Below are 223440 nucleotides of genomic sequence, written 5' to 3' on the forward strand. Positions count from 1 at the left end.
CCATCTGGATAAAGCCCATCTGCTGGACTATTTAAATATGTAGTTGTAGAGTTAGATAAGTTAATTCTTCTCAAAGAGTTCTTGTACATCGCCTGTCAGTCCTGGGAGAGGATCCCTCCTTCATGTAGATATCCGTGACGTTCCTTCTTTTTTTCCAGGGTCCCTTTTTTAGGGCCCGAGCACGGAGTGCAAGGACCCTATTGTAATTCGAATGTTTATTATTATTATTATTATTATTCTACCGGAAGAGTCGCCTTTTTGAGGCCTTTAACATACCCCAAAACTCACCAAATTTGGCACACACATCAGGAGTCGCGAAAAATTTCGTATTTTATAGGAGATTGGCATGGGCGCACAAAAACGGCTCGATAGCGCCACCTACAGTGACTTTTGTCCCGACGCCCCGCATACGCTTTAACGTACAAGCTTGATTTTTACAGGGCATGTTCTTCAGATGGAGACCTACAAAAAAGTCTGAAAGGACCCACCTGTCACTCGCACAGGAAGTCTGATATATTGAGGTCAATATGTCATTTTTGCTTCATTTTGGACATTTGCAGGCCTCGCTCTAGAACGAACTCCTCCTAGAGATTTTGGAGTAATGACTCCAAACTTTGGTTTTGTAAACTAAACACATGTCCGATGTTAAATTGCGAAGCTTTTAAGTTTTTACGGATGTTTGTGACCGTGGCGGCGCGTCGAAAATGGAGGTCATTTTGAAAACACGCCATGAAAAGAAAAATGGCCATTACTCAGCCATGCAAAATCCAATCTGATCCAAAATTGATATGCATGATTGTAGTCTGACTCTGAACACATCAGAGGTGGAAAAATCCAGAACAGGTGTAGCGCCACCTGCTGGCAAAAGGAAATGACATGTTTTACTTGGAGCATCACTGCTCCGAGTAGGATGAGCCGACACACCTCAAAATGATGTCCACCTGTTGAAAAGCCATTGAAGTTTACTCTGATAAAAAGCCATAACTTTCAATGCGGGGGTGTGGTCGTGACAGAGCGGTGAAGTTGGGCGTCTCGCCATGCACAGAAAAGTTGCTCTCACGTGCACATTCCTTGTCCAATCTCACTGAAATTCAATAGAGGTGATGAGGCTTCCATTCTGAACCAATGGATATGACAATCTTGGACGAACTCCATAGCGCGACCTAGATATTGACAAATACATTTTATGTCACATTCTGACCTATCTTTTCTCTGTGCTTTGTCCGACATTCTAAAAATTACAGCAGGAGATACTCATAAGGGTCTTCTCTCATTGTGTAAAGTTTCATGGGTGTACACCTGACGGTGCCTGCGCAAGCCACCACCAAACAGGAAGTGGTTGATTGCGTTGCAGTCAGATAATTAAAAATTCATAAAAAATCAGCCGTTTGTATCACGAGGCTTAGATTTCAGAATGAGATGCCTCATAAATATCTCCAACTTAGATATACAGCACTTGCATGGGTGAACAAAAACGGCTCAATAGCGCCACCTACCATGTTTGTTTTTGAGAGCCCCGCCATGTTCTTTAACATACAAGCTTGATTTTTACAGGACATGTTCACGAGATGGAGACCTACAAAAAAGTCTCTTGGTACCAAGCTGTCAGTTGCACAGGAAGTCTGCTATATTGATGTCAATATGTCATTTTTGCTGTATTTTGGTCATTTGCAGGCCTCGTTCTAGAACAAACTCCTCCTAGAGATTTTTGAACAATGACTCCAAACTTTGGTTTTGTAAACTAGACACATGTCCAATATTAAATTGCGAAGCTTTTAAGTTTTTACGGTTGTTTGTGACCGTGGCGGCGCGTCAAAATTTGAGGTCGTTTCGAAATCACGCCATGAAAAGAAAAATGGCCATTACTCAGCCATAAATAATCTAATCTGATCCAAATTTGTTGTGCATGATTGTAGTCTGACTTTGAACACATCTGCAGTCGAAAAATCCGAACAGGTGTAGCGCCACCTGTTGGCAACAGGAAATGAAATGTTTTACTTGGAGCATCACTGCTCCAAGTAAGATGAGCCGACACACCTCAAAATTACGTCCACCTGTTGAAAAACCATTGAAGTTTACTCTGATTTAAAACATATCTTTCAACGCAGGTGTGTGGTCTTGACAGAGCGGCAAAGTTGGGCGTCTCGCCATGCAGACAAATGTTGCTCTCATGTGCACATTCCTTGTCCAATCTCACTGAATTTCAATGGATATGATGAAGCTTCCATTCTGAACCCATGGATATGACAACTTTGGACGAGCTCTATAGCGCCACCTAGTTATTGCATGGGGCACATTCTGCCCTGTATTTTCTATGTGCTTTTTCCGATGTGCATGAAATTAAAACTGGAGATACTCAGAAGGCTCTTCTCTCATCATCTCAAGTTTCATGGCTGTACATCTGAAGGTGCCTGCGTAAGGCACTGCCAAACAGGAAGTGGTCGATTCCGTTGCAGTCATATAATCAAGCTTTATAGGAAATCAGCCGTTTGTCTCAGGAAGCTGAGATTTCAGAATTAGATGCGTCCTACAAAGCTTCACGTTTGAAAAGCAGCACTATACGTAGGAGAAACATTTAACCACCTTAATCACCCTATTGTGCTAAAAGCAAATTTTTGGACATTTTGACTCAAGCAAATAATTTTATCATGACTTCTGTTTAGTTTATCAGCACCAAAATAAAAAATATTTACATTTATAAAATGAACTGGTCAACTCTAGGATTTTATTTATTCAACTTACATCCTCAAGCTTTTCATCAATCTCCCCTGCTGCAGGAGTGGTGTTAGCCCCCAACCCCCCCCCCCCCCCAACCCCCGGCTGTGTGCTCACATGTAAATTAGCCAGGAGTGGCAGACAGAAAGTAGAACAGTTAGAAAGCCTAGTTCAACACTAAAATACAGCAATTTCCTTTGTTTTGTTTGTCTTTTATACATCCTTAGCACTAATCATTGCTTTTTTATTCATCCAAAATACAATTAACTTTATATTTTATCTTTTTTTTTTTTTTTTTTACAAACAAAACATATGAATGTGCTCCAAAACAAAACCCAGCCTCAGTACACTCCTACAGATGTAACATCAGACAGTAAATGTCTCTTTTATGCTTTTTTTAATCAATGCTGCAACTTCTTTTCATTTCCTTTCAATACATCCAATAAAATTAAACTACAATGACAACAAACACAACATATAGCAAATCTCTCTAAGAAGATTGTGTATATACAATATGTACCACCTTTAAACACCAAATAAATAACAAATCTTTCTAATAAAATCACAAAAAATGGAACACAAAATGTAAAACCCAAATTAGAAATTGCAATTTTAAAAAGATACATTTTTCAGCAACTTTTCAAAATCAATCACATATTTTACTATTCTGTGGATGAAACAAAGAAGTCCAGAATAATGTAGCCACTTCTCCAAAGTCTCTGTCACCTTCAGTTTTAAACAAAGTCTGTGAAAATCCATTATACATTGGTCACATGTATTCAGAGACCTGCTAAAAGTGCACAATTGTAAAAGCTCTTTTATATAGACAACTGTTTGTTTGCTTAGAGCTCTACATATAAAAAAATGCTTTTCTATCACCTAGACACAGGTGGAGAACCACAACAACTGGATTAGTAACAGGGTGGCATGTTTAGGTTTAAACTTACATCAATAGACAACATGAAGCTGTTCATCACATTTTTGACCTAAACATGTAAACACATCCTTGGCTCTGCGGTTAGGAAATGGTACTTGGGAATCTCTTCTTCATACCAGGAGCCAGCCTGAACATTGGAACATCACCACAGTGCCCATCCAGACTGGGACAGCAACGGGGTCCACTTCACAGCCGTGAGGCTGCTATGTTTAACTCCAGCTGTCCCAGCAAGGGAGACAACTGCAGCAACATCCACTGACCAAGCTGGCAAGCCCTGGCAGAAAAGATCCCCACAAGAAAAACACTGGCTCAGGCAGGCTGGTCAATAAAAAAATATAGTTTTGCCAATGTCTTGCAGCTCGCAGATCAAGTGGTTTAGTTTTCCAGTAATGTCAGTCAAGAATACAAGTTCAGATTCACCATATTCATATTCACCATATTCAGCAGATATCTCCACCAATAGCACCTTAAAAATCCTGTTCTGTTTTGCTTTGCAGCTGAGGTTTTTTTTATGATTTTCACAATAGGAGTCATTATGTGTCCAGAGCCAATCACTTCTGCACATAAGGCCTACTGGTGAATGACGCAGCAGTAATGCAGACATTTTGGAAAGTCTGGGTCAGCTTTACAGCTTACAGTGAGTGATGAAACCTAATCTAGCCACAGGGGTTGCAAGCCAGTTGCCTCTGTGCCGGTCCCAAGCCCGGATAAATAGAGAGGGTTGCGTCAGGAAGGGCATCCGGCGTAAAAATTGCCAAAATAACCATGCGAATCATCCACAACACTTTAGACATACCGGATCGGTCGAGGCCCGGGTTAACAACGACCGCCACCGATGCTGTTAACCTACAGGGTGTCGGTGGAAATTTGACTACTGTTGGTCGAAGAAAGAGGGGAGGCAGAAGGGCACGTGGCCAGAGAGAGAAGGGAAAAGGCAGGAACATAGGTTTGAGAATAGGGACTCTTAACGTTGGCACAATGACAGGGAAAGGCAGAGAGCTGGCAGACATGATGGAGAGAAGGAAGGTAGATGTACTGTGTGTGCAGGAGACAAGGTGGAAGGGCAGCAAGGCACGTAGTATTGGAGGAGGATACAAACTGTTCTATCATGGTGTTGATAGGAAGAGAAATGGGGTAGGTGTGATTCTGAAGGGGGAGTTTGTAAACAGTGTTCTAGAGGTGAAAAGAGTCTCAGACAGGATGATGAGCTTAAAGTTAGAAATTGAAGGGGTGATGGTGAATGTAGTCAGTGGGTATGCGCCACAGGTTGGCTGTGAGTTAGAAGTGAAGGAGAGATTCTGGAGTGAGTTGGATGAGGTCATAGAGAGTTTCCCCAGAGGAGAGAGAGTTGTTATTGGAGCAGACTTTAATGGGCATGTTGGTGAGGGCAATAGAGGTGATGAGGAGGTGATGGGCAGGTTTAGTGTGAAGGAAAGGAATCTGGAGGGACAGATGGTGGTGGACTTTGCGAAGAGGATGGAAATGGCTGTAGTCAACACTTACTTCCAGAAGAGAGAGGAACATAGAGTGACATACAGAAGTGGAGGTAGGAGTACCCAGGTGGACTACATCCTATGTAGACGAGGTCATTTGAGAGAGGTTATTGACTGCAAAGTGGTGGTAGGAGAGAGTGTAGCCAGACAGCACCGCATGGTGGTGTGAAAGATGACTCTGGAGGCCAGGAAGAAGAAGAGAGGGAAAACAGAAAAGAAGACCAAGTGGTGGAAGCTACAGAATGAAGAAACTTGTGAGGAATTTAGGCAGAAGTTGAGACAGGTCCTGGGTGGTCAGGATGAGCTTCCAGATGACTGGGAAACTACAGCAGAGATTATCAGGGAAACAGGTAGGAAGGTGCTAGGTGTGTCATCTGGAAAGAGGAAAGACGGTAAAGAGACTTGGTGGTGGAATGAGGAAGTACAGGAATGCGTACAGAGGAAGAGGTTGGCTAAAAGGAAGTGGGATGTAGAAAGGACTGAGGAAGGTAGACAGGAGTACAAGGAAGCGCAGCGTAGAGTGAAGAGAGAGGTGGCAAAGGCCAAACAGAAGGCTTACGATGAGCTATATGACAGGTTAGACACAAAGGAAGGAGAGAAGGACTTGTACAGGCTAGCCAGACAGAGAGACAGAGATGGGAAGGACGTGCAACAGATAAGGGTGATTAAGGACAGAGATGGAAAGGTGCTAACAACCCAGGAGAGTGTACAGAAAAGATGGAAGGAGTATTTTGAGGAGCTGATGAACGTGGAAAATGACAGGGAAAGAAGGGAGGAAGATGTGGTTGTTGTGGAGCAGGAAGTAGCAGAGATTGGAAAGGAGGAGGTTAGGAAGGCTCTGAAAAGGATGAAGAGCGGAAAGGCCGTTGGTCCTGATGACGTACCTGTGGAGGTATGGAAGTGCCTAGGAGAGACAGCAGTGGAATTTCTAACAAGGTTGTTCAATAGGATTTTAGAGAGTGAGAAGATGCCTGAGGAATGGAGGAGAAGCGTTCTGGTTCCGATCTTTAAGAACAAGGGTGACACGCAGAACTGCAGCAACTATAGAGGAATAAAGTTGATGAGCCACACAATGAAGCTGTGGGAAAGAGTAGTGGAAGCCAGGCTTAGGAAGAAGGTGGAGATTTGTGAACAGCAGTATGGTTTCATGCCCCGTAAGAGCACCACTGATGCCATTTTTGCTTTGAGAATGTTGATGGAAAAGTACAGAGAAGGTCAGAAGGAGCTGCATTGTGTGTTCGTAGATTTAGAGAAGGCGTATGACAGGGTGCCGAGGGAGGAGCTGTGGTACTGTATGAGGTCGTCTGGAGTGGCAGAGAAGTATGTCAGAGTAGTTCAGGACATGTATGAGAGAAGTATGACGGTGGTGAGATGTGCTGTAGGTCAGACAGAGGAGTTCAAGGTGGAGGTGGGACTACACCAAGGATCAGCTTTGAGTCCTTTTTTGTTTGCTATGCTGATGGACAGGCTGACAGACGAGGTAAGACAGGAATCTCCCTGGACAATGATGTTTGCGGATGACATTGTAATCTGCAGTGAGAGTAGAGAGCAGGTTGAGGAACAGCTAGAGAGGTGGAGGTTTGCTCTGGAAAGAAGAGGCATGAAGGTCAGTCGTAGTAAGACAGAATACATGTGTCTGAACGAGAGGGATCAAGGTAGAAGCGTTAGGTTACAGGGGGCTGAGGTGAAGAAGGTGCAGGAGTTTAAGTACTTGGGGTCAACAGTTCAGTGTGATGGGGAGTGTGGAAAAGAGGTGAAGAGGCGAGTGCAGGCAGGTTGGAGCGGGTGGAGGAAAGTGTCAGGAGTGTTGTGTGACAGAAGAGTGTCAGCAAGACTCAAAGGAAAGGTGTACAAGACAGTGGTGAGACCAGCTCTGCTCTATGGGTTAGAGACGGTAGCAGTGAGACAGAGACAAGAGGCTGAGATGGAGGTAGCGGAGATGAAGATGTTGAGGTTCTCCTTAGGAGTGACCAGGTTAGACAGGATAAGGAACGAGTACATCAGAGGGACGGCTCATGTTGCCTGTGTCAGCGACAAAGTCAGAGAAGCCAGACTGAGATGGTTTGGACATGTTCAGAGGAGGGATAGTGGATATATTGGTAGAAGGATGTTGGAGATGGAGCTGCCTGGCAGGAGGGCAAGAGGACGGCCAAAGAGGAGATACATGGATGTCTTAACAGAGGACATGAAGTTGGCTAATGTTAGGGTAGAAGATGTCCATGATAGAGTGAGGTGGAAAAGGATGATTCGCTGTGGCGACCCCTGATGGGAAAAGCCGAAAGAGAAAGAAGAAGAAGAGTGAGTGATGAAACCTGTCTGCAGTCACAGCTACTGGCTTTTCTAATGGTACCTTTTTCTGCACAAAAACTCCTTCACCGTGTTATACATTTCAACTCCTCTTGTAGTTGTCTGTTAGGGCAGATGTGTCAGGAGTTCTTCTCTTGTGGAAACCAAAGGCTATGCTGTACTGTTGCCGTCCACAGACTCATCACACTGGACGTAAACCCTCTGCACTTTGCAAGATCCCGGTCCAGCTAATTGGCCAAGTTATCAGACATAGCTGACACTCATCTAGACATTGTAGTGGAAATTGAATGAGTTCTATTGTTCTCATTCTTAGGAACAGTGATAGCAATTATCATCATTGCTTGTTTCTTAATCTGAAAAAAACCTTCTTGTACTTGATGAGAAATTGAGCAGGTCTAAACGAGGCTTAGATTTAAGAATTTTTTTCATGCTATATGCATAAGTCTTTGTCCTTTAAGGAAACAGATTACAGTCGTCGTCCCCCCCCCCCCCCCCCACAGGCTGCTGTCATATTAACATTATCTTAGATCTCCAGAATGGACAAGAAAAAACAACGAGAATGGCTCGAGCAGGGCGTTGCTCACGGGGCGGTCGCTCGTGCCAGGCGGTGGCACGTGCTCGGGCCCGCTAAATGCTACTTGTAGCTTTAATTTTGTTTTGTTTTTTTAGGAGTTTTTCTTTACCGAAAAGATGGGGTCTAAGGGCATGGATGCCCAGTTTTTAAAAAAGCCGAAATTTGAGCTCTAATAAAATCAAAACAATAAACTACACAGAGACAAACATTCATCGGGACGGAAAAATGAAATAATACACAAACATAATACGCACACACACACGCTCATTTAATTTTTTATTATGTATGTTGTATTTGTCTTCTTCTATGGAGAGCATCCGAGTCTGAAATAAAGTAAATTATTATTTGGTAAATTGCTCCCTTTTGACCCAAGCCTCTAGTGGTTATTTACGGTAGTGCAGCATTTCTTAAATAGACCTCAAACTGAAAAAGTGATGAGTGAAATTGAAGTGAAAAATTTTGTGACAACATTTTGTTACCACATGCCTTAATCCAGTTGTTAAGAAAATCCAATGCCCAAAGGTAATTATGAATTGCAAACAAAAGAGCAGTAATGCGGATTGGTCCCCCAAACTCTCATCAGCAACCTATTTATCAGAAAAGTCAATTTCACGGCTAATAGGCTCATTAATTTTGTCATGCTTCAAGGGGTTTTCAGATAAACTCACTCAAGACCCCAGAACTAAGCTGGTGGACAAGAAAACTTAATAAGGTTCCCGGCCTCTTTCTCTTTCTATCATCTTCCTCTGTTCGCTGTCGGCTTCTCTGTCATGGCAGTATTGCAAGGAGGTTAAACCTTGACCCTCTTCTTCAGAGAACTTCTGTATTTTGGGTTTTTTGCGATTGCTGTGTGTGGGGAGCAGAGAAAAGAGCAGAGATTAGTCTCTGCTGCTCTATTCACCACAGACAATTTATCTGATGTTCTGGGGAAGGAGTTTCAGCAAAGGTCCAGCTAGTCAAGACAGGTCTGTGCTGCATACTAATGCCATTTTCTCCCTCTTTTTTGTTGCTGTGCATCTTTGTCATCCAGCATTCTAGCCATGTTCTCCTGCTGTCACGCTGCAGTGGAGATGAAGAGCTTTATGAGTTGCTGCAGAGTGGTTTGCTTTGTCACAGCATGTGTGAAACCTATGAGCTGTGTTTGTAATTATGTAGATAAACCAAGATGTACATGTTATTTTTGCCTTTTTATTTTCCTAATACAATCAACAAGCTATTCTTTCGTATTCTCATTCAGAAGCAGTATGCACTAAAATAAAAAAACATTAATAAAACATCCATAAACAAGCTGTGATTACATCTAAAGATGTCACGCTTTGATTCTTAACATGCTACGATGCACTCGATTTCAGCTGTCAAGTATTGTACAGACTGTTTAGGTGAGCGAGAAGAGCATTTTAACTCAAGTAAGCATAGTTCCCAGACATGTGACAATGCAATTTTTCAAAAAAAAACATTGAGGTCCATGAGGCTCTAATGGCTCACTTACATCAGCGACCAAACTATTCAAGTCCTTTCCCATTCTGGACTTCAGAACCTTCTCATAGAAAGCAAAAATGCACTAAAGTACAGAAACATATTTATACTTCTGATCATGATGAAGTCATGCTTTAACCCTTTAATACCGGAGATGTCGCCGGCAACAACTAAATAACACATTCTCTTGAACATACTGTAACTTTTAAACTGTTTACGCGACCAATGTAAGTAAAGTGTTCTCCAACACTTGCATTATGGCAGATATGAAAAGCCGCTTTTGTCTGCTTCAGAGTCAGCTGAATTTATATTTATGAACATAAATTTGAACCATGTGGGGATGAACTTGGCTGTGTCGGGGGAAAAAGCTTTAAATGGAGCCAAATGAGTTTTAATACATGACAAATGTGTTTCATTTTGTGTATGTTTCTATGTGCATCGTTATCTAAATGTGTAGTCATATTTGTGTATGTGAGTATCGAAAAACTGATGGTGTTCTCATTTGAGAGGGCACAGGACTATAACAGAGAGTGGGTGCACTAAGCGTAGTAATACATTTGGTCTAGAAGCCTTTTTTCCTCTTTTGGATATTTTTGTATTATTTTATTATTTTGTCCCGTCTTTACTTTTAAAGTACAGTATATGTCGGAAAATAAAATGCTATCATCATCATTATTTGATAGATAGATTAACTATCAGTTGAATGCAATAAAATTTTGGCTTTAACCCTTTTAAACTGGAGCTTTACCATTATTCTGACTACCGTAACTCTTCAATTGTTTACGCAACTAACCTAGTTCCAGCAGAAGTAAAAAAAAAAATGGTTATGAAACACTTCACAGTGGTGAAGTTCTTATACAATCAGTGTAAATTAGCTGACAGGAGTATGGAGACAGGAGTATGTCAAAGAGTGTGCATTATTTAGGTGTTGCTGACGACATCACCAGGGTTAAAAGGTTAAACGTCAAAATAAAACCCTCAAAGTTCTGACTGGTCCCTTATGTAATTAGTACATATGATGGCACAGAAACTATCTGACCTTTTTAAAAAAGAAACACATTTTCAACCAATTTAAGCTGTTCAGCATAGTAGAGGACAGGACAACTGTAGGCTTCTGCCCTCCTGGGAGTGATTAGCTCATTGAGCAGAAACCCTCTGAATAGCTGATGTGTTAGTTATCAGTTACTGTCATGTGTTTGGCTTCATTTGTTAAGATAACCGTTGGTTGGAAAATAAGAAAAAGTTGATAATTAAATCATGATGAAGAAGAACTATTGTAAAATTGCTTCACTGTCAACCTAAAAAACAGTTTTGTTTAGGAAACAACTCATTAGTTATCTGTAAAATGTAGAATAAACCAATAATACAGAAATCTTGATTTGGGATTATTTGATTTATAGTCTTTTGTCCATTTAATTTATTTTTAAAGTAGGAGATTTAGTGAGTTTAAGATTAACAGCACCTGAAACAAATCCATGGAAAGATATGGCAAAGTCAGAGATGTGGTGTTTGGGAAGAACAAATGAGCAGCTGGTCGACTTTTTCCAGGCAATTTTCTGTGCAAGCTCGGTGCCTTTCGTCTGCAACAGATTGCTCTCACTGGTCTCCATTGATTTTCCAACTTAAGTGGACAATAGTTCTTCAGAAAAAAGATGGAGTTATTATCTCTATCTGCCAGTAAAGGGGATTTAAACATGTTTTATCGTTTCAAGCCATCAGTATGAAGAGATGGAGGTTTTAAATCGATACCAAACAAACTGAGCAGCATTTATTGCAGCTATTTGAATGGAGAACAAAAGCAGCCACAGGACTAGAGTTTTATGAGGTGTTTTACAAAACCTGATGATGAAGTTACATTTTTCCTGGCAGGTAAGCATAAAAGCGGAAGAAATAAAGCTGCGAGAGTTTGTGCTTTTTGTCAAAATAGCAATCAGTTCTATAAATAGCTCACACAGACAGTCCTGGCCAATTATTTATGAATTATAATGGACTGACTTGCATGGAAACATGTCACAGTTCAAAATAACATCATCCATCTCTCCTTCCATCTCTGCTCTCATTGCCCAAGGGGGAAGTGGTGGGAGCAGGGTGAGCGGAAGGAAGGCGGTGGAGGGGAGTGTTAGAAAAAGGAAAGAAAGAAAAAAAAAACATAATTCTGCACACATTCTGAGTTCAGTGTGTGAGGTGGATGCCTGGCTGTGCGAGCTCCACTCATACCCAACACATGAGCATCAACAGGAAGGAAAAGATCCAGAAATAGCGAGGAATCACGTGTCTTTATCACATGTCTTCAGGCGTGTCAAACATTTGTAGTTTAGGCAATATGCATACTTTGCATTTAAATAATGAAAAAAAATTAAGCTACTTAAAAAAAACATCATAACCACACACATAGTTTGAAACGATATTAACAGTCCACTTTTCAAAATATAAGGCATGCAGGATTGACAAGTTGATGGAAAATCTGATGCAGCTGCAGCTTATTTGCAATTTACTACCAAACTGCTGTATCAGACTGACACTAATGATTGCTAGAAGATAGCAGCAATGTGCTGTCAGGTAAAGAGCAATGACTTTCAGACAGAAAGTTACTACTGGTTGCATAGCAACCTTTAGTGCCTCCTGAGTGTGGTGGGAAATCTATTTAAAGTCGCATCGAAGGCATGAATGTTATTATAGTGTGCGTTTAGGAGAGATATGGGATGTGGGTCATCGTGTCAGATTGTGTTTTGCTTAGATTTTCGGATTTTGTTTCTTACATTCTCATATTTACTTGTTTTTTTCAGTGTTAGTTTGACTCCCTGTTTCTATTTCACACGAGTAGTTTCCTGTGTGCTCAGTTACTTTTTTTCCTGTCTGTTTACACTTGGACTCTCCCATCAATCCTTAGTCTGTCCAGTGTAGAAACCTAGTTTCTGTTTAGTTTTTTTGCAAGGTTCTTCTTGGTGCTGTTTTTCCATTTAAGTGCTACTACTTTCATTTCACCAGTCTCTGTTATTTTAAACTTTCATCCATATCTGAGTTTTTTCATCTTCAGCATCCTTTTCTTTCTAAGGAGTTGTACGAGTCATGAATTTGGTCCTCCCGTCCACAATTCAAATGACAAACTGAAAAGAATACTTTAAGGGTCAAGATTTTGTCAGCCAGGTGTGGATGCCAGATGGAGAAGCCACATTCTTGAAACAAGTTTTATTGTTGATTCTGGGGGTGTCCATGATGGGTGGTTATGGGAATCATATGCATGGCACCACTGTTGTGCAGAAACATCAACAATTTGTTAAATTACCATAACTTAAAAAATACTAAAATGAAAAACCACAAACATGCAGATGACCTAAAACCAGATAAAGTAAAAAAAAAAACTTTATTTGCACAGAGAGAGGACAAATAAAAAAAAACTAAAATAGCTGTAGTGATAACTAACTAAAACCTGGTTAAATAATGACTGGAGAACAGAAACACCTAGCTAGACTACTTAATATGATTTAAACTAAAATGTATCAAACTGAACACAAAAACATGGATGAAATCAAACAACTAAATTGTCACAGGGGGAAATCATGTGATAAAAATAAATAGATTATACTTATTAGGGAGGGTGAAATGAAGCGTCTTGCCCAAGGACACAACAACAGTTGACTGGGGGGGAGCAGGGATCGAACTGCCAACCCTTCTAGGATTGGACGACCTGCTCAAGCGCCTTAGCCACTGCCGCCCCATCTCTAAACATCCTGTGATCTGCTCCATCTCTAAACAGGTTAACCTTTTAACACCGTAGATATCCCCGGTGACACCTAAATAAGGCAAGCTCTTTGACATACCATAACTCTTTGACTGTTTACGAATCAGCGTGAATCAGCTGATTCTGACGCAGAAAAAAGCAGCTTTGCACCAACACATTACGTGCATGCAGTATTGCCGCTTTTCTCCACAACAGAATCAGCTGATTGCCTGCGTAAGTACTTTGCTGCTGTAAAGTGTTACATATCAGCGAAAGGCTGCTTTTTTCTGCTTCTTAATCCGCTGCAATTACACTAATTGCTCATTACAGTAGTCCCAAAAATGTAAACAATGAAGCTAAAGGTGCAGTGTTTAACGATCATTGATTTAATATCTAATTCTCCTAGGTTTGATACGTCTTTTTTTATTTTACTGGTCCTGTCCAACAGCTGGGCAGACAGATGAGAGCTGAAGGCCTCTTGTGTTGGACATATTTTACTTTAACAACAGGGGTTATGAATCTTCTGACAAACCAGAGGTACGTCTGAATAAACCCCTTTTGTAATCGAGGCCAAACTTTATTCATTTTAATTTTATTTGAAAATCTTTTGTGTTGGACCAGACGTAAAAGGAAAGGAGGGAAGAAGAGAGAGGGATATTAGAGGGAGGGGGGGGGTAGGAGGGTGATTATAGAAGGGGGGGGGGGGGAAAACCATGAAGCAGCACAAAGCAACAAGTTTCTGGATGGTTATAATCATTACAGTGAGGTTCAGATGTACTACAAGTCTATAAGGGTGGGGCCTGTCCCCACACACACTCAAATGTTATAAACATACCTGTTGGCTCCAAAAATGTTCACATGTCAACATGTACACAAAACAAATATTGTTCACACACGCATACTTATGCCTTCAAACCAACTAGTGTGAAAAATTAAATTCGATCACGCAAAGTATTTGTGCAATGGTGAGCTAACACCTGTGCTCAAGTGAGTGTTTATGTTTTTTAAAATGGATGATGGAATGTAAAAAGAAGGAAGGAGAGTGCCCAGCCATCCCCACACCAAGACCCCCGCTGCCGCCGCAGCAGCAGTTAGAACCCCCCCAACACCCGCAAGGTAGCAGATAGAGAACAACTGCCACCCATGCGATCACATCCGCCACCCAGGCCAGGGTCAGCAGGACCGCCACGGGGGACCCCAAGGCCAGAGAGCAGGGGGGCATGGAGGGACAGAGAGTGCAAGCTCTAGCCCAACCAGGAGAGCAGCCCCCCCGCCGCGCCGAGAGGGTCCAACGCGGGGCCCCACCCCAGAAGTGCACCCACAGCCCCAGACGAGAACCCCACCACCACCTAGGAGTTCTGGTCATCCCCCCACCCCAACCCCAGGTACGAGCCAGGACCCCCCAAGGGAAACCCACCCCACGCTCCAGGCAGTCACCCACCCGGCCCACGGTTGGTCTAGGAGAGAGCAAGGTAGGGGCCAGCCGTCCCCACCCAGGAGGAGGACACCCAGGGGAAGAGGGGGTCCACAAGAAGTGTTGTAAACATGGCCTGACCAGGCTCACCCACAGTTGGAAATTTGGCGAGGCCCAGCGCTCGGGGCAAGGACCAGAACCCACCCCCCAGGGACACGGACACCCCCAGGCTCAGATGTGATGTGATCCCCGGCTCTTGGTCTTGCCAGAGAACTCAGGGATCCCTCTCCCTGCGTGGAGAGAGGACTGCCGGGCCCAGGAAGCCAGCACCCAAGGGACACGGCCGCCGTCGCCGAGGGCCTGGTACCCCCCCTCTGGGGATGGGGTAGGGGACAGATGGTCCGAGGTCCCACCTTCCTTGTGAGTTTGATACGTCTTTGAATGAATGTATGAATGCTTATTGTATTGTTTTGTGCATTATTCATTGATTGTTTGTCTGTTCACCAGAGATTTTTTACATATACTAAAAGTTGGGAAACTGTGATACTCAAAACACGGACAAGACCCTGTCTGTAGGTCACATGGACAACTGCATGCAAGGGAAAATTAACACCAGGGAAGCCTAGGTTGAAGTTCTTGACCTAACATAAGAGCGTGAACACAACAGTTAGTAAGTCTTTTTCCTTTTAATTGTTGGTTGATAAACCAACCACTAATGTGCATGCTCCCATCAACTATATCGAGATGTGTAATATAGCAGTATCTGGTCCAAACAGCCAAGTGAAATGTGAGCACTGAAGAATCAAAAGGCATGCTTCAACTTGGTGTGAGCCTTGTGTGTGAATAACCTTCAACAGCGAGCTTCTTTATGACAGTTTCTTCACTTTTTGTGAAGAAATTTGTGTCATTGAAAAGAACAGTTCATCATTCAGTGACAGTGTTCAACTGGGATTTGCTGTATTTATTAATATAGAAAAAAAAATACAATTTTTATGGTTTGTTCCAATCTGTTCAATGAAGTGCACTGGCTATCCACAGAAATGTGTTAAAAAACTCACAATTGTTGCACAGTGCAGTCCTCAACACATGAAGGTGCTCTTGGAATTAGAAAGTGTCAGTAATAATGACCAGGACTTCCAAAGGACTGTAGATGGCTTGTATGACTATACATATTACAAACCTCTGCCAAAATATAGTTGGGTCTAATTTACAAATGGACACCTTAGAGTTTGAGGTGCTTAGATTTTGTTAAAATCTGACCACTGCTGATCCCATGCACCACATTTCAAATGATTGGATGAGCCTCAGTTTGGCTGGCTCATGTTTTGTTAAGTCACCCTATTAAAGACTACCACTTTAAAAAATCTTCTCAAGTAAAAACAAACAGGATATTCAGCATCAGTCACCTTTGCAGAGTCTTGGCCCTCTTGTCAACTTCTACGCCAGATTTATTTTGAAATGTACATTAATTAAGAATAATATATATTACATAAAAGTAATCAATATTTTTGTACACAGCTTTAAACACGAGGCTCAAATACTGACTGAATTATCAAATGCGATCAAATGGATCATTTCTGAAGGGAACCAGCTCAACCACATTCTATTTAAATTGAACATTTCTATTATTAAGAACTAAAAAATGTAGCTGTTTAATACATTTGTCACCTCTTTTCATTGTGTAAACCAAAAAAGCCAAAGTAAACAGCTTCCACATAATCTAAATGTCCATGAAACGAACAAAGTGCTTCAGATAGATCACTTGCATGTTCAGAACAGGAATAGATGACAGCACCTCCTCTTTCCTGCCTACACTTAGTTTTTTCTTGTAAATGAGAAATGTGCACCACCTGCTACTGTGGAGCAAGCCAGCAGCCTCTAAACCAGGTCTGGACACATCTCCTCTTCTCTGTGTGTAGGTGGACAAACTCCTTTTCACTTGGCAACAGCCTGACTGTCTCTCGATGTATGTGCAAACTTCAGAGCATCCTTTTACAAGATGCAGCGCTTCTTATGTTTGCGTCTCAGTCATCTTGATGTGCACCAACGCGTTCCTGTTCTCAAAGCTCACTAAAACATTGCACACTAAAGAGCAATTAGAAGTAGTATAATCTCAATAATTGACATTAAAATCAAATAGTGTATTTTTCTAGTAATTCAGTTCCAGGAAAAACTAATATAAGGATAAGTTACACACCAATTTTTAGTTTTTAAGTCATCTATTTGAAGATTATAACTTCTAGCTAATGAAACCCCTCGGCATCTGAGAAAATAAGAAATATGTTTTCAATGTTCGAGACTAGGGTCATTGTGCCACAACTGAATCAGATCAGTAACTCAAAACCCCTTCAAAGGTACCATGGACCTGTAATGAGTTTGCCAGACTGGATCATTTGGCCACACAATCTTGAGGAAAACTGCAAACTTGACTGTTACTCTGAAGAGACGTGTTGACATTGCACAATGAAGAAAAGACGCAAACAGTCATTACTAAAGAAGCTGTGTCTGATCACAGTAATGGAGAGTTTAATGGAAGGAAAACTGGATGGGGTGGTGTTGCAACGAACAACAGAGAAAATGCAGATTTGAAATGAATTTGAATCAAACTTCACTCTAGAATTTGCAGGAGATTTACAGCACACCTGCTGAAGTCAGAGTGTCTAGAGCTCCACCACAGAGATTGTACTAGGAGACAGACTTTGATTTTCACATCCTATGTGTTCAACCAGTAGTTTGAACAGAGGACAAAAAGAACTGAGCATTTGCTCAGTGGTTCCAAGTTATCTTTTTCTTATTTAGAAAAATAATTAATCATTTCATTTGAATTATAAATAAACTTCTGGGATCCGGAGGAAGAGAGGAGAAATGAGGATTATTAACTATTTGATTGCTGTGATTGATTGGCCAAGAAACTTATCTGACATAAACCCTAAAGAGACTTTGTGGAGTATTGTGAAGAAAAAGATAATAGACACCAGACTGAAGAATGAAGGAAATATGAAGACGGCTGTCAGAGCACCCTGCTCTATAGCACCTCAGCAGTGTGACAGACTGATTGCCTCTATGACACGCTGAATTAATGTGGGAATATAAGAAAAGAAACTCCCAGACAGGCCTCGAGTTCTGCACATGTTCATACTTTTGGTTATCTAATGTCTCCTGAAAGTTATCTTGAGTTTTCATAGTTGGTTATAATAAACATCAACCAGAAAGGATCAACATTTTTTAAATTATACCTTGCTGAGATGTAAAACTAGTTTTTTTTTTTCAGGTGAAAAGAAAACATAAAAAAGTCATTTGGGTAAATGTGTCACTTTATTTTCTCTGCTGTATTGAGACAGTTTCAGGTGACCTCAAAACTGAGGTAAAACACTGAATTGGTTTCGCTCTTGCATCTACACCAATTGCGATGCAGACCTACATCACAAGTGGAGCAAGGCTGTTAAAGCAAAAGCAGAGGTCTGCAATAGCATGAAAAGAAGAGATTTGACAAAGATCTCAGAACAAAATAAAATTTCAGAAAAAATTCTTGTCACTCATTCATTCATCTTCTGAACCTGTTTTTGTCCCTTTCGGGGTCACGGGGCTGCTGGAGCCTATCCCTGCCACTCGTGGGTAAAGGCAGGGGACGTCCTGGACAGGTCGCCAGTCTGTCACAGGGCCACAATCACACACCCATGCACACACACACCTAGGGGCAATTTGGCTTAACCAATTAACCCATTAGGCACGTTTTTGGACGGTGGGAGGAAGCTGGAATCCCCGGAGAGGATCCATGCATGCACAGGGAGAACATGCAAACTCCACACAGAAAGGTCCCCTATTGGTGCTCTGGTTTAGGTTCCCCAGCCAGGAATTGAACTGGGGGTCTTATTGCTGTGAGGCAAGGGCGCTAGCCACCGTACGGCCCATTCTTGACTTTAAAGCTCAAATTGTTGCATACAGTCTCCTCCCAAGCAGTCCTTATGTAAAGCAGAAGAGTTCCACCTTTGCGATTTTTGTCATAGACATACGGCCTAACATTATCCATCCTGACTCTTCTTTCCTGCCACATGTCCACCCTCTACTTTGGACAGGCAGGGCCCTGTTGCTTGCCATCTGCTAGCTATGTTTGGCACCATAATCTGCATTTTTTTTTCTTAGATCTGTCCTCTATAAGGTTATCAATCATTGTCCACCATCATGCTACAGTCTTGAAAACAACCCATCATTGTACAACCTTTTTATTGTTGAATTAAGAAAAAAAAGGAGGCAAACCAATGGAAACAACTAGTTTATTGCACATATGGCTATAATCCTCTTGTTTTTTGTTGTTGTAAGACTGAACAGTTGTCAGCTCTTTTGTTTGTTAGTGTTTCCCTCTGACTTTTTAACATGCCTGGCAAAATCCAATTACTACCAATCAACTACCTAGGAAAGAAAATTAAAATCCAACTCACTGAAGTGGAACCACAATCTAAACTGTCTGTTTAATCATGCAGGTCTCCTTTCTGCATGGCCTCCTGAAGAGGCTGTTAGGATGCCCCTGAGTTGCTGTGGCTTATCACATCAAACATTAAAAATATGTTTAAAAAAATCTGAGCTGCATCTTGTGAGAAGAAAATGAAATGTCTTTTTTATTTGTGCCACATAATTTGATACGGAAAACCTAAAAGACCCAACAGCTGTGAATCCAATTCAACCCTCATGTTAAACTTTATTTTTATTTCTTAACCTACCTAATTTAATGTTCATGCATAACCAAGCGTGTAACCATGATGTTTTACTACACCACACTTTTTTCCATCTCTTTTCCCATCCCAGTAACAACCTTATTTCCATTTTACTTGAAGCAACACATTTAGCATTTGCTACATTTTCAAAAAGAATGTCAAAGTTACTAAAAATTTCTACTAGTGTCAGTTGTCTTATCGGCATCTCCTTTACAGATTCAATTCTGTGCACAGTGTTGCTTGGAGTTCTGCCCGTATGAAGTACCATCAATTCATATTCTGGAGAAATGCAGAAACAGCCTGAGAGCTTCCACTTCCTGCATGCTGACAGCATGATTAATTCACTGTGAAAGCAAATGTCTCTTACTGAAGAACACTTCTGATAACTAAACTTTGTATGAACGATATTTTTGCTTCTTCCTGCATTTCAAACATTCTTTTAATTTATGTGATGCCATGTCATGATGTGTTTCATCATTGATGACAGGATGTACATTTTAGAGAGGAGTTGGTGAGTCAACAACCGTATCAACAGTAAATAAAATCAGACATAAAGGGGGTTTGGATTATCTACATAGATGTGACCAACAGTGAAGTGATAAAAAAATAAAACAATGGTATCCAACAAAAGCTCATCTCAGTACTTTGTAATGAATCCCTGGTTAGCAATGCCAGTGGTCAAATGTTTCCTGTAGATCTTCACTACATTTCCAAACACTGGTTACTACTTTGGTTCATTCATCCAATGTTACGCCCCTGTCTAGTGGCTTCCAAAAGGATGTAACATAAAGGTAAAAGGAACAAATTAAATACCACAACAACTCAAAAACTCTCACAAACAAACCCAGGCAGAAAATAAGATGGGCATTTATTTACAGAAAAACGTAAAACTAAACAAAAACAACCAATATAGACAAATGATGTGGCAGTATTTAAACTTAGAGCTGGATTTTACTCATCAAATCAGGTGCTCCGGACAATTTGGGCAACAATCGGCAAACAAAGATAGGAGGGAAAAAGAAAAGAAAGACAAAACATCCCACTGCAGCAGACAACAAAAGAAAATAAGAGCCAGAAAACACTCCAAATGCACAAAGAAAAGAAAATTACGGCCTCAGCTGTAACATCCATGCAGGTCTTCTTGAGAGCTGGTATATTTTGGGGCTGTTGCTGGGCCTCCACAGATTCTCTATCGGTCTGAGGTCCAGACAATAGTTAGACCACTCCAGAAACTGGAAAGACTTTTAATGTAGTCATTACTTTGTTCCCAGGTGATCATTGGGAGCACTGCAGGTTATTAACCCACGATAGTGTTGTGTGTTACAAATAGTACCCCACTGTGGTCCGGGCTCTATTGAAGTCACTGACCAGAGGTTCCTTGCTTATTGTAGATTTGTTCATCCCCATCTTAATAAGCTCTGCAATCTTAACCCTGGTGTGCTTTGAAACCTCTTTGGTCTTGTTCATCATGCAGATGTTTCAGTCTGACTCTTTCACGGTGTGGACAAGTGTCTTTCATGCAGATAATGAGAGGAAGATTAACAAAAAAACCATCTTAAAGTAACAGGTCTTTGAGAGACAGAATTCTTTTTTGATTGTAGGAGCTTATGACTTATTTTTAGCGCTACTATACAACTACAATATCTGATAAACCACAATACCTGCAAAAAATATTACTGTTACTGTTAATATATGATATATGACACACATATATATATATATATATATATATATATATATATATATATATATATACAAAAACACACAGTTCTCGTGTTACAACCTTTACTAAAATTATTGCAGCACTATGTCTACAACAAACCTCTGAACTGATAATTATATTTTACCTGCAGTTTACCCTGCAGTTCATTCTTCTCTAAATTCTGTTTGACTGCATGAATTCGTCACTCTGTGTAAAGAAGATGAGATGGATTAGCTCATATTCTCTGAGCCTGCAAGAACAGTGTGCTCCTGCAACAGCTGGGGTGACTGCTGTTCTCTCATCCCCGTGACCTTCGTTGAAATAAGCACGAGTCATGTTTAATTTTAACTTCACTCACATTTGATACAGATATCCCTTATATTTTTAAGTACAGACAGCGAAAATGTAAAGTTTTCAGATTCAGGGTTCTTGGCCAACATTAAAGTCTGGGTCTGTAGCTGGCAGTAAAACCTGTGAGCATACGTTCTCAACAAGTACACCCTTGCTGGATACATTGTATGAGCAGAAATGGCTGAAAGAATTGAATAATACCATCAGCCAAACCCATTAAATCAACATTCAACTACTTAAAAGGATGAAAAATCCGACCAAAGGGAGGGATTTAGAGCTCATCGTTTAAGTGAAGTCACCCTCGGTGCATTGGATAGAGTGAATATCCCAATCTAGCTTTTATGACTATGATATATACATTTGCATGGATCAGGATGTTAATCCTGACCTCAACTGGAGGAGCAGATTAGATGCAATGAAGATCCCCTAGCGGCATGACAGACACCTGGACAGAGGTGCTGATCTTTGTGGCACAGAAGGTGAAGACAGACCTTAATGAAAAGGTAGCAGCTGTGGAAGATAGACTTGTCTTTTCTGTCACTTCATGGCAGTAGCCCATTAAATGTGAAGTGCAGGCAGGAGCCACATTCCCACAGGGAGAAATTATACTTCTGGCAGTACTAGAGTGGGGCATGCATGGGGGCATCATGTGACATAAAATACTTTTATATACAGAGACAATAAATTATAACATGTAAACTATTTTGTCGTTTGACATGCTTTAACATTTCTGGAGGGCTGACAGGTTTTTTTGTGTTCTGCTCAGTTGTCATATTACTTTATGTTGATCATTGCCATCCCTTGAAAATGCTTTAGTGGGGATGTCAGGATGTCAGCCCACACACTTAATTGGTCAAATTAGTTGATGCCTATGAGCGTGTGCTGTAATCATTACTATAAGGTTTCTGTTTATGTGCTGTGGGAAAAGAGAGTCTAAAAGGAGATAAATTAACACATACAATGTTTTTCTAAATAGAAATCTCTGGAGGCCAAATAATACTAAGTCAAAAATGGTGTACAACAAAGTCTGAAAATTCAAAGATTCTAGCAAAGATTTTGTATGTCTGCAATTTCTTTCTTATTTTAGTCATTCAAAATAAAATAGATATCCAACATGACACGCAATAGTTGTGGTCATTTCTGGCAGGTCAGGACACTTCCAAATCTCCAGGTTAGTATTCAAATTTCTATAAAGAGAAAATAAAAAAGTAACTTAAAATTAGAAAGAATAGGAACCCATAATGTTCCAACATTGGAACCCTTTTCTAAAGGACCGTACCTAAATGATGGCATTCATTAAAGTAACCGACAGAAGAAAATTATAAAATTGTGAACCTAACAAAATGATTGGAATTCTCTACCTAGGAGTTGTAACTTACAGAGAACAGCTGGTGTTCTGGTGTACATGGTGTTTTGCACCTGTAGACGCTGTAATTATTGACAATTTGGGTGCATTTCCAATGTTAGCCAGGTTCCCAGCTTGTTTATTGGTTTAAAGTGTAAAGGCTTTAAGTTGGATACTATCCACTTCTTGGCATTGTAGTTTTATTTCTTGCAGAAGGAAACATTTTTGAAATAATAGCACCATGGTTGCAATTATTAAATGTGGAGAAGCAAAGTTAGTTTTAGAATATCCTAAAGTCATATCTAACATCTTACTATATAGTAAGTCATTTTCACTTATTTTAAACTAAAGTAATTGAACATGGACTAATTACTTTGAAGAAATGCCAAACATGGCTCCAAAAGGGCATCTTAGTCTGTGTCGAAAACGCTCAAATGACAGAAAATGTCAGTGCTCTATGTGAAGTCCACTGTGAACGCAGAGCAAGCCTTCAGAGACTAATGGTCTTTGTAGTCTTTGACAGCTCATTTCTTTTAAAAAAGGGAATTCCCTCTCTGATTGGCCTCCAGAGGCTTTTGAGAACAGGATAAGGTTCTGCGTTATTAGGGACTCAGTCAAGAAAGCAAATAAGAGGGTTTATTAAACAACTGCAAGGAAGGCTAGAGTTCTAATGCGACCAACATACTAAAGATGCATTGGGAACAAAAGAGGTTTACTGAAGCATTTATCGGGAAAAAGCAGGAGGGGGAAGAACAATAATTGTAACATTTCTTCAATTACATTTGTCATGGATCTTGACTGTTGATGTTTGACTATTTTATCACAGTTAGAAGACGTCACATTTCCCGTAACATTTATTCCCAATGGTAAAAGCCTGTTTAGATAAAAAAAAAGATGAAAAAAGTGGAGTGCTGTGAAGGCTGAGTGCCTGTGGTAGGGAGCCTGAATGTGTGAATGTGTGTGGTGACTGTGTCCAGTACGTGTCTCTCCCGCCCAACACTGAGCCTTGCCCTGCACTTGTTGGTCCCTCTGAAGGACTGGGGTCCCCTCCATGCACTGTCTTCAGTTCCCACGCCTCGGTGGACAATCTTTGACACTGCTAACGTAAACAGATGTTGCTCTGCAACAGGAAGTGGCTGACTTCTAAGGGGCTGATAGAATAGTAGTTGTCCGTTTCAGTGAGAAGGTCATGCTGGAGCAGAAAGCTGCAAAGAAGCCCGAGTACTGCTAGAAAACTTTAGATCCACTGGTAAAGGTTTATAACTTTATGTTAACTTTGTGCCTCTTCATAGTTCAAACCATATTAAAAAGTTGAAGAAGAAAAAAAAAGAAAAAGTACCCAGTATACCCTTGGACAAAGTTAACAAATTCAATGGAAGTTTGAGGGAATCTTAAACCCCAGGTATATATCATAGGTTTTGATTGATCAAAAACAGTAACATTTTATCATAAAGAAACCCCCCAAAAACAAGAAAAACTGTCATGAGAGACAGAAAGCGCTGAAAACAGCTCCAAACTACTTCCGGTGGCTCACTGGGTTGCGGGCCGGCTCACTAAAGCTTCAATGCCATTTTATGTCATAAACTGAGCGCTGTTGAGCCTTTTGACATAATGGAATCCATTTTGTGCTAGAATGCATTGCCATAGCCCTGCAGGTGCTCCTTACCTGGAGTGAAATCCACGAGTGAGGCAAGCCCAGGAAGTTCGAACTTCAAGTCGGTAAGTTTTCACTTACTCTTACCTCTTAGTGGAATTAGGAGAAAGGGAGCTAAGTCTGTATACACTTGAGTGCCAAAAAGATGTGCAGAGAAAGAACCCAAACTTATGTTAACCCACAAGTTAACCTAAACTCTAAAGACAGATGTGCAAACACTAAAGTTATAAACACTGGATATTAAGGCAAATATGAGATTACATCCATCAAAAAATAGCTTTAAAAATTCAATTTTTCTCAAATAGGAAAGTGTCTTAGTGAATGTGTGCACTGTAGAGTTGGGAATCTTTAGACACCTCGGGATGGAAGCATGCCATCGGATTTAACATGTTTGTTGTCTTCCCTACATACTTAATTTTGGTATGACACAGCTTACACACGGCACAACTTTTGTCCAGAGACCTATGACCATAGACACAAAAAAGCCAAATGCTTCCAAACAAACTTTTAGCAAAGTCTGGGCCAGTAAGATCACACAGTACGCAGAGGCATCAATGTTAATGTATTTTTCAAAAATGTCTAAGTAAAAAAACATGCTGCATGTTTAAGTTCCACTTAATACTTTAACATTATATAAAATATGAATTTTTTTATTCTTGGTTATTTCAAATTCAAAAAACAATTCAGAATTGTTTGTGGATCATAATCAATACATCTAATAATTGATTCCCACCACCCCTAGTGCGGGGTGTCATTGGCATTGTGAAAAAGTTATGGTCAGTGGTAGTGGTGAAGGAAAAAATAGTTTTGGCGATATTTTGCAATATGTCATTTGGCGATACCTGTATCGATTCAAAATGCTGTCAAAATTATATTTATTTAATTATTTATGAGCGTCCTTCAGCTGCTGACTCTTGTTTTCCACTAAAACCCCCGACAGCTAGTTGGCAGCACCGTACACTGAGCCCCTTTGAGCAGCTCTACACTGCACAAAACAACTACTAGATCTCAGTGAGAAGCAGCTTGTTTTGTTGTTTTGAGACATGCACTACTTAGTTTTTACTTGGGATGGGAAACTCAGTGTCATGTTTCTGCCAGTAACATAAAAAACGTGTATTGTAGCGGGTGGGCTCAGATAAGTGAAGCAGTGCAGCTGCACAGCGTCTAGCACGAAGCATCAGACAAAATGCTGTTGGCTTATAATGAAAAATATTTTGTTGCAGAAATTGGACAATGTTGATGGTTCTCTTTAAGAAGAAATATTCCTTAATTTTACAAAGAAAAAAAAAAAATTGAAAAAATGAAAATGTGTTCCGGTACATTATCATGATACGTATTGTATTGCCAGACTTTTGCAACACACACCCCTAGTCAGTGGTAAGAACCCCTTTCACCATAAGGCGTAAAAGTTCCTTTTTTTAAAATAATAAACACTTTGCTCCACAGCGTTGTAACTAATCTATATTTTGTCATTGACATAAACGCTTTAGATAAAATGCCACCCTAAATGTCAAGTCTAAATGAAGCCACTTTTGCACTAATGAACCTGCAGAGCAACAGAAAAGGACAGATTAATGTTAACTTAAAGAGGGAGGCTGCTCATCAATCCAGAGGAGTGTTTAACATAAAGTTGAAGGGTCGGCTCTCTTTCCTCTCTTTTCTCCCCGTCTGTTTGGATCAGGCACTTTAATCCTACATCATGTGAGCGTGAATTCAAAGGAGGACTGGGACTAAAGCCAAAGCAGATTGTACTGTTGTCCAGACACGAAAAGAAAATGAGAATCTCGGAGTGTTTCCTGCTTTTTCCTCCATGTCTTCCACTCCAGCATTGTCTAGAAGAAACTTATTTTCAAAATCTTTTTTTTTTTTGCTGATGTGAAAGCCAACAAAGCATGAAAAAAGACAACAAAATCCTCAGTGTATTAAAGTCTCTGGTTTTCAGCTTGTCATTTTAGGTAATCTGTTCTGCTTTGCTACTTTTTTGTTTCTCTGTGGTTTTTGTCGTGTTTAAGTTTATTTATTAAATATCTAAGTTTCTGCCACCAAGCCAAGTCTCCTGCATTTTGGGTCCCCAGTGACATAATCTACTGATATACGTTGATTGTGTAAGCAGTTACTGTAAAGTGTTGCATATCAGTGCAAGACTGTTTTTCTGGGCTTCAGAATTAGCTTGAATAAGGTAACCTGAATTACCGAGAAGGGTTACTGCAGTGGAAGCAATGTCAACACTGTAGCTAAAGTTCCAGTGTTAAAGGGTTCATTTCCATTAACTCTGCTTTGCTGAAGTGAAAAAGAATGACATACTTGGTTCTTTCAGCCATCGAAATGACAAACAACACTGACAGCAAAACAATAGAAAACTCCTTTTCAAAATAAAGTATGTGCACCTTACAATTCTGATGGAAAAAAACCCACAACTTTTTACCCTTCAGCAATCAATTTACATGTCTTTATGCTTCCACGTGTTTACTTAAAACTAGAGATATATATAGATATACTTTATGGTGCTGTTATCGTTGTTTCTGGGCAATTTGATATTTGTTCTGAACTGCTCCATAAAAAGTTCATTAACCAAAGATTACACAGAAAAATGGCTGAGTTTGTTTTTGCATTTAATAAGATGGACAGACTGAAACTTTAGCTGCTACACACATGATTTATTTACCTCACTATGCCTGTTGATCAGTTCCTGTGTGTCCCTTTGCTTTCTCTTTTTTGTTTTGTTTTAACCTAATTTCTTCTGCTGCATCGTGTCTCCCCCCCCCCCCCCCCCCCCATTCTCACATTTCTTCAAAACCTGTCCTTTTGGTGATTTATGCATTTCATCTGCTTGTAAAGCCTTGGCTGCTTCCCTTTCACTCACTGTTCTGCTAAGGGAACAGATTCTCCCAAGTGACCGGATCCATGCCGTCTGTCACTGCTCAGAGAGCGATGCATCATGGTCCAACCAAACGATATCACCCTAAGAATAGATGAATGCTAACGGATTAAATGAAAGAATAAGAATAAACTCCAGCCATTATTACAATTCCTCTGAAAGGGAAGGGGAAACAATAACAGCAGCAGCTCAGAGACATCATTTGCCCATTTGCTTTGTGGTGCAATCTTCCTTTATGCCCCTCAGGGACTGAACCAAGAGCTCCTCTGGGTTTGTTAAAGGGCATTTTCAACAAATCAGGTGACGGCAGACCAGCCACTCCATTAATGTAAGGCTATTTTAATTCTGGGGCAATCTCAGTTGCACCAAATAGGTGGAGCATGCCTGCTGTGGAAAAGAGATAAAAGTCTGTGAGCCGGGCACTCTCCTGGCTTCCATCCTACTCTTGCATGATTGCCCACTGATGTTTGCCATGCAAAGTGGGAGCTTGTTACAAGAAAGTCTCCGACAGCACATGTGAATCATCTGGGACAACTCTCCAAACAGGTACCCTCACCCCCACCCCACCAGACAGAGCAGTGAGAGATGTGAAATATACCTATAGGCTAACATACCCATAGTCATCAACAGTAGAATGCATACAGCACATCTATTTACATCCAAAAGCACTTAGAATGAGAGGCTAGAATAACCGTAGTGAAATTCAGACAGCAAAGGGAAAAAGCCAGATGAATTATTGATGGAAAATGAAATATTAACTTTTTTTTCTATTGAACTGTAAAGTTTCAGGAGTGCAGAGTTATTGTGGTGGTAGCCCTTTGGACTGCAAAGTTTTCTAAAGGAGCATCCACTGTGTTCCCTTCCTTTGGCTAGTTGTTTCTTTCAATAAATCTTGAGTTACGGGTCACGAAAAAATGAAACTGTTTATTTGCTTTATGAAACTGTTTTGGCATCAGAACCTCATATATCGATTCCCCTGCAGGAAAAAGGTTACATGAACTACGGTACTCACCAAACACTGAACCCTGGTTCTCTTGGCATGTTAAAAGGTGTCCATAAACTTTCGACAGAGTCACAGCACACAGATTGTGCACAAAGCTTAAGGGTAGTAGCAAACCAAAAATGTTAGTGTTTGACTGAGAAAACCAGCCAACAGATGAGCAGAATTGCATTTTTAGTCTGATCAAACCTTTTTTCGGGCACTAACAAGCATAAACAGTGTAGTCCATCTCAGAGAGCATTGTAAAAGTAATCCAAACTGATTAAAGGTGTGAAACCTTAATGCCACTTCTGACCTAGGAAAAGTCCAACAGACTTACAAAAGCAAACCTGTCTTTCAATCTCTGTCATGAAGGAACTATAACCACAGTGGTACCAGTTTGTGAATGAAACTAACCAACAGAGGCAAAAGAAGTGCTGTGTAATCTTAAGACCTGGTCAGGCAGCTGTCACTCATATGACTCCATGATGCCAGCTTGCCGCACAGCCAAAAACCTGTTTTGTAATTTGTCCAACATGTAACTCAAAGTTGTCTCTGCGTGACACTGGCAAATCGTACTACGTTGGAGCCTTAGTCTTGTTGTCTATGTACTCACTAAGACGGAGCAGTTTCACACAGAGGTGGAGAGTTTGACATTGGCATTGGACCAAGACTTGACTGATTAACGACTAAGTTTATGCAACTTACAGTGAGTGATTATCAGGGCACAAATTAAAAAGGCCAAGAAATGTCAAAATATTAATTTATAATTATTTGAATTTGAAAATTATAAATGTTCTGCCCCCCCTTTGGCAGATATAGGCTACATTTCCTGTTTGTGCTTTTAAACAGCCCATTAGCTTCTAATGTTGCATTAACAACATTTGCAACATGGAAGTACTGTTTGTCTCAAGACATCTTCCTCCATGTGTCTAGTTAGAATACAACAATTTGTCTAGTTAAAATACAACAATTTATCTTGATATTCTTGCTACTTGTTGGTGTCTTTTTTTTTTACATCTTGAAAGTGTTTTCTCCTGATAATTTGGGGCATTTAGAATGACTATTGAGATATTCTGAAGATGTGTCAATCAAACCTCTTGCCTTACAGTAAACCAAATGGGTATAAACAAATTCTAACATCTATATCTTTTCCCCAAAATTAAATATTACAAGCATGAAAACCAAAATGAAAACATGAAATAAGAGCATGTGACTTTATGAATACCAGCAAGCATGAATATACATTTTTACTGTTTTTGTTGTAGTGTCGCAGTAAGCTATAATACAAGTTTGAATTATTTAATCAAACTTGTATGAACAAATTGACATATATCTCTCAAAAACCTATGGGCTTTACACAAATTCCAAACATTGAGTAACGAAGAGTGCATTGAACCACTTACTATGACAACTTCAACCAAATCAGGGTCACAGGGTTTAATAGCTCTGTTAAACCAGCTTGAGTTCATACTAGCTGTCTTCAGGCAAAGGCAGAGTACGCCTTGGGCAGATCGCCAGTTACATCAACCATAAAGGACCTTGAAGTATACGGCTTCTAACTCAAGACACTATCTGTTTAGAGGATTTCAGGACAGAAATAGTGGCTACGTCCTTTCCTTGTATTTTTATAATGTCCTATAGAATGTAAGCCCTGAGATAAAATATGATCAATGTTAAAATTCAATTAGAAATCAACGTTGGCTAAAAAATGACAACAGCATTTGGCCAACAAGCCATAAAGCACTCACGTAGCCCAATGACTCTAGGTTTAAAGGGTCCGTCCGTCTAAAGTGAGTGTCTTTGTTTCCCTTCAAGTAAACCTTTGTGCTATTCAGAATCAAAGTTAACACAGACAGACTATGCAGAAACCCAAAGAGTGAAAGTTAAGCAAAGAATCATAAGTCTCGGTAAGAATTAAGAAGGCTGCAGAGGAAATGCAAAATCTAAATAAAAAAAATAGGAAAATGTGTTTTCAGTGCACATGGTAAAAAAAAGAAGCAAAGGTGCTTTATTTGGTGGTTATAATGGTCAGAGGACAAGCAATTTTCATTTTTGTGCTTTTTTGCTCATTTCACGCAAAATACCTCCTCCAAGCAAGCTGCTGCTGTAGCTATGACATTCTGCGCGATTGAGTTCACCCTCCAGAGTAAAAGCATGTTGTGTTCATTCAAACCAAGTATCGATCAACCTACTGTCGACCTGACCCTAATCATGACATACTAGGTACATTAATGGCTCTTGTTTACTGTCTTTTATCCATTTTTTTTAGAAGTTGTGCACTCTAAGAAGTCGTACTGCTCACTGAATTAGAATGAACAGATTATCAGAATGATCATATCCCATCTGTTAGCTTTCATCGACTGCAGAATTGCAGCTCGGTCATTTTTCACTTCATCATTCCATGTGACCTCTATAAAGTTTTAAATGAGTATTAGAGCCCATATGGCACCACTGATGTCACAAAGTATGTTCCCAGACTTTTTTGCAGATTACTCTGCAGCCTTTCGATGGAGCAACTTCACAAATGACAGGTGTTTAAGAATGTTCCTTTTTTTCCCTCTAAACTGCTACGATGAGTTGGAGCAGTGTTCCTTCTGGGAAGGCGTCAGGTATTGTTGGATAGCTTCTGGCAATAATTGCACGGGGGAAAAAAAACACAACAGAAGTTGGCCAGCCTGTTACCAATCTGATAGAGCAACTTAATTGAAACTATCAATCAGAACTGAGGCTCTTTTCTGATTAGATTTCATTCTACCCCAGATTATCCATTTCTCCCTTTCAAAGCTACATGAATTTATCAGCCCTCTGACAGACTTGTTGCCTCTTCTGCTCACACGCACAAGTATAGTAGGACATATATATGAGCAAAAATCAATAAAAAAAATTGCTTCCCCTTGGTGCTTTTCTCATCCTCATTGTTGCCCCCTTGGTGCACAAACACATTACTTGTTCATTACATTGTGACAGAGCTAATTAATAAATCGTTGCCACACTTTCCATTTCGTTTTCCTTCAAAGGGTTTGCTGATGTCCCTTTGCAGCAGTTTGGGTGTTCAAGTCCCTGAGCAAAACTCTATAGCCTCATGCAGACGGTGACAGGGAAGAGAGGACACAAGCAGAAATAAAGGAAATACTTCCCCTTGGTGGGGAGGAAATGGTTAAGCCTATTACTGCAAACCAATCAGGATTGGGGGAGCACTGCAAACCTCCGCAGTGAGAGAGAGGGAGAGAGGAGGAGAGCAGAGAGATACCAGGAGTGTGATGGTTTGCACTTCCATCCAGGCAGTTAGACAGGAGAGGAGCATTACGGAGTTGCTTAAATCGGGAGCACTCACAAAAACAGTTTAACTGGATGCCGAGGAGCAAAAATGAGACAACATGACGGGGGAATCATCTTTAATTTCATCTTTGAGTCTTTGTCAGCAAGCTTCTATTCTTCTGATGGATACTTGTGTGGAAAAGAGTGACTCCTAAATTAAAAACCTGGTTGAATTTTCCTGTCTGACTCTTGCAAAAAGCAGGAGGTAAAGCAGCAGTTACATCAACACTCGGCTAAAACTGTTGCGGACGCCAAAGGACAGGGGACATCCCGGTGAACGGAGCAGCTCACATTCTCTTGTTGACGGTGAGCTTGGCTGCTTGGCTGCGTTTTCAGGGATTATTTTTAGTGATCTCAAATAAAGCGGCTTGCTTATGACACCAAAAGAAGCCCAACACCAAAGACTAGCACTGTGTTTACCATGATTTCTTGAAAACTGTAATTATAAAACATTTGTACATATTTAAATGGGAAAACTAAAAAAAAAAAAAATTAATAAATTCTGAATGTCATCCATCGTAACGGATAGATCGTCTATGATGAGCTGCAAACATCAGACTTCAAAGGCTTTCTGTTTTTTCTCACTTCTACGCATAATTTTGTTTCCCAGCAACGCACATGCATGAATGTCAGATTATAAAACAACTTGTGTTAATATAAAATAAAAGCTAAACAGGTAAGGTACTCACAATCCTTTGTTCCTAAAAGATTGGCGAAAAAACGTTAAGTCTAGGGATATCACTAGTCTAGGGAAACATCATTGGAGAGGGACAGTCTCCATGGCCTCACACACAAGGGTGCACCCATGTTGTCAAGATGAGTTACCAAAAAGGGGAACACAGTAGTCATCCCTTCACTGAAGGTGTCCCGTTTGTGCAAATTTGATGATCCCTTCTATTGTTGTGTCCAAAACCATGCAATACTTTTTTGCACTTTGCTGCTTGGACTTTAGTTTATAATACAGTAAACAAGAATGTCAAAATGTCTCTGTGGTTTATGTAGTCACTATGGTTTATGTAAAATACCGGTCGCTTGTGTGTGAGCTTCTTTTGTGTTACTGTTATGTAAATGCAAAAAAAGGAACAAGATAAGACATCACAGGCTTGTTGCTATGTTAATATGATTTTCCTTGTCACCTCTCTGCTGAGAATATGTTTTGTTTTCACAAACACATCCCCCACACTTCTCTATGCACTCTGTTTTCTCTCACTCCCTCCATCACCTAATACTCTCCCTTTTTCGCTTTTCCCTCCAGGTCATTCCGCACCAAACACCTGGGACTAAGAAACCGCAGAAGATGCAGCCCGTGTTCTAGCATTTGTCTAAAGTGTGGGGCTTTCTGTGTTGTGAAACCATCTTCCACTACCTTGTGATAGTGACCTTTAAACTGTCTGCTGGACTACCCTCTAGCACATGCTCTTCCTGGTGATTGCATATGCCATGGTGGCTGGATACGCGTGCACTTACGCCATCTCTGGTGATCCAAGGTTCGATATGAGCCAAAAACCCAGTTTAAAAGTTAATGACAGTGGGATCCAGAAGAACAGAGGCTGATGAGAAAAGTGGAGAGTGAAGGTTTGTTCCATTAGTGCTCCCAGGGGGAGACATGGGTCTGGATGCTTCCCCAGCCCACTGACCTATCCCTAACAAATCCTGGACACTGCTTGTTTTATTCTACTGCTGGAGAATCTTCATGGTTTACTGACAGCTCTGCTTGTTGGAGTACGTGCCGATGGATGTAACAAAATTTTAATATTTACATATCTATCTTTACACTGTGAACTAAAAAAACATAACAAAAAGCAGGGATTTGGATGACATTTTGAGAAGCACTGTGCAGTGGAGCGTCTGTGTTTCTTTATTTTTCTTTGTTGGCTCAAACCTTTCCTGGCTCAGAACGTCGTGGAATTATAAACAGGCAATGTCTCCAAAGTTGTATCCCTTTTCCAATTGCCTCTCAATGCTCACCGAAGCAAAAATACACCTGAGAAATCTTTCGTAGACTACAATTGTGCATATTCTCTAACGTCCAGCGGTGCAGATGGTGAATTCCCAAGGTTCCACGCCATTGAGGTCACTGAAAAAAGCTTGCGCCCAACAGCCAGGAGCTTGTGCTGCTGTCAGCCTCTCTGAGATGGACTTGCAGTGAAAGGAAAAGCATCGCTGGGGGGCTCTGGTGGAGCGGAAACACTTTTCCACAGGCTATGTTTGGATGTGATGCTCGTCTCCGAGGACCTAACGTGGACTCCGTGCCCTGATTACATAGCCCTGGTATTCAGATAATTCTGGAGGGAAGGGTAAATACGTCATACTTTACTCTAAGTTGTCTGGAATTGGGGAACTGTTAAAACAATTCAAGTGATGTGTTTATTGAAGTTTCTTCCATAGTTTGTGTGCAATAGATTTATTTTATTTGGTTATTTTTTCTGTCATGGTAAAAGCTTGAGGAATTTTAGTGTCTTCAGAAATATCCAGTATTTCAGCCCATCTCTAAAGGTTATGACTTATTGTAAGTTCATAACATAAAATAAATTTGAAATCACAAGGTTAGTTACCACCATTGACTTTATAGGAGAACTGGACTGAGCATCACCTCCACCTTGGGGTTTTAAAAAGGAAGTACTTGCTGGTCCCAAAAGTCTGATGGACTTCTAGTGAGAAATAAACAGCTATTACCTGAAGTAAGTTATATGGGTTGTCTCAATCATTCAGTCCAGTTCTCTTGTACAGTCTATGGTTACCACCAAATAAAAACCACAGTCCACATTTCTTCTAAAAAAATACTCCATTTTAGGAAGATGATTGACGAAACAGTTTTCATCTTAACTGTACTCTTAAATAATGTGAATAGCACAGGAAGTCAAAAACACACAAAGAGCCTTAATTTGTATTTAGATATTTCCCATAGATATATTCTATTGGATAACAAACAAGATTTTAGATAGTTGCAACATGAAAGAACCTGTAAGTCACAAAAGAAAAAAAGTCAGATCTAATTTTTAATTGTATACTCTTTAGGAGTTATGTCTCACTCATATTAACCTAAGGAAGTTCATGAAATGTCCCAAAATGTTTATATAGTTTTTAATTTCCGAAAGTAAATTGTCACATCTCTATGTTGCCTACTCTGAAAAATAATCTAATTTTAAAAAGTAACAAATTGGTGAAGAGTATCTCAAACTCATGTATAACCCTTCTGAATTAATGGCACAAATTACTTCTTAAAGACGACGTCCAGGGGGTGAGACTGGTTGGCATATTTCTGCGCAACACTTTGTGAATTTAGCCAAAAAATTATTGTGTATCTGTAAAAAATGTAAATTTTCTTAACCAGTCCACCGTTTTAGAAATTTATATCAGCTTAACAGTGACAAACAGGAAGTAGGAAGTGGCGGAGGAGAGGTGATATTGTTGGGATTGCAAGCAGCAATTATTCTGCTAAGCATTTCATCCATACTTGACAAACACTCAGTAAATTAAGACTTTGCAGGGGCTTTTAGTCCATATGAACAAGATATTAGAATATTGAACATCAGCAAAGGATTCGAGCCACAGTTTTTCTTGAAAATTAGTCACATTGCAGTTGGGAGGTTTTGTTGTCTTGGCTGTTATCTTATTTGTCATTTTTGTTTAAGTTTCTACGTAAATCAAAAAAAAAAAATCTCGCATTTTTCTGTGACATTCTGGATTAATAAAACCACATAAAGTCTAAAGGTGGATCACATGAAATGTCTGCACTGGCATTTATGTACTGGAAAGTTCACATAACAGGTTGTGTGAGGACGAAGCCAAGTTGTTCAAGTGTTCTTTATCCAGCATAAAATTGTGGGGGCCTTGTTTGCTTTCTAACAAACCTTGTTGGGGTTCATTAACTAGCCCCCACTTTCCATTACTAGGTTTGAGGTAAATTGAGATGTTGTAATTCCTTTTAAAGACCACTAAAGGCTGGTCAGAAAAAAAAAGTTTTTTATTCACTCATATGTTGAGAAGTAGAACTTTAACCCCAAAATAAGCATGTACAACCTTAGCCTTATGTTGTTAACATCTTTAATAATTTTTTATTTATTTCTTATTTCCGAACAACTCACTTTACCATGTCCCACCAAATCAACTATTATTAGAATGTTGTAGGCGGGGTGGAGAAAATTCCAACTAATACCTAATTCAGAATTCTTTATCACTTTTAACCCTTGTGCTATCCTATGATCCCACCCTTACATTGACATGTTAACCCTACCATAATAAAGGTGGATAAAGGTGAAGAGGATTTCATGTAATTCATGGACACCAGTGAAGATTACAAATCATTGAAGAAAAAAGGTTCAGCGCACTGTCTAGTGGGTCTAGATGACCCAACTCCCAATGTTAAAGTCTCTAGGATAGCACAAGGGTCACAAATTATATGGGAATCAGTCCACGACATATAGTGAGGGCAAAAAAGTATTTTTCAGTCACCAATTCTACAACTGGTCTAACGTGAAAAAAATTAGGTCTATAATGTTCATCATAAGCAGACTTCAATTGTGGGAAACAAACCAGATTTGCAAACACTGTAAGTGCCATTTTGGATCCTTTCTTTCATGCAGATCTTTCCCCTTTATTTAACCTGGTAAGCTATTAAGAACATGTTCTTATTTACAATAAAGACCTGGGAAGTGGATAAATATTTCTCAAGAACTGTGAGATTTCGGGGGTGTGGCTGGGCAACACAGAATTTCAACTCCCTTCAAAGATTCTCTATTGGATTGACGTCTGGACGTTGGCTGGGCCACCTCAGAGCCTTGAAATGCTTTTCACAGCTACTTCTTTGTTCCACGGGTGACGTGTTTGGGATTATTGTCACAATGTAAGATCTAGTGAAATTTCTTCCTAAATACTCTCACTGATGGAAGGAGGTTTTTGCCCAAACTTTCACCATACTGAGTCCCATTTATCCTTTCCTTAATCCAGGTCAGTTGTTTTGTCCATATAATCCTTGTGCTATCCTAGGCACTTTGACATTGGGAGAGAGGTCATCTAGACCCCACAAGATAGTGCGCTGAACTTTTTTCTTCAATGATTTGTGATCTTCACTGGTTTCCATGAATTACATGAAATCCTCTTCAGTTATTTCAACCTTTGTCATGGTAGGGATAACACGTCACTGGTCATCTTGACCACATAGGATAGCACAAGAGTTACCAGTTAAACAGCGTCAAAGCATGCTATTCATCCCTGCTTCACAGTTGGCTTGGTGTCTCTGGGAAGCAGCTCAGCATTATTTCCCCTTTAAACACGGCCAGTGGGGTTTATACCAAGGAGTTCCATTTAGCTCTGCTTAGATCACAAACTGTTCTACCAGTCCTACTCTGGATCAACTAGATGTATTCTGGCAAAGTTTAGATTGTTCTGGAGATGTTCTGGCATAGGCAGGGGGATCTATTGAGCACTGCCAGTTTTAAATCCAGACAACGTTGTGCGTTACTAAAAGTGTCCTTTGTTTTAGTGGTCACAGCTCAATTCAAGTCATTGAACAGTTCCCCAGCGCAGTTAAAGATAATTTGTACCCAAACAAGTGAGATGTTGTACGGAGCTCCAGGTGGAGTGAGATCATCAGTGATCTTGTACTTCTTTCTTTTTCCAATAATTGCTCCAACAGTTGATCTCTTCTCACCAAGCTGTTGTCTTATTGTAGATTGAACACCTGAACAAGACTGGGATGAACCAATCTTGTTCCTGGTGTCCTTTGACAACTCTTTTGTCTTGTTCATGGTAGAAAGGTTGCAGTCTGACTGTTTCAAAGTGTGTGGAGAATAGAAGATCATCTTAAAGAAGTAATGGGTGTGTGAGGGACAGAATTCCTGCTTGTTTAATGGAGCTTATTTTCTGCACTATAAACTCTTTAAAAATCATACAATATGATTTTCTGCATTCTTTTTTTTTTGCACATTTTCACTATCGCAGTTGAAGTGCACATTACAGACCTCTTATCTTTTTAGATGGAGCAACTTGCTGATAGTGACTTACAATTACTTTTTACAACACTTTACATGTGTATTATAATGAAAACAAAACTCAACTACACGTGGAATAAATGCTTGAAGTTAACAAAAAAAAAGTCACAACGTAAGCACCAAATATTTCTTACTTGGTAAAAAACCTAAAATCATTTTTATTTTGTGCTTTTTCTAATTTGTGGTTGTTTTTCCTGGTACTGTTAAAAAGGCATCTGCTGTAACTTGCCAGTGTGTCTGTGTGGTTTGGTCCATTTTTGAGAAAGCAAATGTATCCAGTTGGAGGCGGGGTTTTTTTTGGGCGTTATACACACTTGCCTACTACTTCTTTGGTTTGTTTTAAAACAAGCATGAGAATCTCACATTAATGGGTGGAAATGGTCCCATGTAAAATTTTAGCCCAATGACATCTATGTCCTCAGCTAATTTCAAACAATCACTGCCTGGTGAAAATGTTGATTACACCTTACTATTATATAAATGTCAATATAACATTAAATGATGCTATTCTTTCTCTTTTTTCTACAGGATAATGCATATTCTTCTCTGCCCAGAAAAACAAGCCATCATGAGCAACGTTACAGTAACCGACAACACTGAATCCATCAGCCGCATCATGAGCCCGGCAATAACCAGCCCCCACCCTTACCCTGTGAGTTTCCAAGTCTCCCTCACAGGCTTCCTCATGCTGGAGATCCTGCTGGGCCTGAGCTCAAACATTACTGTGCTCGCCCTCTACTGTATGAAGTCGAATCTTGTAAGCTCCGTCAGTAACATCGTCACAATGAATCTCCATGTGTTGGATGTACTAGTTTGTGTTTGCTGTATCCCTCTCACCATTGTGGTGGTGCTGCTTTCCCTGGAAGGAGACACTGCCCTAGTCTGCTGTTTCCATGAAGCCTGCGTCTCCTTTGCTAGTATCGCCACCGCTGCAAACGTGCTTGCCATCACCCTTGATCGCTATGACATCTCAGTTAAACCTGCAAACCGAGTGCTGACAATGGGCAGGGCTCTGGCCCTGCTGGCTACTATTTGGGTGCTATCCTTTCTTAGCTTCCTTGTACCCTTTATTGAGGTGGGATTCTTTGCCCAAGGTCAAGCAGAACTGAATCAGACGGTCGTGGAAAATATGTCTGAAACAAACCAATTTTACAATGAACATGGACTGTATTACCACTTGCTGGCTCAGATTCCTATTTTCTTCTTCACTGCCATTGTGATGCTTATTACTTACTCAAAGATCCTGCAGGCACTGAACATTCGTATTGGAACACGTTTCCACAATTCACAAAAGAAGAAGGCTCGAAGGAAAAAGCGTCCCTCCATGACGGCCATGACGACACAGCAGGAGGCCACGGATGGCTCTCAAAGCAGCGGCAGCCGCAATCCCACACTTGGTATGCGCACCTCTGTGTCTGTCATAATTGCTCTGCGCAGGGCTGTCAAGCGCCACAGAGAGAGACGAGAACGCCAAAAGAGGGTTTTCAGGATGTCCCTTTTGATTGTTTCTACCTTTCTTTTGTGCTGGACTCCCATCACTGTACTGAACACAGTCATCTTGAGCACGGGTCCCAGTGACTTAATGGTCAAGTTAAGACTGGGTTTCCTGGTTATGGCCTATGGGACTACTGTTTTTCACCCTTTACTCTACGCCTTCACACGGCAGAAGTTCCAGAAAGTCTTAAAAAGCAAAATGAAGAAACGAGTGGTCTCAATCATTGAGGCAGATCCCACCCCCAACAATGCCATCATTCACAACTCTTGGATTGACCCAAAGAGGAACAAAAAGGTTACTTTTGAGGACAAAGATGCTCGATTGAAGTGTCTATCTTCTGTAGATGTGGAGTGAAGGAACTACCTATGCTGGGCTAAAACAAAAATAATCCAGTCAAAGCAGCTAACAGTGACATCAGGGGATGATTAAAAAGGGAACATGGTAATCCAAAGCATTCATGTAAAAAGTGCAATAGAATGTACATAGATAGAAGTTCAATAATTTATTATAATTATTTATTGAGAACAATGTAGTTTCATAGGTATCTTATATATTGTAGATATTGCATGGCCTTTTGTAACAGTAGTGATACACAGCACATTGTATAAAATACATGTAAAAAGGGTGAATAAGTTCTTTAATAGAGACAGAGGTAGTAAGTGTGATGTAAGCATATATTTATAAATAAAACTTGTGGTGACTTATGTAACAGTCCCTGTCTTAATGTAAGAATATTTGCAAATCCACAATCATTTAGCTTTTTTTTTTATAATGTTCTTTCACCCCAAATATCCCTTGTGACCACTAACTATACGAGATCTCTGGAAGGGGAAGACAATGAAACGGGGTGAGAGGTGTGAAAAGACGGCAATGACAGATCCTACATAGAAACATGGGAATGGAAAGTAGTGAACGTAATGTTGCTATGGTGAAATTTAGAAGGAAAAAAAAATTAAACAGGAAGTAATTTCTTAGAGTTCAACAATCACACACACACATTCCACAAACACAACAGAACACCATGGTTCTCATCATCCTGTTTGATATAAACCAGATGTAATCAAACTCCAGCCTGCTTTCGACTGCCTCCTGGAGCCCAGTGAACGCTCAGTACAGAAATATGGCAGCTGATTAAATAATAAATATTTTCCTAATCTTGTAAAAGCACAGATGTAGTATGCTTTCATTTGGAGGGTATTTAGTGAAGCTTAAGTACAAACAAGTGGCACAGATTTCCCGTTGTCAAAATAATCACACCAAGAAATGTGACAAAAACATGGCGGCAAATTTCCTGCAAAATTATAAACAAATAAGATTATATTTACAATATGTCAAACCACATTACATTTTCCCCAATTCTCTTTGCATCACAGTTCCATTTCTGTGCTTTCTTTTCATTGTCGGAAAATGGCAGTAAAAGTGAGTATTCCTGAGAGGCTGTGGCTTTTAAGTTATAGCACAGCTGTATATTTTGGCTTCCCCTTGTCTCATCATCAAGTTTGCCCTAAATAAAAAGGGAATAATTTATTCACACAGCCACAGAACAATTCCAGAAGTAAGCCTGTGCAGGAGAAATGAGAAATGTCAGTCTAATTTATTCAGTCTGCGCTTAAACGTCAAGTCTGGCTTCAGTGACAGAAACTCCGGGCTTATCACTAACAAGGGTGAGTGCTTCATTTAAGCCCTCACATCAAGGAGGATATTTCAGTCTGTTAAGTGGATACACCGAGTGATTTGTCATGCGTACATGCGAGTACACACGCGCTACATCTCAAACTTAATGCAGTAGCGTCTCCGCTGTCTCACATGTGGTGGAGAGCTCTTTAAATGTGGGGAACACAAGCCTGTTGGCTAGCACAGCTATTACACAACCTCAATCAAAAGCTTTTCTTGCTGCCGGCATCTGGTTTGTAGCACAGCATGGAGAATTGATACGGGAATATTGATGCAGCCAAGGTTCTTTATGAGCCTGTTTTAAACAGGGACTGAGTGTGTCGGTGGCTTGAGGGCACATCTGATTGAGAGTAAAGATGGGATCACAGCCAACAACAGATAAGCTGACAGGGCAGAGAGCTGACCTATGAGATGACATGTTTAACTTGAGGGTACTTTGACATAAATGCTTTTTTGAATGTCTGAGGAAATAATATAAGAGAAAAAGGTAATAGATGAGTTTTATGAGAAAAAAAAACTTACCGTTATTTCTACCAACCAACTGGAAATGATTTAGGTCCTAATGACCACCAGCAGTTAATTAGATCGCTGCTTAATAGTACAGCACCATCTTAACCACGGCTCTTGAAAAGACAGTATTAACTGACTGCCTACCAAAAGGACATCCGGAAGAAGGTTTTTATTTTATTTATCTATTTATTTTTTAAACTGAGTCGACTATGAGGCCACAGTTTGTTTTCAGTGTCGGGGCGAAGCTACAAAGCCAAAGGCAATAGGCCCAAAATGTTTCCCAGGCACAACCAAGTTTGTCTGATGTTCTGGGTGTCCAATGCTTTGATGTTACTTTCAGTCACACAGAAGCTATGTGAAGATTAGGACGGAAACATATAATTGCACTAAAAGATATCTGTTTTCATTTATTTTTCCAATTATTTCCTTCTTGGAGACAAATTGTGTGGAGAAACTAAGAGAGTTCAATTTATTGTTTTTGCCACTTGATTTCAATTCATTATTTGTTGCAATGTTTTGATTGAATTTTAGCTTTGGCACAGTAAAGCCCCTTTCAGACATGAAACATGCCATTCATAGCTCCATAAATCAAAAGTGAATGGGATTTAGTCATTGATGACTTTCACAGTAATGCTTCCCACAGCTTGATCAAACCCTAACAGGAAGAGGCACAGCATAAACATAATATTTACAATGAACACCAGAATGAAAAGTGCATCAAACAACAAACTAGACAATGCAAAAAATAGTCCAATTATCATCTAAGATTTTGAAATCTTGGTTTTCAGATCAACAGTAGAACTGACATTTGACTACAGGATACAATTAGCGAAATTTGCTATAACCTGGCATAACATCATTCAACATTTCACACGATCAATGTTTTACCCCAAAACTCTATAACTCTATAATTAACCGTTGTTGTCATAGAAAATATAATCAGATTAACAGTGCAATGAAATAACAACTATTATAAAGCATATTTGTTAAGAAATACATTTTAATATTTTTCACAAGTTAATTTTAGAAGCTTAAAAATCCTGAGATTTAGAAATTATTTTTCTCTGGTAGTTTATTTCCCCTCTGTCCTTTTCCCCTTTAGTTCTCACTACAGTTAAGAATTCCCACTGTCCCACTCACATACATTATTATCATTGTGTCCTTCTGCCTGTCTTTCAATAGTTACCCCTCATAGAAAGCCACCCCCAATTCAGTTGCCAGCTTCTCAGGTCTCCTCTCCATCTAGCCACAGACACAGAATAAAAGCCTGGGAAATCACATTACTCTGTCTGTACGGAGCCTCTATTGCATTAGGTCAGCGAACACTCAACTGTAATTCTGCTACTGTAGAGAAAGAAGAAAGTGGATTGAACCCACCAGACAGCACGGCTTGACAAATTGTTGCTTGTGGTCATTTTCCAAATGTAAGGCTCTCTAAACCACATATAAAGTGATAGAAGGACATCTTATAGACTTGGAAGATGTATGTCCTTGATAAAATAAAATCCTCTAATTTCTGTGCAAGAAAACCTTTGGCAGGGACACCAACCAGGAACCAAAGACACGATGGAGTGTGACCTCCACCTGCTATGAACTTAATCACATTGGTGTGTGGATTAATCAGTTTTCTTTAAAATCATTTTACAACATTGTTGTCACCAGCAGCATGCAAACACTTAAAGACATAAAAACATTTTTTAACCCAAACAAAAAAGAGAAAAGAAAAATTACAGTATGAGCATCTTTTTTTTGTCTGGCGAGCAGAAAAAAATGACATGTCTATTTTGGTGTGCAATAATAGTAAATCAATTCCAAACATGAAACAATGAAAAATCTGATCCTCATTAGGAAAATCTTTTTCAAACATAAAAGCTGACAGGAATAATTAGGTTTGGAGCGAACATGACTTTATGGCCAGGAAAGCATGTTGATGTGTGCGTTTTTGTGTGGGTACTGTACCTGTAATTCAGCGTGTACTACAGCACAAGCAGCTTTCTTCACTCATTGTGTTCACGCAAACATAAGCCTGTCCAGTTGTTTTATCAGTCAATGACAGAATGTTAACCACTGTGTGTGAGAGCAGAGAGACTGCAGGGAAAACATCTCTGCCCTTCAGTTCTCCTCACAGTGATGACTTGTGTTTCCTGATTTTTAACCACACTCCTTTCTCAGTGCCAAAAACACTAAGCTATCACAACACTTTCCTTGAAATGAAGAGTTTAGAACAAAATAAAGAATTTAACATCAAAAGAAAAAAACAAATTTTCCAAGAGATTATTTTACATTTGTATTACCTTTTGTTACAATTTTTGACTGAAAAAAAAAACCAGTTGCGTAAAATATATATATATGTATCCGTTAGTCAATTTGTCAAAATAACCATTATTGCTTTTCATATGCAATATACATTTTTTATGATGATGAAGGACATTAAAAGAAGAAGTTAAGCTAAAAACTTCATTTATGAGTATTCTTTATTCATATCAATCTCAGTTTCAGTTTCCGTTTCAGGTCAGTGATTGCGGGTTTGAGTCTGAAGACCAACTAAAAAGGTAACCCCATACCTCCTAGCTGGACTCTCAGCATTAAAAGATGTCTTCTGGGTTAAACTACCAAATTGTTTCGCAGTGTGGCGGAGACTCCACTTCCCCGCTGCCTCAAGCTATAGGCCAAATCCTAAGAAAAATTTTACAAATGCAGGTGTGTAACAAGTAATAAGGTTTGAATTTTACCTTAAAAAGTATCAGATCTCATGTATTATTAACTTCAAGAGGATGTCATACCACTAATTTACTGTACCACTAAATCAGTGAGCAATGTTAATCAAAATGTTGACGAAAACTATACTATACTAGACGAAAACTGTAATATTTCTTTAAGGATCTAACTGAGCCGTTCTCTCCCTCTTTTTTTTTTTTTTGTGCATTGAAAATGTCTTCATCCTTTGAATTCAGCTTCTCTGGGGTCTTTCAAATCCTGGTCAAGGACGTGTGAAAGACAAATTTAATAACTTGCTAAAAAGACCAAGTCAAATTTATACTGCTGACCTCAATTTTTCAGGGAAGAATGATGTCTCTGACGCGGGTCGGTTAAAACGTCTAGAAGTGATTTGAGACAGTTTTAGCGTTCTGACATAAACTGGGCTTTCTCAGGGCTTTGTTTCTGAAGCTATAAATCTTTTAGGAGTTCAGTGGAATGCTCTTGAGGCAAGAAGGTTATTGCGTTTGGCTTAGGTTAAAATAAAAGAAAAAAGAAAAAGCTTTACATTTGTCTCTTAAACCAAAATGATCAAATATCAACTTTATTCTAAAACAACAGAAATGTTTTATAACAGCCTGGAAGGAAAACTACAAACTGAGGTTTATGATCATAAAGAAAATATAATATCAAGGACACAATAAATATATGGTCGTATCTATGAATCCATAAGGGAATTGTCGTAGAGGCCAGGTCCCCAGCAGAGAAGTAACATTTCGTTTTCACATAAAAATCCCTTAAGGGACTTGTTGCCGCAGTGTCATCTGGCCATTATTTTAGCAGATCTGTCGGGTTTGTGGACGTGCTGCAATGTCGCTGTGAGCTGGTATAACCTATCAACCTCAAGGTTGGCTTTATGTATTCTGGGATGCAGCCCTCCTGCTCAGCTAGAATGGTTATCATCAGCATCTGACAGATCAAACAAGCAAATTTCCCCTCTGCAGAACCGTTGCATCCTCTGTCATTACATCATTTTGAAGCTTCTGGCAAAAGAAGAGCATTGACAGGAAAAAATAAATCTAACCAGAAAAGATGTTCTTTTTTCTTCTAGTTTTCACTTTCTTGCTTGTGCAGTGAAATGTTCTCACCAGGATCCACATGATATTTCCTGTGTTGCCCGTTGTTGGATGATTGGCTGATTGAACGGTAATGTGAGCGCGCAGGTGTACAGGTGGTCCTTGGTGAAAGTCATTACAGCTGGCTTTCCGCGGAAGCTCTGCTGAGTAAAGTCAGATGCAGCCTTTCAAACGAAGAGAGAGCAGAGCGGGGCACATCAAGTCATTTATCCGCTCTCAAAAGAGCTGCAACAGTGTGCAGCTGTAAACATTTTGCCGCCGAGCACTCCTGAGACACGCACTCGAAAAGAGGATAGCAGCTATCAGGCTCTTTCACAGAAGAAGCCCATGTGAATACAACTCTTGCGCTGAATGCACTGGCGAGGGGATAAATATACACAGAGCTGCTACAGGCAAATAATTCAGACGAGATATGAAAAAATACAAAATGTTATTCATATTTATGAGAATGAAGAAAGCTGGTTTGTGCAACTAAAGTAGCACCCCCTTTCAGCAGATGCTGCAAGACCTTCTAGAATAAGCTTATATTTACAGCTTTTGTGACAAGTGTTTATGCTGCTGTTGAACCAAAATGCCAAATTATTACATAAAGAATATTTGATTAGACTGTCTTGTAGACGTCTCCATGGAAAAGCGTTTTTTTTAAGCTATTAGGTCACATTGCCCCCTACTGGATATATTTATATGACTTCCTTGTTCAATTGAATGTGGAGACATGAATCCATGTCGCAGTCAGATAAAATCCTAAATAGCTGATTTACATGCAAACAGTGGGAGAGGTCAACAGAAGCCATCTCATAGAATTTTAATAAACCCGTTTGCAGCAAAGTGCTATGACACAAAAGGGGCCCACCATGGCTTTGTTTACTGCAGCAGTATTACTTCAAAATATCTCCTACTTTATGATTTTTATAAAATATGGTTATTGTTTGTGACGGGGTTCTTCTCAGCAGCAAAAAAATAAATAACTCGGAAATAAGATGGCCAAGCAAGCAGACTCAAAATTTCAAAAATGGGATTTTATTGATCCCCACAAAAAAAAAACAAAAAAAAAACAATCAGACAAACAATTCAGCTGATTCTGGGAGAGCTTGTTGCCATCACTGCAACCAAGACTGCTCTCTTCCAACTGAAAAAAGTTCACCCCTTATAAAGACCTAGCCCCTCCCACAGGCCAATTATCCAAACAATTCCTTAAAACAACTTACTAGAAGATTCATCCACATAATTCCAAACTTACAGATATTTAACAGAAAAAACAACAACAGTTGAAATACAGAAATAGGTTTGAAACAAAATCAATTAGACAAGAAGGGGAACAAAGCAAAAAAATAATTCTGACATGTGAAGTCACTTCCTGTTTCCTGTGGATATAAATGCTGATGTGTCCATGGCTCTGGTTTGGCTGTTGGTGGAGGAAAACTTTGATGGTGAGTGAGATTCTGTTTAAAACCAAGTGTGCACCCTTATAATTAAACAAAACATGAAATGTGAATGATTTGTCCCACAAAACTATAAACTGTTACTGGGCTGGGAGAAAAGAAAAAACAAACAAACAACTAAGGCTCATGTTCAGGCTCTGTCCTGCAACCTGTGACGCTACTTCGTCACATCATCCCCCTCCTCTCCAAGGTTGGCGCTGTATGGCAACCTGGAAAGATAATCAGCCACCAGGTTCATCTTGTCAGATCGATGACGAACATCGAACCTAAATGGTTGCAGGGACAGGTACCATCGGGTGATTCGACTGTTGTGGTCCTTCATAGAGTTGATCCATGTCAGCGCTCTGTGATCAGTCTCTAGGTCAAACTCTCTTCCCAAAAGGTAATACCGCAGACGTTCCAATGCCCACTTGATGGCAAGAGCTTCTTTCTCCACTACAGAATACCTTGTTTCCCTTGGAAGCAGTTTCCGGCTTAGGTACAGGACAGGATGTTCTTGACCTGGATCCCCTTGTACCAAGACAGCTCCAAAACCCACTGCAGAGGCATCCACCTGAACCAGGAATCGCTTGTTGAAGTCTGGGCTTATGAGGACTGGAGTAGAGCATAAACAGGCTTTTAATGCATTGAAGGCTCTCTCACATTCCTCAGTCCAACAAAGTGGATTTTTCTGGCCTTTAGCTGTTAATGCAGTGAGTGGTGCTGCAATTGTAGCAAAATCTGCCACAAACCGACGGTACCAACCAGCTAGCCCAAGAAAAGACCGGATCTCCTTCTTGGTTTTAGGCCGAGGGCAATTTCGGACAGCTTCCACCTTGTCCAACTGTGGTCGCACCTCACCTTTTCCAAGCTGGTATCCCAGGTACTGGGTTTCTTGCTTTGCCCACTCACATTTAGAGATGTTGAGGGTCAGCCCCGAGTCTTTGAGTTTCCCCAGGACCCTTTTCAGGTGTTGGAGATGTTCCTCCCTGAAGATCACAACATCATCCAGGTATGCTGCACTGAACCCCTCACACCCCTGGAGTACCTTATTCATGAGTCTTTGGAATGTTGCAGGTGTTCCATGCAATCCAAAAGGCATCACAGTGAACTGGAAGAGACCCGAGGGTGTTTGGAAAGCAGTGTAAGGTCTACTGGATGCTGCTAATGGTACCTGCCAGTATCCCTTCCACATGTCCAGTGTCGTAATGTATGCAGCAGACCCGATCTTCTCCAACAAGTCATCAATCCTTGGCATAGGGTAAGCGTCAAACTCTGAAACAGAATTAAGTTTGCGGAAGTCAATGCAGATCCTCAATGAGCCATCTTTCTTCGTAACGAGTACCACTGGGCTGCACCACTCTGAGTTAGATGGTTCAATCACCCCTGAAGATAACATGGCGTCCACCTCTTCATGAAGTTTTCCAATCAGCTGCTGAGGAACTCTGTAAGGCTGCTGACGAACAGGTTTTGCCTCCTTCAGCCTGATAGTATGCTCTGCGAGCGTTGTTCTTCCTGGGTTGTTGCTGAACAGGGAAGGCACCTCCTGGAAAACCTGGGAGAGTTGTGTGATTTGCTCACGAGTAAGATGTTCTAATCCCAGTGTCAAAGTTTCTTTCAGCACTTCCTCATTTACAGCCTCCTTCTCTGGTTGTCCTACTACAAGTGTAGCTTTTACTGGCTGAGTGACTTGCTCTTTCCATTCTTTAAGAAGGTTCACATGATAAATTTGCTTTTTCTTCTTCCTTTCAGGATGTTCTATTTCATATGTGACTGGACTTATTTTTCTGGTCACCGTGTATGGTCCTTGCCATTTGGTTAGTATTTTACTGGTAGAGGACGGTAACAGAAGAAGAACTTTCTGACCTGGTTGGTACTCACGATGGCGTGCATGTTGGTCATACCAGGTTTTCTGCATTTTCTGAGCTTTCTGCAAATGCAGCTCAGCTTCGTCTCTGTAGTTTTGCAGTCGCTCCCTCATCTCCAGTATGTACTGCACGACACTCCTTCCTTCTTCCTTGGTTTTGATAGCAGAGTCCTCCCAAGACTTTTGAAGCAAGTCGAGTGAAGCAACTCGAGAGAGGAATGACAGAGTGCTATGTGCTGCGTGGCCCTGCGCGGTGCTCACAGTGTCGGAAATAAAGACAGATCCTCCTCACCTTGGCTACCCCGGCATCTTTTCTCGGCGGGGCCCCGTCACATTGTTAGACGTTCAAGAATCCTTTATTAAGATGGTGTGGTAAAAACAGACCACATAAAAAGACCCAGTCCAAAGAAAATAAAATGAAGGTCACAGTTGCATTTCTGAGTATTTCTTTATTAAAATCAATGTAAATTATGAGCAGATTAAAAAAAAAAGTCATTTAAGAAAGAGCTTAATTGTGATGTAGACAAGCTGGGCGGACCACAAGCTATTTGCTTCGATCCATTCTGATGCATCCACTTCTAGACAACTAGATTCATCTACGTCTCAATTTTTCTCATCTGAGCGAGCTGCCATCTGGCTCAAAACTGTACGGCTGGATAAATCTAATATTGCGCGCCATTTGGGTTGCACAGCTAATCTTCTGTTGCATTCACACTGGGCATGTGTTGTGCCTTTAATGGTGTTCACACTGGACTGTCACTACCCGATGTTTAATAGACACACGATTTGTACATGGAGCCCGCAAGAGAGGGCGAAATTTTGGAACGCAGAAGCCTGAATCATGTAAATGCGCATTTCCAAAGGCTTTTCATTTGAAGTGGTCACTTAAATACGCGTGTCCGAGGCTGCTGTTAGTGTAGCATTAGGTTGGGGATGTGAGGGGTGGTGAGGTAGTGGGAGAGGAGGTAAAACAGATAGCTCTCCGCAGTGGGGATGGGAAAGGGGCAAGGGGTTGCTCCGTACCAACGGTCTAACCCACAAATCAGAAAAGAATTTTCTAATGAACTACTCAGCAAAACTATGTCCAAGTCAATGACACAGATATTTGGATTTTGGCTAAAACAGGATAATCATTATTAATATACCACTAGGAACCCTTTTACAATAGATCAAAAGATGATTGGAGTGGTTTCAAAGAAGATTTACTGTAAAGGCACATTTTGTGAAGAAAAAAAAATGGTATTGTATTTTATATTTAACACAAGAAAACCCATGGAGTCAGATTTTGCAATTTTTTTAAACTGTTTTTTTTTTCTCTTTTTCTAATTTGTTTTTGGTATCTTTTCTTAACTTGATGCTCTTTTATTTTAATTTTTGGACGCTTTTACCTGCTGCTACACAAAATGCACTAACAATCAAACAAAAAAATGGGTTGATTTAACTTAAAAAAGTCTTGTTGTCTACGGTTAAAAATAAATGGTTTAAAATCTGACTTTTTAATCAGTTGGTGAATGATGCCATTTTAATTCTGACCCATTTATTCTGGACGACATTCTAAAAATCTGATGCGAGTTCGTGATGACACAGTGGGCTGACAGACACTCACACATCAGAAATGGTAAAATAGATCATGAAAGTTTTCATTGTATTTGATTAAAACAAAATAATAAAAAAAAATTGCGAGGGATAGAAAAAAAATGCATTTTTTTTATTGTACCATACTGTATAATTGTAATATGTGGGTCATTTTTGCTTCAATGTCTACACATTCAAAAAAACTAAAAACAGCGTGGTTTATTTCTTGTAGATTATTTAAGCAAAACACCCTTCATCATAATTGTATTTGAACAGCTGAGCAGATCACACCCAGCTATTTTTGTATCAGTACATGTAATGTGAGATGGCCTCAGAACTAAAGCCGTAACAGACACAAACACTTGGTAGAAGGTGACTTATGTCTAAGTAGAAATTGGTACACATTTTGTAGAATACAAACCAGTTTCTGGACAATTTTAATCTAAAGCTAGTTTCAAACTAGCCCAGTTTTATTTAGGTCTCTGGATCTTCTGATGTTCTTCAGCTGCTGGCACGACTCCCTTCCAGTATGTGGGCGTGTGAATTCACTTTGGCTTTAATCGACTTTGTTTGGTAAGGCAACAGTTTTTTATTGCATGGCGTGGTGTGGGTACACTACAGTACTGTTTTCTTGTGCCACAGAAGAAAACTCAAACAAGGAAAAAAAATAAACAAAAGCAAATTCCTATCCTTGATTGTATTTCTTACAATGACAGAAATATTATATGTTTGGATCTTTACTTTATCTTTTGTTGTTGAATTGTTTCACATGTTCCCATTTCACATCTTCATATTTATTTATCTTTTAAATGTGTTGTTTTCCATATTGCAGTGTGTGTGCGTAAATCTTTTACTTGTGTCTTAAGTAGTGTATATCATTTTTTATAAAGAAAACTGACTTGTGCCACACTACCTAAAAAGTCGATTTTTTTTATTGCAATTTTCAAAATTTTATTTCAAACCATTATCTGCTAGCTGGTTTCTGTTTTGTTTTAAAGGAAATGCAATCTCAGACATAAGATACATGTGACTTCCTTACACCATCAATTCAGTGGCACTAAAACCCAGTTGTGACAGCAGTAATTTAAATTTAAGGACATTTTCCCCATACTTTTTAAAAGTATAACACTAAGTTTGTAAAAAACATGTGAACATTTAATCTGTTGAACTTTGAGTCAAGCATAACGAAATTGTAATTTAATGATTTGTTCAATCTCTATACAGACATTCCCATGTAGAGCAGTAGCTCTGATACAGAAGTTTAATGAGAGGCCCTGCGACTCAGACAAACTTGACTGTAGTCTTGCACAGGTAATGTCATCGTCATATGTGAGTACTACTATACTTTAGACCTATATTAATATACTCTCTAATATGAGTATAAAAGAGTTTGTGTTTGAGTATATAGGCTATATATACATCTTCTTAAATTAAATAATAAATGATGGATTCATTATGCTACTTGGCTGAGTGGTGAAACTTTTTAGAAGACATTAAGTCCAGATAACGTAACCTCAAGATTATTATTTTGAGAGTTGTGGTTTTTTTACACACCTCTTTCTGGAATTTGAAGCCCGTGGACAGCGCCATTTCACGTACATGCAGAATAGCTTCGGTAAGCTAGCAATCCCAGAAGCCGATCTGAAAACCCGCGGAATGTCTTCTTAACTGCAGTTAGGAGGCTTCCATCGGTGTCTGTTGTCTTTGATCCAACATTTCAGAGACAACAGCCTGTAGGACTGCATCGAAAAGGTCCACTTTTAGGCCGTATCTTTTAGGAGGCGGGGCTTATCAATAAAATCCCGGTTTGTTTGGTTCTGTATCAAAATTAGCCAACCAGAATACGAGATTTTTTAACGTACTCTCCCTTGCTGTTAATTATAATGAATTAACATTTAAACAGGAGTTAAATGTAAAGCTCTGAGGGGAAAACTGACTTGTAAAATTGTTTGTGAGACACTGAAATGGTATTCATTTAGAAGTATGACCGCGTTTGTCTAATACTACTAATAGTAGCCCTTATAAAAGTCTACGTGTACTACACGTACACATAGTGTATGTAAAAAAAGTCAGGCAGTATATCGGTACTTTAAATTTACTTTTGATATACAATCCATATATTTAAAACTAAAAATGTTCCAATTTAGTCTGAAGAGGTTTTCAGTTAGTATACTTTCTACACTTCACATACACATTCTATAGTTTAAATGCTTTAGTTATACTCAAGTATACTTAATAAAGTAAACTTAAAGTATTTGACTTTTTGTAAAGGGAGTCATATGTTTGATGTAGCGCTGTCTGTGTGTGAATATCTGTTGGAATACATGGTGTTTGTGTGAGAATTTACCCATTTGTCTCTTGTAGGGCCTCTCAGATACGTAGGATCATCGTTTATGGTGCAGGATCCAGTTAAAGATAAACATAAACTCTTAAAAAGGAAATTTTATTCTTGGAATACTCTAAAAAAACTCATGCGGGTGCAAAACAAGCCCAGATCATCATCTCTCCACTTCTGTGGATGTTATAGTGCTTACCTTAGCAACTCCTAATCAAGTTGAATGGGGGAAAAAAACTAGTTAACTTACAAGTTTTAGATCGAAGGGTCAAACAACTTTAATGTCACTAATTACGCCTTTTATTTTTCTATCATGGTCACTATTGGAACCAGTGTACACAGTAAATGTGTTTGTGCAACAACACATCACAATTGCAAGAAAATGGTCAGATTTGACGGGGAAATAAAGCAAACATTTAAAAATTAACTTTTTTAAAACATCATAAAATCTTTAAGCAAAACTGAAGTTATTAAGGTAAAATCTAAAGTAAAAAGTCTGTGTGTGAGAATAAACTCTGACAACTCAAGTCAAAGTCTAAGAGTCCAGAGTCCAAGTCCCCATTTCTGGTACAAGGTACAGCCCTCAGAATAACTCTAAAGACAGGATTCATAAATAGCAGTTTTATTTTGGTTTCATCTGAGTATTTAACATCGTTCTGGAGGACTAAAGGTTTATTTGGAAAAAAGTCTTGATTTAATATTGTTTATACAGAGCTGAGGCTTTGTTCTGGTAACCCCTCCAAACACAGTGCAGCTAATCCTTTTCTATTTGTGGTGACAATGATTTTAACATTTAGCTTGTGGAAATCGTTTAAGATTAAAACTCCTTGGACTTTCAGCATTTTTATCAGTGGTTTACTGTGACTGTGGAGAAAACTTAATGGAATATTCACTCGTAGAAACATCAGCTTTGACGGTTGTTTCACTAATTAATTAATTTAAAAAACAGAACTTCAAATGATTAGTTGTTATAGTGCTTATTTCTTTGTATTAATGTGCAAACATTCAGCTGAACATTTGATGGAAAATATGAACTAATATTTTCCTTTTATTTTTTAATGAATCTATTTTTATTTTTTTGGGAACAATTTTTACACCAAACTACAATTTAGTGATTTTATAAAGACCAATATAATGAGCTGATCTATATATAAATCAAACCCATGTAGATGTCTGTATCAGTTTTATGTAATATATTAGTATTCTAAGTGTTTTTTTCTGAACTGTCCTGCTTGATCTATACAGAAAACTACAATGTCTCTCCAGTGGACAGCTGTGGCGTTCTTCCTCTACGCTGAAATAGTTGTCAACCTCATCCTGTGTATTCCTTTTATATCTGCACACAGGTAGGGACAAAATCTCTCAACAAATAAGACACAAAAGTTGTTTTGCTAGACAAAAGAAATTATTCTGAACAATGACAGAAAAAAAAGATTAAAAACATGCAATTCACACAAAGACCAGCAGAGGGAAATCATGTTCTTGAACAGAACTAATGTTTGTGGAAGAATTCTAAAAGCTGTTTCCTGCAGATGGCGTGTGGTTTTCAGATGGAGAATATGGGGCTGGCTCTCTTCATATTGGAACAAAGCCTTCTTTGCCATGATCACAGTACTGGTTGTTCTCTTTATTGGTAAGCATTAAAACAAGAGTCAGATAAAAACAAAAATTAATTCTGTGGTTACGTAAGGCTCCCTCCTGTCCTTCTGTCCTCTTGCCGACCTTCAGATGCTGTCCGCGAGGTGCAGAAATATTCAGCTCCACAGTCTACACAGGATGCTACAGTGAACCCAAACTTGTATGACAACGTTCACATGAAGTTGTTCAGGGCCCAGAGGAACCTCTACATCAGTGGCTTTTCCCTCTTCCTGTGGCTGTTGGTTTATATCTGCCCATTATTCAATAAAGACAAAAGTCTATACAGAGACCGATGAACCACTCAGTTCTTATTTCTTCTTTACCTCAGCACTATGTGCAGGGTTGTGACCCTGCTAAACAAAACTGCCATCACTCTAGAAAACAGCGCGGAGCTTCAGGCGCAGGTCGATGCAGCTTTGAAAGAGGCCAAACAGCATCAGGAAAAGGAGCAAATGTTCAAAAAAGTGATTTTTATTTTAAAAAAAAACGACTCATCACTTTTTTTTTTCTGTGTGAAATGACTGAGACTGTATTAATTTAGGTGTTGTGTTCAGGTAATCTCGGAAGGAGAAAAATCCATGGCGGCAACAAAAGAGCAACTCAAGCTGGAGCTGGAAAAGCTGAGCAGCCAACTGAAAGCTGCTGAGGAGGGTTTGTAGTCATCACTTCTGAATAGCTAGAGTATAGGAATCCAATAAAGACTAAAAGAGGCAGGGCAATAAGTGACATCCTGTATGCAAAAAGAGGATTTTTGGACATAAAGAGGACTTTTCTGTGCAACAGTTGTTTGTATCTACAGATAGACGGAAGTCAAACGCTGAAGTTGAAGCCATGAAGAGGCAGGCCAAAGGTTTGGCCCTGGAGTACGACAGACTCTTAAGAGAACATCATCAGCTTCAGGTAAATGCTTTCCAAACTTCAGAACACTTTCCTTTTGACCAACTCATCTTCACTTCTCAATGATGTGCCTTTCCACAGAATCAAAGACCCGAAGATAAAAAGGATCAATGAATCAGAAAACTCTATGCTCCTGTCTGAAGACTATGAAAAGATACTTTAAGTTTGTCACAGTAGTTCATGAAGCAACAGCAGCCCTTAGCTTTTAAAGTCCAACTCCGATCATCTTTTGATCTATTGGAAAAGCATTTCCGATGGGCTTTTCATTACGATTATGCAGCTTTTAGCCAAAATCCAAAAACCTGTGTCGTTTTCCAGGACAAAGGTTCTGCAAAGCTGCAGACTTTCAGCAGCAGTGGCAGCTGTGGGCAGGAACGCTGCTCCTGTCTGCAACTGCGCCCCCTTCACTCCCCGTTACTGAGAGCTCTCTGTTTACACACTCTTCCAGTACCTTACAGCCCCTCACACCCCCAACCTAACATTAGCGGGGCAAATATTGGAGCTCTCAAGACATTCAGTTTTGAGCCAAACGCCAGCTCAGATGAAAAAAATAAAAAGATATGCTATTTCAGGGCTGGCCAATCCTGATCCTCAGGAGCCTCAACCCTGCCTTCTCCCTTTTTTCTCTCATAATAAATCATCTCTATTACAAAGTCATTTTTTCATCTGCTTCTCATTTACAAAATTTTGAATAAATGTTTAAAAGTGCACATTTTAAGCTTAATTGTCTTTAAATATGTCCTCCATCATCAAAAATGCCAACAGGTGTTAAAACACATAAAACACGATTACTGTCAGGGTGGGCTTTTATGTTGGGATGAGGGCAAAATTTCATAGAATTTATGATGGCAGAAATTGTAGACAGTGAGACCATATTAAAGTTTAAAATCTTAGAATTGCTTACCTTTTCAAAACCAACTAATTATCACTTATAAATTCCAACAATTGTCATTTTCAAAGATTGAGATTATAAAACTTTTTTCACTCATTTGAATAACCAACCTGTCTTTATTATTTGTTTGTGGCAAATATTTTAGTATATTAAATGATGAAAATCTAGAGATGGTAAATAAACTTATCAAAAAATTCTTCAGTCAGGTAAATGAAACACAGTTGTTTGAATGTCATGAATGACATCAATTTTTCACCTTGATGAGGCAACACAGCAGCTGTGAAAAAGTACAAAAACTTTTTATAAATGCTCAGGACAACTAATATGGTTCTATGTTGAAATACGATGAATGCTTAATAAATGATTGTCACAAAAATATCATTATGTTTTGTTTGTCTGGATCATTTAATAAAACTAAATGTGCATTAATGTGGTTTCATATCTCTGTTTCGCATTACTGAAGCGACAAAACACAACACTGTAATACTCAAGGCACAACAGTTCACATTAGAATTCCTACAAAAGTGGGGGGTTTTCAGCTAAAAAAAGTGTAATTAACAAGAAGTTATGACTTCGTGTCTAAAGGACAAAGGCCCTTGATCTACTCTAAATGTCATTGTCATGCATCTGTGTTATAACAGGGTCAGAAAAGCCAATCCACAAGCACAAAACTGACATAATGGTAGCTATTGAACTATTACCAGCATGGATCAATAATCCAGTATTAAAAAACTGCATACTTTCCTGTTTTTGTAACAAAAGTCTTCAATTTGTTCAAAACACACAAAAACTTACAATTTGTAGATGTCGTGTGTACTCCGTTCATGTACAAATACAACCTTTGTGCTATAAAAACTGTCAGGTGTGGCCACGCTCCATAGTATGAGGTGCCATGGGAGTTGGGTCAGACGAGGGCTCACAAGTCAGTTTCTCGATCCACATCGCAGTCTAAGCCCAACATGAACGGTTCACCGTGCACACAGCTGTTCTCCTCTTTCCTCAGCAGCTCCATCTCAGCACTCCCATTGGTCAGAGCCTTCTTCTCCTCCCTGCTGAGGTGCTTCTTGAGCAAAGCAAAGCCCCAAATGCAAAATATAAAAGAAAGAGTTCTCAAGCCCAGTGTGAGGCCCAAATACACTACCCTGTGGGGAAAAAAAACAAAAACAGAATTGCTTTGTAAATACCAATAGTTCATCAAGGGTAAACATTTTTATTTAACCCAAATTATCATTTACTCAACTTCCTTAGCTTCCAAATATGCTTTAACATAAATAATGAACATTTTAAATTACTAGAACTTTTACATTTTTTAAGACATTTGCAGCCTGCTTTAAAAAAATCGCCTGTCATAAATATTGACTTCATTCAGCTTGAAGTTCCTCTAAAGTTATACACACAGAACACAGGCGGCCTTTTTTTATCCACTACATCACACTGTACTTTTAAGAGCGGAAGAGATTGTCTTTGGGAGTGACGAGGACTGAAACCATCAGACTTGTTCAAATGGGTTTTTACGCCGGATGCCCTTCCTGAAATGGGGAGACCCAGATAGGCAGCTGGATTTTTGTCTCATTGCCAGCATACATAAAGTACATTAAGCATTTCCGAGTTTTCCTTTATATAAATCATTGTGCTTCAGGAGCAAAAAATGCAGTTGAAAAAGAGATTATTTGTGATGTAGAAAATATGCTGGGGGCAACAAGCTCCCTGCTCTACTCTACTTCCCAACGAGAAGGGGAAGGGGGTGGGGCTGCTCCGCACCAATGTTCCCGTATACATCTTAAAGGCAAATTTCTGATAAACTCCTACCGCTCTGCAGAAACTATGTCCTAGAATCAACACAGGTTTTTTGATTTTGGCTAAAAACTGCATATTCATAATCAAAAAACAACCGGGAAAGCTTTGAAAATAGATCAGAAGATGAACGAAGTGTGACTTTAAGTTAAATAATACTGGAGGAACTTAAATGTAACACAGTGTTTCACAATCCTAACACTTTTGTCATCAAACATCACCACCTTGCATTTTTGTACCTAAGGGTTTAAAAGACGGCTTATCCAGGAGAAAAAAAATGTTGCAAAGCCTATTTGATGTTTCTAAAAGACTCAATCAATTACCTGTAAGCTGATGTATCATATATTCTACAAGCGCCTTTTCCTCCACACATTTTGTATCCCCACTGGAGGCAGGTCGTATCGATGATAGCCCCAAAGTATATGGGAGCTGGTATTCCAGCTGTCGGGCAACAACAGCAACAGTGCAAGAGCAAAATACAGCTTATTCATAGTTTGCAGTTCATGACAATCTTTAAGTGATGACTTTTTTTTTAATAACTTCAAACGTTAAATCTCTCCGCAGAGCTTTTTGAATGTCTGCTTATATTGTGCCTGCCATTCACAGTAAGGAGACTGGAATGAAGAAGACCAAAGTTAGTTCTTACCCAGAGTACGAGTGGCCAACGTGTGGATTCCAAGAGCGAGGGATTTCAACTCAGGTTTAATGCACCTGGGAAAAGAGAAACCAATTTTACCCCATTATGAATCACAGCTGGGGCATTTTCTATTCTAGCTATTTCCTTCAGTATTCACTGGAATTATTGACTGACCTGACGAGCAGCATAAAACCAGGTGTTCCTCCGAGAGAAATGACGAAGGAACTGAGGACGGATAAAGCCATGAAATATGGAAAGACTTTGTCGCAGCTCTCTCTGTGTGGACACTTGCCCAGAATGGCCGTTAAGTTGCCCGACTTGATGTAAGACACTCCTACACACCTGCAATTGTCAAACGTCTAAGAGGGAGGGGAGGGGGGGGGGGTAAAATAGTGGCAAACATTTTTGCAGGATTACATCTAGAAACCTGCTCCATGTATGTCAGATGATGTTTGAAGCATGAAAGTATTGCATGACTGGAATTATGACTAAAATTCATGGCAATACTTCACAATAAGTGAGTCAGATGAAGGCAAAGGGAAAAGTCTTACGATGTTTATTCCAGAGCCAGAGGCTGAAGTGCATCCAGCCAAACAAGGGGATACATAGGTGATCCCATTCTCTCCACACACTGGATCCCAACCTTTGCTTGAGCAAAAGCAACCGGAGTTACAGTCTGAAAAGAGGGACTGTTCCTGGTGGGATAAACCTTGAACTCTGAAGGTGACAATGTAAAATAAAAAAATAAAAAAATACACTTACTGAAAGTTCATACTTCTGAAAAAGAGCAACAATTTAAGAAAAACTGCTTATAGTTTATAGAACAAAAGTAATGATAAGGACAACACCATTCAAAAGAAAGGTAAGCAATATCTTAGATGTAAGATTGATTAACCTAAAATCTAGCAAACCTTGCATTCATTTTTTAAATTCTCATGGATACTTTAAATCAATGGCAGCCAGAAAATTACATCATTTTTTAAACTGTTCTAGATTCTTTTATTGTCATTTTTCACGGTAACAGCAAAAGGGCTAATTTTCAATCCCAAATATGAAGATTTGTTCATTAAATAAAAAAAACTACAGACCAGTTCAATTGTTTTGGGTAACAATAAATCTACCCACAGAAGTAAAGAAAAGGGGATAAAACTATAGTTATGGTTATTTCTATTGTTTCGGTTGTGTCACATTCGTTGGCCTCTTGTGCAGTTCACAGGAATTGGGGGAGAGAGGGGTCAATTAAATGAAAAATCTGTATGACATATCACCGTCTCACCTACTTCCCCGTTACTTTACCCTTGGGTGTTGTATAAGTGTTCCCTACAACCTGTGGCTTGCAGCATGCCTGTAAAAAATGTGCATGAACTGTTTTTTTAATCTACAGACTAACCGAGCGGTCTATAATCTTGCTATTTTGCCACCTACAGCCCTGTAAAACTTTGCACGATGTAAGCCTGCAGACAGCCAGTAATGACGTAAGGGCAGCTGTGACCAGGACCGTAAACTACTGTCCCAGTGAATAACTATTGCTCCTCCGTGGAAACCTTTAAACAACAGAACAAATGACTGTGACAGACGTTCTCGACTTTCGATCTGAATCTCCCTTTGCCGTGCCAAATTCCAAAGTAAGGACAAAAAAGGAGTCTGTCTAGGAAGATCTGAGCATTTAGCTGTTACCTAACAATCAAGAGATCACAATCCAGTTTGAGCTATTTCAAAGTAAATGTAAAGAATAAATAAAAGGCAAGATCAATAAAACGTCCCTCAATATAGTTATGTAAATGTAAATTATTATTATTTTATTTAAATAAGGTTGTAGAACTTTTTGTGATCTTGGGCTGGCTTACATTTAAGGTTCCGGTATACATCTGGATGTAGAAAAGCTATCTAGAGGTCACTTGGTAAACTGCACCAAGTGATCATTAGCTTCAATCTAATGGTCTTTTCAGTTGGGCACAAGGGGCAGCAGATGGAACCAGCGCATTTTAGCATGAAGTAGAAACACCGGCAAAACAAAAAAATGTCTTAAACAAGTTACAATCAAATTCAATAATTATTTTCTTTAGTGTAAACACTTTTTTTTAGAAATCAAGGTAGTTAAAGCATTTATTTTCTTACATACCCCGTATATGAAACTGTGAGGCCAGCTACCTTTGAGTTCTCACATCCCATAGCTAAAAAAAGAAGTGACAGAAAGAAACCAAGCAAGGATGTCCCAAAGGCAAATTTAGCTGCTCCCATGACACCCATCTTGAACCTTTTCATGACCACCCCGCCAGAGAACATCCCAACAGCTACAGCTGGGATGTTCACCATGCCTACAAGAACCAGAGAAACCATATTTATGTATTTTTGCTTTAAAAAAAGGTATCATCTAGTCATTAATAAAAAAACTTTTTCTAAGTCGTGAATTCAATGAAAGTTTCTTTGCGGTTTCTAATCTATTTAACATTGATCACAAAATGTGCCTGACTATCATTAAAAATGGATGCTTATTGTCATTAAACAAACCTATGTTGCATTTTGGAACAGCTGCATTTTCTTTTAGGACAGGGTAAAAAAGTATTCCAAATATTGATTAAAAAAAAACTCCCAAAAGTCTACTCACCCATGAAAAAATTGGCTTTTGATGCTGACTGACCATAATGCTGCTCAATGTATTTAGGTTTGTAGGTGACCATACCAATGAGAGAGTTGAACTGAAGGATTGTGACACAAAGGTAGATGGTGTAGACAGGATTTCCAAACAGAGTCTTCAGTGTCGGAACAAATTCTGTGAAGGAATGTTTTAGAATATTACTAGAGCAAATTCATCTATATATGCTTTTATACCATTATTAGAGTGAAGAAATATTGGATAAAGCATAAAAAAGTGGGGTTTTTGTGTGTAATTTTGGGCTGTAACCTGTTTAGTATACCATTCAGATGTATATTTACTTAAGGGATAAAACACAGCAGCATGTGCAGAATGGGGTTTGATATTGTATTGAAATAAATCTCTACAATCAAAAGACAAGATTGCAGTTAAATGCTGCTGATTATGTAAATGATGTTTAGCATTAAAACTGTCTGGAAAAAAATGACAAACAACATACTAGGTGTTCTAGTGGTTCGTATCTTGGTTCCATACCTGAATGTTTTTTCTTCAATTTGTTTTTAATTTTAAATTTTGTTTTCTTTTAGAGCAGGGGTCCCCAAATCCAGGCCTCGAGGGCCGGTGTCCTGCCTTTTTTTCTTAGAATCCCTGCCTTATCTGCTGCTGATTACCTGGATCAGGTGTGTTTGGTCAATAGGGAGCTTCGATGGAAGCTTTGTTGGAAAACATGTAGGACACCGGCCCTCGAGGCCTGGATTTGTTTTAGAGTTTGTCACATACACACCTAATTTTCATCTGTAATGACCACTTTACTGATTATCTGTCTGATAGTATAGAACGCCATGTTAAGCACTCTTTGTTCAGGTTAAGTTTTATGATCTTTGGACTAGAGCTGTGACGGTGTGGGATTTTTTATCACGACGGTGATGAACCAGCAGGGGGCACGGTGTCGCAGTTAACAGCCCCCCCCCAAACACAAAATCCCCCGGCGGCCGCATCGCAAATTAATACAATTACAACGCAGTATTCTTCCTTAACAAATAACAGTAACAACTACCTGTCTAACTAATGAACTAACTACATCGGTGTTGTAGAATGACTAATATATTAATTAGAACGCATTATATTTGTCGTATTTCCACGCAAGACGGAAACTTCTGTTGTAGAATGAGGATGTGTATGTGCTGCTAAAACTGCTCGTGTGTGTGAGAAAAGGGACCGCATGCAGCGCAAGAGGGAGTGAGAGGCGCGGTGCAGGGAAAGAAGGAGAACAGTAATAAAAGGTTTCCCCCAGAAGCCCTTGAAGTCTGAACACAGGACTAGCAGAAAATGTAAATTATCAGCAAAGATGAATGTGTTTAATGTGTTGATTATAGTTCCAATCAAGCACCATATAAAGAACTTTAAAAAAAAAAAAAAAAAAACGTAAAAAAAAATATAAAATAAAAGTGCGCTGATGCGCAGATGCTGTTATCGTCACACCCTTTCTTGGACTCAATTTTAGGTTGCATTTTTTGGTTTTATTTCTATTTTTTTCAGGCTTAAGTCCTCCTATGTAGAGTTAAAAAAATATTTTTTATGCTTTGGTTTTATTTGACCAATTATTTTATTATTTTTAGTTTTCAATGAACCTGCTCCCATCTCCTCTGCAGAATGTGTTTTTAGCATAAAAAAATGCAAGATAAAGTCATTACTTCACAGAAGACTGGATTCAATAGACACAACTGACAATTATCGGCATTATAACAAGTACAAGTAAAAAGATAACATTTAATTTTTACGAAAAGGGTAAAAAATGAGCATACCACTGGCCATCAGATATAAATTTGCTGGCTCCTCTTGTCTGATCTTGTGGGTCATAATTGGAGAATCTTTGATGAACCTGGTTTGATCTGGAGAGCAGCTCCTGTCATGTTTGTCCACAGGTATAGGCAGGGATTTTGGCAGGAACCAGAAAGGGACAGCTGACATGAGGGTGATCACACCAGCGATAAGGTAGCCCAGCCACCATGCCCCTACCCAGCGTGCATCACTGGAGGTAATTGTGACCATATCTGTTGTTGTTTACAAAAAGACAGCATTCCCTTATCAATCACAAATATCATTCATTCATCTTCTAAACCAGTTTTTGTCTCTTTCGGGGTCACAGGGCTGCCGGAGCCTCTCCCGACCACTCATGGGCAAAGGCAGGGGACATCCTGGACAGATTTGTTAAAAGTACTTGCTAAAAAGTGTATACTTTCTATTGTAGAAAGAGCACATCTGCATCTGTTCAAGGTGGCTGTTTGGATACATTTAAAGTAACTCTATTCACGTTTTTCTCTATTGTAAATCGTTCCCAGTGGTTTTTTAATGATGTTGGCAAACAAAGTGTACTATCCTATCCATTTAGAGTGCAACAAGACACTTCACTGAATTAAAAAAAAAAATCTGGAAACACTGAGAATGTTCTAAAACATGTGACAACAACACACCAGAAGCGGTGTTTCCATTACACATATATGCAAAACTTTATGGAAATTCTAGAAATGCCCCAAAATTGTGGTGTTTCCGTTTGGTTGATGTTTTTATTTTTTTTATCACAAATCCAATTTGCACAATTTCATAGGCAATGGAACAACAGCTACTGGTGACTGGACCAAGGTTATTATAGTTAACGAAAACGAACGAAAAAACTAAAACTAGAACTGAAAAAACATTTTCGTTAACTGAAATAAAAATAAAAACGAGAGTTTTAAAAAAAACGAAAACTAACTAAAACTGTTTGTTGTGTGTATAAAACGAACTGAAACTAAATAATATTAACCCCAAAAAATACTTCGTTTTCGTCTTTGTTAATACATAAGTCTTTTGGGTTGAAATAAAATCTATTTACTTCACGCTGCTAGTTTTACTGTGTATTTGACCCCTACGGCATCACGTTGTCTGTGATGTCACACGATGTCTGTCAGACACTGCCGGCTAGCGTGGTCATAGAGATTTACATGAGCGTGATGGCTGCATTAAAAGTTGGGAGAAAGCGGGAGAGTCCTATTTGGGACTTTTTTGAATATAACAGCGTAGAAAACTAAAGTAAGTGCCTTGTAGTCGAAGCAGGAGACAAAATTTGTGGAACGCTCCTCAAGGGAAAAAACCCTACGAAAAGTACATTTAAAAAGCGCACACAAAAACGCAAATCAACACTACCTACAAGCTAGCCTGTCGCCCGCCCTCCCCCGAAAAAGAAGCAAGAGCAGGTAACGTAATGCTGTTATCGGCTGTTGTATTTTAATTTAAGGATGGTTGTACTTGTGTCCTCTGAATAATAAGTGTTTCAAAATGTATCTTTGATTGATTTTTTATCATACAATACTTATTCTGGTGATTTTGAATCATGCACCTGACAAATATCCTAATTTACAAAAAAAAAATGAAAAAACTAAAACTAACACTAAAACTAATAAAAACTAAACTAAAACAAAGCAATTTCAAAAAATAAAAACTAGTAAAGCTGTCTCTAAAAACTAATTAAAACTAAATAAATTTAAAAACAAAAATTCAAAACGAAATAAAAACTAAAACTAATAAAAAATCCGAAACTATTATAACCTTGGACTGGACTTCTAAATTTTGTGCAAGAAACTGACGGGTACGAACCTAAAATTTAATACAGTCCTTTCTAGAAAATCCAGTTTCTTCACATACTCAGACCATGGTTTGTCGTGGTGAGTGAAAGGGGTTATATTATGTGCCAGTAAATTAATCACATAAATCTTACTGGTGCCCACCTTATTTTTATCAAGACATAATATTAAAGCTACACATTGCACTGTGCATTCCAAATACCAGTTATAAGTTTATTGACTTTTGTATTTCTGAAGTTGTGTGCGGAGACAAATGTCCTAAACACATTGAGAAATGAAGATGGCTCCTCGGTTGGGGTAGTTAACTCACCCATATCCACGTAGCCGATGTCAACATAGATTTTAGCACACAGTGACCCCAGCAAGTACCCAAAAACAGGACCAATAATTGCTATGGTTTGCACACAACCTGAAACACAGAACAAAAAAAGACCCCATCATGGAACAACATTGCCATTTACTATTAATTCACCAATCGTGGTTGCATCAGTTTTGTCCCAAGTGCCTTTTTTTAACATTATTCAATCATTTATACTGTGATCAGTTACGGGACATGCCTTGCTCTGGTCTGGGGAACTTAAAAAGCACGGCAAAAATGTTATTATTGTTTACAACCTTCAACCCCAAAAGAAAACAATAAATATTATGAAAAGTTAGTTACCAATATAGAGAGCGGCATTCTCAGACTGGGCATAATCATCAATGTAAGAGATCCCCAAGGGCTGTACAGGTGTCTCTCCAATGCCTCGCAGGATGTTTCCCAGTAAAACGTATATCCACATTGAAACACTTGACTCTTGTTCACAGCCTGCAGTTTATGGTTAGACAAGAATAAAGAAACTTTGACATGAAATCAGAAATATTTTTCTATATTTTCCCATTAAGTCCTCTTCATATGTATTTAATGATTTAATAAGTGCAAAGAAGGCCAAAGAAAGTCACACAGAAATGGCACTTGCTATACCTGACCCTGCTATAGGAGCAAATCACAAGCTAGGTATCATGAGTATGTTTTTACACAGTTCATTAATTAATAATGAATTAGTAATTAATAATTATTTGACTTAAGTCATATAAATAGATGGATTGCAAAGACAATACACCTGGGTTTGTACTTTATTGCAAGTATACAAAAAAAAAAAAAGAATTTGTAGATTCAATCAGTCCTAAAGTGTTGAACGACCTTTACACAACCACCAACAAGAGAATGTTTTGTATCACTTATGTAGACATCATTGGAACGAAGATCGACGGTAAATTAAGAGCTTTGCTTTCTGGCTCAGCTCTCTTCACCACAACAGACCGGTACAGCGATCGCAAAACTACAGACGCTGCTACGATCTGCCTGTCACTCTCACGCTCCGATCTTCCCTCACTCGTGAACAAAACCCCTAGATATTTAAACTCCTCCACCTGGGGCAGGAGCACTCCACCCACCGAGAGATGGCAAACTACCTTTCTCAATCTGCCGATGAAGCCAACAAGACAACATCATCTGCAAAGAGCAGAGAGTAAAGCCTGTGGTCCCCAAACCAGATCCCCTCCGGCGCCTGGCTGCACCTAGAAATTCTGTCCATAGAAACTATGAATAGAACTGATGATAAAGGGCAGCTTTGCCAGAGTCCAACATGCACCGGGGAACAGGTCTGACTTACTGCCGGCTATGTATACCAAGCTCTTGCTCCGGTCATACAGAGACCGGACAGCCCTCAGTAAGTCGCCCCGGACCCGATACTCCCAATAAAGTACAAGTTTCCGCTCACTTAAATGCCACAGGTAATGCTACTTGTTACCACCTCTTTTAAATACAGTGAATCAAAGGTTTTTTTGTCTAGACAGAATTTAAAGAATCTGATGAATGTCTATCTCTTGACGGCTGGGCTACAGTCATAGTGTCTGTCTGGTCATACATTAAATACTGCAAGACAGTTGTAGCTTATGTTGCTTCACTGAGTCCATTACTTTAAACGTTATTTTGCCATGCATCTGTGAAGTGCAGTGTCATCAGTCAACATGATCTACCAACGTAAGAAATATGAACACCTCCATACAACTAAGAAGGTCCAAAATTGAAGAGTCAAAAAGCTCTGTCTAGTCATGGTGTGGTCACTGAACATTTTATGGTTTCCATGGTTGCTGTTAACCATGGTTCTTTTGGACTTTTTGGGTTATGAGACTTAACGGTAAATCAATTATAATTATCATAAATTACATCAGAAGTTGCCACGTATGTTTCATTGGGATAGATTATTGTCAACATCTTTGAGTTGTTCTAAGATACTAGTGCGTTCGAATGTTTCTGCTGCTAGAAACTTATGATCTATTTACACAAACATTTCTGTTAATTAATCAAAGTTCCTTTCGGGCAACAAACGTCATCATCTAGACTCTGATCCAAACACTTCAGTACTTGGAAAACAGTAACACTTAATCTACAAAATATTTTTTGCAGAATTAATGACAAATTATTATACTTACTAAAAATCTGTTGGAATGATATAGTATACAGTATTGTAAATGACAAATCAAAGGAAAAACATTAAGTGAAACAAGAAAAAGGCAATTTATCTTAATCAAGTGAATATAAGAATAAAAAAAATGATATATGTCATAAAAGCATAAGCAAAGGCCACTCTTTTTAGCGTACCCCTAGTAGGCAGTAAGGAGGGTTCTTCATACTTCCAAGAGGATTCTGCTGAGGTTCTCACTGGACATGGAGTCAAGGTATTTGTTGAATTCACTGGCGATCTAATGGTTGTTTCGATCGTATAGCTGCATATAAAACACCAATGTGACTGTTAAACAAGGGAAGGGAGAAAGCACCAGGTTGTGTTAGATATTTAACATATACAGCAGCAATCAGTGATTACACTTCTCAAGGTCACTACATTCCAGTACACTAACACAAGTGTGATGAAAGAAATATGTGGATGGCGTGAACTGACACATTTTGGCAGCAGACTTACCGGCCTGTAATGAAATGAGGCATGGCGATTAAGAATGTGCCTAAAGACATCAGAATACAGCCGACTGCTATGATCTTGGGCCGGTGAAGTTTTGCCCCAAAATAACTTACAAAAGCAATTACCAGCAAATTACCTGCAGCATTGAGAAAGATACACGAAAAAGAGTAAGAGCCCATTAAACATGCTGTGAAGAATATGATCATTTTAAACTTTTATACACTGTAAGAGAACAAAAGGAGCAGGTCAGTTATCTGGTACACTAGGGTAAACACTAATACACATTTATTTTACCTGAAATGCAAGTAAACACACTTTTTCTTTCCTATGTCTAAATCTTTTAGCTCTTTAAAAACCTACAAGTTTGGACTTATTATATACTCTAACTGTAAACATTTTTTTTTCTAGTAAACATGAAACAGATGGCCATGCAAAGCTTAAGTGTATGTATGCTGACAGTATAAGGACATGCTGAAGATAAATTCTTGGCTCACCTGTAGCACTGTGTGGCTATTTTGGCCTATATACATTTGGGCAAATTGAGAAAACTATGTTTTTGTGAATGTATAGATGAAGAAATTAAAGATATGAAAAAACAATTATTCTAAATCATATTAATTTCCTGTAATGTTTATAATTTGATTTGCTTGTCAGTTTTTGTTTGTGTACAAGCAAGAGCAAAGGTTTAGCAATGACCACATCAACGGGTATTAGCACCACGTGCACTGTAAAGATTTAGTAATGTTTGGGACAGATTTTGCAAGAAATGCAAGTAGTTGGGTAACGTGTTGGCAATATAAATTATCCAAAATACGTAACCTCAGAGATGCTCTGTCTGCTAAGATGGTCTCCCTGGAAAATGTAAGTATAAGTATAGCCTCCAATCCACACTTTTCTATTTGACCAAGATTTATCATTTTGTTCTCCATGCCTCTGTTTGGTGCAGTGCGATTCATGTACTGTCCCTCTTTCCCACTCCCCAGGAGATTCCAGTTGGCTTATCCGTGCTCCTGTACCTGCCTGTGTACCTCGTCTCTGGCTCGCCTCTACTACTGCTTCTACATCTGGCTGTGGGTCCTGTCTCCGGCTCGTCTCACGCCCTCAGCCGTCCCCCAACTTCAACTGGATGAAGATCATTTGCTGGACTTTAAATATGTAGTTGTCTGTCCTGGGGGAGGATCCCTCCTTCATGTGGGCACCCCTGAGGTTTCTTCGTTTTTTCCAGATTCCGTCTTTTTTAAAGAGTTTTTCCTTACCGCGAAGAAGGGTCTAAGGGCAGGGATGTCCAGTTTAGTTTAGTCTGTTTATTTAAAGTTTTAGTATTGAAATCTATGCATTTATGATCTTTTTTGATTGTATGTTTACCTTACAAGACTTACGAAGCCCACTAAGACGACTGTTGTCGTGAATTTGGGCTATAGAAATAAAATGGAATTGAATTGAATTGAATTAAAGCTTCTATTAATATAATTCTTATTATTATGGGAATATTCATAATCTTTGGGTGTCAGGATTTCTGCTTTTCTCCCCTTTATCCTTTTTTCAAACTCACTATATAACTTTCAGGGTCATTTTGTTGCTGGAGCCTATCCCAGCAGCTGTCGGGCAAAGGTCGGGTAAGCCTTGGATGGGTGGATATAAAGACCCTTGTTAATATCCACATTTTTATTTGATCTATGTGAAGACTCCTACCATTTAAACCTATATCATATTTGCCAGTAAACACATAAACATGAAAGTAAAAAACTCACCGATTTCAAAGCTGCCATCTAAGACACCAATCAGAGAGCTGGGGATGTCAAATCTCCTCTCTAGTTGTGTTATTGTGCTTTTCATGTAGCTGCCACATAAAGCTTTGGCAAAGTAAGCGAAGGACAAAGCTGCAAGAAACATCTACAAAAACAAAAAGAAGGAAGAACAGGTCAGTGTGAATCAAAACGCTGAAATACACTTATTGTCAATTAAAATTTTCTTTTTGCTTGTTTTACAAATGATCCTTACTTTCTATGCAGTTAAATATATGTGGGTTTCTGGGTCAAATGTAGTAATAGTGCATGTGCTAATAGAAGTGCCATTGTAATTGTGTCAAACTGTGAGAGGTTTCTTTCTTTTTGCTATTTGCAAATGCACAGTGATGACCTACATGAACCTAAAGGTAAATTTAGGAACCCAAAGTATAAAAAAGGATAGGCACAAAAATAGCAGTCTGACCTGACTGCATCACTGTTAATGGGTAACATTTTCGATGCTCAATAGAATAAAAAAAATACCGTCAATTTGAGACACCATCACATTTAAAGATTTAGGAAAATTATATTCATCAGCTGATCTTATGATTAAAAAAAACAGGTCAAACAGAGAAAAAAAATGAATCCCCAAACGTTTTGTTGGTTATAATAATTAGAAAAAAGGAAACGAGTCAGAGAAGATAATAATAATACAGCCAAAAAAGACCTGAATGATTATTCAGACTGTGACAAACATAACATTGCAAAGAATTATTTTATAACATATCTCAATGCATTTCCTGCAAATGTGTAAAGCTACCAAATTGTTAAAATCTTAGTGATGTTTTTGAAAGATTTTGTGATGTGTATCCAACATTCAAAATATTAGAATATTTCAGTCAGACAACTCTTGCAGTAAGAAATATTTATTTGACATTTTCCACATTCTTTAAGTTGGCATTCACATATTTTCGTTTGGCATAAGGCTCCGTTCAATTCCATGAGAAATTTCCATAACACTTTCGGGTAACAAAACCCCCCCTTTACGGAGCCCACAGGTGGAAGCCGGGGAGGAGGGTGGGGCGAAGAATAAGCGCTGAAGGTAAGAAAGAGAATGAACGACTGCGCACCTGGGCTTAAATAGGACGCTGAGCAGGTGAGTTAATTGATTGAACCGCCCTAGGGTATTTACCTGTAAAACACTGCAGCGAGTATCTGCCCGAAATACGATAAATCGTCATTTAAGTTTTCTAAAACAACGTGATTAAAACGACAAGTCAAAAAAGCAATAAACAGGACCAAAATCAGAAATGCAGGAATGTTGGGTGTTTCTTATGTTCACACCCTCACTGACTTAAAAAATCATAATACAATTTTAAAAGGAATATTTTTCGGCCTGCCTTCCTTACTCCTATCCAACACAAGCAATAAGACAAAACTGTAGGAACTTCTATCCTTGTTATGGATCTTTTCATCACAAAAATCAAATCATGAGGTTTTTTCCAATTTAGCACAAAACAAAGAAACAAAACACAACATTCACAGTCATTTTTCTTTCTGAAAAACTACTTCCTGACATAAATATCCTTTGTGACCAAGAAATTACACAGATATTTTTCACAACCAAATGCACACCTACAGAGCTTTGTGAGAAATACAAGAAGTTGTGGATTCCTTGTTAGTGGAAAAGAAAAGATCTACAAATGTCATTGGTCGCCTGTAGATTGCTCTGTTTTTCCCAATCTAATGTATTTTGACAGCAGGACTTTGAACATCCTCTGAAATTAATGTGTCAAATCATAACATGGTCTCTTTAGAGGGTGGGGGATGATGGATAGATGACGCATCATGAAGCATTTCTACATATTGCTAAACAGTATTGATACTGTGTACTCATGACATGATGCATCTTTTTATTTGGTATTGTGTCATATCGACATGGAGGAGGTGGATTTTTTCAACTAAGAAATTTCTGTTGAACAAATGGGACATTTAACTTGCAGAAAATAATATGAATAGTAAACTAAGAGCCACTCTGAAATTATTTGAAATCAGATAGATCAAGTGGGAACTCTAAGATGAACAGGATGAAGCAACAAGGACATTAAAACAAATATTTTATTTTCCAAAATGGTCCCACTCGGCAGAAACCTTTATATTGCCCATTATTGTTGATTAGTCCAGTGTTTTTCAACCTTTATTGAGCCACGGCACACTTTAACCATGACAAAAATCCCGCGGCACACCAGCATCCCCCCCCCCAAAAAAAGCAGAAATTCATGGTCTGTATTGATCGACAGCCCCCCCCCCCCCCCTGCCACAATCTCATGTGGATTTTTGTGATAATTGTGGCAGAAAAAGCAGGAAGTTGCAGCTGTTTTTTCTAAGAGATGAAATAAAAGTTAAATTAGAAAATTTAGAAACTGTTTCTTTGTTGTGGTTTCAAGACGTATCACAAGGTCGACTCATTATGCGCTGTCCCTTTAAGCCAATGCATCATGGGAGATGTAGTGTGAAAACGGCCGAAAAAGGGCAGATAGACTAGTGTCCCTGAGCTTCATTGTTTTGTTCACTTGTTCCACGGTCTGACAGCGGACTCTGTAGAAAGCTACACCGCTAAAGACGAGCTTTAGCTGGTATTTTTGTAGGAACTGAGCGACTTTATCAGCAGAATTGAGAACAAGGAAGTGAAGACTTTAACCACTTCTGATTGGTCAGACTGATGACATGTGATTAAGCCTTCAAGAATGATCGGCGGAGACAGTTAAAGGGGCGGGACTTTTCCGCAAACTGCTATAGCTGCAGGTAAACCGCACTACCGTCATTCTTATCAAAATGTCTTTAATAGAATTAAATAAACACAAAGAAAAAGTAATTTTAAGATCTTTTATATTCCTAATTACTCAGTGTTTTATCAGGGCCTGTTTGGATGAACAAAGAGCTGATCTCCTGGAGATGGAAAATGTTGTTAGAGCAGTTAATGATTAATGAGGGCAATTTCCCACGGCGCACTTGACCATCTCCCACGGCACACTAGTGTGCTGCGGCACACTGGTTGAAAAACACTGGATTAGTCTGATAACAAACCGCGAAAGATCCGAGAGTCTTTAGGCAGAATACAACTACAGCTCATACGCACATAACTTAGGCATAAAAACACACATGTAAAGCATTTCATTCTGTCCCGCATATTATTTGTGAAAAGGTGAGCTGACAGCTGTGCTCAGGTGAGTGTTTAGGTCATGTTCTACTCTGGTGGTTGAGGAAATGTAGAAAGAGGGAGAGTGCCCTTTTATCTCCACACCAAGACCTCTGCAGCATCAGCAGCAGTCATAAAAACTATAAGATGAGCTGCAATGAAAAGTTGACAACCCACAATGTGTCCGTGTCATAGACATGATCTGTTCGGTTAATGTGCTCCTCACTGTTTTGTTCTTCCAACTTACTTTAACACTAACATTACAGAGCAAAACGTTGGATGTAGTTCTATTTGTGCGTCAATCCCAACGACAATATCAGGCACAAAGCAGTGAAGTCCGTGAGTGACCTGCTGGATGCTCACGTTGTGGGTGTGATCAACTTTGCTATAATATTTTCTGAATTTGCTTTAATATTTTTTAATTTGCTATAATTTTTTTCAAAATTTGCCATAATGTTTTCAGAATTAACCCCCCCCCCCCAGAAAGAGTAATGCTATGAGGGATTTCTGTGGAGTTTGTTTTACCAATAATGAGTACTTGTGATGTTTTTTAGATTATTTCGGATGAGTTACTGAGAAGCTGCTATCGTTTGTCTGAGGTGTTTTGGTGTACTCTGCAGCAAACTCGCTGTAACTCATTTTCTGCATAACCTAGGACACCTCCTGGTCAGTAGAACTACATCCAATGTTTTGTACTGCAATGTTAGTGAATAATGTAAGTTAGAAGAAAAAAAACAGACTGGTGATATCGTGACGACTACATAGTCAAAACAGTTAATGAAATGGACACTGTGGATTGTCAACTTTTTAAAATTTTCATGAGCAGATGAGGTTAAAGCCCAGCCTGTTTGTAGTTCTTTGCTTTTGTAGCTCTCAGAACGAAAATCACAAAAAAAGATTTGAACGAAGATCACCTGTTTTCTTTTTGGTTTTCTTAATAAACGAAAAAAATGAATTGAATACAATACACTTCCATAGTTTGATTCTCACGCACACTTGTTTTTTTTAATGACATACTAAACTCCAGGGGTGTCCTAGCTAATTATAGACATTTACAAAATTTCCCACAGTTGTTTTTTGTGGGGAAGATATTGTCAGGCTGTCTCTTTAAAAGTATAATCAGCTTTCACAGCAAAAAATTATGCCAACCGCTGATTGATTAGCAAGTAGCTACTGAGCCCAATTACCTCAGTCGAAAAACTAAAAGTGAAGGGTAAAAGTTCAAGAAGTATGGAATTCCTTGCTGTTTTGAGTAAGCAGTTTTTTGATTTGTTTTCAGTTTCAAAAATCTGCAAAAACACCTATAATACTAAACCACAACTGTAAGGAAACATTTTTTTTTTGCCACTGATTATTTTTTAATGTCCAAGTGTGTGGTGTGTGCTGCAGGGCTAAAAACTATGCTCACATCTGCTAAAGCAGATTTCATTTTACAATAATAAAATGGAATTCTCAGTATATCAATTACATCACAATATCAAAATGTGTTGTGTTGTGAGTTAATGTGTTGTGTTGTGAGTTATTGTGTTGTGTGGTAAGTAAATTTTTTGTGACCCTTCTGGGCCACCGTATTTTTAGACTTTTGTAGTTGTGTTTAATCTTTCAGAAAACTCATGTGTGTGTTTATCTTCTACAGCACGGCTAACACACCTTAGGTACGTTCAACTAAAATGTAATTAGAAGCACAGTACCTTCAGATTGGGGTTCATCATAGGTGAATAAGCAGGTTTGTGGTCCAGAGTCCATCCTGTTGTGGGTGTTCGGTCTGTTTTTGTCATGGTAACCTCCTAGTTTTTGCTTCCTTAGCAATGTTGGTTTCAATGCCTTTTCCACACCTGACAGAAAGAAAAGATATATGTATTTATAAATATAGCATCCTTTCTTAACCCTTGTGCTATCCTAGGCATTTTAACATTAAGAATTGGGTCATCCAGACCCACTAGACCAGGGGTCACCCAGACCGACTAGACTAGACAGTGCTCTGAATCTTTTTTCTTCAATGATTCTTGATCTTTACTGGTTTCCATGGATTACATGAAATCTCCACCTTTATTCAACTTTGTCATGGTAGGAAGAACACATCAATGGTCATCTTGACCCCATAGGATGGCTCACGGGTTAAAAAAAAATCTAGTGATGTGAAACAGATATTGAATTTTTTAGGCCGTATGCACCTAAGAACACAAAGATTTAGGTTGTCTACATTACCAGTTAAAATAAATAAATAAACAATGTTGCACTAAAAATTAGTGCCAACAATTCTAAGATTTTAAGGCCTCCCACTAAACATGCGACGTCATATGGATGTGCAGATTCAGTCTAAATTGAGTCTGTCCCTCGGAAGCCAGTTCTGGACATGTATACAACAGGCATATTTGTCCACTATTTGACTTCTAATAATAACCTCAATCCAACGTCAATTTTAGTTCAACATTTGAACATTTAATAGACATTTTGATGAGACATTATAGTAACGTCTAGAACCGGAGCAGGATTCGAATTTTTTGTTTATTTTACATTTTAATGAACTGTTTGTTTTATCTTTTTACAATGTGTTGATTTACTTATTTGAAAATGCACTTTGAGGGAAGGGCTCAGAAATACATTTATTTGTTTGTTTGATTAGGCTCAGATAAGTATTTCTATTTCCACTTCATACAAGTCATGGATCTCAGTCATTTATGCTTCACTTACAAGTCAACAGCACTCTGCTTGTCTGAACCACGGTTGAACCCAAACAGAAAACCCAACTCTGATTGGCTGAGACAGCGCATACATTTGGTGCATGTGTATTTCAGTTTTTGTAAGCAAATATGGTTTCGTGGTTCCGGTTGGTTGGAAGAAAACATTTACTACAAAGCTGGAGGTACTTTTTGTCATCTTAATCATAGGTTCATTTCGGTTTTATAAGATTGCTGCTCTACTTAAACCTGCTCTGGCTTTATTATATTCCCATCAGATAATACTATAGTGCCAAAAATCGTTTACGTCAGTCAACCTGATGTGCTAAGATGGCATAAAAGAGCATGCGAGGAAGCTAAGCTAAATTTGCTAAAATTAATGCAAAGACCACACAACTAACTTTATAACTAAAGCCCCTAATACAGGGGTCTCAAGCATAAAGTGGAAAGAGATAAGCACCTGAGCACCAAAAGCACAATCGGAGAAAAGGAGGAGGACACGGAACTGCTCTATATTAAATGTGAAGAAACCCTGTGTTGCTTTGTTCGTTTTTTTAGTGCTTTAATTCTTGTTGTGTATTTTAAACAATAAATGACTGAAAATTAAAATGTACTGTTGTTTTATCTTATCTCTACAAATGAAACTATATGAAAATGAATAGGAAGATAAGGCAGCTTCTGAAATGACACACTCAGAACAATATAATATATTGTTTAAAATAAGTCCAAATTCATTTGGACTACAATAGGCTACAGTATCCTGATCTTTTATCAAGTACCAGAGAGTGTAACATGACAGATAAGTTCAAATAACTCAACAACTTGTAACAAATAAAATACAAACCGATACACTCACTTTTTCAGTTCATTATGTCAAAGAACAATACGTATACCTCCGCCAAGCTCGTACGGTAGTGGTAACGCGCCAATAACTCATCAAGGGGTGTTGCGCCATAGTTTACTAAAGTTGTACCGAAACATTTCTGAGCACTGTATACATAAACCAGGTTGGAGGTCAGCAAGTACAACCAAAGTCCATACAAATGGCGCACCAAATCATAAAGCACACTGTCAATTTTTGAAAAACACAAAGTCTTCTTTTTAATCCAAAAAACACGGTACTTGCTTGTGGCCCCAAAATGATTGAAAAATGGGCAAATGTGTGCGGGCCACCTATGTTCCCCGCAGGAAATTTTAAGATTGTGGCGAGCCCCTGAGGTGAAAATGTTCATACAATATTTTTCTACGTGCATGCTGCAGGTGAAAGGTTGTAGTGACCACTTAAGCAACATGTATGGGTCAGATTCCTGCTCCTCACTTATGGCTAGAGGGTGATTTAAGGACACAGTACCATAGCATTACCCGTAGATCACAAGTGAGTGTAATCAACATTAGCCTTGCAAATACTTTTACAATCCACTTACTAGGGGAGTAACGATACACGTAGTTGAATCAAACCGTTTCGGTACGACAGTTTCGGTTCGGTTCACTTCTGTACCGTTTCGGTACGTTTTTTCTTTTTTCCCCCGCATATGCATTGTAACGACAAAGCTGCTTTTTCAGTAGTAGGGGGGAAACGAGAGCCGAGCTGCTATTTGACTTACAGTTTTTCTCAGTCGCTTTAGTACAATTCTCAGATCAGAATTGAAGTTTGCAAATACGTGTGTGCATTTCTCAAAACAATTTGTACAAACAGCAAAAAACTATGGATTTCTTGCAAAAGCCTGTAACTTGCTCAAAATCTTTAGTTCATCTCTGAAAACTAAGTCTTTATGTCATTGAACATGTCAGTGCCATCAGAATGTCACGTCCTTCTGTCATTGTCTACGAACAAGACAGTCAAATGACTTAGTCATGTTGTCAATATAACTGTGTACTTTAGAGGGAGGTTCTGATGTAAACTATGGCTAAAGTTTTGATGACAATTATTGTAAAATGCAAGTTACACCTTTTCTATTTGATTGCAAGAGACTGGACAAGATTCACATTTACACTTTTATTGTTCATATTGTAATTTGTTGACAGACCATGTCATACCAACATAGAAAAAACCCACTCCAAACAGTAACACAAAGGGAAAAAAAGATAGGACAATATTCTGTACAACAGTACAGGCAGTGCAGTAGGAATTGGTGTGGTCTTCCTACACCTCTTGTCGTTCCTGTATGTTAGGCCACAAATTCTCATCCACATCACAGCGAATATCCTCTCTTGCAATGCAGCGAAATATGTTTGTCACATTATGACAACTTGGTCAACCATTTTGCCGTTAATGACTTATACGATGAACTAATGACTAGGTGTTTTGAGGAGTAAGACTATTGCACAGTGAACTCTATAATACATTTTGATCAACTTGACATAAACAATTGATAATGTAGCAAAGAGCAGAGAATTGTACATAATCATTTGCATGGATGTACCAAAGCAATTGCAACTTGTTCAAAGAAGTGAGAAACTGCTTATATGATGTGCACAAGTGACATCATGATGTGAAGATTGAACAAATAGTTTTGGGAATTTCATTCTGATCTGAGAATTGTACTAAAGCGACTGAGAAAAAATGTAATTGTCATCAAAACTTTAGCCATAGTTTACATCAGAACCTCCCTCTAAAGTACAGTTATATTGACAACATGACTAAGTCATTTGACTGTCTTGTTCGTAGACAATGACAGAAGGACGTGACATTCTGATGGCACTGACATGTTCAATGACATAAAGACTTAGTTTTCAGAGATGAACTAAAGATTTTGAGCAAGTTACAGGCTTTTGCAAGAAATCCATAGTGTTTTGCTGTTTGTACAAATTGCTTTGAGAAATGCACACACGTATTTGCAAACTTCAATTCTGATCTGAGAATTGTACTAAAGCGACTGAGAAAAACTGTAAATTTGCGCCGAGGCGAAAGTAATGAGTTTCCTCCGAGACGCTTTTAGGTGACGGACAGTAAGCATGTCAATATATTTTTTTTTATTTTATTAAGCATATCACCTACATAGGTCAGTTGTAATTAATGTTATGTTAAACCAATAATTACATTTTGTAAGTAAGTTTTTTCTGCCTCAGATTTTTGTACCGAAAAAATAGTGAGGATGGATGGAGAGAGAGAGAGAAAGAGAGAGAGAGAGATAGATAGATAGATAGATAGATAGATAGATAGATAGATAGATAGATAGATAGATAGATAGATAGATAGATAGATAGATAGATAGATAGATAGATAGATAGATAGATAGATAGATAGATAGATAGATAGATAGATAGATAGATAGAAAGAAACTTTATTAATCTCCCAAGGGAGAAATTTAAACTTTATTAAGCTCCCAAGGGAGAAATTAAGGTGTCTGGCAGCAAAACACACACAATAAATTACAATAAAATTATTGTTAATAAAATTGCAGTTCATATCAGGCAGATTTGTTAACAGCAGTACCGAACCGAAATGTACCAAACCGAGCCCTATGAAATTCTGACTAGAACCGAATTGAGATTTTAGCATATCCCACTTACCGTAGACAATAATCGCACGTTCCGTTCCATTTAAGGTAATCTCACGATTTTCAAAAGAACTGCAAAACATACCTGCGTTCATTTTACTGAACAAAACCACCTGCCAGGATGTGACATCCTTGGTGTGATAGAGTACAGAAAGTGAAGTGCATGGCTACAAGGTGGTTTGATGGTAGACAAATAAAGTTAGCTTAGAATTCAAACTTTCGAATGTTATACGAGTAAAAAAAGAATAATTTAGAGATATATAGTAACCCAGGAGTTGTTATTAAATCATTGGTCGATCATGCTTTGAACTAACATTCTTCTACTGATACACAAGAGCACATCCACATGCTTCCACCATTTTTTATTATTATGTGCAAGGCAGCCACCTAAAGGGTCATTGTGAAGTAGTTTTGAGTATTATAATTAATATTACGCGATAGTAATGTGTGTTTTTTTTTTATCTCCCTGAGGTTTCAGAGTGTTACTTGAGATAAAAGTAATACAGTGAATTGGTAGGCTAACTTTAAAAATTATCTGAAATTTCCACAGTGCAAAGATTTAATTTAAAGACAGAATCTAATGAACGCCAAATTGTGTATTATAACTACTACTCCGCCATAAAATAATGTCAACGACTCATGCTCTTGAAAGAATAAACATCCAGAAAGGTATCTTACATCACTTAAAAACCGCGTCAAATGTCTTAATTGGGTAATAGTGAATTAATTTTACAAAATTATCCCCAAATATATACACGCGAAATTGGCGTCAAATATACCACAAACACAACAAACACTTACCGAACTTAAGCAACGTTCAAATCTTTCTCTCGAATAGAAGCGTCTGCACATTTACACCGAATGAAATCCCGTTTTCAGTCGAAAAAAAAACAGCCATAAAAAACGAAATGCTCTTCATAAATGTCCTGTAGGCTGCTCGTCTGCACTGACAGAGGCGACAGACCGGATACCGTTCACCTTGCAGGAACAAGCGCACCTAATGTTTTACAGTATATGGAAAATGGCGAAACCCCGACTCTGTGGGAAGTCATTGGTGTCGGTCAGTCGCTGCAACATTCAGCAACTTAATTTAAAACACTTTGAGAACCTGTAGCATGGGTGACGTAGATTGTATGGCAAGCCATTTTGATCGTTTTACACACTGTAAAACACCTGTAAAATTCATTGGGAAAGCCTAGTATAATGACCACAATGCAGTCAACCGTTATCCACAAGATCACTTCTGTACTGTTTTCATTATACATCTTATAAATAACAAAGAAATAGATCCTATTTTCCTATGACCCCAGTACACCCAAGGATATGGAGTGCTTGTTTGTCAAGAGGGAATTTTAATCCTGTGTTAAGACTCTTAAAGAACCGTACAATCTTAGGAATGCTGCACATTACAGAGCCTTTTCATGTGCATTTTTAAATCTCAGATGGTAGAAGTTTAGCCTTTTCTCTTAATACATTTATTAAATGTTGTGTAAAAATAAATAAATAACTAAACTAAATGAAAGGTAAAGAAACTACACTTGGATCACCTTGAATGGCTAAATGTCTAAATCAGGGTCTGCAACTTATGGCTCCAGAGTCACATGTGGCTCTTTTACATTTTACCTCTCCCTTGTGGCTCATATATATTGTGCATTTACAATGTTTTTTAATCAAAGCATTCTGAAGTGTCTGCATGACATGTGATTATATAAAATGTTTTCTTGAGATTTTTTATTATTTTTCTCTTATTTTGGTTTTGGTCTCTCTTTTTTTTTTTTTTTAAATGGAATCACATTTTTTGGAAAAGCAGGACTTACTTGATCATACATGCAACCTTTCACATACACTGCAGTGTTGATCTGAATAAATCTATCATCCCGTCATGCCTTCATGAATGTAACACATAATGCCTTCAACCAAAAGTGATGCATCGACAACACAGGATACGACAGGGATTGTAATTTTGTAATTCATTGTATTCACATTACAACATCCACATGTTTCAGTTTGTGACAAAGTCTAATGATCTTCAAATATATTCACTGTATGATACATAATACCAATATAGGCACTTCCAGTAAGTCTGGCAATATTGAAGCTACAGTATAGTGTCTAAATTACAAAATGTTAAAAATAAATAAGGTATATCTAAAAGAGTTTTGTAGTTTTAAAATGTCTTTACTGTACAGCATATATGTTTATTGTACAAAACTGGAGCATTAACCTGCAAGGAAATTTATTATTTCACAAATACTGTGTATTTGGACATATTCTTCCTTTAGTACGTGTGGTAAGTGCAAGGTACTAGTGAGAAGAAAGCAATTCATTATTTAATCATGTGTTGACTATAAAAATACTCATCTCCTTTTGTTTACATAGTTGTAAAGCTTGTTTGGTGTCCATGGTTACATTTTTTAACACAAATGAACAAGTGACAAGAAAAATAACAAATTAAATCATTAAAAAAAACACTGATTTAATGCATCAGTTTTGAGTATGAGTTTTGATTAAAAAAGGAATCAACACTTTTACACTCTAAAGAAAACGTGTGATTGTTATTAGGATGGACGGAATCCAAATGCATTAAATATGAGTGACGTTTTGTGCTGAACCACTCTTACCAGCAAGGCTAAGCAGTATGCAGATCAAAAAGGAAGCACTAGGAGAAAAACGCAACAGGACCTTCAAAGAATAATAATTCTGTCGAGCACGTGTGAGGAATTAAGGAACCACTCACTCCATCTCTTTGCCCTTCTACTGTCAATCCTCTTTACTTTTTCGAAAAGTAGAATTTTTCCTTGTCATGACATTATATAGAACAGATTGGTTAGAGAAAAATATTAAAACACATGAAGACAAACTTTATAAACATTCCGAAAGCAGGAGAGAGATTGAAAGAAAAACAGTTCTGGGAGTTTGGATGGATTTCTGAAGATGGATCATCCTTGGAGTGAATGTGTCGCGCCTTACTGAGTAGCCTAGATAACATTTGTACTATCAGGTTTTTCAAAAGCCACATAAAATGGGTCCATTGTGCAAGAACAGATGGTTACAGCTTGTTTAGCACAAAATGAATCAACACAGAGAGGAGCCTTCGCAGGGTAAACACGGCACAAAAGGAAAGGAAGGCAAACACGGAATGATTCAGTGGCTCCGAACAATTCCAATCTGATCTTGTGTTTGGATTAAACGTGTGTACAAAGCCAGACTAATCAGTGGGTCACCTAATTAACGAGACTCTGTTAGGGTTCCTCCTCATCTAATGCACACCTTTGCTGAATCAGCACACCAGTAAAGAGGCCCTTGTGAACATTGTGTTCCCATTATGCGATTAGAGAAATGGTTAATTTTTCAGTCTTTAATAGTGAAGCAATTTTCTCTCCATGCACAGCCTCACATCTGTACAGTTTTCCTTAAAAACGTAACTAAAAGTACTAAAAGAGGGATAAGTTTAGTCTATTAGGGATGGACATGGGGATTTGGCAAAAATAGGCAGAAACCGATCAAATGGAAAGCAATTCCAAATTTTTCACATAAAAATAGATTAATTAGATTATATACAAAGGAAGCACATGCCAATGGGACTCATAGGAATCTTTGAAAAACAAAAAATCAACATTTTGAAGATCTGAAAACTGAGCTCCACCACTCTATGTCTCACAGTGGTTTGGTCTTGTACCTACTGCCTGAAAATCGCCAACATTGTTCACCCCATGGCTGTCTATACAGAAAAGTGATTATTTCCTTTAAAGTTTGTTCATGTGTACTGGAAGCTGTTACAAGTACAAGTATCGTGAAAAAGTTCAGAGAGAGTTATGAAATGGTTGACACAGGGGTATTCACATACAAAACAGTTGTATTAATGGTTGGATCGGAGAAAAAAACTCGGGAGTTGTAACTTTCATGTTCATAGAAAATGTGCGCAAATCTAAGGAGTCACTTTCCTGTGACGCTGTCTAATTTATCTCTAATTTATTAGTCATACCAGATCTTAACACTTGTGGTTTTCCTGAGGGTTTAAGGTAAAAAAAAATGCAGATGGATGATGGGATCACGCAGGAGTGTAATGCAATATCCTGAGTCTACTAATACAATATGCATAAAAGATGGACAATGTTAAAGAGCCTGAGAGGAGAAATCGGCAACACATTTCTTTAAGGTAATTTTGTATTTCTTATTGATGTTTTTATCAAATTTACTATGCAATTTGTTTATTTATGGGTGGCCATGATGCAGATGGGTGGTCGGCCTCTGATTAGAAGATTGGAGGTTCGGTTCCTGCCTTACCCGCCGATGTGACGAAGTGTCTTTGGGCAAGATTCTGAACCCCACGTTGCTCCTGGTGGTTATAGGTTGGTGCCAATGCCAGCAGAGCCGCCATCAGTGTGTGAATGTGTGTGTGCATGAGTGAATGTGACTGTAAAGCACTTTGGGCCTTCTAAGAAGGTATTAAAGCGCTGTATAAGTATATGCCATTTACCATTTAATTTCAAACTTGAAAACTGTCAACTTCTCTTATAAAACCATGAACTAAACCAGTGTTTTTCAACCTTTTTTGAGCCACGGCACACTTTAACCTTGACAAAAATCCCGCGGCACATGAGGATCCAAAAAAAAAAAAAAAAGGAGAAACTCCGTCTGAATTGATCTACAGCCCCTTCGCAATCTCACATGGATTTTTGTGATAATTGTGGTAGAAAAAGCTCGAAGTTGGAGTTGTTTTTTCCAAAAGATGTAATAAAAGTTAAGTTAAAAGATTTAAAAACTGTTACGTGTGTTCGTTGTGGTTTCAAGACGTTTAACAAGGAGGACTCATTGTGTGCTGAGACGCTGTCACTTTAACCCAATGCCTCATGGGAGATGTAGTGCAAACAGCTGCTGAACGCAGAAAGACTAGCGTCTCTAAGCTTCATTGTTTTTTTCACTTTTTCCACAGTCTGATACCGGATTCTGTGGAAAGCTACACCGCTTAAGACAAGCTTTAGCTGGTATTTTTGTTGGAAAGAGCGACTTTATGAGCAGAATCGGAACAAGGAAGTGAAGACTTTAACCACTTCTGATTGGTCAGACTGATGACTTGTGATTGAGCCTCCAAGAATGATTGGTGGAGACAGTTAAAGGGGCGGGACTTTTTAGAAAACAGTTATAGCTGCAGCTAAATCGCGGTACTGTCATTCTCAATAAAATGTCTTTAATAGAATCAAATAAACAGAAAGAAAAAAGTATTTTACGATATTTCATATTCCTAACTACTCAATGTTTTATCAGGGCCTGTTGGGATGAACAAAGAGCTGATATCCTGGAGATGGTAAATTTTTTTAGATCAGCAAAAATGGGTAATTTCTCACGGCACACCTGACCATCTCCCATGGCACACTAGTGTGCCGCGGCACACTGGTTGAAAAACACTAACTAAACTATAGGATGATTGGTATCCCTTAATTTTTGCTGTACTCACTCTCTACTTGAACCTTTTGTTTGTTGGTTATACACTAAATTTCAACGTTATTAAACAAAATTCAAAGTGATTGTATGCTTATTTATGATTTGAGGCAGGTTTTTAACATCGAAAAACTTGGTACTTTTTTCAAATGGATTATCATTTTGGGATCAAAATTCTAGTGTTTGAGTAGACTCATAAATTAGACTTTTCACGATTTAAGTAATTTGGGATAATATTCCACTGGATTTGAAACTTCAGGATACATATTTAAATCTAAATCTCATAGAAACAACTTTTTTATGTCCTATTTATGGTAACTTCTTTTTCTGTTGCAACATGATGGAGTAAACATAAAAAAACATGTGAGGAGACTTACTACATGTGATTAGAATAAATGGCTCAATGGACGGAAGGTCTTAATTCACCACTGACACCATATATTAAAATTTGACTAAATGTTTAATTTTGGATGCTTTTAGCCCACCTGTGTAATTTTTGTCACAGGTTGAAAGAAGATTGTTCCTCAGCTAATTAACTCCCTTTATAGCCCCAAAAGGGAAATGGAGAAACAAAAGTACACTCAGGCCCGCTTTAGCCTTAAAAAAACATTAAATTTGAACACAAATAACTGTGATTTCTATGTATATCCTCAATCAAATAAAATGATCTGTGAATTGGCAGCAAATGTATGCAGGCTTGTATTACAACATCTTCATCCCAAAGACCATAAATAATTCATTATTGCAGTAAAGAAAGTCTCTTATGAATCTGTATAATTCGATTAAATGTGTAAAGCACAAGAAATCCGACCCTGTCTTCTTGTTTTTCTGTATAGGCACGCATTTTCCAAACATCTACAGTGTTGTGTCTAAGTAACGTACTGGCAGAAATAGGAGTCAGTTGACTGGTTTGAAAAAACAAAACAAAAAAAGAAACAAAAGTAATACTTTTTCACATCGTTTTCTGTCTGTTGCTCTTTCACTGTGGATCTCCCTCGTTCAGTTCCTCTTGAGGTTTTGAGTTTTCTCGGCCAATCCCTTACACGGCCAATCCAGGTTCCTCTACCTCTTCCTCTGGTCGCTCTCCTTCCACCTGCTCCTCTTTGCTTCCTGATTCTTCCTCCTCCTCATCAATAACCAGAATAGGTTCAGATACATTGTTTAAATGGACAGAATCGGTCCCTTGGCCCGCATTCTGGGCCTCCTCTTCCTCCTTTTCGATCACCTTTTTCCACATCTCATGGTTCTCTAGAAGATGCTGGGTGATCTGGCAGAATACTTTCCTCCTCTTCTTTAGAGTTGCTTTTTCTGGAAACAGAGACCAAAAAAGGTTAATTTAAAACATTCTTTATCAGGCAGGAATCACCCTATTTTTTTGGTTTATGATACTTACCTGAAACTTCTGAGCTGGAGGATGCATCTTCCTCTACGGTATCCTCCTCATCCTCATCATTCTCTGCAGCTTCAGTATCTTCTTCATCTGGGTTGGGCTCCACCCACTTTCCAGGAATGAGTCCAGCTGAGTCGTAGGAGTTACAAAGGGGTCCAACAATGTGTGTGATGAAGGATTCCTGAAGTTTGGCCAGCTGCGGTGCTTTTCTATCCATGAACGGGCTGACAGGAAGGCCCAAGCTCGACTCTTCATCGCCCTAAATAGACAAATAAAAAACATGGTGAAGAATCACTGCATAAAAAAGGCCGTGGTGCAGCGGTAAGGCGGTCGACCCATGATCGTAATATTGCAGGTTCGATTCCCGCCTTGCACGCCCATGTGTCAAAGTGTCCTTGGGCAAGACACTGAACCCCACCTTGCCTCTGGTGGGAGGTTGGCACCACTGTTCGGCAGCAGAGCCGCCATCAGTGTGTGAATGTGTGTGTGCATGGGTGAATGTGAGTGTGACTGTAAAGCGCTTTGGGCCTTCGAAGTATACGCCATTTACCATGAAAAATGTGGTCAGGCTAGCTGTGTCTTTAGAAAACAGGCAAAATGCACCAAACTGTTTTTAGATTTATGCCAATTATTAACATCTGTGATAAGTGTTACTCTTTCAGAAAATGTTACAAATAAATAAATTTGTAAATACACAAGGGAATTACAGTATTTGTACTATACCATTTTTGATTTATTAAAGATTTGTGCAACTCTTGTTTCATTATGCAATTTAAAAACAAAACACTGCAGTACTAAGTTTCTGTCTAAATATGTTACTGTTTTTGAAATCAAATTTGGTCACATTTAAATGTAGTTCACAATTTCTTTCTGCTTTTTTTATTATTTTAAATACCCTCCTGGTGTTCTATACTTCTGTAGATGCTTTATTATGGGTTAAAATATCAAGTCTTTTTTAGTTCCTCCTCTACAACTTAAAGCTGTTCAGAGGTGTGCATCACTGAAAGCCTAAACTTTTTCACTAGATTTTGAATTCTGTTTTGTTTTTGTTTTTTGCTTTTTAATAATCGCTTTCAGGGAGCTTAAATTGCTTTGAATTTGCTGCACAAATAAACTGATTTTGACCTGTTTGTTGGCCGTAACATGTGATTTGCCTGTCCTGAAAGATGACTTGAATTATTTTGATCTTTTAACAACCACTTGCAACTTGGTTAATATTTAAAGGGCAAGATTTGAGACCTGTATGCAACTTGCACATTAGTGATTTACTCCCACTTTTAGAATTAGCTGATCACAGCCATAATTCAGGGCTAATTCGAAGGAATGATCATTGCGGATGTGAATAGTATGAGAACTGTACATCAGACAGAAGTTATAATTACTGTAAGCACAGCTATGTCAGTCATAACTGCAATAACTGCAAAATAATTGTCTTTTATTGTTTCTAGTCTATATCAGCTCTTGAATCTATGCAAGCACTGTGCATGTTATCGTTATTTAATTAAGATGAACTAAGCTAAACTGCACTAACAGTGCGTGAAAAACTCATTTACATCCTAACAGCTTTACAGGAATTAAAAGATTAAACTGCATGTGCTGCTAATCAAATCCCCTCCAATAATTGATCATCATCGAGTGTGACCACAGGTCCTTGCAGTTTGCTGGTGCATTAAGGTGTGTGATGACATCCAACCCAAACAATGGAAGAAAGGAAAACACATTTATATATATATATAAACACAAAAACCTTTTAAATTTCTTTTTTTATAGAGGCCTCAAGAGAAACTCAGGAGAGAGAGCACCAGGTAAATTCAAAAGTTGGTAAAATGAAGTAGACCTATCTGTATAAGAGTTCAAATTTAGGTAAACTGAGTTAAAAAAAAAAGATTAAAAAATAACAACTACCACAGGAGCACTGGCAGATCTACGAAAGATTTTCTTCCATGGAAGAGTCTGGTTCTTGAAATAAAACTTTGAGACAGGAGGACTATGTTAATACCTCAATGACCTGAAATATTGCTGCGGAAAAGTAAGCATATTAAGCCAACAAATCCAATAAAGAAGAATAGTCCAAAACTATAAATGAGTACAAGGGGGTTTTAGACAAAACAGAGTCAATTAAAAGAAATTATTTCATGTAAATTTGTGTCCTTGACCCAAACTTTTTCTAAGTTTGAGTCCAAAACGGAAAATAGTTTTACCTTAAACAGTTTATTTTGTCCAGAATGACTAAGTATTGTAATACAATGAAGCATTTATGCTTTAAGGCACGATTTTCTTAGCGCATCACAATTTATTGTGAAATGTTCAAAAATGTACCCAGTTATATTTGGACATTTGAACAGTATTTAATTTGTCATGCAATATAAACCCATCCATGAGGTGTTTTAAAATGTTTTCTTGGATAACATCCTAAAAAAACTAGTTTGAGTCCTAAGCAAAGGATAAGACACAAACTTTAAATTATAAACCGTTTTAGTTGATATTTGAGTACTCTTTGCCAATTACTATCAGATTTTCATGTATTCTTAATCTGATAGCAATTTAAAAAAAGAAACAGCTCAAAAATGGTTGGAGGTTTTTCTGCTTAAATGGAGAAGCTGCAGTTGTCAACTCTTCAAATCTCAGCTTTTCTTTTCTTTTTGAGAAACAGGTGATTTCTGAGCGAGCACCACAGGGGTGGAAGCAATCCTTTGATTGTTTGAGTTATTTTGTTTGACTGTTTCATTTATCGTAAACTCAATTTAAATTCTGACACATCCGAAAAATCCCTGGATTGAGCTTTTTGGAAGAAAATATTGTTTCATTTTTTTTTGGAGTGCATTGTGCTGTCTTTAGAGGTCCCATTTTTCCAAACCCTCAGTTTTTTTTTATTTTTTGCTGTCCATATTACTTTGTCATCATGCAAACACTGATGCTTCATCTGTTTAGTTTAAGGGAAAAACATGGCTTCAGTTCCTCATAGAGGTACTTCATACCTGCTCATAGAACTCGTTAACAATGCCCTCCGTCCACTGCAGGTGCAGGTCCTTGCACTTCAGAGGGCCGTTGATGTCTGCAAGTTTAATGCACATCTGGCAGACCAGTAACCTGTCATTTTCATTGGACCAATCAATGCCGTTTGTTGGATCATCTCCCACCTGAAGAGAGTGGAAACACAGTGGTCTTGTTTTACATGAAAAACACGTGCATAGCATATAAAAGGTAAGCTAATGATTAGCTGGAACATCTATCATCATTAGGTCAAGAAGTAAGGACAAGAATTTTCTCTGTCTAATAAAATCAAGCAAAAATGATTTTTTTTTTTATATCTAGGGAGAATTTATAGATGCATCGCAGCAGTTGTTGTTTTCCAGGTGAATAATTTCATTTGGGCTTGTTATCATAACTCTTTCATCCCATATGTCGCTAATTTGGAACGTACCACTGAATCCAAAACTCCTCCTAATTTAGTATCAACTTGAGCAGAATAAACGTTGAAGAATATTTTTTATTTGTGGTTAACTGTACCATTTAACCCTTGTGCTATCCTATGGGGTCAAGATGACCATTGATATGTTCTCCCTACCATGACAAAGGTGGATAAAGGTGGAGAGGATTTCATGTAATCCATGGAAACCACTGAAGATCACAAATCATTGAAGATAAAAGTTCAGTACACTGTCTTGTGGGGTCTAGATGACCTCACTCCCAATGTCAAAGTGCCTAGGATGGCACTAGGGTTAAAGCACAGACTGGTCACACTTATAATTTTGGTCTTAATTATACATGATCAACATTTATCCAGTAAAATGCACAGCATAAACATCTAGAGAAACTATGGAATATGACCATTTAAAAGCTAAACAGATTTTTGACCAGTAACTTTTGCTTTTAGGAGTATTTCTGTGGGGAATCTCCATCATCCAGGTCATGTTCTCACAGCATTTCTGTTCTTCAGGCCAACTACACCTTGCATTTTCATTGAAAGGACATTTTAATCCTCATCTGAGCAGCTTCTTCATTCTTCAGAATTACTTTTTACTTCCCCAAAAGGAGCAGCCTCTATGTAAGGACAGCTGAAACAAAGACACTGTTTCCTTGTTATAAAGTTTCTCTATTCAAAATCATAGATGGTCATTTTGGATCACCTTGGCATTGAATTCAGCGAGGAAGTCAAAGTGCTTCTTTAGGTCGGTGGCCAGAATGGCCTCTATGACCAGGAAACGGAAACGCTTGAACTCCACATGGTCAAGGTTGACGAGAAAGTTGTACTCAGGATGTGACATGAAGAGGTTCCAGGCTGAAGCAGCGTGGTGGTTTTCCAGAACCGAGCGGTCGTTGTAGAGCACCGCCTGCAAACACAGTTAGAAAAAACATTTCATGGAGAAATTCTCAAAAGATGAAAGATTAACTAAAAAGGATGGAGGCTATAATATATATGAAAAGTGTTTAGAATGAAAAACAGTGTCCGCCAGCTGTTATTTTATCCACCTTAGAATAACCCGTTAAGTAAACTTCTAAAAGTTTTTCTTTTAAAATGCAGCTGTTAAATGATATTTAGAAACACATGTATAGGATTTATGTGTGTTTTTTAAGACATTCAGAGAATGACTGATCACATTGTAAGCAAGCAAAATGGGCAGCTTCTTTAGGGCCAGTCAAACTCAATAAAACTCAAAGTACATAAACAAATCTTCTGGCTTTCTAATTTTTAAGTTTAAGATAAAAAAATATCCATCCATCCATTTTCTGAAGCTGCTGAATCCTTTCAGGGGTCACGGGTTTGCTGGAGCAATTGCGAGGTAAAACCTGAACGGGTTGCCAGTCCATTGCAGAGGGATATAAAATACACTAGACTTAAAATAGAGAAGAATTTTTTGCAGATTAAGTCAAATCAAAGAGAAAACTGATTCATTTCCTTGTTACTGTACCTGCTCTAGTTATTGAAGATGCAGGCTCACATTAAAAACTCTGTGCTGGAGCCAGACACCCTCACGTCTTCACAAGGATTTTGGCAAAAAAACATTAGTTAGCTTTTTTAAAATTGCAGCATTTCAAATATGTTTTTGTAATGAATGGAGTTCTCAAAGTTGACTTGGTCTAAATATCTTTCCCCATTGAGTTTACGGTGAGGAACCTATGGATGTCTAACATGTTAGTTTATACTAAACAATATTTGTAAATTAAACTTTTCGCCTTATTTCAACAACAAAAAATCAAAAATTGATGACAAAAAAGTATCAAGGTTTTATATTATAAAATGTTTTCAGGATAAATAATAATGCCTTTTAAATGAAAAAAATTAGTAGAAGTCTTTAGAAGTATTTAGGTTTAAAAAATGTGTAGAAAAGTAAGACATTGGTTTAAAAGAAGACTTGACAGAAAATAAAATACTTATCATATAACTTTTATCATTTTTTTTAGGGGAGAACATTGTCTAAATAAACTCTCATATCAAAATCATCACCATTAGCTATTCTGAAACAGCTTAAAATTAAAATTTCAAATTCAAGAAGCTGTGCTCTTAGAAGGTCCAACTGTAGTATCCAACACCAAACTAAGAGAACAAATATCTGTCTTCTTTTATCCAAATCAGGTGTGGTTTGATGCTGCTGAGTACCTGAGGGGCGCTGGTCGCCACGAGGAAAGCGTTCGTCCGCCCTGGATGATCATAGTCGTGCATTGCAGCCGCCACGTAAAGGGCCATGAGCTCCAGAGCGGGTATGAGGCTGGACAGGCAGCCGTAACCATCCTCTGACACAGTGTAGGTCTTAGAAACCAGGAAGCCCATGTGACTGTGTGTTATTCCACTGTCAGAGTCTAGCAGACACAGTGAGGAGGTTTAGATGCAGAGTGTGCAGACACTGTCATTTCAGGGATATCTTCAACTTTTGAATCCACTTTCAAGTGGATCAAAGGGGTGGGCCTGGTAAGAGATACAAATGAGGATCCAAATCCCCCCTTAATTACACACTGTGCTATACTTTAAATAGTACTTTGTATCTAAATGCAAGTACCAAAAGCACGAGTAGCATAAGGTTGGATAAGATTACACATCTAAGGGGCAAGATGATCTGAACACTGAGATAGCTGACTGCAGCAGAAGAGATCATGCACAAGTTTAGTTTTTACAGTAAACTCTCATAAACCATATAAAAAGAACAACATATTTATTTTGTTTTATCTCGACTTTGAATGCATAACGACTCTTGCGTCTATCTTTCAGAGAATGAGTGATGGTGGCCACACCTGAGTCGCTGGCAGAGCCGTGATCTGTGAGGAGGCTGGGCAGCCCGGGCACAGCCTGCGTGGTGAGGTACCAGACCGCATGGAGCACGTCTGTGGCGTGGACTCTGTTGTGATCTGGGTCAAAGCCAAGGGGGGGGGGGACTTCAATTGTGAACATTTCCAGCAGAGTGTGCTGTTGGACTGCCTGTATGAGTTTTCTATCTCTTTACATCTAACAGAGTTCAATTGGTCAAATAAAGAGTAAAAATTAAACCAAGAGTAGTGACACTTACATGGTATGTCTCTATAACCACTCTCCAGGGCATGGAAGTAGTTCATGAACTCCTTCACTGGGATCTTGAAGGTCTCAAACAGGCCGGTGTCTTCAAAAAGCTTGTAAGAAACCTGCAACACAGAAAGTCGAGCATCAAGTTTTAGATTTATTAAAATAAATAATCAAATAAAATCATATAAATGTTTATGATATATCATATTCAGAGATGAGAAATGTTTTAGAACTAAATAATTAATTTATCATGGTGACTACACCACTTTTTATTACATGTGTTTAACTTTTTTTTTTTCACATGTTCTTATTTTGTAATTGTTGAGGAATGAGGGTTTTTGTTATTTTTTCTGTCACTTGTGTTTTGTGTTTTCAGGCGTGTTTTTGTGTCATTCTCTTGTTGAGATTTTCTCCCTGACTCATCTGGTCTGCCAGTTTGTCTACAAATTTCTCTGGCATGTGTCATCATCATAACATTGTCCTGTGTTTTGTACATTAACATATGTGGTTTTCTCTTGCTGTGATTATTCAAACATACACATGGTTTTATCTTGTTAAGAAATTTCCTTTTAATTATTTTTCAGCAAAGTTTTATGAAGATTTTCTAAATTACCCGCACAGACTGACATCATATCGTTCCCCTACCATGTATGGCTTAAAAAAAATAGTTTTAACAATAGTGCTGGGGTAAAGCAGCCACATATTTGTGTTTCATAACTGGTAATCATTATCAACTGTATTTAATTCAGAAGTACAACGGAGTTTTAGGGCCACCAAAAAAAAAAAAAAAAAAACGTAAAATTACGAAATTTTAAGTCGTAAATTTACGAGATTGAAGTTGAATTGAGCATAACAAAGCAGGAGCAAGTGAACGCCGCGCAGCAGCAGAGCAGACCGACTAAACTTAGTTATAAAATCTTAATCACTTTTAATTTTACAGGTCTAATCAAATTACATTTAGTCTTGTATCATGATCTATTTATTTTTTTTAAAACAAGCAAACAAAAAAGTTTGTTGCTTTCAGTGTTTTTGGCTTTTTTTCTGTTAGAATTTGACATAAAGAGTTTTTTAGGTGACTCAGTGAAGCCCTCTGACATTCTCACCTGGCTGAGGATTTGTCCACGTTTTCCATTCGTTTTCTCCATCATGGTAAAAATAGGGAAGTTCCAACTGTTCAGCTGATCAAGCAAAGGATCCAGGCCCTCCATCAATAATGGCTCTGGGGCCAGAATTGGTTTGTCCTGAACAAATGTCAATCAATCAAATGTTCATAGCTAAATAATAAACATAAAGAAGTTATAGAATTTAAATGTATTTGATATGTTTTTGCTTTTTCTTTGAGGAGACTGAAATGGGACACTTGTCTTAATTTACCTCAGAAGGTATTAATGTATGGAGGATGACATTTTGGGAGTTTTTCCCTTCCTCTGTGTCCTCCTCTGTATGTGCTACATCACTGCTGTCACTATGGTTGGCTTCGTGCGCGCTGTCGTAGTCTGAAGATACAACCACTTGGTCCTCTGTTGGCGAAGATAACCCCAAAACACTTTAGTGCGAGGTATTCAAAACATACTCTTTTCCCAAACATTTTAAAAAGAAAATTATGCACAATACATTTTCAGTGGATAAAAGTCACGAAGACGATCAGTGGTGTGTTCAGATAAAAGTATAATTATCAATATGTATATATACTTGAAGTAGAAAATGTGTATACCTTTAAAGCAATTTAAAAGCTAATAATGCTAAAATATGTGTCTTTATTGTCAGTGTGTAACATTTCTACTTATGCATGCAGCCATGGGAAACTTTTAGGAGGTAGGAGTGAGTCAGAGGGCGTACCTGACCGTGGTATTCTGTCTCCCTTATCGACAGACCCCTCTCCATGGCTCAGTCTGATATATGGTCTCCCACAACTATAAGGAAGACATTTTTTGATTAGTCACAGAAAAAAGGAAATTAATCAAAACAACGTATCATAATATGGATAAAGTCCTGTGCCTTTTTTGCAAGTAGGTAAATGCAATGCTTAAAGAATTCAATATAAATCCTCACTATGTTACAAATCATAAAACAAGGCTATGCAGCACAGCAGATGTTTACAAAAATGGCTAAATCCAGTGAAGCTGTGACAGAAGCTTGGAAATGGCCCGGAGTATCAACCCCTTAAGTGACGGGGAGTTTGTAAAAAGATTATAAGTAGCTGACATTGTTTGTCCAGAGCAAAAGAAAAAGTTTGAAGAATTAAGTCTGTCAAATGATACAATTACTAGACCACTAGAAGATCTGGGCAGCAACCTCAGACAGCAACTGGGAAAACATCTGGTTAATAGAACAAATGACACTTGCTCATTGCTTGCTTCTTTTCAACAAAATTGGCCCCCAGTCTAATGTCGAGTTCTTAATTTGGCCCTCTGCTAAAAGAACTTAATTCTCTCTGTAGTGCAGCACCATGTTTTTTTAAGATTTACAAGATGGGTCCCATGTTTGGTTTCTCATTGTGTTATTCATTTCCAAAATATATTTACACTCAGCAGCAGTGAACTGAGGAATCTTTGTTTGTTCCAGTGCATGTGAATGAAACTAATTGTAAAACTGAATTGCAGCAAAGCTGAGTTATTATTTAAACTATCCAGGAGTCTGCTGAAAAAATCCCACAGGTCTGTCTGTGTCTGCAACGGGTCAACTGTTTATGCATAAATATGCTTGCAGAGTTCACGGAAATGTCACTTGACATTTAATTCAGTACAAGTCTGAAGTGTTTGCCTTTTGTTCAACATCAGAACTACTTGCACAAAGACAACTGCAAGTGACATCTCTAAGCAGTTAGCCAAATAAAAAGCAGCAAGCCCACATTACCCTGTCTGTCTGTCTGTCTGTCTGTCTGTCTGTCTGTCTGTCTATCTATCTATCTATCTATCTATCTATCTATCTATCTATCTATCTATCTATCTATCTATCTATCTTTCTATACATCCATCCATCCATCCATCCTTCCATATACACACATACATATATATATAAATGACCATGAAATTAACTAAAAATAATCAACATTTTTTTGAGGGCAGTACACCAGAAATGGAACAGGGTCACATTCCCTCGGAATTTAATATAAAATATAATTAAATATAAAATATAATTCATAATTGGAAAAAAAACAAAAGTCTAAGAAAAACCCTCAACTTTCCTATCAAGTCTTTTGGAGATTTTGACCTTTTTTCTTCTGTTTTTCTTTTAGCATTTTGAAAGTTAATTCAATATACTGTTATTGTAAAGATCAAACATATTAGATTAAAAATAGCTTCATGTTGCTTCTCTGAAACTTAGGGAGAAAAATAGGTTATTGGGTCCATTTATATCCTAGTGATTCATATTCCAATATGTATAAAAAATATCAGGTCACTCTAAGGGAGGAGAAGAAACACAGACTGTCAGGCACATGTGTAAAAAAAAGTGTAATCCTTTGCTGTCTGTTTTTGCAACAATAAACTGGAACTGATGCTATTCCTTACATCTGTCATTGATAACTTACTGGTCTGCAAAAGTGGTCAAAAGTTAAAAAAAAAAGGCCATGCCTACTGTGCAGTCCACAGATGTAACAAGAAAATACTCATTAACGACCTACTAGATGCAAACATCATGAATTACAGAACAAAACTAATCTGAACTATTGGTATTTTCGTGGTATGTCGTGTTACAGTAATGATACATTAACAAATATGTCTACCCCTTATGACGGAGCAGTGCCAGCCACATAGACAACCTTCTGCAAGCCACATACAGGGAGCAGAAAAAAAGGTGCACATTTAGTGACCCTTTCATAAACTAAAAAGCACGTCATCTTAATTTTACAGGAGGGGATAGTTAGGTGTGTGACACTGCAGGGAGGCTCCAGATCTGCTCTCCACAGCTTTTCCAGGTTTCACCACAGAGGCTAGTGTCAGCCAGTAGGTGGTTCCAATTAAAATACCACTCCTTAAATGTTGTAAAACCTGCCTTCTAGGGCAGGAAATGCCTGCCGTTAGCACATGGTGTCACAGGGAGCACAAAGGCCTGCACTGTGTCTATCTCCTTCTGATAAAGCGTTTCTGGAACTCTCTCGAACCCTAACCCACCCAACATAATGGTTCGGGAGCCCAAACAAAGGGCGCTCTGTTGTGTTTGCATGGCCAGGTCGGAGCGCTGCATCTAATGCCAAGCAGGTGTGGAATATAAAATAGTTTAATGACGGGTGAACAGTTAGTATTGTCAGGGGGGTCCAAGCAGCCAGCAGCATTTGGCTTACAAGGTTTAGTTTTTCAGTGAAGGTGAAGGACTGGCAAAGACTTTGGCTATTTTGCTGATGCAGCAGAATAACCTCGACTACTGACACAGAGCCTCCTGCGCAGAATGTAAATAAGGAGGGTTGGTCATTTTCACTGAAGGAATCTGTCAGCCGTGTATCGAGTGTCTCTGCTTTATCATAGTGAAAACAGTGTAGATGCAGCGGTTAGACGTGTAGTTACAGTAATTTAACTGTCCCAGCGAGATCTGCATATGCATTATGAAAACAACATACACGTTCCAAGTGTGCCAATGCTTCAACCCTGTCTGGAAGGAATAACATTTATCCTCTATATGGGAATGTTGTTTTTTTGTCTTTGGAAAGAATGTCAGACAAAGAAAAATGAATATAAAACTAAATGAGTGTACTTTACAGAAATTACAGTATTTTCACATTTACTTCTAGAGTCAGAGCTCGTCTTAACAGTATCACTTGATCTTGTTAGTGTTTTACAAGACTGTTAAAAAATAAATCTAGAAATTCAATGTTTGAGCTTGATTGCCCCCCTCTCTCTTCTGTGTTGCATTTCACTCCCAGATTTCAGAGTCAACCACTCAGCAGCAGGACGACAGATTATCTTTGGTCCAGAGCCCAAACGGACAGAGTCCAAGACACGATAAACACAGCCGCCATTATTTCTGCTTCCAGTAATGCACAGTACCTTCTTTTGAGCCAGATGATGCAGAGAAGATAACGGAATGGTGGCTGATGGAAATGGAAAGTATCAATTGTGCCTGTTTAACCAACTCTGACTAAAACAAGCCGATATTGTAGCTTTGTAGTCTGTGTTATTTTTTCTTGACACTGTACGTCATTAAAGGCTGACATAATGGAAAAACTGGGGAGGAAAAGAGAAGCCTAATGTCCTAATTAAGATTGTACTGATTTGATGAGGGAGTGGAGAGAAGGGAATTGAAGCCATGTGTTGATTTTCTTTCAAACTCCTCTTTGTGCATTCTCTCTTGCCTTCCCTTTTGTTTCTTGTAGGACTAATTACATGTCAGCGAAGATGTCTGCCGTTTTCTTTAATCCCCCAACATTAAATAATATCATGCATAAGTCGCTGTGCATACATTACTGTCCCCAAAGGTTCTTGTAAAGCCTTAGGAACTGCAGTTTGCAGATTTGTTAAAGGAGCTTCACAGGTTCCTAGACTGAAGCCAGATTACTGCAACCAAATTTCACTAAAGCTGAACTAAACCAAAACCCACTCTGTGCACTTCAGATGCCTCTGCTTAACCTGTGCCAAAAGAAGCAGCTGTGACAGAGTATCCAAGCATGTGCGTGCCTCCTACTTGTGAGGCTCTGGCAACTGGGAAGAAGACCAGGTGTTTGTTTACACTCCTACCACCATAAGTGGTAAAAGCTGGGGCCTGCTGCCTGGCGGGATGACGCTATGAGACCAGGCGGCACGTCTTTGTGTACAGAGGCGGCCCAGGCGTGCTTACATTTTGCAGAACTTGCTCAAGTATCACACTGTCATTGTGCAAACAGACCTAAACAAGTTAGCAGAGGCACAGTTCCTTGGAGGCACACAAGCAAAGCAGAATACAGCATGAAGTTCAGTGAAACAACACAAATAGTAATGCTTTGTTGCCCATTGGGACTTACACTTTAACACAATTTTACAAATGCTTCAATTTTTCAAACTAACAATTAAACTTTGACTAACATATTAACACAATAATCTGGTTAAATCAAGTAAGACACACGTGCAGAGAGAGTGTAAAATAAATTTGAACTGAGTGAAAGTTACTGTAAGGAATATTAAAATGTACCTCCTCCAGTAAAAATGCATTTTTCTAAACATTGCAACCCTTAACTGAAAGAAAATTGAGCTCTTCTATAACAAAGCAGCTTTTTTGGACTGCAGTGTAATCCAAAAAATAAAGATGTTTAAAGAGGAACAAATATAAATTGTTAATATAGAAAAAAAATTGCACTGTAAATGTAAAAACAGAATGTTCAAAGCTGATAAATAAACAAAATACTGCAGCAAGATCTCGATGAAGTTTAGTATATTCAGTTCAGAAACCATGCATGCCACACAGTGACACTTTTCCAAAAGCATCTTGCATTTGTGACGTAATAGCTTTAGATTTCATGAGTATGATCTGGTCCCTTACATCATTTTCTGAGCAGGGAAAGAGAAAAAAACTACACTTTTCAGAATTGTTTCTGTTCTCTGGCCTAAACTAGAAAAAGGAAAAAATATTCCACAGTAAATCCGAAGGGACCAGAACCAAAGAGGCATGGCTTCTAAAAAAATAAAAAAATAAAAGGTTGCAGCCACAGTGTACAAAGGACAAAGAATCCATGAGAAAACACTGAGCAATGACCAATAAAAGACACTTCCTAATTTATTTTTATTGCTTGTCCAATAAGTTACAGATGAACTTCTTTCCATTTCTGAGAGATGGAAATAGCTGCTAATGGGTCCCAGGTGGATAAAAGATGGCAGAGAGTAGGAAGTGGGTAAATTTAGTCAAAACAAAAAAGTAAAAAATAGATTAAAAAAACCATTACATTTTTACATTTTTTTTTTCCTTTTTCATCTTCAATGAACAATAATCCCCTTTTTGCCAACCATAAAACATTCTTTGGCCTCAAATGTTCTACAACAATCTCTGTTCAGACAGTTGTAAACTAGTGGTGTTTCGCAATAACACTTTCCATTTATACGCACAATTTGCACATCCATCTTTGCAAAAGTTTTCGTGGGTGGGACGCAGACACGCTGCTGAGGCCGACTCTAGGTTGATGTCATGAAATGGGCGGCAACCACATGGAGCGAAAGCCGGAGTGTCAGAGATCGAGTCGTCTTATTCCAGCTTGAAAAAAGAGCTCAGGGAAAAAATTTTAATAAAAAAAAAAGTGTTCTTTTGTACCAAAGGTAAAATATTATCACATGGATATCGTTTACAACAAAAGGCTCAAGAATAGCATGGTATAGGCACTTTAAAACAAAAAAAACTTAGAATGAAGGTGGCCGCTTTTTGACTTTTTTTTTATTTAATGCAATACGCTTCCATAAAAAGGTTTTGCTTATTTTCAAAACTTCATGGTAAGAAAAACTCATCAATTGTTATTCTTTTGTTTTAATGTATTTAATCTGTATTGAAATAGTTCATTCTTTATAATATCGTTAAACCGTGTTAAAAATCTGTAGATCAAATTTGCGATAGCGGGTAGCCTAAATACAGTGATTTTGTCCTGTTATTCATGTCAATATTTTTGTATCTTAAACTAACTTATTATTATTGATACTATTAAAATCTCACAAAAAATAGATATTCTTTTTTTTGTAGATTTCTTCAAAGGGTTTAAAAAACCTCTTCATTCCAAACAATTTGACTTTTCTGTCAATTCTTTGATGTAGTGGGCTTCACAGGGTTAAGGATGTTTACTGTTGCACATTTTAACTGCAGAAGTTTAAAGGCAAAAGTTCTTTCAAGTAAATACTCATTCCATTATTCTCCCAGCATTAGTCTTTAAATTATTCTGTGGTCGGAAATACACCAGAGTCATGCCTCATTTTACGTCTGTAAATAAAACTTTTCATAGTTTTCAAATGATTTCTCTAAAAAATTTGCTGTAAGACCAGGAAGTCTGATTCAAATCGCTTATAAAATCTTTTTAAATTAATTAATATTTTTCTTATTTCGTTTTTTTTTGCTTGAAAAAAACTTACGTATCAATTACAAAACACAAAAAAAGAGATTAACTAAGCCAATTAAGGGCTACCCAAATACCACATTTAAACAGGAAATGATTATTAAAACACAACGTGTAATAAAAAAAATATACGGATCACTTTGTTTTTCCTTGTGAACAGATCCTTGAAGACTGAAAAAAAAAACCCTTTGTAGGTTAAATCCTTCCAGGCTACTTCTCTAGTTCTTTGATGGAGACGTCAGACTTTTTGAAGTTCATCAACCCATTAATAAATAGGATGCAGTTTTAGTTTAGAAGTCACACAAAAGCCTTTGTGCAGCAACTGAAATTTACACGCTCAAACAAAAACCTGTGCAGCCTCAGAACTCCCCTCTGCTCTGCTCAAAACACAGGCATCAGAGGCGTAACTTCATAGCACACAGACGCCCAGAAGTGTCTGTGTTTGTGGATGAGAGCTGGCCTCCAACTGGAACACTGTGACACAAACTCGACAGGGGAGACACTCAAGAAGGTGCTGGAGATGAAACAGACAGAAACTTTCTTCTTGTGAGGCGTTATTAATATTTATTATGAAAAAAATAAAAAAACACTGTCTTATGCACTTTCTTACACTTGGAAAACACTACATGCAGGATCATGCAGGCGCAGCACAAGTAATTCCAGATGAAGCTCTATTCAGTGCTCTTTTGAAAAGCACAAACGCTAAAAGTCAGACGACTTTGACAACATTTTCCAAACATAATGTCACAGTAATCTTGAGGTAATTAATATAACTTCAGCTCCGATCGCGAAAAAAACTGGGCTTCAATAGTGCATTTAGCAATCAAAACTCCTGTAATAAATTAAGCCTGTGTTTATTCAACAGACTTTATTGGTGTGACTCATGGGAGGAAAACAGCGTTGCATTGACTGCACATTCACTGCTTCTGTGCTATTTCTGTCTTTTAAACACTGGTCAACCTCCAGCTTTCACCAGTATTCAATACATTTCTGTAAAAGTTTTTTTTTTTTTTTAAATCTCCGTCCATTATATCATGGCACATAGATCTGCATGTGAACCATAGTGAATGTGTGCAGCATGAGTCCTGTGCTGTCTTTAGCATTACCCTGTGCGCGGCTGATGTACGTCTTAGCTATTCAGGTTAATGCATTTGCCTCTGGGGCATATTTCCATTCTGGCTCCCGCTGCATACACATCGTTTTCCCAACTGCTGTGCCATTACTGCTCACTCACACTGATTTCTCTGGTATGACTGCAGCCACACTGCTGGGAAAACCCAATAAGCTTCAAAGCCACGTGTCTCTAGGCGGCTGTAAACTGGCTGATTTTGGGCTGTCCCAGATGAAAGACAACCAGCATGAAAGAATTGCGATATCTTTGATCGTGGCCTAAAATGGTCATCATACATCGGACAGTGTGAGAGCTTCAAAGACTTTTGAGCTTTTCTTGTTCTTCTTCTCTGCATAGCAAAGAGTAGGGAAAAGCAGTATTTAAACGTGTCAAAAAATTCAAGATGATCCCCCAACAGATAATTCCACAGCAACCAACCTGATCCCAACCAAGATGATGTGAAGTAGAATGGCCAATGCAACATGAGCATGGCTGCAAAAGTGAAAACGCAAAAAAACAAAGAAAACATAGCAGAAAAATACTAACTAAACATAAATAGACCATGTGTGTACTAAAATCACATGTGTGAGTCAGAGAACGTTGCCTTTTTGAAAAAGTAGACAATCAGGTAGGAAACAGAAAACATGGAAACAGTATAGTGTTTTCATGAAAAATACTGTGGCTGCATGGAACCATCATAAGATGCAGACATGATTTCAAGTCTTGCTATAGAACCTTAGTTTAAGTTTGTCTGGTTACTGTTGAAGAACCCAGTAGCTATGAAAGAATCATATTAGCTTGCTTATTAGTACACTTTCTTTTAAAAAAATGTTTAACAGTACTGAGTTCTCATCTTGTAAAAAAAAAAAAAAAAAAAAAACGACTCTTAAAGCAGAGCTCAAATATGAACATTGATAGCCAAACATTTGGATTGAATTTAAGTTTCACTGATTTAGCACTTTTTAAAATCACCTTTAAAGTATGACATTATCTGATGTATCACTCTTTTTTTAAAAACGGTGGTGGGAGCATCATAGTCTGCTTTTCAGTCAGTGGAAGAGTAAAAAAACTACACAAAAAACTGTAAGTAAAATAACAACTTAATCAATGTTTTTATGAAGTATTTAAAGAAGATGAAAATGATCACAGATACAAAAACAATCCCTCACAAGTAAAAAGACAACAACAAAAAAATCATTGCCTTGAACGACTACATTTTTTTTAAATAAATTTTGTTAAATGTCACCCTAAATTGCCCAACCTTCTGTGAGAAAAATATGAAAAATATATTTGATACTCAAGTAGAAATGAATTTACCTTGGTTTTCTGCTGACCCCGATGATGGGGGTCAGTGGGTAATCAATAATCCCTCTCATTATATGAGATACCCTTTCTGAGTCTGGGCTTGAACTACAGTAGCAAGTTCAGTACAGTATCCCTTCTGCTAAGGCAGAAGCTTATAATAATTTAACAAATGAAACACTTTCCAGAGCACCATTTAGTGGCTGCAACAGCTGCGAGTCCCTTTGAGTCTAATGGAACATACACACATAAGATGTGCCAAAACAGCAGCTATTAAGGTCATCATCATTTTACAGGGAAAACCTCTGTCCTAGTTAAGTCAAATATCTGGAAAACTGACTATATTTTCCAGAATCCAGAACTTTTGAAATTCTGCCTTCTGGCTGACAACAGAGACCCTAATATGATGTTTGATGACTTTTGATCCTTGCTTTTCTTGAATTAAAAGTTTTTGTGTCGTTTTTTTTTTTTTTTTAAATCATAAAAACACAGTAAGAACTTAACATTTAACCCAAGTATCTTCTTCATGTTGGGGTAGTGGTTCTTTTTGCTTTCTTCTTATAGCAATGGCCAATTTTCCATGAGGATTTTTTTCCTATTTTGACTTGAAATGGGCCCAGTCTCTGCTGGGTAAACTGTGGCCTCTTTGATACTTCCCTGATTAATGCCCTCTGTGCCTTGTCGGAATTTTGACAGTCTGTCCTTTCTAAAAAAGACGGATTACAGAGTTTATTCTGCTGTTTTTGACTAGTATTTCCTTTTGTGTATTAATATAAATATAAACATGAATGTTTCTCCAGATCTGTCACACAAAAATTTCTGTTTAATTTGCAGGTTGTAGTGTAATAAATTGAGCAACCAATAGGTGGGCTGTTTACCTGCAGGTGAGGGATTCGTGGTAAGGTTTGATGCTGGCGCTGCGGTCTCTCCGGACCGGCCCAGGCTCAATGGTGGGCAGTCCTGTGGCTGAAGTGGTGGTCGTCCAGGTGGAGGAGATCCTCCTCAAAAGACCCGGGTGGAGACTTCGCCTGAGACGCTGCACACACACACAAAGAGGATTGACTTGGCATCACTAACGTGTTGTAGATTATGCCTCAGAAGTGAAGAATGCTTGCTGGTGTACAAAACAGTAATTGGTTTTTTGCTTAGATAGAAATTTCAAAATGCACTCCCACCTGTGAGATAAAGTTAATGTTCCGCTCAGACTCTTGTCAGATTTATCAACTAAATGAGACTAGTTCCTCATCAAGTTGTCTTGTTTAAAACAAATTGTTATGGTGATAAAGTAGACCATCCACAAAATCCAAAGACAATAAAAAAATATTGTAAGTACAAATTTGTAATTTTTTTTCTTTGTACGGTCTTTTCTGTCTGACTTGCTTAGTTTTCATCTATCCTGTTCTTCCCCTAAATTCCCAGAGGTCCTTGCCCTTGCAATGCCTTTATCAGCTTGACAGTTTGGCACAATTCTTCAAACCCGTCTGCTTCTTTTCCTCCAACTTCGGAGTAGCGTGACCTAAAAAACATTGGTCTCAGAATTCTCAATGAAACCCCTTTACAACACGTTGTCACGCTCAAAAACTCGCACTGGCTCACTCATCCATGGTGCATCATTTCAGCCCCCTCTCACCGCTTTAATTTACCCTGGAGGCTTGCTTTGCTAAAACATGTTGCTAAAAACATAGGTATTAAAGCCACACATCAGGTTTCTCCAAAAACTGTAATCAGTGTGTTTAGTCTGGGGTCGGAAATCTCTGCAGAAATAGAGAAAACACAGAAACACACACATGGACTGGATACACACAGAACACCATCAATACTGCAAAAACCGGGTCATCTTCCCAAAAAAGCAACAAAAAAATGGATGCCAGCTGCTAACGTTATTCTAAAAATGGTGTTATCTATGTACTATTTAAGAAGGTAGACTGAGACAAGAGGAAGTATAAAGAACTTTAACACTTTTGCCATTCTCGCCTTTTGATCTGTAATTGATCCTTTTTAATTACAAGTAGGAAGGTTCAAACATTTAAAAGGCACATGCTACAATTAGAAATAAAAACAGCCAACAGAGAGAAAACAGACTTCTTTATTCATCTATTGCCATCTTGCCTAAAGTTGTTCTCCTTGACAGAAATTATTTAAGTTTTCCAAAGCACAATCCATCAGTGTCAGTTAAACCCAGGCACTTTCACGCAGGATATTCTTAATAACAACAGCCTCATGGGCCACAGCAAAGAAGTCTTTGGCTGCTCATGAACTTCAAGGGAGGAAATCGTGAATCCAGCTATCGATCTGTGAAGCTCACACCGGCCTCTGCAAACACATGTTCAAGCAACCACTTCCAATCAAAAATCAATGTAAATGGACGTAAACGCATATTTCGGGCTTTCATGTTAAAGACTCCCAAAACTTAATGTTCACACATCGCTAGGCAAGTTTCTGTGACTGTTTTTGTGCAACCATTTTTTTCTCTTCCCACTGTATTTGGCAGACATGTATGAGCAAAGAGTATTCAGAGAAAAATAAGCCCCTCCCTGCTTGTCGAGTGTGAACACCATGTGCTGAAAGCGTACATGCTTCACATGCACGCTGTGAACAAAGCTTTATACGAAAGATTCAAAAAGGGTTTCTGAAGTTCAGCTTTGTTGTCAAACCCTCGTCAGTCTTTGAAACTTTTTTTATTGCATTCATAGATGTTGAGTCTTCCCTGCGACTTCACTCACATTTGCACAAACTGTCTGCCTCGGCACATCTGTCATGTTGACACAGCTGCGGCTATGAAAGGGAGAACAGTGCTCCGAGCAGTAGACGTGCTCTATTTTTCTTCACCCAGCTCTATGAAAATACCCTCCTTTATTTGATGCTCAATGCTCAGAGAGCAGGAAGCACTAATTAACTGAAACATGGGCTCAAAGATTAGCACATGTGGGGAGCGCTATGTAGTGGATAAATCATTTGGCTCTAATAAGGTGGACTGCATTGCCATGTAAGGATTATTTCAGCTATTTCCAAAGAAAATAGCTTTATGTCTGCCTCCTGGCTACTTTTGATTTACAGCTTTGACTTTCAATATTTGTTTGAAGTATCTTTGCTTTCATCCTGGTTTCACAAATAGATTTTTGGGCAAAGTGTAAATCAGGAAGGTCGTTCATTTTCTTACCTTGTGAATGGATGTTTTCTCTCCCTTCTCAGGCCCCTCCTCTGAGTCAGAGCAGGTGTAGGCATCGTTCGGGTTCAGCAGAGGGGCAGGGCGTGGTCGGTGCAGTGGCTGGAAGGTGAGCTGGGTGGTTAGCAGGTTGCTGACGGCCCGCAGGGAGGTACAGGTGTTGGGTGGCAGAGAGGGATCAGCCAGCAGGTCTGTGATCAGTCCATGAGCCTCCCCCATCACTGCTATGTCCACCATGACCGTCGTGCCTGATGACTGCAGGTTGACGAGAAAACAAGAGGGGTGAGACGTAAACAACCCCGCTGCTGCAGCCAAGATGAGTTGATGCTAATTAAAGGCTGAGCTTGGTAGCGACTGAGTGGAGCTACTTGGTGGCAAAAACTATGTCAGTAGTTCCCCAGTGAGAATATGATGTGGTTAAATGTGACACTAACATGACTTTCTTTCTTAATCCAATAGCTGCAAGTGGATGTCAGACTGCTGATAGTACTGGGAACTTATGCGTGTGTGTGTAGAAAAGTCCACGCAGGGTGAAAATTTTAATAACATATGTAAAGATTTTAATTTACGTTTGGTGTGGGCTTTAACCCTTTAACAGTGGAGCTTTAGTTCCAATGTTGGCAGTCTTTTGGCCACCATAACTTTTCAACCATTTACACAATTAACGTCAATACAAAGGATTCTGAAGCGGAAAAAAGCAGCATTACGCTGATACACAACATTTTCCAAAGCAAAGTGTTTGCACAAAAAACATAAAGTGTGAAGTGGATTAAAGCAATAATAGCAAGTTTCCTTTTATTTTAAAGATGTTCTCCATAATGTTTTTTCGTCTACAGTACTGGTTTCAAAACGTAGTCCTAAAGGGCCTCTCTACTTGTTTACCAATTAACCCTGCCCTTCTAGCTTCTTATTGCCAAAACACACCTGATTCAGGTAATCAGTGGCGAGTAGGTCAGGGTTATTGGAAAAACTAGCAGGACATTGACCTTTGAGGTGAGGAACTCAGAATACTTGTCCTAACTTAACCAGGTCTTTCAGATCTACCACCCTGCTTGTGTTCCAGCTAGCTCAGCCCAAGTGATTACTTGGACAAGCAGTGTTAGTCAGTTACCTGATCTTGATTTGAAAAAAAAAAAAACATTGTTTAGATACTGTATAAATGTCATACCCAGTTTTCATCGCTACCTACAGTAGAATAGAGAATCAGGCTTGGGAAGACTTCTATACAGAAACATTGTTTTCTTCATCAATGTTTTTGCATGATAGAAGTACTCCATACTTAATTTTCAAGAAATAGGCAGCTGCATAAAAAGACATGATGTGTGATATAGAGACAAACATATTTATTTTTGTGCATGTAACCTAGAAGCTCTCTGGGACACTGGGTTTTGTTTGTGCTGTATAGCTTAGCTTTTTTTGTTTGATCTTGGGTCTCTGATATCTTGGTTTGGGTTTTTTCCCCTCAGTCTCAAATTTGTTTTAACTTTTTTTAGAGCTCAACTTTTTGCATTAATAGGAACCTGCTTCTTTGATGGGTGAACTCAAAAAAACTCTGACTCTTCCCACCTAACTGACTGTTTTTGGTATTTTTAACGTGTTCTTAAGCATTTTCTCATGATGGAGAACATATGTAAAAGAAGAAAAGATTTAAACTGCCTTTCTGAGTATTTCTTTATTCAAATGGTTAAGGATCAGGAGCAGATAAAGGGCCGCCGTTTTAAAAAGCTCAGATTTGTGACGCAGCAAATGAAATGGGTGGGCTAAAGTCTCCCTGCTCCGCTCCATTCTCATGCATCCACTTGCAGACTAACAAATCCATGTATGTCTTTGTTTTCTTTGTTCAAGCTGACATCTGGCTCAAAACTGTCCGACTGGATAGCTCTGATATTGCTTGCTGTTTTTATTGCTGCACTAATGGTAGCTTTGGGTTGTGAGGGGCTGTGAGTTGGCGGGAGAGTGTGTAAACAAAGGCATGATGGGACATCAGCGGAGGGTTACTTCCGTGCTAAGAGTCCTGCCCACAGCTCAGAGGTGAATTTCTGCCATGCTGTAGAAACTATGTCTTAACACGGGAACACGTTTAAAAAGGATCAAAATCACTTCAAGCTTCATTTTCAAAGTTCAAAATCCTGTGGTTGATTTGAAAGATAATTGGTCCAGTGCAGATATGGTCTGGATGCAGTGACCTCGTGTCAAACCATCTCTTTCGGCTCTAACTGGAGAAGACCTATGTGTTTCAAGGCTCACTAAGAAACACAATCTGGGGTCCTTCTCTCTGTTCGGAAATGCTCATAATGCCTAACCAGGAAGGCAATCCGGCCAATATTTTAAGAACACAAATTGACTAATAAATTTGTAGCTTCGATTTACATCTGAGCTCCATCCATCCATCCATTCTTTTAGACCACATAGTTTTTTTTAGCCACACAGGAATGCTACAGTGGGATACACCCTTGAAAGTCCATCGCAGGGCCACACAGAGACACAGACACTCCCATTCACACTTATGGGGTAATTCAGAATCACCAACAAACCTATGTAGCATGTTTTAGGACTCTGGGAGGAAGAGAAACCCACACAGACATGAGGAGAACATGTAAACTTCATACAGAAAGGTCCCATCCGGGATTTGAACCACAGCCTTCTCACTGTGAGGGGAGAGCGCTAAGCACGACATCATTTTGCATCTTTGAAACTCAACTCTTCATTAAAAGATATAAAGAAATCTTTTTCTTGATGAACTAACCTATATCTATGTTAGCTATCTGTACACACTGGGGATGGACTTTATATTGCATGAAGTGTAAAGCAATTTATTGACAGTTGCTTGGTAAGCTGCACTTAGAACCACATTGGCTTTGCTTTTAAAATTGTTTCATTCTGGAAGTCAAAGTTTTTAAAAAAAATCTTTCTCAGTGTTAGTGGTTTTTAAAAAAAATCTAACTTGAACTCTTTTTGTATCATCAGTTGCTTTATTGCACATCTTCTCATCTTTGTAGATCGTTAATAAGCACCTGTGTTGTGTTTGTACAGATCATCATCATTATTTCCTATTTTTTCTTTCTGATATGCTCTCTGTTGCAGGTTCTTTTGTTTTATTCAAATCCTTTACTTCATGGTTACTTGCAATTAGCTTTGAACATTTTAAATGAACTGTTTTGTTCTATTTGAACTACTTGAATTGGGATCATCCATTACATGCATTGTTGCAGAAGAAGTGTACTTTGACATTTTAATAACTACATGGCAAACTGGTAGCTAAGCCCATTGCTCCTTGATAAGGTTTTCCCAATAATCGTTTGATAATTAACTTTTAGACAACTGAGATCCATATTTTTCTGTACTTCCAATTAACACATTAAATGTTCAGCAGGATTTCAGCTTTTAGCTCTTCTCAAATCCACATTCAACTCCTTTGGAACAAACCCACTTGAACATTACTCAATCTTTTTTCTTTGTATATTATGCTGTTTGAAGCTCATTGAACATCAACGATAAAAGCTCCAAGTTCTTCAAAATCTTTGTACAAATAAATATAAAACTATTAACTTTAAGGCACTTTAAGCTGGAGAGATCATTTTGAGTTTTAACGATCCTACAGGTGCTACACTTTTGCTCTTTTCTAGGAACAGCAAATGTTGGTACCTCTTGTTTATTTCAAGTTCAAGCACAGGAGATGGCATTGCCATATTTTTCTGTAGTGGAGTGCCAGGTCGGGCTTTATCTTTTAATTATTATTATTTTTACTAATGTTGTTTAAACAAGACAACTCTTAAAACAAAGAGAAGCTGCAAGATGAATTAATGTAAGGTGTCAATTCTAACATTAAAACGATCATCAATCTTAAACCTTACAACCCTGGATAAGTAAGTAAATAAAAAAAAAAAGACAACCAGTTTAAAATAAATTAATATATCAGTCCTAAGATCATAATTCCTCCAAAGCTTTTTGAAAGGTTTTACAGCCACGGTTTCACACTCAGCTGCACGGCTGTGTACCTTACATGTCCACTGTCTTCAGTTTGCTCACACATCAAAGACTTTATTTTATGCCTTATATGGATATTTTTTGCACAAAGAAGCAAAAACGTGAGGCTCAGCAAAAGGCGGCTCAGTTAATGCTGCGGTGCCATTGGGCCTGTTACGCATCTACACAACAACTTTAGATTAAAGCAAGTTCAGCAGAGCCCTGTATTACTGCATGCCTAATGAATGGAATGATTATTATGGTGTTGGATGGAATCTGACCCCCTGACATTGCCACCTTTGACCTCACAGTTGGCAGACAGCCATGGCCTGATTCTGACTGTGTGCCGCGCTGCTTTGAAGTCATCAACGATGTGTGAGGATGTCTCGCTTTTGCAGGGCAAGCTGAAAAGTTCACAACCTGCTCCTAATTGGTGTGCCTTGAGCTGCTGAACGAGCGCAACTAAGAACAGGCTCATTTTTGGCTGCCAGTTATTTTATCTAATAAGCACACAAGTTCCTTTTTTTCCCTTTTTGAGAGAATGTTATCAGATTTTGACTCCCCAAAAGTCACATTCACTTTGACACCAGCTGCCAAGCACCTTAAATTATTCTGTTTACACTGGCTGAGCAGCAAATGGTTGACCTGAACAACCCTCGTGTGAACACCTTTTCCTTCGTTTTCATCTGTGGGAACGAGAGAAGGTTCCCCATTTTATTTTTCTAGTGGATCATCAGATAAGTCTTCTGATTATGCATTTAGGAGAATTTTTTTCCACCTGGTAAGCAAAATGTGGAGAATGCTCACATAGTATGAACACTGAGAGAAAGTAATTCACATGGAAGGCCACATATTGATAAATCGGAGGGTGTACTCTCTGCCAGCAGTTCCACCTACAACTCGGAGGTGAATTTCTAATGAACTTTTGACCTTATGTCAGACAGTTTTTTTTTTTTTGGCTAAAAACAACATAATCATAATAAAAAGACCACTGGGAATACTTTTAAAATAGATCAAAGGAAGATCGGAGTGGGACTTAAATTCTCTTTCCCTGCATCTTTTCATGATGTCCTCTGCATTATGAGGAGAACATGTCCTCCAAACTCCTTTACACCTGATATGAAAAAAAGCAGATGTTAAATGAAGACAAAGACAACAGATTTGTATAATGTGGACAGAAGTGTACACACACACATCCCACTCATACACACACACACCAGCAACTCCCCTACTCCAAAAAAACAAAAGAACACAGGAAAAAAAATCCTGAATTCATGCAAATTCTCATAGACAATAGCAGAATGACGCAAGTGCATCCCGACAAACAACTTGTTAAAGGAAGATGCAGTTGCACCATTAAGAATTCATGAATGGGCCTGTATTGTCTTAAACAGTCAAGGGCAGTTGGATTATTGTCCAACTGAGAAAGCCAGATTGTGGGTTTGAGTCCTCGGTCGGGTCATTCAAAATCCTCTGAGAACAGGAGTGGATGCCTCCCTGCTTGGCACTCTCTGTTAAGGGGTTGAATTGGGGGGGTTAAACCTTCAAAATGGTCCCTGCATGTGGCTATGAATGCAGCTCTGTGCATTATGAGGGGTAAAAAAAGAAAGAACAAATTTCACCACACTCAGTTATGTGTGACAATAGTGGAACTTGAACTTAAATTCCAAGAAAAAGGACCTGATGCGATATGTAAAGTCAATAAGTCCTTTGACAGCTAAAACCATATCTAGTTCAAGTTACATAATAAGGTTACACAAGCACTGTCATGATAAATAATATGCTCCATTTGGTCGTTGCTACTTGATAGATCACATATTTGGTCCAAAAAGTCAATATTACAAGAAACATTAAAAAAAAACTCTCTAAAAATTCCATGTTACATTTTTATTTTATTTTTTATTCATTTAACCTTATTTCTACAGGAGGATTAGGATCAGCTTCTTTTTTACAATGATGACCTAGCAAATGTTTTAATTTTTTCAACTTGTTTTTGTGTACTAATAAAAATATGCTGGGTAAATGTATCATGTATGGTGTCATGAGATTGGAACAGGCTTCTATCTTTACAGGAGTGTAACTTTTTATTTGTGGCTCTTCCTGTAAACTATACCCTATAAATCAGTTTCTTATAAACATATAAACTGAATTTGAAAGTAAAGTTGGACAGAAATGTCCAAAAACAGATATTTATTATTGTTTAATGGCATAATATCAACAATATGGGGATATTTTTATGAGTTTTATGTTTCTGTTTTTATTTAGTCTCAACAAAATCCTTTTATTTCTCTCATTTTGATAATTTTGTTCAAATTCACTCCGTCAGTGAAAAATTAAAACACAACTTGGTCATACGAACAAATAGCTCACTCCTTTTGTTGAAGTTTTGCAATTTTATCTTAAAATCAAAGGAAAATGCTTCCATGGTCAGAAATGGTCAGAATGAGACAAAATTAGCCATTTTGTTTCAAAAAAATAACCTGTAAGCTGCTTGTTTTTGATCTGATGACTATATAACTCGCAATGATGCCAACAGCTTCAAAACGTCATGCTGGAAAAGTTCCAACCAGACAAGTTCAGGCTCAGCTCCAATGAACCACTTTATTGAAAGATCATGAGATTGTAGATATTATGACATATTTTGGATGCAATCCTAAAAACCAGAATGAATGTCCAACTTTATAACAGTTCAGCGGTTACAAAATAATGCTTTGACATCTTTGCACAGTGTTGCAAACTGAAACAGACATTTTCCAGTGGATGCGAATTAAAATACACCGGTGGATGTAGCAAACATTTATGTGTCTTGGCAGTTAAATATTCTTCCAAGGAACAACTGCTTCTGTTGATTAGATGATGTTACTTCATCCTTTCCAAAAAAAAATCATTCCTGCTTGGAGCACTTGTCTGGCTAGCCAGCCTTCGGAAGACTTTTACTGGCAGGAGAAGAGATGTTTATAAAACCAAAGCTTGATATTCTCCTAATACTTCAATCTGATCTCCCTAATCTGACATCCTTCACATTATCGCCTGGAATATTCTATTTTACAATCTGTTGTTGTGACTCTAGAAACTGATAATCACAACGTTGTTTTTTTTTTTCTTCTTTTGGACTATCTGGCAATCTTTTTTTCTTATAAATGTCACTGTGAACAGCAAAAGTGGTAGCTGACATGCAACGGATCAACACTCCATACAGATTCACTGTGCTCAAGGGCCAACATGTCCTCGGAGTGATGGAGCCCAATCAGCTCAATCGTTTGCTAAAGTTATCCACGAAACCCAGAACACGTGTGTACTTTCCACCTTCAAATACTAAACATTTATTATCAAAGATCACACATGACGCAGTCTCACTCTGAGTTGACTTGATCCTTTTTCCACATTCCCTTTGGTAACAGCTGAAGAATACTGCATACAGATCATGTCAGATCGGAGCAACTTTCAAATCTCTGCTGCTTTTTAAGCTTTTTTAAAGCTTTTTTAAAGCAGCCTTCCCTCAACTCAGGTCTTTGCCAAAGAATCCTCTCCATTGCTAAGGATTTGTTTGTGTTCCATGACGTTACAGTCTTGATCACAGATCCATGCCTACCACTGTGTTTTGATCTTTTTTTTCTGTCTTCTTGTCCCTACTGTCATCTGTCTGGTGACTCCTGGAAGAGGTTCCTGTCTGGGATGCTTGGAAACATTTAAAATCTCATTTCACAGTTTCTGGACATGCATATGATGTGCATAGCATCTCTATTGAGGGCCTTCAGTAACTTTTTATTAAATGCTGTTGCTCCAGTTCTGAATAGTACATTTCTGGAGTTCATTGTCATGTCACACCTTAACATTCTGGACTGAATTCTCAAAAATAATAACATGTTTCATTTTGAAAAAAAGGAGCAATTATCAAATAAGTTATGTTTCTGCTGAAATTACATGCTTGAGAAACAAAGCAAAAAAAGTTAGTACATGTTCTAGCTCTAATGGAAACACAAACATTTCCCTGAATCAGTAAAGTCTAGTTTAAATTAGGGCTGCAGGATATGAAGAAAACTCGCGATATGTGATTTCAGTGATTAATATTGCGATAACGATATAATCTGCGATATATAAACAATTAGCTGTCATGGTGCCTCGGCCTGACTCCTCCCCCTCCCAGCTCTGCTCTGCTCCTGACTCTCAGCTGCAACCTATCTTCTCATCAAGTCTCTGCTCTTCATAAGGAGACCCAGCTCCAGCATTCATCGCCAGTCCGTTAAACCTGATGGTGCTTAGTCACGTTGTGATTCACGACTGGCTCCCCTAATCTTGTACCTTGCTAATTGAACCTTGTCTCCTCTGCCTCAGGTTAATCTCAAGCCACGAGAGTCCTGAATCAACACCACCTAGAGCAGCGGCTGTCTCTATCTCCAGGCTGACGCCTTCCTGTCTCAAGATCCACAGTCTCAGCCTCCTCAAGAACTCCAGCCACGCCACTCGTCAAGAGCTCCAGCCTCGCCTCCCTCAATAGCCTATGCCACGCTCCTCGTCAGTTACGCCAGCTACCCTCCACATCTACTATCACGTCTGCTCACTGCCCTGTCTGGATCAGTAAAATAAATCCTACTTACCAACCATTCACCTGTTTTTTTCCTTCTGGGTTCCAGCACTTGGGTCCGCTTCGTGTTCTGATCATCATGACAGAACGGACTGGCCATCACCCCGACCCAGCTGACCCAGAAGGACTCCGTCTGGCAGTTCACCAGCAGGGCATCATGCTAGGACGTCAAGCCGACACATTGACCCAAATGGCCTCCGCCCAGCAGGATTTATTTCGGCGTCTGGATAGCATGACACAGACCCTGTTAGAATTATCTAGACAACAATCCAGCTCTGCAGCCCCAGCACCACTTCCGTCTCCCACCGACCTGACTGCTTCTGTTTCCGCCTCGGCCCCGGAAAACTACAGATTACAGCCTGAGCCATTTCATGGTGATGTAGAGGCATGCGGGGGTTTCTTATTGCAGTGTCAACTCCTCTTCCAGCAGGCCCCCCGTTTCTACCACTCGGACCACTGCAAAATTACGCTCATTGTCAATGCCCTCAGGAGTAAAGCGCTGCAGTGGGCCCAAGCCTTCCTGGCGGCCAATCCCATCTCCCACCTGCCCTTCGAAAGATTCATTGGTGAGTTTCGACTCGTTTTTGATCAGCCTAGAAAGCAGGAAGAAGCCACCAGACGGTTGCTGAGCCTCAAGCAACGCAATCGATCTGTCAGCGACCATGTGATTGATTTCCGGATCCTAGCAGTGGAGGCTGGATGGTCTGACCCGGCGCTTAGAGGTATTTTTTATCAGTCCTTAAATGAAAACATAAAAGATCATTTGTGCTCACAGCCTGAAGCTTCATCATTTGAAGAGCTAGTTTCCGCCGCTTTACGTTCCGACACCCGTCTCAGAGAACGTAATCATGAACGTAACTTGTTACCTCGTAAACAGCCATCCGCTAATCTGTCTCAGTTCCCAGTCCACCTTGCTGATTTTTCTCCACTCAGACCACGCGAACCCCCAGTGGAGCCTATGCAGGTCGGCCATTCCAAGCTGTCTGCAGAAGAGCGGCAGAAACGTAGAGATGAGGGGTTGTGTTTCTACTGCGGTAATCACGGCCATCAGGTTTCCCAGTGTCCGCTCCGTTTAAACTCCCGAACCCCCCGCTAGATGACAGGCCGCGGGCGGGTAAGTTTGTCGCTCCCACTTCTAAGGATTTTTTTTACATCCCTGTCAAGTTATGTTTTGGAACCGTTGTTACTGAAACTCATGCTCTGGTTGATTCGGGGGCCGAACAAAGCCTTATTGATCTTGATCTGGTTAAATCCCTCTCGTTGCCCACGGAACCCTTAGACACCCCCATAAAAGCTGCCGGTTTGGGGGGTCAACACCTCTCGTTTATCACCCATCGTACTAAGCCCCTTCAACTCATTTCGTCTGGTAATCACCACGAGTACATCCAATTTTTTGTTACTCACGCTCCGCAAAATCCTGTAGTATTAGAAGTTGAAGCTGGGGTAACTATGGTACACTGGGGTTCTGTCCTCTTTCCTTTTTTACTTCTACCCTTCCTCTCCTCTATTCTTGATCATAATTTATCATTTAGTTCTCCATGCCTCTGTTTGGTGCAGTGCGATTCATGTATTGTCCCTCTTTTCCTCTCCCCTCCTGGGGAGTGGGAGTGCTTCCAGACTCCAGTTGGCTCATCCGTGCTCCAGTTCCTGACCGTTTACCTCGCCTTTGCTCCTGCTCCTACACCTGGCTGTGGATCCTGCCTCTGGCTCATCTCTGGCTCGTCTCTGCTCTGTACCTGACCGAGTACCTCGTCTCTGCTCCTGCTCCTACACCTGGCTGTGGTTCCTGTCTCCGTCTCGACTCGTGCCTTTGACTGTCCCGATAACCACGGCTGGATGAAGCTCGTCTGCTGGACTTTTATATATGTAGTTGTAGATTTAGATAAGTTAATTCTTCTCTAAGATTTCTGGTAAATCGCCTGTCCGTCCTGGGGGAGGATCCCTCCTTCATGTGGGCACCCCTGAGGTTTCTTCGTTTTTTCCGGAATCCGGTTTTTTTGGGAGTTTTTCCTTACCGCGAAGGGGGGTCTAAGGGCAGGGATGCCAGTATAGCTTAGTCAGTTTGTTAGTTCATTTTAGTATTTTTCTATTGAACTCTTTGTATTCGTGATCCTTTTGATTTCATGTTTTACTTCGAAGCCCATCGAGACGACTGTTGTTGTGATTTTGGGCTATACAAATAAAATTGAATTGAATTGAATTGAATATTAGGCTACTCCTGGCTTAAAACCCACAATCCCCAGTTTGACTGGGTGCACCAGCGTGTTATAACTTGGAGTGCTTTCTGTCTTGCTAACTGCCTCCAGTCCGCTATTCCTGCTATGCCGCCCGCTGCCACCATAATTTCGGAAAACACTGACCTCACGTCAGTACCCGCCTGTTATCATGATTTCAAAGCGGTCTTTAGCAAGTCTAAGGCTAATTCCCTGCCACCTCATAGGCCTTATGATTGCGCCATAGAACTCCTCCAGGGGGCGACCTTGCCCAAAGGTCACTTGTTCAACCTATCAGGTCCAGAGAAAGCTGCCATGGAGTCTTACATCCATGAGGCACTTTCGTTCGGTCATATTCGCCCGTCTTCCTCTCCGGTTGGTGCAGGTTTTTTCTTCGTTGAGAAAAAGGACAAAACCTTACGACCTTGTATCGATTATCGTGAGCTCAACCAAATTACTATCAAAGATAAATACTCCCTCCCTCTTATTAGTTCTGTATTCGACTCCGTTCAAGGCGCTCACATCTTCTCCAAACTCGACCTTCGCAACGCCTACCACCTAGTCCGCGTGAAGGAGGGCGATGAGTGGAAAACCGCATTTAATACTCCCCTGGGCCACTACGAATACCTGGTCATGCCCTTCGGCCTCACTAACGCCCCCGCGGTTTTCCAGAGGCTCGTCAACGACGTCCTCCGGGATTTCATTAACCGGTTCGTCTTCGTTTATCTCGACGATATTTTGATTTTCTCTCAGGACCCCATTCAGCATGAAAACCACGTTCGCAAAGTCCTTTCCCGACTCCTTGAAAACCAGCTTTTTGTTAAGGCTGAGAAATGTCAGTTCCATGCCTCCTCTATCCAGTTCCTCGGGTATATTCTTGAGTCAGGCAGTATCCGTCCAGACCCAGCTAAACTCGAAGCGGTCTCTCAGTGGGAACCTCCTGAAACCCGCAAAAAGTTACAACAATTTCTGGGTTTTGCCAACTTTTATCGCAGATTCATAAACTACAGCAGCATTGCGGCACCCCTCACTCAATTAACCTCCATCTCCAAGCCCTATAAATGGAGTTCTGAGGCCCAGACCGCTTTTGATTCTCTCAAGTCTCTGTTTGTCACGGCTCCTATTCTCATCCAACCTGACCCCTCAAGACAATTTATTGTTGAGGTTGATGCTTCGGACACTGGTGTTGGTGCGGTTCTCTCACAAAGAGAAAACACTTCAGGAAAACTCAAACCCTGCGCCTTCTTCTCCCGGAAACTTTCTCCAGCAGAACGTAACTATGACGTAGGAAACCGCGAGCTGCTGGTAATAAAGTTGGCGCTGGAGGAGTGGCGTCATTGGCTGGAGGGAGCTAGCCAACCTTTCATTGTGTGGACCGATCACAAAAACCTGGCCTACTTAAGATCTGCCAAGAGGTTAAATTCTCGTCAAGCTCGGTGGTGTCTATTCTTTGACAGGTTCGATTTTACCATTACTTACAGACCAGGCAGCCGAAACACCAAACCTGACGCACTTTCCCGGAAATTCAGCCCTGACAACGCCTCTGCTGCTACCATGATCATCCCTCCTACCTGCATCGTGGGGAATCTCATTTGGGACATTGAGAACCGCGTCAAGAATGCCCAAGGTGAGGAGCCTAACCATGATCCCTGTCCTGACGGTGTCCTCTACGTTCCCACCTCTCTCAGATCCGACGTTCTCTCATGGGGTCACAACTCTCGTATCGCCTGCCATGGAGGGTTTTTCCGCACACTCAATATAATCCGGAAAAGATTCTGCTGGCCCACCATGGAGAGGGATGTGCGTGAGTACGTTGCCGCTTGCACCACTTGTGCTAGGTCCAAATCATCTAACTCTCCTCCTTCAGGCCTACTTCACCCATTGCCCACTCCTCACAGACCCTGGTCCCACATTGCTGTGGATTTTGTTACCGGTTTACCCCCCTCTCTAGGCAATACAGTTATTTTTACTATCATCGATCGGTTCTCAAAAGCGGCTCAGTTTGTGCCACTTCCTCAGCTACCTACTGCCACCGAGACCGCTGACATCCTAGTCCACCATGTTTTTCGTCACCATGGGATACCCGCCGACATAGTCTCGAACAGGGGCCTTCAGTTCGTATCCCAAGTATGGAAGGCTTTCTGTTCAGCTCTGGGCGCCACTGCCAGCCTTTCCTCCGGTTACCACCCCCAATCTAATGGCCAAGCAGAACGGGTAAATCAGGAGCTTGAGGCGGCTCTTCGCTGCCTGGCAGCTCAGAACCCTGCTGACTGGGCCAAGTATCTAGTTTGGATTGAATATGCACATAACTCCCACACTTCATCTGCCACGGGGATCTCCCCTTTTGAAGCCTCTCTTGGTTACTCTCCGCCTCTATTCCCTTCTCAAGAGCTGGATTTGGCAGTGCCCTCGGTGCAACACCATCTCCAGCGCTGCCAACGCGTGTGGACCCAGACCAGGGCTGCTCTACTTCGAACTAAGGAGAGCAACTGCCGTGCTGCCAATCGCCACAGGGTTGTGGGGCCCACGTATCAGGTTGGACAGAAGGTGTGGCTTTCCTCTAAAAACATTCCTCTACAGGCTACTTCTCGCAAGCTGGCTCCCAGATTTATCGGTCCTTACGTCATCGACCGCATCATCAATCCTTCCTGCGTCCGTCTTCGCCTCCCTCCGGCCCTCAAGGTATACCCCACGTTCCATGTTTCTCATCTTAAGCCTGTTCTGGACAGCCCGTTGTGCCCGCCATCCGTCTCCCCTCCGCCCGCCCGTATCATCGGTGGTGCTCCGGCGTTCGATGTGTCTCGCATCTTGGATGTTCGTCGTCGTGGCCGAGGTCACCAGTATCTGGTGGATTGGGAAGGGTACGGTCCCGAGGAACGCTCCTGGGTCTCCCGTTCCCTCATCCTCGACCCTTCCCTCATCACGGACTTCTATCGTGCCCACCCTGATCGGCGTCCGGGACCGCCTGGAGGCGGTCGTTGAGGGGGGGGTACTGTCATGGTGCCTCGGCCTGACTCCTCCCCCTCCCCGCTCTGCTCTGCTCCTGACTCTCCGCTGCAACCTATCTTCTCATCAAGCCTCTGCTCTTCATAAGGAGACCCAGCTCCAGCATTCATCGCCAGTCCGTTAAACCTGATGGTGCTTAGTCACGTTGTGATTCACGTCTGGCTCCCCTAATCTTGTACCATGCTAATTGAACCTTGTCTCCTCTGCCTCAGGTTAATCTCAAGCCACGAGAGTCCTGAATCAACACCACCTAGAGCAGCGGCTGTCTCTATCTCCAGGCTGACGCCTTCCTGTCTCAAGATCCACAGTCTCAGCCTCCTCAAGAACTCCAGCCACGCCACTCGTCAAGAGCTCCAGCCTCGCCTCCCTCAAGAGCCTATGCCACGCTCCTCGTCAGTTACGCCAGCTACCCTCCACATCTACTATCACGTCTGCTCACTGCCCTGTCTGGATCAGTAAAATAAATCCTACTTACCAACCATTCACCTGTTTTTTTCCTTCTGGGTTCCAGCACTTGGGTCCGCTTCGTGTTCTGATCATCATGACATTAGCAAAACAACCAAAAATATTATTCCCATTCCATTACAACAGCTTAAAAATTATACTACAAATGACCCTTGTTGACGTAGGAGGCGAACATACAACATATTAGGGCGCCATCGATTAGTTAACAACGTGAAGGGGTCCATCTGATTGGTCAAATGCAGAAAGGGATTCTTTCAATCCATTAAACACTTTAAGCTGCTGTGAGATTGTTTGGCCACATCTAAGGTAACCATTTACTGCAAATTTGCTGTCTTTTGCGATTTGCATATTGCACAGCTTGATATTGCGATAACGATAAATTTGCGGTATATTGTGCAGGCCTAGTTTAAATGGTAAAATAGTAAATGGCATATACCTAGATAGCACTTTACTAGCTTCCTTGAAGGCCCAAAGGACTGTGCAGTCACAGTTCCATTCACTCATGCACACATACTTGCACACTGAAGGCAGCTCCACTGCCAAGCACTGGAACCAACCTATATTCACCAGGAACAATGTGCGGTTCAGTGTCAAGGACCACATGGCCAGGCAGGAAACAAACGTGCGATCTTCCATTCAGCACTTGACCACTCCACCTCTGCACCACGGCTGCTCGAGTCTAGTGTTCTTGTTTTGTAAGGCCCTCTATCGCACTTAAGATGCAAGGGCGCAATGAGAAATGAGGTTCGTGCCAACACTTTATGCTTTGCAGACAAATAAGGGTATTGTGGAAATGTATAACAGCATTTTTCCTGATTGCTGGCTCTTGCTCTGCTCTCACCAACATTAACTTTAAGGCCACTTTTTTGTCAACCTATAATGTAAACATTTTTCCATCTCAGCTACTTTGGGACAAAAGAGAAACTGTTTTTGGAGTCCAAAATTACCATACAACTAATGTTCTATGGTAATTATGAACAATTTAAAGGCTTTAGGGTTTGCAGTCTACCTCACAAACGACATTTTTAGCTTTTTCTTCATTTAAAACGAGTTACAATCTAGGCCCTACATGCACTTTTTTCTCTCAGATAATCTTTGTGGGTACCAAGCTAAAGCTGAATGTAAATATTTGAATAACTCTTTTCGGACGCAACATCAACGTCAGTTGAAGAGTGAAAGCACCCACCACAAGCCTAAAAATAAGGGGAATAAGACGTGGGCTGGAAAATGAGCCCACTAATATGTTCCTGTTGGCAAATATGAAACAAAGGAGATCAATCAAGCCTTATGCTCTTTCTCTGTGGATATTACAAAAGATTAATGAGGAGCAACCAACTTCTGCAATTTGATCCCCCCCAAAAAAGAAGAAAAGTTGCAAAAAGATGGAGATGTTCTAATATCTGTCACTCTTTATTACAAAATATCCTTGATAAATGCTTTCCTTCTAAAAGATTAAACTGTTTAGTGTAACTTCACCAGAAGCTCAAAAAATAACCTCACATGCTTGTCCACAACTGCATTAAAAAAGGAATATTTCAAAATAAAAGCAAATATATTTATTTTGAGGGAGGGTCCCCAGGCACTGCATGAAACCTTAAATGTGGGGAGAAAACTGTGTGGGTACTTCCTAGCGTCAACTTTGCTGCATATAGAAAAAAACAGGTATATCGTGGAGCAAAGAGACATAATTTATTTTCTGAGGATTTCCTCCTGATAGGAGAACGTGCAGAACAGGACACGCTCATACTGCATGTGACAATGCCAATGCCAAGGGCATTGTTTGTTCACATCCTGACCTGTAGCTCTGTGGCAACTGAATACATCAATTTCCAGGTATAGACACATCCACAAATTTCCCTATTCACTAAAGACAAGGAAGGTTATTTGAAGGATGTGACTGTGTGAGTCGGTCCTCTGGAGACTGGACTTTTCCAGCAGGTCCATTCTCTTGGTGCAGCACTTTAGCCAAATCACTGTCCTTCAGGATTACAGCAAGGACTCTTTCCATGCTTTGGATGCCAGGTTAAATTCACTTTTAGTGTAATTTAATGTAAGAGTGTCAGACTTCCTCATCCTTTCTTAATAATGAGAGGAGAAAAAAACAGCCAACCTGGGATCCTCGGGAGCCCCTCTTGTGGTCCCAGTCTGAGCGGGACAGCATCTGCAGGAAAAAACATGAAAACATGTTCAAGCTAAATCTTTCACCATCTCTTTCTGTGTTATCGGGGGCAGAGACGGCATTATGGTGGAAAAGAGAGGAAACAGAAACAATATAATTGTTATTTTTTTCTGTCCATTGAGCGCAGAAGTTTAACGCAATTTCACAGTCAAGTTTGATTTGCCTTTGCTCAGCTTCTGCCTCAGGGGTTCATGAAAGCTGAAGATGTTTATGCTGTCTAATTACCAGCTAATGTGTCCTCCCAACGGCTTTGTAAATCACTTTTCCCTTTTTTCAGATTTTCTGCATGGCTGTGACAGATATTTTGATGAACACATGGCGAGTAGAGTCAACATTTAACTCTAACCCTTCAAACCTCGGCAGAGTTTTCTGTGCTCAGAAATAGAAAAACAAACCAGCAGGTTGAAAAATGACAGCTTTACAAAGGTAAGAGGGCAAGTACTGCAGAAACTAAATCCTAAGAAAGGAAAAGCATCCTTTTTTTAAGAAAAACTGTTTTTTCAACAACAAAATAATCTTAGTTTGAGAAAATATCTCTTAGAGTATGGATTTTTTTTTCTTAAAATACGATTTTTTTTTTCTTTCCCCATTGTGAGAATTTCTTTGTTGCTTATTTTAAGAAAATCTGACAATGGGGTGGGAATTTTTGACTTGTTTCTAAGGTGCCTCTTTTTGCAGTGCATTTATGCTGCTATGATATTTCTGGTGAAATTGACTGCGTCCGAGGAGGTTATAACTCAATGACCTTCTCTGATGTTTTTTTTTTTCATCTTCTTTTACCGTTTATTCCCTTTCGGGGTCACGGGGTTGCCGGAGCCTATCCCGGCCACTTGGGCGTAGGCAAGGAATGCCCTGGACTGGTCGCCAGTCTGTCGCAGGGTGGAATATCCTCAATCACACATCCATTCACTCTCACACTCACACCTATGGACAATTTAGAGTTGCCAATCAACCTATGAAGCATGTTTTTAGACGGTGGGAGGAAGCCGGAGATCCCGGAGAAAACCCACGCATGCACGGGGAGAACATGCAAACTCCATACAGAAAGGTCCCCCATTGATGTGTTTTTCAGGTCCCCCAGCCGGGACTTGAACCGGGGGCCTTCTTGCTGTGAGGCAAGAGCGCTAACCACTGTGCCACCGTGCAGCCCTTCTCTGACGTGTTGTGCATAATGACACTGAGGAATCAGTCCAGTCTTATCTGTGTGTCTAAACAGGACTTTTTAAGCCTGGTCCTTAAGATCTACCACCCTGCCTGTTTTCCAGCTCTCCCCGCACTTCTTGAGGCTGAATACCTGGATCAGGATCAAACAGAATGACGAGACACTACAGTTAGCAAATCAACAGAAAGCAGTAAACAGCAACTGTAAGGCAGGCAGGGTGGTGGATCTTGAAGACCGAGGTTGGGCAGCCCTGGTCTACAGTATTAAAGTATTCCATGGATTATTGTCTTGATCCAAATGTAAAACTGTTTAGTTTGTTTTTACAAAATGCATTTAAAAATGTAAGGTCTTGGGTATATTTCACGTTTGGGAGATCTTCATTTGCAATTGCATATGTAATTTCCTCTTGGGATAAATAAAGTATTCTGATTCTGATTTGATTTTGTCTGCTTTCACAATGCACTTTTGAGAAAGAACAAGGACCAGACAGGCAGGTCACCTTACAGAGTTAACGACTCATTTGGGAGATTAGCACCAGAGTTTGCACTGGTTGGTACAACCAGTCAGTACCAGAGTTCAGTTGAACTTTAGCACTTCCCTAGACAAAGATAACAATCCAGGCCCAAACAGGCCAGTGTAAAATAACTTTCACACTCAAGGTCTAGTTAGGGAGCCTTTTTTTAATTCCTGTCCAACCAGGCTCACTGTAAGTAGATTACTTTATCAATATACATTTTAGGCATTTTAAAATAAAAATAGTTTCTCATTAGATTATCCATCCTTGTATCTTTTTCGGTATCACTGGACTGCTGGAGCCAACTCTTATTTGGTGAATGGAGGGTACACCCTGAACAGGTCGCCAGTATTGCAGGGCCACTTACACTCACATTCACACATAGGGAGTATTTAGAGAATTTATTAGAAAAAGACAAATGTATTTCATCTCATTTACCATAATTATCTTTCAAATTTTTTTTTGAAGGGGCACGACATAGTCTAGGATGTTTTATGTTAACATACAACACAGCATTTGTGATGCTAAAACATGCTGCTATGCTTGACCTTTTTTTAATCCTCCACACTTAGGTCACAAACTTCCCTTTCAGCCCTCTCCCAACAGTGGAAAAAGTTCAAAAGCAGAAAATGAAAACTATGTGTAATCAGCTAAATGTCTGCCTCTTTAGTTTGTTTGCAAAACCACACTGTTAGCAAACCTATAGGTGTTTCACAGAAGGAAATTGACTTCCTTCTGATTAATCCTTAAAAACTTTGAATAGATTGTCTGGATGTCTGTAAGGCTCACATCCTCAGCTAACGGTCTTCTGTGTAAACAGGGATTAATAACAGCTGGGTGACAGTAGCCAACATAAACAAAAGAAAACGTCTCAGCCGTCAGTGCAATTGATCTCCCATATTGATAAAATATTGATAAATCTCCCATGCCTCTTTACCCAACTTTGCCCCCTTCAAAGTGGAAAAAAACAAACCGCAGAGAGAAACTCTTCATGTGAAGTAAACCCAAACTGTTCCCAACTTGGGAGTGCGCCACAAAGGACCCATCACTCATGATAGGGAGTAGGACAACAACAAAAAAACATTTCAAGGCATTTAAGGATCTGTACAGCTCACAAAGTTGGGAGTTGCTGCAAGTTGAAGCCTTGTGCGTAAGGTTTTTTTTTTTTTTTTTTTGCTTTTGATATATTTATCTGAGCAATCTCTTAGCGTCTTTGTTGGGAAATTGTTGAACAGCTTGTTCTTTGGTCAAGGATCTGGCAACATTGGCAACGGAGAACAAATGCAACAGTTCTGAGGAAAAAAGGTATTAAAAAAAAACAAAGTAAAAACTTTAGGTTGACTTTTTTGTTTTTTAACCCTTGTACTATCCTAAGCACTTTAACATTGGGAGTTGGGTCATCTAGACCCACTAGACAGTGCGCTGAACCTTTTTTCTTCAATGATTTGTGATCTTCACTGGTGTCCATGGATTACATGAAATCTTTCCACCTTTATCCACCTTTGTCATGGTAGGGTGGGGTCATCTAAGATAGCCCAAGGGTTAACGCCTATAATAGTTCATTAAATTAACATTTGAGACTTGTTAACCTCATACTTTTACAAAAGTTTGGTAATGTAAACAGCAATTTCTAAAAAGCTTGGTTGCAGGTCTTTGATCCACTTCAATAAAAATGCCTTTTTTGGTGTTTTTAATATGTTCTTGTGGCATTTTTAGGGAAAATATATAAAGGAAATCTAAGATTAAAATTGCATTTTTGGGTATTTCTTTATTCAGATCATTGTGAATCAGTAGCAGACGAAAAAAATACAATTTGAAAGAGGTAATATTTGTGACACAGGGCAGGCCACAAGGAGAAATCAATCAAGCTTTCACAGTTTCTAATGAACTACTTCCGCTCTGCAGAAACTATGTCCTAGAAAACAACACGGGTTTGTAGTGTTTGTAATGTGAAGCACTGTAAAAAACATTAGTAGTAATAAAAGCTAATTTTTTTCATACTACTCTGATGACTGGCTTTTACTCTGACATGAGCTGGCATCAGAATTCTTTATAGCTGCAGCAAAGGCCCACTATGATAAGAGTGTTTTGGTATCTGAGAAGCTTTCCAGTCTCATGTACAAAAACATCTTTCATCTACATGTTCTGGGAAACAGACCCAGACGACGCTGAGGTTTTTAGGAACCTCTTCAGTAAGCTAAAAATAAGGAACTCTGCATCAAAGCTGAAGACAACAATTTAAAGACAAGTGATTGTTTTTTATTTTTTTACAGAAAACAGAGGTTAACTTTCCCTTCTCATGAAGTCTTTTGTACAAAACAACGCAGTCGGTCATCATCTGCTTATTAATCAGCCAGAAAACAAAAAGAACATTGAGAACAAAGCTTAGAATGCTTTATAACTGTGTTTTTCTTGAGAACACAGGCGCAGTCATAAAGACCATGTTTAAAACACAAGACAAGTTGCTGCCAGTGCTATGTCTGAAAAAGTCAAACGAAACCAGAATGATTCCTTAGATGTCTCCCGTTTTTACATGGACATCCTCCAGGCAGCACAGCGCAGCTGAAGCTGTAAACTTTCCAAATGGATTTGTTTTTGTCCTGAAGCTGCAGCGCGCCTACTGAGAAATATAACAGCTTTGTAGAAGTCGTGCCCTTTGTTTCACCCTCTGCTTGATTCATTACGCTTGGCCATAGCTCCAAATAAGTCAGGTCTAACAGTGACTTTCTAACACTTAATGTAATACTCACGCTACTCACTGGAGACTGAAAAGAGACTGGGAGAGGAGAAAAAACTAGTTTGTCTTTTTGAAAAGAGAACGGTCTCCTGGCTACCGTGATAACAGTGTAGCATGATGCTATAGGTGAGAGCTGAGGCATTTTCTTGAGGTTCTGACCGACTGAATGAGGATGCAAACTCATCCTTTGTTACTCACTGTGATAAGAAACAATGTAGCAAAGACAACAACGAGATAACAGTTTGTTTCAGCTAAATGTCAAAAAAGGTTTAACCTGAAGGACATTTTTGGGAATCCATACAGTCCACACCATCCCAGCAAGGACTAGTCAACAACATTAGCGATAAAAAATAATGTTAGTAAACCATCTGAACTGAAATTTAAGGTTGTTTTTATTTTGTACTATAAGACCAACCCTAGTATTGAAAAATGTTTGTTAAAAGATAATTGAAAAAGTTTGACCAAAGTGAATCAAAGGGGATCCAAGAGGCCAATTTCAGTAAAAGTCTGTGTAAACGTGCGTTAATGCGCGTTTTGGGCTATCACATTAAAAACTCCAGATACACAAGATTTAAGACTGTTTTCAGGCTCTAAGTACAAAAAGACAGGCCATCGAACCAAGTGAACTTTGTCCAATCAGGGATTCAGATTTGGGACATATTGCTACTAGCCTCTTTCAACTGTAGGTGGCGGACATGCACTAGTAGAAAAAGCAAAATAAGCCCGTCTCTCCTTGTCCAGAGTGAACACCATGAGCAAATGCATGTTCTTGAACGCGCCTCATATGCCCGTCATATGCATAAGAAAAACACGGAAGCGCCGAGGTAGAGGCAATAGCCGAAGGAATAGAAGAACGCAAATGAAAAACACAAAAAAGTGAGACTAACAGTTGTTTAAAATGAAAACGTTCCCAAAGAAATACAAGCAATGATTAAAAAAAATTCTCTTATAGTCTTACCACATTTTTTTTCCATCAAATATCCCAGATTTCAGTCTGACAAAAAAAAGGGGGACATCTAGTGGCCAGCTGAAGGCTTAAGGCTCCCAAAAAAGTCAAAGGCAGTTTTAACTTCAAGTTAGCTCAAAAAGTCACAAAGAAGTTCAAATAGGCAGTGTAGTCATTATGAGTCTGTTCATTTAAGTAAATATTGCTTATTGTTTGCTTTTCTTTATAAAAAGTTACAGAACAGCTGAATTTTCATTAAACGCAAATGTTTGATGTAAAATAAAAATAAACCCAAACATACAGACACATTCACTAGCAAGCAAAAACCGTTTCCATATTGATGTATATAAACGTCTTAGTCATGAAATACAACAGGTAAAGATAGGCGAGGTTTTTAAAGAAAGCTTTATTATAAAAGCTGGATTTAAACTTTCGGCCATGGATTCTTTCTGCTGCACCCACACTAACAATGTTTGGATCAACACTGTAATGTGTGTTTTTGCTTAACCTCAGAAAAAAGCTAAACGAGATATTGCAGCAACAACAGCAACAAAATTCTGCCTAATAAATGATTAAAACAATACTTTTGAGATTGAAGGACAATTAAGAGGCTTGGGCTGCACGGTGGCGCAGTAGTTAGCGCTCTTGCCTCACAGCAAGGTTCAAGTCCCGGCTGGGGGACCTGAAACAGAACATCAATCTGTGTGGAGTTTGCATGTTCTCCCCGTGCGAGTGTGGGTTCTCTCCAGGGTCTCCGGCTTCCTGCCACTGTCCAAAAACATGCTTCATAAGTTGATTGGCAACTCTAAATTGTCTGTGTGCATGTGAGTGTGAATGGATGTGTGATTGTGACCCTGTGACAGACGGGCGACCTGCTCAGGGTGTCCCCTGCCTTCGCCCATAAGTTGCCGGGATGAGCTCCGGCAGCCCCGTAACCCCAACAGGGAACAAACAGGAGAAGATGAAGGAAAAAGACAATTAAGAAATTGTTGGTTGAATCCCCAATCTGCCTTACCTGAACAGCTCCGCATAGATCAGTGCAATCACTGTAGAATAATTTTAATTCATGAGAATCGCATAGTTCTAATAATATGAAAATCCACATTTGACCTGTTTTCCAAAACATATGATTATCCTCTGCAAATGCAACAGCAGGAAGAAAAGAAATCAGAGCCGTTGGTATTCCTAGTTCAAAGTCTGAGGAGATGTGTGTTTTTACTCTAAGTGACCAAACTTTTGGTGACTGCATGTTCAGATTTATAGCTGTAGTTTTACAATTTTCTCACATTAACTTCCATTTCTGTGTTGTTTGTACCTAAATGTTTAAAGTATATTATAGGATTATAAGGAATAATATGATTTTTTTATAATATTTTCAAAAATGCTGTAAAAGTGTAGTCAACTAGTGAACAAAATTGTTATATTAAGTATATCCCTGTAACCTAGTTTTAGAGCAAAGCATAAAATATTTATAATAAGCATAATTTACTGTTTTGTGCTAAAGCTTAGAATCTTTTTCCAGCGGTAGACAGAAACACACAATTAGAGAAACATAATTTTATCTAAGACATTCAGGAGAATGCAGTTATTTGACACTTAAAACATGACACAATTCTGAGCCAATTTAATTTGAAAGTGCAGTCACTGTTCAAGCATTTTCACTTTACGTTTAAAGTGGTATGCACATTAACCACACTTCTGCCTTTTCCAGTCAATGGTAGAGATTTGAGCTCTGAACATCATCACGTCAAGTCAGACTTTTATTTTTGGGTTGGTTATTGAACATAATTACAGGAAGAATCTAAAGAACTCAGTGAAATTCTTTGAATGAATGAATGAATGAATTGTATATTGTTCATGCCGTTTTGCCAGGAAACAAACAACATTAGTTCTTTAAGCTTAAGGAAGAAAAAAGAGCGAAGAAAATTGTTTTTATAAAATTTCCTGTCATTTGCATCAGTGTTTGTTAGCACTCCACTATCTTAAGGCTTCTCAAGAACAGAGGGGATTTACAATTTTTTTTTTACCTCTTAAGTATTGTTATTTCAGTGAAACTGAAGTAGAATTAGACCAGTACTTTAGACTATTATGTGGTAAAAAATGTGGGATTTTCTACCCCCACAAACTGTGATACTTATTCATATATATATATATATATATTATACCAAATGTTTTCTATGAATGATTCCGGTCATCTTAGCTGCACTGGTAATGTTAGGTTGAGGGTGTGAGGGGCTGTAAGCTAGCAGAAGAGTATGTTAACAGATGGGTAACGGGAAGTGGGGGTGGGCTTGCTCTGTGCCAACAGTCCCACCCATACTTATGATGTGAATTACTAATGAACTACTGTCACTCTGCAGAAACTATGTCCTAGAAAATGACAGGTTTTTTATTTTGACTAAAAACGGCATAATAATAATTTAAAGACCACTGGGAACGTTTTAAACCATAACAAAAGAGGGTCGGAGTGGGTCTTTAAATTTTTAAGGTTCAATAAAACAAGTGGCTATAAAGGCTCAGTCACAAACTGAAGAACATTCACACGAATGTGGGCTACACTCTTTTTGTTCTAAAGAGGAGTAGCCAAGGGAAACCCCGTCTTCCTTCCACTGAGAGTTCTAAAGTGGTGGTGAGAGTGCTGGTGGGCAGCCATGATGCCCTGTCCACTACTATGGCGTGCTGCCGTACCTCTGAGTCCAAATGTAAACACCACAAAGCACATACAGGGTACAGGAAGGTGTTTGTTGTTTAACTTGGTCCTGCCAATATCCAGTTCAGAAGCACTTCTTAGTGGTTGTAAGGTGGTGAATGTCCACTTTCATACACATCTGCCAAAAGCCTTCTCATAAACCAAGCCCGATGTCATCAACTTTTTACATTTGCAGACGTAAAATAATCAAAACTCAGAATGTCACAGCGTGATAACTGCAAGATCGTAGTAAATCCCTCAATCAACCCTCCCTTTTCCTTTCCCTTATTTTTCTCATGCTGTCCTATTTGGCTTTATATTAGAATAACATTAAAGTCAGTTTATTTTGGGTTTTCAGCGGCTAAGCCAACTCGTTAGTGCCCAGAGTTATGGATGATTCAAAGTCAGTGTCCACTAAGGACGCAGGGTGTCAGTAACAAGCTACTGCTAAAGATCACCTTCCATTTAAAGAGGGGAGGAGGGAAGAGCTGCATGCTCATCTTACAGTGTAGCTGGGTTAATTAAAATGTTGCTGAGGACTATGGAGATCAGGCTGCAGGATGAGTAAATGTCTTGACGCAGCAGTTTTAAATGTTTTGACTGAAGCATAAAGGGCTCTGACCGAAAAGTCATAGATATTGTGGTCATTTTGAGGAATGTTTTCTCATTTTCTTTCAGTCTTTGATCACTGCTTTCTGTACTGATGTCTATAGTGCTTTAAAAAAAGCATCTCTACACATGGTTTTGCTCCACAAAGAGAAAGTAGGTCATATTCCTCTGAGTTCCGCTTGAGGAATCCTAAGAAATGGCAGCTGGAGTGCCAGAAGGATGCCATAACAGCATCAATTAGTGATCTTTGTTGACATTTCCTGACCAAAACCAACCAACCGTCCTGATATTAACTCTGACAGGAGGCTGTCATCTTATTTCACACCTGTAGGTGGGGGTATTCTCATTAGTAGGGTTTTCCAGTAGTTTTATAATTGAATTTTCTCTTCTATAGTTGTTTTTTTTTTTTTGCTTTTATGATAATAGCATTTCAATCTACGACAAATCAAACAAACAGAAAAAAAGGCAACATTTGTTTGCATTCCTTTAAGCAAATTGCTTTTTGAATGCCAGCAGCTTTGATTATAGAAACAAGGATCTCCTGGGATCCTTTATTTGTTTTTTGGTTTAAAAAAAAGAAGCTCCCAAGTGGATGAAAATGCACCATCTTATTGCAAAACAGAAAGATAATTCACAACACATTTTCTTTTTTTTTCAAGGTCCTTTTCTCGGTTGGACTTATAGATCTTTTCTTTTTTTTTTGATTTTTCACCACAAACTCATAAAACAAACACAAGCAAAACACAGAAACTAAAGGGCGGAGGACAGTAAGTTGCACCTATTCTGTGAGGTTCCTTTTCCAGGTGACTCCAAAAACTTTCTACCACATCTACCCAGGCTGCAGCAGCCAGTTAAGGTCCCATAAATCCTTCTTCGCATGCCTGCTGGGGAGGGAGTACGGAGAATCATTCCTATTAATGCTGGCTAATGTTTTACAGGTTTTACTGTGGGGGTCAGTAATCGCAGGCCATTTGCGTCATTGCCAAAGGGGAAGGGAACTGTTGCGGTGGGCTGCCAAGGGCGAGGGAGGGGGGGGGGGCTGTGCGCAGGGAATGAGGAACACGCTTGTGCGTACTCAAAAATTAGCGCTCGCACCCCCGGAAAGCCTCACCCACACTTTCACACCCTATTTATTACTTTTTCAGCAACCAGCGACGCACATATGTTGTGAACAATATCACACATTGAAAGAGCGCACAAGCCCAACGATCATCACACAGATGCACACACAACTTGTTTACTTCTTGTTGACTACAAACGTTCCTATTAGATGCTTCTGATTGCTGAAGTGTGACTAAATGGATTTGCAGACTTCAGAGGGACTTGACTGGTTCTGGCAAAAAAAAGTGGACTGTTTGACCACATATGGCCTTTGAAAGTTAACCTTGTTCATATCAGGTGATGGAAATCTCCACATGGCCTGATCATTTTTGAATGATTTAGAAGGACGTTTGACTGGAAGTGTTATACTTTAATGAATTACACTTTATTGAAAAGAACAGAGGTGGTAGGTTGATGATGAGACTGAAAAGGAAAAATCCGAAAATGCAGTCAAAGTATGATCCTCAACCTGACAAGAAGATTTGTTGCGGCATCTTTAGAGATTAACCATTCATTGCGGATAAACATTATTGCAGCTAAAAGTGGTTCAACAAGCCACTTGTTTTTTTCTGTTGTGTATTTACTTTAAATTCTATTGTCTTTTCACTGTCACTTTGAATCTGTTTTAACAAAAAACCTGCAGTCTTCTCTTCCACAAAGTATTCTGCAGGAATTGATGCTGAAAGTTTTTTCTGCTTTGGTCTGTCAAACTTTAAAACTGGAAGAGCATGTGTTTTTGATTTCACATGATTGTAAAAAAGAAGAAAAGGTTTCTGTAAAAAAAAAAAAAAACACCCTGCTGTGACCCAGAGAAATCCTCAGTGGGAGTACCCCATATTCTGACCTCAAAAAGCGATCAATTACAGCTCCGTGAAATGTGTCACAGACAGACTGACTGTCTTTCCTGTCAGGATCACACCAAACACTGGAAATGTTAGTGGGTCATGGTTTAGGTGAAAATGATATTCCCCGGAGGTGTTCTGACCCACCTGGGAAAATCTCCACCTGAAGTTCGAGGGTGAGCCCAGTCAGGACCGCTGGAGAGCTGCAGAGGGAACATAGCCCTCGTTTGTTTGCTTGTTTGTTTGTTTTACAAGTTTCTGCTCAGTTTGCAAGGTGCCAGTGGGCTTTGTATTATTTAATTCCCACTTAAGTCAAACAGCAAGCAGCGTGTCAACAATTCGAACAGCAAGCAGCGTGTCAACAATGGTGGCTACTCCCAGGCTGCAACACACTTCTTTGCAAGAGTTATGCCAAAGTAAATGAGTTGTGACAGTACAAGTCATTCAGTTGACTCGAGCCACAATTATCCTAAAATACTGACAGATCCTACTGATGCAGTTTTTGTCTCCTTTGGTTTCACCACTGACTGCTGCCACTTGACTATAAGAATCAATTCAAACCTGAATCCAATAGTCTTTTCATCTATTTTCCAAGTGTTCCCAGTGGTCCTTTATGCCATTTTTAGCCGAAATTATTTTTAAGTGTTGTTTTCTAGGACATAGCTTCTGCAGAGCAGCAGTAGTTGGGCGGCCGTGGTGCAGCGGTAGGGCGGTCAACCCATGATCGTAAGGTTGCAGGTTCAACCTTACGATCATGGGTTGCCTTGCACGCCCATGAGTCGAAGTGTCCTTGGGCAAGACACTGAGCCCCACCTTGCCTCTGGTGGTGGGCGGGCGCCTGTGTTTGGCAGCGGAGCCGCCACCAGTGTCTGAATGTGTGAGTGAATGTGTGTGTGACTGGGTGAATGGGTCTGTGACTGTAAAGCGCTTTGTCCTTGTAGGAAGAAAGGCGCTATATAAGTATACGCCATTTAGTTCATTAGAAATTTTCCTCTAAATTGTGGGCGGGACCATTAAACAGTGAGCTATCCCTTCCCCCCTTCCCCTCCCATGCTGCTGAGACCTCGGAGCAAGGACCTTGTAGCTCAACCAGCGTTTACCGTATTTTCTACATAACATTTTTTGTCTGCCCCTGATTTGAAAAAAGAACTACTGAGAAATGCAAATTTGAGGCTAGTTTTCTTTCATATATGTCCTCCATCATCGGAAAAGGGCCACAAGAACATCTTTAACACAAAAATATCATCTTCATCAGTGGGTCTTTAAGAATCAAATAAATTTATGTGAACTTCAAAACTATGATGAGGATTTATGTCTGAATTTCTCCTATAACATATTGTCATTTTTCCTTCCACTTCTTTAGATTTTCCCTGAAATCTAAAGAACTGATTTTTGTATCTTTGTTTTTGACATTTTACCTACTAACTACACTTTACTAAAAAAGAAAAAAAAACAGGATATATTTAAGAAATCAAACAAGAAAGTGGAGAATAAAGGCCTCAAACAACAATATAAATCGGTAGTTACACTCTGGCTGTAAAATCATTTTATGAATCCATAAGTCTGCCTGGGAAAGAAGGGAATATTTCCTTCAAAAAGCCAATTTATGTCAAGCAGGAGTTTGAAAGAAGATGAAAAGTAGAAAAACGAAACAATTCTCACCTGACCTCAACATTAATATAGAGAAAAAGCCACTAAACTGCTGGAAAGAATACATTTCTTTTGTTTTACCAAATAATGTATATACTCTCTAAAATGACCTCATTCTAGCTGGAGGACTGGCCTTTGTGATGACTCTATCAAGTTACAAGAAAAAGACTGAATATTTGTTATTTCATACTTTATTTTCTGAATTGACTCGAGGAGAGTTTTGTCTGTTTTTTTTTTTTTTTTGTCCCATCAGAGGGGGCACCATACACACACACAAGCACCCCCCCCCCCCCCCCCCCCCACTATGTCAGCATGTACAATCCTATCAAGATTCCCACAGGACTCCAGTAAACAAAAAGACAGTAATTGCTCACTGAGGCGTATGCCTTTAAATCACATCACTTCATTCTTCATAAATCACTGACATACAAACATAAATGTGCAGTAAGCCTCACATAAACAGCATGGGTATCTGTGAGGGGGCATAAACCTTTGCTTCCTCTTTTTGCAGGTGAAAGGATTTACATGGCAAAGCACGGTCACATAAAAGAGGCTCCGGTCAGCCCTGAGGGCCAGATACCCCACATTAAACTGCAAAACGTTTGTTTTGAAGTCAGAATTCCCAATGGGATTTCATTCACCGTAAAGATTGGGACTGTGCAGGTGCAGCCAAGCAAAGAGACGGCCTGCGCTGGTGAACTGGTCTCACTGTGACACATAACAGGGCCATCAAGAAAAGCCTGTGAGGCTGGTTACAGGCGTGCTGGAAAACTGGACTTAAGGAAAAGCAAACAGCAGGATGAGATAGGGGAGAGCTGGTTTCTCCTCAGGGGGGAAAAAAAAGGCTGCAGACCAAGTGACTGAAAACTATCTTTATTGGCAACACCCTCACCAGAGCTCACAGGGCCTAACTGAGCAATAAACAATCTTTAAACTCCCAGTCTTGCTCTCCTGTTTGATATATGATGTTATAATAGCCAAAGAAAGAGTAGCAATAATATATTGTCATCTTGTTATGCAGCACTTATGCGTGTGATTATCTTTGAGCTCCAAAGCTGAAGTGACAGCCGCTCTTTGACTGGACCTCCCCGAGCGATTGTTCCACGATATGTATTTTAACTGTAACTCTTGGAGGGAACACACGCCTTTCACTGTGTTTAGATTTTTATTTGTGCAACAAAGCACTGTGAGATGTCAGCTTTGCCTCAAGGTCTGCTGGGAATTTGTTGAGTGACAACTGTAGCACACATCAAGAGCATTGTGTAAAAGGGTTGAAATTTTCTCCTGGTTCCTGTGGTGCGGCACGTAATGTCAAAAGAATTTGGAAAGCGAGTTGCAGAAATAAAATAAAAAACAACAAAAAAGAAGCATAAATCGTTATTCAACAAAAAAAAAACTGTAAAAAGTGTAAACAATGTAATGTGTAAACATTACAGGAACCTAGGCAAAGAAATGAACCATGAAGGTCTTCTGTTTTATCTACATTGCTCAAAATTTTAGCAAGCGTTTATTTTAGTTTGAGAGGCACACAAACCAGTTGTCGTGCTGCTATGGACACACTGGGCGTGTGATGCACATTCAAGAAGGAGCTAAACATAAGTTCTTGAATTGAGATTTAGCCAATGGTGTTCAAACCAGACAAGCAGGGAGGGGTTTCTCCTTCTTTATCTTTTTCTACTGTTTCCAAGCGTATGTCTGCCACCTACAGTTGGAAGAGTCTTGGTGCAAAATGTCAAAGCGGTGCAAATCTCGTGAATCTCGTTTCAGGATTTTTTTTTTCACAGTTCTATTCTGATAAATGAAAGACTTGGTGTCATAGAATTCCAACTGGGCACAAACCCCAATTATTAATTTCTCCTCCATTATCAATTTTCAAAAGCTTGGCACTTCCATGAATTAAAAGAGAGGTCATCCATATTTCATTAGCAAATTTAGAGTCCCTAATTGGTCAAAGATCAATCTGGTTTAACTTGCAATGTGCGGTCAATGTATGTAGAGCCTAAAAACGGTTGCATGAATGTCATGTAGCTACACATGAAAGTTTTAAACGTGGAAGCCATGATGTGCGTTGCCGAGGGCGGTGTAAACAGAGCTTAAGTTGTAATCAAGGTTCAGGAAAGCAGTGTACCTGAACCATTCTGGGGCATTAAACAGCGGGGTCAAGTAAAACTCTACTAATATTCACTACAACATTAACCATCCTGGTTTTGGGTAACATTTTAATCAGTAAAGTTTGGTTAAGAGCGAGTTCTGCCACATTACTACATTACTTAAGTGGTCATGTAGAGCAGCTGCTTAGGTGGCCACAGAAGTGCTGCGTTAGCCATTCACCAACATGCATGCAGGCACATATTTTCTCAACCTCTCAATAATTTACTTTGGGCTTGGCTTTCAATTTTTACCTTATGAAGGGGAATTTAGAAAATAGATGGTATAAAAACCAGACAAACATTTTTTAATCTGTTTTTTTTTGTTTTTGTTAACTAAAAGTGACTCAGAGGCCTTTACGTTCACTGAGTGGCATTGTGTAACTCTTCAGCTGAGGCTACATGTCCCGACCAAAACATGGTGCGTTATCATTGGATCAAAGATGTTTGTCAGTCTTCTGAATACTTGCACAAAAAAAAGAACAAAAAAAAAGACAAATCGTCCACTATTCTTTTTTCAATTTTTATGACTGCTTTAACCTTTTTAGGGTAGGAGGGGGTTGGGATTTTTTCCAGCTCAAGCGAGGTAGGCCTAGAGTCGATCGCCAGTGCTGATAGGGAAAAAACCCCACTACCCATTCACCAACTGACCCAGCACACATGCAAAAGAAAATGAAACTTATCTGAAATCTAGTAAAAATAAAAATGTAGTAAAAATATCAGTAACAGCTTCTGTAAAATCTGATTAGGCGGAAGTTTAAAGCAAAAAATGAAGATTATCTGCTATTGCACCAATTCTACCAGTGATGTGGTGAGGGAGCTTAGCTGTATGTTTGCTTATTCACATAAATGTTTGTTTACGACAAACCGCCAGTTTTACCATGTGAATGAGCAGCATATGTGTCCGTTTATTTAGGTGTATTTATTTTTCTTATTTATTTATAAGACGCACGTGTCCAGAAACGTGTTTGTGTGTACAGATGGAATAAAGTGTTCATGTAAGCATGTACACTCTGGGTCTTAAGGAACAAAAAGCCAACCGCAAAGTATGAAAACACTGGCAAAAATGCTGCTGGACGGCTGTTTAAACATGGAAGGAATCCCTGCAAAAATACACAAAGCATTTGTTTTTGTTTCTTCACACTTGAAAACATGGAGAAAAACTCACTGGAAGGAAAACTTTGCTTCTGGATCTTCTTGATCAGAGCCACTGGTGCCTCCCACACCGGGCCAAGCGACCACTTGTGTTTACCTAGCCATGTGACTGAAGCCGCGGCACGTCCACTGACGTCAGCCTGCATTCCTCACATTCATCAGCCTCAGTTCTCACTGATTATGTCTCAAATATGGCGAGACAGAGAGAGCAAAGATCATACATTTTGAAAGCAACAATCATTCACTGGGCCTCTGCTTCCTTTATTTATCTATTCTTCTTAAAAATAAATAAGCTGCACTCTGCCATCTGTTTTCATAAACAGTTGAGCACTCATGAACAGATACGGCCTGAAACAGTCCTGCTGCTACTCTCAAAACATGGAGGATCTTCGTAAACACTTTTTTTACCACTATGTGTATATCATTAGAAATTAATTTGTTCGTGTAATACAACATGTGGGACACCAGGCAAATAATTTGGAGAATTGTTGACATTTGCATTACAATAAAAAAAGATACATTCTGGGTTAAAAAAAAAGAAGTTTTTAAACCCAGTAGAGTTCACCCTTTTAAAAAGTAGTCATGTTGGTCTGTAATGACTGATTCAAAGCATTGACTCATTACGGACACACTAAAATAATTCAAAATACAATACAATGAGAACTTGGACTAATTTAAGGATATTTTTAGTTCTAGAGCTTCATTTTAATCCTGCACAATATGAAAATATGTACACAACCATGAAACATTTTTACAGTCTAAGGTTATAAATGAAGAGTATATCAAATCAAAACCACTGAATGTATTTTAATGTGACATTGTTAGAAATTTTTCAATCTTATAAATTACCCAGATATACTGAGTGATATAGTACATACATGTGCCCCATGTTAAAAAAAAAGTTTAGGATAAAATGTAATTTTGAAAAAAAGTGACATAGAAAAAAAGTCACTTCTGGATTTATTTTTGGAAAAAAGCAGATATGGTCATCTTAAATTATCCTGCATTTAGAAAAGACACTTTTTTCAGTTGTTATAAATCATAAATGAGACAAAGACAAAGCAATGGATTAGGTCAACACTAAGAGCTGGTTTTGATTAAGACAAATCAGACAAAGGCCCATTATAAATATATATAAACACCAAAAACAAGCTTTCTGTGAAACAATTACTTGTCAGCCGGTAGAACAGTAGTTGAAATCCAAACCACAGCAGGTTCTACTCAAAAATCCTACAGAACTCAGGACGGTTTTAGCAGGACTGGTCTTCAAAAGCTCTGTTTCTTTAGCTCTCCTTGTTGTTTCATGCTGTAGCTCCAACTTAAATGGAAGCATTTTTTTTTCTTAAGCAGATGCTTTCAAGCTAGCAATCTAACAAACATCTTTTTTTATGCAGATCTTTTATTGTATTCTATAAAGCAGCTAAAGCCAAAGATCCATGGCAGAATGTTAGTCAGCTGAAAGAGGGTTTATGTAATAAAACAATAAACAAATAAATAAATGGTTTTTTCACCTTTTGGCATATCCCATCATAAGTCGCCACAGCGAATCAGCTTTCTCTAATTCGGTCAGAAATATATCACTGCGACAGAGATTTTTTACTCCGGATGTCCTTCCTGACACAAACCTGTATTTTATCCGGGCTGGGGACCGGCACAGGGGGAACTCAGACTTGGTCCCCCTTGTGGCTACATGGTTAGGCAGTACTGTTAAGGGTCTTGCCCAAAGACCCACTGGATGAAGCATGCAGCCAACTGAGCCATCTAATAAAAAAACAATTAAATAAATAAATAAAGGGAAAAGCTTGCAGAAAAGAATGTCTTTCACAGAATCTTTTAACACCCAAAAAGTTTTAGAAGGAAAACTTTTTCTGATGATCTTGAACTGTCTTTAGTTTGTATTCTTTTTGTTTAATCAATAAAGACTGGAAAAAGACTTAAAAGAATAGACTTAAAAAATAATAATTAAACACACACACACATATATACATATATATAATTAATATTTTAAGTCTATTTCTTTAAGTCTATTTCCAGTCTTTATTAATTACCTCATGTGAACTGGAAGTAGCCTATACTAATTTCTACTAATTTTTACTAATAAAAGTCATTAAGTTGTTTTTAAAAGAAATAAAAAAAAACAATAGATAGCTATGAAATGACATCTGTAATATAAAAAGATGCTTGCCCATGTTTGACTGATACTGAGTGATCTTACAATCTTTGCTTAAACCGCATTAGTTTAAGTGAAATTAAATAAAATGGTATCAAGTGACATATTATTCATTTTTATGTTCTCATCTCATCTTCTTAACCGTTTGTTCCCTTTCGGGGTCACGGGGTTGCCGGAGGCAAGGGATACCCTGGACTGGTCGCCAGTCTGTCACAGGGTAGAATATCCTCAATCACACATTCATTCACACTCTCACTCACACCTATGGACAATTTAGAGTTGCCAATTAACCTATGTAGCATGTTTTTGGACGGTGGGAGGAAGCTGGAGATCCCGGAGAAAACCCACGCATGCACAGGGAGAACATGCAAACTCCACAAAGAAAGGTCCCCTGTTGATGTTGTGTTTATCATGTCCCCCAGCCGGGACTTGAACCGGGGGCCTTCTTGCTGTGAGGCAAGAGCGCTAACCACTGCGCCACTGTGCATGTTACAGTGAGTAAATGTGAAGTGAATGATTTTTTTCTCCAAGTTCTTCCATCTGTAAAGAATCATTCACTTATAATTAGAAGCCAAAAAAAACATAAAACTAGTCAAAACATTTTCTGAATGAAATGATCACCAGATAATTGGAAGAATAAACTTTGGTTTAAACAACCTCAAGTGCTTTCTAGTGTTTGGCCATTGGTGCAAAATTTAATATAAACTTTTTTATGTTTATTTTTTTTTTTACATATTTTTGCTTTTAATATTATTGCTGGAGGCATCTATCCCTCCACAGCTTCATCAACCTGGGTGATGCTCCTAAAAGTCTTTTTTGTTGTTGTTTTTTTTACATCTCTCTCATTATTATAGATTTTTCAGCATTTACGTAAAGTTCGTAACAGTACCTTGTCAACATGTTTTTTGTGATCATGTTGATGCAGCTAATCAAAACTCTAGCAGAGGAAGTTGCAGAGCAAGTTCAAGCTCTTCCAGGGCTCCTACATTCTCAGCCCGTCCTGCAACAGTCCAGCTGAGGAAACAATTTCCGAGGACCTATGACTTTTACATTTTGCTCCCCACGCCATGCTCCAAAGACGCCACAGACCAGCAGCTTGGCTTGCTACTATTTGAAGAAGGGAGTGGACATGGTGTGAGGGAAGCTGCAGCACAGCCATGTCCAAATATTTGTTATTGTATTCATTGTCCAAACAGTAACAATGACAAGAAAATTAATGAAACACTGAAAAGAAAGAATGGTAAAAGTTTAGGACCAAGTTTAGGATCTTATATAACTTCAACAAACCTAGATTGTAGCCTGAAGCTGGTGTGACTAGCTTTTTCTCTTCTTATTTCCTTTAATTGCACTTTCCATGGACCGTGTCAAGGCAGAAAGAAATGTCTGCAGCAGCTCCTGCTGCAATGAAAACCATTGTCAAAACAATCCTGGCTTAACAATCTTCCATTTGAAAAGACAATTCACTTTAATGGGAAGTAGTTCAATTAATTACAGAGGCAGACCAGAAGAGGGGTCTCATAAAACGGAGCCATAAACAGCTCCAGCTGCACTGTTGTGAAGGCTGCACTGTGAAGGACTTGTAAATACAAAATGGCCACCCTTGGAGTTTTAATATTGTGGCGAATAATAATATAATGGAAACCAGAGTCAGAATTTTTATTTTTATAGTCCAATTAGTAAAGGAACCAGCCTGAAACAAATGGATCTGTTACCAGTGGGGCTTATCGTGAAAAGGGGAAGCTTGAATGTCATTCCTGCAAACTCATTCCATCTATGTCCAAATTATGTCAGAAATTCTATAAAAAAGGAGAAGAAAAAAGGGTTATGAAAATATTGAAACACATGAAAGGTCACATCAGTGGTGGCACTTACACAAAATTCCAAACTTTTGAGCATCAGTTGACATTTTTAGCTTCATTTTAGCCGTGAATAACTCCAGCCTGTGTGACTCTAATGCTCACCTTGTCCTTGTCCTTCACTGGGTTCAATCGCTCTGCTGAGCTAGCAGTGCCACGCTCTGCGGTGGACAAACGGGGGACCCAGATTGGCAGATTCAGGCACATTTGTCCTACTCTTTGACTCATTGGTCTGCTGTTCAATCGCTCTGAATTCAGCTGATGGCCACTGCTCTGCTTACCCCAACCTACAAGTCTGGACTGAGTCAGCTACTAACCTTGCTTTGACTTAATTCTTGTAAGTTAAAAAAAGTGTCGTTAGAGGTGTTACCAGGAAGTATGGCCTCCATAACAACTGCAAACTCTTTGTTTGCAACACATGCATCTATATGCGTTTTAAAACCCAGAGACTAAATGGTTAGGTTCATAAAGGGTGAAGCAGTCGATGACGGCTACCAGAACTAGTCACCCAGACGATCTTTGCTCACTGTCGACCATCACACCCCTGACTGATTGATGGGATGCAGTCGAATGTCCTCAGCACACAATGCTAGAGGTGAGTCACTGCCAGGTCTGAGAGACACAGGCACCCCTTTTTTTCACAGCAAAACAGCACTTGCGGAAGGAAATGGGTTGTAAATGGTCAGGGTAGTGCTTTCAGCCATGTCCTTTCTGAGCTCTGACAACAGACACAACACAGAGCCATTAACGGCTTCACCATGAGTGTTTGGCTAGCCAGACAGACTGGCTGCTATCTACAGATCGAGGCTTGGCTGATTATTGACATTTTGATTGTTTTGGATTGGAACAAAAAAAGTCAGTATGCTATATATATATATACAATTTGCTAACAACGCTGATGATGGGCTTTAACACTGGTGCATATGGAAATAGAATTTTGTAGACGCCAATTAACCAGAACTTTACAAATGAAACAGGAGCTTGCTTTATTGTCCTGTGGCGCCACTTGCATGGCTGGAGCTGCGTTAATCTCATGCTGGAAAGAATACATGAGGGAGTGCATTTCCTTTTCATGCGTACCTGTCTTATTCACCAGATGGAGGAGGAAAAAGAAAAGGGCATAAACGGTGACAGCGGAGAGCCTGCAGAAATGAGAGGGGTCTGGTGCTAAGCAGAACCCAACAGCGCGTGAAAGTCAGAGAGAAAAATGAATTTCTGTGGCATGGAAACAGGAGAGGGGGCTTTGGGAAGACTTTGTAGTGGGCAATGAGAGGACAGAAAGAAAAATGGGGGGTTAATCCTGAATGAGATGAAAAGCAGGGCAGGAGGCGAACGGAAAGAACGAGAGGACGGCAGAGGAGGCCAAAGTCTGTGGCGCTAATCACACCGGCGCTTCGTGAAACTACAAGTTAGAAGGAGGTGATTTTAGCTACAGGACTAATGTCTCCATCTCGATTCTGAGCTTTGAAGTCTTTAGAAAGACATGTAGGGGGAAAAAAAATAAAAAATGAACACACTTCCCCAGAGAGGAGAGCACTGCGTTACCATGGAAACAGCCCTGACGTCAGAGCACGCATTATGTGATTACTCATAGAGTCTGTTAAGGAGCCAATAAAACAGGGGACCATTACTCACACACAGAGAGATGGCCTGAGCTCAGGTTACACATATACTTTAATATGCACACACACGTACTTTAGGGGCACAAACTGAATCATAAGCACACAGGAACACACCTCACTCCGGCTGTTCTTAAATAAAACGTAGGCTAAGCCTCCACTGAGCGTTTTACAATTCACACTCAATAAAATCATTACACTTTTAAGAGGCCTTTCAATATGGACTGGAAAACCTGCTAATTCACGCTTGGTTTAATTGTCTACATGTTGAAGAATGACGCCAGAGCAGAAACAGTCTACACAGAGCACCAAACCGGTAATCTGCCTCTCCATCTACACCAAAAGAAGCACAAACACGGCCTCCTCAGCACAGCCACAACCAGGATATCGCTGATCGAATCTGCATGTTCTGCATTCCACACACTCTGACCCATGTCTGACAAAGAACATCAAACACCGATGCTGACATGTACGCTATTGTGCGTCACAGCACACACACATACGCACACACACGTATGCATGCGTGCACACTTCCTCTCACCATCTCCCACACATTCTCCTTTGGGAGTTAAAACACTGTTAGGGCTGATAAAGATCCAGGCAAACAAAGTGTATAAACAGTCATTCTAGTAATTGAGAAGTTCCAACCTATCAGAGAGGAGTATGTGCAGACAAATATGTGATCCAGAAAAAAGAAAAATAGCCATATATGTTCCCAACACAGGCACCACTGGGTGATGACAATGGGTGACTGGGTGAGACAGTACCAACGCAAAAACATAAACAATAAAACTGCCTAATTTTACAAAAAATAAATAAAACACCACAGCTTAACTGTAGGTTTTATTCTTTAACTGTCAAATACAACTTTATAATCAACTTAACTTGTCTCCAAAAGTTAACTCACCTCCTTTTAAGATTTTAATTTTTTAAACCCATCCCTCTAGTTAGGGGTGATCAAAACAAATAAGACTATTAGGCTGAAAGTTAATGTGTTCGACTGAGCTACTTTAACTCTCCTCACAGTACGTTTGTTGCTCATTATGTCCCTGTATGGAAACTCTGCACCACTGACGTCACAGTGGCTGAAATACATAACAAGGTGGCATTCGTGAAAAGGCAGCCCTTGTGCTATCCTATGGGGTCAAGATGACCATTGACATGCTATCCCTACCATGACAGAGGTGGATAAAGGTGAAGAGGATTTCATGTAATCCATGGACAGCAGTGAAGATCACAAATCATTGAAGAAAAAAGTTCAGCGCACTGTCTTGTGGGGTCCAGATGACCCCACTCCCAATGTCAAAGTGCCTAGGATACCACTACGGTTAAAAGAAGAGTACAAATTCCAGGCAGTGCAATGACAGGAAAACCCATTAAAACATTACAAGTTTTTTTATATGTTGTAAAATTGAAAAACATTAAAAAAAAGAAAAAAATAGCTGACATGTAACAAAAGTCTGGTGCCCCAACAGAGCATCACATCGTCAGCATCAACAGATATGATAGCTAACCAGTATTGCCACAATTCGTATATGACAGCATTAAACCAAATTCTTGGTAAAGTTAATCGTTGCATCCCTACTGTGACCTTTTCTTTTGTTCATTTTAGGTCACAGCAATTAACATCAGCCAAAAAATAGGAATAAGACTAAGAATAAATAAATTAATTTAAAAAAAAAAAATTTTTTTTTAAACAGCGGCTAAATTGGATGGGTCTCCAGGGTGAAGGAAGAAGGCTTATTCCAAAAAAGCAATTCATTTTCTTGAATTTAAACATGTTAATTTATTTAGATCCATCATTCCATATTCTATACCTTCTCAATCATGTTTATGGGTTGTTGATATTTTGTTGTAGTATTAACGTACTTGCTTTCTTAAAGCTGCTGAGACAGATCATTGTTCTCATATGGTTAGAAATGATGCCTTTTGAGACCTAAAAAAGGATCTAGATTAAATTATAGAACAAAGAACTCTTTTAGAGTAATGGCGATTGTAAAACATCCCAGAAGACAACAAACCTTTGAAGACACCAATCAAAAAAAGTATTCCTGATAGAAGAGTTGTTTTATTCAGTCAAATCACTCAGCAGTTTTATGGTTTTATCGCCATTGCACTGATTTTTTTTTTTCCTTGAAATTTCAAAATACTCTGAAAAATATTGAGGGACAAAACATCTAAAAAAAAATCACAGTTTTTTTTTCTCATTTCCTACCCTGAAGTTAAGCAGACTGATCACATGGAATTTTTCTGACAGACTTGAAATCCTACCAAGTCAAAGAGACAAATGTCAGCCATAAATGCTGATTGAAAACTGTATTTGTTGAACTGGTGGTCAGCCAGAGAACACAACGCACACACGCATCCTCTGGTTAACACAACACCAGCACTGCTATAGACCTGCACTAGCTGTAAAACCACCTGGACTCTGTCCCATTACAAGCACAAGAGCAACAAGGCGAAGGAATGCAGCAGACCTGTTCTATCTTTAGATGGAAACTACTTCAAAAAAAAGCTGAAAACACTAACTGCCTTGTTGTCATGCGATTCCAACCAAAAGGAAATAAAATCAGAGATTAAAAGCTCCCAAAAATGTCCAGTGAATCTTCCCAAATGTGTCACACAAGGATCTGTGACACATTGGCTGCACTGTCTAGAGTCGTTCCAACCAAAACTTATAAATGGAGTAAGTAGGCTTTAATAGGCATTCACGTTGATTTATGTACCTCTGCAGTCTCATATAAAACAATTTTTTAAACATCAGCTTCCCGGTAAAGCCTTACTTTTCTGTAACTTGGTAGAGTAAGCACCAAATATTTTGACTTGAGGGTTTTCGATTTTATTTATCCAGAAGTAGATCTGGAGTTTGTGAGCATGGCTGTTGTAATTGATCACCTTTGACTCTGTGTGTGATTGGAAATGACGTTACATGTTTGTCAGTCAGGTTCAGTCTGGATCTGTATTTTTAACTACCCTTAATGTTCATGACGCAAGTGCAGTTATTGCATTTAGGACAAGTGCTCCGTGCCACTGCTCTGCCACAAATGTGACTGAGCTCCTTCCAAAACCTGATATACTCTCGGCTGCATTATCACTAATTTGGTTACACCGATACCATATCTGAGATGATGCTATTAGTGGCTCACAAGCCCAGTGACCCCCCCACACAGCCCGCTGCCTCACCACCACCTTCTGTATGTCACTGTAAATGTGTCTTATTTGTATGTCGATCAGCGAGCGCACATCCATGCCTCACATTGCGAGCATATGAAACCCACGTGTTTGTGTGTTGTGCCTGTGTGTGTGCTGCAGTCCATCTGGCCGGCCGGTGAACCTAATGAGTGTTGTATTCAGCCAACATGCGCAGCAACATCCGCAGGCTCTGACCAGGTGTACTGACAAAACACATCTAACGACATGAGCTGGATCTGCCCACAAGAGTGCGTGTGTTTCCTGCAACAACTCTGCACCTCTGGGAGGCTCAAGTCTTCTCTGAATCTCCCCATTAATACCGCTGACTCCAGGATATTGAGTTAAATCTACTTCAATTTTACTGAATTGAAGCTGTTCAGAGGAGACAAACACACATTTATGCAATTTGTCAGGGATGTCTGCAAAAAAGAATATATGCTGAGGTTTCTTATCTCCCCGAAGCCTAAACTTTGAGGCATTCACTGTTCTTTACACATTTTTGATCACTTAAAAGCACCATAATATTGCACAAACCATAACTTGCCCAAATTAGAAATATGCATTAGCATATGCATAAAACAATTCACTGGAGACCATTCAGTTTGTACAAAAAATTGTTCTTGCTTTTTGACGTGGTCAACAAAGTCCCACTCCAATCATCTTGACTCCCAGTGGTCTTTTAATTATGTTTACGCCGTTTTTAGCCTTAGCAAAAAAATCAAAGTCGTTTGTTCAGTCATAGTTTCTGCAGAGCGGCAGTAGTTCATTAGAAATGTGTTTCTGAGTTGTGGCAGGGACCACTGCTGCTGAGTAACCACACCCTTACTTCCCATCACCCATCTGTTCATTCGCTCTCCTGCTACCTTACAACCCCTCACACCCTAGCTGGTGCAACAAATTTGGCGAAGAAATATTGGAGCTACCCAGTAGTACAGTTTTAAGACAGATGCCAGATCAGATGAGGAAAATGAAGCCGGTTACAGGCGGATGCATCCGAATGGAGCGGAGCAGGGAGTTTTTGGCCTCCCCATTGTAGTTTCTACAGGCCAAATACAGTCTTTTTCAAACGATATTTGTTCATCTGCTCCTGATTCACAACGATTTGAAAAAATAAATACTCGGAAACTGAATTTTAAGCCTAATTTTCTCCAGATATGCTATCATCAGAGAAATGTTACAAAAACATATTAGAAGCACCAAAAACACAATTGTTTTAGGAGTCTTTAATATCAAATAAAAGTTATTAGTGTGCGTCTAAGCAATTTAGTCTGCATCACTTAAATCATTTCTAGCTGCGTGACTTGGTACAAAACAAAATTAGTGCAACATATTGTAAAAAGAAACTTGAAAACTGTCTGCTTTGTGGTGAAAGGTTACACAAATACTTGTGATTGTTGCCTCTTGTGTATCTTCAAATCACCAATCAATTCTACAACAGTATGTTTACAAAAACAGGTTGTTCACCAAGACTTTGGTTTACATGGAGGCAAATTTTCATGTAGAAAGAATACTTTAGTTACAGAGGAATGTTTTGGGCAGTGTTTCAGTTTCAGCCATTGCAGAACTCAGACAGTCCCTGTGAGAGCTCTCAAAACAAAATCCATGAAGTCGCTTGAATGGTTTGTTCAGTGTTCATGAGTGTGTTATCATGTGTCGCACAGAAGAGAAAATAAACATATTAAAATGTTGTTTTTTGGTGTTATAATAGGGAACAGGTCACTTTTTACATCCTTTTTTGATTTGAAGTCTTAACAGAAGCAATCTTACAAATCATCTTTTTAAGCGTTGTGAAAATCAATGATTCATGGGGAAAAAAATATTGATAGAAAGAAATTACATTTTTATTTTTGAGGTGTAAACTAGTAGTGTACTATAAAAGTAAATAAAACAAAAAAGGTTGTGGTTTTTAAAGAACTTTCATGTAAATAAGTTTCTGTTTAAATCAAATTGACAGACAATTTGTGTTCAATTATAATGTTATAAAGTCCTGGCCTAGTCATATCAGGACCCTCTGCAGGAGTGAATCAATCCCTTTCATAAGGGCCTTGAAGTGGGCTCCTTTCCCGATTATTGACATGCATGAGAATGCTTTTCTGGAGAAAGCATGACATACTTTTTGGAAAACATGATAACAGGCTGTTGTGCAGGTTTTTTCCAAACTTCCAAAGGATCGCTGCAAGCCTAATATACACCTCTGTTATCTTTAACATGAAACAAGAACAAAGTCCAAATAATAATATGGGTAAACTTGTGTATTGGGAAGTGATAAAGATATGATGATAAGGGAGTGTTCTTCTATTTAGAAGCATTAAGGTTGAGTCACACATTTCTGGTGTGAATTGCAATGCAGCCTAGTACTTCTAATGTATAGACAAAGGCAACATTGGCTTTGAGGTGCTGAAGTGGAAAAACTGAAAACCCACCTCCCTTTTAAAATATTCAGTTTGATGTGTTTTTAAACATATGCCAAGTGGCTTTAGTTCTATTTTCTGACTATCAGCAAAAACCCTCCTTGTATAAGTTAGTGACGTAAACATTTCCCTAACTAGTAACAAAGGAAAAAAAGCCTCAACCAGAATCATGCTTAAGGCTACAAGGACTTTTATTTACCTAATCAATGATCAGGGTATATTTAAAAACAACGTTGATTTACAGGATTTTTTTTTATGTGACGCAAACATGATCAAAACAGTACAATCAACAAGTTTTTCTAATTAGCTCTGAGGCTAGTATAGGGGAAACTAAAAGTGCAGTAAGAGTAGCCGCGAACCGCAGCATTGGAGTTAGAAATTATGTCAATAATAATAAGAGGCAACATTGTGTCATAAAAACTTAAAAACACAGGAAAGTTGAAACTGGGATGGGAGTCCTTTAACTGTTCTAACTTTGTTTAAAAAAAAACTATTGCAGCTTCAAGGCTTCAGTCTAACAAAAAAAAGAATTGTGCACTTTGATTTGGATTTCTAGTTACATTTCCTTATTTCCTGTCATGTGCTGTTAATTTTTAAAACCCACGTCAGTCTCACCAGGTTTAGGTTGATCATCAACAGCCCACTTGCATTGTGTTAATGATCCTCAATGCATATTAGGCTATGTCCGAATTCCCTCCATGCTCCCTAAAAAGCCCTATAGTCCGGGTCTATCTAGTGCCGTGGATTTTAAAAGCTTTCAGACACAATTCTTAGTACTTCCGTTTTTTTTAAAACGCCAAATAAGACGTCAATAATTAATGGCAAATGGGCGTATACTTGTTTAGTGCTTTACTACCTCTAAATTATGTAAAAAACCTAATAAAATTTAACATTTTACAAAGACTAGATATGAATCCTCTGCATTCTGATGATAAAAACTTGGATGGTTTATAAAAAATAGAGGTAAACACATTTGTTTACATAAAAATACGTTCAAACACAGTGCATATGTGGTCTATATTCGCTAATATAAAAAAAAAAAAGTTAGCTGATGTCTTAGTAATAAGCTGCTGCTGCTGCATGAGCACGCCATCCCCAAAACAAACCCCCAAAATAACGATTTTGTAAAGGAAGGTTTTTTGATCAAACCTTTTTAATTTGGTCAAAAATATGAGTCCTAATTAGGTGAGCCTTCAAAGCAGGAAGGACAACAAGAACGAACTGTGCTGTTACTGTGCCGTGTGGACTTCCTAAGAACACATGGCCAAGTTGTCAGAGCTGCTAATGCGTGTAATGCTGCGGCGTCTTCCAAATGTTTGACAGTGCTCGAGTTTTCCTCCAGCTCACAAGATGGCTGCTTAATTGGTCATCCTGACATGAATAAACTTGGTCAGCACGTCAGTGACGAGAATGTGTGCGTTTGAATGTCCAACGTGTGTCGTGCCTGCTTCTCTAAAATGTGACCCGTTTCCATTTCCCTTTCGGCGGATGACTGCCATATGTAAAAGGGCTGCATGAGTCCACAGAATCCCTGTCTAATGGGCCGCACAGATGCTGCTTTCCTGGAACAGATCCTTGTGTGTGTGTGTGTGTGTGTGTGCATAGTCCATGTGTGTCTTCATCTTTTAGCGTGCAAACAGACTTTGACGTTCCACACATTCCCCTCGATGTGTTTCACCACCGTCTGGAAACGACAGAAGTCCCAATCGTGTGGAAGGAGAAGAAGCGTGCAGAATTGTTGGAAACACGGAAAAGGAAAGGCAGACTGTGGAAAGTTGTGTCACTGTTTGGATAAGAGTTGGTGAGGATAAGTAAAAAGGGAAGTACGTAAACTAACAGCAGGTCACTTGTAAAGGCGAGAGAGGAAGGAGGGAGTAAAGCGTGATTGTTGATCTAATGGCAAAATCAAGGCTTCACAGACACCGTTTGTGTAGTTTGGACTGTGCCATCTAGAGCGTGAGGTGTGATGATGGAAATCTTACACTCACTCAAAACAAGCCCGCTGACCTTTTTCATCCAGTAGCCCCTAAATCTGTGTTAACATTCCACCAGGGTGGATATGAATGGGTGCTTATTACATCTGTTGCAACATCACAGGGTTTTGCCTCCGTCACAAGAGTGTGTATGTGCATGTGGCACTGGTGCACGTGTGAAAACGAAGCAGGAAAAGTCTACATCAGATTAAAGTTGGGTTTTCCCTGTATGTGGCTGAACATCCATGAAAAGTTATACACGATTCTTCTCAAAGAGACCCTAATATTCAGTTTATGGAGTATAGAACACCTGCAATGTCTAAAAGTGATCAAAAATATGGAAAGTGCCATTAAAAGAAAACAAAATATTTACCAAGTGCAGCCCTATGTAAATTTACAGCTATATGTCAGTAGTAATTCATGTACTAACCAATAGTGGACTTAGCAGTTTGGGGGCCCATGTGAACAATAACATGGTACCCTCTGGTATTGAATATACCCCTTTTTTACTCACTCACCTCCTATTAGGAACAAATGACTGTTTTCTGTCTTTTCTTCAATTTAACCAAAACAAACAATTTTACAGGCATGATGGAACAAAACAGTGCACTATGAAGAGGTGTTAATGAAAAAAGAAAATAAAGACATGTTGTCAGTTACCATTTTTTGCCCCTCCCTTTAGCTTTCCTCTGTTTTTCTGTCTCTTCTCTGTCTCTGAAAAGGGGAAAAACTGAGGAAACATCTTTAGCAAGTAACAGGAGCAACAAAATGTCTTACGTTTAAGGTTATGTAAGGTTGGAAAGTGACTAAATATCAATTATAAAAGAAGTTACGAGTTACTTTTCGCTTTCACAAGTATATGTATGTGTACTGTTTCCAGTACTCATACGAAAACTTTTAGTATCCCTGTTGTAATCGAAACTAACCAATCAGCCTCTGATGCTGACTTCTCAATCTGGAAAGTCCAGCGGACGAGTCTTTGTGTTTTGAGCCACCATGTGTGAGGAGGAGCAGAAAACATCAGTGCACCGGTTTAGAAAGTATTTGTTACTTCTTGTGACTGTCAGCCTGAGTGCAGGACACAGAAGTGACCCTTCAAGATCAATAAATGATCAAAGTTTTGCAGATTTCCTTGTATTTTTATAATTTTTAGATAAAAAATCTTGTTCAAGCTTGTCGTGGGTTTTTCAGGGAAATAAAGGCAGAGGAGCAAAGGTGAGAGTTTTCTTGTTTGATTTCAAGTACCAGAGCACATCAACTGCTCCACATAAGGCCACATCACCATATGACACCCTTCCTTTTAAACCATAAGCCCCTCCTACTGGGCGTTGCTCTTCATTAGTCCAACAACCACAGTTTTACATTGTTTAGCAAAAACATAAATAAACATACAAAAATAAACAATTCACTCAGAGAAACAGTCTATGTTATGTACAGAGAAATCCCATTAATCTCTTGTAACCCTTTTGCTATCCTACCATTGGGAGTTGGGTCATCTAGACCCACTAGACAGTGCTCTGAACCTTTTTTCTTCAATGATTTGTGATCTTCACTGGTGTCCATGGATTACATGAAATCTTTCCACCTTTATCCACCTTTGTCATGGTAGGAATAACACGTCAAAGAAAAAGGTGGGGTCATTTAAGATAGCTCAAGGGTTAAAAATAAAATAAAAACAACAACCGATGCGTCACATGACCTGGTGTGTCGGTGACTACATCCGGGTAAACAAACGAATCTAAAGATGACGTCGCGTGAGCTTTGTGTAAGTGTATGCGTGGGGATTAACAGTCGGCAAACCCTTGTGCACCCAAGAAATACCTGTAGAGGAACAGAGACGGAGAAAAAAAGGTAAGGTAAAGCAAATGAATGGCGTGATTGCAAGTCCGCGTGTGCGCGTCAATGTGCACGTGGGTGAGTGTGCATGTGTGAGTGCAGCCACCAGCTGATGGTGCTACACCGTCACAAAGCTCCTATGATTCATTAAAGGCAAATGTAAAGTACTGAGGTGGCGGTCACCCTCCGATCGATGATTGCAGGTTTGATTCTTGCAGCATTCAATGGGTGGATGGGTGACTGGGACTGGGACTGCATACGCCATTTACCATTTTAAAAAGATGCTAAATATTTTTTTATTGTTGTAAAAATATACAGTCACTGGCCACTTTTTTAGGCGCACTTGTCCAACTGCTCGTTAATGCAAATTTCTAATCAACATGGTAGCAACACAAGGCATGTAGACACGGTCAAGACGATCTGCTGCATTTTAGAATGGGGAAAAGGTGATTGAAGGGATTTTGGACATGGCATGGTTGTTGGTGCCAAAAGGGCTGGTCTGAGTTTTTCAGAAACTGCTAATCTACAGGGATTTTCATCCACAACCATCTCTAGGATTTACATAGAATGATCCAAAAAAGAGAAGATATCAAGAGGGTGGAAATGCCCTGGATTAGCTTAGGCGGATGGTAGGGTCAAAACATGAAAGCATGGATCCATTCTGGCTTGTATCAACGGTTCAGGCTGGTGGTGGTGGTGTAATGGTATGGGGGATATTTTCATGGAACACTTTAGCCATCTTAGTACCAATTCAGGAGGGTTTTAATGCAACAGCCTACCTGAGTATCGTTCTTGACAATGTTCCTCCCTTTATGACCACAGTGTACCATCTTCTCATGGCTACACATAACCAGGATAAGGTGCCATGTCATAAAGCTGGATTCATCTCAGACTGGTTTCTGGAACATGACAATGAGTTTACTGGACTGAAATGTCCTCCACAGTTATCAGATCTCAACCCAATAGAGACCTTTTTGAATGGACCAAACTCTCAGTGGAATGTTTCCAGTAATTTTAAATATTAAATGCACATTATTTAACAGAATAGAAACTGTAGAATGATGTGTAAAATGTGTTGTAAATACTAAACATTTATGTTCTGGGTGTCTTTCAGTTGTTCACACTCCCATCATTTAGAATAAACGGAAAATTTACTAAGGTCACTAAAAAGCAGAGTGCAATGCTGATCACGACAAAACTGTGCATTGAAATGTTTTTTCCATGTATTTCTGATATGACAAATCATTCTATTTAACCCATTTTGGTTATTCAACACGGAACTGCTTAACTGTTATAAACAGTGTCTGTGTTTGATTTGATTTAACAGACTTTAATGCAGGCACAAGCACAAATGACAGCACAGATCAGTTACCTCCCAAGCTGTGATGAATGTATCAGGTTTAGCGGAGAAACAAGATTATATGAAACACTACCTTCTTCTGCTGAGCCCTGACTTCAGAGTCATGTCTGTCCTCATCTCCAGATTTTTGATACAGTCGTTTTGTTTTGTGTTCTTTGACCAGTTCACAAAGAGCACCTGCACATGTGTCTTTTCAGTAAAAGTGGCTAGTTGTTTTATCTTAATGCAGAAAAATTCAAAATAAATGAACATATGGCAGTTTTAGAATTATTTACTTGTTTAAAAAAAGCTTCAAAATAAATCTCAGATAATAGAAATGTATTGCAGTAAAGTAGATGCACGTGGTGACATTGGAAGTGACCGATGGTACAATGCACATGGTACTTAAAAAAGTATTTTTCTACCTTGTGACCCTCATTAAGCTCCAAGGTGCTTTACTGTCACAGGTCCTATTATTCACACACTGATGGTGGCAGAGCTCCCATGCAAGGTGCTAACCAGACCAGAAGCAATGTGGGGTTCAGTGTCTTGCCCAAGGACACTTTGTCACATTGAAAAAGAGGTGGTAACTGAACCAGAGACCTTCTAATCAGAGGTTGACTGCTCTACCTCTGCATCACAGTCAACCCCCAAAATGCAATAATCTGTCGTAACATCAAAAATTTAGATATTTAACTAAATTTTATCAACATTCATAGCCTTTAAATTCATATTGCCTACATTTAAATGAACATTTATAATTAACAGTTCAGTTTAGACATGTTTATTTTCTTCCGAACATCTTTTGATCCATTTTCAAAGTGTTCCCAGTGGTCTCGTTATTATAATTATGCAGTTTTCAGTCAAAATCGAAAAACCTGTGTTGTTTTGTAGGACATGGTTTGTGATGAGGCACAGGAGTTCATAAGAAGTTTGTCCGCTCCTGATTCACAACAATTTGAATAAAACATTCTCAGAAATACACATTTAAGATTAATTTTTTATCTTTATCTTTGTGCATGTCCTCCATTATGAGAAATATGCCACATGAACATGTTAAAAACATCAAAAACACAATTTTCATAAAGGTATTGAAAGTCTCCTGTTTGATTGCGATGCAGTCTCATTCAAAGGGGTTTGTGAGAGGTTTTTCTTCAACAATAAAAGTCTCTTTCATGACTTGCAGTAGTAGAATTCCACAGCAGAAAGATGCATCATGGAGTTCTAGTAAAACAGTAACATTGTTTGCATTTTCAGTAAATAGTGCATGCCGCAGAAAATCAAAGAAAGCTTGTTTAACATTTTACTAGCTGACACAGCAGAGGGAAAAAGTTTTCATGTAACATCAGAAATGACGGAAAATGGGGGGAGGAGATGATTGATGATAGACAGATGGACTTCTACCTTACATAACAAGAGCAATGTTGCATAGAAACATTCTGTGGAACCACATTCAGCCTTTTTTTCTACCCCCTGATGAGAAAACCAGCCAAATATGACCTGAATGACCCAGTAACAGCCTCCTGTTCATCATGCTCTACCTCTTCTGCCAAGGCAGAAGGAGGCAACCACATCAGTTCACGCCTGCGCACCACCGCAAACCCAAATGAGACTCAGCTAAAGTTCCAGTGCCGTTAATTCATTTTCTGTGGGTATTTTAATGGAACATAAAGATGGAGCTAAGAGTGTGCATACAAAGTAGATGCTATGTGTGTGTGTGTGCGCACAAGCTCATCTGTGCAACATCTGCTCCACCAGCCCAAGGCTCCTCTCCTCATGAGAAGTGGGTCACGTTTCCAGATGACGTCAAAAGTCCTTCTGCCGCTCCAGTTTGTGGAGCTCTGCCAAAACCACCCCATGCTTACAATGGAAATGCTCTCTGAAGTCTGGATGAATCACTGGCCGTCTATCACCGCTCGTGGACGCTCATTTTGACACCCCTCTAATCATGTCAGCAAGAAAGAAGCGAAACTAAGCTAATTGTCACTATCCAGTAATCTTTCTGAAACCATCGCAGGAGTCAAGATTTTGGGTAATATCTGAGGCAGCTGATATGTTTCAGATCAGACACTTATCTTTTCCCACTGGGAAAGATCAGAGAAACACAAAAAAAAAAGAAGAAAGGAGGTATGGGGATTTCATTCCAGCTGTCCAGCCCGGCAGGACGCTGTGACCACAGAGACTATTAAAGGAACTGTGTCTCATAAAAAAACACCACAGGGATGAAAACTGAAAACATAAAGATAAAGGGTCACTCAGATTATCAGGAGTCCATATCTATTTAAATTATACACTAAAGACTAAAGATGAAATTGTACTGCTTTCCGAGCAACGGCGTGACTCAACATTGCCTTTCAGGTTGACTTCTGCGCCCTCAAACGATTGTGAAGTTGGAAGTGGGAGGCGGGGGGGCTAAAACCAGCGGGCAATCCAAGCGGCACTTTATCTGGTCTACACACAGGCAGGGGAGCCTGCTGTTCGTAGCCATCGATTGTGACTAAGTAGAAAAAAAAAAAGGATTTAACCAACACAACGTCAGCCATGACATCGTGTACTGTCTCTAGGCAGTGCGGGGCAAAGCAGAAACTAATCAATGTGCTTTGCTAAGGCACACGTGGATCACCGCGAATTGCTCACAAAGCTCACAGTAGAAGAAAAAAGTGTCCCAAATGTCTTTTCTATTATTTATAGTCAATTCAAGTGAGTATAAAAATAATTTTCATTGAGCTGACATTTCCAGGCCTCTGTAGGGGCAAATATATCCTGAAAAATGTTTCATGTTTTGCCGCTAAACTGAACATCAAAACATGCATTCCCACATTGGATGGTGTTTACACATGGTGTGTCCCTCAAACCCAAAATCATATAAACAATATTTACCTTCAAATAAATTCAGCGCACGATTACAACCGCATATTGCGTGTTTAATATCAGTTTAAGTGAGTGTGAGCAAAGGCAGACCCCGCCTGATTTAAACCTCGAGACTGTCTCCCCTGCGTAGGGACGAAAAGAACCCAAATGACAGCCACATGTGGCGGCTAAAGTGTATTTGGAGATTAAAATGCAGCATTGAGCGGGAACAGAGAAGCCTTGTTTGCTACAGGGACAGACGTGTTGGGTCAGAGAGGCAGCGGCCTGGAGGGGCAGGAAGGGCCCAACAGGCAGAGGTTACAATAACAGATTTTCTCACACCGAACGCAAAAAATGTTGTGCAAACTGCTAAACACTTAGCTTCAAAGGGTCTCGTTTTCCGTATTATATTCGTTTATACAACCATTTAATCAAAAACATTTTTTGTCTATAAAAATGTCAGGCTAAAAGGTTCTTATTTTTGAAATTTACAGATCATAGACACTATAGTAAGGGGTGCACTTCAAGAGACAAAAAGTCATAATAGCAAAATGATATTAACAATTAAAATATGGATAAAAATCATTATTGTGATTGCAACACATTTCACAATATTTTCTTTATTAGAACTTAAAAATTCTTTGGGAATTTATGAAGCTTTTTTGCATCAACAGGTTGGCTCCATTCTTGATGAATATCAGAGTAGAGCGGTTAAACAGTCTGTGCTCTTGTTGTCTGGTTCTATTGTCCATGCATTTTCAGAAGGAGACAGGTATGGATTGCAGACGTGTAGGTCAGGTAATCGCATGCATCTTTTTGAGTGTAAGGTTACATCACTGAATGCTATCATCCTGCTGAAAAGAATCAGATTTCTGCACACCAGCCAATGAGCTTTAATGCATCACACAAACACAGATTTGGGGCCAGTTGCAGATAAGACCCTTTCCTCATCTATAACATGTACAACCTCGTCAATGAAACAAAAATGTTGGTTTATCTGATCATCTGTGGAGGAGCTCATGCCCAAAGAACTTATTTTTTTGAGCAGCTTCTTCATCTTGTCGCTGTTTTGTGTTCAAAGCTTTAGACCAGTGGCTAATCTAGGATTACATCTATAGGGGTGCTTAGCCCCTCAAAACTTCACAGGAGCCATACACACACACAACTATAATTTGAATTTAAAGTAACTTGTAAGTGATTGTAAACACTTATTGTTTGTCTTTTTTCGACTACTTTCGCTTGATCTTCTTTTTCTTAAAAAAGGAAAGAAAATTACAGTCAACCTGTTGCTTTATAGACCGGTAGTTTAAATCCAATATTTTTGTATTTTAATAGTTTATGATTAACACACTCTGTGTGTCTCTGTGTGGTTCTGCGATGGGCTGGCAAACCATCCAGGGTGTACCCCACCTTTGCCTGACAGTGGCTAGGATAGGCTCCAACCACCCCATGACCCCAATAGGAATGAATCAGGTTTGGGAAAAAGTTGATGGATAGTTTACAAATTATGCTTTAGATAAATGCAATTCCCATAAAATAGTAACTTGTTTAGACACATCTCTAACTAGTTGGAGGTACAAAGTCAAAAAATGTTAATTGATGGTTTAATTAGGAAAGTGTACACCCTTAAATACAGGCGCTGTCGCCGGCAGCACCTAAGTCACACAGGCTCTTAGGCATTCCATAAGTCTTTGACCATTAACATGATCAATCAATCAATCAATCAATCAATCAATCAATCAATCAGCTGATTCAGATGCGGGGAAAGTAGCTTTTCTTAGCGGCGTCAAGTGCTGCATATCAGTGCAAAGCCTCTTTTCGCCTCATCAGACTCCGTTGGAATTAAGTTAATTCCTTCAATGATTGAAGAGCTACACTAGTTTAAAAAAAAAAAAGTCAACACTATAAAAAGATTAACACAGAAACATGCTGAATTGAAAAACACAAACACTCCAAGTACAATATAAATGAAAACTTGACAATCTTGCATGAAAATGTTGAAACATTTTGTTTCACAGCTCGCCATGTCAACTTAGTTGTTTTACATAATTCACAAAAGAAAACTTTGAATCAAGTTTAAGAGAAAAGAAAGAAAACTCCCTTACAAGTGAGTTTTATCAGAGATGCAATCCTTTCAGAACGCAACACCATAAAGAACTGTATGTTTTTGAGTTTGTTATTCTTGTTAAACATTGACCCCAGTATTCATTAAGGTTTTAAAGAAACATTAAAATCATATTTACTCGCAGTTTAACATTTGCTGGTAATGTGAACACAGAGTTGAAGAAACAGTCATCAATAAGGTTGTTTACATCAAATTTAAAGTTGCATAAAGAACATCTTTCATAGACATTCGAGGTGCAACCATGTTAATCCGATCAGACAGCACAATAATAACCGGACTCATCTATCATACGCTCCCTTGTCATGCTCTTGAAAAATATAATCAATTAATAGCAGACTATGTTTTGATTTAGTGGACAGCCCCCGTCAGAGTGGTTCAAAATGTTCCCGCATGTTTAATGAATCATAGCAGCAGCTGCAGCTGTAGCTGCAGCCTGCAGCGTTTCTACCACAGACACAATGGCCACTCTGGACCTGAGGGAGCTGCTGAACTTCCGCTCTGAACCCAGACACAGATGAAAGGCCATGAGATCAATTTTTGGGACACTGCTGTCCCAAATGTGCACACTGTGGGAGAGGACACCAACTATTCTTCTCTTCTTGTTGTTTTCACTATATCTGTATAGTTTCACAGATAGGACCGCACTTTCCCAAACACTTGGCGTGCATATACGTCAGCGCAACACTTCCTGCTGCAGCTATGTGAGAGCATTTATTTATTAGACAGAGGGCAGCTGCACACCTGGTGATAACCCGGATGGTGGTGCTTGCTCAGGTCACGGAGTCGACGGGGTGGGGGCTGAGAGGTGAATGAGCCCACAGGCCTGTCTTTCAGGATCCCACTCAACCTGCACATTCCAACTCATGTGGCAGCGGGGCAAGCACAGGAATGTCCCTTCATGTGGGAGATTATTGCCCTAAAGGTGGTGTCTTGGTGTGATTAAAAAGACCCTCAGAGTGTAAACTGGAAGTGAATCTGGATTCAGGGGAATCCTATCAAACCTCAGCTTCTTTGAAGAGGAAAAACATGCTTGGATAAAGCAATCAAAATCTGAAAGTATCTATAAACAGACTTTGATTTTCCTAAACTTCTAATACACAGACCCACTCATGTTTCCTAACCTGTGTCGACTGAACACAACAGAAAACAATACTTAAGTTTTCAAAGTAAAAAATTAACCACATTATCGAGCCATTATCAGTACTCAAACTAGGCCTCGGGTTGAATTCCTCTTATTACTGAGATGGCTTACAGTAATATGGTGCCGCTATATAGGAAATAATTGACCCTAAAGAAAGTAATCATTGGTGATTACTGTCAATGAACAGGTAGACCCAGTCACACTCTGATAATAAGATAAATGTATCACCAGCAAGACAGAACAACAGTAATTTTATTACATTAAAAAACAGATGGTAACACTAAACTTGAAACACTAAATCGAAACCTTTAAATTACACTTTGAATTAAAATTGTGTGTAAAAAATAACTAGTCACACACCTGAGTGTGTGAAATATATTCTCTGGCTTTGAGCCAACCCCTGAGGAAGCAATGAACTGGTGTCATTGGCATTCATTGGTTTAACCCCTAATCCAACCACCCACCCCCCAGTACAAGGGTAGACGTGCTTTGGATGTCAGTTTTTGTTGGAGGCTGGTATAAAAGGAAAGAGAATGGAGCCAGGTTAGCAAAATTTAAGCAAATTTTAAAAAGCTCAACTTTTATCTGCACATTGATTAGAAACTCAAGACAACTCAACTCGTCCTTTCATTCTATTTGAGAAAAAAACTACTGACAAACAGGCACCAATGTTTGATTTGTTGCTGATTATTGTGGATTTATCTTAAAAAGTAGCATGTCCAATAAAAAGGGTTCTGCTGCCTTTTTTTCCATTTTTGGAACAGCCCTGGTTCAAGTAGCTAAAAACTGACTTTCTAATTAGTCCAAAACAAACTCATTGCTGACATCACTACTTGTTTGTCCAAGCGCATAAACATCCAATTTACATCCAAAAATAAGTTAACTTAGTGATCCAATTTATGCAAAGTGACCATAGAAATGCAACCACCAGTCTACACGGTAGTCGATTTAGTAGTCAATCTTTTTGTCGTAACCCTTGTGCTATCTTAGATGACCCCACCCTTACATTGATGTGTTCTCCCTACCATAATAAAGGTGGATTAAGGTGGAAAGATTTCATGTACCGTAATCCATGGACACCAGTGAGGTTCACAAATCATTGAAGAAAAAAGGTTCAGAGCACTGTCTAGTGGGTCTAGATGACCCAACTCCCAATGTTAAAGTGCCTAGGATAGCACAAGGGTTAAACACACTCCAGCATGAACATAGACACTCACCCTGCTCATATTCACGTCAGTGCCAAGAACATTCTGTTCTCTGTTTTCATTGAAATAGTCAAACCCATACAGTATGCTGAAAACTCTGTGTGACATATAGTCTAGAATAGAGTAGATGCAAGTCCAGCACATAACCTACCCTTCAACACATGCAAAAAAAAAGAAAAAAAACAACAAAAAAAACACATCATTAACTGCAGGTTGCTCTATTTAATTCAGTGGTGAGCACTTCTGCTGAAATGACAATATGCATTACGTCTGTAATGGACCAGCTCTTTGTGCCTGTTTAGCAGTTTCAGTAGCACAAGGTTTCGCCTGTGGTTTGAGGCCCTCCATGTTTCTCAGAGCAGTTTAAGCCCCTCAGCTATCAAGACACTTGCTCTTCACACACAGACGTCCGCAATTTCCATGGTAATCAGTCGGAAACCAGAGCGCCGTCGTACCAGGGGTTGAAAAGAGAGGGGAAAAGGGTGTTCAATTCAGTCCTGAACCTCCACTTTGGTTAGCTTATGTGATCAGTCATGTAGGGAGAGAATACAAGCCTTGCTTGTAGCCTTTAAATGAAGGTAATGATAGCATTGACATAGATGGGGGAGCCGTCAAATGTCGGGTTTGAAGGATAATTCTTCCGCATTGCAACGTGGCTCCTGTTGTTGCAGTTTTGGCCATAATTTCTGTCAAAAATGAGGTTTGATTTTTATTATGAATGTGAAAACAACTAACAGGAATGTGAACAGACTTCTATTTACCACCAAAAGAGGGATGTAGGGTAAATTGTGACTGTTTTTTTTTTTTTTTTAAATCGTGGATGGATTTAAGTGGATATGGTTGTTATCAATGCCAAAACTAATAAATCAAATTGATTTATATAGAAGAGTGATTAACAATTAGACCCACTAAGGTAAAATAATCATTCATTTTGAAATTTTGTTCTAAAACAAATTTTGTTTCATTACCTAGCTTTTACTCTAATTATTTAACCCTTTTAACACTAAAGCTTTAGCTCCTAGTGTTGACATTCTTTCGACTACAGTAGCTCTGCAATCGTTTACGTCAGGGGGTCCCCAAATCTAAGCCTTGAGGGCCGGTGTCCTGCTGGTTTTCCAGAAACCCTTCCTTGATTGCTGTTGATTACCAGTATCAGGCCTGTTTAGCCAATAAGGAGCTTCAATGGCAGGTTGGTTGAAAAAAAAATAAAAGACACCGGGAAAACATGTAGGACACCGACCTTTGAGGCCTGAATTTGGGGACTCCTGGTTTACACAATTACCATAATTCCAGCAGATTCTGTCGTGGAGAAAAGCGGCTTTGCTTCATTATCCAACACTTAAAGGCCCGTACACACCGGGACGAATATTCGCCAGGCGTTATTCGCCAGCGTTTTTCGCCACGTTTTTTGTGTTCACACCCAGGCGATTTTCGCTGACGATGAGCCGAGCGAACATGCAATTTCATTCCCTGACATTAGATGGCGCTTAATGTAAAACAGAAATACTCCTGTACACAAGGTGGCGCTGCGCAACTTTACGCTTCTTAAAGTCGCTTTTCACTCAGAAGAAGAGAGCAAGTATTTACACGCTTGTCAGAATCAAACAAAGAAAACATGAATATTTCAAGCACCAGTAGCTCCAACTGGTGCTTGGTTCAGGGATATTTTAGAATGTCCGTCATTATTGCTTCGCGGCTGTGTAGACGCTACTTGGCGTCTATCTTCTTCGCTGGTATGTGTGCTCAGCAAGGCAGTTTTGTGTTTGAGCGCCCCCAAGTTGTGTTTTACTGTAACTTCAGAAGCTCCAGACACGTGAGCAAAAGCGCCGTTCTCATTGGTCGAGTAGATTTCGACGCGACGCGTCGAAAAAAAAAAACGAACCCGAGGCGTTTTTTTTTTTGACGCTTTAACGCCTGGCGTTTTTTCGCGTCGGTGTGCACACTCTCGTTGGTGCCCTTTGTTTAGTCACGAGGCGTTAAACGTCGGCGAAAATCGCCGGCGAAATTCGTCCCGGTGTGAACAGGCCTTAACGTTAGTATTTTGTTGCATATCCGTGCAAATCTGATATGAAAAGTCAGGTTTCTCCATGTAAGAGTGAGATGATTTATGCTGATCGCTTAACTGGTCGAAAAGTCACACTACCTCAAAGAGCACATGTTGCCAGTGACAGCTCTGGCGTTAAAGGGTTAAACTCAACAGTAGTAAGCACAATTATTATTAAAACTAGGAATTCTTATATTTAAAACTAGCAGAAAAGATCAATCAGTCAGAGTCAATTAGCTGATTTTTTTCTAAAATAGCGTGTCTGGCAAAATGAAACAACATAATAACAAAATAAGAATTAACTGTCTTCAAATACATTAAACCATTTAAAAAGAAGGACATTGACTTAAGTTGAATATGAGGCTCATACAGACTCATCCACAAGAGACCCAAAGTTTGAAATTTGTCACCAATGTTTACAACAAATGTTTTCTACATCGTACAAACAGCAAGGAGTAATTTTACACTTCCTTTACATCTCTATGTCTGCCTTCCCTGTACATTTTTTAGCTGATGCAGCACAATAGATGGATGGATATTAAACAATGTAAATAAAACTTTCTCTTATGTTTAAATGTTGTTCTGAATGACTTCACTGTGTTTTTCCCCCATCTGCTTGAAAGGCTATTTTTTTTTCTTAGCATTTCTTCTGAAATTGTTCTTATCCTGATGCCAGGAAAGCCTATCCTATAATAAGCAAAGCAGGTCATGAGCATCACAGAATCCCTAAACAGGGTTGGTCGTCTTAGCTTTAACTTGACAAAATGTATAACCTTCACTGTTACGCGGCATAATAAACAACACCATCACTTCTGACGCTACAGACACACCAGGCATGTGATGCGCCTTTAACAACGTGCTGAACGTACATTTTTGAATGCCTATTTAGCCCAAAGACAAACAGGGAGTAGATCTTATTCTACCGTTTACTACAACACGCCTACCACCCACAGTTGGAAGAGATTTTGTGAGAAATGTTGAAGCAGTGATGAACTCCTAAATTTTGCTCCAGGCTTTTTCTTTCACAGCTCTATTGGTGTCATAGAATTCTGGCATTTAGTATTTTTTTCTCCTTAAACAATTTTCAAACAGTTCAAAAGTAAGTCATCAACATAGCACTATCAAATCTGGGTCTCTGATTGGTCAAAATTTGACCTGGTTTAATTTGCAATCTGCGTTCAATGACCACACATTTTGTAAGTTGTAAAAACTAGTGTTACGTGTGAACATGAGTTTTAAGCCAAAAACACATATCTTTGCGGGTTTACATAGACTTTTTAAAGGAAGTGGCCGCTTGAAAGCATTTTCACGGTGGTGTGAAGATAGCTTCAGCTGAGAGAGTTGATTCTCACAGCCAGAGCTGTGATTTGAGTTGATTCTTAAAGGCTGCAGTGGATGCAGTTTATTTTTTCTGGAAGAGACGCACGGGTGTGAAAATTCTATTTTCTTGCTTTAAAAGTAGTCTTTTAAATCAAAATTGAAAAAACAGATTTTAAATGTCCAGGAATTTGTTGTGCTGAAAAGCAAATCTGTGTATTTTCATACTAAACTGTATGAGAATGATTTGAAATATAATGAAAGTGTTTTTGTCAAAAGGTTCACTTTGCTTAAACATTGTTCTAGAGTTGGAAAAAACATTTGGGGGGGTTTAAAGGTCTGCGGTTATCACAAAACCTGTTTCCCCGTGTTTTTTTTGGTTTTTTTTTTTTAACAATGCCCTGTTTTAGCACTGAGAGGACAATGGGTCTCTAAACAAATAGTCCAAAATAGGCAGCAGTGCAGTCCAGACAAGTTAATCAATCAGAAGAGACACGGAGATGGAGGGGAGCATGAAAGAGTCTAGAACAGTTTACAACAGAAAAAAGTTTGAAGTGAGACGATCAAAAAGGTTGACACTGAATGTGATGGTTAGACCAAACATAAAACATAAAAGTGGTGTAAGAATTCAATTAAATTGTCCTAAAACAGCAGGATTTTTAAGATGAACTATATCACAAAAACATCAATTGAGAAGTTTACACCTGCCAATAATGTGCTCAAACTTTTCACTGCTTTGTTTCCGAACAAGTCCAGAATGGACGACACGGGTTATATTTGTCCTTTTGTTTTTGTTTGGGGCTTTTTTTTTTTGTCCATGTTTGTTTTTTTTCCACTTTCTCTGGGAACTTTGCAGCCTGACCTTGGGCTAAACGTTCTGGGAAGTTCACTCCTGGAACAATATTTAACTGTCTTAAAAGTTTTACTCATTGTAAACAGTACTTCTTGTTTTGCTTGAAAATGGGCTTTCAGCTCTTCCCAGAAGCGTTTGCTTCTTTATGACCGAAAGCTGATGTCTTTTTGTTCCAGACCAGCAAACTGCCCAAACTTCTGCTTTTAGTGCGCTGATTATGTTGCTCAAACAACCAAGTGCAGTTAATAGGAGCGCCTGGCTACTTATCATCCTAAATCTTAGCGAAACAGTTGGTGTAATTTGTTTTTTGTTTTGCTCTTGCTTTGGCTTTTGTAATTGTGTTAAAACCCAAAAGCCTTTCTTTATTGTTATTGTGACTTATGACCCGAACAGTTCTGGAGAGTTGCTCTAAAAGTAGCAAAGCCGTATCAGTTATAAAGCTGATTGTCAGATGGTGAGAATAAGCCTCTCGTTTAGCCTGGCAACTAAACAGAACCTTGAATAACCTGCTTTCATTCCTCAATTCCTCTGCTGCTCTCCTCCTCCACACACACACACACACACACACACACACACACACACACACACACACACACACACAGCTAATACTCTGGGGCTGAATGGGGATTGAAAGTGTGAAGTTGATTGCACAGTCATAAGACACACCACCCCATGCTGTTATCTCCTTCCTTTCAAAGTGTGCAGGGAGGATTTCAATATTTCGGACACAGAGGCGTGTCAAAAAAAGCCTTCACATCGGAAGCCTGCATGTTTAGAATGCAAGCAAAGAGTTCAGGATGAGAGCATGCAGTGGTAAATCACTGCCCTACAGGCTATCAACAACCTCCTCCATCCCTAACACAATTCAATTATGGATGGTGCAGCCAAAATAGAGGAAGCTTTTACAACAGCAACTGTAATTGCTTTTAGATCTGATTCCACTGGAAGTCATTAGCATATATTTCAAGAATATCTCTATCATCCAAGTTAAGGCCAAAATTGCCCCTGCTGCTGTGCACAGCATGGTGCTGCAGAAATGTTTTTTTGTTTTTCATAGCTGGAAAGAAAACTCAGGCGTCAAGGGGTTAAGAGAATTAGTGGCTAGGAGAGAAGAAGAGCTTCTGCTGATTGGTGAGGTTTTTGACTCAATATCTGGCCTTGATAGACAATGTTTCCTTGGGGAAGACATTTAACAACACACTGTTACTAATTTCATGTTGCAACGGATGAAGACATCTCATATATGATTGCATGTAAAATACACATTGTAAATATCTGGAGAAAAGTACAAGTTTTTCTGCAACACAGAAACTCTGGTGGGTTACAATGAAAACACACAGTTGCCCCCTCTTTTGTGAGCGGAGGAAGCTCTGTGACGTTGCTGATGTCTGCAACAGCAACGACTCAAATTTCCTTTCATGCTGCAAAACGCAATCCACGCCACGATTCCGCATCTCAGCCTCAAGTTCAATACTTGGCTGCACAGCAGAAGACCAACCCACAATTTTGGATTAACCCAAGAAGGAAAACCATCCAACAGAGCCCCCCCCCGCTAACATCATCATTTCAGCTCATGATGACTTTCCTAAAGGGGAGGACAACTCCGGCTGTGCACAATGCACCAATTAGAAGAAATGATGAATGCTGGGAGCTAAATTGTCATTGCAATCAGGGAAAAGGCTTAAAGTGTAGATTTTCAGGTTTAAGCACATTTAACAGCTATCAATCTGAATGGGTGTTCTTTGATGACATGTCCAAAAGACAAACAGAGCAGAGTATTTAAAACAACTGTATTTGTTGAATTTTGCTTTTGTGAACACTATGAAAGTAACAAGTAAAGTAAAAGTCAGCACGTAATCCATCAACCAACCTAAATAAGAAATCTACCAAGGATAATCCTAGAAATCTTTTCAAGAGATTTAATGCATTTAATGCTGAATATAGAGTTTTTCATGCCTTTTTCATGCCTTAAGGTTCTCGCACAGTTGTTGCATCTCAAACCTCAGCCAGTTCTTATTAAAAAATATTTCTTGGTGTGCAAAAACCAACTTATCTACAGATTCTTCCAAAATATGCAGAAAGTTTTCATTGTTCATTTTTTTCTACACTGATCTAGTGCTCACAGTGCACTGAGTGGAAAATTTGTTTAAATATGCTGTTTGGAAAAAAGTTGGGGGGAAAATCCAGAAAATATAAAAAAAAAGATAAGCTATAAATTTAAACTTTTTAAAAATATGTTCAGGGCATTTTGGGATTGAACAATGTCTATTTTTTTCCTGTGGTGCTGTTTATATATTAATTTTTCTTCTCTGCTATGTTGTGTGTGTTTTTCAAGAAGCACTTTTTGTTGTAATAGCAAAAGGAATTTGATTTTTAACATTTTAAAGTATGCATACATAGCTGTTTTTGTTTTCCTGGATGGGGTCAGGTAACTCCACTCCTGCTACCATGTGGCAGCTGCACTGTAACCCCAAAAAAGTGTGTCCTGCCCTCTTTGGGGAAGCCAGAACCCACCGTGAGCTGGGTGATGACTGGATCTGCACAGCTTGTTTACACACTGCAGACCACACAGACAAGAGACGACATCTGAACACCATGTGTGAGTCTCGGTTGCAGCCCGGCCGCGACCGGTCAGCTGCTGAGCAGAGTCTTCAGAGATGAAAGGGAATGGTGGATCACTCAGGCTTTGTCATGGAAACACTAATATATTCTTTACTTTACAGTCCCCGCTCTGCCGTCTTTATGTCCTACAACAAAAAGCTGTAATTGAGATCATCTTCAGCAGAGGGCTTCTGGCTGCTGGCCAGGGTGAGGAGAGTCACAGATGCTGAAGATGTCTGAATGTTTGCATGATGTTGTTAAATTTGATTCGTCTAAGTTTGTTAACTGAAGCAGAAACAGAAATGTGCATTTTCTGTTTTCATTTTATAGATGTTTTTTAATAATGTTCGTAAAGCATGTTAATGTCTTTAACGTTAAGAAGTTCAATCAATGTTTTTTGGGGGAGTTTCTGAAAACTTATTGGCAAAAAAGTCTTTTTGGAAGATCTTTGTTTACATCCTCTACTATTATTTTTGCTAATATTGGAAAATAAAAGAAGCAAAAAGTTATAAAGGCAACCAAAAGGAACTTTCTCTGAATCCACTTAACCAGTGTAATCAATAAGGAAAATATTGGAATAATATTTTTTAAAGAAAAAAAGTCTGTATTTCTCACCATTTGTAATAAAAGTGCAGATGCCCTTCAACAACTTTGCATTCATGTCTATGTTCCTGGCATTCCAAGCCACTTTTTGTAATGCAGTCTCATTAAAACACTGCAGCCATATAGTTAGAGTACCTCACTGATCTGCAGCATTACACTTTAGCATGAGAAAATCATTGAAAAGTAAAAGATGTATGTCATTTCATATCCAATTTTTTGAGATGGGTGTTTGCTCAAACTAATCGTAACACCTGAGGGCATCTTTCAAGGGGCCAGACCAACAGTGCAGTCTCTCATCCTGCAAGCCAACTACACATACAAGCCACCGTGAGAACTTTGATCTCTCCAAAAAGTCCACTTCCCATTTCTTTGCACAGCAAGCTCATAGATTCTGTTTTCTTTAAACCCGCGCATGCATTTGGGTAAATTTAAAGCAACTCCTCCAACATTCCAGGGGTTTTAGAGGGCAGAAAGCCCCTGACAGGTGGTATGAAGCGGGCACGCATTTAAGTGGAAAAGAAAACCCAGAAGAAAAGTAACTCTGAAATCCTCTGAGGAGAAAAAAATGTCTGATCTAAATAATTAGGAAGTAAGATGAATCCCAAGCCCTACATTTATTGTCATCAGCACCTGAAAGCCCCATTTTAGAACTGTCACCCAGCAGCAAAACTTAATTAGTTTATGAGGAAAAAAGGGTCAAATGTGGACTAATCTGTGATTGTGAAACCACAATCTGAAAGGTGTTTTTTATTGAGAAAATAAATCATATTTATTGTTTGCAAAGAAACACTTTTATTAGAGTTTGGTGCCACTGCCTAGTAGTGCAAATATGTATCAAACCATATCGGCATCAACATTACCTTAATTTACCATCTACATGAAAGCTATTTTTAAAGATATGAAAAAGACCAAAAATTTATTCCAAAAATAAAAAAGCAGCAGAGATCTAAAAAAAATTGTTGCGCTGAAAAAAATCATTTATTATTTAGAAAACATATTTTGTATTAGATATATATGTATAGTTAAAATGTACAGCAAATGTTTTTACTGGTTATTACAATGTTTAAATGTTGCTTTACTTTTATTGGTTTTTAGGACAAATGCAGAAATGTTTAGGTGCAACTTTTTTAAACAAATTTTCTGCATTTCTTTCTATACATTTGTCACGTTTTTCATCAACTTCTACACAATCAAAGTTGTTCAGAATAAGTCCTGAACAGGATTCATTCTACCGTTTTCCCCTCAGCCTGTTGCCTTTTTCTTTTCCATAATCTACAAGTTTATCCCGCAGAAACTCAACAAAACACAAACAAGGAGCCCGAGTGGGGCAAAAGCCTCTTACCTGGTCCCTCTGGATGCACGGCAGAGATGTCCTGCGATGGGACTTACTGTTGGGCTGACTGTGTGCCATGTCTGAGGCGATCACAGAACTGGACCTCCTGCGCCTTTTAAATACAGGGACCTCTTCCCTGGATCCAGTCACGGGGGTGCAGCCCTCCTTGTGTCTCCCTTGGTTAGGAAGGAGCTTGTCAGCATACCTCGCCAGCAGGATGCCCAGCACTCCAACCAGGTACGCTACGTATGGTCTCCAAGTGGCCCGCACTTTCTGCAGCGAGAGCAGTGAGATGGTCCGAACGACACTGATGAAAACGATCACCGAGATGCCCTGGTTCAGCCGCGCTACCATGAGTGCGCCCGCGGCCAGGCAGACGAGCACAAGCGCGGCCGCTGTGGTGAAAGAAAACAGATGCTCATCTGTCCCATCCAGCAAAGACCACGCCGCCACCTCGCCCAGGTGGCACAAGGTCAGCAGGGAGAGGGCGGTCTGGATTAGCACCCCGCAGCGGATGAAGTACACACCGACCCAGAAGAAGGCACAAACAAGAGTGAACAGCAGCGAGACCGCGCTCCAGCAAGTTTGCAGCAGCTCTGCCGCGCAGCCTGCAACTAAGAGCAAGGGGGACAGAGCCTGGGAGAGTGCGCCGTCAGCGCCGCTGCTGGCCTCAGCTCTCCACTCTGCGCGTTTGACCAGCGCGGCGACAAACACGGAGAGCGTCCCCACGCACACTGCGCTCGCAAGTCTCCGAGAGCTCCATATCCTCGTGCACATTGGCCTCACCCACGTCTCATGGTGGCGGTTACGGCTCAGTGGGACAGCACGTGTTTTCACATAACCATTGCAATCCGGTGCGCTAAAGCCTTTCTCACACGAGCTGCTCTGCGCACCGGTACTGTAGGACTCTGTCGGCAGCGCCATCACTCATGGTAGATTTGAAGTATGAGGAAGTCTTTGAAGGATATAGCAGTGTGGGACAGGACAAGAGTTAGTGACAGAAAAAACATGGTTTATTGAACCAAAAAAACGCGACCAGAGCGCGCATTTGTCCCCATTTACGCACAAACACATACATCCAGTGGGTGCGTTATTGTTGTTATCTTGCCAATGCTGGGTGAGGAACTGACTGCATTGAAAGGAGCTTGGACGACTGGATGCTTTGCAGATCTAGGGCACTGCTTCTTTGTGCTCACGCGCAACGCTTCGTCGATCCTTGTAGCGCGCTGTTTCCTTCACTTCTGTCATTCTTTTGGCTTTGTGGCTCCTCCACGGTCCGCTCTGTGCAACAACAGCTCACCTTCCAGAAGGGAAAAAAAAACGCCCCGCTCTGTCTGAGTTACCATTAGGACATAAACAATTTGTCCGTCCGCTTCTCGGTTCCTCCAGTACTTCCCAGAATGAAAGCAGCGGTGGGATCGGAGTGACTCTACGCGAGGTTTTCAAGGGTAAATCCAAGCAGTTTGTCACCAGCTCTCTGACCAGCCCTGCGCCTCAGCTCATTCACACCCCCGAGTTCCTGCTACACACAGGGAAGCAGCAGAAAACCCCCCAAATCCCCCTCAGCCAACCCTGCAGGCATCGTCCTCACTGATCAAGATTGTTTTTTGAAATTTGTTATCATACTTCCTCCCATATATTTTAAAAATGGATACTAAATAGTTCAAAAGCAAACTAACTAACTTAATGGAAAACACCAAAGGAAACATTTAATTTTCTAGTCGCATCCAAACCATTCTTTTGTTGAAAATTGCTGAATTCTAAAGGGTTCATCCCTCAACTTGACCCTTAGGGTTTCTTCACCCCCAGGTTAAGTTGAAATATTCATCCATCATCCCACATTCAGTGTCACTGATGATGGATTACATCATGTTGGGAGGTTTGCATTAATGTTTTAGCACTGCAGGTTGTCAGGGTGGATTAGTGGATTAGTACATGTGTGGCACATGTGAGTCCCCCTTGGGAATACAAACACCTTAATAAGGTAGATACTACATCCATGTTGTTTCATTTCAAATAAATTTCATGCAATTCCAGTTCCATTTGTTGCTGCAGACCTGCATCAATCCATGTTCTAAAACCTGTTCCCCAACACCTGGTCTTCTCACATGAAGATAGAATATTGTTTTAGAAAAGTGGCCTGTAATGCTGCAGCCCTACACGTCGTCTTTACCCCCCCCCCCCCTCCATCCTCTCTCCCGTGTTCGCTCTCCTGAACCGACACAGGTCAGCGTGACTCTATGGCATATACGAGACGCTGCCTTTCCCTTGTCAGCTGTGATTACCGAGAAACAGGGTAGGAGGAGAAGTGCTAACAGGGAGCGATAGGAGCAGGAGGAGGCCAGGCCCCGTCCATCACCTCTCAGCACATGTTTACCGAGAGTCTGACAGCCGTCTGAGTGCCGAGTATCAAAAAGGACAGCTGCCGGCTCCAAGTGCAAGCAGATTTTCTGTCACAAACATATTTTTTTCCACTTCATCGGAGCACGAAGGTACCTTATTTTCCCCCGGAAGAGTTGAAACAAAGTTGTTTTATCTGAGCGGTTTATTTTGCGTGTGACAAGAACAAAAACATTCCCTCTTCGCAAAGATAAGAACCTAGAGACTGAAAGAGGAGCTGCAGAACAGCATGTCACCATGAAAGTCTGCGTGTGGTGAATATAGGTGAAAATGAGCTACTAAAGACCCACTCTGATAAAAATGGAATTTTTGGTGTTTTTTTGCTTTTTATTGTGGCATTTGTCTCATGATGGAGGACATATATAAAGAAATTTTCCATTCCGATGCAATCTCTTTGTTTTCCTCGTCTGAGCTGTACGGCTGGATAGCTACAGTATTTGCTTGCCATTTTTGCTGCACACGGTAATGTTAGATAGGTGAGGGGCTGTAAGCTAGTCAGCTGGTCAGTTGCAGCGTACCCACCTGTGCACCCAGCAACTCAGCACAAGCCCATTGTGAAATTTCTCTGTTAAAACAGGTCCAGAGGCCATCCTGAATTACCCATAGGAATTTTAACGACTAGGTAATGTGCACGTAACCATCTTACCCTATTAGGCAATGCCATGGTCCATTGTGAAACAGGAATCCTTTATGAGGAGCAGTTCATCAGACATCTGGTTTTGATGTTGGACAGGGGGGGCAGTTGTCATGGGTGACCTGTGCTGGCTTCTGGGGTGGCTGCTGGAGGATTAAATAAGGGCTCAGTGCAAAGTTTGGTTTCTAGTAGACACACAAGCACACATTTTAGAGTTCCACCCTGTAGATCCTCCTTGATTGGTTAACAAACGACTAGGATGCAAGATTTCACGCCTCAAATGCAGTTCCTGCAGTCACATGGAGACATAACCAACTCAGAATTAGCATGACTCAGAGTAAAAAGAAACAGGATCAGAAGGAAGGGAAAAGAAGGGTGAGCAGGTGAATGGAGTGATGAAAACAAGTTTACATTGTGTTTGGCACTTTAGTGCAGAGATGGAGATCCATCGCAGAGTGTTTACCAGCCCTCATGGGCAGGCAGTTGGTTTGTTGCCAAGTTTCCATTGAGGTGCTGCGGATGGACATCCATTTGTGCACACACACACAAACACACACACACACACACACATAAATGCCACTGCCATCATGTACACAGACACGCACGTGTCTGTGTGATTACACAGCGCCTGCAAACCATGAGCCTTCTAGGCAGGGCTTCAGAGGCATAAACACATCCTTCCTCTCTAGAAACATGCTTGTTGTTAAGCAAACCAGAATAAGCTTGTGTTGTTTGGTGTTATGCAGCAAGAAAGGCGGCGTTCGCACCTACAAAAATGTATCAGTGCTCAGACTATAGACACACAGTTAACTTCAGCACTGATCCGCCTTAAAAGTCAAAGTCTTCAGCTTTGCCAATTAAACGTCAAACTTAACACATCCAGATTGCTGCACGGCAGCCCAAAGTCAGCAATTATCAAACGGAAACAGAAGCCAGATCATTAGAGTCTGAAACATTTACAGTCGCAGGCCTCCCTCAACTAAAAACCTGCGAGTAAAACAAGAGTCCAGATGTTTTTGTGAGCTTTCCAAGATGCATTCAAACTCAAGATTTTACTGGATGAACCGCTGAAGATGTAACACATCCTGGATATGAGCAAATGAAAAAACAATATTATCACGGTCTTGTAAGATTTATCTGAGCTAGAAATGAAATATCCATTTGATTTGAAGCTGCAACAACTGGTGAAGCCGTTAAAGTTTAGAAATCAAACTACATCCACCCAATTTTGTTGTACAGATCAAGTTTTAACTACGCAGATCTACAAATATAATGGACATTTCGCATCCCATGAGAAAGAAGACTTTGCTCACCTTAGTGTTTGAAATAAAAGCATGCCAACTGTCAAAAGGGCAGACACTCAGGTTTAGAAGGAAATTTACAGGCCACTGGTTACACAACACAAGCTTGTTTTACTTTAGATATTCATCTGCCATCACACCATGTAGGACAGCTTTTCTTTACACTATCCAGTTGTTAGTGAAACTCTAATGACAGCTGCTTTTAGGATTATTTTGTGTCAATCTTTAATCAATCCATAAAAAGGTTTTTGCTTATAATTGCATAAAAGTGAAAAAATATCTAGTCCTTAGCATGCCATAGTTTAGTTATTAGCCCCAGATGAAAACATATCAGCATATTCTATTATTTCCTAATGAAAACAAATAAGCAAAAACAGTGTGTGAAAAAATGTGACCATTTAAAATAAGAAGTCAAAGCTTCCTGGTTTTCTTTCACACCACAACACCATGACCTACTTTTTCACTCATTCTGTTAACTGGGTTCCAAGGGTTTTTTTCCAGTTCATTAAGGTTAGCAGGAATGCTTTTACTTACTTAAGGTCTCAACTAAACCTATGAGTTAAAATGTGGACTTTGACTTAAACCCACCCCTTTCATATGACCCAGTTTGGGTTAAATTACTTGGGAAGATGACATCTCATTTAACTGAAAAATCGTTCAAAGGAAAATAACAGGAAGGTATATTTAAAAGTTCCCAGCCTTATTCTTTTTTTTTACTGTTTTTGTCAATTGCAAAAGCACAACATAGCTATGATTGTTGAGAACTCTGCTTTTGTTGTTCACTAGCATTTAAACTGCAAATTTAAACTGCGCCATTTTCACACTTATCTCTCCTTTTTTGTGTAAGCAGTGTTATTATTGGCCACCTGTGCAGAGGTGGGACCTACACACAGACACACCAAGACTTCAAAGATTGACTCGGATGAAAATTATGGTGTTTTTAATATGTTCTTGTGGCATCTTTCTTATGACGGAGGACATATGAAGAAAATTAAGCTTAAAATAGCATTTCTGAGTATTTCGTTATTCAAATCGTTGTGAATTAGGAGCAGATGATCCCTGTGTCCAAATTACAACCCTAACCCCTATATAGTGCCCTATACAGGGCGTTCGCCATTTTGTAGGGCTGTCTGGCTCTACAATTCCAAAATTGCCCTGTAAATGTCCCTGAAGTATCTGAGAAAAACCAGTGTGCATTGATGCTCATTAGATCGGCAAATATAGACCACAATGCATTGCATTGGAACAACTTTTGCCAAAAAAATTTATTTAAATGTATTTATTTCAATACACCATCAACATTTTTATCCTCAGAAGACAGTGGACTCATAAATAATCATTGCAAAATGCTAATTTTAATTAGATTTTAACTTCGTGAAATCGATGACGTCCAACCTACCGTTAAAAAAGAAAAAAAAAGTAGTGAGCATGGAGTCCGAATTGCTTTCAAAATTCAGGGCACTATACATATAGGTCCACACTATATAGTTTTTTAGTAGTTTGGGGTTAGGGTGGGAATTAGGACAGAACTGATGTTTTTTAAATATTCTGGGGGGGAAGGGGGGCGGAGTTGCTCTAATACTGACGGTCCCGCCCACAACTTTCTAATGAACTTCTGCCGCTCTGCAGAAACCATGTCCTAAAAAACAACAGGTTTTTTGAGTTTGGTGAAATCCTAATTAAAATTCCACTTGAAACTTTATTTTTGCTTTGAAAATAGATGAAAAAAGATGATCTGAGTGGGACTTTAAAGTTGTTAAAGACAGTTTAAAATGTTTACTCAACTTACAAGAGAAACTTTGTGTGTCTCAGACCAAAGAAAGAGGAGACAAAAAAAAGCTTTTTAAAATAATTTTTTTTTCATAATAACAGGCACAAAACTTATACCGAGTTAAATGTTCGGGCTTGAACACAAATGAGAGATTTTTGTACTGGGGACAAAAGCTCAAACAGTCCTTCGATGAATAATGCACCCTAAGGTTGGTGCAGAACATATTTAATTGCATTTACGTGCAGAGAGAAGCAGGAAAGCTGACGTGCGAGTCTTAAATATTTCCGCCTTTCAAAGCTGTTGTTGCATGAGCTGATGGCCCGGTGTTAGATGTGGTCCATAATCTGCTTGAACCTCTGCTTCTCTTGTTCTCCAAAAGTCCAAACATTACTTACTAACTTTTGCAAGCAATCCAAAATAAAACAGTAGATCACAGCTCGACACATCAGGCTGCCCAGTGTAATTGGTCTGTATTTGCCTGATGTATGCCAGGAAAAACACAGGCTGTCCACCTTGTGTGAAAACTGTCAGCCATACAAAAGTCAGCTTTCATACAGAACATACAAATTGTGTGAGGAAGCCAAAGAGAGGTGATTTCTCAGTTGTATTTTTTTAAACATCACTTTAAATGTTTTTGCAAATGTGAGGAATGCCGTTAGGGGGCGAGGTCCAAAAACACACCCTTGGACTTTATTTATTTGTTAGGGAAACCTAGTGAAAGAGATTTGAGGTTATTTTTCAATCAAAAAATGACTGAAATTTGGGGGGGAAACTAACTACTGCTGTGTACTTGCATCTTGCTCAATAGGTTTAAATTTAACCCTGTATAACCGACAACAGTAAAGAATTAATAAAAAAAAAAAAAATAAAAAAAACACTTTTTGTTTTTTGGAATTAAGATGTTTTTTAAACCCGTTGATGAAACCCAAAAACCAAATATTGAAATATCATTTTTTGTGAGATAGATGTAGTATCAATTATGATTTGTTGGGTGATTTAGTACATTTTTCCTCAAGTTTAAGATGCAAAAATATTGACATAGGTGTTCAGGTAAAGAGCGGCTTATTTAGGCTACCCATTGACTCAAATATCCACACATATTTAACCTGGTCTAACTGTATTATGAAGAATATTTAATAAAGCACTAATTGTAGTTTCTTTCAATACAACCATTTAACAAAAAGAATGCCAACAGATCAGTAATTCTCACCAAAAAGTTTTGAAATTAGCAAAACGTATTCCCGCTCAAAGTATTTTTTAAGATTTCACGATTTTGAAAAAAGCAGGAAAACCCTTTTACTGCCCCTGGTGGAATAATGATGAACTACAGAGCAGAAAACATGGACCAAGTTATTTACAATGAGTTTTTAAGGAAAGTTTGGATCATGCTAATAAGATAAGGATCTCAGATATACATGTTTTAAGTCAAATCAAGGGTATATGGGATTAACAACATACTAACAGTTCATCTTTAACTCGTTTTAGTGAATACACAGGATTTTTAATGATATTTTAGAACCTAAAGTTTCCCATTTGTACTTTTAAAGCAGTTTGCATTCTATTTAAATATTTAACAAAACTGTAAAAAAGTAAAGAGATGCAGCAGCCCAGCATTGTAGCAATACTGCAGATATCTAAATGTAATGATTTTAAACTAACATTTCGAATCTCTTAGTCCAAAAAATACTACATTTACAGTTTACAGCCTCTTGATTATTTAAAAATCAGGACGTCAAAGTGTGCGGAGAAGGTCAGGTTCTAAGCCACAATAATATGCACACATTGTCTAGCCTGGCAAACGGCTCTGTTCTTCTGGAGTGTAAATATGCTGAAGGAAAATGTGTCTCGCTGCGTAAGGAGGACCGCATGCACAGAGGAATCTGAACAGACACAAACAATCATCAGGGATGAAAACCTACGGAACATTTTAGGGCACCACTCAGAATAAGCCAACAGCTGTGGGCTTTCAGTGAAGCATGCGAGTCAACTTTCCTCCTCTCCGGCCAAATCCTTTGAATTTCAACAGAGCTGCACAAAAGTTTGTTTTACTTGATTGCCTGCCAGGCAGTTTACTGTAAAACACGACATCGTCCTGTGATAAAAAGGGTGAAATTGATATTTCATTATGACTTAATGAGAACCGCCTCTCTTTTAAAAAAACATTTAAGGATAACTGTAAAGCTAACTGGCGTGAAAACAGAAGGAGAAGCAGAGAGGAGACAGGACTCTGCCTCAAAGACAGAGGCAGAATCCACAGCAGTGTCCCATCTCTGTCTACTCACTTTCTGTCGCACGACTGGTCTTCATCTCCTAATTCTAACAGCCCCACCCCCATTTTTCTTTTTCTTCTCAATGTTTTATTCGGGACACAGACTTTAAAGGTGCCGTGTATCCCTGTTTTTTGTTTCCTTTATCCTGGTTGCCATCACAGAGCGGTGCCGGCCCACTTTATGCCGTTCTTGGACCAGAGAGCAAGAGGAAGTAATCCATAAAGTGTGTGGTCCCTTAAGAGGAAGCAGACTGACTGAGGCCTCCATTAACAAACTCTGCACCCTTGTTCACTCTGTTCTATCAATAAATTTTATGAGAAACACCAGCATGGCTGATACCCCAAACAGAGACTTTTAAGGAAACAGTTGTAGCTCCTAAATGCAGGATATAAAGCACATCTAACCTTCACTTTTTTTTTTCGTTTAATGTTTGAGCACGAAAGACTTAAAGCTCCAATTAGGAACAGTGTGAGGAAACGTGTGTAGATGGACAAAAGACTTTTAAAAGCCACACTTAGTTATTGTAGCATCTGTTTGACATAATTTAATGGAGAGAAGATTTTTTTATGGTAAACTGGAAAAAAGGTTTAATGGAAAAAGTTGATACAGAGGACAAGGAATTATAACTGTCAGAGAAAAATCTCACTGTATTGTTCTCAGCCATTCAAATGTCTGTTTTAACTTTACTGTAGTTAACAGCTCATTTTTCCATATTGCAACTTTAAAAAAATCCTAAAAACAAAGTATTTTCACAAGAAAATGATTAATTTCTGTTTTTTAAGTACATTTACAGCTACTTTTTTGTTTAATCTAATATAAGGGACATTCGTGGGTTTTTCCTTCGGTAACCAAAGGATATTAGTTTTGATTAGGTTTACATGCAAATTTTTGAACTTTTTTTACAAATTTAATTTATATTGAGTTAATTTAACTTGAAACATGCTAATTTAACAAAGCAGCACAAGTTACCACTGTTTGACTTGTAATCAATTTTTTCTTTAAACTAATCACAAAAACTTAAAAAGTCTCATACTTTTTCTAAATTCTGCGTAAATTAGTTATGACACATTTTGTGATGCCTGCACTAAAGTAACAACAATTTTTTTGTAATAGGCCCTGTGTGTGTAACCTTTTTTTTAGTAACAACAATTAAATAAGCTTTTTTCATCCTGTCTGTTTTGACAATTTTTTTTTATTTCATTAAATTAATGCTGTGTTGCTATGGTAACTCTAATTCTTTTTTATGCTAATTTTAAAAAAAGAAAAGCAAAAGTTGCCAAGAATCTACATCTTTGCAAGATGTAAACATTTTAGAATCTAAAACGACACACTGATGTTTGTGACCAAAGGCAGGTAGAGTTGCTCTAAATTCTATTCTATTCTATGTTCTACTTAAATGGTAGCAAAAACTGGCAATCTAAAAAATGAAAACAAGTAACTTGAAAAGAAAAAAACATATGCAAAAACTGTAAAGGCTGTGTTTAGGACATATGGGGAATGCTGTTGTACTGCACCCTTTGCTCAGCACTCCAGTCATTATTAAGGTGCTCATACTGACCACACGCTAATGCTGTATGAGCATCTATGCAAGTGCCAATAGAATGCTGATAGGATCCAACCCAAAGTACTATCTAGTTGTCTAATTTCCTTATTTCTAACAGCCAGGCTGTGAACAAGGGACACACAAGAAGTTTACACTTTTAACTTGAACAGTATTAACAGGCTCCTTGTGTGGTGCGCTGGGTTCAGGGGGTTGAAAAAACATAAATCTGACGACGTGCCTACGTTTCACCTTCTTCCCCCTTACTTACCCTTATGTGTTGTTTAGGTGTTCACTATGAACTCCAGCTATGACCGGAGCATGCCTGTAGAAAAAAGTAAGCATTAACACTTTCACTCTGCTGGCTCACCGAGCGATCTACGGCTAATATTTCCTGTGGGCCACCTGCGTGCCTCATACAGTATTACCCATTTTTCAACCACAGTCCATATCCAGCCACAAAGGCAGTTACGGACACACTGTGCATGTGACTTAGATTCAAGTACATGTATTTAGCCCATGGTGTTCACACTGGACAAGCAGGGAGGGGCTGTGTCTTCTTCTTCTACTGTTTACTAGCGCATGTCCGCCAGCTGCAGTTGGAAAAGGCTTGGTGCAAAACACAAAAGTGGTGCAAATCTCATTAATCCTGGTCCAGGCTTTCCTTTTCATAGCTACATTCCAAAAAATGAAAGACTTTGTCATGGTGGCCTGTCAGACTCCTCCCCCTCCAGCAGCTGCTGCTCATCTCACTCAGCTGTGACTACTCACCTCATCAAGCCTCTGCTCTTCTTAAGGAGACCCAGCTCCAGCAATCATCGCCAGTCCGTTAACCCTGATGGTGCCTAGTCTCCTGAAGCTCTACGTCTGGCCCCCTTGCCTCTGTACTAAGTTAACCTTGTCTTGTCTTGTCTTGTCTTGTCTTGTCTTGTCTTGTCTTGTCTTGTCTTGTCTTGTCTTGTCTTGTCTTGTCTTGTCTTGTCTTGTCTTGTCTTGTCTTGTCTTCTAGTCATGACAGACTTGGTGTCATAGAATTCCAGCCGGGCAAAAACCGTACTTATTTCTCCTCCATGATCAATTTTTCAGACTGTTGGAATTCACAATTAATTTGTTACTTCTGTGAATTAAAAGGGACGCAATCCACACATCACTACCAAATCCGAGTCCCTGATTGGTCATATTTCAAACTTGTTTAACTTTCAACGTGCGTTTAATGGCCGTGTGTTTTGTACATAGAGCCTAAAACTGGATTTATTTTTTCCCAACGGTTGAAAAAACCTGTGTGAATGTGTGAGTTTTGAACTCGGACACCCTAAACGCATATTTACACGTGTTTGCATAGACTTCACTGGAAGTGGTGGCTTGGGCGTGCGTTGCTGAGAGAGGTGTTAAAGTAGTTTTGGGCAGAAAGTGTAGGTCTGAGTAAAGTGGAGTGCTCTTCAAAAGAAAATAAAACTTGAGAGAATTTTCTGCACCATGGCCCAAATCTTACTTTCTGAAAAGCTACAGGGAAGTTCTTTTGGAAGCTTCTGGGACTCTGTGTTCTGACAGGTTAGCAGTTCTCATAACTGTGTTTTCATAGTTGGTTTGTCCCAGAACTGTTCATAGACCAGAAACTCTACAAAAAAAACTACAACAGCTATTCAAAAACCTTACTAAGAAAATGTGAACTATCTTTGCTGGCAATCTTTTAATCTACAATTTTTATTTTTCCTTTGACATTTTCCTCAGCGCCCCTCATGACTTAAACTCTCAATATGTTTACCTAAAATATTGGACGTTGTGTTTTCCTTGTGGTGGTGTTCTGATTGATGTTGTTTAAGCAAAGCTTAAGAGCCGGAAATGACATACAGAAAAGTCTGGATTTCATCTCTGGACTCCATGAAATTTCATAATATAAAGTTGTTTCCTCTTTTGTTACAGGCTGCTTTAAATTCAAGCAAAGGAAGTTTGCTTTGTTTCATCCTGGGCTGCGTGGACAGACTGAACACCATCCATGTCAGAAATGTTTATTAGAGCCCGCTGCACAATGAGACACTTTGTACCAGCAAGGCTGTGGAATCCTTTAAAGGCAAGAGAACCAAGATATTTTGTATCAGTTCACTGCCTTAATTTAATTTATCAAACAACAAAAATAAATAACAGATTTTAGCTTGCAAAGTGGTATTAAAACCCTGAGTGGGGACTAGTTATCTTATTTTCCCAATTCATATGAGAATTATGACCTACAATTTCAAATATATATTACAAAACACTAAGAGTATGTGAAGATTATTGGGGTTTGGAGAAGACATAAACAAAAATCGGACCATGCAGCACTGAAGAAATAACCTTGAAAAATGTTTTGTCTTTGATAAACCTCAAAGGCCAAATCTGAATTTCTTCCCTACCCTTCTCCCTTTTGCTCCAATTGTAGGGGTATTTAAAGGTGTAGTGGTGTCCGAAAGTGTTTTTTTTTTTTACCTTTCTGCTCTCCTATGGGGTCCAGATGACCCGATCCTTACATTGATGTGTTCTCCCTACCATGACAAAGGTGGATAAAGGTGAAGAAGATTTCATGTAGTCCATGGACACCAGTGAAGATCACAAATTAATGAAGGAAAAAGGTTTAGTGCACTGTCTTGTGGCACTCCCAATGTTAAAGTGCCTAGGATAGCACAAGGGTTAAAGAGGAGGCGTAGCAACTTAGGGCTGGCTATCCCTTGGTCAGTAGAGGGATCTGCGTCGTGCTGTGTCTTGGAAGAGAAGCAGATTTCTTCATGTGGGTTTGCTCTGAAGCACAGATTTAAATGTAAGTGTTTTTGCACGACTTTTCAAAGTAATAAAACCAGTGTTAGTTATTTTCTGAGCACCCACCGCCAAGTGCTAACATAGGTCACCGGTAACTATTGATGACCTCACTGAGTGGTAGTATTGTTCGAATTCCAATGCCTTGGATAGAAAACTGCATTGTGCTGCTCTCTTTGTTGATCTATCTAAGGCAGGGGTGTCAGACTCCAGGCCTCGAGGGCCAGCCTCCTGCTGGTTTTCCAAAAAACCTGATTTATCTGCCGCTGATTACTTTGATCAGATGTGTTTAGCCAATAAGAAGCTTTAATGACAGGTTGATTGAAAAACATGTTGGACATGGGCCCTCGAGGTCTGGATTCTGACACCCCTGATCCAAGGCCTTTGACACTGTTGATCGTCAGTTACTACTACACAGATGAAGTAGCATTGGTGTGGGTGATTCTGCCATTGAGTGGTTTAGTGACCATCTCTCAGAAGGAATCCAAATTGTGTTTGCTGAAGGTGTGAAATCAGACTTCTTGAACATCAGCAGAGGATTTCTGCAAGTGTTCAATTTGGCCCCTGTGCTTTCACTATTTTTATAAAAAACTAATCAATTGCCAAATGTTAAGTTCCATCTATATGCAGATGATACAATCATCTACACTGAGCAACTGAATCGACTGTAGACTTCAGTCTGTGGTTAAAATGATTAATCCGAGAATTGCAGGACAAAGGCGAAATCTGAGCAGGAGGTTGTTTTAAAATGTCAATAAAACTTTCTACCTCTTCAGGAGTCATATCTTGTTTTATCACAGTTCTCACTGAGGCCTCCTGATGGATAAAAAAAAGTCACGTTAAAAAACACACAATAATGATCTGACCAGGTCATCAATAGAGGACACACCCTGACCAAGTCCAGGGTGTGTCCTGTTGTGAGTGGGCTGTACCACATGCTGGATAAAATCCATACTGTTTAAATTATTTAAAAAGTCAGAGGCAAAAGGATCATCCAGGTTGTCAAGATGATGATTATAATCTCCACGTATAAGAATCCTATTATGCCTTGAGAGAATGAAAGATAAAACCTCAGAAAAATCTTGTAAAAAAAACAGGAGGGAGGATTTGGTGGTCTGTAAACAGTGACTGCTTGAATAGGTGGGTAGTCCAACAGGAATGAATGATGCTCAAATGAAGAATCATAGTTACAGTAATGGCTTGAGTTTTTATATCTTGTTGAGTAATTGATGCTGTTTCACCACCTTTCTTACCTTCCTACGGAGCCCTTGTCCAGACATTACGATACTAAAATATATCTTGTTCCCACAGATTAATATCTTGTTCCCTCAGATTAATATCTCGTTCGTACGAAATACTATACTGACCCACATTCGCTGAAAAAAGGAACATGAAAAACAAAATGATCACTTTATTACTGTCTCAATGAATATAAGAAAAATATCTAGCGCATCATTGGTCTTGTTGTTACACCTTGGTTACAGGGACACGGTGATTGGCCAATGATTGGCCGCAAAGCATGCTGGGAAACGTGACGTACTGCTATTGTTGTTATGCTACGAGCTAATGGTAAGTGCATTAGGCGAAGCAGCCAGTTTAATATGATATTTTTCAGATTTTCATTGAGACAATAACAGATCGACCATTCTTGCTTTTATTTTTACCCCTATTGAATGCTCACAGAAACACGGAAGTAGCGGCAGGAAGCGGCTTTTGCAGCAAGATGACGGAGGGCGTACAAGATGATGATGTGAATGAACGTGAATACGATGGATGCTTTTGTGCTTTTTAAAATAAATAAATCTGTTTTCTAAACATCCTCCGTGTCTTCAATGCAATTTAATGAGACACACACAGACAGAAATGTGAAGGCATCTGCTGTAAATCTATGACGTGAATTAACAACAGGATAAATGATCGGCTAGTTAGTTAGCATGTAGCCTAATAGCCTTCGAATGTAAAGCGACTGACTGCTAAAGTTAATAAAACACAAGTCCTGAATATTATTATTCCTATTCGACCCTAAACTACAATATCAGCTGTCTGTCTGTCAACCGACCAGCCAGTTGCCCAAATGCCGGCATACATCAAAGAGCTCTGCGGCGGAGCTAGTAGTAGCATAGCAGGAGCTATCTATGACAAAGCAGCCTAGTTATCATAAATCTTTTCATATTTTTCTTATATTCATTGAGACAGTAATAAAGTGATCATTTTTGTTTTTCATGTTCCTTTTTTGAACGAATGTGGGTCACAGAGACACGGAAGTTACCACTGAAAGCGGCTTTTGCCGGCGTACAGAGAGCATGTCCGCCTGAATGACTTATGACGTGAATAATTATTGCGTTCGAACGGATTAATTATTGCGTTCGAACGAAATAATTATTGCGTTCGCACGAGTTAATCATTTCGAGGGAACGGGATAGTATTTCGAGGGAACGCAATAGTATCTTGTGGGAACGCAATAGTATTTCGTACAAACGAGATATTAATCTGAGGGAACAAGATATATTTTAATATCTTAATGTCAGGACAGGGGCTCCGTAAAAAATTAAAATCAGGTGGAGAGGCCTCAGTGATTAAATTCAAATCACGATCAACAATCAGATCAATAAATTAGAAAGACTTATTTGAAAGATATTTTATGTTTAAAAGAGCCATGTTCAGTGTAGCAGGTAAATCCAATACTGATTTTGCATTTAATTTTGTTTCAGTATTTGATGCTTTGTGCATTGAATGGACACATCTAACAGAAGGAATGTGTGACTTTGAATGTGGACGTTTGCAATCTCTGATGTGTACTGGAATAACGGATGTTGATGTAGAGGGAATGTGAGTGCAAAATGTATTACAGGCTGGTATTCAAACTCTGGTAGGAGTGGTAATTGAAAAAGTCTCATAAATATCTGTGTATGGATTGATGATCAACTGTATTTTACATCTTACATTAATCATCTGCTGAAAAATCTTAAGGCTTTGCTGGGCTTTTATTATAGATACAAACCCTGTCTGAACACTGCTGTAAGTGTTCAGACCACCTTCCTCCCGGTTCTGGATTACAGGGACATTCTGTAAACGAATGCTGCCTCTTCAAGACTCACTTTATCACAGTGCCCTCCACTTCATTATCAAATCTGCCTGAACTGTACTCTCTGCTTTCATGGCCTTCACTCAACCTCAGACGACAAAGACACTGGCTATATTTCCTCTACAAGGCCATTCTTGAAAAGCTACCATCATACTTATGCCATCTCCTGTCTCCTGCTAACAGTGGACACAACTCCCGCTCCTCACACCAGCTTCTCTTCTTCATTCACAGGATACACACAGAGCCTGGGAAAACTTCCTTTTCCTCTGCTGCTCCTCTCTCGTGGAATAGTGCTCAAAACTCTCTGCGACTGCAGGAACATAATTCACTAGCTTGCTTTAAAACAAAGCTTTCTGAGTCTGTGACCAAATAGTGTACATGTTATTTTTGAGCTGATTTTAAATGTGTTTAATTTTCATGTTTTATGTCCATTTGTTTGTGTGTGTGAGCCAATGCCTCTTGTCCAGGTCTTTTTCGAAAAAGAGATTTTATCTCAAGGGACTTCCTGATAAAATATTAATATAATAATAATATATATATATATATGTAGGAAATGTTTATATTTATATTTAAAAGTCAGTTTTGCATTACAGTTGTTTTTACAATGATGACAAAATATTCTGGCATTAAATTGTCAAAATACTCTATTATTTATTTGTTTGTTTTGGGCATGGATACAACACGGAGGCATAGGGGGCAGAGCAAAGACGTTTTTTAGTGTCTGAATTATGCATAACCTATTCAAGGTTCACTGTGGGTGTTCAATAATTAAAGTGCAAAAATGGCAATGTTTTAATTATTAAACAGTCCTTTTTGCCAGACTTCTGGTTTGCTCTGTTCTTCCTCCTGTCATTTCAGTTTGATGCAGTTCATCAGCTTCAGAGTCATTCTAATGTGGTTTCTGGTGCATTTAGGAACAAAAAGGCTAAAATACAGAGCAAAAAACAGTTTTTTTGGCAGAAAGTTAAAGAATCTGTCATTTTGACCCTCTGTGGAAAACAGTTCAAAGCTACATCATAAAGGGAAAACTGTAAACATTACAATATTAATCTGACTTGTGCACCATAATGATTCATCTTTGATTTTAAAATATTCAAGGTAAACAACATTCATGGGTTTAATTATTTAGTTTAGCCATCGCCAAGAATCTAATCAAATGAAAAGTGAAACTCGAGTGGCAGAGAGAAAAGTCACAAAGTAAAATACTCTGTGGAGCTGTAATGGAATCTTTGATGTGATATCAGAGACCCAGGCTTTTCTCTGTCTGTGCGTATAACAATGTGTATTGGGCTTCCTAGTATCTGTCCTCTTCACTTAGCACAACAGTTTCTTAAGCATAGGACCTCTGAAAACCTCAAGTAAAAAACTAAAAAAATAAATGACATTTACATTTTTAGGAAGCAAGAGTGATAGTTCTTAAAACTGATGCTCAAAATACTCCAGTGTCAAAGTAAAAGCAACTTGCAAGGGACTCCTGGTGCGGTTCACTGCATGGTGAATACACACTAACTGAGATAAGATAAAGGATAGGATAACCCTTTATTTATCCCTTAGTATGGAAATTCCCACATCCCAGCATAACAGTTCACTATCTTGCAGACAAAAAGTGAAAGTAAACCAAAGAGAATTAATTATGGAAGTGCAATGGATCATGACTGTGGGGAAACAAACACTCAAATTCTCCCCCGAAAAACAATTTTAAAAATTGGATAACATCTCATAGAATATGCAATGTAATAATCATTCAGTCTTAATATGTCTATATGGCCAAGTACCCCCTTAAGTTGCCAAACAATGGATCTTTGGCTCAAGTGATGACATTGTTTCAACCGCTCTAACTTTCCAACCGTTGACGTAACTAATGTAATTCTAGCTGATTCTGAAGTGGAGAAAAGCAGCTTTGTACTGATATCCAACACTTACAGTAGTGAAGTAGTTACACAATCAACATAAACCAGCTGATTCAGTCGTGGAGAAAAGCAGCTGTGTGCTATAATGAAACACTTTGCATTAGCATATCGGTGCAAAGCTGTGACAAAAACCTGCTTATCTGCATCTCAGAATCAGGTGATTCACGTTGATAGCATAAACAGTTGAGGAGTTGCGGTTTTTCAAAATGGCAAACACTGGTGCCAACCTTCCACCGGAGGCAAGGTGGGGTTCAGTGTCTTGGACAAAGACTCTTCGACACATGTGCGGGCAAGGCAGGAATCAAACCTGCAATCTTCCGATCAGAGGTCAACCACCCTGCCTCTGCACCAAGGCCGCCCGCCCGTGTCTGTGATGACATCTCCGGTCTGTAAAGGTTAAACTGCCAAACAAAGTGCTAGTTTTAAACCCTTAATTCAGCGTTGATTTGTTCAGGCAAAAAAAAAAAAAAAAAAAAAAAAGCAGCAGCAATATAGGCAATTTATAGAAAACGTATAAAGACTTGATCAGTGGTATTTAGAAAACCCAACAAATTTGTTATTAGCACAAAGACAGTCCTCCCACCTTTACATCGTCTCCCCGTGACTCTGGATAATTGTTCAGACAAACTAAGCATTAAAGAAACCAAAGTTCAAATTTTTTAAAAGAGCCAACAAATGTATCTTTTGGGGTGTAGCTATAGGTGAAGGGTGCGTGGCAAGCATACAACCATATTTAAAGGTGCAGGAGAGGGTTTCATGTTTTCTTCTCCTTGCAGCACATAGTGCATGGACATCATATTTGCCTTTGACAGCAGTAACAGCATCTGGAAAGGACATAGTATTTTCATGTTTCATTAAATCAACACTTTGCAAACCCATGTTGACTGGCTGAGAAGTTGCATGAACTTTCCATTTGTGAGGATTATGAAAGCGTGTTCTGTGTTCTCCAGAGGAACTGACATCATGTGATTTCATCGACCATGGAATTGCCCAAAGTGAGCCCTTAAAAACAAACACTGAAGGGATAAATGGACACATTCATGCTAAACTCAGATCTGATATCTAATGAGCTCCAAAGGCTAGCAGGAGGTCGGTATTTCTGTCCATCAATGAGGAATCTTTTTGGAGTATTTCAAAGCTCCATGACTTAATGGAGCTGTGGAGTAAAAAGTGAAAGCTTTTATCAAAGATTATCAGGACAAACTTCACAACTCACTGCAGCTGTTTGGTAACGCAAGTTGGAAACAGATGAAGGGAAACATTGCTGTTAGGTTTGAAAATGAGTTTGTGTATTTTGTAGGATTTTTAACGCAAGTACATGGAACAACTATGAACAGAATTGCATGAAAACAAGTGAATATTTGTTGCGATCGTTTGGAACCAAACTCCAAAAGGGCAAGTGGCCAAGCTACCATGTTTTCTTCACTACAAGGCAGACTTAAACCCTTCATTTTTTTCAAAGTGCACACAGCCTTATAATCCCGAGTGCCTATATGGATTAATTCTGGTTGTGTTGAAGGGATTTTGAGAGGTACACAGCCCTCTATCAAAATGTCAGGATGCTTTTTTTTCACGAGTTGCAAACAAGTTAAATGAAGTTCATATATTAACACAGCTAATGTGTAGCTCTGTTGCATTGTTTTTTGTTTTTTTGATTTTTTGCATTACTAAAAAGGTTGGAAGTTAGAGTAGTCACAGTAATGTTTGTTTCAGCAGTATCAGTCTCTTTTTTTTTACATGTTGCAAACAAGGCTGGGAGTTACCGGTGTTGTGAAGACGCTAATGCGTCCATCCTTCCATTTTCTAGACCTGCTTATTCCTGATCAGGGTCACGAGTCTGCTAGAACCCTCAGAACACCTGTTGGACAAAGGCGGGGTATTCCCTGGACAGTTTGGGCTACACAAAGACCTAACACACAATCACATTTACACCTAAAGAACAATTTTACAATCACCAATTAAGCCACAAAGTATGTTTTTGGACTATGGGACTGTGCTGGAGTGCTCAGAGAAAACCTACTTCTGCACAAGAACTCCACGCAGAAAGGACCCACTGCCACCTTGCCATGAGGTGAGAGTGTAAACCACCATGCAACCATGAAAATAATCAAGTATAGTATATGTCTATTGATGCGTTATGGACGTTTTTCTGCATGGTTGTAATAATGCTTAACATTTTCTTGATGGAACGTGTAGAATTTGTGCATATCCTGATTTAATGTGAAATTCACAGACACAGACACAGACCCCCATGAACCTATTAACTTGAATTTATTTGTAAATGGCGTATGCACACTGTGACGAGGCGCCACGGGTTGCAGGACAGCCCCTGAACACCAGCCTACATTTTTTTTTCCTGCAGTCCATCAGCAGTCTCTACAATTTGCATCTGACACATCCACCTCTCACATGCACTCAACTAAATAAAAGACTTACATTTTACCACAACACAATAGTCCAATTTTGTTTAATTCCAAGAGTGCACACTTAGTTTTGAATAGAATTGTACTCACCATCCAGGTTTCCCACCACAAACATTCAAAGCAGAGCATTGTACACATCATCATACATATCCATCTACAACAGGAAACAGGAAGTGACTTCATTTGTCAGGTTTTTGGTTTATGTTCAGGAATTTGTTTGAGTTATAAGGTAGAAGTTTGTTTTGAAGAAATGATTGATTATTTGGCCTACTTGAGGGGCTAGGCCTTTATTAGAGGTAAGGACATTTTCAAGTTAGAAATATAGCAGTGTTGGTGGAAACAAGTTCTCCCAGAAACAGTTGTATTCTTTCTTTGTGTTGTTTGGGAACAATAAAATCCCATTGTTTTTTCCTTCAAATTTTTTGGCTTGGTCTTTTTATTTTTTTACTGTTGAAGTAACGCCGTCACACACAAACAGCGCTTTTCTACCTTGTTTTTAGGTCCAAAGCCTTTTACAGTCACAGTCCCATTCACCCATGCACATTCACACGCTGGCACCAACCTATAACGACCAAGAGTATTGTGGAGTTCAGTGTCTTGCCCAAGGACACCTCGGCACATGGGCGGGCAAAGCGGGAATCAAACCTCCAATCAGAGGTCTCCTTCTAATTTTACCACTGCACCACGGCTGCTGTATGAAAGAAAAAAAAAAGCAGCAATGATAATAAAAGTGAAATAAACTAAAATCAGACTTAAGAGAAACCAGTGCCTCACCTCACCAGGCCTGAACATCACTGCTAGCAGCTAGGAGCCAAAAGCATTGCCTCTGAAAAATTTAAAAAGTTTTCTTACAGTTTTTACGTTTCTATTCTTGTATATAATGACTCTAAAACACTTTGAAACTTGCAGTCTGACTCATTAGATTGATGCAGTTAATTAAGATAAAGTTCATTTGGAAACTAGCGAGATTGATTTAGAGCTTAACTGTCTGGAAGTGTCACATACAGTAGTAAGACGCATTCCTTCAAACAAGCACTGTCCAGGAAAAAATGCGCACGAAGTAAAAAACTGAACAGTTCTACTGACTCTCTGATTATAATAACAATCCACTTACCAATGAGATGTTGAACTTCTTCCTGATTGGTTGCCCTTCATTTGGTGTGCGGGCTGTGAAATCATAAAACTTGAAACTGAGTGAATTTGCCTGTTAATGGGCTTCGACCTGTTGATGAAAATATGTATTTAAATAAATAAACCAATAAACTTGTCATCAGATGCCTGTAGGCAGGGAAAATGTGAATTTAAAGCTGAAGTGTATTTACAATTTCTGTACAAATATTTTTTTTAAAGTAAATTGCAACAGTATGGGTGATCTTCATTTAAATCCTTTCTGTGATCTGTGATTATCATTCTTATATTTTCAAGAATTACATAAAAAAAGAACTCCAAACAGGCTGGATTCTAACCTCATCTGCTCATTAAATACTATACAATGAGCTGCAAATAAAAGTCAAAAACCCACACAGTGTCCGTTTCATGATCTGTTATGATTATGTGCTCATCACGATATCACCAGTCTGTTTTGTTCTTCCTACTTACTTTATTCACTAACATTACAGTACAAAACATTGGAGGTAGTTCTATTGACCAGGAGGAACTGTTTAGTTTTGTCTGTGGTGATGCAGAAAACGAGTTACAGCGAGTTTGCCTTGATGTGAAGCTGCAGAGGCAGGCAGGGACCGTCAATAAAGTACACCAAAACACCTCAGACAAACGATAGCAGTTTCTCAGTAAGTCATCCAAAATAATCTAAAAAACATCACAAGTACTCATTATTGGTAAAACAAACTCCACAGAAATTTCTAATAGCGTTAGTCTTTCTATTACAACTGTAGTCCTAAAGAATTATAGGCAAGTTCCGAAACAAATATAGTGAATTCTGAAAATATTATAACAAAGTTGATAAAGTTGACCACACCCACAACGTGAGCATCCAGCAGGTCACCCATGGATTTTGCTGCTTTGTGCCTGATATTGTCGTTGGGACTGACTCGCAAACAAAATAAATAAACTTCATTTCAAGAGTAAACTTTACTTTAAGCGTAACTGTGTCACAGAAATCTTCATGTAAGATGTTTAGCTGTGTGTGTGGAAGGGGCAGAGTCACTGGCTTAAGAGAGAGACAAACAAACATAACAAAATCGCTCACTCCAAAACACTTGCTGCTATTAAGGTTCATGTGCCATAATACGACGGAGTTTTAGGGCCAGTTTACAGAAAAAAATAATTTTAATTACGACTTTTAATTCGTAAATTTATGAGAAAGAAAATCATAACTGTTAGATTATGAGATTTTAAGTTTTTCTCATAATTTACGAGAAAGAAGTCACAGATTACGAGGAAAAAAACACCAAAGTTTTCCGTTTATCGGAGCCTAGCTTGAAGATGAAATATGTGGAGCCTTTTGTGAAGCTTTATTTCCGGATTGGTTTAAAAAAACAAAGTGATTCTGAACCTTTTGGCGACTCAGAATCAGATTATTTTTAGTGGAGCCGTCTTTCCGGGGTTCTGTGTCGGTAAAGCAGAGTTTCATATGTAAAATAAGGAGCTCAGAGACACGTTTGGGTGTAGAGAACCGCTGCAGCCTTTATTTTCCTTTTCATTCACATTCCCTGAAGTTCATTTGTCACCTTACGTCATGAACCTGTCATCGGAACATAAATGCGGAAGTAAACAGTGTTACATACGCCCCCTCCTCCAGATGAAACGTCCCGTTTCAACATAAAACAATAAAGAGGAATGAAAATAGTCTGTTATATTAGCATTAGAACGTTGAAAATGCCAAAAAGTGCTCCTCCTCAGACGGAAGCGTCACACAGACGTAAAGATTCTTGTCTTTGGTGGAGGAAGAAAGGATTCAAGTGGAGAGCTGCAGGGATACAGATGTATTCATCAAGGGGCTGCAGAGATCCTGCAAACCACCCGTCATTAAATAAAACATTAATACATCGTAAATCAAACAAATGAGCTTCCAGACATTTTGAACGTTATTAATAAACAGTCAGCTCACCTGTTCAGTTGAGTTTAGTTGTTCTGCTCTGCTGCGTTCTGCACTGCGTTCACTTGCTGCTGCACTATATGCTCACTTCGACCTTAATCTTGTAAATGCAAGAGTTTTTTTCTCGTATATTTACAAGATTTTTCTCGTAAATTTACGACTTAAAATCTCATAATATTCCTTTTTTTTTTCTTTTGGTGGCCCTGAAACTCCGTCATGCCATAAAGCAATGTGCTCAGTTTTTTAAAATTGTATTTATCTGTTTTTATTTATGTAGCCACACGCCAGGGTCCCCCTTTGCCGGTCCCCAGCCTGGATACACTACAGGTTTGTGTCGGGAAGAGCATCCAGTGTAGAAATCTGTGCCAAAACACTTTAGAGAATCAGTGAAAGCTGATTTGCAAACCCCTGATGGCACAAACATTTATTTTTTTCCATTGTTCATTATTCATGCTAACATTATGCATGCAATTTATTACATAATAAAACAAGCTGTGAACAATAGAGTCAGACAGAAGAACATATCTCATTTCTTTTTAAATTAACTAATTGGTGTGTGTAGCCCTAAGATAGCCACCTGTCCAGGCATAGCCTGCCTTTACCCAGGAAAGGCTACAGAAATCTGACTGTAATCAGAACAAAGCACTGACACATGTATCTGTCTGAATGAAGGGACTGATGAAATCCGACAAAGCCGTGTAATGTTAATTGAAAATTGTTTTTTGTGCACAATATTAAGTTCATGTCTGAAAAAGATTGCAAAACAGATGATGATTTACAACATTTTGTCTATTTAACTTTTCTTAACAACTCTGCAGCTAATGTTGAACATCATATCAACATAGTTGGCTCTACCAAAACGTTTTCCTTCCCTGTCATGCTCCTTATAAACTCCAATAGCAACATCAACTTTAAACTCTTAGGGCTCCCTGTCTGTCATCAACATCAGACACATACTTAGAGTTGAAACTCTGGCATGTGAGTTGCCATGGCAACAATGTCCACACAGCATTTTTTAATGTAGAGGTCCATTTAGTTGCCTCTAACAGAGCTCTGTCAGATTTACTGAGGCGTAATTAAGATTAATTGTAGCATTTATTCCTTCCCACTTAGTGTATTAATCAAGTGTGACAGTCCAGCTCTGAGTCTAGCTGCAGGGCTGTGGGGGTGTTGCTACACTGAGTTGTCATCGACACCAACCAAGTCAGGTGGTTTTTAACTCTGCAGGGATTTTGACAGGCTCCATTAGCCAACACTTAACTGCGATATCGAGGAGTGAGTGCATACTACAGCTTCCAGAGGCCCCTTGGGTCCTGTTTACCTTTTCAGATCACACTGGAGGGCATCTGGCAACCAGGAATGCAAGTGATGTTGTCAGATCAACAGTGGAGAAGATGCACATTTTGATGTAAAACAACGTTGTGAGTTCAGACATTGGGTGTTGCCAGATTTGACGTTATCAGGCATCATTTCAAATCCTTGATCTTTTAGCCAGAGAGGCTCAGTCTATGAGCTTGACCTCGCAGCACCACCCATAGATTTTTTTTTATTATTTTTAAAGTTCACTCATAGAATACTATTTAAAAAAATCAATTTCTAATAGACTTTTATAAATCTTTTTCAAGTATTTTTGACTTTAGAAAGTTGATTTAAAAAAAACTATAAGTTCTGCCAAAGTTAACGCGTCGCTACGCAAATTTTAAAGTCCCTTTTTGGGCTCTACATACAAAATGTGCAGCCATTGAAAGTTAAACCAGTCTAACTTTGACCAATCAGGGACTCGGATTTGGTGGTGAAGTCTGGGTAGCTTCCTTTTGAATTCACCGTTTGACGGAGAAATTAATAATTGTGCTTTATGCCCTGCTGGAATTTTATGATGCCAATATGATTTTTTCATTATCAAACTAAATTGGTTCTCTCCTCTTAAGTTTTTTTATTCTTAAGTCATTTCTCTTTTACTTGTGCTTGTTTTTGTGTATTTTATTATGAGGGACTTTTTGCATTGGTTTTTTTGCATCCTTGTTTGTTTTTATGCACCTTGAGCTGTTTTCTTTACATGAAATGTGCTTTAGAAAAAAAATTAATTTGAATTTAAATAATTGCAGCAACAAAAAACCCCAACAAACTGTGGTTTGGTGGGAGAAAAAAATTGAAAAAAGCTTCAATATGTAAACTCAATGTTACAATTTAACACAGCACATCCCATAATGTTGTGTTACTGCGCCCCTGTGGCTCCATCAAAGACTTTGGAATTTCAGTTTTTTAGAGTCGGCAGCAGCCTTGTAGCTGCTGACGCTCAACAATTTCCATTGAGCTGGCTGCAGGGAGCATTTCTGCTGGTCTTATTGTTTCTTCAACATCCCAATTTTGCCGTCCTGACCGGACTTTTAGAACAGCCATGCTTTGTGTTTAACCCTTGTGCTATCCAAGGCACGTTAACGTTGGGAGTGGGGTCATCTAGACCCACTAGACAGTCCGTTAAACCTTTTTTCTTCAATGATTTGTGATCTTCACTGGTGTCCATGGATTACATGAAATCCTGTCCACCTTTACCCACCTTTGTCATGGTAGGGAGAACACGTTGATGTAAGGGTGGGGTCATATTGACCCCACAAGATAGTACATGGGTTAATTCATTCAGGCCTGCAGAACTAAACTTTGAGCGGGAAGCTGTCCTTCCCCTGTTTTTTCTCAGATATTTATCAAGACATCACAGCAAGTTGGGAATAATTAATGTTTGGAAGGTGTAGCTCAAATATGAAGCTTGCACCAAGGGATCAGACCTCTGATCATTTTCACTAAGAGCTTAACAGCTTCATTCAGTTGCTCTCCAAAGTGTGGTGCAGGTGCATTTTGAGCAGAAATCCATGCTGGAGATGTAAGTGTAAACAGTAATCAGCTTTTTCAAAGGCTTTATCTCAGCAGTGTGGTGGCGTTAAACTGGGTTCCCTCTGCTTTGCATCAGACAAGCTCTCTCTCAGAGAGGTGCAGTCTCTGCAGCCTAATTAGCCTCTGCAGAGGCTGCCGTCAACACCACCGCAGAACGCTTCAAAGCACTAGCTCCAGCTTGATCCGTCTAAATGTTTCTTTTATGAAAATCTCGGGTGAATACTTTTATCGCACAAAAAAAGGTCAGCGATAGAAAGACCTAAATCCAGAGGTGAGACTGAGCCACAGAGGAGAGCTTGACCTCTTTGAGGTCGTGAACGGATCCAGAGGGAAGACCTCTTTTCATCTGTCCTCATTTGCGATTCCTGATATGACTTGAATGCTGTCAGGAGTTACTCCTGCTACATGCACCAGATCAAAACGTGGCTTTGTAGCAACAATTTACATCCAAAGTATTTCATTGCAATTTTTCCAAAGGGTGACAATTGAGTTGCCTGCACTGTTTGTTGTACCATGTAAAGAATTCCATAAGCTGCATGCATTATATAAAAAAGAAAAAAAGCTCATGCCCTGTGGTTTAGCAAACCTACTGTACCAGCAGTCCTTCACTAGAGTCCACATTCTGCAGGGAAGAGTTCGCCTTTGCTGCTCCAGCTGAGGCTGGAAAAATGGTTGAGAGGGAGCGCTGCAGACATTCTTCCAGCGTAAACTTCATCATGATAGCCTGAATGTGAGTCCGCAAACTGTCAGACCATCAACTGCATCTGGCCTCCAGGCATGTTTGTGGTCCTGTGTCTTCTAAAAATTGGCCATAAAGAGAAATCTGGAGTTGCTTAAAGGTTATATAACCCAATATTGGGAGGAGATGCTTTACTTCTACAGCTTGTGGTATGGATGGTAAAGGCAGCGGTGGCTGTGGTCCGTCTGGAGTATTCTGCCGCTGTTTTTTGTCTGCAGCTGAAGGTGCGTGGGTTAGATTCCCTGATTAAGCAGAACAACTAAAAAATGTGCGCAGAAAGTTCTGGAAATGTTTTGCAGTTTAGAACGCATGCAAAATCATTCAGCTGCACCTCGTGTGCAATGCTCTTTTTATTTTTGTGAACAGCTACTTTGGAAAAGTCTGCAAACCAAACTGACGTCAGAGTCCGTAGAGGTCATTCGTGTTGCAGAAGATTACTTCGCCTTTTCTTCATTTTGATTTAAAATGTTGCAGCTATAGTAGCCTTTACAGCCCTGAGAATTGAAACTGTGGCCTCAAACAAGGCAAGGCTGAACATCATTCACAAAGATCACTGTGATCCTATCAGTTGACTGACAAACTTACCTATTATGTTGAACATTAGAGTGTAGAAGCATAACTTCCGTTGAAAAATAGGTTTCCTGTCTATCTATATTTATGCATCTATTTTTAAAGCACTGTAATCTCAAAAATAGGCCATCTTTATATATCAGCACTTTTTTAAGACATATAATGCTTTTTTACTATTTTTATACTAGAAATTTAAACGAGGAGGTGAAGTTTTTCACAAAAACTTTTACAGGCTGTGTGTTATAACCCCTGCGTTTTTTTTTTTTTTTTAATTAGAACCCGCTTCTTCTGTTCTTATTTAAAGAGTTGACAGAGGAATGCAGTGCACAGGCCGGGCTCCGATAAGCAAAGGTTGCTGTCACCACAATCAGCCCAGTCAGAGATGGAAGCATGTGTCATCAGAGCGGACTTTAGGTTATCGGGGTTCAACATTCTCTGCTCTCCCTATTTTTCTCTCGATCTTTCTGTCCATCTTCTTCATTCCTGCAGCTCCCCAGCCTGTTGCGTGTGTGTGTGTGTTTCCGTCTGTTATCTCTAAATGTCAGTCATATAAAGAAAGGAACGTTTTAAAGAAGCGTGAGAACAGAGGAAAGTTAACCTCATCATTACCTGAATAACCTGAAGGATAGAAGGCCAAGAAAAGGTTCAGGTACAAAAAAATTAAAGGCTGTTAACATGCTGTTAGCATGAAACTTAACTTTCAATAAAATAAATAAATATTTGTGTCTCTTTTTTAATTGAAGAAAAAAATAATAATGATATTTTTGTGGGGACCTGTACTGTATATAGATAGGTAGCTCTTTATTTGCACCACCTATACTGAAGATACTGAACACCATCATCCATTGATTTTCCTGCTCAATCAAAATTAGAGTGAAGGGGTTGCTGGAGCCTATCCAAACCACTAAGGGGTGAAGGTGGGATACACCCTGGATGGTTTACCAATCTTTTTCAGGCCCACAAAAAGACATACAACCACACACAGTGACACCTAAAAAAACATTAGAATCACCAATTAATGTTAGATTTAAATATGGGAAAAAAATTGTTTTTTTATTAACTAAATGTATGTGCAAACTACTGTTTGTTGCTCAAAAGCTTACTTTTGACAGTCACATGGGAATCTTTGCGCTTATTTTGAAAAACTTTGTGTTTCAAAATTAAACACGATTTGAACCAATGTTGTACAAAAAATATCCTCTTGCAATATAAATGGTGTTCAGTGATAATAAATCGTGGTACAGATGTAATGAAACCTATCTGGAACCATTGTATGAATATGCAGCTTGTCATCTGGACCTCGCCGTTTTTATTTTGTAGTGACAGACCACCGGCTTGTTGCTCCAATGCTACGTTCACAATGCGAGTTCAAGCGGCCATTTCCAATGAAAAGCCTATCTAAACATGCGTACATGCCGGTTTCTGGCTTCCATGAACAAAACTCTTGCACTCAAGCATTGTTATCAAGTATAAGCCTGTTTTTGAGCGATGAACCAGCTGACCAATCAGGGACTTGGATTTGGTAGTTGATGTAGGGATGGGCTCTTCGTCTTAACATTGATTATGAAAGAGGAATTCATTATTGTAGTTTGAGTTCAGGTGGGACTATATGACACCAAGTCTTTCATATTTCAGAATAGAGCTGTGAAAGAAAAACCCTGGAGGAAGATTCATGAAATTCGCACCACTTCAACGTTTGGCACTAAGCCTCTTCTAACTGTGAGTAAATGCACTAGTATCGGGTAGCGACATACCAGTGTTAAAATCGCCTTTAAGAATGCCCATTTAGCGCTCTTTTTTTTAACGCTCATTACATACTTAATGTGAACATAGCATAAGTCAGAGCTGCTGCCCCTCCAGTTCCTTTTCATTTTTCAACCTGCCATCAAAGGTTGCAACAGTCTCACCCTTTTGTTAAAAAGTGTCCACCAATACCAACAAATGTGACACTTCCTCTTTATTTTGAGTTGATTTGCAATTCACAGTTGCACCAAAGTGAACGCATTTTTTGGGCCCTTGAGTTAATTTGATGCTTTAAGTCCAACAATGTAAAATGACCAAATGGTTGCAGCTAAAAAGATGTTTGAATGATTTAAACAGGTGTTTAATAAATAAAGTAATAGGGTTTGAAGCTGCTGCAATTACTGGCAGAAACTAATGAGACTGTTATGAAAGGTGCAAAAGAACATCAAAAATGCGCCACTTTTGTGGATTAACAACATCAACAATAGCTAAGGAAGTATACAGAGTACTGAAGGACTGGTCTCTCTGTGACAGCAGGCTTTCCACCTGCCTCATTTCAGCCCATCTGACCAAAACCTGAGGTAGTAGTGGTTTGGAAAACCATAAAAAGAATAAGCAATTTTTTTGTTTGTTTGTTTTTTGCACCGGGCAGGGTTCACATAAAATGCCAGCTAAGCTGCTAAGCGAACAATAAAAAGTGCGAGGGGTGGGGAATGTTGATGAAACAGAGAAATTTGTAGCATACAGGCTTTCCAACTCACTGCTGCATGTACATTTATGAAGCCCCACCACACAACAATTTCTCTCTGGGTTTGCAATCAAACCCTTTGAGATTACGGCACCATTTCTTAAATGTCAAGAGCTCAATGGGTTCTATTAATTTCTATCAATGATGTTGCATGTTGGGTCTGAATTTGGACTAGAGTAAGCGGCATTTTCCAAAGCCATTTATTTGTTAAAAATGCAGCAGAATCAAATATTGCCTCAACTATCACTGAGAGCTCAACTTTTTTTTTAAATTTAACCTGCTCTGGATACAAATATCTCATTCTAAAACCAAACACAAAGGGGTGTTTTGAAAATATGCTTCATATCTTTAAACTAACTATTTAAAAAAATGGACCTATTCCTGTGGTAGTTCTTAGATGATGGAAAAAAAACAGTTTCCCTCTGTTCTCTTTTGGTCAGAGTAAAAGCCCAGAACCCAGGAGAGTGGCTCAAATTTCTCATTTCTCACTTATCACTGGAATGAAGGAAATTCAAGACCTGCAGGCGCATCTGAGCCCGCAGAGGGACCATGGTCGCTGCCCCCATTCCTGGTCTCTGCGTCATTTGATGAACATGAGTGGTAAATCATGGTTAGGTCCAAAAAAGAGAAAAGTCTCATCCTCACACCAAGTGATTCTGCAGCTCGTGGTGTCCATATTACAGCTTCATGCAGATTAAATCTATGCACTTTTACATTTTCTTTCTTACTTTGTTTTTTTTAAAGAAACACACTGCTGCTTATGTGAATGCATTTATTAATTTTTGGATAATATTTGTCCTCAAATCAAAAGGACAAATATTATCCTCAGCGGGTCATTAAAATGTTCAATTGTGCCAAATAAAGCTAAATATGACACAATGAAAAGAAATGAGATGTCAGTATTCTCCAAAAAACTCTTCTTTATGCACATAAAGGGACCAGAATTTGGCATGGATCCCAATATACAAAGTTCGGTTTATTTTTTGTATTTTTAATTTCAATGTTAAGTAAGAAAATGCATAGTTTCATCTTTCTGGGTTTGTATGCATTGGCTAGCATTAAACCAGATCACCACAAAAAGCATTTTCAAAGTAAAAGCCCAACCTTTTGATTTCTAGGTTAAAGCATACCTCCTTTTCTCCTTCGGCTTTTCCCATCAGGAGTCGACACAACCTCTCCTTCGAGGACGAGTCACATGGTAAACTTGGCAATGTTTAACGCCGGATGCCCTTCCTGGCGCAACCTTCTCAATTTAACCGGTCATGGGACTGGCACAGAAGCAGAGAAGGGAACAGGGAGCAGGCTGGATTTGAACCCTGGTTTCACGGACGGACGGAAGGTGCCGCAAACCAGCACGAGCTAAACTGGCTCCTTGGTTAAAGCATACCTAAAAATGGAAATTCCAAAACCAGGCAGTTCACCAGGTAACCTGTAGGTGGTGTGTTGAACACAAGTAAATCCATGACCCCACTATTGGAAAAAATAACACACTGCTTACACAAATCTGTTGTTAGACTACAAACAAAACCTGTAATAAATAAGAGCGTTTCTGAACCATGTTCATATATTTTCTTTAGACACTTGAAGTGTCAAAATCCCTAAACTGGACTTCCAGTTGTTGTGTTATTTAACTCCAAAACATGAATCTTTTAAACTAATGAAATGGTGGGAACCACTTTTTTCAGTGAACTTGAGGATTGACTGCTGTTCCTGTGGCCTGCTGCACCGTCCACACCGGTTAATAATAAAGTTCTTTTGAGGATTTTTTTTTTACAGATGGAGCACACAGTTACATCGGCAACAGTGCTGATAATGACACCAAAAGAAACTGACAGAAACAAGGGAAAAAAAACACTTTAGTCATGAGTATTTCATCCAAATCCTTGTTTTTTCTGAAAATACTTTACATTTATAAATAAATATTTTTTAAGTGTAATATGTGTAAAAATATTTACCTCTAAATAATTGGAAAGCCATAGTTTTTTGTGTAGCTAAAACAAGCTTAAAATAATGAAAGAAAAAAGAAAGCATGGTGTTTCATTGTTTCCAGTGAGAGGGGTTTAAAACAAAAGAGAGCTGGACGGACGGACGGACGGACGGACGGACGGACGGACGGACGGACGGACGGACGGACGGACGGACGGACGGACGGACGGACGGACGGACGGACGGACGGACGGACGGACGGACGGACGGACGGACGGACGGACGGACGGACGGACGGACGGACGGACGGACGGACGGACGGACGGACGGACGGACGGACGGACGGACGGACAGACAGACAGACAGACAGACAGACAGACAGACAGACAGACAGACAGACAGACAGACAGACAGACAGACAGACAGACAGACAGACAGACAGACAGACAGACAGACAGACAGACAGACAGACAGACAGATAGATAGATAGATAGATAGATAGATAGATAGATAGATAGATAGATAGATAGATAGATAGATAGATAGATAGATAGATAGATAGATAGATAGATAGATAGATAGATAGATAGATAGATAGATAGATAGATAGATAGATAGATAGATAGATAGATAGATAGATAGATAGATAGATAGATAGATAGATAGATAGATAGATAGATAGATAGATAGATAGATAGATAGATAGATAGATAGATAGATAGATAGATAGATAGATAGATAGATAGATAGATAGATAGATAGATAGATAGATAGATAGATAGATAGATAGATAGATAGATAGATAGATAGATAGATAGATAGATAGATAGATAGATAGATAGATACAAGAAAAAAACTTCACTGACTCAACTGCAATAGATGCATGTAAAATACTGCAGCATAAATTTCTGCCTGACATTTTTCTCATTTTGGTGTGGGCAAATATGGCCAAAAAATAAATTCCAAAAATATCTCCTGGATTTGAGCATAAGAAGTGGTGAAGGATGGTCAAATCCTTCCAGGGTGCAGAGCTCTTTTACCACAGAGCCCAAGCTCTCCTGAAAAGCTACAAATGTCACATCTTGCTCACGCAACATTCATACTCAAAGGGTTTTTCTGCTGCTTTGTGATATCTGTTGCGACCTTCCTCTCCTTACAATGTTGCGTCACAGCTGGCTGATGTAAGCCAGGGTGCACAAAGGAAATCACAGGGTCTGCATCCATTCCAGAGCTTCACACACTCATGTTTGTTTTTCCTGTCACTCTCCAAACATCTGCCCACCGTGATCCATTCAGCCCAGAGAGGAAGGAGGGGAGTTTCTTCTTCAAAGAAATGAGAGTGGAATGTGAAGAAGAAGAGGAAGAATCCTTGATGAAGGAGAAAAAGTGTTCTGGGTGCTTGAGCTTTTTATTGGTGAGACATTAAGTACATCTGTCTCTGCCTCCATCAGTGACGGCAGGTGAGAGCCAGCCTCATCTAAATTCAATGGGAAGGAGGAGGGAAAGGAGTCTGTCTGGTTTTATTTGAGTCATTCCTTCTAAAATTGATGAACTTCTGTGGGGTCTCTGAAAGGACTTCAAAGGGGGATTACCTTTACTGCTTGATCACAAGTGCTCCAATAAAGTTGGATTTATTTCTGAGAGGGAAGAATTAAATTTATGCTGCCTGTGGATGTGAAAAAAAAAGCCTAAAATTTACTCTTTTATCATAATTACAAATTATTTAGCAACTGATTCTGAATGAAAAAGATTTAGCTTAAACTAGAACTAGAAACATATAAAACACAGATGACTAAATGAGAGGCAGATAAAGATGAAAATGCAAGCTGAGAGTGGTGATCAAACAAATGTCCAGAGGTTGGCACCTCTTTTTTCATTCATCCTGCACGAGCTGGGCTTCCATGCAAAAATACATCCCAGCACTGCAGATCTGGGCTCTCATTAGCAGAGGTACTGCAGCAGTGAATCCCACTGATTCCAAAGCAGCACCGGCAGTGCCGTGGTGTGACAGCCTGGATATTTCTTTATCTTCTGCCTGTGTGGCAGAACATCACTAACTTGTGCTTCAACAATGGTTCATAGCCTCATTAACCAGAGAAAAGTGTTTGAGCATTCATTGCTTTCATGTTTATTGTGTTAATAAAAAAATAAAAGTCTGTTCGGTCATTCAGTAAAATTTAGTTTAGAGAAATAATTTGCTTCAATCTGTAATTAAATAAACAACATCTGTTTGATTTGATTTTGATTTAAAATGCAAAGTAATTAGTCAAAAGGTCTTTGTGGGAAACAAATACAGCCTAAAATACGACGGCGTTCAGAGAGATGGGCCCTGCTTACACAATACATCCTGATTCAGCCTCCAAGATCTCATGAATTATTAGATAGGCTGTAACAGGAAGTAGGACACCTTGTCATTTTTGCATATGCAGCATGTCTGATCTTGACATAATAACTGAACTGAACGAAAGAGCTGCTCGGCTGCAGAGAATAATTAATCCTGTGAGTCTCTTAATAATTGATCCAGATGTGTGCACTGAGCGTGTCAGGGATACAATGGAGCAGGAGTTTGGGGTTTTGCAGGCGTGTTCAGGCAGATACAAATACTGTAAGAGTGTCTCTGGAATAACCTGGTGGCGTCACTATCGCTTCTGAACAGCAGCTCAGTGCGTCATTCAGCCTCTGCCAAACTGGGGAGGGGAGGAGCAGGAAGCAGAGAAGTGGGACGGGGAGAAGGGATGGATGGACAGCCTTCTGTGTGGCTGAGTGTGCCTCAATCTATAAGTGGAAGCTGAGTGGAGCCTGTGCCAAGCCACCACTAAAGAGAGTTTAATGACAATAGGGAGGGACAGGTGAAGGAGAAAGGGTGGTGGAGAACAGTAAGAGGGAGTCAATCTAAGGCATTATTATAGGACACAAAACCAGCAGAGTACTTCTGAGGAATACAAGAAGTAATTACCATATTTTCCGGAGTATAAGTCGCACTTTTGGGAGAAAAGTGCAACGCTTCTGATCAAATCCGGCAAGCCTGTCTTAATCCTGTGTTCACATCGAACGTGATTCACACCAAGAATTTGCATCTGCTGCCTTTTTCTTTGACACATGTCAAATTCAAATTTATATGAGTTTCTCCCTCTCAGTGGAGACAGACGTCCTTAGTCTGTTTCTACTGCAGCAGTGTAGCTACAAAGCAGCTGTCAGCTCACGCCTGCCCCCTGCTGGTAAGGCATGCATCAGCTGAAGCCTTTTCTATTGGCCTACAGAAAAGGCATGTTTCAGCGTACGTCTCTGTTAACATTGAGCTCTGCCGTCAGACATGAGGCACAGCGCTTCAGAGCCTCACCCGGAATTTCCGCTCCGTCTGTCATCGCACAACACTCAAATTTGGCGATCCTGGAATACCCCCCCAGAAGAGAAAAGAAGTAAAACAATAATAATCATAATTTCTCAATGCAAACAACAAAATATAAAGCTCAGGGGGGTATTCCAGGAAGCATGTTTAAACTAGCCTGACTTTAATCCTGAACTCTGGCTGAAATCCGCCTGAACTTGCTTACTCTGGGTATGTCGGTTCCAAAAGACCGGACATGAGTTAGCGTAATTACGCTCGACTTGGTAACCCTGGGTTAATGCACGTGCACGGCAAGTACATAAAAACATTCTCAATGGATCGCCGATTTCTGGAGTCACCATGGAAACGCGTGGACAAAAAAAGAGAGCTTTTATACTTCAGTGAGACGGAGCTCGGAGATTTTAATGACGGCGTATGAAGATTATACGTCCATCAAAAAAGTAATACGGCTGCATCATCAGCAAAAGAAAGAGTTTCTGCTTGGAGAAAAAGAACGGACAGAGTAAACAAGTTTCTATTTATTTTCTATTTTCATTGTGACGCATATATATATAAATTATCCAACTTAAATGAATTGATTCAATTGTTAACAAGTAATTGAGTTAAATTTATTCAACATAATTTCTTACGTCTATCCAAATCAATATTTTTTTACAACTCAAATTTACATATTTATCTAACTAAATGTCATTTTACCCCAAATCAATTAATTTTTTTTCTATCTTAATTTATTGTACTTCTTGAACTCTCTTATGTCTAAGTTAGAGCCGGCAGATATATTCATTTTTATAACAATAAAATTAATAGAACATTACAGTTTCATAACATAAACATGGTGTCATATACCACTTCTCCAACTTCATCATCAGATTGTTAGTGGTGCTAAATAAACTCATCTTCCTCTCCCTCCCTCTCACTCATGGTGCTGAAAGAATTAAACAAAACAGGACAAATAACTAGACAATACACAATAAAACAGCCAAACAATTAACACATTTGGCCAAAAACCCACACTTAAACCTAAATCCCTCCAGACAGGCAAAGGGAATGGTATCCCACAATTCCTTGCGGTGCCGATCTAATAGCAGCACCAAAGTTACACCTACTTAATTGAATTAATTTGATTGAAAGTAAAATAACTGTCTGTTAATTCCGTGTTATTTTTAAGTTGACTTAACTAAAAAGAATTGATTTTTCTTAACTAAAGCAAATAATTAAGTTAGATCAAAGTAAAAAAGTTTATCTTTCCAACATCCATACGTGGTCTTATCAGCCTCTCATTGTGAAAAAAGTATTATCTGAGCTTCTTCATCCACTAAATCATCTTCAAATGGACACGCCATGCTGCTTCACCTCTCTGAAAACAAACTAACCTTCAACTAAACCTGCTCCAGACCAGGTTATGTTCAGAGCATAAGTTGCTATGGTAACGTGACATACCCTGAAACATACCTCCATTTTCGGAACCGAAAGCTGAGGTTATCTGCTTCCTTAGCCTCAAACTAACCGTGGTAACTAGCATAACCTGCTTTCTGGAATACCTCCCTGGAGGAGAACGATCAATTCTATTCCATGTTTGTTTTTGGACGGTGCTTCTTCTTCGCCATTGCTCTCAGTAGCAAATACAGTTACACACACCTACAGTGCCCTCTAGTGGCTGTTAGTGGGATAAAAATCTTCTAAAGGATAACCAGTTGTTAGTGGAAAAGCAAAAAATATATGAGCCTTTTTGGGTTTAAAAAAAATCCCAAATAAGTCACTCCTAAGGATAAGTGCCACCCCTTTCAAAACTATGCAAAAAAAAAATAAAAAAATAAAAACATGACTTATACTCCAAAGAACACAGTGGAGATGCAGAAAGAATGAAAAATAAAAAATCAGCACAAATTCAATGAATCTACATGGATTGCAGCCTGCACTCCTGCTAATTAGGTAGTATAGTGCGACAGCTAGATTAATACCCAAGTCCTCTGAAGAGGAGGACTTCTCCCTGTAGATTTGTTTTATTCCATTCTTCCTTTATATAGGTTAAGTCACAAAGATAGAAAGAAAAAGAGTTGTGTGGGATGGGAAGAAGGAGGTTTTTAACCATTTATGCTTCTGGGATCAAATTCACTGCAGTTTTCCTGAGTTTTCCTTCTGCGGCTCGCGGGCCAGCTGCTCCCCTCTTGTCTCGCTTCATCTAAATACATCCTTCTGCTAACAGTCAACTCGCCTCTGTCACCGAACACTCTTGTGATACCTGTATGGAGATGCCAAGAGCGGGAAACGGAGGAAGATGCATGTCCCTCATATGCTGCAGACACGGGACCTGTTAAGACGAATGTGTTAATAGCAAACATAGAGAGGAGACAGCAGTGGAAAGCAGAAAAACACTTTTTTTGACAGCAAAGCAATAAACAGAAAACACAAGTGCCGCAATTTTGTATCAAGTACAGGCAAGTGGAGGCTTTAAGACCAACAGAAGGTTTGAAATTTACTATGCATTCATCTTCATGAATGTCTTTCAGGGTCCGAGGGCTGCTGGAGCCTATCCTAGATACTGTTTGGAAAACAGGGTCCACCCTGGGTCCGTTGCCTGTTTGTTGCAGGGCCATGTACTCACACACACTCCCACATTCAGATCTAAGGACAATTTAGAATCATCAGCTAATATACCATACAAAGCATGTTTGTGGATTGTGGGAGGACGCTAGAGAGCCTAGAGAAACTTTGCAAACTTTACACACAGTAAGGACCAGCTGGAATTCAAACCTTGCAGATTGTTTCATATTTACTTATACTGAATAATGGCCTTCCATGTAGACCTGGATTTTCTGGTGGCCATCAGATTTCCATCTTAAATCAGCAAATATCTAATTATAGTTCAGACTCACTGAAGGTCTAACTTCTTAAATAAGATCTGTGAGGTATTTCAACTTACACGGAAGGAACTGGAAAGATTCAATGATGTGTGTCAGGAATATGGAACTTCTGAGAAAAAGAATCCTGAATGACTCCAATTGGGGATGAAACATTTTGGAAATGTGGGCACTCCATCATTTTAGCATGAATTGTTTAACGGCAGGAGCAAGCTCTTTTTTTTTATTTTTTTTTTTTTTTTAGTTAAGATGGTTTTGCCCAAGCTGCAAAAAACATAATCAAGGTCTTTGGCATTGGATGCGAAACCGTGTGAGATTTGACCTAAAGAATGATAAATAAGGAAAGATGAGAGAAGAGAAAAAACAGAAAAATGAGAGTGGGATGGTGGGGGTTGGGGGGTTTTGCCAAGGAGAAATAAAGTGAACCAGTGTGGAGAGGAGCCTTTTATTTGATGGTGGGGGATCACAACCAGGCCAGGTGAGGCCAGCAATCAGGTAAAGGGGGCAGAAGGTCTGAAAGGATATACGGAAGGTGAATGACAAACCAGCGTAAGGAGGGACTGAAACGAGGGGTGGGGGAAATGCACCGAAAACGCTGGCTGGGGGAAACGCCGGCTTTGTAAAACATCTGGGAGCCATCAGGGAGCGGAGAGAGAAAAACGCTGCACTCAGCTAGAATTCGCTTCACTGCTCGCCTGCTTCACATCCCACCTTCCCTCAACAGACAGAAATGCAGATTATCTGGGAGCAGAAAGGAGATTTTCGTCTTACAAAATGAGCTGCACCTAACATCTTAGTTTTTCCACTATTTAATGAATTTTTATAATTGGACACAATTATTCCGGGAATTAAGATGCCTATTTTGCTGCAAAACAAAAATATTTTGTAGTGGTCAAAAACAACATTTGATTTTTGAAAAAAGTAATGGTCTTTTGATGAAGTTTCTCATCTATCCAGGTAACGTCTTTAGGATGAGTCGTGGCATCTGGACTTCAAATCTTCTTTAATGAAAGGCTTCACTACTCATTCAAGTGACTTCAATAGTTATCAGAAACATTTCAAGAAAGATGATTTTAAATCTAGATGCCATAACTCTGCTTTAAGATATGGACCTTAGTTATATTTTTAATTATAGCTTCTTTAGTAGAACAAAACCATCTATTTGGTTTATCTATTTTGCTGATTTTTCTTTTGGTTTTTAAACGAGGCTTTTTCTCATAGTATAGCTGAACAGTGAGCACATCTGCACATTCGGAATATTTTTACTTTTAAACTTTTGTATGGTTTTTTGTTCAGAAGGAGAAAAACATTGAGGAAATGTCAGTAAGAGAGTGTTTTGGAGGATGCAAATGAAGAAAACTGATGTGTTGGTAACAGAAATCTAAGTAATACAACAGATGAATATGAAAAAAAACAACACCTAAGGAACCTATACATGACAACCTTAAATATGAATTTAACAAGAAAAAAAACAACAAGCAGCAAGGGAACACAACATGGTGACCAAACAGGATCTGATATTGACCAATTAAAATCTGTGAATAGCTGAGATGATTGTTGTCTAACTCAGCAATAAAGAAGCATGAACCGCAAAATTGAAATAACCCTTGTGCACTTTAACGTTGGGAGTTGGGTCATCTAGACCCACTAGATTACACAGTGTGCTGAACCTTTTTTCTTCAATGATTTGTGATCTTCACTGGTGTCCATGGATGAAATCTTTCCACCTTTATCCACCTTTGTCATGGTAGGGAGAACACGTCAATGTAAGGGTTGGATCATGTAAGATAGCACAAGGGTTAAACAAGATATGAACAGATGCCAAACAACCTAAAAACAAGAAAAACTAACAAACTAAGCTTTGGCTCAAGTTTTATTTGGAAGAACTACCTCAACTCCAGTTACACTGGTGTATTATTTCATACTACACACCAATCATCAAACAAACTTTCACTCGGATACACTAGCCGCCTTTTCTTCTCAGCCAATCACAACCATATTTTAGTCTTTAAATTCAAGGATGATTGCATTCTAGATGGTTCCCCAGTCCTCCTCCACCCATTCCCCACCAGGAAAGATTCTTTGGCATCGTCTGGCCCTTAACCACCATCAGCGTTTAGGCTACAGGGTTTATTCATCTTTGGTCCGAGCTTATACCAAGACGCAAGACGTCCTCTGCTTAGAGCCTCAAAGATTGTGAACTTCTTTTATCTTTCTGTTTTACAATTAAAATTTTGCTCGCAATCCCACGAAATTTCCTTATTGAGATACTAATTAAAGAGCTGGTTTTCAAATATATTTGTAGAGATACAACAAAAAACTGGTGAGAGAGTCTGGTGTACACATAGTTTTTACTGCTAACACCAGTCAGTTTGTGGTATGTCAAGCAGTGCTGTATGCGATGGAGATGTCAATTTCCATGCGGGAACCTCCCAAATGGATAAATAAAGTTGTCTATCTATCTATCTATCTATCTATCTATCTATCTATCTATCTATCTATCTATCTATCTATCTATCTATCTATCTATCTATCTATCTATCTATCTATCTATCTATCTATCTATCTATCTATCTATCTATCTATCTATCTATCTATCTATCTATCTATCTATCTATCTATCTATCTATCTATCTATCTATCTATCTATCTATCTATCTATCTATCTATCTATCTATCTATCTATCTACAGCCAGTGACTCTGCCCCTTCCACACACAGTTTAAGCAGGCTCATAAGAAGTCGTTCTTACTCTACTAAGTAGAGTCTACTTACTTAAAGCAAGTAGACCAGGGAGAAAATGACCTCCTTCATTAAATTGTCCACAGTACTTACAGTGCAACAACTGATCTTGATTTACAAAGTGAGTAATGGTTAAAGAAAAGGGCAATTCAAATCAAGCAGCTTATCTATTTATATTGTCCGGCTCTAAATTCATGCAGCTTCTTGTTTTGCGGTATTGCTTTTTTACATTCCGTGTTGTATTGTTTCTGCTGGTGAATTTTGTATGAAAAGCAATGCACTTCATTCTTCTAAAAACATCAGAAAAATCTATTATTTGACTTATTTGTACAAAAGGGATTTTACATTATGATACATAAAGGCTGAAATGTTTACTAGTCTGATACGATTACTACTGTCAACAAATTGCAGCAGCTCTGCTGAAGTCAATGCATTCAGAAATGTTAACCATAAACCAGTCAAAAAACAAACAAACTATTGTCTGCCTGTTGTGTTCAGGCAGAGCAGTGTTGATACTGTAAGTGTTCCCCCTACATGTGTGTGATCACCTGGACTTTTTTGAATAATTTAACAACTTCATGCCTGTTTCACTTCAGAAACAGACATGGTGCTTCCTGCTTGGTCAGGGTGCTGTGAGTCCAGAGGGGCATCCATCTGGGTTTTCACCAAAATGGCACGATTCATGTGATGGCATTTGCAGAAATGTCAGTCAGCCAGTCCCAGGGCTTGTGAAAAGGGCAGATTTTCTTTCTCCTGCACAGTGGCACAGCTGTTCACAAAACCAGCAGGTCATAAAGCATATTTACATTTCTTCTCCAAGTGGAATCAAACAGCTATAGAGGATCTATGCAGTCGACTTGTAATGACAGCATCAAAAAACCACAAACTGTTGGTCTACAGAAGATGTGGAAAGAAACAGTTAGCTATCAAAAAAAGTTCAGATCTCATCCACAAAGGACTGTGAGTCTTTACACAACAGCTAGGAGCCTTTTTCATGAAGCATGAAAGCTTTAAAGAAGCTCACATCCCCTCTGAGGATCAGCGCCATCCTCAACAATTACTGCGAAGGATCTTACAGTCAGCAGTGTTGTTCCCTCAAAGGTTACAGAAATAATCCAACATTGTTGGGAGCAGTGCAGACTAATGCACTGAAGACACTAAGAGCTTCCAGTTAAACAATGCAGAAAAAGGCAGACGTGACAGTTAAAGCTTTTACACTGGCTGTAAAACTTGTTTGGGTCATAAAAAAACCCAACGAGCTGTCTTTTTGGACCACCTCTAAAAACTATAAAGCCCTTTTGACAGGTAGAAAAAAAGACTTTCTTGATATTCTGTTAGGTCACTGACGTTACAAAGCCTAAATCCTCTTAAAAAATTCAGATATTTTTAGGTTTTGTGTTAATATTTATGAATAAATGTGTTGTTTAAGACCAAAAACAAATCCTCTGCTGTAAAAGCCTTTCTGTTTTTGTTTTTTTCTAGATCATGGATTACTCATAAAATGAAGCCATGTCTCAGCTGTGGTGAACTCACATGAACTGAGTTCAACATTCATGTTGGGACAGTGTCCAGCACTGCTGACTCACAGAAAAATACATTTCCACTGTGGAAAGACTGCACCAGAGACCTTCCTAGTGGTGACCCAGAAGAGCTCAACATGATGTAAGATGATACATCATGTTCATGAGATGTTCCTGAGTTCACGAAGAACCAGCCTGCAGGGTTTTTGAATCATTCATCAAATCTGAATGAGTACAGTCAACGTTTGAGCTTTATTAATGTGCCAAGGCTTTTTTTCATTTTATAGTGGCAAATTCAGGGGCATGACTAACTTATGCTGAGAGCTTCAGATCAGCAGATACTGTCATCTTAATCCATCAGATACTGTCATCTTAATCCATCAGATACTGTCATCTTAATCCCATAAAATGAAAGAGTGTTTTTTTTCATTTGTAATCAGTTACTTTTCTCATCTGAAAATGGTGAGGCAGCCCTTTATCAATAAAACTTTTACAAAAAGAATAGCAGGTATGTTTTGCCTGTTCAGAAAACTATGGAATCAGCTACTTTAACAAAGGGGCCCATACCAATGCAATTTTTGACCATATAAAATAGATTATCCTTCATCTTCTAAACCCATATTGTCCCCTTTGGAGCCATGGGGCTACTGGAGCCTATCCTGTCCACTCGTGGGCGAAGGCAGGGGACATCCCAGTCTGTCACAGGGTCCCAAATCACACACCCATGCACACCTAGGGCTAATTTAGAGTAACCAATTAACCTATGAAGCATGTTTTTGGATGGTGGGAGGAAGCCGGAGTCCCCGTAGAAAACCCACGCATGCACGGGAAGAAGATGCAAACACAGAAAGGTGTTTCTGTGTTTGCACAGGTCCCCCAGCCTTCTTGCTGTGAGGCAAGAGCGCTAACCAATGCGTCACCGTGCAGCCCAGATGGAGGAAGAACCTGTAAATTAAACATGCAGTGTCATGCAAAAGCTGATCGCTTCTGTTTAACTCTGCTGCCGGTGATCCCTTAATAAAAGCCTCTTTGACCGATCACGCGACCAACGTGAATCAGCTGATTCTGACAATGAGAAAAGCGACTTTTCATATCCACTTTTCAATAATATGCAACACAATACTAATAAAGTTTTAAAGAACTTGAATCCTGGCATTAAGTCGACAAAATGCTATGTTCTGTGAATCAAACATAATTGAGAGCAAATAAGAAGTTGAAATAAAAGGTTGCTACAAAGAGAAAAAAATATTAGGAAATAAAACCTGAAGAACATTGAGTATCTGTGTCTTTATAGATTAGTTCTTTTAGTTTTGGTTTTTCACAGTAACCTGTGTTGCATGTAGTCCCGTCATTTGCTGTTTTTAGGCTTTTTGTTTTACTACTCTGTTGTCTCTTTTGAATTTTAGTCTTCATGTTTTTGTTTCTGCAGGTCATTCGTTTGCCTCTATAGGTCTCTGTTTTCCTGTTTCCAGTCTTCTATATTGATAAATTCATGACAATGTACAGTACTAAAGCTGAGAATGAAAAACAGTTAAAAAATGAAGGTTTGTCAAATCCTCAACTGAACTCCGTGAAGGACTTGGATCTAAAACATGTGGAATAAAATGGTACTTAATATTGTTCACAATGTTTTTGAGTAAATCCTTGTAAAGGGAAAAAAGATCTTTGTTGTGATCTAGATGCTTCAAATTTACCAAAAGTACAAAGACTGCATTTTCTGTTTCATTGAACTTTGGTTTTAAAGAATTATGGCTAAACCAAACCCTGCTGACTTGGGCTGATTTTGTCAAAAAGGCTCTTCCCATCCTTCCATCCTCTTTTCTTCCTTCCTTAATCTTCTACCCTGATTGCTTGTATTTATCTGTTACGTCTTTTGTTTTCTTGAGCACTCCTCTGTTTATGTGTTGCAGTCCAGAGGACATAGCAGTGATGATAAGGATGATGCAGAGCGCAGGACAGTCATGAAGGCAATGGGCATCGTCGTCATCGTCATTGTCATCATCAGCCAGATGAGGAGAGCCAAACTTGAGCTCTGTCCATCCCCATCAGGCTGGCTGGCAGTCACAAACTCATCCCTTATTCGCTTGACCCATATATTATACACAGGCCAAAGGAGTACTGGGAGCGAAGAGATGCCCCCTCTCCACGTGTCATGCCTAAGTGCAGAGCAAATTTGTTTCCCATTGTCGTGTCTTCTGCTGTCCCACAGTCTCTCCGAGGGCAGGAACTGTGTCATAAGGCCTTTAACAATTGCTTTGATGTGCAAATGTCATAAATTAGTGTGAAGCACAGGTTAGAACACACATTTGAATTTTGTTATCTAACAAAAAGCAATTCATCGTTTTTAAAATAACATATCTTGGGAAACGTACTACATCTTGGAAATAGCCATGCCTCATTTGATCATAGAAGTCGTTTTTATCTCATGGTTAAGGCTCCAATGGTAAAACTCTTCTAGAACCAATCGTGTCAGCTTGACAAGAGTTTTTTGTGGCTTTCAGATCAAATTAACGCATCACTACTCCAGTTTTTAAGTCGGTTTTGAGCCTCTATGTACAAAATCCACTGCTATTGAATGCACATTGAAAGTTAAACGAGTTGAACTTTGACCAATCAGGGAGTGATTTGGTAGAGATTCATGGGTTGCGTCCTTTTTAATTCATGAAAGTGCCAACTGTCGATCATGAAGGTAAAATTAATAATTGCTGTTCGTGCCCAGCTGGAATTATATGACCCCAAGTCCTTCATGTATCGGAATAGAGCTGTGCAGAAAAAGCCTGGGGAAAGATTTATGAGGTTTGCACCTCTTTGACATTTCACACTAAGCCTCTTCCAACAGTATTGAGTAGTGACAGTCAAATGTGAACAGGGTATGCTTATAGCGCGTTCTATAGCCTGCATTCAGGAATATGATCACATGCCCGATGTGTATATAGCATTAGACGTGGAGTAAAAGCTATTTAATCTACTATTTTTCTGCAAGAGATTTTGCTGCACGGTTAAAAAGATGTTGTTCATTTGTCCATATATGTCAAAAACAAAAAAAATTGTAATTTGTCCTGTTTTTAAATGAAAATAAAAATGGATGAATACCCAACATTAATAATTGCTCTTTAGTCCTCAATTTTATCTCTGCAGGCTGAACCGCTATTTCCCTAACAGTGATTTACAGCCTAAATGGGACCAGTAACAACCAACAAATATGATATACACTGCTGGAAAAAGGATTTAGAAAGGAAGAGCAACATTTAACTGACAAGTCAGGCCATTAAAAGCTTTATGTCAGGCTTGTATCAACAAAATGTCAGCGAAAAAGTCTAATAAATATATCGATTATTTTTTTTATTTGAGATAAGAAATCTTTTGAAGCTGTGCTCAAGGAAACATGGGAAACGTAAGCAGAGTTTATAATATTATCTGGATGAATTAGTCGTCAAGTGGTCACGTTAAGCAAAACAGAACAGAGGCTAATGGCCATTTCAGCCATTAACTGAGTGTAAAAACTGCCGGGTTCCAATCTGCCCCTGCTGTTCTTGTATAGATTTTATGTTGGCATTCGAGCGGCTCTCATATTTTCTGGGTGTCCATAATCTGTTAAAAAAGAAAAAAAAGCCTGTTCCACTGATCACTAGCAAGCTTTCCATGAAAGAATGCAGAGGGTTTTTCTGGAAAATCTCTTCAAAAAGGTAAAGTGGCGATAAGATTTTAGAAACGACCCTCGCTACTGTCACTGTGACGTAGAGTATGATGCTCGGCTGCAGGTCAAATGGTTTAAGTGTTGCAGCTGTTCTCTTCCAGCTGAGATCTCTGTCTCTATAACTCACTGACAGCTTCATTGACACACATGGTATGAATTTCTTGTCAGCTATGACTGAACCATGTTCAGTGTGTATAATGGACATGAGGTTTCTCTTTTTGGCCACTCCTTTGATGTTTGACGCAAGTACTGTATACCTAACACGGCAGGTTTTACCTGCAGCACAAGGATCCCCTATTTTGATCCATTTAAAATTACTCCCCCCCCCAGCCTCCAGGCTGTGTAATTTGACAGGCTTTTAAAGAAGATCCCTACTAAAGATGTCCTTATTGTGTTGCTGTCTCTGGCATTCCACCAAGAAAAGCTACAGTCATGAGCTCAACTTAGCCTGATTGACTGCAGCACTTTTCATTTTCAGCCCTTTTCTGCATTTTTTTAGTTTTCCTTGCTTCCAAGTTAACATGATCAACTGGATTTTCCAATTTATGTTTCTTTGGTGACTTAAACCTTGGATAAATGCACATACATGTAGAGAGATATTCAGATTTAACCTTTTTAGCCTTCTGACTGATGAATTTTAGATAATTGTCATACATCGATTGACTCATTTCATCTCTGTCAGCTGCTTTGTTGTTCAACCCTGGCCTTACAACAACCACAGAGGTATTTATGGGAAGTTTCAATGAAATGATCAAATCATGTTAGTTTGATTTTATAAAATCATGACGTTTGAAAGAGGAATAAAATAGACGTGTTTTAGATTTTGGCTTTTGATAGCTAAAATGCTTTTTTGGGAATTCAATAATGTATTTCTTTGCAAACAGCCCAATTTATAGTGCTGGTTTATTGCAATGCTATGGGCTGAAAGTGTTCAGTTGGTGACATTTTTTGGATAAAATAAAAACAAATGAGCTATTTATTGACTTCTCCTGCCTTAAATGTAATAAGAAAGCAACTCGTACCAAGAAAGGTGCCAGTAATTTAAAGTTTAGGTTCATACACTATATTATTGGCTCACCCATCCAAATGATCAGAATCAGGTGTTCTAATCACTCGGCCTGGCCACAGGTGTATAAAATCAAGCACTCAGGCATACAGACTGTTTTCACCAACATTTGTGAAAGAATGGGCCGCTATCAGGAGCTCAGAGAATTCCAGCGTGGAACTGTCATGGGACGCCACCTTTGCAACAAAGTCAGCTGTGAAATTTCCTCGCTCCTTAATATTCCACAGTCAACTGTCAGCTCTATCAGAACAAAATGAAAGAGTTTGGAAACAACAGCAAGTCAGTAATGAAGTGGTACACTACATAAACTGATGGAGAGGGGTCAGCAGATGCTGAAGTGTAAAGTGCAAAGAGGTCACCGTGCGCAGTACATTATGCAGAGAGCTTCATGGAATGGGTTTCCATGGCAGAGCAGCTGCATCCAAGCCTCACATCACCAAGTCCAGTGCAAAGCGACAGATGACGTTGTGTAAAGCAGGTTGCTACTGGACTCTAGAGCAGTGGAGACGCTTTCTCTGGAATGATGGATCACGCTTTTCCATCTGGCAATCTGATGGATAAGTCTGGGTTTGGAGGTTGCCAGGAGAAAGGTAAATTTCAGACTACACTGTGCCAAGTGTGAAATTTGGTGGAAGAGTTATGGTGTGGGGTTGTCTTTCAGGACGTGGGCTTCGCCCCTTAGTTCCAGTAAAAGGAACTCTGAATGCTTCAAGATACCAAATCATTTTGGACAATTCCATGCTCCCAACCTTATAGGAACAGTTTGGAGCGAGCCCCTTCCTCTTCTGTGCACCAGTGCACAAAGCAAGGTCCATAAAGACATGGATGACAGAGTCTGGTGTGGATGAACTTGACTGGTCTGCACAGAGTCCTGACCAGAACCCAATAGAACACCTTTGGGATGAATCAGAGCAGAGACTGAGAGCCAGGCCTTCTCCACCAACATCAGTGTGTGACCTCACCAATGCGCTTTTGGAAGAACGATAAAAAATTCCTAAAAACACACTCCACAACCTTGTAGACAGCCTTCTACAGAGAAGAGCTGAAGCTGTCCAAGCTGCAAATGGTGGACCGACATCATATTGGTTAGGAATGGGATGGCACTTCAGTTCACATGTGAATTAAGGTAGGTGAGCAAATACTTTTGGTAATATAGTGTATACATACGTGATTCTGTCAGTCATTCTAAGTGTAGTTTGTGGAGCATTCTTTGTAGAAGATAATTTTTACATTGTGAAAATATTTAAACCTAAAGGCTGATGTGTAAAAAAAATGTCTCATCAAAAAAACATTATTCTAAGCATTTTTCAGAGCATCCTGGGACTGATGGGACTTTCATCTTAGACTTTTCTCAATATAAGAAGGAAAGAAACAGAACCTCAAGCTTTTATGTTGGGATAATAAAGAAAAGTAGAGGAGAGTGCCAACATATTAAATATAGAAAAGAAAAAGAGACCACAGAAAAAAGTCTGCCAGCAGTTTTGACAGGTAACTGAAGCTCTGAAAACTGGAGGCTGCTGGGTAGAGAAGAGCAGAGCAATTGTGTTTCAAAGACAAATGTATTTAATAATCAAAGGACAGGAGCTATGAAGGAAAAAGGAACTCAAGATGAATAGTTGAGCCACAGTTACTCCAGTTAACACGGGCAAGGAAAACATGATAGAAATGGAGGATATTTTTGTATGTAGATTTTCTTTTCATATTGAAAGTAGCATTCATCCTCTGAAGCTGAGGCTGATATTAGGAAAGAAGTGGAGGTAATGAAGCCTCACTGATTAGTTCTCCCAAGAGCCTGAGTTCACAGAGCAGAAAACAGGCCATTTATTTACCGGTAGCCATTTTTGTACAACGGTCTATAATCGCTATGGCTGCCCATCATGACCGAGTTCATCCATTTCCCACAGTTAAGGCGTGCTCTCAACACTATGGCGTGTTAAGTGTCCTCTCAGATAAAAAAGACGTGAATGAAAGATCAACTTCTGACTGTTGGGATCATATAGTTTCATGTCTTTGCAACAAATCAAAAAAAAAAAGCAGGAAATGAGCTTCTTCAACCTCCACTTTATTCCGGGGACAATGGCACACCGTCTCTCATGATTCAAAGCCAAGTATGAATAAACTAAAATTGTCCCCGTTTGCCTCCGAATGTCAGATGGAAACATAGAGAAGGAGGTCAATGCTGCATAAACGCCTGAAGGTCCACTCAACAGCAGCGAGTCGTGGTCAATCACAAAGACGGGACTTAACATCAAGTCATTGACGCAGCCCCTTTCTTTGCTTACAGGTCAACTGCAATGATGACTTATGCAATCCTGCTCTTTTGATTCCTCTTGCTTTAAAGAGGCCTAGTTTTGATGCTTCCATCTGAGATTGGATCCAAGAAGTAGTAAGGTAGGTTCTTTTTACCACAGATATACAGAACATTATGTAAGTCTATATTTTGGGAAAAGCAAAGGTTTGTTAAGTTCATCCATTTGCAAAAATGCAATTAGACCTGCACTGATGAATAAAATTATGATAATCTTATATTTTATGTCATGATTTGATATTACTTTGGTAAAACAAATGTCAAAATCCTTAATTAGAACCAGTAGAAATCAGGATATTAAATTTGTTCTCATCTTAAGATATCTATTTTTTTTACTGTACATTCTTTCTACTACCGGTAGTTTTAAGTTGAGTTTTGTTAAAGTGCAAAACGTCAAAAACGCTTCATCAGGTACTTAAACGGAACAGAATTGTTAGCACAAGAGGGTTGATGTCTGGATCTATCACAGGTCTAAAATTGATATATCTGTTAATAAATACGTCATCTCCTGCACATGAAGGTAAACCTTTCTCCTAACCAAATTAGATCTTACATTTTTATTTAAAATATATGTAATTTTGCTTCTGTAACTTGCACTTACAGTTTGACTTCTGTCCATTTTAAAATTTCAGAAAAGCTTATTTTGATCACATCACCATCTTGAAAATCAGTCAACCCCCCACCCCCACATTTTAGATGTCAAAACAGGACCTTCCACTGGGAATGACCTAATCTCTGCCCTCAGGTGGAAGAAGCTCCGGTCCAAGTGTTACCTGCACCTTCTCCCTGGATGACAGCAGTGAACCAAAGCTGTCAAAACGCATTTGAGATCTTTGAAAGAACAACAGACTTTAATAAATAATACAACTTGGTGGATTGACAGTTGTGTCAAAACAAAGATCTACAAAAAGAAAAGAGAACAGCCACTCAACAGAATATCAGATAAAAAAATAAAAAATCAACAACTATGAGATTGGCGTCCATCAAAACATTTTACTCTCCCTTTTTTCCCCTGATGCATGTGTGCTGATGCAGAGTTGGACATTGGTCAAAGTAAGATGAAGAGAGCAGGAATGTGGACATGGACAAATACGTATAGTCATCCGGCCACCATATTTACATTTTTTCCAATTTGTTGAAAACAAAGGAAAGAACATTTCAGTTAAGAGCAAGATATGTCCTGGAGATGAACTGTTTCCCACTGCCGAAGTGTCAATGAGCAACCTGTCTATACACTATGCAGGCTACTATATTATGATATGCTATACTTTTTCATGTTCATGTGGGGAAATGAATTAGGTGGTTCTATAAAAACTGAGTGCCCTTATGTAGCCTATACATTTAATTTGAAGGCTATCTTGTTTGTGCTAGCTTTATTCCCTTGAGAATTTGTATACAAGTGGAAAAAAAGCAATGAGTAGTGAATTACTTTTGAAATTGGGCATCACTTGTTTATTTGTAATTTACACTTGATTATCTTGCAAAAAATACCAGGAATCTGGAAAACTTCACCTGCACTGTTCAGTTATCAGGCATTTATATCTGAGTCACAGTGGTTAAAGTTTTGGCTAAAGATGTCCTGGATCCATTTTAGGATGACTATGATTCGTATCAGGAAACCACAAATTATGATATATAGTCAAGACCATAAATATTCATTCTAATTCAGTTTCTGTACATTACCACAGTGAATTTTAAATCAAACAACTCAGATGCCATAGAAGTGCAGACTTTCAGCTTTTATTCCATGGGTTGAACAAAAAGATTGTATAAAAATGTGAAAAACTAAAGCATTTTAAAACAAAATCCCTTCATTTCATTCGCTCGTAAGTAATTGGACAAATGAAATAACTGAAAACAAAATGGTCATTACTAATATTTGGTTCAAAATGCTTTGTTGGCAATGACAGCCTGAAGTCTTGAACTCATGGACATCACCAGATGCTGGGTCTTCTCCTTCTAAATGCTCTATCAGGCCTTTACTGCAGCGGCTTTCAGATGCTGTTTGTTTGTAGGCCTGTCTAAAGTTTAGTCTTCAACAAGTGAAATGCTGCTCATTTGGGTTAAGATCAGGTTAATAACTTGGCCATTCAAGAATATTCCACTTCTTTGCTTGAAGAAACTCCTGAGTTGCTTTGGCTGTATGTTTTGGGTCGTTGTCCATCTGTATTATGAAACACCGCCCAATCAGTTTGGCTGCATTCACCTGGATCTGGGCAGACAGTTTGTCTCTGAACACCTCAGAATTCATTGGGCTGCTTCTGTCCTGTGTCACGTCATCATTAAACACTAGTGTCCCAGTGCCACTAGCAGCCATGCACGCCCAGACCATCACACTGCCTCCACAGTGTTTTACTAATGATGAAGTGTGCTTTGGATCAGGAGCATCTCCACGCCTTCTCCATACTTTTCTCTCGCCATCATTCTGGTAGAGGTTGATTTTGGTTTCGTCTGTCCAAAGAATGTTTTTCCAGAACTGTGCTGGCTTTTTTAGATGCTTTTTTAGCAAAGTCCAATCTAGCCTTCCTATTCTTGAGGCTTATGAGTGGCTTGCATCTTACAGTGTTCCCTCTGTATCTACTTTCATGCAGTCTTCTTTTTATGGTAGACTTGGATATTGATACGCCTACCTCCTGGAGAGTGTTGTTCACTTGGTTGGCTGTTGTGAACGGGTTCCTCTTCACCATGGAAATTATTCTGCAATTATCCACCACTGTTGTCTTTCGTGGATGTCCAGGTCTTTTTGTGTTGCTGAGTTCACCAGTGCTTTCTTTCTTTCTTTCTCAGGATGTACCACACTGTTGATTTTGCCACTCCTAATACCGTAGCAATTTCTGGCATGGTTTTTTTTCTGTTTTCTCAGCTTAATGATGGCTCTTTCACCTGCATGGAGAGCTCCTTTGACCACATGTCTGTTCACAGCATAATCTTCAAAATGCAAGCACGAGTCCTCTAATCAACTCCAGGCCTTTTATCTGCTTCACTCATGACATAACAATTGCCCACACATGCCCATGCAATAGCATTTTAGTCATTTGTCCAGTTACTTACGAGCCCATGAAATGAAGGGATTGTGTTTAAAAAATGCTTTAGTTTTTCACATTTTTATACAATCTTTTTGTTCAATCCATGGAATAAAAGCTGAAAGTCTGCAGTTCAATGGCATCTGAGTTGTTTTATTTAAAGTTCACTGTGGTAATGTACAGAAACTAAATTAGAAAACATGTGTCTCTGTCCAAATATTTATGGTCCTGACTGTAAATTAAGTTCAAATGAATTGTTAGACCCCTAATGCAGATGAATAAAATAAATAAATAAAAATGTAAATGGGGGTTTGTGGAAAAAATATTTTAATTATTCTACTAAAGAACTTGATAAATGCAGAAAACGCACCTCTGATCATTTTCTTCCTTTCCTCTACTAATTTTAGTCCGTACATCTTCATCCTCACTTGCAATCTTCCTCCTGAACAATCTTCCCTGCATTGTTCGTTTTTCAATGAGTTTTTCAAACAAATTATTTCTTTTCTTCACGTCTACCATTGCATTAGGTTTCATCTTAAACGATCAGTCACAACAGTGTTCAGAAAACTGTGGAAATCATTTGTTTTTCTGTACCGTCGCAAACTAACCAACCTACAGCTGGCATAGAAAATGCCAACTTGACTGAATGAACTGAATGTACCCGCACAGCAAATCAAACGTACCTCGTTTATGCTCAATGTGTTTGTTTAGAGAAGCGACAGAATTGGCGGATAACGTGAGAGGAAAGAGGGACATTAAACACTAAAAACCACAGAGACGCTAAAATGATGATAAAGGGCTGCCTGGTTCAGTTTGATCCGCATCAGCCTGCAGCTGCTTTTGTACGATTGTTAAAGCAGCAAAGACCAAACACACAGCCCTGCGGACCTCCACCAAAACTTATACCGGCACACAGTACAGGACCGTACCAGCTTCCTTTCAGCCCTGGTCACAACTAGCTGGAGCAGTTGCTTCTTTTTTTTTTCCCCCCACCTTCTTTTTTATTTATATATTTTCTTTGTCCGCAGTTAGAATCCAGCGTGAAGGTGCGTAACGTCCTTTACTTGCATAGTCGTTGGAAAATAAAGCTTAAGACGAGGAAAGTCATAAGGAAAGTTTTTAAATGGCACTGTTTTTAAGACCAATATATCAAAATATAAGACTTTTCAAAATGCTTTTTAAGGCCTTATTTCCTCATAAAAGTACGGTACATGAAAATCAGAATAAACGATACCTACACTTGCTATATAGTAACTCTCTTCATTCAACCTAACCAGTGGTGGAATTAAAAAGCCTTTTAGAAAAATAGCTG

General features: G+C 39.3%; 4 protein-coding genes across 5 annotated transcripts; 2 read left to right on the top strand and 2 right to left on the bottom strand.

Annotated features, from left to right (window-relative positions):
- The first annotated feature begins 31489 nt into the window (after window positions 1–31489).
- LOC101156084 (probable G-protein coupled receptor 22) lies at window positions 31490–39778 on the top strand. The gene is made up of 3 exons (XM_011475959.3): window positions 31490–31885; window positions 32835–33876; window positions 38101–39778. The coding sequence occupies exon 3, from the start codon at window positions 38105–38107 to the stop codon at window positions 39419–39421; it is 1317 nt and encodes a 438-aa protein (XP_011474261.1). The 5' UTR covers window positions 31490–31885; window positions 32835–33876; window positions 38101–38104; the 3' UTR covers window positions 39422–39778.
- Window positions 39779–50263: 10485 nt separating this feature from the next.
- LOC101167034 (B-cell receptor-associated protein 29) lies at window positions 50264–56090 on the top strand. Of its 2 annotated transcripts, XM_011475960.3 has the most exons (9): window positions 50265–50520; window positions 51172–51258; window positions 53528–53628; window positions 53815–53915; window positions 54011–54158; window positions 54249–54384; window positions 54475–54571; window positions 54720–54820; window positions 54899–56090. In XM_011475960.3, exons 3-9 carry the CDS (start codon window positions 53537–53539, stop codon window positions 54929–54931), a joined length of 708 nt encoding a protein of 235 aa, XP_011474262.1. In that variant the 5' UTR covers window positions 50265–50520; window positions 51172–51258; window positions 53528–53536; the 3' UTR covers window positions 54932–56090. The 2 variants fall into 2 exon arrangements, with proteins under 2 accessions (XP_011474263.1, XP_011474262.1); XM_011475961.3 differs by lacking the exon at window positions 51172–51258 and having other exon boundaries at window positions 50264–50520.
- A 39-nt stretch (window positions 56091–56129) lies between these two features.
- Window positions 56130–83246, bottom strand: LOC101156322 (solute carrier organic anion transporter family member 1C1). Its single transcript, XM_004069930.4, has 15 exons — window positions 79231–83246; window positions 73940–74083; window positions 69074–69215; window positions 67326–67458; window positions 67007–67131; window positions 65021–65167; window positions 64670–64768; window positions 62542–62790; window positions 60749–60913; window positions 60263–60458; window positions 58692–58857; window positions 58315–58499; window positions 58150–58214; window positions 57827–57944; window positions 56130–56851 (listed from the first exon to the last, which is right to left on the bottom strand). The coding sequence occupies exons 2-15, from the start codon at window positions 74024–74026 to the stop codon at window positions 56626–56628; spliced, it is 2103 nt and encodes a 700-aa protein (XP_004069978.2). The 5' UTR covers window positions 74027–74083; window positions 79231–83246; the 3' UTR covers window positions 56130–56625.
- A 625-nt stretch (window positions 83247–83871) lies between these two features.
- On the bottom strand, window positions 83872–172518 carry LOC101156572 (cGMP-inhibited 3',5'-cyclic phosphodiesterase A). Its single transcript, XM_020703908.2, has 14 exons — window positions 169779–172518; window positions 121681–121731; window positions 105330–105590; window positions 103048–103205; window positions 93597–93670; window positions 93132–93277; window positions 92861–92998; window positions 91765–91876; window positions 91493–91606; window positions 90864–91063; window positions 89392–89595; window positions 88240–88401; window positions 85265–85520; window positions 83872–85179 (listed from the first exon to the last, which is right to left on the bottom strand). The coding sequence occupies exons 1-14, from the start codon at window positions 170691–170693 to the stop codon at window positions 84911–84913; spliced, it is 3060 nt and encodes a 1019-aa protein (XP_020559567.1). The 5' UTR covers window positions 170694–172518; the 3' UTR covers window positions 83872–84910.
- Window positions 172519–223440: the final 50922 nt, after the last annotated feature.

Source organism: Oryzias latipes, chromosome 6 (assembly GCF_002234675.1).
Source record: "Oryzias latipes chromosome 6, ASM223467v1".
Classification (NCBI taxonomy): Eukaryota; Metazoa; Chordata; class Actinopteri; order Beloniformes; family Adrianichthyidae; genus Oryzias; species Oryzias latipes.

What these genes read in the sequence shown, in the direction of transcription:
- LOC101156322 (XM_004069930.4), bottom strand. Translation starts at nt 74,026, where the DNA reads ATGACAAAAACAGACCGAACACCCACAACAGGATGGACTCTGGACCAC. An exon ending in GAATGCCGCTCTCTATATTG is followed by an intron (nt 64,769 to 65,020) that starts GTAACTAACTTT and finishes TCTGTGTTTCAG; the next exon opens with GTTGTGTGCAAACCATAGCA. An exon ending in CTGGCTCTGGAATAAACATC is followed by an intron (nt 58,500 to 58,691) that starts GTAAGACTTTTC and finishes CCTCCCTCTTAG; the next exon opens with ACGTTTGACAATTGCAGGTG.
- LOC101156084 (XM_011475959.3), top strand. Translation starts at nt 38,105, where the DNA reads ATGCATATTCTTCTCTGCCCAGAAAAACAAGCCATCATGAGCAACGTT.
- LOC101167034 (XM_011475961.3), top strand. Translation starts at nt 53,537, where the DNA reads ATGTCTCTCCAGTGGACAGCTGTGGCGTTCTTCCTCTACGCTGAAATA. An exon ending in AGGAGCAAATGTTCAAAAAA is followed by an intron (nt 54,385 to 54,474) that starts GTGATTTTTATT and finishes TGTTGTGTTCAG; the next exon opens with GTAATCTCGGAAGGAGAAAA. An exon ending in GAGAACATCATCAGCTTCAG is followed by an intron (nt 54,821 to 54,898) that starts GTAAATGCTTTC and finishes GCCTTTCCACAG; the next exon opens with AATCAAAGACCCGAAGATAA.
- LOC101156572 (XM_020703908.2), bottom strand. Translation starts at nt 170,693, where the DNA reads ATGGCGCTGCCGACAGAGTCCTACAGTACCGGTGCGCAGAGCAGCTCG. An exon ending in GGGGCTCCCGAGGATCCCAG is followed by an intron (nt 105,591 to 121,680) that starts GTTGGCTGTTTT and finishes GTCAACCTGCAG; the next exon opens with TCATCAGGCACGACGGTCAT. An exon ending in ATACATTAATACCTTCTGAG is followed by an intron (nt 92,999 to 93,131) that starts GTAAATTAAGAC and finishes ACATTTGTTCAG; the next exon opens with GACAAACCAATTCTGGCCCC.